This window comes from Schistocerca serialis, chromosome 3, assembly GCF_023864345.2.
Source record: "Schistocerca serialis cubense isolate TAMUIC-IGC-003099 chromosome 3, iqSchSeri2.2, whole genome shotgun sequence".
Taxonomy (NCBI): Eukaryota; Metazoa; Arthropoda; class Insecta; order Orthoptera; family Acrididae; genus Schistocerca; species Schistocerca serialis.
Genome location: NC_064640.1, coordinates 502,340,243 through 502,628,600, shown reverse-complemented (window position 1 = coordinate 502,628,600; position 288,358 = coordinate 502,340,243). Strand labels below are relative to the sequence as shown.

The following is a 288,358-nucleotide window of genomic DNA, read 5'->3' as shown; positions in this document are numbered from 1 at the left end:
AAAAGCTACACTTTGAATTATTCCAACAGTATTCTACTAAAATCGTAATTCGCCAAAATTCCCATTGCTTTGTATGTGTGCTTCATGTATGTATTTTAAGTTAAAACTATCTTCTTTGAAAGCAGTAATAAGGTCTGCATTGTCCCTTAGCAATCGTTTAGAAATATTAGATTATGTCTGTCCAGATAAAGACATCAACAGTATATGTCGCCCAAAGCAGGAATATTTCCATATTTGATCTTGATTTTCCAGTGCAATGTTCTCAGATATAAATGAAGTATTGAGTACCACACCTTCAGGCGGTAGGACATAACTGCTTTCAATGAAGTCTTGAAAGTAATACTGCCAATGTTTGAAAGTGTATCCTGTAATAGTTGGCATTTCAGTTGGAATAATGTTCAGAGCAAACTATGACTCGATGCACTAGCAAGGACATGAAATTTATCTTCCTACATTCCGATGGACCTACCATTACCGATCATATACTGTCAGTTGGTAGTGCACCATTCACCTTGTTCTGTTTGACTCAGGCCAGCCAGTTGCCACAGAGTCCTAAGGAGAATGTTTTGTCCACCCACTCACGGTGACAACTATAAAACTGCATTAGTGTACACAGTGTTTACAAGGAGTTAAACACACGTTTGTGTCACACACTTCATTTCTATTTGTGAACTCTTAGATACATGGGGGTGACAAAGATCGTGGAATACTTCCTAATACCGTGTAGGACCTCCTTTTGCCTGGCGTAGTGCACCAACTCTATGTGGCATGGACTCAACAAGTCGCTGGAAGTCCCCTGCAGAAATACTGAACCTTGCTGTATCTATAGCTGTCCATAACTGCTAAAGTGTTGCCGGTGTAGGATTTTGTGTACGAGCTAACCTCACCATTATGTGCCATAAATGTTTTATGGGATTCATGTTGGATGATCTGGGTGTTTAAAGCATTCTCTCGAATTGTCCAGAATGCTCTTCAAACCAGTCGCGAACAATTGTGGCCCAGCGACAATTCTATCGTTTTTTGGGAACATAAAGTACATGAATGGCTGAAAATGGTCTCCAAGTAGCCGAACATAACCATTTCTAGTCAACGATCGGTTCAGTTACACCAGAGGACCCTGTACAGTCCACGTAAACACAGCCCACACCTTTATGGACCCACCACCATCTTGAACAGTGGGGCCTTTGATACACTCGAAACCTGCCGTCGGTTCTTACCAACTGACATCATTACTCGTCTGACGAGCCCACGGTTTTCCAGTCATCTAGGGCCCAAACGATATGGTCAAGAGCCCAGGAGAGGTGCTGCAGACAACGTCATGCTGGTACCAAAGGCACTCGCGTCAGTCGTCTGCTGCCAGAGCGCACTGACGCCAGATTTCGCCTCCTGTCCTAGAGAACACGTTCGCCGTACGCCCCACATTGGTTGATGCGGTTATTTCAAGCAATGTTAGCTTTCTGTTAGCATTGACAATTCTAAGCAAACGCCATTGCCCTCGGTCCTTAGGTGAAGGCCGTTTTCCACTCCGTTGTCTATGGTGACAAATAATGCCTGGAATTTGGTATTCTCGGCACACTCTTGACACTGTGGATCTCGGAACAGAGAATTCCCTTACAGCTTCCGGAATGGAATGTCCCATGCGTCTAACTCCAGCTATCCTTCCGCGTTCAAAGTCTGTTAATTCCCGTCGTGCCGCAATAATCACTTTGGAAACATCACACGATTCACCTGAGTGCAAATGACAGGTCTGCCAACGCACTGACCTTTTATACCTTGTGTATGCGATACTACTGCCTTCTGTATATATGCATATTGTTATCCCATGACTTTTGTGACCTCAGTGTACATTCGGATATATGTATATGCTTAAACAAGAACATAATTCTTTGCCTACATCCAGTGTACTAGACTCATACATATTACCATGTATTAAAATAGAAAAGTTGTTGGAATACTGAGTTACATTTTCTTAGTGAGATTTGGTGTTTACTGTGACAATTCTACTAAAGGAACCCGTAAATTTTCATGAAAGCTACTCACATATGGCTGACAGCTTAATCTCTGGTAGAGTGTATACTGTATGGCATGAGTAGCAAACATTAGCTTCTTAATAGTGTTCTGCTGCATGTGAGCCGTCTCTGTTAACTGAAAAATTTATTGTTCATGGGAAGTCACCTGCACTGTTCTTGCAATCAACCAGTAATAATGCATCTTTGAGTATTCGGAGCAAACATTCCCAAAATAGCCACTTGATTATCAAATAATCAGTACCCCTATGAAGAAGATAATAGCACTTTATTGCTATTATATTGCAGGTACTCCAATGCAGTGACATGTTTAATTCGGCTAGAATTAAAATCAAGTTGCATGCTAAATTTTCACAAGTGCCTGAATTGTAACTTTTCCAGCTACTTCTCTACTACTCCCCACTCCCATTTAGACTTTTTTCGCAGCTTTGTACCAAGTTTCCAATACCCTCGCCATAGAAGGCAGCCACCTTATCTACTGCCAAATCTCTACACTGGTATATAGCTCGTTGTCTGTACCAAAATGTTGTCTTCATAGTCAGTGGCTGATGTTAGCAGACATGAAACTCAGGAGGGGCCATTTATGGGCTTTGTTCTGGCTGATCCAACTACCCATCTAAAACGCTGCAGCAATGTCTTCATCCATGCTGCAGAGTGCGGGCGAGAGCTATCATGAACGTGAAGTTACGTTGTGTGGCCTAAATGGCATCAGGCGAAATCTTTCATCAGACACTCATACCAGGGCGGGTGACACTATTTTCTAGGCATCTTTATGTGCTCACTGTGCGCTCAGAACTGAAAAGAGTGACGTGACGCGATCGACTGGCATACTAGAATCATTGGCCAACACATTTGTGCAAAGCTTCATCGTGTTTTCACTGTGGCTTATATTTCGCGACCGTCGTAACTTACTTTCCCAGTAGCCACCGTACATGCGCAAACACATTGGCAATATTTACATGATTTCGACTGTTTTCGTATAAAATACTTCATGTGGCGATGTTAGCTCTTCGATCGCTCATTGCTAACTGAAATCATTCATCACTGCCAGTATATGTATTATTTTCATGTTGCGGTGGTCGTAAAACAAAAACAAAAAGTGTGCATTTGATGTGCTGCAGCTTGTTGGTGGACCTACTGTTTGAATCTATAGTTGGAACTTACTTCCACTTCTATTACTACTACTACAGCTTAGACTAGCAGCTTGCTACGGTCGGCGGCATGGAATGTGGCTGCAAATGTTTCTTCTAAGTGGCTCTCGTCGTCTAACTCGTGGGTGATCTCCTACCCTTTCTTCCACCAGACACATACTCTTAACACGTGTTAAAGTGCATAAATAAAGTACTCTCGATGCCGCTGACAGACAGGTACAAATATTAACCGGGGTACAGTCTAGGAAGCTGAAGTCAAATGACGAATCGAATCCGTGTGTTAAATTCCTTAAAATTCACAAATTTTTATTCGTAACCATATACAGTTAACTGGTGGAATCTTCCAAACAGTTACATGCCGTTTTAATTATTGTTCGAGCCCCTAATAGCGATACTGAACACGCTATAAACTTTAATAAGATTTTTGAATGCTGAAGAACATCGATTAATAGTTAGCAAATCGATCATTTCGCTAAAACATGATCTAATCCCGATGATCTAAAGTTCACTCAACAGCAGCGAGAATTCCTAGGTGTCGGATGCCACAAAACTATTCAAAATCCCGACTGGTTTAAACACAGTTAAAGTCCATTGCCATTGTTTTAGAATCAATCACCTCAACGTGTGGAAAATAATTAGAGTTCAACCTGGCAGTTCCTAAGCCCCGTTGGTATCCTAAAACACAGTTGAGGATGCTCAAAGATAAACAGAGTACCACAGTAGAGCTTCAGCGGCTAAGTGTGTCGGCACTCGAATAGAAACAGAGCCTCACAGCTACAGTCCCCTTTGCTTACAAAAACAATCACCAAAATACACAACGCGTGAAAAACACAAGCACTACTGTGTTTCACATCGAAAATATCATAATTCCTGATTTTTCGTGAAAAATTCTATTTTCCGTTTGAGCGCTCACGCTAAATTTGGCTACGTTCAACACTTCTGGAACCGCAAAAACTATCAAGAAAGTGTCGAATCGAGCAACAGACGTCCGGTGTCGCCAAAGGTGCGAAGATCTCTATCCTGGTGTTTTGTATCAGTTCCGCTTAAACATCTTTGATCCGAAATTCTCCAAGCTACGTCACGAAACTGCTTTCCATTGATCACCACTTCTTTGAATAACTTTTTACCTAGAAGAGCAATCTTAATTCTGTTTGAGTGTTATATGCGGGCTCAAATTCTCATCAAAAATATATTACATAAATTTGTAGCTGCAATAATTTGCCCAGAATTAATGTTTTAATGTTTTGCAATTATGTTTGCAGACTGGGAAAGTGGTTTTTGTCCATTTGTGCCGCTAAATAAAACTACAGTTCTTTGTGAGACACCGCTTTCCATACGTATTTGAAGCGCTCTTTTGATGTGTTGATTAGAATTTATGTATGTACAATGGTTAAACCAACATGGTCAAAACTATGCAAAAGTTATTAATAAACGAAGACAACATATTATAATAGTTACAAATATCACAAACTAATCAGGTTGAATTGCGTATAACGACACCCGCTATCATGCTTGCTGTTCGTGAATCTGTCTTTATTACTTATTTTAATAAATTATTAGCAACAAATTATTAAAACTGGGGTTTCATCAGTGAAACATTAAGACGGCAAATTATACAAGTATGTCAGTCGTTGCGTTTCGACGAGACCTTTAAAATGAGTACTTGTTCTACTCTGTACCTGTATTGGTCCAAAAGTTATAAAATTGTTCAGTAAATAGCACGTATTAGAGATTTGTATATTTAGTGTCTTTTGATATAAAATTCGTGTAAATCGTATCAGCATCTCAAACTTCTCTTTCGCTGTAATTTGTTGTACAAATTTGCGATTGCGTGTACTCAACTCTAAAGTGGATAAAACATTGTCTTAAGGTCATCGCTGACACGAGGTAAACCCTCGTGACATCACGTAACCGCCACCCGTTTCAAACTGACAGGTCTACGTGGAACGATCTGCCGCTGACCACACGCTCGCCGCCGCCTTCGTTCCCTCTCTCGCCCCTTGCCTGGCTGAGATGGCATCACCGTGCGCTCGCCCTCTAAGTGCTACCGTCGATCAAACTTTTCTGTCCGAAGGACAACAAATGAATGTCGTGTCACAAGCTGCACCACTTCAGTCTGACATAATTACAAAGTTTCGGCTGAGTGATGGTGTATTAATTCCGTTGCTGGAGTTTGTTTATTTGTTCTTCGTGTTCCATCATTTTTGATTCAAAATATTCTTTCGTTATCACATAACAAGCTTTACAACCCATTTGCCGAACTGCCCTGCGTTGATTGTGCCAAAATTCATCAGTTATGTGTTCGTGTGCAGAGTATTTCAGGGAGTGTAGTGCTAACAGAATCTTGGAAAAAAGCACTACTAGGTACTTTCCTGTATCAGATTATCACATGTCTGGTGAGTGAATAAAGTGTGTGTGTGCTATAACTAGCGATCCTTATTGTGGAATGTGCTGCAGGTGCTGAAATCTGAACTCTCCTACAGGTTCATCTTGTGGAGGATAATACGTTTGCATTCCGAAGTGGGTTTCTTTGTTTTGCTAGAAGTTCAATAGGAAGAACCATAGCATCACAAGTAGCATACCGATTAAGATTTGTCAGAAATACTGACGTGATGCGTTGCTTAAGTGTGGCAGTTGTGGTTGTGTGGTAGTCTACTTACTCAGGCAGTGGGGGATGCAAGACCTCTGACGTCTTTCAGCGTTCTTGAGCTTGTTGGTGCCTAATGACGTGCAGATAGGGTGCTGGGTGTGGATAGGGTGCAATATGCTGAGTTGCTGGTACGTGTCACAAGAGCCTCGACGACCACTGTGCTTGAGCAAGAAGCACAAGAGGTGCCCCAGCTATATGGTTGATTCAGTGTTTGCGGCTTAAATGCCTCAGCAGTGCCAGGCGTGAAGCCCAACAAGCTGGCGGCACAGTGGCTGCGACCTGTTCAGTGTCCTGTATCAGGTATTTGCTAGCGACCCCATCCTAAACAGCAGATAGACTAGGATGAGAGCAATAGAGGCAGTGTGGGGGCAATGTGAGGGCAGATGTGCAGATTGGAAGCTCTTCCTGTCTCAGGGAGAGACCATACTGGTACGAAATGTGTTCAAACAACTAAATAAAACAAATCCCATCCCAGCGGTGTTGGCAACTGTTTAAATAGTAAAAAAGTGGGCTGGCGACTGGGGTAGGACAAATTGCTTGCAGCACAAGTGAATTTAAAGTTAGCACAAAGAATTTCTGCATTTTCTGCCATTTTAAATGGGATTTATAAAATATATACTCAGAACAAGTAACTTAACAATCATGAAGGCCTGTCTAGCAATCCCAGATACATCATTTTGGAGCCTGTACATAGTACAAGTGACCTGTCAACCATGGAGGCTGGACTAGTATCTCAGCTCCACCATCTTGGATTCTGACATCATGGATTTGGGGAAAACCCAGTAGAACAAGTTTTTTATGCTATCTTTCATTTTAAACTTACGGCAGTTTGGCTAGGTCCACCACGTTGGATTTGTGAACTTCCTGTCGAATTTTTTAATTTTCTGCCGATTTATACATTGAGAAATTGGCCTGTGATGTCATGGAGAAGCGGGAGGTAACTTGCAATAATGCATAATAACGTCATCGATAATCTCATTGGAATTCTGGCAACAAAGCGGACTCCCAAAACACCAACAGTTCGACAACTCTTGTTTAAGCCAATAACGGGCTTGAGTGTCTCAATGACACAAATGTCCCAACTTCATGTGCTACCAAGATGGTGAAGTATCTGTAGTGAGCCCAGACTGAAGTATTATTTCTGAAAAGGGGCAGCAGTCTTTTCAATAATTACAAGGGAAACAGACTTGAGAAATGACTGGTTTCGCATTGTAACGTTAAGTAACGTTGCTTTCCTATATTTGTACTTTGGACAGCTAAATTTCAGGCTTACCACACCCTTTACTTTCCTTGGTGGTATACGGCTCTAGCTCACACTTTGTTGATGATGTTCTCCACTTGGACATAATATTCGGGAGGCATAACTATTAACTTTACACATCACTGGATAGGGATTAATCACATTGATGTGGTCAGAAGATAAAATCAGGTGTGGCGTTAGTATGAGGGCTGGGAGAGTATCAGGACAGGCTGCATTGTTGCTATATATCTCCTGAGGTCTTGCTTTTCGTTACCGTCCTCCCCCGGCCTCTTCCCCTTCAGTTTGTCCTTCCCCTTCACCCATCCCTCTCGCACTGCAGGCGAAGAATGTGATGATTTATTACACACTCCTATTCCTCCTTTGGTGCTGCAATGTTCCCCTTTCCCCAAGGTCAAAAGGTCACCAGGCAATCCAAAACTGTGGATTAAAGATAGCGGATGTAGCCGAATTGTCCCAAATATAAAATTCACGATGGTGGATCTATCTGATCTGCCTTTAAGTTAAATGGAATTTCCCCACCCCCAATGCAAGATGGCTACCCACTATTGCAGAATGACCCAGTATTACAGAAAGAACTTATAATAAAATCTCAAGTTCACCCTCAGGCCTGCTATCTTTAAAATAGTGGGAAAATAAAAAATCAGATGTGGTTCACTTCTCTTAGGTAAAATATGGATGGAAATTTTAAAATTGAAGAGGGTGCACCTGTGCCAAGTTTAAAACTGCAGGAATCTCAAAATCGAAGACGTCATACTTTGGAAGTTCCAGTTTGCCCACCTCACCCCACTCACCACTCCTGCTCTTCCTGGACAAACTGGTTTGAAAAAGATCTCCTACATGTTTCAACTTCTTCACCGCCAGTTCGTTACTGTACGTAGCATATGCATTTATTCAACATTTATTTACAGTGAAACTGCCACAAGTAATGAAAAGAAACATTGGTTTAGTAGTTATGGTGATAGGGCTCGGGAGTCAAGCTATAATTTGTAAATGTAAACAAAGATACGTTGAAAAGAATTTCTGCGTCTATTAACTAGATTTTACATTCATAATACGTTTTCAATATTTTGTACAAGATTCCAACGAAAATTTTGTAAGTTGCTGCAAAGGAGTCTTAATAGGTAGAGTTGCACTTTTTTTAATAAACGTTGCAGGTTTTGTTGCACTTTTTCCAGTTATCACTGCACTTCTGCGCAATTTCCGTTTCAAATTTTTCACAGTATAGTTGTTACAATCTCACATTACGTTTGCAGAGGGTATGAGAAGATACATGGTTCAGCTGTATTCAGAAGAGACATAAAATGAAAACATATATCTGCAACACTATAAAAATAATATGACTTGAGTGGCTAACAACAGGAGGACAATGAAACTAATGAAATGAAGCTGTTGGTTGGTTGAGTTGTGGTTGGGGACCAAACAGCGAGATCATCAGTCCCAGCGTATTAGGGAAGGATGGAGAACGCAGAGGGCTGAACCATTTCAAAGGAACCATCTCCGCACTTGCCGGAAGGGAGTTAGGAAAATCACGAAGAACGTAAATCAGGATGCCGGATGCGGTTTGAAACCGTCGTCCTCCCGAATGCGAATCTAGTGTGCTGATCACTGCTCGATCTCGCTCGATAAATGAAGCTGTAGAAACACCCAAAATATGTGCATTTCGCACACACACACACACACACACACACACACACACACACACACACATATATATATATATATATATATATATATATATATATATATATATATATATGACCAAAACATTAGTAACTAAATTTCAGAGTCGGAACTATGAACCAAAACAACAAGCAACAAGAAAAAATCCATTAAAAATGGGCTCTAAAATGCATATCTGATCCTCAATTAATCTTTTGTACTCATAGTGCGACTGTTGATGTTGTGAGAGTATATAGGTCATAACAACGTATTATTCAGGAATGATCACATTTATTCTGATTTTGTGAAGTCACAGGATGACATCCAACTGCAATATTGCTTCACATTTATTATGGTAGTGACCTTCCGCCAATGTCGCACTGAACGTTTCCCCACGAATTTGAGAGAAGGATCAGAGATGGCAATTTCTACTCAGAACAACGATTTTTACTCTTAATCGATGAGGAGGACTAAATAGTACTACGCTAACGTAGGGGTAGAACTATCTTTAGAGTTTTCTGTTTGTCCAGCTAGGACAGTTTTTGATAGTTGGTAGCTGTGTATGGACGTTGAATGCTGCTACAATAATATACAAGGAGAAAGTTTCATCAGTGTAGGTGGAAAAGTTAATGATATAGGCGAAGGATAAATAATATTACAGAAAACAGTTAACGTTTCCTAGAACAGAACCAGCTGGTGGAAACTTTTTCTGTTGTCATAAACAATTTTAGATGTGTGGTGGCACTTCAGTTGCTTAGGTGTGGTATTTTTGTCGATGCGTGGGATATCAGCCTGACGCTTTCATACTACACTGTTGATGACAGTCTAAATACAGAATCAGTCTAAATACAGAATCAGGCTGGTTCTTAGATGGGACAAAGAGTTATTAATCTATTGCAAAACTAAATGTAGATTTGGCTCACCTTCCTGTGAAGCAAGCTCTTGTAATCCTGGCTAAGCAATAAGGAAAGGCTGCTCACATGAAATTTAAAGAATGAAAAGCGCTCAGCATTTCATCTGGTGCTGGGAGAGACCTCAAGTTTTACTTAATGAGTAACCACTTTATGGTAGCCGTTGCCGTCATATACTGCACCCATACAGTGCCAGTTGTGCTACAAAATTTCCCACACAATTAATAGTATCGGCACAGGAGATCAGATACTGGGTGAAAAGAAGTCTATGGTTCGGTAAATAATTCTACAGGGCTACGTTTCAATTGTCAGTGTAAAGCCACTATTACGTACGTAGAACATTGCTTCTCAGGTAGATGTACTGAAGTTGTATACATCATATCACTGTAAGACGATCAATTCACTAAACTGTCTAATCGGTTAGTTGTACCTGAGATGATAATTTCTTCCATTAACACTGTCGGGGCACGCGATACAAACTTACCATATGCTGAGATTCCAGACAGGCAGTTAAAAATTACATCTGATACCGCTGAGCCATAGATTCAAAGAACGCCTGCCTCTGTTAATATTATTAGTTTTCCTATGAAAGTAATAAATTCTATATAAAATTTTATGACAGCTTCTGTTCAGTATTGTTGACATTCGTAGTGGTACTAAACTGCTAAGCTAATTTGGCGTGAATCGCGGAATAGTTTATTAATCCGTTGGTTAGATAAATGGAATAAGCGCTTTCCTCTGAGGAAAACTGCTGTGGTATTTGTAGTGCGACAGCAATTCAGAGCGAGGAACAGGCTGGTCGATACCACTCAGTAGATTGCCTGGCCACCGCAGTCGGACAATACACGCTTACGTCTATCCCTGAGACGAATTCCACGTGCGCTTACCTGGAGGAGAAGTAGCGAGAGGAACGACAATACTGTATAAGCATATTTATATATGTCTGAGCAGAATTTCTGGTTTAAAAAATTCCTAGATAAACAGGAAACGAATTACGACTTTTTCATGAAGCATTAAAGTGCTGGTTTATTAATCTCATACCTCGCCACTCATCGTTCACGGAAAAAGAGAATTTCTTAGTTTAATTAACACATTTCATTTCTGTCTAATTGCTAAGATAATGTTTCAGATATTCCAGGAGCAGAGTTTTTTAATTAAGCAACCCAGTAGTCGTCAGTCCAGTGTTATGATTTTTGTTGACTGTCTGTTCATGCTGTTTTGCGGAAAATAAAAGCTAATATTCTTCCTCATTAAACTCTACAGAGAACTGTAGAATTCCCTTCTTTAAAAAGCTCTAACATCCAGGCGGGCTTTTGCTCCCTTGTGAAATCATTACAACACTTGAATTATTACGTGCATCTTTGTATAAAAATTGGCTTGTGCGAAATCAGCGTAGATCACATATGCCATAAGCTCCATATGTTTTTGGCTGGTCTATTACTTTTTAGTTATAAGCGTTAATAGTGGTCGCTAGAAACTAACAAACAACATAAACATATTCAGTGGCACTCATTTTCTGAATTTCCTGCAATAATTTCAGGGAATGTGAATATTGTGTCTACAGAGCATTGTTTCAACGCTGTGAAGAAAACGTCCAAAGTACTTGGCGTGTGTTTTAAGTAAGTACCGTTTTGAAACAAAAAAAAGACATTTCATAGCAGTTTTATGTTACATGAAATGCTGTGTTTAATCTGCTTTTTTACAAAATTCCCACCAATACTAAGGCACTCGAACGACCAGATTTGAATACTACCCTTGTAGAAATCTGTCGATTGAGCATAATTTTTGATAGTTTAAACGTTCTTTAACTGTTACATACAGTACATTTCTTGACACTTGAGGAAACTCATCACATAACGTCGAATTCGTAATCCGTCTGTTGTCTCTCACTTTTTCATCAACTTTCGGCACCAAATCGTCAGTAATGACTAAAGGTCACCGTCTCATTACGCACTTTCGTAAAAGCATATTTAAAAGCTGTTACCCATATCCGTAACATACCTTCGCCCGGAAGTCTCCACAAGTGTGCTTATGCAATTGTTACAAGACGTTTAAATTATCGAAAGGTATGCTCAGGCAGCATATTTCAACGAAGGTAGTGTACGATACGATAATTATCTTAATATTGATGGGAATTACGTAGGAAAGTAGATTAAAATACAGGATTTCATGTAAATATAAAATTTCTAGGTGAATTCTAGCTCTTCTATGTTTATTTCAAAACGGCACTTGCTTAAAAAGTACGCATCCTATATGAAACTTTCAGGAATTCAGTACGGAATACAAAGATGAAATGATAAAAATTATGGGGTCCTTTGTTAAGCGCACTTCGTAAATACTATCTGCGCGATGATTCAATTATTATACTGTTGAGCTCGTGGCAATAATTTACATAATTACATTTCTTAATTAAATATAGTGCACTTACTCGTGAGTGCAGATAATTACAATCACAGCTGGTAATTGGAATAATGCATCTGAGTGCACTATTTGCGGTCAAAAACTAACTATGGACTACAGTTACATTTATGTAATTGAAGTAAATAATAACTGTTATTATCAGTTTTGGGCCATATCTGAATTCAATGTGGTTATCCTTTAGAAATTTACTGATTAACTTCCTATGAAGCAATAAAAACGCATGAACTAACATAGTTCCATCACACTCTAAGATTTAAAGCTAGTAATATTCCTATTCTATTGATTATAACCGCAGGTTCTGTTTCCTATACGTTAGTAAGTTTGAGTTTAAGGTAATGAAACACTGACATGAGGACGTTTATTGTAATGCTTTACAGTGTGGCTGCGTGTTAGCATCGACTAACTTATCGCTTCTGGCGTACTTTTAAGCTGCAGCTGAGTAGGACTGGATCAAGAGATTTTTTTGTGCAATAACACTAACTGTTCATTATTGTTTCTGCTCTCGTCTATGGTCTTGAGCAATCCTGTCACAGAAGGCGCAGAGTTTCTCATTATATACAGCTGCAAAATGTACCTGTCGTTCAGCAAAGTATCACAGGGTGTGTCCCAACTGTTGATTTACCAGACTGTTTTCCTTGCCCTCCCAATCAAATTAATTGTTGATACCGTTGGCTTATGTCGAGTAATGACTTCTCTTTTCACAGAAAAAGATTTACTTACCAAAAACATTACTTGTAAAATAATTCTAGATTAAGAAATAGTTTGCCAATCGCTCTGTCACAATCTACAAACTGTTATTTTGTCGATATCTACGATGCTGGGCAGTTAAACTGCATCACCATTAGGTGGCATGCAACAAACGTGGTACTAGAAATCTGGTACAAGTGTCGGCAGTGGATGACGTCTGGACCATCATGGATATTTAGCACGGAGACCACTGTTGCGTCGGCCGTTGTGACCGTGCGGTTCTAGGCGCTTCAGTCTAGAGCCGCGTGATCGCTACGGTCGCAGGATCGAATCCTGCTCCCGGCATGGTTGTGTGTGATGTCCTCAGGTTAGTTGGGTTTAAGTAGTTCTAAGTTCTAGGGGACTGATAACCACACATGTTAAGTCCCATAGTGCTCAGAGCCATTAGAACCATTTGAACCACTGTTGCACCAAACGGCAACACTGAAATAACAAAGACACTACCTCGTATTTTCAGACGAATCGTGGTTCAGCGAACAGCATCACAATGGGTAATGCCGTTTATGGGGCTCTAAGGAAAACAAATGTTGCCGGGAGTGTATTCGTCATCTGTGCATGGTGATTCTTATAAGCGTTCAAAAACCCTACAGTGACGTAGATGTCGCTGAGAAAGTAATTTAATGTAAGGCACATGGGGCCGCAAACGTCAGGAAACACCCCGATAGTGAATGACAAATGTTGAACATGTGACGTCACCAGATGACATACTTCCTCGCACGTACAGTGGTGAAGCCTATCGGCCTGTTACACCTGATAATCCTAACCCAAGTGACGTACTTCAAGCCTAGGTGCTCGACTTTAGCGCGTGCGGCTTAGGGTTTCAGTCTTGCGTCTGGCAGGCAGTACTTTTTTGCACTGTGTTACACTATTATGAGCTTACGTTGACGTAAGATTTAGTATTTTATTTACCGGTTTCGCGGTCTCCACTGGTTAATTTCAGAGTACAGTACAACAAAAACCTACCACATTGCGTCACAAGCAAATAAGTATAAGCTTCCGAACTACATCGCTAGCAGCAAATGAGCTTAGTATCATAGTTCCGCTTCGAGCGCCGAGCGGGAAGGTTCCTGTTTATTTCACTTGCCGCAGCGTCACTTGTGTGAAGTTTTTCTCGTTAGTGTTGTTCTGTCTGCCTAGTGAGTCGTAGCACCCCCGCTCCGTCTTGCTGTCTGTATGCGTTCGTCTATTTGCAGCTGCGTCGGCCGCTCCGCTATGGCTACCATGGTTTCCACGCATATTCCACGAAAAGGTACTGTCAGCTTTACTTTCGATAAAACAACGCGACACGTGCAGCACTGGTCTCTAGAAATCCAAGATTGGCTTGTCGATACAATTCATGTGAACTCCGATCAGGTCCACACCGCTTATTTTTAAGCAGAAGAGTACGTGTTTAATGTGAAATTTTTGTGTCCCCCTCAAGTTGAAAGATTACTGTCGCGACATGGTTCTCAAGTCACGTTCAAGCATCGCGATAATTCCGTTAGGATGATATCACTCACAGAAGATGAAACTGACCATACCAGTGTTCGAGTGTTAAACCTCCCGCCGGATGCTGATGATAACTTTGGAAAGGACATATTGACTCCTTATGCTAACGTGAAAAATGTTTGTCTTGAACGCTGGTGTACTCAATACAGATTACAGTGTTATAGTGGAATTTACAAGTGTGTCGTTACCACGTTCGTGTCATGTATACTGGTCAAAAGGAATCGGCTTCTTATGTAATGAAAGTGGACACGTTCGGTGTAATGGCCCGCGGAGGGTTTTTGTATTAAAGCCATCATTAATGCAGCGTCACAAATTGTTGGCTGCTGATCTTGTTCCTTCCGCTCCCGACGTCGGACCTACCTCTGCTTCAGATGATAATGAACAAAAAGTCAGTTCTACTAATCGTGTAAATAAATTTCCGCCTTTATCTCTGCAACAGGTTCAGAATCCTATTGCCCCCAGGATAGAGTCTGTAACAGTAACAAACAAGCGACGTCGCACTCAACATGGTGAGGGTGAGGATTTGGCTGTGCCTTCTGCCCCAACCTCCCCCGCATCGATTGTGTCCCCTGGTCCTCTCGATGCTACGATGCCTTCCGTCCTTGGTACGGTAAGTGGGGAAGAAGTTATCTCCAGCATGCCTCCTGCTTGCGAAGTGGTTCCTTATGAGCTGCCTGCGTGTGGAGGGGGAGAGCAGTGCCCCCCTTCGTCTTTGTGTCCTCCGTTACAGTCTGATACAACGCAATCTCGTTATGGCTCTTTCGTCGTCAGCCGGCGACAGTTTCCCGAATTTGACATCTACAGCAACTACCAAGGTGAATAAAATTAGCGACCAAGTATCACCTGTTGCATTGTTAGTTCCACAGAATGCTTTCACCTTGGTGACTGGACCTGCATTACATGTCCCTTGTTCTGAGGGGCAGGAAGCTGTGCCTATGCCCCATCACACACCTCCGTCTGTAGAGGCCGCATAGCCGACAGAAACAGCATATACAATCCGACCGTACGGCGACACGTAAGAAAACTAAGAAAAAAGGTTATGATGATGAGGGTTCATTTATGATTCATGTGCGGACATAGTGTTCTTACAGCAGGTGTTAATTAGGAATTTCTACTTAGCTGGTTTTCGTATGATCTTTAGTGTGGCACCCGAATATTCAACGGAGACCGCCTTGTTCTTTCCCAAGGGCATTCCTACAGCTTAGGCGGAAATGTCGGATTCTGGCGGGGGCATAGGTTGTCAGCTTTTTAATCTTATCTTGGTTCTTTTATGTACCCATTCTGGCACTGGTCACACAGTAGGTAGTTGGCGTTTTTACAAAGAGGAAATTCTTTATCTGTTGCGTAGGAGCCCTCCGGGTAGTCTGTTGGGTGGTGACTTTAACTGCGTGTTGCGTCATGCAGATCGATCTCCAAATTTTAATTTCTCTCGTGAATTACATGAATTAGTCTCCTCCTTACTCGGAAAGACGTCTGGGTCTGTAAATATCCGACGTTAGTTAAATTTACCCACTTTACTGCGACTTCTAGAAGTAGGTTAGATAGGTTTTATTTATCAGACTGCCTGAACGATAGTATTCTTAAAGTTAAAGCCATCCCAGCTTCCTTTACGGATCACTGTACTGTGACAACAACTCTCAATCTTGAACGTCAGCCAGTCAAATTGTTTCGCCCTTCGTGTGTGTTAAACGTCGCTCACCTAGCTGACGCCTCACTCGATGACACGATGCGAGCCGTGTGGGAGGGTACTATCCGGTCCCTTAGAAAATACTCTTTCTCCCTTGACTGGTAGACACAGCTGGAAAGACCGAGGATCGCGCAAACTTTGATACTTTCCTGTGTTGCCAAAGCGCGAGACTTCCCGAGAACTTATGAATATCACTATTCCATCCTGCGTAACCTTTATGCTGCTTCGGATCATGACCCTCTGCTACTTGCGGATGTTGGGCGTGCAAAGGCAAAATTGTTGACTAATGGAAGCTTTGAGAATCCGATCCAAGCCGTGTTCATTGGTGACGGAAGAACTGACTTTCTTGCATCATTTGCTATGGCATCAGACCCGTCGGCGACGAGCTTGTATTCATTCTCTCACGACAAATAACGGACGTATCGTAATGGCGCAAACTGATATAGTGCGTATCTTACACAAGTACTACCTAGACATCTACGACATCGATGAGTCCAGTGAATCCTTTTACGACCCGCTACTCAACATCTTGGATACGAGAATTATACCTGAACATAATGTAACGCTTTTAGCTGCCTTTTATCCTGAGGATGTTTGCAAACTCATTGTGGGATCGTCTTCTCAAAAGTCCCCGGGTCTGGATGGACTTCCCAATGAATTTTACGTGCGCTTTGGCCGTTGTTTGGTGCTACCTTTACGTACCTTTTGAATGAAGTGTTATAGGATAGGGTAGTGCATACGTCGTTCAAAGTGAGAAAAATTGTTTTAATCCCGAAGAGGCCTAGAATGGCTGCCTCTGATAGCTTTCTCCCCATTTCTTTGTTCCTGCTAGTCTTGACCTCCCCATTGATGTTGGCCGTATAAATTATAAGTTGAAACACATTCGTGAATTCTATCTTGCGGTGAGCTATGTAGGGACTGACATTTTATGGAGACCCGTCCTCACCATGAAATTCCTAAGGACTCGTTGGGTAGCAGTCCCTTGCCCGAACCTCGTTGACAGAAAATCGCCGCAAACAACCTGGACGACAGTTTGGTTCAATATCAGTCTTCCGATTTTGCCGATAGGCGTAGCGTCCTCGTGGTATAAGGTAGTAAATAACTTGATTCCAACGAACGAGCAACCTTACAGTATTGGGCTTAGTGACACGGAATTATGTAATCGCTGTACGTCAAGAGATACGATACGACGTTGCTTTACTTGTGGAGATCATATGGCAAACTGGTCTTTGGTTAGGACACAATTGGCCTTCCTTTCTCGATCTTGTGAGATTGTGTACACTACGGACATATTGCGCCCAGACTCTTCTTTCTTTCCACTGTCGAAAACCCACACAGTTGTGTGGTTGCTGGGACACTTCATTCATTATATTGTAGAATGCGAGGGGGAAGATCGCATCAACTTCATGCAATAAATGATCACGGTCTCGTATTGGATATGCTTGCGAATACCTCGATATCGAGACCTCTTCCCCAACATTTTGAATCTTGTTTTACGTCGGAAAGGTGTTCTTAATTTCATTCTTCTGATGATAGGTGTTTTTCTTTGTTATTTATGTTCCCATCTGATTTGCTTCGGCGTGTTTTCTCCTGGTTTCCCTGTTCGTTTCGTTTTGTGTTTTGACTCAGCATCGCTCCAGTTCTGTTGTAAAATGTGTATAGACGAAGCGTACATACACATGGGCGTATACAATCCTTGTAGTCAATTTGGGATTTTTCTTAGTTTTCTATTTAGAATATCATCTGATTTCGTTGTCATTCTGCTTTTAGATTCTATATAAAATCTAAAAAAATAAAAAATTCAAAATAAAAAAAAATAAAAAATTCTAAAATAAAAAACTATAAAAAACAATTGTTGATACACATCGTGAGACTTTGGTGGTGATTTGTCTGCTATGCTCTCGGTTTTTTTCCTTCTCCTTTTATTTATTATTCTGTTATTATATTAATTTTTCCCCGTTTGTAGCTTATATTACATGATTATTTGACTGTGTTCTGCTGAAGTGTCATGATAGTACCAAGTCATTCTCATAATGATTAAAAAAAGGTCTAGGTGAGCGACGCTGACCTAAGTGTTCTTTAATAAATGGAGTCTGTAAATAAAAATAAAGTAGGGACAAAATGAAACAAAATGAGAACAGTTTTTTGTTTAGTTATAGTGAGGACAATAATTTTGTAACTTTAAGTTTACAATACATTACATGTACAAAAGGCGTTTGGAAACAGAACAGCCTAGTGGAGCGATTTGTAGTACTGCCCTCTACTAGCAAGTGTAGGATCGTGAAGCCCAATCGCTGCACGCGCGGTAAGGTACATTTGGTGACGTCACAATTTCAACGTTTGTCAATCATTTTTGGGACCGAGCATGGTGGCGCAGTGGTTAGCACACTGGACTTGCATTTTGGAGGACGACGGTTCAAACCCGCGTCCGTCGATCCTGATTTAGGCTTTCCATGATTTCCTTAGATCGCTTCAGGAGAATGCCGGGATGGTTCCATTGAAAGAGCATGGCCGATTTCCTTCCCCATCCTTCCTAATACGAGCTTCTGCTCCGTTTCTAATAACCTCGTTGTCGATGGGATGTTAAACACGAATCTCTTCCTTCAGGCGGCAGGTGTGGCCGAGCGGTTCTAGGCGCTTCAGTCTGGAACCGCGTGACCGCTACGGTCACAGGTTAGAATCCTGCCTCGGGCATGGATGTGTGTGATGTCCTTAGGTTGGTTAGGTTTAAGTAGTTCTAAGTTCTAGGGGCTGATGACCTCAGATGTTAAGTCCCATAGTGGTCAGAGCCATTTGAACCATGTTCCTCTACTTTTGGGATGTTTCGCGACATTGGTAATTGCATGTGTCTTATATGAAACTACTTGTCTCAACGTCATCTACGTCACTGCAGTGGTTTTAAACGTTAATAAGAATCACCCTGTATATGGGCGCATCATATGGGATGCTGTATGAGGTGTCACTGAGTACACAACATGCTCACTTCTGGTTCACATAGCTGCTTATTTACGTACTAGCAGTTACATTTCTGACTAGTGAATTTTGATTGCTCTAACATATCTTCGGGGTCTCTTTGACGGTTTCCTTTAGTAAAATAATTCAATACAGCATGTCGCTCTTGCGGTCCTGACCTAACTCGATGCAGCGTTTGTTAGGAACTATCCATGGCCAGCATATTCTCAAGCTCTTTTAACCAATGTAGAAAAAGTCGTCATGGTCTATCAGCAGGCTGTTACGTCACCACTTGCTAGGCAGTAGGCTGCTACTACTGAACCGTGGGGTAAACTGAGACACCTAGCTGCTAACCTAGGTTCTATTCGACTTGATGCCCAGGTGGGATAGAGCAGCTGTTGCTGACAGTGGCTGCAGCTTTGCATAACAGATTTTCCCTCTGTATACACGTCAATCACATTCAGTCATGTATTCTTGCTATTATGATGTATACGTGCAGTAAGTAAAATGTCATTTGCTATCTTTCCTGGTGATGTAATATCGGTGGCCATCAGAGTTCTTCGTTCGAGAAAGAAACCATGGTTACGGTTTGTGTCGTCAACGCTGAAATTATGAGGGATGACATCCTGGCTCAGGTTAGGACAGGTGGGTGACGGAAATCGGCTTTGACGCTATTGAAGGGTCCATCACAATATTCGCCTGAAGTGAAATTTTAAATTGGGGTCGTTGGATATGATTTTGGACCCTGATCCTACCAAGTAAGACAAACCATTAGAATGTTAAAGTAGAGGTGATGATGCACTCGTTTGTCACTAATAATATATGGAACTCATATAATTAGGGTATATGAGACATCAAACAAACTTGAAGTACTATATGAAGACTAACGACGTTTTTCGTCGCTCTTGAATTATGTGTCTAGTATTCCTGGAGTACACTTCTTGTTAGTATGTATGAAATCGAATATAGCCAAAGTATGCCGAACATGACCACACACTGTACCAATGACGGATATATGACAGTCATTCACCGCCAGGATGTGTCAGCATATGAAAGAATCATAAATAGTGCCCTGGCACTCGTCCGGTATGATGGTTTCCGTGTGCTGAAGCGGCGAACAGACGCGGCGTTCAACCTCGCTGTGCCCAAAAATGGATAAAGCCATGGAGCGTGACAGAGGTGATCTCGTGAGACGGGCTTAGGAAAAGTGTCAACGGCTAAGCAAGATAATGTTTTACTTGACACCTTCATGGAATGTCCATTGTCAAACGCTGTCCAGCTCAAGAGAGATACGAATTTCTCTGGATTCTAGCAAACTATTTGCAACGGCTTATTGGATGCTGGTCTTACAGTCCACAGGCCTGACAATAAAGAGACGTCTCCGATTCTCACAAATTTTACAGGCTTGCTTTAGCTGAACTGTATGTTGACTGTGACCGGCACCAAGTCATCGCTTCAAGTGAGTCAGTATTTAGCTCAGTGAATGAGGGTCCGCTGATGGTCTACATCCACGAGGATCACGTTATGACCCATATTACATCACACAACATTAACGTGTTGGCCACTTCTCAGTCTCGGGCTGGAGGTGGATGTCACGAGATGGGGCAGGGATACTTCATCGAATTTATGATCATCTCACCGCAGACCAGTATTTGCATATCATGAAACATACTGTGGTGCAATGTGTGACGATGCTCTGGCCCAATGGGGGGATCCTGTTCCATTGGGACCAATCACCGGTTAGAGCTAGTCGGATCGTTCAGCAATTGTTTTCGCTGCAGGCTGACGTCGACCTCATGGACTGGCCAGGTGGAACGAAATCCATTTGAATCTCACTGAAAATCTGCGGGGGAAAAGGAAGCGTCACATGAACTTACAATGCCTGACACCAGCCCTAAACACAACTGACCAACTGCGGTACCTATTTTTGGATACATTTGAGTCTCGCGGAGGGTGATACACATTTTCAGAGACTGACCATCTCCATTGCTTGCCAGATGGGGCAGGCAGTTGACGTCTGTCGAGGGTTGTTCTTAAATTAGCCTAATAATTAACTTTCTTCCTATCATATCACTCCACCTTATATTACAGCATTTGATGGAAGTTTATGTGTTTTAAGTGGAAATATACAAGAAATTATTGTTCTTCAAATTTTATTTATTTAATTCGTGCTACTTAACACTTTCTACAGGTGAATTTAAAAAGGCGGAAACAAGCCAAATTGTATCGAAATATAAATGGTGCTGTAATATGCGATAGTCAGAGGAAACACTAATTATCGACTAGTATAAGAGGACGAGTTAAAAAGTAATGTTCCCGAAATTTTTACTGTGTTCTCAATATCGGTTCAGGTTTGACATGTTACGCAAATTATTCGATTGACTTTTCCACTATGCTGACGCAAGTTGCAACCCTCTGCCGCTAGAGGGAATTGTGGCGTGTAACATAGCGGTGTGCAGCGTAACTATGGCAGTGTGTAAGAAACAGCATGCTGTAATCGAGTTTCTAACGGCAGAAGAGTTCATCCACTCAGGGAGCACTCTCCTCTTCAGCATGTCAACTGCAGATCACACACGAGCGCTGCAACATGTGCAACATTCCGGCGCCTTGGGTTCACTGTCATCGATCATCTTCCATGCTCTCCCGCCCTGGTCCCATCTGATTTCATCTATTTCCAGAATTCAAAGAACACCTTCGAGGATCTCACTTTGATACTGGTGGAGCGGTGCAAGCAGCCTAGAGGTTTTTGCTCCACCAAAAAAGTCAAACATTCTACAGTAAGAGTACCAACGAACTGGTCTCTCTTTGTGAGAAATGTGTTCCTTGCCAGAGTGACTGCGTTCAGAAATAAACATGTAGACGTGAAGAATAAAGATGAAAACAAGTGCAGCTGCTGCACACAAAAGCTCTTGTTCTAGTTAACATTTTTTAGGAACCCAAGGGTAGCTTTCCAAGTACTGTACCCATTTCCCTATGCCAGTCTTCAGAGAAAATACCACCGCAGAATATGCATACAGTGGCTTCAACGTCAGACAGGATATCTGAAACATAGCCTCAATAACATTTCAATCAGACTCCGAATGGCTGGGAGAGTATGTTTCCTGTGCTTGTCACTTTATTTTTTTAATTTAACTTTTTTAAAGAACAAAACTTGCGATCTGTGTTCTTTGATTCCGCTACAACTTTCTTTTCTTTGAATTGATTGAAGTGTTCCCTATAACCGCGCGGGGTAGACTCGCGGTCTAGGGCGCCTTGTCACGGTCCGTGCGGTTCCCTCCGTCGGAGGTTCGAGTCCTCCCTCAGTCATGGGTGTGTGTGTTGTCCATAGCGTAAGTTAGTTTAAGTTAGATTAGGTAGTGTGTAGGCATAGGCACTGATGACCTCAGCAGTTTGGTTCCATAAGACCTTACCACTAATTTCCAATTTGTTCCCTATGTGGAGACGGTGTTAACTAGTTAACCGATTAAGAGTGTGCTCATTTTACTAGATCTGGTGGCTTTTATTGTGGCTTGCTGATTATGGGAGGTGCTCGAAAACCATTCGGACTTACATTTATTCCGTTGTTTGCATTGTGTACGCCAAAGTCATGGTGTACTGCAAAGTCAGTGACACTTTGTATATGCCGAGTACATTTTCCCGATGTCATTCACAGCATCTTCCAATGAACTGCTCTTAAGTGTGCCGCACCAAACTATCTTGTAATAGGAAATGAGGATACTACTTGATCTAGGTTATTTGTGCACCAGATTTGAATTCCTTGAGAGTAATGCGTTTTAAATCGGTCCCGTGCGTTGCACACAAGGGACTGCATTTTGTGCATGGAATGGGATGATGTGCACACGGGTTTTTCTTGCTTTATCTGTCACATAATTGTGCTATGATATCCCATCAAGTATTAGCACTACAGGGTCATCATCAGATGGCTTCAAAAAGTTAACAAAATTGTCAACACAGTTAGTAAACATATGAGTCTGAATCCACTTACTAGAGTGGTAAGTTGGAGTTATCGTATTAGGAGACAGGGGGTCTAATGTGTATTACTGTCGTCATCTGGACACCCATGGTGTTGCGTATTGAGAATAAGCCACTTTGCGCTAGAATCCTGGCCTTTACTTACGCTGCTCGCCTCTGGTGCTGTGAAAGTTAAGTTCTGATGTTTCCCAACAGATCTGAGCACTTACTTTAGTCCGAATCTGGTTCACCTTAGTGAACACTGTTGCCCCAACGTCTTCATCTCAGAATAGCATTTGCAACCTATGTCACCAGAACAAAGGTAGCCATTTTTTCAAATTAAATTCTAATGTGAAGCATTGTACACTCCATAACGTCATGTGTCGACTACAGTTTGATACCTGCAGACTACCGAAGTCATCTTGCTCTATTTTCATAGAAAATTATGGAGAAACGAACCACAATTGCCGTTGGGGAAACCATATTCTTCGCTTATCCTGTCAACTGGAAGGTCGTGCAATTTCGTTTCTGCTTATTTCTTTCTGATTATTATACACGTAAAGATAGATTTTAATAAATTTTGTCTCAAAGGTTTTAAACGTATTCTGACACAATAAACTTTATAGTTGAATATATATTTCCCAGAATATTTGTTATTTTACTTCCAGATCACAAGTTTTTAACTCATCGTTAAACATGTATTCTGTCTTACTCAGTTTCATCTCAGACATTTTTCTGCTTCATCAGCTTTCCTGTTTTCTCTGATAGTTCTGTACATATAGGAACAGACATTACTTTACCTTTCGTAGCTTAATTTGGACCTGAATGTTTCCGAAATTAAGAATGATGGAATCGTAGTGTCTCGGAATAAAAGTGCAAGAGGAATGCTGTTGAACTTGGCACTTGGATTTGAAAGTGTAATTTAAACAAAATGTATATCATTAACATTTTCATTCGAGTCAAAGAAATAAATGATTATTCGATTTGTTACTCTCTACTGTATTTGAAATAGGAGATTCGTAAAAGAGAAAATTTTGCTAGGAGTGTGCTTGATTTAAATTCACTTAATCCTCAAAATTATAATATTATCTCATTTCCATAAAACGAATGCCCTTATAGTAACTTGGATGAACTTCATTTAAAATTATGCATGTTTTGTGATACAGTTTCGTTAGCTTGTACTACAAGAGTTCTCGTAAAAACTATAAATAATATGAACCAGTGTTGTATTCAGTTCAAGAGAAGCTACTACAGAAAGGCTATTGGAACCAACATGGTGAGGACATAAAGAATATTGGCCAGATGGCAGAACCGAACGCTGATTCAGTGAGGGACGAAAAAGCACTTTGACTGTGAGCTACACTATATGATCAAAAGTACCCGTACACCCCCAAAAATAAACCTTTTTTATATTAGGGGCATTGTGCTGCCACCTACCGCCAGGTACACCATATCAACGACCTCAGTAGTCATTAGACATCGTGAGAGAGCGGAACGCGGTGCTCTGCGGAACTCACGGACTTCGAACGTGGCCATGTGATTGAGTGTCTGTCACTTGTGTCGGCAAATTTCCACACTCCTATACAGCCTTAGGTCCACTGTTTCCGATGTCATAGTGAAGTGGGAACATGAAGGGACACGTACAGCACAAAAGCGTACAAGCCGACCTCGTCTGTTGACTGACAGAGACCGCCAACAGTTGGAGAGGGTCGTAATGTATAATAGGCAGACATTAATACAGACCATCACACAGGGATTCCAAACTGCATGAGGATCCACTGCAAGTACTATGACAGTTAGGCGGGAGGTGAGAAAACTTGGATTTCATGGCCGAGCGGCTGTTAATAAGCCGTACATCACTCCGGTAAACGCCAAACGACGCCTCGCTTGGTGTAAGGAGCGTAAACATTGGACGATTAAACAGTGGAAAATCGTTGTGTGGAGTGACGAATCATGGTACACAATGTGGCGATCCGATGGCAGGATGTGGGTATGGCGAATGTCTGGTTAACTCTATCTGCTAGCGTGTGTAGTGCCAACAGTAAAATTCGGATGCGGTGGAGTTACGGTGTGGTCGTGTTTTTCATGGAGGGGGCTTGCACAACTTGTTGTTTTGCGTGACACCATCACAGCACAACCTACATTGATGTTTTAATCACCTTCTTGCTTCCCGCTGTTGAAGAGCAACTCGGGGATGGCAATTTCATTCTTCAACAAGGTCGAGCACCTATTCATAATGCCTGTGACGGAGTGGTTACACTACAGTAACCTCCTAGTATTTGACTGGCCTGCACAGAGTCCTATACAAGACCTTTGGGATGTTTTGGAACCGACCCACATCGATACCTTTCCTCACTGCAGCACTATGTGAAGAATGGGCTGCCATTCCCTAAGAAACCTTCCAGCGCCTGATTGAACGTATGCCTGTGCAAGTGAAAGCTGACATCAGGGCTAAGAATGGCCAACGCTTATTGAATTCCAGCATTACCGATGGAGAGCGCCACGAACTTGTAAGTCATTTACAGCCAGATGTCCGGATATATTTGATCACATAGCAACACGTAACTCCCTCTTCGGTCCGCATCAATGCTGCCAGGCAAATAAATACATGTTTTGGGAACGATGTCGTCGTCTTATACTTTCGGATATATGTATAACCTAGGTGAGTACCCGGTGTTTCCTCAGTATGTATTTATTACAATCTTCTGTTAATCCTTCTCCTCCTTGCCCCTCTCTCTGTCCACCTCGACCTTCACCCTTTCTCTGTCCATCTCCTCCACCTTCCTCTCTCTCTCCATCTCCTCTTCCTCGCTCTCCCTTTTCATCTAATCTTCTTTCCTTTCTCAGTCCATTTCCTCCTCTCCCCTCTTTCCGTCCATCTCCTCATCCTACCTTTCCCTGTCCTGCTCCTCCTACCTGCACTGCTTTTTCACTCCCACCCCCGCGTCTCTGATAAGGTAGTTGGCTATTATCCCCATGGCGATGATTTACAGACAGTACGTGACAAGTGTATCAAGTCTGGTTGAAATGGCTCCATTGGCTTAGGAGTAGATGTGGAAGATACATGCACAGATATATCCAATAAGTATGGAATTTCAATGTTGCATATAGTACGTCTCGATGGTATGACATTATGTTGCTACTGCAAACCTAACCTGGCCATTAACAATGTGAAAGTGCTGCCACAGTTTGTGACGCGGCTCTAGATGCCGAGAATGCCCGATGTGGGAGTCAGCTGTCTGTATGCGAACGGTTTTAGTTTTTCAACTGTACCGCCAATAATGAACTACACATTATGTGTAAAACCGAATGAGACGCCATTTATTACTTTATGCGGTAGGTTTATGCAAAATTTACTTGGAATGCCCATGTTTATTACCAAACAAGAAAATGCGGTTTGATTAAACAGTCGCTTACTTATGATGCCTACACATTGATACTGAATGGCTGATAGTGATGTCGCGGTTGTGATCACTAATGAACTTTGGGGACACTGAAGATTTCTTACCGGATGAATCCACGTTCGGTACCACATAATATCCTGGTGATAAAACTAAGGTCGCCATTTGCTGTCATTATGCTCAAAATATGACCCACAGAATAAAACGTTGTTTCTAAGCACTGTTGTCCATTGAATTCGTTAAAAACAAATTTCTTAATACCGCTGTCGTCTGCGATGTGCTCTCTTGATTTGTACCTGAAACTTTAATAACTATGCTAAGTGTCATTGTAACATGTAGACGTAATGAAGTCTCTAACAAAAAGTAATAAATCATTAGTTTTTACCCTCTGATTCAACTATTTGCTGCACTTAATTTCGATGCGATATCTCATTTAAATGTTGCGGCTTAGTGATAAATATGTTCTTATTGGTGTCTGTATGTAAGACAACACACTTCAATCACTCCGCTCTTACTATTTCAGCAGGCGAAGTGCGTCAGAACAGAGCTACCCTTATACTATTTATACACTCGAAGTTAGAAAGTCTTTAAGCCCAGGCCATGTGTGAAGTAGACTTTATTTTCTTATGTGAAGTCGGTCAGAAAACTTGACGTCAACTTCCGTCGGCGAAAACGGAAGCAGGTGCTTTCGTGTCAGCGGACACTAGCAATGGGCTAACATGTTATTTTTCTGTTCCAATTATCGCGGTTATTGTTATTTTTCTGTAACAGATGGCTTTGGTTGTTATCTACAAGATAGAAAATAGTAATTTACAAATGTACCTCCTCGTGTTTGTTATAACTGTCTCATTATCAGCTTAAGTTGCGTGCCACATCTTAGTGGGTATTCGTACTTGCAAAAACTTTAGAACCAAAGCTGTTTATAGTAATTCTCTAAATAATTCAAAATATATATACGGCTAGCACAAGTTCGACACCCCAAATTATAACTTTTAACTGGTAAACTTGAAAACGTTTTTTAAGCACCAACATACAGGGGTGGGCAAAAATGTGGAAACATCGAATACACAATACATTTTCATGCCTAATAAGGCGTAGGAAACGGTTGGCATTCGAAACAGTTTTCAATCGTCTCGGAATTGAAAAATACAGGTTCAAAATGGTTCAAATGGCTCTGAGCACTATGGGACTTAACTGCTGAAGTCATCAGTCCCCTAGAACTTAGAACTACTTAAACCTAACTAACCTAAGGACATCACACACATCCATGCCCGAGGCAGGATTCGAACCTGCGAGCGTAGCGGTCGCGCGGTTCCAGGCAGTAGCGCCTAGAACCATTCGGTCACCCCAGCCGGCAAAATACAGGTCCTTTGTGGTTTCCAAGAGTATCTTATCACATTATCCCTGCAAAATAGTGGCAAGTTCAGGTAACGGCGATGGAGGTGGATAGCGATCACGCAGCCATCTCTCCAAAGTAGATAAAAATAGACTCAATAATATTTATATCTGGTGAGTATGGTGACCAGGGAAGCCGTGGAAATTCGTTCTCGGACTCATAAAACCAATTATGGAGGATGCGAACTGAGTGGAATATTGAACCATGGGATGGACCTGACCAGCCAAAATAGTCACATAATCCTTGGCAGTAACATGACGTAGCAGGAACCAATGGAATACCACGACATGGCTGCCAAAATGATCAATGAACTCCACCATATTTCACTATTAGCAGCAAGTAGTCGGCATCGTAGGTTTGGGACGGCGTACTGCATGATATCCGCTGGCTTTTACTACTGCATGTGAATGGTAAGATCGGCTACTCAAAACATCCCTTTACTGATTCCCTAACTCCCAAGAATGACTCTGTAAGTAGGGGCTACGTTTGCTTGCCTGCAACAAGTACCAAACACAAAAATTCTGATTAGTGGGCCAAATTTATTTAAATATTAACTAAACTGTTGAAAAGGCGCTACTTCACAGATCATTTGATAATTTAATAAAATACCACTCCATATGTTGGATATATAATAATCAGGGTAAATTTCATTGAAACATTGCTGAGAGGAGGTGCAAACTGACTGATTTTAAGGATTCTGACTAGGGATCAGAGTGGCGCTCTGAGATGAAATAACAAAGACACATGGCACATTAAACAGCACAGCATCTCGACCGATACATGTGGGACAAGACTGCTGAATTACTGGAACCATTTATATGCACACCACGTTCACAATGGTCACTCACAAAACGAAAGATAGGATTTAAGGAAAAAAGCATCCCTATTCCATATGTAAGCTCACTGGGTCATAGCGCGACAGACTTTAACAGTCATTTTCAGAGAACGAAGTCCACTTCTAAAATTCCGTACAACTCAGTAATTTTGTAAATAAGTTTTCCAAACAAGAACACATCTACTCCTTCCTGAAACTGAGGCTTCGGTTCGAACACGTGAGGTGTTTACGTCGAACTGGAGCCTCATGGTGTACACAGAAACACACGTGGTGCACCAGTGTAAGGGCTACTAAGTCCGTGGGAATGAAACACAAATTAAATAAGATTTGGCACAACCATTCCACAAAGCACACAACACATTCACAGGTATTAAGCTAACCTAACTAAAGCTGTACATGATGTGGTGGTATCGCTCGTCCACGCCATGTTACAGTTGCAAAAAAGATCTTATCGAATAAACTAAATATTACTGAAATTAATACCTATCTGATTGAATTAGTTGGTACGGCACGATTATCAATGCCACGCACCAGAGTGACTACCAGAAACTCAAACAAAGCCCTCACACATTTCAATTCACGAAACAGAGATGCTACTCGGAGCATCCGTACTCACTGGCGTCCTAGGGAAGAGTAACCTAATTGTCTCTCCCGCCCGGGGCTAGCTGCTGATAGGGTGCACGACTGCAACATTCAGTTCTGCAGTGACTTTTGCAGCTGTCACCCTATTATTTTTTCTCGCAATCTTCTTCAAAGACCGCGAGTCGCAATCACACAATACACATTTTCGCCTCCGTTGTGACTTAGCGAACGATGTTTTTCCTCGTTCCTCATATGCTGTATAAATCTTCGAAATAGTGCCCTCTTGAAACAGCAAACACTTCAGCTCCCTTGGTTAACGATGCATCTATCATACGAGCACCAACAATTTGGCAACATTCGAGTTCACATAGCTCCGACACAATGCATTCGCAACTATACGGAACACTGTTCTAAACCCGACTCGCACTTACAGCGTACTGGGGAAACTGCACAGGTGCCGTTAATGGCCAAATATAACAGCACACAAGGTTGGGTACAATCTGCGTTTATGTTTAAGGATGCATTTCTCGCAGCGTTTTCGTATTTCTGCCTAACCCACACAGAATCAGTGTAACAAGTTTCAAGGTGAGATTATTTCATGAAATTATATTTTTACGCCATAGCCAGTTAGAAAATACATGTTAGAAAAATTGTTTGGTATTTTACAGGTAAAAAACTAATCACACGAAGAACTTTGTACGAAAAATTATTAAGGAAGTAGGGGATGATATCAAAAGTTATCTTCAATTTTTATTTCAGTTTGTTTTCCATGCAAAGTTACATTTTGAATATTCTACAGTTAGTGACATTTTCCTCTACAAAGCATCATTCACTTATTTTATATAATTTTTCATCAATGTATTGTCACCCTACAGTGTGCTAGAGTAGGAATTTTACTGTAAGATTGCTCACAACGTGGTGACCCACTGGTAAATCACGTAGGATACACTGCAAAGGAAACATGTATCTTTGCTGGAGAAAAAAGTTTTATATTCAGGAAAGTATTTTTATTGCCAACAATGTAAGTCTAACATATACGTATCCTAAAACATCAATAGAGGGATAAGGTAAACCACAAATCACGTTAACGTGCAGTAAGGCTGTTCCTGACAGTTTAGCTTCTGTCATCATACAAGCTTTGCAGAAATACAGATTTTTACCGTAATTGTATGTACAGTAACTATAATTTAATGAAGCAAAGACTAAATACATTCATCTGTGATCTCAGGATCAACGTCATTATCATCCTCTGACAGCAACACATTTAAAATGCAGAAGATATTCAACAGTTTGTTCATTAACTGTAGTTGTCATCTTTTTTTAATCGTCACGTTTCCACAATCATATGACTTCAAAGCGACAAGTGTTTACATGAAAATTCTGTAGTTTCCACTATATTCAGTAGCATATGATCAACCTTAATGCGTCAAGCAAGTCACTATCAATAACTACAAGACACAAAGTTTATGGGCATGAGATGTCTTTCATATATAAGAAACAAATGGAATTTCTCTTTATTATACCGAATGAGTCACTGGCAGCATATTTCACAATTATCTATAATCCATTCAAGGTCACATAGTTGAAAAGTGTCAAGCCATTTCGGCAGGTCAATTTCCATTCGATTTGACGTGTACATGCCATTTAACGTAGTTAAAATTATGCAGATCGTGATACAAGATTTTTTGTGTTGAATAAAGTGATAACAGTGATCGTTAAGGGCTATTACATTTACTTTCTTTACTGTAATACTATCAACCTACCGCTTGCAGTTACAACGGTTTCTTTGGGAAACCTTTCAAGCTGTGGTGACCTGTGACAAGACATTCAGGGTGAACCGCAAGCGAAATGGGACCTTGTAGATAAGGGATAATATGTTACAAGAATTGTTGGGCGGCAAACTCATGTGAAAAGTGCTGTTCCTCATGCACTGTCCGTAGGAAACTAAAGGCCCAGAGAAAGGCAAAGCAGCAGCCACATGCCCGAGGCAGTGACTCTGGAACAATATGAACCAAGGCGGAAAACACATTACAAAGACAACGTCAAAATGTGGCCGATGCACTGTTACAGGAAGGTGTACTGAAAGTTTTAGATCTTCAGCGAGGGGTTCGGGAAAGCGGAAGGTGGCGGTAGGTACTGTGTCAAAAGTAAACTATGTGATAATCATTTCTTGGTCATCGTAAAATACACAAAAACAGAATTGTAATGAATGGCAGCTTGGACGTGGCTGACAGGCTGTTGCAATGGAATGAAGTTCTTTTTCTCTTATTTTCCCTTGGCCAGAGGGAACCACACAAACTGATAAAAAGACCATTGATTGGTGGCTGTAATGCGATGTCAATGTCACGTGGTGTCTGAGCTGATTTTTCGAGAACAGAAAACGAGCTTATTGGCTCTTACTTTTACTAGCGTTTTATGGATGATTCTTAGAAACAAAACATTTACGTCATTGGTGTAGAAAATATTTCTTTTTAGGGATATTGACAGATGAAACTTCCTCGGCGCGCAATGAACAGTGACTTCCTTCTAATTTCTAAAGTACTTCAAATTAGAGCTTAACTTCAGGGACTCTGGGCTTGCACTTTGGTCGTGGAGCAACTTAGATGGTGTCATCAGATGTAGAAGGAGAAGTGACGGTAGACTTGTATATCAGCTTCGCTTGGCAGTGGACACTGACAAAAGTCCATTGTTGGAGTTCACATCAGCACTGTTATATGTTCGAAACAGAAAGTCTTTGTTCCTATTTTTTATTAGCTAAAATAAGGTACACGCAGATAATTACAAATATACGTGCAATTTCATGTAGGTTATACTATTTTTCCACGTAGTTCCCACTCTGGTTCAGACAACTGTCCGATTGTGCCACTAAGTTTGAGATGCCCATGTGGTAGAATTCGTCCAGTTGACTGTGAAATCACTGTCGAATGGCTGGTCCACATTCTCCAGTGAAATGACCATAGCTTGTCAGTAGTTCTGGTTGCCACATATGGCCTCACATTGTAGTGGAGGATAACCACATTGTCCACATTGAGAATCAAACAGTGTTTTTCCCTGGTAGGAGCCTGCAAACATTAAAATGTGGAACAATAAGTGTCACCATTGATGGTGGCACCTAGTGAACTGAAGTTGAGAAAGAGCTATCCACTGTGATCCCAGAAGACCTTTCCAACAGATGACATTGAATGGAACTTTCATGTCATCCGCAGATACGGATGTTTCCACACCATGCTTTGCTGCTTCAATTGCAGCATGAAATGCGGTACCCACATTTCATTTCCAGTAAATTTCAGTCCAAGAATCAGCCACCCCCCTGAGCATACTGTTCCAGATGATTCAGTAAAGCCATCACTCGATTATTTTTCATCATGTCATTCAAATGCTTAGGCAGCCACCGACACTAAATCTTCCGGCGTCGTAAGGACCCATGAACAATGTCGTTAAAACTCTGATACGAAATGCCAAGCTCCCTGGAAATGCGCTTGAGATGCACACGCTAATCCGCTTTCACCATTTCATCCATGGACGGAGTCTTGTCAACTGTCAGCGACCAACAGTCACTGTCATGCAAATCTTCACGGGCTTTTTTCAAACTGACAACACCACAACATCACATTTCTCAAAGCAAGACAAATTTCTCAATATGTGGGCTGCATTTGTCTGTCGATTTCGATGGGCTTTCGTCCTCGCTGCATAGAAAACTTATCACATTTCGTTGTTCCTGTACTGTGGATCGCTGACACACAACGAACGTCTTCAACAGCTGGCAGCCGCGCCAGTCTGTGGAGCTACCAGCAGATTAGGGCGACCCGATCCAAGAAAGGTCCACCGCTGAGAATGGATATATTGACTTCGGATTTGTCTACAAAAGAACAGGGGCAAAAACTTCCTCATTCCCCGTCGCAGGTACTCATTTGATGGCCGCCGGTCACGCCATGTGAGGTATGCTGATATTGCGTCAACGAATATGGTGTGAGTAGCTTGCAGCACCGGCTAGTTAGCGCTCCCATGTTCGGCAGTACAGTCACAGGTGCATGGATAGCTTCAGTTTCTCTTTCTAGCCAATAAATCATTTTAATGATGTGTAAGCACGTTGTGGTAAATTCATTAGGAAATTGTGTAATTGTGCATCAGATAATTTCATATCATGCTTTTTTCATATTTTATACATAAAAACTGTTGTAATCAATTCAGGGTCACACAACCATGACTTTCGTTAAAATAGTTAGCGAATACTCTTTCATGATCAATGTTTGTAATAAAAGAATTTGGGACACACCAATTTAAATTCCACTGAAAGAGCAGATTACTTCTAAGGCGTTGATTCAATCTATTTTCCACATTTAATCCTGCTCTGATTCTTAATGGTAAATATGTCTCACACTTAATTCCGACACAGGTTGCTTTGCAGCTGGTGTTTCACATAAACTGGTATTTATCCTGCCAGGATCGAATTAATATTGAGAGTACCTATAACATAGCCAGGCAATAAATTTTTCCTGTGATTCATTTTTAAATTTATGAACATTTGAAAACACAGGTTTTTAGAACAATTGCCGACATGAATAACTAACACGTGTGCTTTTACGTCAGCTATCGTGTTTTTGTGGATTCTGTTTCACATCGTGTTCATTATCATCATCGTTATCAGCAGTGCAGAAAATTTTAGAGGAGGTTTCCTTTTTCATGTACACGATTTTATTGGATAGTTTTTGAGTCTCAGGTATTATCTGTAATTGGCAACGGCCTTGCCGCAGTGGATATACCGGTTCCCGTGAGATCACCGAAGTTAAGCGCTGTCGGGCGTGGCCGGCCCTTGGATGGGTGACCATCCAGCTGCCATGCGCTGTTGCCATTTTTCGGGGTGCACTCAGCCTCGTGATGCCAACTGAGGAGCTACTCGACCGAATAGTAGCGGCTCCGGTCAAAGAAAACCATCATAGCGACCGGGAGAGCGGTGTGCTGACCACACGCCCCTCCTATCCGCATCCTCTACAGAGGATGACACGGCGGTCGGATGGTCCGGATGGGCCACTTGTGGCCTGAAGACGGAGTGCTTTATTATCTGTAATTGGTTTTTGTTAAAGTTAGAGTTATTACTTAATCATCAGAATGAGAACAAAAGTGAGACCAGTTTGAATCAAGAACAGGCTAAGAATAAGCAGATAGATAACATGGAGTAAAGCTAAATTAGAGAAGGAGAGGAAATAGGAGAGGAGCATTAAGCTTCACCAAAGAACAGTCAAGTCCGAACATAATTGATACTGAAATGGTAACAACAGATAACATGCAGTTAGATGATGTAAGGGTAGGAAGCAAAGGAGAAGACTCAGTCACTTCACGAAACATCAAAGCAATCATGAAAATTGGAAATTACAAAGTAGAGGTGAATGGTAGGCCACACGTACCACCTAAAGAGATACTCAGTTGAGGACCTGTGGCTTATCATCAGACAGACAAATCAAAACTGGAGGCGAAAGTCTTTCCATCTTAAAATTTTTGAAGAAAATTGATAGAGAGCACAGGAAGCAATGAAGGAAGAGAGCAAGGAACTAAAGAAAGAGTCAAGGCAAATTAGGGGAGTAATGAAAGAATATAGGAAAGAAACGGGAGACGTATGTAAACAACCTCCAAGATGGTGTCTCCCGGACAATGGGCTGCGTCAGCAGCACGGCAGAAAGTTTACAAAAATGGCGACCGAACTGGACGGAGAGTCCCTCACGGACAACAACAGCAAGTGCATCCTCAGCGAAGAAACCGTCTGAGCGCTAAGACAATTAATATCGGACCACCAGTCCATATTATGCAGTTAAACATAGAAGGCATCAGTCGCAGTAAATGTGAGCACCTAGGTAGAATGGCTAAGGAACACCAAGTTGATGTAATTGCACTGCAAGAAACACATTTAGCTGAGGAAACAGATATCTTAACCAGGGCCAAAATTCAAGGATATACAGTGGTGGAAACAGTTCTCTCATAAACGTATGGGTCAATAATATACATACGTAATGGCATCAATAACTATGAAGTGCTAAAGAAGTCCAACACCTGCAATATTGAAACGATAACAGTAGAACTTCCCAAGCTAGACTTGGTGTCAGTACATAAACCACCAAACACAACGTGGCCAAATCCTCCACTGCAAGTTGAAGATAAACCAAGAATCATCCTTGGGGACTTCAATAGCCGCCACACCAACTAGGGATATAGTACTAATGACCAGAATGGTGAAGCTTCACAGCAGTGGATCGAGTAACAAAATTTATACCTCAGCTATGACGCTAAAGACCAAAAAACCTTCCACTCAGCACGCTGGCAGACAGATACTAATCCTGACCTATGTATTGTAACCACCAACACTGAGGGAACTCCTATAGTCCACACGAGAAAGGTACTGCCCGGTTTTCCCAATACCCAACATCGTCCAACCTTAGTAAATGTGGGCATAGAACTCCCACTGATGGAATCAGTCAAGAAGCCAAGGTGGAACTTTAGAAAAGCAAATTGGACAACATATGAAAGAGAAATTGATACCAACATACAGTTCAATCCAGCAAAGAGAGATAGTTATGCAAGATTTGCTGGCCTTACAACAGCGACGGCGAAGAGAAACATACCAAGGGAATATAGAAAGCAGTACATACCATGCTGGAACTCCGAAACTGAAGAACTGTACAGAGAATACCAGGAAACAAGTAACCCACAACTAGGAAGCCAATTGCTAGAGTCGCTCAATGAGCAAAGGAAGAAAAGAGGGGAAGAAACCACTGCAAATATGAGCTTCACGCATGCTAGCCGGAAAAGTTGGTCATTGTTAAGACGTCTGGGGGCAGCTACTCATACACCATCCCCGAAACCACCAATATCACCAAACCAGATTGCCTCACATATAAAAGAGAGAGCTGAAAATGTAATGTTGAGTCAAGAGAATAGAACATCCGTTAAGGAGTCACTCAAAGAAGTAAAGAGCACCCTACAAGAAAACAGACAGTTTTCAAAACCTTTTACTATCAGGGAGGTAAACAAAGGTATAAGAACCGTCAAACTACATAAAGCAGCTGGAGCTGATAATATATTTCCTGAATTTATAAAAAATCTGGGACCAATAGCAAGAACCTGGCTTAAAGACTACTTCAATGACATACTAAAAACTGGAGATATCCCGAAAGAATTTAGAATGTCTGTTATTCTGGCCATCCTTAAACCAGGGAAATCTGGTGAAAACCCTGCAAATTACCGCCCAACAGCATTATTGAGCATTTGCTATAAGTCGCTGGAGAGACTGATCTACAATAGGATATACCCAACGATAGACAAACACCTGCCTCACGAACAAGCCGGATTCAGAACTAATCGAAGTTGCTGCGATTAAGTATTAGCCCTCACGTCATATATAGAATCGGGATTCCCAAAAGGATTGAACACATCAGCAGTCTTTGTAGACCTCAGTGCAGCTTATGATACGGTGTGGACAGATTGTCTTATCCTGAATTTTGCCAACATGATTCCATGCTTGAAACTGACAAATCTGTTGGAAAAAATGCTGAAAGTCCGATATTTTAAAGTAAACCTAGGGTCACAAAGCAGCAAGTCAAAAAGAATAAAAAACGGACTTCCCCAAGGATCTGTATTGGCTCCACTGCTTTTTAATGTTTACATCAGTGGCATGACAGTCACTGAGTCAAGTAAGTTTTGCTACGCTGATGACATGGCTGTAGCTACTGAAAGCAAATAGCTAGAAGATGGTGAAAGAACTGTAACTGCTGACCTAGAAGTACTAAATCAGTACTACAAAAAATGGAGACTGTGCCCAAACCCAAATAAAACAGAGACCTGCGCCTTACATTTAAATAACAGACTAGCTGACAGAGAACTAAACATTGCTTTCTGCGGAAAACGAATTAAACATTACAAATTTCCCAAATATTTAGGCATAACTCTTGACAGGTCACTTATCTTCAAGAAATACCTGGAACTAACTAGCCACAAATTGAAAACCCGAAATAACATCAGCCAGAGATTTCCAGGTACCACATGGGGAGCGGATGCAAATACACTACGTGTTGCAGCAATATCACACGTCTATTCCGTGGCAGAGTACTGTGCCCCTGTGTGGGTTAGGAGTGCCCATGTAAAGGAGATTGACGCCCAGATCAATGAGGCCATGAGGACAATAACAGGGACACTAAAGTCAACACCTCTAGAATGGCTTCATGTCCTCTGAAACATCACTCCACCTGAAATCCGTAGACAGCAGGCAACAATTCAGGAATGGCAAAAAATTAATCATGCAGATAAGGTAAGAGTACTACCGAACACCAAGTACTAGATGACCGCTGCCGATATCGCCTTAAATCAAGAGCGCCAATATGGGAAGACAGAACACTTGCACAAGGAAATACCTATGACTGCCACAAATCCTGGAAAAACAGGTGGAACAATAGTGGCATTAACCGACACAATATAGAGGACCCCAGCCAACAGCTCTCAGAAATGCAGCTTCCTCGTAAAGTCTGGTGCCAGCTTAACCGTGTGAGAACTGGACACGCGAGAACTAAAGCCATGCTTCACAAATGGGGCGCCAATGATAACCCAATGTGTGACTGTGAAACTGATGAACAAACATTACAACATCTAGTGCAAGATTATGTGTTGACTGGAGAGACTTCATGGAGGTCAACCCTGCTGCCATTAAATGGCTGTCACATTTGGACACAACTTTTTGACGAATTGTAGGTGTGATTATATTTCAACTTCGCTCAGATTTAATAATGACTGGTGTTTGTTCTGTTTATATTATTAGGTATATGTGTATATGTATATTTGCATTTATATGTTATGTTATGCAAATTTACGATGTAAATATCGCACTTGCACTGGTAAGGCCATACGATAAATAATAATAATAAACAGGAAAGAAGTAACTGCTGCATAATATGTAGAGTAAAGACAAGTGAGAGACCCTCAACACAATGAGGAGAGAGACAGCAAGAGTCCTACGAACAGAGAAAACGAAGTATTTAACTGGGGTCTGCAGAAGTGGAAAGTAGGAATAGAGACTCAAAGAAGCTGTTTCAGTATACAAAGAACAGTAAGAGAACTTACAAAGAAATTGTAACCTTATCAACATGATCTGGAAAACTTAAACACTAACTGAAGACCGGAAAACTGCAGTAATTTGCCCCCTACAGAAGAAGGGAAACAAAATTCAACGTGGAAATTGCAGAGGAATTAGTTTTCCCAACATAACATACAAAGTTCTGTCAGTGATGATTCTTGACAAAATTAAGGATTAACAGAAAACATTATTCAAGAGTACCAGTGGGGATTTTTACCTAACCATTCCACAAACGACAAACTTCTTACTCTACTGCAGATCTTTGAGAAATACTAGGAATTTAACAATACATTCAAAGTGTGCTCACTGATTTCCAGAGAGCCTATGACAGCATCCACAGAAGTAGCCTCTACAACATGCTAAGAGAATTTAGGACACCCAGTAAATGATTAGGATGATGCAACTGTGCATGTGTGGCTCACAGGCAGTAGTGAAGTTCAGAGGATCCATACCCCCCAACTTCCTAATCCAAAGAGGTTTATGAAAATGAGATGGTCTTTTATGTATTCTCTTCAACCTTTCATTGCAGAAAGAAGTTGGAGAGAGTAATTTATAGCTACACAATGGTCTCCGGTTAGGATTCAGTGAAGTAAAACTCCTGGAATACGCAGATGTTGTCTTACGCAATGAAACAGAACAAGAGCTGAAGGACATGAACAAATCTCTCAGGCACAGTGCCAGCAAAATCGGACGTTTGGTAAACCAAAAGAAAACAGAATATATGGAAATAGGTCAAGTCATAAACCCAAATACACACTCTGAAATTGACCACCATTCTCTGTTCAGAAAATTTCATCAGTTTAAATACCTTGGATCGCGCTTCAGCAGTTAAAATATCTTAACACTGGATATAAATGAGTGAAAAGCCTCAGGGTAAAGACGTCTGTATGCTCTAAGCAACTCACTGAAACGTAAAGCTTTGTCAGTCATCGCAAAGATGAAGGTATATAACAGCATCATCTGCCCAGTAGTGCTGTATGGTTCGGAAAGCTGGACGCTTACTAAAAAAGAAAGAGAGAGACTGAATATTTTCGAAATAAAGGTGATTAGAAAAACCTGGGAACCAGGGTTGGAGAATGACATCTGGATAGTTCGAAAGAACACTGAAATTTATCAGTTAATGAAGCAACTCACAATCGTCCAGAAATTAAAAAGTAGGAGACTGCAATGGGCTGGGCATGTGGCTAGATTTGAAACCAACTTAAGTCCTAAGAATACATTTGAGGGAACTCTCCAAGTAACAACACAATGGGGCCGACCTCGCACACGGTAGAAAGATGACATAGAGAAGGACATGGTAGCATTAGGAATCCCTGCAGGGTGGTGAGAGACAGCAAGAGACAGTAGATGGAAGCAGAGACTGTGTTTCCTAAAGAAAAAGAGGGGGAAGAAAGAAAAAAATGTGCTTTAGCTCCACCATGCTACTGCATAAAAATACCTACGATTACCCATCATATTCGATCGAATCTTTAATTATTTATCATCTACATAACACGTTTCGGATTTTTGTGGGGTTGTTCTAAATAAGGCACTTGTTCATCAGCCTGGGACACTTACCACGTTGGATTAATAAATGTGGCTCATACTGACCACGAAAAAGCAAGACGGAAGCCTATTTAACTGTGCGGATGGTAAGCTAATCCGGTGTTTACACATACATGCCTCAGAACAACTATCAGACCGAAACAATAGTTAACTCTCCTCACATGTCGCAGATTCTTTGTGTGGATAATCATGCAGCGCCGACACAACAACGTGCTACAAACTACTGCAGTTCATTATGCTTCGGTGATATAATGCTAGAATGAGAAAGTTTGCTTAGCATGCCTCGCTTTGTGTGGTAACCAGAGACACGTTAAAATTGGAGGGCAAATCTATATGCATGTTTGCACACACTTGTAAAAGAACTCAAAGAAGAAACACATCGTTGCAGATTAATGTATCTGCTGAAGGAGGCGTAAGGAAAACACACCCATGTGGAATGTGCTGAACTGTCTGTTCAACTGAAACAGTCAGCTCGACACGAGGAAGCGTTAAACACACGGACTTCAAAAATGGTTCAAATGGCTCTGAGCACTACGGGACTTAACTTCTGAAGTCATCAGTCCCCTAGAACTTAGAACTACTTAAACCTAACTAACCTAAGGACATCACACACATCCATGCCCAAGGCAGGATTCGAACCTGCGACCGTAGCGGTCGCGCGGTTCCAGACTGTAGCGCCTAAAACCGCTCGGCCACCCCGGCCGGCACACGGACTTCATTAAGGTTAAATTATGAATGCGTATCGAACACAAAAAAGGATCTGAACTTTGTTATAGCTGAATATTTAATGAGTGCGCAGCCTTCACCAACTCAATTGTGTTACCTTGATAAAAGAACATTGGTCTTAAGGCCAGTAACTATATTTACAAAAGGTTGTCATGGAACACTTATCAAATCAGAAAAACTTGTCGCATATTAAAGAAGACAAACCAACGTTAGTGCGACTGAGACTGTATTTTGGGTCATTGGAATTTCTGCGTGCAAGGCCTAACACAGTCAGTAATAAAGTACACTTCGTTGATGACCCAAGTGAACGAGCCACACTCAGTATTCAAAAGGCAAGGGAAAATTCAAAGCCTGGCGTGACGTCTATAGTTAGCTAGAAAAATTATTTCAGAGCTTGTGGGTTGTCGAGACTGGCATGGACCGCGGCAACAGTGTAGCGCCGGCCGAATGAGCTACTGATACATGAAATGTGAGTGGCCTAGAAAGCTCACTGGGATGCTCTGCTGCGTCTGTTGCTACTGTCTTTATTCTTTTCCAAGCCTTCCCAACACTATTTTCCTCCCCAAATTCTTTCAATGCTGTAAACTGGTTATTAATTTCAGTCACGTAGGCTTCTTTAAGCGGCGGTTCCTTCAGTCTTTCTACATCGAACTTAGGTTTCGGCGTGGATTTTTGTTGTTGATTCCAAATCATCTTGATTTTCATCTTTTCTACAACTAGGAAGTGACCTGAGCCACAATCTACTCCTCTGTACGTTCTGACGTCTCTTATGAATGAAATGCATCTTTGGTCTGCCATAACATGGTCAATCTGGTTTGCAGTTTTGCCATCTGGAGAGCGCCATGTACCCTCCTGAATTTCTTTATGAGGGAAGAACGAGGAGAAAATTCTCGTAAACATTGACAATGCGAGGTTGATAATTTTTAACGCATTTTCGTTTGTGATGGAGTGCTTGCTGTGTTTTACTAATTTGAGGGTGAATGTATCCTCTTTACCCATTTTTCCATTAAAATCTCCAAGGATAACTGTCATATTTCTTGTTGAAACACTTTCAAAAATGGGTCTAATTACCATGGGACTTAACATCTGATGTCATCAGTCCCCTAAAGGCAGCACTATAAACAATATCAGTTGCTGTCGCTGCATAAAAATGTAAAAAATTATGAAATTCGTGCCAGCCGAGGCCCAGAAAGCAGCTAATAAGTATGCAGATGTTATGCATAACATCTGCAAAACAGGTATGGCCATCACTTTTATTAAACAATGTGAATTTTGCAACGTAATCCAGGAAATTGTTACAACGGGCTTAAAGTGAATTTCTACAGTTGGTTTAATAGAAGTGACAAAACCTTACGGTTATGCATCAAGTTTTATGAAGCTGACTTACGACATGGCCTGTTTTAGGCCAATATTTAAATAATAGTTTATGTTCTGAAGAAGACGTTATTACTAACGTTGAAACCTAGGTAAACGATAAAGTTAACCTGCAACTGTAGGCTGTATATTCTTATATAAACAATATCAGTTGCTGTCGCTGCATAAAAAATGTTAAGAACTACTTAAACCTAACTAACCTAAGGACATCACACATATCCAGGCACGAGGCTGAATTCGAACCTGCGACAGTAGCAGCCGCGTGGTTCCGGACTGAAGCGCCTAGAACCGCTCGGCCACCACGGCCGGCGGACTACTTTCGACTACCCTACCTAATTCTTCATAGTATTCATGTTTATCACTCTCAGTTGAATCTTCAGTCGGAACATGAACATTTATGAATTTTGTATCGTTCCACTGGTGTTTGATTGTGATACAAGACATTCTTTTGTTAATGGAATGGAATTCCTTAACATTATTAACAGTCTTGTTCTTGACAGCAAAGCCAGTACCAAATTCCTGCTGTTCGTCATGTCACCCATAAAAAATACACAATCATCCTCCCTTCTACAAGCCACATAGTTTCCTGTATAGCTACAATGTCTGTCCTGTATGTTTTTAATTCAGATATCAAAATCGTTGCCACAGCTGGTTTATTGGGACTACGAACGTTCCATGTCCCGAATACGAAATCCCCTTTCTTTTTTCCACCTCGTGGATTTCTATTCCATAGCCTAGGTCTACGTTTCTAGACTCAGAGAAAGCTTTTGACAATGTTGACTGGAATACTCTCTTTCAAATTCTAAAGGTGGCAGGGGTAAAATACAGGGAGCGAAAGGCTATTTACAATTTGTACAGAAACCAGATGGCAGTTATAAGAGTCGAGGGACATGAAAGGGAAGCAGTGGTTGGGAAGGGAGTAAGACAGGGTTGTAGCCTCTCCCCGATGTTGTTCAATCTGTATATTGAGCAAGCAGTAAAGGAAACAAAAGAAAAATTCTGAGTAGGTATTAAAATTCATGGAGAAGAAATAAAAACTTTGAGGTTCGCCGATGACATTGTAATTCTGTCGGAGACAGCAAAGGACTTGGAAGAGCAGTTGAATGGAATGGACAGTGTCTTGAAAGGAGGATATAAGATGAACATCAACAAAAGCGAAACAAGGATAATGGAATGTAGTCTAATTAAGTCAGGTGATGCTGAGGAAATTACATTAGGAAATGAGGCACTTAAAGTAGTAAAGGAGTTTTGCTATTTGGGGAGCAAAATAACTGATGATGGTCGAAGTAGAGAGGATATAAAATGTAGGCTGGCAATGGCAAGGAAAGCGTTTCTGAAGAAGAGAAATTTGTTAACATCCAGTATAGATTTAAGTGTCAGGAAGTCATTTCTGAAAGTATTCGTATGGAGTGTAGCCATGTATGGAAGTGAAACATGGACGATAAATAGTTTGGACAAGAAGAGAATAGAAGCTTTCGAAATGTGGTGCTACAGAAGAATGCTGAAGATTAGATGGGTAGATCCCATAACTAATGAGGAAGTATTGAATAGGATTGGGGAGAAGAGAAGTTTGTGGCACAACTTGACCAGAAGAAGGGATCGGTTGGTAGGACATGTTCTGAGGCATCAAGGGATCACCAATTTAGTATTGGAGGGCAGCGTGGAGGGTAAAAATCGTAGAGGGAGACCAAGAGATGAATACACTAAGCAGATTCAGAAGGATGTAGGTTGCAGTAGGTACTGGGAGATGAAAAAGCTTGCACAGGATAGAGTAGCATGGAGAGCTGCATCAAACCAGTCTCAGGACTGAAGACCACAACAACAACAACAACAGCCTAGGTCTGTGTCCTTCCACTATCCGAGGCATATCCTGATGTGAGCCAGTATGTATAAAATCCCCTGACCGCATGAGGAGCGCTGCGCAGATTAAGCTTGGTGATGGGGCTGTCATCTCACAGATCCCACCCAAGCTTGTTGAGTAAAATTTTGGATTTTAATTTTTCCCGGTACCCACAAGACATCTGTCTGGTCGAGCATCCCCCCATCCGCTACCTCCGGAGGTGCCCAACCCCTACGTGACAGCAAATTTACGGACATAATATTATATGTTGTAGCATTGGGAACTACGCTAACACATCGAAAATTGTCATAACATGTGGCCAGATTAGAAATTCTTAACAAATGATTCAAATGGCTCTGAGCACTACGGTACTTAACTGCTGAGGTCATCAGTCCCCTAGAACTTAGAACTACTTAAACCTAACTAACATAAGGACATCACACACATCCATGCCCGAGGCAGGATTCGAACCTGCGACCGTAGTGGTCACGCGGTTCCAGATTGTAGCACCTAGAACCGCTCGGCCACCCTGGCCGGCGAAATTCTTAACAGGTAACGTGTTAAGTCTGTTCAACACATTGACTCCTCTAGGTATCTAAATATTTGCCAGCAAGGCAGTCTGGTCTCCAGGGATGTACAGTTATTTCTCACATTCCCATAGTAACTGTCCAGGAGACAATGATGGTTATTAGATTTTGGCCTTATTCTCAACACCAGCGTAGAAAGCTGGCGGGAAGGTGGCAAGCAATAAACATGTTACCCAGACTTACCTCTGTAGCAGATGCAAATCGATTTCCACAGTGATGAACTTAAATTTCTGCACGGAAATTATGCACCGAATATCAAGTCGTCTACTCATTCTCGTAATTATCAAATGACTTGTTAAAAAACAGAAAGACTTATTAAAATATATATATCCATACTACATTTAATACGTAATTTACTTATGACGTATAGGCAGGCATCAAGCGGAACAACACAGAATTGCATCAAGAGAATGACTGCCATATAACTGTCTGTATCAAAGTTTTGGTACTTTTCGTAATTGGTAACTAAAACTGTAGGCATACAGTGCATAGATCTATAACCAGGTCCTGACTACCTCGAATGTATGTACTTCTACACAAGCCAACCCTCAACTCACTTGTATTTAATTCTCCGGATGGTGCTGCCCTACATCCCACATCAGTCTGATGCAGTATTTGTACATGTGCAAGACAAACACAGGAAAGTATCTTAGTATAGCAGTATAATAGGAATGACTAATGCTTTTTTGCTGATGACGATTGTTTGAAACGGTTAAAAAAAAGCCTAGGTTTAGACCGAGATGGTTGAACTACTGGTCACATGTTCTTCCGGTCATGTCTTCTAAGTGTGACTGTGCTTACAATCTAATTACATTTAATTACACCATTTTGTGTGTATGCACGTGCGCTGTGATTTGGAGTCCCCCACCCCCAGTCAAGGTATGCTTCTCGTTTTAAGGAATCATTGCACTCTAGATTGCATCCAAATAATTTTCGATTCCAGACATGCTTTACTTGTAGCTCGTATGAATTGGGAAAGAATAACACGGCATTTGGAATCCAAATAAAAAGTATCTTAAGAAATCCCACTACACTAGTAATAAAACAACCCGAGAAAAGAGAACATAGCGCATGTCATAAAGCATTTTTTTTCCGACGTATTTCTATGAACAGATATAGAAGTTTAGCAAAGACATGGGTGTCTACCAGTTTATGCTAAAATAGGACCTTGTAGCTGGGAGCAGAATGGATCGTGTATTTAATTCTGTTCATAAGCCAACAAACAGTATTTACAATGTGCTCCAATGAACTCTGTGCTAATCACTTCCATGTAGTATCAGTTAACGAATAACAAATGGAACACTTGTTGTGTGGTCCTTAACAGTCTTCTGCAGTGTCGGGGTAATAAGCCCCTATGCATCATTAATGTGTTACGTACATGAAAAACAAAATTGGAAAGAATCTTGAGTATACTGCTTTGAGAACAACCATAAAAGAAGAATATAAACTGCAACTGGAAAAGGCCAAGCCCGCCTGTACGCAATACTCCATGCACTGCGAGAACACACATGTGATCACTCAATATTGTAATGTGATTCGAGTTCCTAAGATTGACTGTATGCATGCCAGTGTCAGGCTGGCTGCCGTGTGCTATAGCCGCGCAGTCTCGGGCACCATGTCGTGGTTCGCGAGGCTGTCCCGGTCGAAGGTTCGAGTCCTCCCTCCAGCGTGGGTGTATGTGTTGTCCTTTGCGTAAGTTAGATTAAGTAGTGTATAAGCTTAGGGACCGATGACCTCAGCAGTTAGATCCCACAGGAACTTACCACAAATTTCCAGACTGGCTGCTTCATCATCGTGAAACACCAACGCACAGTTGTAATTCTTGCACGGCCCGGAATGGCAGTAAACAGAACATTCGTCCTGAAAGGCTGGCGTCTGTAAAAGTATTTATTCAGTATTTTTATCAATCACCGACTTGGTAGAAATGCATTTGTATAGGAACAGCAAGAATGCAAGATGCCTGCTGAACCTAGTGTATGCTGATATAATGATTTCTTTGGGAAAAGTTTCAGGATCTAGCGTGCTGGGTCAGGACATATAGGATGAAACTCAAGCGACGTTGAACTCCCACACTAGATAAGGGACAAGGCGTTCCCAGAAACAAGCGTGGAGACAACTCAGTTAAAAACTACTGGGGTCGCGTACATTGTCCGTAGGAAAGCAGAGGACCGAACACAGGGGCAGAGGCACACATGGAACCCACCCAGTGACTATGGAACAATATGAGCCAAAAAGAAAATACATTAAAATGCTGGGCCCAGCTGGGGAATGGTTGCTTTTGCGTCCAGAATCTTGTTAGGGAAACGAGCACTGAGAGCTTTAGATCTACAGCGAGAAATTAGGCAAAGCAGGGGGCAGCAGTCGGAACTGTGTCAGGAGAACATCCTGCAAGATAAACATCTCTTGGCCATCTAAAATGCACGAAAAATGGACTCTAAAGAATTGTAGCTTGCGTGTGACTGAGAGGCTGATGCCACTGAATGAACTTTTTCTCATATTTGTTTTCCCATGGCCAGAGGAAACCACTCAAACACTCAAAAAGACCTGTGATGGTGGCTGAAGTGTGAAGCTGACTTCAGGGATGAAGTTGACCGAAAAATTAGAGAAACATATTATGTTAAATAACTACACATAGGTGATGAAAATACTTTTACTTCAATAATTATATTTACTGCTCTAAGGTTCTTAACTTGTGGCACTGGCTAAAGGTATCGTATTCGGAATCTCTATCTGAATACTAATCGTTTTTGAAAGGACTGAGTTTCTTTAACTATTTTAATGAACTAAAACTTTTATTCATGTTGTGCATTAACCTTCACAGTGGCAGCTACAGCTACACAAAAAGTAATATCTTATACTTAACTATTACAAACACACGTATAAAATTTGAAAAATCTTGGTGGAATCGTGGTGAAGTTGAAAATCTGAGAAACATGGTGTGAGGTGGACCATCTTCACTCGAACGGTTCTCTTCTGAATAAACATTCGTGAATGTGGCAATACAATGACATAATGATCGCAGCTACAAAGTGACCGTGGATGAAGCAACAGTTATCTGCAACAACCTAGTGGTGAAGTGAGGAACTCATTGTTCCACGTGTCTCCTAGATTCATTCATGACATTGCTCCCCTCAGAGAAGAAGGGGAATAAATTGCAGGAACTTTAAGTGGAAAGAACAGTCTAATAAACACACGCTACGGATTTAGAGCAAGCTAAAGAAAGCCGAAAGTAAAGACTGGTACCGTAAAATAGTGAGGAGTTGACCGCTGGGATGAAGTTGACCTAAAAGTTAAAAAAGAATGTGTCAGATAATTACTCAATGGTGACGAAAATTCTTTTATTGGCAATGGCTAAATGTAAGTGAACCCTTTGTTGTGTGTCTTTCTTCGGATTTGATAAGGCAAATTTATGATTACATTTTTTGTCTTTGAACTATCTTTGTATGTTACTCCGAAATCAGTATTCAGTCATTGAGCCACAAACCAATCACTATTATCTCATGACTGATAATCGGTCAAATTCACTCCCAGGTGGGGTGAAGTTGAGGGACGGTACTTTCCTTTTTTCCCTATCTCTTACAGCAAAATGTAATAAAGACCAACTGTTTTATTTCTAAAGCTTAAAACTCATGCTCTGAAACAAAAACCAGTAAATTAGTATTACAAGTTCCGGAGATATTTCAGTTTAATGTGCTATATAGGTGAACAACAGAGTATTTGACGGTATCGTTTGAGTTGGTTTTTAGAGAATAGACGGGTGGAACACGAACTGATTCGATTTAACATTTTTCCAGAGTCTGGTATCAGATTTTTAACAACTAAACAACTACGTAATTGGTGCATACTTTTTAAGGACTAGTAGACGAAATTCTCTTGGCGTAAAACTCACAAAGGATTTCTTCTATCTTCTAAAAGACTTCAGTAGCGAACTTGACCTGAGGGACTACGGGCTTGCGTAGGACACGGAACGAGAAGAGACGGCAGACCCGGAAGACAGCTCTCCTCGGCAGTGAAGACAGACGGAGTCCAAGGTTCGAGCTGACAGCAGCACTTGTAGGTGCACATTTAATGACAGCCATCCACGCCATCAGCGGTCCGCCCACGTTATATCAACGAGTATGGTAAGAGGTCGAACGGAACTTAGTTCCACTTCACCTTTCCATTATCGATTGTACTGCCTGAGTTGCATGGTTGACTTTAGTCTCTCTTTCTAGCTATACTATCATTGTTACTAATGTGTAGGCAGGTTGTAGAAAACTCTTTAGGAAAGGAAGATGATGTTTAGCATATCACATCTCCCTACCTATCAACGTTGTTTTATCTCATTTCCATTTTTGTCAAGGTTTAACTTGGCATCAAATAACCCATGTCATGTCTCTTTCATTTTTTGTGAATATATACTTTTGTAATAAATTCATAATCATGCAAAGCACGATCTCGATTAAAGTAGTCAGCAAACACTATGTCGTAATCAATGTTTTTGAATAAAAGAATTATGTATACCCCAAGTTAAGTTCCACTGCTAGGATTGAAAACTTCTACATTGTTAATTCAATCCGTTGTGCACATTTAATGCAGCCCTCATTCTGAAGGATATATCTGTCTCACAGTTAATTCCGACACAGACTGCTTTACGCTCGGTGTTTCACATAGTGCCTAGGATGACACTGTTGAAATAGTTTGAACAGTTATGCTTTAAACCACAGCAATTTTAAGTCGCAATACCCTGAAGTGTTCCCTTTAGGATATTTTCTGCCAAATTATAATACAGATAGGTACTTGAGACAGCAAAGCGTCAGAGTTGCAACTCCATCTCGAAGATTACGAAGAGTATTAAACTTTCCTTCTTGTACTGATTAATTGCAGTGTTATTTATAGTGTAGAAGTGTGACGTCACAGCACATGTAAGTCAACAATATCACATAAATTCAGTCACAAATTAAGAAACTAAGAATTCTTCTCATGAGGACAATCTAGGGTAGCAGTTTAAAATTTTTCAGTTTTTCTCTCAGTGGGTCATCTAATTCTCTATATATAATTTGACAGAAAAGGTACCTCACGCATCTGTAAACACAAGAAAGTGATTCTAAAACAAGAACACGCACTAAACTCTTTGGAAATTTCGTTAATCTGTAAGGTGCAATATTTGTGGTTTACTTATTCTGGGATTAAAGACAGCTGTGTAAGTTGAAATGACATATTTAATGTCGCAATATTTGCACAAAAATACACGCTTTCACATAGTTTTCAATATGACAACAAAAAACAGTGGTCAGGATAATCCATCTCGTCAACATCAAAAAGTGAAGTAATCCTAAACACAACAATATTAACTATTAACTCTCAGAAGGTTAAACTTTCCTAAACAGGACAATATTAAAGTTTAACTAGAAGTTTCTTTTCCAAATAGTTCCTACACTTACGTTATGATGTGGGTCAGTACTAAAGAGAATTGTCTGATTCCAGTTCAAAGTTCGGTACTATTATTAGGATGACAATCAAGTCCACGGTGGATGGTTAGTTATATGACAAACAGAGCAAAAGATACCCAAGGTCGCTCGAGTTTACAGTGGACGCAAGCTGGTGAACCAACACGTTTACGCCTCTGCACACGGTATTTACCTTAAGCTGCGATGAGCTGTCGTCTGCTAGGCCGCTCTCTTCCGCTGAAATTCCTATAAAAATAATTACACCATTGCTGAATTTTCCAGCGAAAACCTGCCCGATGTTTCTCGTTATGCGAGAGAACATGTAACCATCACTAGTCTTAGAATGTGGTGATATACACGAGCATGGTTGCATATTATAATACCCTCTCAGTTCTCGTAAGAACAATTAACTCTTGGCTGGTTCGTTTCTCCACAATTGGAGCAAAGCGATGCGACAGCTAATTTCTAGCTGGATATCAGCCGCTGTGAATGCAGTGCTCCCACAAATTACTCCTCTGCGTCCTACAGAGCGTTATGCGCTCTGTTCTGCATTTGACGCCTATTCACAGAAGAGTCCCTTAAATTTCCATCTTGTCTTACTCATAGCTGAACTGTATCCCCCCCCCCCTCCCCCCTTGGGTACTTTTGTTCTTCACGTCATGGCTTTCTTTGACCAATAGGATTGTTCCTCTTATATTGTGAAAACTATCTCTACCAATCGCAAGGTCCCTACCACTAAATTGGGTCGAAAATTTGGCTCTTTCCTCCTTCCTAATGCGTTCCACCAATCGGACGTTTATGCCCGTTCCAGACGCACTCTCACGTGTGTACCACTCGCTGGACACAATGATCGAAAATGCGTCACTGGTCTTGTTTCATATCGATTTGGAATTCCGAAACGAAGTTTCTGAAAGCTTTCTTTCCTGTCCTTCCTCAGATGAGCTGCTATACTCGCTCTCCCTATCTGAGCCACCTGGTCGGTCGTTGACTTGCCGCCAGGGACACCCTTTTAAGTAGTTTCTTTGGTATCCCATGTATTGTGGCCTTGTCTCTGCCCTCATCCCCCTGAATTCCAAACTAAAACGCTTCTCGGTGTTTGTTTCACCTTCCGCTCAAACATGCATTGTAGGAACGGTGTGTTAATTACCGTCGATTGAGTGTCATTACATACTGATAGACAAATTTGCTCATTACCACCAAATTAAGTTAGGTGTCATATTGATCTTACCGTTGCAATGTATAAAGCTCTCATGTAAGGTGCGAATCTGACCTTCATTTATTCTGCCACCTTACATATCCTCCTCCTTCCGCATTCAGTTTTGTGCTGGATCAATCAGTGGTTGAGAAATTGATTGAAGTTAGTGCAATATTGGTTGCAACTGCAGACTATAGCAATTAACATATTTACTGAACATTTTCCTATTTTAATATTTTGTTTAACTTAAACAGTCGTTCGATTCAGTCTCATTATTTTACATTGTACGTCATTTCATGTCTGCGGATTAGACCTCTTAAGTGATTTTTCTTTTTTTTTCTTTCAGTATATAACATTGACTCTAATTTTCTGTTTTATTAATACAATTCTATTTAACTAATCTAAGGATTTTTTCTTTCAAAATAGTTGACTACATTTTTAATTTTAATTCTAATTCAAATGATTAGAATTTGTATCATCTCAAAAATTTTCTTTTTGGAGACTGAGGTTTTTCTGTTTACCTGATTTATGATGGGGGATGTGTATTGAAGCTGAGGAAACCTTCATTTAATATTATCCTCCCTTTTACAATAAATGTTACTGTTCTCTAGCTTTCATATTAATCCAAATCGAAGAAATGTTCATTTCTTACAATTACGCTTTATGATCTATAATTCAACCCTGTCCATGACTTTACAGGCATAATCTTATACATTATCATGGTTATATTCCCCAAAAGTATTAAATCTATGCAATATGACTTTACAAATATTTCCAGATTTTACTTTCACAAATATATTAAATTTCTAATCCTACTAATTACTTTACAAAATTTAAAGTGCTATCATGGAATAGGTAAACCCCTTCATATTTATCTATCCTATATTTTTAATGAACACATTACACTAGAGTCTTAACCCTCCAAAAATGTTAATATTAGGTTTTCTTAACTTATACATGTTGAAGAAAATAGGCAATATAACAAAATATCATTGACATGTCAAGGTAAAATAAAAACATCATCGTTAATAAAGGTCTATTGCTAACACCTAAAAATCTTCAGATTCACATAATTTTAAACACAATAAAAATTTTCACTTTTTTTCGGATAGTAGTCTGTCATAGACAGTTTTTCTCATACATATTTAATATGGTTTATTAAAAATTGTCATGTTTTTTTCTTCGAGTGTCTTGACGTGTGTCCGTCGATAATGGAATGACAGTCGGTCATGTGCCATACCGTGTCTCTGTTAAGCATGGAACGACGCTTGGTATGCGTCTCGCCGCGTTTCCGTTCAGTATGGAATGATGGTCGGCAGAGAGAAAGGTTGCTGAAGGTTGCATATGCCCATGGTGACGTTGTATTGGAGATCTCTTTTTGGCAGCATAAACGTTTCTTCATCTTTCGTCGAATCTTTAATGCGGTTCATCGTTGGTCACTTAGTCTCTAGGTTTCTGTACGAGTTGTTATCTCCCAATTTTTCGGTCTGACATTGCAATTTGTAGTAAAGAATATCGGATGTTTATGCGATTAGAACAGTCAGATTGGATTCTCGTTGGTAGTTAAATGCAATAATGGTTTTTTATGGGAAGAGATTGGAAAAGGTTCCTTGATCTCTTTGGTCCAGGCTCTTCCTTCTTCCAAATCTTCTGCATTGCTTCTTCTGTTCTTGGTGCATTTTGCTGTCTTCTCACTTATTGAGTTACAGAAATGCGTTTCTTCTTCTTTCTGTGGTGAATCTCCGCTCGTCCTCGCCGTAATATGTCAGCCTACGTTCCGGTTCGGTGGACATCCATTATCTTTTCATATGCTGCTTTGAATAGTTCGCGATAGAAGTGCCACGTATCGAACACTTACGCAAAAACATTGTTATAAAACTTGTATGTGGCTTTCATATGAATACAGCTCGCGTCATGATACATGTTGATCGTATCCAGGATGCGTTGTAGCTCTCCAAACTTTTCCAGAGAGGAGTTATCCTCTAGGAACGTTACTTCCACCAAGGCCTCTTCTTTACCTGATGTACCAGGCACTCACACTCAGTGTCCCTTCCTCTCACGGCTAACCACTCTCCTCAGTCTTGTCATATATCTGGCCGCAATGATGCCGCACCTTGGTGTTGACTTCATATTTAATACAATGTTTCTCTCTTAAGTTACGCTAAAACATTACAAACATTAAACTTTAATGTATTATTACTCTATCCAAAAACAGTTTTTCTTATCCTTATATTTTTTTCCATTCTTTCCCCATTTTCTTTTCTTAATGTAAAGGTCATGGTTTCCTCGTCTTCATCACGATGTTTAGTAAGAATGAAACTGATGATGATGACGGTTAGTAAGTTAGTGTCTTACAAATTTACCTTCTTTTTTAGTTTTCTAACTACAAGTGTTTTATGTTATTTTGAAAACTTCGTACCTTGACTCCGACTCCTTCGTCCTTTTCTCTACAACCTCTTCACTCTGTCCTTAGCTATAACAGAACTTCAAAATGCACTTTATCTCTGCATTATTGATATTTTCCCTTCCAAAAATTTTCTCTATTGTTCTATTGCGCTGTTTTTAAAGCTTAAAATTTCTTTTTCTCAATTGTACTTATCCCTTTTTCCTTTCTTCTCGATAGTAAACTTTTACATTCCTTTCTTCCGTTATCACACTCTTCATTATTGAAATGTTTTCTGGGTTAGTTTTTCTTCTCACTGTTTACCTCCTTCCACGAAATAACATGTTTCTTGCTTAACTGAATACTTCAGATCTCTTTCCTAGTTATTACCTCCTAACGACTTCTTATATTTATTTCCTTCATATCTGTCGTTCAATATCAGATTATGGTGCTTTCCACAAATCATACACGCTTCACATATTCCCCCAAAATATCTCCTCAATTAAAAATGCCTATGTCCTTCCCACCTAATTATCTATTAACTTCCTACTTCTTCACCTCCTTTCGTCTACAAAAATCAACTTCCTCTTCCTTCAGACTACGTGTTTAAGAGAGAATCTACGACTCTTTCGTCAAACTATCCACATGCTGATCTCTATTCTTCTCCTTACTTTCAACTCTTTCTCCAGAATACATTTCGTTTGTAGAATAGTTATTTTAGTTCTTATTTTCCTGTCATTTCTTCATCATTCTCATTTACCTTCCTAACAACAAGTTAAAAGTTTTATCTGTGTGCATTTTGCTATCTTCCATACTCTTTAATTTCTGGACCTTTAGTACAACTATATTCTCGTGTGGAGTTACTTTTTTTCTTTTGTCTAACCTTTTTATAATTTTAAATTACTAACGTGGTGCAAACCCAATGATTTTCCTGTTTTTGGATTCAACAATTCGATTACATTACTTACTTCCATGGGGCCTTTGTATGTACAAAAGAAATTGTTTTCAACGCTGTAACCTTCCTATTGCTTGGTGCTAATTTTACAAAATGATTTTACAAAATGTCGATGTTTTACTTTAGGTACTGGAGGGACTTCACTTCTATCTTGGGTATTACTATTGGTCTTCATATCGTCAATTCTGTCTATTACCTGGTTTTAGTGGCCTCAACTCGACTTCTTCTACCTGTCCATTTCGCATGTTTTGTCCCACTGAATCTTGGTTTTCCCAACCTTTCTGCCTTCTTGCCATTCCATTACCACCTGGATAACCTGGATTTTGCTGCTGGAAACCTCTAAACCTTCCGCCTTCGTTGGCACGGGGATTGTATCTGGGATAATAGTTACCAACTTAGTTTCTACGACCAAATCACCATTGTAATTCCGCGGCCCACCAAAACCATAATTGTTATTTGCCCTCTCTACGTTTCCAAAACCATAATCATTATTGTTATCCCATGGGCGATTACCACTCTTTCCAAAACCATTACCTTTCCCCACGTTATTATTGCCATTGGTATTATTATTATTAAAATCTGATTGGTTGCTGTAATGCCCCCTATTATTGTTCTCTCTGATTGTACGTTGTTTCTTTGCGTCATCTTCACTGAATATGAATTCAAGTTCTCTTAACATTCCTTTAAATGCTTGTATATTATCTCCCGCCCCACCAACCAATGACTGCTGATAACATAACGGTAACTTCATTGTGCACATCCGAATCAGTTCCCTATCACTGTATGGATTTTCTAAACACTGATTCTTTTTTGTCATTTCCTCGAAAAATCTAACGGATTTCTTTCCTCCTGAATTTTCGAACAACTCGTTCTGTAATATCTCATATTTTATTCTATTTTGTGTTTCTGTGAACCAGTATCGCTCCAAGAATGCGGATTTAAATTGCTCATACTGTTGACAGTTTACAGCTACTCAATGCATGGATTCCGCTATTGCGCCGTCCATATGCCCACAAATGAAGTCAAGTTTATGGCTAAGCGACCAATGCTCTGGTAAACCGATCTCAAACTGATTTATAAATGTGCGTGGATGTATGCCGTTCCCGCTTTCTTTGTAATGTTGGAATTTTCTGACTGTCAAAAAGTGATCATACTAACATTTTTCTCTTTCACCATACAGCGTTTGTGTTTACACAACATTACTCGTTCCCTTGGTCATGTTCTCTTGTACTCTTTCTATCACGTTTGGGTATTGATATGACGTATTTATGTCCCATCTAGCATCTTATCTAGGCAGTGGTGTGCAGTTATCTACACCGTACCGTTCCTCGTGTCTCGGGCTGAAAAATTCGTTTACATTTCCCGTTAATGGTTCATTGTTTTGCCTTTGTATTATATTCATATTGCCTTGGCGTCTGTAACCTGTTGTACTGTAACTTGGAAATTGCGCAATTGGTTCATGTGTCGCCGCAACTTGCTCTGTTCTCAACTCACTCGCGTACATTCGGTTGATCGCCTGCCGCTCTGTTGGAATGCGCGCGTTTACCATTTCTCGCTCCCTTGTCTGCTGTGACCGCACATCACCTGCTTCCCTCACTTGTGTTAACTGTTCTTTTCCTATTTGCTTTTGTTTCGCTTCCGTAATTATGGACGCCACCTCTTGTGGATATACGACTGGAATTTCATTACGTTTTTGTGTTTCTATTACTGCTACGGAAGGTTGCACAACTGACTTGTTTTTTTCTGGATTTCTGTCCATCACTACGTCGGATGATAATACCGATTCCGTCACCTCACTACTGTTTTCTATAAGATTTTCGATACACTATTTCAGTTCCGTACGAAGGTCTTCATACTGTCTCTGATTTATCGAGACTATGTTTTCAATTCGTGTGTCGAATGGTTTTAATGCAGCTCGCGAGACACGTGTTTTGACATTGAGCTCTTCCACGATTTGTGGCGCCTTACCAGACGTCTTACGTGCTAATTTAAACACTCTTTGATTAACGTTAGACATTGCAGCCTGCACCTGGTGAACGTCAGATCGCATCTATTTCTGGCCAGCCATTAACGATTGTATAAGCTCCCGCGAGTCTCTCGCCTCTCTCCGGATTTCAGTAAACTGTTCATTAACATCCGTTCGTAGTTTTTGCTGATCTTCGCAGGCTTTTTCGAACAACAGCATAAGTTTCGAATTGGAGACTACTTAAGGCAGCATTTGTCTCTGTTTTCAACTCCACCGTTTCGGTTTTTAAATCTTCTAACCTTGAATTTGTTTCCGTTTCTAAATTCGTTAAGCCCGCATATGTTGCAGCTTTCAAATTCGTTAACCCTGCATTTTTCTCAAATTTTAAATCTGCTGTTTCTGGTTTTAAGTCTGCTAACCCCGCATTTGTCTGCTTTACGACAACAGTGAGTTCCTTCCATACTGCGAACACACTGTCTGATACTTCGCCATCGTCACCTGTCACCATTTGATGAAAATTTTGCCGTTCGTGTCTTTCACGTGGCGTTTCACCGTCTTCTGTGCATAGTGCAGAAGCACTTACACCCATTCTTTTTTTTTGGAAACTGTCCCGTTTGGTACAAAATTACTATGTTCGGTTCAACGTACCGAAGTTGCTCGTCCTCTGATTCTATGTATGATCCACTAGATCCCTCATTAGATCGTTTTTGAGCATTCTCCGACTGCGATACCAATCGTGAAACTGCTACCATTTCCTCTGCACTATGACTAAGTTCCGTTCCGTGACTCGCACTCGATACTTTTTGTTCTACGTCTATCTCTATCTTGTCAAGATCTTCAGTTTGACCTGTCTGCGACACTCGTCATTCTTCCGCTTTCCCTGATCGTCTCCCTAACTTCTGTCTTTCACGAATTGCACGAGCTTTCGCTCCCGTCAGCATCAAGTTATATGATCTTACAGGTTTCCAGAATATCATAGAAAATTTCTTAGATTATGTGCACATCATTAGCAACACTGTTCACTGTTCGTGGATTTTCAAACTCAACCCAACAACGCCGTGACTAACTTCGCGCGCGCCAGCAAGGTCATGCTCAAGCTACCTCTACACAATGACAAATGTTCTTCTCCTTGCTAATACAACTTTTCTACAGTTTGGATCACACATTTACTGAATTCTGTCCACTGTTCATTTACATACATTGGGTAACCTCATCACAAAACGACACGAAAACATTTTCTTTCAAAATTCAAAATATTTTTATTTTTCTTACTAATTTGACTAATTGCCATCCAGGCAGACCAGTTGCCATCCTGTCAGGGTCCCCATTTGTAAGGTGCAATATTTATGGTTTACTTATTCTAGGACTGAAGACAACTGTGTAAGGTGAAATGACATGTTTAATGTCGCAATATTAGCACAAAAATACACGCTTTTACACAGTTTTCAATGTGGCAACAGAAAACAGTTTTCAGGAGGACCAATCTCGTCATCATCAAAAAGCGAAATAATCCTAAACACAACAAAATTAAATATTAACTCTCAGAAGGTTAAATTTTCCTAAACACGATAGTACTAAAGTTTAACTAGAAGTTTCTTCACAAAATTGTTCCTACACTTACGTTATGATGTTGGTCAGTAATACGAAAATTGTCCGATTCTGGTTCAAAGTTAGGTACTATTTTTAGGATGACAATCAAGTTTACGGTGGATGGTTAGTTATGTGACAAATTGAGCAAAAGATTACCCAAGGTCGCTGCAGTTTACAGTGGACGCAAGCTGGTGAAACAACAAGTTTACACCTCTGCACATAGTATCTACCTTAAGCTGTGATGAGCTGTCGTCTGCTGGGCCGCTCTCTACCGCAGAAATTCCTATAAAACTAATTACACCTTTGCTGAATTTTCCAGCAGAAACTTCCCCTATGTTTCTCGTTATGCAAGAGAAAATGTACCCATCCCTAGTCTTAGAATGTGGCAATATATACGCGCATGGTTGGAGCAGTGTTCATATTATAATGCCCTCTCAGTTCTCACAAGAACAATTAACTATTTGGCTGGTTCGTTCTTCCACAGCTAACCGATGTGACAGCTAATTTCTTGCTGGATATCAGCTGCTGTGCATGCAGTGCTCCCACATATTACTCCTCTGCGTCGTACAGAGCGTTATGCACTCTGTTCTGCACTTGACGCCACTTGAGAGAAGAGCGCCTTAAATTTATATCTTGTCTTACTTATAGCTGGACTGTCTCCTCACCTGTGTTCTTTTGTTCTTAATGTCACAGCTTTTTTCAACCATAGGAGCATTCCTTTTAATTTTTGGAAACCCTCTCTACCAATCGCAAGGTCCCTACCACTAAAGTGGGTCGAAACTTTGGCTCTTTTGACCTTCCTAGTGCGTTTGCACCAATCGGACGTTTTGTGGCCATTCCAGATGCCTAAATGCATGCATTGACTCTCTTACGTGTGTACCACTCACTGGAAATGTAATCGAAATGCGTCACCGGTCTTGTTTTGTATCCATTTGGAATTCCGAAACACAGTTTTCTAAAAACTTTTCTTCCTGTCCTCCCTCTGATGGGCCATTGTACACGCTCTCCACATCTGAGTCGCCTGGTCGGTCGTTTACTTTCCACCTGGTCCACCCCTTTACGTGGTTTCCGTGGTATTCCCTGTAGTGTGGTCTTGCCTGTGCCCTCGCCCCTCTGAATTCTACACTAAAACGCCTCTCGCTGTTTGTTTCACCTTCCGCTGAAACATGCATTATGAGAATGGCGTGTTAATTACCGTTGATTGCGTGTCATCCCTTTCTGCTCATTACTGCCAAATTCAGTTAGGTGTCATTTTCACCTTCCCATTGCGATGTATACAGCTCTCATGTAAGGTACGAATCTGACCTTCATTTATTCTGCCACCTTACAAATTATTCTCATTATAATACAATAAATATTATTCCACTACCAAACAATGGAAATTTCAGAATGGAATGTAACGATATTAAGAAAAGGATGATTATTACTCATCATATATTAGATGCTGAGTTGCAAATAGTTACAACAAAAAGACTGTCGGAAAGTGAGGTTTAGGCCAAGAAGGTCTTTGTCGAAAACAGAGAACATACAAACATACACAGTCACTCAAACGCAACTCACACACACATTACCACCGTTTTTGGTAGCTAAAGAGCTTGCGTGAGTGCGTTTGTGTGAATGTGGTCTAATTTCGACAAAGGCCGTGTTGTCTGACATTCCACTCTCCAACAGTCTTTTTGTTGTGCCTATCTGTAATTCTTACTAATTACTGGCAGTTTTTTCGGGTGGAAATTTTCTCTGTGCACTGAGCATGTCCAATTTTCATGTAACTTTTTATTGCGTCATAAACTAAACACGTTAACTTCTGGTTTGAAAAGTATTAGTGTTTGCAGACAAGAAGTCAGCACTGGCATGTCGGCACAGTTCAGCAGATACACCTTCCATTACCTCTCCCCAATAACACTTTACTAATATGTAACTGCATCCAGCCAGACACACGGCGTTGTACTTCTATTTTATTTTATTGCTATTTCATTTCTCCACAAAGGGATCAGCTGGCAGCGGATAAGGCCCTCTTATTCTATAGGTTACACAAAAGAAAAGATGGCTTAAAATATATAAAAACAGATGAAAACCAGTGACGTTTTCTCAAAAACATGTTGGTTAACGAAATTTATAATTTCTACAGGGAAACGAATAACAAAATGAAGATCTTGTAAAAAACACAGCAGTGGGCAGTATTGATGACTTTTAAAACCTTACAGAATATTTGGTATTACATTTAAAATAAAATCATTGATGATAATGTGAATGACGTTACATTGCAATGGTCATGCTGTTGATGTTAGAGGAAGATCATGGTTATGACTGTGGTGAAATACTGAATATTACTCTGAGGCTCTGTGGAACCACAGATAGCGACTAAAAGTCAGCAAGATAGTGGGAGGCAAGAAAATTGGTGTGAAGTGGATCGTGGAGACTAAGGTTGGAAAGACGGGTATGTCTCACTACAGGTTCCATCGTTCGGGAGTGGGAGCTGGTAGAAATTCCATCGGGAGAGGATGGATACGGCATGGCGGTGCATGGATGGTGGAATATAGATGCAGTGAAGCAGCACGATACCTACATTGATGAATAGTGGGTGGGATATTAGGTGCCGGGTCTGGGTTTTGTACTTAATGTATCGTATGCAAAGGGATCCTAGGGAGAGGAAAAGGCGTGAGAAGTGGATACGTTGGTACAGGACGAGAGCTAGGAAAATAGGCGGATGTGGAAGGCGAGACGAAATGCATGTTCTTTGAGGATTTTAAGGGATATGTGGAATTTATGAGAGGCGGAGATCCACCCAACGTTCGCATAGTTGAGGATGGGGTGGATGAGCGATTCATAGGTGAGCATAATAGCAGAAGGGTGTGGAACCCAAATGTGGGCTGTTAGTATCGTCAGTAGTTTTGGTAGGTTATGGGTATTGTGTTGGAGTGTAAGAAGATCAGCATGTAATGTTAGTTTTCTATAAAAGGTTGCTCTTGAGTTCTTTACTGTGTTAGTCAATGGGGTGACTGGTTAGCAGATGTAATGATGGAAATATGGACGACGGAAACGCTGAGTGTTGCAACACGGCTTAGGATGGTGTAATGTTACTGATAATTATTACTTGTTATACTGTTCTTGTGAACAGTATAGGGCAAACTGCGTAAGATGTCATAATCTTACTGTTAGTTCTTACTTGCCATACTATTGTTGAGAACAATAGTATAACTTTATAATTAGTTGTTGATATCGTGAGACAAGATTATTAGAGAGAAGAATTAGCTTTGACGAACAAATGGCACACTGCATTAACTGTTATTAGAGAGCCCACATATAGGCTCTATAAATTCTGTAAAGTAGCTTTAATTTGTTGCAGTGTTCTCCAGAACATTAAAAAAAGTAATATTTCCATGGAAGTCTGAATGCCACAAAAGAGACAGCGCACTGATTTGGTTGTTAGTTGTTACTCAAGCCGCAGCCAAATACTGAAAACTTACTGTTGCGATAACTTTTAACTCTAAAACATCTGATGATTGGGATCGATTACCTCTCTATCTACCAGCTAGATTGGCTAGGGGCTCCTTGGTGCTAGATCGTCAGTTCTTACACATCCATCTCCCCTGTATAGCGTAGACTTGTAGCAGCCACTCTCCTATTTCGTAAATAGTATCCATTGTGTATGACATATACGGTGGCTTCAAGAATTACCTTTATGTGTGCGTGTGTTTGTGTTTGTGTGTGTGTGTGTGTGTGTGTGTGTGTTTGCGTGCTTTAATCATCGTCATCGAAAGCTCCCCTTTGTGTTTCCTGTCGTCTGCTTGTGGATTGTAACTCTCATTGCCCTACCACTCGGAAGGTCACGCACCCAGACTGCCGCCATCTGTCCTGGCCAATGCACGCTGCAGTCGTCTCCCGATGCCCTTCTCTTCGCTGGGGCTGTGCCGCCTTTAGTCTGTTCAAAATTACTTTCGGATTGACAGTTCGGCGGAAGGACGTAGAGGCGTGGAGCAGAGTTGCCACGTCTCGCACTGAACACAGGCGTAACCTTACATTTCATTCAACTCGCTCAGATTCGCACAGAAACTCACTTTATAAATATGGAACTTATATCATTGTGTCCTGGCAGAGCTGCACCATATATCTTCGTTTTAGTTTATTTTTAAAACACGTTATTAACACGATACTCGGACAGTTAACGAAAATGCATTTTGTGATGACGTTACCGAATTTTCGACATGTGGGAAGCTTTTTTGATATTGACCTTAGGTGGACACATTACGTGAATGAAATCTTAAAAAGGCTGACATTTTCATCTACTGCAAACCGGAACTCTGTCATAGTTCTCTCACACGAAATTAAGTCTTAAATTCGACGCACAATCGTCCGCTTGCCTGGAAAGCATTAAATGGTCGCCGTATGGTTTCTTTACGAGAAACGCATAGCTAAGTTTATTATTAACCTGTTATTATGTTTTCTGATCCACCTTCTTATTTGTAACATAAGAAAATATAAGATTTATGCTTGTATATAGCTATGAGAGAACGTACCTTAAAGAGTTCAGACAGTATTGGGAAAAGAACAAAAGTGATTTAAAGACCTTATTTCAGTACTGCGCCAATTATAATGTAAACAGTAATATTTATTTTGTGCGATACAGATTGAATTCCTGAGATGAACTTCAGTTAGAGTTAGTTGCTATTAACGCCTTCTTATTAAAATGTCAAAACTTGAGAAAACGTAATTGTATTTTGTTACTTTTTATCACTGTAGATAGACACCACTCTTGTCGCTTTGACAGGTGCTTCAAGTATCACTATAACTGTCACTGTTCTTATTTAATGAAATGATAAGAACTGTATGCGATTAACGTGAGATAGACATGAGATCCCTAAGAGTGACTTATAACATGCTGAATGTCGAATTTTCCTTTCTGCGATAATAATCTTAAACTTGACGGCGCAATGGGAATGACCTTATATTGGTACCCCGCGTATCCATACGTTTTCTTCCCGAATAGTTTAAAACTTCGATGTTATTCAAGCTTCATTTTACACTACCGGCCATTAAAATTGATATACCAAGAAGAAATGCACATGATAAACGGGTATTCATTGGACAAATATATTATACCAAAACTGACATATGATTACATTTTCACGCAGTTCGGGTGCATAGATCCTGAGAAATCAGTACGCAGAACAACCACCTCTGGCCGTAATAACGGCCTTGATACGCCTGGGCATTGAGTCAAACAGAGCTTGGATGGGGTGTACAAGTACAGCTGCACATGCAGCTTCAACACGATACCACAGTTCATCAAGAGTAGTGACTGGCGTATTTTGATGAGTCAGTTGCTCGGCCACCATTGATCAGACGTTTTCAATTGGTGAGAGATCTGCAGAATGTGCTGGCCAGGGAACAGTCGAACATTTTCTGTATCCAGAACGGCCCCTACAGGACCTGCAACATGCGGTCGTGCATTATCCTGCTGAAATGTAGGGTTTCGCAGGGATCGAGTGAAGGGTAGAGCCACGGGTCGTAACACATCTGAAATGTAACGTCCACTGTTCAAAGTGCCGTCAATGCGAACAAGAAGTGACCGAGACGTGTAACCAATGGCACCCCTTACCATCACACCGGGTGATACGCCAGTATGACAATGACGAAAACACGCTTCCAATGTTCATCCACCGCGATGTCGCCAAACACGGATGCGACCATCATGATGCTGTAAACAGAACCTGGATTCATCCGGAAAAATGACGCTTTGCCATTCGTGCACCCAGGTTCGTCGTTCAGTACACCATCGCAGGCGCTCCTGTATGTGATGCTGCGTCAAGGGTAACCGCAGCCATGGTCTCCGAGCTGATAGTCCATGCTGCTGCAAATGTCGTCGAACGGGTTCGTGCAGATGGTTGTTGTCTTTCAAACGTCCCCGTCTGTTGACTCAGGGATCGAGACGTGGCTGCACGATCCGTTACAGCCATGCGGATAAATGCCTGTCATCTCGACTGCTAGTGATACGAGGCCGTTGGGATCCAGCACGGCGTTCCGTATTACCCTCCTGAACCCACCGATTCCATGTTCTGCTAACAGTCATGGGACCTCGACCAATGCGAGCAGTAATGTTGTGATACGATAAACCGCATTCGCGATAGGCTACAATCCGACCTTTATCAAAGTCGGAAACGTGATGGTACGCATTTCTCCTCCTTACACGAGGCATCACAACAACGTTTCACCAGGCAACGCCGGTCAACTGCTGTTTGTGTATGAAAAATCGGTTGGAAACTTTCCTCATGTCAGCACGTTGTAGGTGTCGCCACCGGCGCCAACCTTTTGTGAACGCTCTGAAAAGCTAATCATTTGCATATCACAGCATCTCCTTCCTTTCCGTTAAATTTCGCGTCTGTTGCACGGCATGTTCGTGGTGTAGCAATTATAATGGCCAGTAGTGTAGTATGCTGACTGACCCCTCTCTAGGAAGACACTGAGACAGCAGCGACATCTAGTTGAAGAGAACATAAGTGCCGCTCCACCTGGCTGTGGCCTACTTGAAGACTAGCTGTTCTGAAGCTCTACAGCAGCTACTTAGGAACTGTATAATTTCACGTGTATTAGGCATTGAGTGTACTGATGAGGCTTCTTATTTGTCTGTCGCCATTTGCTCTGACTCATAATTGTAAATGAAGGAAGTTAAGTACTGTCATTTGTTTTGTATAATAAAAATTAATTAATACGATTTTATTGACTTTTTATCTATTGATACGAGAAAACAGGTTTCCTAGACATCCCATCAGTGACGACTAGAAAGGATTCAACATTTGGCAACGAGTTGTAAGTAGAACCCAGTGCCTGATGGCCACGGATTTTGTTTCGTCTTTTGATGGCGCCTTATTTCTACCTCGTATTTTCGTTGCAGGTGTGTGTTTACTTGCTTTAAGTGTCTTTTGTAATATTTTTGATGATCAGTGTTTTCAGGTGGGCGTTGCTGAAATTTTCTTTGCTTGTGTGCTTATTTTTATTGCTTGCCTTGTCTGTTCATTGCATTTGCCTTTACCACAATGAGCAAGCCACCACTCCCGCACCTGCTCAGGCATCTGCAAGCGATAGATGCAACGCAATTAACGTAGATGTTTCAGTTTCAGACCCAGCAAATTTCCATGCTACTAAACACTGTACAGCAGCTACTGGCGGATGCTGCGTGTTAAACAGAACAGTAAGCAACGCCAGTAGCTCCGAGAGCCAAACCGCCTTTTCGCCAGTTTAATGAAAAACAAGAGGGCTGGCTCGAGTGGTTGCAACACTTTGAAGCCCACATAATTGGTCACAATGCACCAGGTACTGTGAAACTTTATTACTTTTTGTCGACAGTAGGAAGGGCAGTGTTTCGCCTCATTCAGAAATTGAACTCTGAGTGAACTTCCCTATGATCAGGTTGTAGATTCGTTAATTAATTATTATGACCAGCAAGTGAATGTGGTGGCATCTAGGTATCAATTCTTTAATTGCAAGAATAGGTCAGAACAAACATGTCATGGGTGGGTAACAGATTTGCACGGTATGATGAGGAAGTACAAATTCAAATATGCTTGTGGTGCTATATATTCAGACGTTATGTTACGTGATGCTATCGTGTACAACGTAACTCAGTTAAGACTCTGAAATAGTCCTATCCATCATTTCAGCATGTAGTGCAAATACTAGATCAGTACAATTCAAGTGCCATGTCGGCCAATGAAATTGATCATTTCCTAATTTGTCAGGTTGAGTTGTCCCTTGCTTACGACCGGCCCAGAAGGCAGCAGAAGCTTGCACGTGGCAGGCTGTGTAAACAGTTCCCCAAACTGTGTTATCATCTCTCTAAACATGTAAACAAATGGTTCAAATGGCTCTGAGCACTATGGGATTTAACATCTGTGGTCATCAGTCCCCTAGAACTTAGAACTACTTAAATCTAACTAGATGTAGATGTAGATGTAGAACCTATGGACATCACACACATCAATGCCCGAGGCAGGATTCGAACCTGCGACCATAGCGGGCACGCGGTTCTAGACTGAAGCGCCTATAACCGCACGGCCACACCGACCGGCATAGGTAAACATAATTAAGTCATGCCCTCAGTGCTATTCATAGCATAAACACCCCAGACTGCCTGTCCAGACAAGCACAGTGTTATGCGTGTGGCATTTAAGGTCACGTACAATCCTTATGTTTGCAACGGAAGAAATATAAGAATTCTGCCCACTCACAAAAATTTAGTCACAAGACCCATGTAATCAATGCAGTGTAAAAAATGGTTCAAATGGCTCTGAGCACTATGGGACTTAACTGCGGAGGTCATCAGTCCCCTAGAACTTAGAACTACTTAAACCTAACTAACCTAAGGACATCACACACATCCATGCCCGAGGCAGGATTCGAACCTGCGACCGTAGCAGTCGCGCGGTTCCGGACTGAGCGCCTAGAACCGCTCGGCTACCGCGGCCGGCAATGCAGTGTATTCATAGCCTTCTGCAAGCACTATGAAAACTAGCAAGCGAACAGTTTCTTCAGTGCTACGCCAGTGCAACAAACTCTTTGTTCATTTGCATACTAGTGGAAAACGTGTGAAATTTCAGTTAGATATGATTGCCTGTTACACTGCTGAATCGCAACACATATGAACTGTTAGGCTCACCACACCTGTCTTAAACTGGCATGCACCTGACGGCTTATAATGGACAAAACATTCCCATTCCCAGAAAATATGCTTTGCCTGTGATGTGTGGATCACATATGTGAACTGTGACTTTCACTGTGCTCCAATCATCCGATTGTGAGAATATATTTGGCCTTGATTCATTCGACTTGTTTGGCTTTAAACGTCAGGACAATGTGCTGTCAGTGACTGCCTTAAATGCCAAACACAGTGTAGCTAACTTGCTGAAACAATTCCCTGAACACTTTTCTGAAGGTTTAGGCAAGGCTAACAATTTTGTTGCACATATTACAATGAAAGACAATGCTCAGCGGAAAATTTGCCGGGTCAGAACTGTTTACATTGCATTACGGGACAAAGTCGCTGCTGAGCTTAAAGAACTGCAAGATAGCGGGGCTATTGCGCCCATACAAGCTAGTCAATGGGCAAATCCACTGGTTTTGCTCCCCAAACCTTCAAATCGCATTCGCCTCTGTGTTTCCTTTAAGTTTACATTCAGCCTACAAACCGTGATTAATACCTGTTTATGGCCACGCCCAGAGGATCTCATGCGCAGATTAGGCGCTAATCACTACTTTTCAAAAATTGATTTGCGCGAAGTATATCTTCAAATACCACTAAATGAAGAATCTCAAACAGTTTGTGTTGTGAAACTCACTTGGGCTTGTTTAAATATTTACGTTTCCCTTTTAGCAGTGTATCCGCACCCGCCATTTTCCAATGGTACTTGGAACAGCTAACTGCAGAAGTGCCAAATTGTTCAAACTACTTGGACGATATTGTCGCAGCATGTCGTACACGCGATGAACACATTACTAATTGGCGTGCTTCGTATCGTGTGTTATCTGATGCAGTAACTGATGCAGTATCTTTGTCATATCGTAAACAGTCAAGGTGTACATCCTTCTCAGTCACGTTCGTTAGCCATACGTGACCTGCCAGTTCCTCGCAGTGTCACAGAACTGCAGTCAGTCTTAGAGAAAATGAACTATTATATTCGGTCCATACCGAATGCTGCACAAATTGCAGCTCCATTATCGATTGGGTTGCAAGAATGTCCCGTTTGTTTGGACGGATGAATGCCAAGGAGCTTTTCAAATACTTAACCATGCATTGCTCAGTGATCGATGCTTGCTTCACTTTGACCTTGCCAAACCAGTTGTACTGCAAATTGACGCTTCCTCTTACGGGATAGGAACTGTGCTTTCGCACAGTGTTGGTGATATAGACAGACCTATTGCTTTTGCATCAAAAGTGTTGTCCAAAGCTCAGAGTAACTATTCACAGATAAAGAAAGTGTCATTGACTGTTGCGTATGGTGTCACCAAATTCCACCACTATTTGTATGGCATAAAATTCTTCTTAGTAACGGATCACAAGCCATTGCTGTCAGTGTTCATCCAATTAAGCCGGTTCCTGTACGAACTGCCCAAAAATTGGAAATATTCCCATTGGCCCCGATACAAACTTTGACACGTCTGCTGCATCCCGGTGTCACATCGATGCTCACGATTCTTAATTGCTTCAATCCTCTCCTTTGAAGTGTAGGAAAATTGCACAGGCAACGGGAACTGATTCAGATTTGAACAACTTGCTCAGCTACATTCGCACATCTTGGCCTCGCTCATTGCATAGCATAAAGAACTCGGTAGTGCCCCGATACTTCGCACGTCGCCATAGTGTCGCCTTACTGAAAGATGTATTCTTGTCCAAAATGACAGTGGACAGTCACGTGTGTTGATCCCCAAAACTTTGCAAAAAGAAGTGTTGAAGTTACTTCACCAAGCACACTAGTGAATTGTTCGTACGAAACAATTAGCGCGTCGTCACTGTACTGGGCAGCGTATGGGCACCTGAGTAGAATAGATTACGTCACAGTGTCCGTCTACTACACCACAAAAATTATCTATTTGGCCTAACTCACAGTCACCATGGCAACGTGTGCACGTAGACTTTGCGGGACCTTTTTGGAACATACGTAGGTTAATTGTGGTAGACTCTTACAGAAAGATTCCTTTTACTGTGCCAATGAACTCGACAACATCAGATGGCACAATTCATGCGTTTGCCTCGAAGGTTTGCCTTTAGTCATAGTATCGGACAACGTCCCTCAGTTCACGTCAAATGAATTTGAAACATTCTGTGAATGCAGTGGCATACAGCATCTAACTAGTGCATTTTACCATCCACAGTCAAACGGCGAAGCGGAACGTTTTGCCAGAATCTTCAAGCAGTAGATGGCCAAACTTCGCACCGCACACACCAGCGATCAAGTATTGCAACTGTTTCTCACCTAGTATCGTTCGCATCCACGAGATGGACCATAGCCGGCGGAATTGCTTCTCGGCCGCCGCCATCGGACACTGCTCCACCCTCCTCAGCATCCGGCGCAAAAGGAAGGCCGAAAGTAACGCTTCGCGCTGCATGATATTGTGTTTCATAGGATTTTTAGCTGCAGCAGGAGTTGGGAGCCAGGCGAGATTCTTTGTTAACTTAGCGCATGCATATATCTGGTTTCAGACGCTGACGGATTGCACCGCCGACATCACAATGAAACTCGTCACTGTCATGTGCACGGTGATCCTTCAGTATTTCTTCCCCCAGATTCACGGATCCCGTGGACAGCGAGGCCACAGCAGCCGCCAGAGGTTGTCATTACGACACCGCGAGACGACCTCGTGGAGACGGAGCCTTCACCTGCTCCGCCTCCTCTCGTCCTACCAATGGAGCTGGACCCGCTCACGCCGCAGCAGCCGACGCCTTCTACATCTTGTTAGGGCCTCAGGAGGTGGATGCGTACCTTTCTTATCGATTTCCGGCGCACGTTTCAGCCAGAGCATAGCCTCGATGGCAGGGTGTTACTGGAAGCCTGACGTCCACTGCAGCCACAACTTACAGTCCATCACAGTATTCACGCTCCTGCCTCTCCTCCCTTTGTCGTGCTCCTTATACGACAATGGTCCGTCGCAGTGGGGTGGAGAAATGTTACGGCGTAAAATCAGGCGTCGGCACGGCAATCGGGTACGAGACACCAGAGAGGGCTGTGAAGAAGATGTCAGCCAATTGCACGCTGACCGACTTCTCTCCAGGATGACAACGCGACAGCAGCGGCCTCTATGCGAAGAGGACATAAGCGCTGCGCCCGACTGGTCGCGCCCAGTTCAACAGTATCTTCAAGACTAGTCTTTACGCTTGTACTATGTAGCATTGTCTATACTGATGAAGGCGGCCGGAGTGGCCGAGCGGTTCTACGCCCTACAGTCTGGAACCGCGCGACCGCTACTTTCGCAAGTTCGAATCCTGCCTCGGGCATGGATGTGTGTGATCTCCTTAGGTTAGTTACGTTTAAGTAGTTCTAAGTTCTAGGGGACTGATGACCTCAGAAGTTAAGTCCCATAGTGCTCAGAGCCATTTGAGCCATATACTGATGAAGCTTGTTTATTTCGGATGTCGCCCTTTGCCTGCGACACATCTATGTAATTCTCAAAGTTGAATGTTGTTACTTACTTCTCGTAATAAAACTGATTAATACTATTTGCTTGGATTGTTGTCTAGCGATCCGAGGAAACAGGTTTCCTAAACACCTCATCTTGGACGACCAGGAAGGACTCAACAAAGAACAAGTCGCAACAGCGTTCTATATGCGATATCCTTTACAGATAACCACACTTTCCTAAAATTCTTCCAATAAACTGAAGTCGAATACTCGCTTTTCCTACAACAATCCTCACATGCTCGTTCCGTTTCATGTCGGTTTGCAACGTTACGCCCAGATATTTAAACGACGTGCCTGCGTCAAGCAGTAGACTACTAATGCTGTTTCTGAACATTACAGGTATGTTTCTCCTACTAATCCACATTTAGTTGCATTTTCCAACATTTAGAGCTAGCTGTCATTCATCACGCCTACTAGAAATTTTGTCTAAGCCATCTTGCATCTTCCTACCGTCACTGAACACCGACACCTTACCGTACACGACAGCATCATCAGCAAACAACCGCAGACTGCTGTCCTCCCCATCCGCCAAATAATTTATGTATACAGAGAACAACGGCCTTCCTATCATCTGTTGAACAAATGCCGTCGAGGACAACATACTGTGTTATATTACTCAAGAGGTCTTCGAGCCCCTCTCGTATCCGTGAACTTATTCCATAAGCTCGTACCTTGGTTAACAACCTGCATTTGGACACCGTGTCAAATGCTTTCCAGATATCCAGAAACATGGAATCTGTCTCGTGCCCTTCATGTTCAAATGTGTGTGAATTCCTAAGGGACCAAATTGATGAGGTCATCGGTCCATAGACTTACACACTACTTAAACTAACTTAACGCTAAAGACAACACTCCCACCCACGCCCGAAGGAGGACTCGAACCTCCTTTCTTATGTACGGGAGTCACGTGCACTTTTTCCCTGTTACTTGGGGCTTTGTTCTGGGCGAGACATTCACGATAAAAACATTCTAGGTAATCGGCCAATGCCGTAGAGTACTCGTTTTAAAACCGAATTTGAATTCCGTCCGGACCTCGTGACTTGTTTTATTTCAGATCTTTCAGCAGTTTCTCTGCTACAGGGATGCTTATTACTATGACGTCCATATGGGAGTCTCTCCGACTGACAAATAACGGTATGAAACTTCCTGGCAGATTAAAACTGTGTGCCCGACCGAGACTCGAGCTCGGGACCTTTGCCTTCCGCGGGCAAGTGCTCTACCATCTGAGCTACCGAAGCACGACTCCCGGCCGGTCCTCACAGCTCTACTTCTGCCAGTATCTCGTCTCCTACCTTCCAAACTTTACAGAAGCTCTCCTGCGAACCAGGAGCTTCTGTAAAGTTTGGAAGGTAGGAGACGAGATACTGGCAGAAGTAGAGCTGTGAGGACATTCACAAGTGCTCTACCATCTGAGCTACCGAAGCACGACTCACGGCCGTGCTTCGGTAGCTCAGATTGTAGAGCACTTGCCCGCGGAAGGCAAAGGTCCCGAGTTCGAGTCTCGGTCGGGCACACAGTTTTAATCTGCCAGGAAGTTTCATATCAGCGCACACTTCGCTGCAGAGTGAAAATCTCATTCTGGAAATAACGGTATGTTTGTGCTTTTCTGCTGCGTGAACGATTTCTTGAACGCCCCTTGTCCTACCAGTTCAATAAGGAAAAATTAACGAACTTCGTCTCCCTCGACTTGGAGGAAGCTTATGACCATGTTTGTCACTTCGGTTTCATTTTCAAGCTCCGGACTTACGCACTTGCCCTCCTTACCGCATCCCTCCAATCTGATCGTCTACCGTTTGCCACTAATAACAGTACCGGTTCTCAAATATTCCATTCTGCTGCTGTTGTGCCCCGTCCTCACTCCTCTCCTTCACCCCATCTACGTTGGTGATATGAAAAAAAGAACACCACCGCTGGTACACCCAATGGCCCCTGAAGATCAACTCCTCCAGAACTCACGCTGTAATTATAAGATGAATCAACTGTCGCTTCCGCCTTGATGACGTCCACAAAACCATTTAAACCAACCATTGTAGCTAGCTAATACACTAAAAATTCCTGGATTAATCCTCGACTGGCCAGTAACATGGAAACCTCACCTACTAACAACCTAACACAGAGCCCACAATAGACTAAAACCACTAAAATTACTAACTGGTCGCTTTTGAAGATTACAGGCCCTCACTATTCTCCTCACGTACAACACCTAGCTCCGGCGTATTCTCTCCTACCGAATGTTGCATGGATATCCCCTCCTACTAAGTTTTATCAGTTCCACCTTCCATGAACGTCACACATTTCGCCTCGCTTTCCACATCCTTTCTAAAAACTAAATTCCTCCCGCACAGGCCATGAAAGTCCAAAGGTACCGACTGACCGCCGTGTCATCCTCAGCCCACAGGCGTCACTGGATGCGGATATGGAGGGGCATGTGATCAGCACACCGCTCTCCCGGCCAGAGCCGCTACTTCTCAATCAAGTGGCTCCTCAGCTTGCCTCACAAGAGCCTAGTGTACCCCGCTTGCAAACAGCGCTGGGCAGACCGGATGGTCATCCATCCAAGTACTAGCCCAACCCGACAGCGCTTAACTTCGGTGATATGACGGGAACCAGTGTTACTACTGCGGCAAGGCCGTTGGCTTCACATCCTTTCACTTATACCCAAATCAGTCCTCTACCATATCATAAATTTCTAACCCCTCCTCACCGAAGTAAAAAATTTCCGCATATCTGTTTACAAACTAGATTGTTATAATCCATCGTCAGCCTTCTGATCACCAGTCTTGGTATGCTGCCGCGCCTTTACATACCCATTTCACTTCCTCACACCAACACAATTTCAACCAACTCCTCTCAGACAATGAAATCAGCCCCATACTTATCCGTCGTACCAACTATAGCTCTTCCCCAACTACCCCGTTCCACACAAGGCCAGATCTCTCTTTTCAATCTCCATCGCTCCCCATTCCCTCTTCCGCCTCTCCATCCACTCTTCTCTTGATACCGCCTCTCTACTTCCTTTCTTCCCACTGTCCACCCAACACGTTGCTTCATTTCCACAGTTGATGCACATAGACCACTATTTTTTTACTCACTCTCTTTAACCCTATTGATCATGTATTACCCTCACCACATTCCCTTTTCCCCACTGTAGAACCTACAGCTTTTAGAGAAAGTCAGGTTCTCCTTTACAGTGAATATCATCGTCTTCTTAAACATGTTTTAAATTTCTTTTTTTTTCCTTTCTAACGTTACCATTTAGTCTTTTCGTTTTAATCTAGGAAATGTGAAGGAAACAATGGTGTAATTTTGTAGTATAAAACATTCACCGAATTACAGATTCTAAAAAGTTACTGAATTTCCGTCTTTTATTATTGTTTTTAATGTCTTTATTTATACAGTTAAAACTTTGGGATTCGGAGTGGGGTGTTACAGTGCTGGCAGCCCACCCTGACCCCATCTGGGGCAAGGGAGATGAATAAACCGCAAAGAACAAAAAATAATCCTCAGTAACTTGATATTTTTAACAGTTACGTTCTTTCATGCGCAGCCGTAGCAGACACTCTTAAAGTAGTCGTCGCGAGCTAATCAGCTGTCTCGTTTACTTTACATGAGCTGCGTTGCGAACTTTGGATGTGGTAACGTGAACTTCCATTTTTGTTATGCATTTTGTATAAGGCCTGCAGCCTCTTTGTCGTGTAACAGGAGAGCGTAAATGTCACGTTTATTTGTGATATGAGCTTGCAGTAACTAAATACTTGTTCTAGTCGTTTCATGACAAGCAAATGGGGCTGAGAACCGAAACTAGTGTAAGTTTCGTGAGGCCAGTACCTTCCTAACCATTTTTAATCTTCGTGCTAATATCCGAGTGAGCCTGTAACTTCTATTCTGATGATGTATAGTTGTTGTTTTATATTTAATTAGTGATTGTGGAAACTAAAATTGAATCGTAAGTTGTACAATGGCTGACCGGTAATGCAACATGTGTTCTGTAGTATATGGACATCCCTACTTCTTGGCTCTTCCTTCTAGTTCTCTTGCCGCGTGAATTCTTGGTGCTGTTTCTACCAATAATAATTGTTAACAAATTTTTCCTGATTTTTAAGTCAGCAACACATGGTCACGTTTTGTACGCCTTGAGTTACTGGCAAAGTATATTCACATACACTGATCAGCTAGAACATTATGACCCTTGACTTATTATCGGGGTAAACCCGCCCAGGTGATAGCAGCGTCACCTGGCGAGGAATGACTGCTAGTCAGACTCACGTGCGATGCATGTAGTACCAATGGGAGTGCTAAACGTGTGTAGAATGGGGAAGACACGCGATCTACCTAAGTTTCACAGAGGGCAGATTGTGATGGTCTGGAGGCTCGGCACGAGCGTTTCGGAAACTGCACGAATTGTGCGGTGTTCGAGGAGAGCTATGGTGTGTCTTCAACACGTGGCGAAACCAAGGTGAAACCACGTCCAGACCCCGTGGGTTTGGGCGGCCACCCCTTATTACAGATGTCGGACGTCGTAATCTGGGAAGACTAATAAAATAGGACAGACGGCGAACTGTGACGAAACAAACATCAGACTTTAACGCTGGTCAGAGAACAATGTTTGTGAAGACACAGTGCGCTGAACACTGCTAATGATGGGCCTCCACAGCCGACGACCCTTGCATGTGTCAATGTCAACATCATGACACCGGAAATTACGATTGAAATTGGCACATGAACATTGGAACTGGACGTTGGCGCAATGGTGGGGCATTGCATGGTCTAATGGTTCCTGATACTTTCTCCGTCATGCCGATGGGCAGGAGAAAATCCGTCGTCTTCCAGGGAACAGCTCCTTGACGCCTGTACTGAGGGACGCAGGCAAACTGACGGCAGCTCCATTATGCTTTGGGGAACATCCGTGTGGCCATCCATGGATCCAGAGGAGCTCGTGCAAGGCACCACGACGGACAAGAAGTGTCGCCCACCGGTTGCAGACCACGTACACCCCTCCATGACGTTCATGTTTCCAGGCAGAAGTGGCATTTTTTAATAACGTCACGCGCAATGTCACAAGGTTATTAGTGTGATGGAGTAATCGACGAATGTAGTGGCGAGTTCCCTTTGATGTGCTGGGTCCCCAAAACACCAGATCTGAAATCATCGCCCCCCTCCCCGGAATTTACGAGGTGACTTGTGTGTGAAGATGTGTTGCCAGCTCTATGTCGGACCTAGCAAGCTGTTATCTGTATCAAAGGTAGATGGTCAAAATGTTATAGCTGATCACTGTAAATATATGTAATTGAAGATCCGTTGTATCTGCTATTAATTTCACTTTTATACCTATATTCACTCAATCTACTTAGTAATATTTCTTTCACATCCCGAACATAGTTTTCCATGACTACTGCTCTGTTGTTCCCTTGGTCCCCTCTCACCTTCTTGTAATTTACTGACCCGCGTATATTGCATGCAGTGGTACATAAATGTATTATCTTATCTGTATGAAGCAAGTTTTCAGTTTTAGTATCCATAAGATGTTGGACGGATGCAAAAAATGTTCGTTGTTCATAACTACAGGACAAGGTTTCAGGGGCCCGCACTTTCAGAATATCATTCACGGTAATTTACCATGTCAAAATTAGGTCTTTTTTACGGACTAAATTGAGTAAATTTGGTTTCTGGGTCAAATTAGCGTCTAACTTAGAAACGGTCTCCCAATTTCACGAATCAGGTACTGCTATGGGCTTTCAAATTTGGAAGGAATAGGTGATCTAGATCTCCTCGCATCCCACTGAACTGTAAACCTTGCATTCTTTTAAATGTTGTTGTTGTGGACTTCAGTCTCAAGACTGTTCTGATGCAGCTCTCCACGCTACTCTGTTCAGTGTAAGTCTCTGCATTTCGAAGTAACTACTACATCCTACATCCATTTGAACCTGCTTACTACATACATCTTTTGATGTCCTCGATCATTTTTACTGCACCCACTCATCTTCGGTACTAAGACAATGATTCCTTGATGTCTCACATTGTGTCTTATCAATCGATCCCCTCGTCCAGTGAAATTCAGTCACAAATTTCTTTTCTCCCTAATTATCTTCAGTATTTCCTCATTAGTTACGCGATCTGCACATCTAATCTTTAGTATTCTTTTGTAGATCTACATTTAAAAAGCGTCTGTTCTCTTCTTGTCAGAACTTCTTGTCGTCCACTATTTACTTTCATACAGTACTACTCTTCAAACAAATTTTTCCTATCACTTACATTTGTATTCGCTGCTGACGTATTTCCCTTCTTCCGAAATGCTTTCCTTACCATTTCTTGCGTACATTACACAACCTCCTTACTATGTTTATCATCTGTTATTCTACTGCCAAAATAGCAAAATTCATCTACCTCTTTTAGGTTGTACTGTAATACGGTCAGCATCACCTGACTTAGTTCGACTGCATTGTGTTGCCTCGTTTTCCTTTTATTGATGTTCATCTCATATCCTTCTGTCAGACCACCGTCCATTAGGCTCAACTGTTCTTCCTAGTCCTTTGCTGTTTCTTATAGGATTAGACTGTAATCGGCAGAGATCAAACTTTTAATTTGTTTCCAAGAACTTTAAATCTTACTTCAAACTTTTGTTTGGTACCCTTCAGTGCTTGCTGAATGTAAAGATTGAATAACATTGGGAATGGGTTACAACTTTGTCTCAATCCTTTTCCAACCTCTCCACCCTTTCATGCCGTTCAATTGTTATAACTGTCGTTTGGTTTCTGTACAAGATTTAAACAGCCTTTCGATCTCTGTATTTTAACCTGCTACTGTCCGAATTCAATGATTTCGAAGAGTATAATTCAGTCAACATTGTCAAAAGCTTTCTCTAAGCTTACAGATTCTGTAAAAGTAGGTTTTCCTGTTCTTAAACTGTATAGTAAGAGAAGTCTTAGAGTTACTAGTGCCTCGCATGCTCCTACATGTCTCTGGAACCAAAACTGATCTTCCCCAAGGCTTCTACCAGTTTTTCCATCCTTCTGTATATAATGGTCGATAATATTTTCAAACCATGATTTGTCTTACTGAAAGTTCGGTAATATTCACACCTGTCAGCTTCTGATTTCTTTGAAACTAGAATTAGTACATTCTTATTGCAGTCACATTGTATTTCGTCGGTATCATACATCTTGCACACCAGGTGGAATTGTGTTTTCAGGGCTGGCTATAGCAACTGTATAAGCAGTTCCAAGGGAACGTCGTCTACTCCAGGAGCCTTGTTTCGACTTGAGACTTTCAGTGCTCTGGCAAATTCCTCTTGCAGTATCATATCTCCCATCTCATCTTTTTCTATTTTCATTTTATTTTGTATAATATTGCCTTCAAATTCGTTTCCTTTGTATAGCACTTATTCGATTTCCCTTCTCTGCTTAGTACTGGTTTCCCATCTGAGCTCATGACATTCGTATATCTGATTCTCTGTCCTCCAAAGATGTCTTTAATTTTCCTATCTATCTTTCGGCTAGTTATACATGCTCCTATAGCCTTGTATTTGTCCTCTAACCAATCGTACTTAGCCAGTTTGCACTTTTGGTCAATCTCAGTTTTAGACGCCAATAGTTTATTTTGTCTGCTACATTTGCTACATTTTTATATTTTGTTCTTTCATCAATTAAATTCAGTATTTCTCTCATATCCAAGAATTGGTACTAGCGCTTGTCTTGTTACGTATTTTATCTTCTGCTGCCTTCACTATTTCTTCCCTCAGAGCTACGCATTCTTCTTATACTGTATTGCTTTCCCCTGTTTCAGTGAATCGTTTCCTAATGCTCTCTCTGATATTCTCGAAAAGCTATGGCTTTTCCGCTTATCCACGCTCAATCTCCTTATTTTCTAACTTTTGCAGTTTCTTCAGTCTCAATCTACAGCCCATAACCAATAAGTTACGATCAGTGTTCATTTCTGCCCTCAGAAATGTCTTACAGTTTAAAAGCTGGTTCCGAAACATTTGTCTGACCATTATGTAATCAATGAGAAAGTTTCTACTATCTCCACATCTCTTCCGGATGTATCACTTTCTTTCATCACTCTTGAACCAAGTACTATCAACGACTACATTATGCGCTGTGCAAAATTCCACGAGACGGCTTCCCCTGCCATTCGTTTCCTCCCGATTTCAGAGTCTCCAATTTTTTTCCTTCTCTTCCTTTTCCTACTATCGAGTTCCAGTTCCCTAACACAGTTAAATTTTCCTCTCCCTTAACTATTATTACAATAATTTCTTCCATCTCGTCATACATTCTTTCACTGTCTTCCTCATGTGAGTTGCTAGCCGGCGTACAAACTTGCACTATTGTCGTGGGTGTCCCCTTCGTGTCTATCTTGGCTATGTATCGGTTCACTATTCTCTTCATAGTAGCTTACCTGTATTTCTACTTTCTTATTCATTTATATTTCGTTAAGGGGAGATTGTATGTCCTATGCCACCAATGTTAAATTATCGAATTTTGTGACCCACTATCCTGAAAACTTTTTAAGACACCAACTTATAATTTTCCGTACTTATTGAATGCACCTTTCTAGATACGCTGAACTAGAATTATTACAAAAAATGTATTGTTGTGCATGTTATCTTTTTTTTTGAACACTCAATTTTTTGGCAGAATTTTGTAAATAAATACACATACAAACAAAACAACTCAGGATATTTTAATCATTCTGGTTCCATATGTGTTGAATCTCACACTTGACATGTAGTGAAAATTTCATGTTTGTACCGTCAGTACTTTAAAAAAAAAACGGGTCATTTATTGCAAAAAATGTAGTTCAGAGATATTGAAGTTTAAAACTTTTTGTTACAAATTCTTATACAGACTTACATTCCTGCGTCTTTTATGCGCTAGAGTAGCCCTGGACCATAGTCTGTGTCTTCTTCAACGTCACAATAGCCCAGTGCTTGCCTGCGCCTTTTCTTTCTTGCTTCTTTTGTCATTTGCTGAGCAGTAACTCTTCTTCATGTACACGAAGCTCATCCAGCTCCCGCAGTACTTTAGCTGTGTCCTGTCCAAATCCTATATGTAACTTCTCCGGAACCTTAATTCGTTCATAGTTCCCACCATTAAAAGTTATTACAACATCAGACACTGCTAACTTTAGAGTCATAAGGCCAACAAATACATTTTTAGGCCCACGGCACCACACAACAATATTGAAGGACTCATTCACATTCTGAATCTTCCCATGTAAACGCTTCTTTAGTAGCGCAGGATTTGCCACATCTCTGTAAATTGGTTTGATTGCCTCCATTACTGCCAAAGGAAGAGAATATTTATGTTTAAATTCATGCAGGGTGTCAGAAAATTAAGCTTGCCTATATTTACACCAACTGCTTGGTGGAGGTGGACACAAAGCATGACATGGCTTCTCATCGGTGTTTTCAAGTACTTCAGAAGAAAATGCAGGTCTCACACATCTGTTACCCGCAAATTTGCATTTCTTGACGTTACTTTTACGCTTAGTCATTTTATTTACGTATAAAAAGGAATATAATTTAGCTTGCAAGAAAAATAGCCGGTAATCACACTACTTTCAACGAAAACTAGATCTGTTTATTCGTAATGCCAACTTCAGAGACGTAGACGTAGGCACAAAACAAAGCAATTAACAGCCTTCTAAACTTTGTAGTTTCCCAGATATGACTGCTGAAATGTGGCACTATATGTTTAGCCGCGAAATTTGACTGTCGCATGTCAACATTCAACTGATTTTTGATGTATTATATACCAAAATGTTCAGGAAAGTACAAAGTACATTATGGAGTAGAAAACAGAAAATTTCAAATTTCAACGAATTTCACATACAATGTCCCCTTAAGTACGTTCAGTAAAATGCTAAGATAGATCCTGCTAGCAACGACAGGCTGTCCTATACTGTTCCCACTAAGAAGTACCATTATCTACTAAGCTCGATATCGTCAGATGGTTAACTTCTAATCAGTCCGCCGTCATTATTTTAGGTCGGCTTGTCAGTGCTAAACATTGGGAGTACACTTCCAATGCAGTGTGATACTATCAGCTGGATTCATGTAACTGACATGACTGAAGGAAATGCGGATGTGATCAATAGAGATACGACGGCAAAAAATTATTTCCTTGAAGTAATGACTCAGAAATGGTGAAATTCATAATAATTAATATGTCACTATTAATGGATCATACGCCATGTGACTTAATATACGATTAACTGTTTTCCGCAAACTGTCTCCTAGACTCTTACGTTATCCGATCTGGTATTTTAGCGCTGACTCAAACATTTCTTGGTACTAATTTTCCTCTTATTACGTCCGAACGAAACAGATGATTCTCTATTTCAAAGTAGAAAAACCAGAGGAACGGTTATCATGGAGTTCCGTGTCCTACTCTGCTTCAAGGGTTACAAATTTGTTGAATTACACTCATTTATGACGAACCACGATATCCTAATTTCAGACAGATGTCGCCTTAACCCTCAGGCTGTCTGAGTACACCTCTGAGCCTGACTTAAATTTTATGTGTCACTGTGCTTTTCCACCTATGTTTACCGAACGTTACTACTATTGTCGTTTATGTCAAATTTGGTAATTATTTGCTAATGTGAAAAATTCTCCTTGTCGCATTAGTCACGACATATTCACGGTTATATGACGTGGACCCATTTAGAGCCCAGGGGCAAATTTAATACTGTTGGTGTAGAATATCGGTCATCCTGCAGATGCGGTTAAAGTGTTTTGTCGAAGATTGGGCTCGTTGTCGGTCACTGTCATACATATTTCCTGCTACCTTAAATATCCTCATAAACAATAAACATTTCACTAACTAAGATGGAGCAGGAGTGAGAAACGGCTTGTTGTAATCGAGTATTGAATTCCAGGAGTTCGTTCACCAGTGGAGCACACACTCTATCAGCATGACAATGCCAGACCGTACACGAGTGTTGCACCATCTGCAATAGTCCGACACCTTGCGTTCACTGTCCTCGATTCTCCTCAGTACAGTCCCGACTTGGTCCCATCCGATTTTCATCTGTCTCCAAAACTCAGAGAATACCTTCGACGATTCCACTTTGATAGTGATGAAGCGGTGCAAGCAGAGGTGAGGTTGTGGCTCCGTCAATAAAGTCAAACATTCTGCAGTGTCGGTTTCAACTAACTGGTCTCTCGTTGGGAGGAATGTATTCATCACCAGAGTGATTATGTTGAGAAATAAATATATAGAGATGAAGGGTAAAAGTGCAGAATGTTAATTACGTTCGTTTTATTTCAAAAGCATTAAGTGTTTTCACATAAAAATTTCGAAAGTATTACTTTTCAGCACGACCTCATTCGTATGGTGACTACGAGTATAATTAACTTGACGGCTAAGTTTGTTTGGAATTTCAGAAGGTGTGAATGGCTTGCAGCTGCCCCACAGGCTTTGAGTTCGAACAGAATGTGGGCTTTCACGGCGTTGGCGTCGAATCGATTACACAGGTCTGCTCGGCCAGTCGGCACTGATGACCGAGACAGGAATAATACCGCGGGAACGCTAGCCTTGACACACAACGACAGATTTGTATACATTAGTAACGTAGTGGATGATTTGTTCGACATTAACTCTTCGTTTATCCCTTGAGTTGTGTATCCAGTAATTTCTAGTAAATCTGGAACGAGAGAGGACGAGAAAATTTTGTACATAGTGTGTTTGTTTGTATATCCTCACTACAGTAAATAGTCTTTAGGTCGAACAGATCGTCACTCATCTGATCACACTAGCAATTTATTTTTATTATTTTCTCTAAAACTATTTTTTCTCTGTTGCAGCTTTAATAAATATTGGAAACTTAAGTCGTACTAGTTACATGAAGGAGTTATCACATTCGCAGGAAAAGAGTACAAACACAAAAAGGTAAAGACAAGTAAATTCTGTAAAGGCTTCTGAGCTAATTTAGCAAAATGCAATACTTGTAACTGATATAGTATACAGGTCGACACTGGGTAAATGGAAAATTTTCGTGATAAGTCTTAATGGGTTATTGTCCCGTCTTTCAGGCAGGAAGAAGGGACTATTAATTTCCTGCGAGTCTAATGTAAAGTTATTGAAGTACTCTAACAGGAAAAGTGAACTGGAGGTGCTGTTAATAATTATCCCAGTTTCTCTACATAGTGCTACCCTTGTTGTTGTTGTGGCCTTCAATTACAAGCGCGGTTAGATGCAACTCTCCACTCTACCCTATCCAGTAAAAGCCTCTTCATCTCCGAATAACTGCTGCAACCTATTACCATTTGAACCTACCCACTGTAGACACCTCTTGGTCTCCCGCTACCAGTTGCACCTCACACACTTGCCTCCAATACTAAACTGATGATTCCTTAATGTCTCAGAATGTGTCTTATCAACCGAGCCCTTCTTTTAGTCAAGTTCTGCATTCATAACTTGATCTCTCTCAACAGTTTTTACCCCCACTCTTCCTTCCAATATCTAATTGACTATTCCTTGATGTCCCGGAATATTTCCTATCACCTCGGCCCTTTTTTAAATCAAGTTGAGCCATAAATTTCTCTTTTCCACAGTTCGACTCAGAAACTCCTTATTTGTTGCTCCATCTACCCATCTAACCTTAAGCTTTCTTGTGTAGCTCGACATTTCAAAAGCTTCCGTTCTCTTCTTGTTTGAACTGTTCATCGTCCACGTTTCATTTCCGCACAAAGCTATACTCCAGACAAAGAACTTCAGAAAGACCTCCCTAATAGTAAAATTTATATCGAATATTAACGACTTATTTTTGCTAAAGTTAAGGAAACGCATGGCTATCCTGCTATTAAGGGAGTGTCAGTTCACTATGCACGCTTACGTAACGTAGCTCCATGAATAGTTCAGAAACTCTTTAAGAAAAAAGCGTGGCTGACTATCGACAATGCTACTGAAGTTTTTAAGTAAAGTTTAAAAGTATTAAAAGGGTGTGGCGTTTACAATTAGCCTGATGATAACCCCAAATTCAACATATTTCTTAATGACTTAGTACCCATTTTCACTGTAAGGAAAACATTAAAGGAAAATTGGATCACTACAAGTATGGGAATATTTTCAGGGGGAAAACGGGACATTTACAAATCAGCCCGAAGATCTAATAATCCAGAAATACTTTAAAATTATGAACAGTACTGTAATACTTTACTGAAGATTGTAAGAAATTTCAGGTTTATGAACGTGCTGTGGGAAAGAAAATCAAGACGATGTGCAATATTGTAGAAAGACACAAAGAAGCCATATAATATGACATTATTTCTGTTAAAGGAACTGAGGTATTGGAAACGGCAGTTCATATAGCAGATTTTTCAATAATCACTTTCTAAAAATACGTGTGTAAATTGGTGGAAATTCTTCAAGTAAAATAGTAAGCTCAATAAAAGATACAAAGAACATGTAGTGAGATAAAAATTAATCTCACATCCCCATTTCAAATAAGGAAGATTGTCATGACTAAAAAGTACAAATGGGTATGCGGTCAATAACGCTCACAATAAGATACTGAAACGTTATGGCCCTAATATCTGTAATTGTCTTTGTCACTTATGCAATGGTTTTTTCACGTCATATTATTGTGAAACTACCTTTCCACCCATGTATTCACCTGCTTACGTCTATTTCACATATACTGCACAATCCCATGTTCACAACTCTTCATGTCCATTTCCTCGGCCACGCCTGTCTTTCTGGACCGCTCTAGCACTGGGGGTCAACATCATACTGATAAGTGGGCTCACACTCCCAAATTCTATGTAAATTTGAGTTGATGTTATAATCAAAGAAATGAAATCATAGATCTTTTCAATCCGTGAAGATTCATTTCGTTTCCTACTAGTCTTTTGAGTGCTTCTTTATCCTCAACCCCCTCTCTCTGCGTCAGCTCTACTCCCTATCTTTGTCCATCTTCTGCTTCCCCCACTTTCTCTCCGTCTCCTCCTCCTTCCTGTCTCTTACTGTCTCCTCTTCTCCCCTCTCTTTGTCGATTTCCTCCTACACCTCCACCCCCCCTTTCTTTCTGAGAGTCGTTTCTTCCCAAATCTCTGTCTATCTCCTACATCCACCACTATCTCTCAATCTGCTCCTCCTCCCTTTCTCTATCTATCTCCTCCTTTCCCTTGTCAATGTTACTTCCCCACCCCACCCTCTCTCTCTTCATCTCCTCTTCACCTCTCTCTCTGACCTTGAAACTTCTTTATTGTTAATAAGAACAAAACCTTGCTTGGGGAATGAAGTTGCATAATGTACGATTCAGATTCCGTAATAGTATTATAATCATAAGAAGGTAAGTCGTAGGTACAACTGTCTTGTTTTCTGTCAGCGATGGCAAAAAACAAATAGAAACAGCACATTGTCATGTATAAAATGTTTGCTTAAATTGGCATTTAAGGAGAGAGAATATTTATGGGAGAAACAATTTGTGTAATGGCTTACACATCCTGCTATTTCAAAACGACTGTGAGAAAGAAAATGTAACAGCAAAGTTTCGCAACACAGAACAACACAGCGTTTTCTTTCTGCAGTCGGTTTTGACAGCAGACCTGTATATTGTCGTTTAAAAAAATATGCAGCCATGTCTGCATGATTGATTATCCGAGTATCGTGTAAAAATAAGAAAATCGGTCAAAAACTTTTCAAGATTTCCGCTGAAGTAAACCTATCAAAAACTTGTAGACATTACTGGAAAAACGTTCCCAATTTTATATAAACACACACTATATATATATAGTGTGTGTGTTTTAAAAGCTATACAGCCTACATCTGTCTGAATGTTCATTAAAGCAACGGGCGAAAATTTGAAGTACATCGGTGAGAAACTGTTTGACATTTTTGGTAACTACGTTAAACAATGTTACATCTTTGTATATTAGTGTAGGTACATATTTATTTATATTTTATGTGTATTAAAAGGATACGTGGCCTGTGTGTGTGTCTGAATGTTTGCTGAGCTGTGTCTATCTGAAAGTTTGTTGCTAACGTGAAAAATTCGGGGTAGATCAGTCAATAACTTTTCGAGATTTCTGGTAACTACGTTTCCTCTTTATATATCGCACATATATTTATATGTTGAATAATATATAGCCTATGTCCTGTAGAATGTTTACTAGAGCATCGTTTAAAAATTTCAAGAAAATGGGCAAGTACTTTTAGAGATTTTTGGCATAGCTTTAAACTGTGACTTTATATACACTCCTGGAAATGGAAAAAAGAACACATTGACACCGGTGTGTCAGACCCACCATACTTGCTCCGGACACTGCGAGAGGGCTGTACAAGCAATGATCACACGCACGGCACAGCGGACACACCAGGAACCGCGGTGTTGGCCGTCGAATGGCGCTAGCTGCGCATCATTTGTGCACCGCCGCTGTCAGTGTCAGCCAGTTTGCCGTGGCATACGGAGCTCCATTGCAGTCTTTAACACTGGTAGCATGCCGCGACAGCGTGGACGTGAACCGTATGTGCAGTTGACGGACTTTGAGCGAGGGCATATAGTGGGCATGCGGGAGGCCGGGTGGACGTACCGCCGAATTGCTCAACACGTGGGGCGTGAGGTCTCCACAGTACATCGATGTTGTCGCCAGTGGTTGGCGGAAGGTGCACGTGCCCGTCGACCTTGGACCGGACCGCGGCGACGCACGGATGCACGCCAAGACCGTAGGATCCTACGCAGTGCCGTAGGGGACCGCACCGCCACTTCCCAGCAAATTAGGGACACTGTTGCTCCTGGGGTATCGGCGAGGACCATTCGCAACCGTCTCCATGAAGCTGGGCTACGGTCCCGCACACCGTTAGGCCGTCTTCCGCTCACGCCCCAACATCGTGCAGCCCGCCTCCAGTGGTGTCGCGACAGGCGTGAATGGAGGGACGAATGGAGACGTGTCGTCTTCAGCGATGAGAGTCGCTTCTGCCTTGGTGCCAATGATGGTCGTATGCGTGTTTGGCGCCGTGCAGGTGAGCGCCACAATCAGGACTGCATACGACCGAGGCACACAGGGCCAACACCCGGCATCATGGTGTGGGGAGCGATCTCCTACACTGGCCGTACACCACTGGTGACCGTCGAGGGGACACTGAATAGTGCACGGTACATCCAAACCGTCATCGAACCCATCGTTCTACCATTCCTAGACCGGCAAGGGAACTTGCTGTTCCAACAGGACAATGCACGTCCGCATGTATCCCGTGCCACCCAACATGCTCTAGAAGGTGTAAGTCAACTACCCTGGCCAGCAAGATCTCCGGATCTGTCCCCCATTGAGCATGTTTGGGACTGGATGAAGGGTCGTCTCACGCGGTCTGCACATCCAGCACGAACGCTGGTCCAACTGAGGCGCCAGGTGGAAATGGCATGGCAAGCCGTTCCACAGGACTACATCCAGTATCTCTACCATCGTCTCCATGGGAGAATAGCAGCCTGCATTGCTGCGAAAGGTGGATATACACTGTACTAGTGCCGACATTGTGCATGCTCTGTTGCCTGTGTCTATGTGCCTGTGGTTCTGTCAGTGTGATCATGTGATGTATCTGACCCCAGGAATGTGTCAATAAAGTTTCCCCTTCCTGGGACAATGAATTCACGGTGTTCTTATTTCAATTTCCAGGAGTGTAGTAGTATAGATAAACACCACAATAAAAAGAGGGAAACTACTGTAGCTAGCAGACCTGTACCAAAGTTACTCACTGTGATTTTTAGAACTATAACATGGGGTAAGGCTTTATATAATGCTAGTGGGCTAGGTATTAGTGATTGGGCGTATGACCTTCATAAGATTTTTATGGTGCCTATAAGTAGGACACTAGATTTTTGTTAGCTTAAATAACGTTTGAAACAAAGCATCACAGATATATTTCAGCGTCGCTTAATTTCTCTTTCGAAGTTGTTACTTCTGAAGGCTAGTTTTATGTCTTATTAGCAGTTTTATGTGTATTAGCCTGTTCATCTTTAACTTCTATTCAGTATTGTAACAAGAGATTCTGTAGATTTCCTTAACGCAGCCACTCATCCGGCTGCATGTCGGGCAGGTGGCTGCCGCAGACATACTTGAAAAAGTCATCGCAGTCCTGGAGTGGTCCCTCATGACACAGTCGTAGATGGAACTGAAACTGTCTCAGAAGCAGGATTTTCTTCCGCCACCCAGCCAGAACCTCCAGCCGGCGGCTGCTGTGATTGGCGCAGAAACTCTTGGCCCGTGTGTGCTGTGCAGTCGCACAGGACGATGGTGATCTGCCAGTGACAGGGGACCGGGGGGCCGTGACAGCTCATTATTATGCACCCCAACAGCGAACACCTGGCACCCCACTCAGCACGATCCGACGCAACTAGACAGCACAGGATCACTCAACACACACCCGCAAAATATGTTGAGCCAATGAAGAATCTAGCCCAACCGAGAAAAACTCATACTAAACTCTTCAGACATAGAAATATGAACCGTATAGAACAAGAAACCAACAACAACTCAATCTCAAACTATGTGATACCAGACTCAGCTTATCAGGCATATCTGAGCTGGAATACTGGCGTAAAAGTGACTCTAGAAAAAATACCTGAGAGTCAGGAATTAACCAAACTTGTCAACGGTCGCCTCCACGGGCATAGCGTGACCACAGCAGTTAACAGTCACATGTTTTCTATTAGATTAGAAATGACATGAACCGCAATAGAATATTATTACGTAACGAAAAGACAACTACTGTGCTTTTGACTGTGACTACAGTGAACCGCAGACAGGACAGAAGTGTACTTTGCAGCAAACATTATCACTTTGCTAACCAGACTGTCAGAACTTCGTGTCAGATATAGTCCACATAACAGATCAGACATGAAACTAATACTCACACAAAGACACAATTTTACAATTAAACCTAAACACAAATTCATTTATGCACCCCTAGTCATAGCCAACAAAATAGCAGACACATGGGAAGGTACTAATGATAAGATACACGCACTAACAAAGGACACTTCTCTCCCTCCATTCCTAGCGCCTCTAATCACAGAAGAAAACAACCAAAACGACTGATGATCGAAACAGACAAATTCCAGACCATTATCAGCGAGCCATCTGCCGTGACCCGATCTGAACACCTGAGATGTTAACAAATATGGGTTTTGTTGTAGACTTACGTGCAGACTTAGTCATAGATGTAGAACTATGTACAAAACATAGGTTGACTCTTACAGAGAAGATAACAGCAGCCAGCCACTTCTTAAAACGCTACTTATTTATTTAAATCTCGCCGTTACCAGTTTTGAACCAAAAGGTTCATCTTCATACATCCAGTTCACGTTAAGATACATTTTATATCTTAATGAGTACTAGCCGTCTGAAGATGAACCTTTCGGTTAGAAACCGGTAACGGTAGTTCACAAATGTTGAAATGTGTGTAAAATCTTGTGGGACTTAACTGCTAAGGTCATCACTCACTAAGCTTACACGCTACTTAACCTAAAGTATCCTAAGGACAAACACACCCACCCATGCCAGAGGGAGAACTGGAACCTCCGCCGGGACCAGCCGCACAGTCCATGACTGCAGCGAATAGACCGCTCGCCTAATCCCGCGCGGCGATAACGATGGTATTTAAATAAATAAATATCATTGTAAACAGTGGCTGGTTGCTGTTGTCTTTTCTGTAAGAGTCAACCTGTATTTTGTACACAGCCACGGGCTCAGAATGTCAGTTTTAGAAAAAAATAGCATTATCTACAAGACAATGGTTACATTTAAATGTAGAATTACTTTCCAATTCTTCAATGTAGAAACCACTGTAAACATGAGGTATAATTGGTAGTAGAAAGATTTTATCAACATGTACTTAGAAGCAAAGGTAGTATAGGAAAGTAACATAAGTGCAAACATGTAACTAAAAATTAGAAAAAACGGAAAAAACTGATTAAGAAAATAGATTATAAGACACTCCCGACCACAAGCAAACTGCTTTTTTTTCTTCATCTTTTGTATTAAACTTTTAACTTCTAAAAATCTTCGTGAACGAAAAAAACTAAATAACCACTTGTAAAACTAAATGTACTGTAAAATTAAAAATAAAATGAAAATATTACATGAGCTGTAAAGAGACAGTGAGATCTCACCTGGCGCGCACTCCACTCCCTGCAGGGATGGTACAAGAAAAGCTATGCTCCATGACATAATACGAGAGAGGCAATGCTTTACGTCACTACTACAGATGTTCCATTTGTGAAAATCAAATTATAGAGCTTGTGAGAATAAAGTGTGTCTCTTGTGAGCTAGTGAGAGAGCGACAGATCGCAGTAGCAGCGGAAGTAGCGCTGGCCCTATTGATCCAGGTACACTCTCCTTATTTCCACTTTCCCTGCCGCCTGTCACTTCGTGTCACGTTTCTAGCTTCACTGCACCCGGTAGCCACCCACGCCCACATTCGACCTACCGAAGTTACTGGGTGGCGGCAACACTGTATACGTGTGTAAGGTGGTTCTCCACACTGTAATACGCTTAATGAAACACATATATATGTACAACTTCAGCTGCTGCATAAAACTTTTCAAAATGTGGTACGAACAGAAACTGGCAAAACATTTTGTTAACGTTTATACAGCAGCTGATGCTGTATATGAGTTTCATTGAGTTGTTAGGATCTGAAAACTAATTTTTGAGTCACCAGTTCAAATTATTCAAGTTTAGCAAATTTAATAGTCATTTAGCACCAAAATCTGTCTGTGAAGTAGTGTCACTTGGAACAATGACAAATAAACTAATATGATGTGCCAAAACATTACGACCACCACGCAGTGAGTGAATAACGCCTGATTGTGTCGCGGGGGCGTGATGTGGTAAGGAGTCTATACAGGGCGATGCAGCCTGCCATGTTATATCTGACCCTCAAAAACCACGAGCGAGATTTCATATTTTCTCACTCGCTACGCACAGACTACCAGTCCTACAAAAATATGAAAAGGATCTTTTTGTACGAAATTTAACGTAGTTTGTTAAAGTTTGTGTTGCGATACGTTTTCACTAGGGGCTTTAGTTTTAGAGTTATTCAAGGGAAACATATAAAAGCGACCTTCAAACGCACCCCTACTCCCACATTCAGCCCACATCAGTTCGGATTATTTTGTTCATCGCACTCCCTCCTGCTACACTACAAAAAATTCCGATTGCACGAATTATTTCCGTCATTCGACCTTTTCTGGTCTGCATTGACTGGCTCCATTAAGCCATTGGTTTAATCGAGCACTTACAAATTCTAGAATTGACATTTGTGCAAATTTTACAAAACAGTTTTGTGTATTATAACAGCCCAAAATAAACAATTACATTTTTCTATTCGTCAAACCTTCTGACAACGAAACTACTGTGTTTGTAAGGGTTAAGTTTGGATTGAATAGTCAACGTAATTAGTTTTAGTGTAACTTTTACGAAAGTCGTTTTTCTTTCATTACCCTCACGGGTGCATTTAAATTAATCATGTTTACAAAATAGCTGACTATGCTTGTGGCGCAATAGCCCAATCAATAGAGATAAAAAAAAGGTCGAATATCGGCACTAGTTCGTGTAGTCGGGAATGCTTGTACAGTGACAGGAGGGAGTGTCAAAAACAACGTACTAAAACTGTGGGAGTGGAGGTGCGTTTGAAAGTTACTTTTGTACGTTTTTCTTGAGTAACTCGACAACCGTGGCCTCCAGCGGAAACATATCCAAGTATAAAATTTAAAATCATTAAATTTCCTACAAAAAGCTCATGTTCATTTTTTCTCTAGGGCAATACAGAGTGGGGCAAATAAAAGTGGCCCGGACGAATGGATACGATTCGTCGTTAATCTATGTATATAACCGCACCCCCTGACGTGCACACCACGTGAACGCCCGCCACGTGGTCGACACCGGTTCAGAGCTTATTGCGGGCTGTGTCATTGTGAGAGAAGCAGTGCAAAGGGGACGATGGTGCTAACATCGGAGCTGCGGGTGTTCGTTGTGGAAAGTTACATGTCAACAAAGTCGTGGCAACGGTGTGCTCAGTTGTTCGTTGAGAAGTTTAATGATGTCAAAGTGCCAGCAAAGAGTTCCATGCAAGCTTAACTCGAAAATGGCGCCAGACAGGATCACTTCTGAAGAGATCAAAAAACATTTCGAAACGTGCCCTAACGCTTGGGCCCCAAAGTGCCAAGAGATGAATGGTGGTCACTTTCAACATCTGCTATACTTAGGTAAGTACTGTATTGCCTTTCCTCTCTTCTGTTTCATTGTAGCCTGTAACTCTATTTTCCGGACCACTTTCATTTGCACCACCCTGCAGTTTGCGCTTTGTGAGCGAGAGAATATGAAAATCTTGCGCATGGGTTTTCTGAACACCAGATAGAACGCTGCGCGTTCCATAAAACGAAGCTGGTTGGGACACCTGTATCATTCTGTATAATTGGACCAAACGAATGGGGAATTATTCTACCGCCGATACGGGACGGCTCTGAGCACTATGGGACTCAACTGCTGTGGTCATCAGTCCCCTAGAACTTAGAACTACTTAAACCTAACTAACCTAAGGACAACACACACACCCATGCCCGAGGCAGGATTCGAACCTGCGACCGCACCAGCAGCGCGGCTCCGGACTGGAGCGACTAGAACCGCACGGCCACCGCGGCCGGCGATACGGGACGCAGATGTGGAACTTCACTAACATAAGCGACTCTGACCAAGGCCCGATTGTTATGTCATGGGAACGAGCACCTCGTAAAGAGCGAAGCTGGTCGACTTTTCGTGTGCTACGGTCGTCACCTGTGGAAAGTGGGTGGAAGACGGCGACAGCATGAGTAGGCGACTAGGTGCTAGACATCCACGCCTTTTCACTGAAAGTGGAGTTCCTTCCTGCTCTACAAAGCGGTACAGGCAGTTAAATGTGGCAGATATGATGACAGAGTACAGTGCTGGAGCAGGCACAAGTATTTCGAGCACACTGTTATCGTACATGATGAACATGGGCGGCAGCAGACGAATCCAAAGTGCTCCCATGTTGACACAACCACATTGTCAGTTACGATTGCAGTGGGTACATCACATGAATCGTCTGTAGATCAACGGAAACACCTAGCCTTATTGCATAAATACCGGATCGTCTTACAACAAGTAGGTCGTGTCGTATGACTTGGGCCTCCCGACGGGTAGACCGTTCGCCGTGTCTAAGTCTTTCGATTTGACGCCACTTCGGCGAATTGCGCGAATCCATGGGATGAAATGATGATGATTAGGACAACAGAACACCCAGCCCCTGAGCGGAGAAAATCTCCGACCGAAGCCGGGAATCGAACCCGGGCACTTAGGATTGACATTCTGTTGAGATGACCACTCAGCTACCGGGGGCGGACAACAGGTAGGTAATCATCATCCGATTTGAGTAAGAGGTTTTTTTCTTACGTAAAATCAGTAAACGGTTCAAAATCCCCTATTCATTCACTCAGTGACCTAGTGACCTTACTGGCACCAAATCGGTAGACAACAGAGAGAAGGCCGCAATACTGAATTTGGTCTTCCGAAATAGTTTCACCGCGGAAGATCGTAACACGGTCCTTCCTGTCAATCATCATACGAACGTCGTAATGTCAGATTTTGAGATAATGATGGCGGAATAGAAAAACAACTACAGTCGCTTAGTAGTGGAAAAGTGTCAGGTCCTCATGAGATGCTTATAAGGTTCTACAAAGATTATGCGAAATAACTTTTTCCCCTTCTAGCAGGGGGAAATCACTGGAGCAACGAAAGGTGCATAGCGACTGGAAGAAAGCACTGGTCATCCCCGTTTTCAAGAAGGGCCATAGGACAGACGCACATAACTATAGGCTTACATCGTTGAAGTCAATCTGTTGTAGAATTATGGAACATGTTTCGAGAATTATGAAGGCTTAGGAGAACGAAAATGTCCTGTATATAAATCAACATGGATCCGCAAGAGCGATATTGTGAAACTCAGCTCAATATCGGCGCTCAGTTAAATACCGTGTTCCTTGACTCCAGGGAGGCATTCTACATTGTCCCGCATTGCCGTTTAGTGAAAAAAATTCTAGCTTATCGATTATCGGACCATATTTGTGAATGGATTCAAGACTTCCTTACAGACAGAACTCTACACGTCGTTCTGAACGGAACAAAATCGACAAAAGTAGAGGTAATTTCCGGACTACCACAAGGGAGTTTGATAGGACCGTTACTGATTAAAATGTATATAAATGATTCAGCAGAAAAAGTCAGAAGCTCTTTCAGAATGTTCGCGGATGATAGGGCTATCTATAAGAAAGTAGCAACGCCAAAAGATTGTATAGATTTGCAGAATGACCTGTAGAGGATTAGTGAATGGTGCAGGCTCTGGCAGTTCACCCTGAACGTATATAAATGTAATATATTGCACATATATAGGAAAAGAAACCCATTACTGTACAACTACACTATTGATGTCAAACTGGTGGAAACGGCATCTAACGTAATATATCTAGCAGTAACTATCCAGAGGTACCATAAGTAGAATGATCATTTAAAACAAAGAGTAGGAAAAGCAGATGTCAGATTTAGGTTCATAGGAAAAATCTTAAGGAAATGTAACTCATCCATGATGAAAGTGGCTTACAAGGTGCTTGCTCGACCAATTTCTGAATTCTGTTCATTAGTCTATGACCCTTACCAGGTAGAATTGATGAGGAGAGAGAGAATATCCAACGAAGAGCGGCTCTTTTCGTCACGGGTTCGTTTAGTCAGCGTGAATGCGTCACATAGATGTTCAATACATTCTAGTGGCAGACTTATCATGAGAGGCGTTGTGCATCGCAGAGAGGTTTAAAACTGAAATTTCAAGTGAGCACTTTGCGGGAGGAGTCGGACAACGTATTACTTATACATATACATCTCACGAAATAACAACGACCGGAAAATCGGAGAAATTGGAGTTAATAAAGAGACTTACTGATAATCATTCTTCCAGCGCACCATTCGCGAGTGGAACAGGAATTAAGAGGATCAGTCAGTGTTACCGAAAACAGCTTGCACTACACACTGTTCGGTGGCTTGGGGAATATGATGTAGACGTAGATGTAGATTTGTTAGATTTATTCCTCACCGGCGAAGGCATCTTCCTGTAGCATAAGTGTCCATGTCAGATGATCAAAAGCATGCTACAGTTATTTGAGAAACATGATACTAAGTTGGCGTTTTAGCTAACAAATTCACATGATTTAAACGCAATGGCACACATCTCGGGCCCTATCGCGGGCGATTTCCGCGCCCACATGTCATCCACCACAATTTAGGGGTATTACTTGACCTGTGCACAAACGTTTCGTGCCAAAACAACTTTGAGACCAACCAGGGACTTTTCGAATCCATGCCTCCCAGAAACGATCCAGTGGTAGGTCAGGACGATATTAAGCAGTTAGTCGTAATGTTTTAGCTGATGAGTATTTTTTTTTCGCGTCCAATGTTAGATCTTCATGGAGTGAAAAGTGAGACAAAAGAGGGACAGGGATAGGCTCGCAACGCTCTTCGCTAGTACCAGATCTTTCTGAATAATAGTAATAAAGTAGACACGTACAAGCAAAAGTACACTTACAAAAATGGACCACGAAGCTGTTGCAGATGAACGGAATTCGGGTAAAGAAAAGAAATTGCTTACGCCCTAACCAAAGAATACTTCCTCCTTTATATACAGCCTGCTACAATTTCGCGCAGTGCCATGAATTTTGTTGCTCGTATTTCACACAAATGTAATTGGTATATGAAATTCGAAGTACATTTTGTAGCAAAGTAGCTGAAGAACTGTTGGGCAACGTAGGCTACTGATCAAAAGTATCCTGAAATGGAGTGTATCCTACATTACTGTTTAACCTTTATGACGACCTGAACTCTACTGGGAGCACTTTCAGTTAGTTGCTTCAGTATCTGTAGTGATGAACCGTTCTTCTCCTGGGACCGAGCCGCGCGGGATTAGCCGAGTGGTCTAGGGCTCTGCAGTCATAGAGTGTACGGCTGATCCCGGCGGAGATTCGAGTCTTCCCTCGGGCATGTGTATGTGTGTTTATCCTTAGGGTAATTTAGGTTAAGTAGTGTGTAAGCTTAGGGACTGATGACCTTAGCATTTAAGTCCCATAAGATTTCACACACATTTGAACTTTTTTTTCTCCTGGGGACGAAACCGGATAAGGTAGTTATGTTGAAGGCTAGGTTGTAGCGCACAGTCGAGATTATTGCTCATCCCAAATGTGTACCGCGGGATTCAGATCTGGACCTGGGCAGGCCAGTCCATTTCAGGAACGTTATTGCCCACAAACTATTGCCTCACAGGTGCTACTTTATGACGGGGTGCGCTGTTATGCCATCGTCTCCCAACTCTTGCTGTACAACATGGAGTACACAATGCTGTAAAATATGTTAATATCCTTCTGTATTTGGCGTTTTCTTAAGTACAACAAGGAGACCACACCCTAGGCGCGAAATGCAACTACTTACCCGTACAATATCTTCTCTCTAGGTACTATATATGTTGGAAGGACACATTCTCCATGCTTTAACGAAATTCAAAAGCTTCCATTGCATTGCCACATGGTATACCGTGCTTTACCAATCCAAATCATCCTTCTCTAGTCATCAGTGTCCAGTGCTGTTGCTCAGTACACGATCTCAAATGTCGCCTGCCACTGACTGTAGAAATATGTGGCTTATGATCAGCTGCTCGTACATTATGCTGGTTTTTTTGTTAACTCCCTACTCATAGGCTTTGTGTTAGCTGGAGATCTGGAAGCATTTTGGAACGAACTTTCACTGGTTTCATGCGACGGTCCCTGTCCGTTTGTACACTACTGGCTATTAAAATTGCTACACCAAGAAGAAATGCTGACGATACACGGGTATTGGACAAATATATTATACTAGATGATGGTGTGATTACATTTTCATGCAATTTGCGTTAATAGATCCTGAGAATCAGTAGCCACAACAACCACCTCTGACCGTAATAACGGCCATGATACGCCTGGGCATTGATTCAAACAGAGCTTGGATGGCCCATGCAGCTTCAACACGATATACAGTTCATCAAGAGTAGTGGCTGGCGTAATGTGACGGTAATGTGACGAGCCAGTTGCTCGGCCACCAATGATCAGACGATTTCAATTGGTGAGAGATCTGGAGAATGTGCTGGCCATGGCAGCAGTCGAACATTTTCTCTATCCAGAAAGGCCCGTACAGGACCTGCAACGTGCGGTCGTGCACTATCCTGCTGAAATGTAGGGTTTCACAGGGATCGAATGAAGGGCCATTCGTGCACCCAGGTTCAACGATGAATACACCATCGCAGGCGCTCTTGTATGTGATGCAGCGTCGAGGGTAACCGCAGCCATGGTCTCCGAGCTGATAGACCATGCTGCTGCAAACGTCGTCGAACTGTTCGTGCAGATGGTTCTTGGCTTGCACGCGTCCCCATCTGTTGACTCAGAGATCGAGACGTGGCTGCACGATCCGTTACAACCATGCGGATAAGATGCCTGTCGTCTCGACTGCTAGTGATACGAGGCCGTTGGGATCCAGCACGGCGTTCCGTATTAACCTCCTGAACCCACCGATTCCATATTCTGCTAACAGTCATTGGATCTCGACCAACGCGAGCAGCAATGTCGCGATACGATAAACCGCAATCGCGATAGGCTACAATACGACCTTTATGAAAGTCGGAAACGTGATGGTACGCATTTCTCCTCCTTACACGAGGCATCACAACAACGTTTTACCAGGCAACGCCGGTCAACCGCTGTTTGTGTATGAGAAATCGGTTGGAAACTTTCCTCATGTTAGACCGTTGTAGGTGTCACCACCGGCGCCAACCTTGTGTGAATGCTCTGGAAAGCTAATCATTTGCATATCACAGCATCTTCTTCCTGTCGGTTAAATTTCGCATCTGTAGAACGTCATCTTCATGGTGTATCAATTTTAATGGCCAGTAGTGTATATGAGGTCTGTCCGGTGTTGGTTTAGCTGAGATTGTACCTTCCATTTCGCACTTACAATCACGACGCAGACAGTCGACTTGCGCAGCTTTAGAAGGGTTGTAATTTCCCTGATGGATCTGTTACTCTGGCGACATCCAAAGACTAGTCCACGTTCGGATGTACTGAGCTCTCCTGACAGAGCTAATGTGCTGTTACTGCTTCCCTATCGACAACGCAATACTTCCCGTAGCCTTTTATACGGGCTAGTCCGCTTTTCGTGGTACTAATTACCAGTTCCGAATTACGTAGGGATGTCCGGAAACTTTAATATGGTAGTATAGACATTCAATATAAAAACTGATAGGAGGACTGTGTTCACCTACGGTTCATTAATCTGCTGTATAAATTGCACACGTAGCCGTATCGATCCATTGGGATACTGAAAGGACTGTTTTATTAATTTATCATGTATGCATTTCACAGTATTCGATCGCACTTTAAATGAAAATTGTTGATATCAAACGCGTCTTAATGTTCGTAGCTATATGGCTTGTAAATTTTACGTAGAATATGTGGAATCCGAAAATTAAAATTATTGTACATAATGGTTTTTGACTCGTTGTTAGACGTTTACTTTCCATGGTAGAAGGAAGTACACTGCTTGTCACTCCACATTAGATGCACTTGTCTCCAAATATTTTCATAAATTTGAGTCGTGCGTCTCTGCTCCCTTCGAACCTCCGAAATCCAGAGTTCTGCTTCTTCTATGTTTCTTAGCTTCTGAAATGCTCTTGTTCTGGTAGAGGCGCGCGCCTCGGAGCGACAGTTCGATTTTAGCGACGGTGGCTACGGAAGGGCGTGATCGGCAGTGTGACGGACGGAGCGATCGATGCAGAGTAGCCGGGTGGAGCAGATCTGGCCGGACGGAGGCGGCAAGAGAAGTTGGGAAGCGACCGCCAGGACAGACAGGAGACGGACGTCGGTTTTCAGAACGAAAGCAACAGGTATTACCGTCCGTTGCAAGGGGATGATCGACCGCCCTGGTCGTGTTTCCACTACTTAGTGACCTTTAATCTTCATTGATCGGTAGAGTGGGCGTAGTACTGTGTTCTAGGACACGAATTTTGATCCTAGTCACCAACTTCATTTATGGCTTAGCTGTTTGCTTACGTGTATTGCCGGAAGAATACGCCTGGATAGTGTCGCCTTGCTGAGGGGTTGTTGTTAACACTGAAGCGCCAAAGAAACTGGCATACGCGTGCGTATTCTAATACAGAGATATGTAAACCAGCAGAATACGACATTGCGGTCGGCAACGCCTATATAAGACAACTAGTGTCTGGCGCTAGATCGGTTACTGCCCCTACAATGGCAGGGTATCAAGATTTTAGTGAGTTAGAAAGTGGTGTTACAGTAGGCGCACGAGCGATGGGACAGAGCATCTCCGAGGTAGCTGTGAAGCCGGATTTTCCAGTACGAACATTTGACGAGTGTACAATGAATATAAGGAATCCAGCAAAACATCAAATCTCCGACATCGCTGCAGCCGGCAAAAGATCCTGCAAGAACGGGACCAATGATGACTGAAGAGAATCGTTCAACGAGACAGAAGTGCATCCCTTCCACAAATTACTGCAAATTTCAATGCTGGGTCAGCGTGCGGATCATTAAAAGAAACATAATCGATACGGGCTTTCGGAGTCGAAGACCCAATCTTGTACGCTCGACGACTGCACGACACAAAGCTTTACGCCTCGCCTTTGCCCATCAACACCGACATTGGACTGTTGATGACTGGAATCGCGTTGCCTGGTCGGACGTGTCTCGTTCCAAATTGTATTGGGCGGATGGACGTAAACGGGTATGGAAGTAACCTCATGAATCCGTGGACCCTGCATGTTAGCAGGGGACTGTTGAAGATGGTGGAGGCTCTGTAATGCAGCTGGAGTGATATGCGACCCCTGATACGTCTAGATACGACTCTCACAGGTGACGCGTACGTAAGCATCCTGTCTGATCACCTGCGTACATTCGCGTCCACTGTGCATTCCGACGGATTTGAGCATTAAAGCAGCACAATGCGATACCCCACACGTCCAGAATTGCTACAGAGTGGCTCCAGGAACACTCTTCTGTGTTTAAACACTTCCGCTGGCCGCCAAACTCCCCTGACATGAACATTATTGAGGATTTTTGGGATGCCTTGCAACGTGCTGTTCAGAAGAGATCTCCACCCCCTCGTACTCTTACAGATTTATGGACAGCCCTGCAGGATTGATGGTGTCTGTTCCCTCCAGGGTTACTTCAGACATTAGTCGAGTCGATGCCACGTCGTGTTGCGGAACTTCTGTGTACTAAAGGGGGCCCCTGCACGATATTAGGCAGGTGTACCAGTTTTTTGGGTCTTCAGTGTATTTATCTAATTAATTTGGAGGCCCACTTGGTGTTCTACTACGGATAGTTCCCGGCATCTTTTTGGTAATGGGGATTATCATCTGACTGTATAAGTTGCTGCCTCCAAATTGACGTAAACTGCGGGACTGTTTGTTTCAAACCTTGCATATGCCACCCACCCCCTCAAACGTTCTTGGTTTTGGTCACATCTCTGGGGTGCTCTGGTTTGATTAGGCCACGTCATGTTGTTGACCTTAGTTTCTACCCGTTCCCTTTGAGCGCCTGGTAACCTGGCATTTCCATATTGACTGCGTTTTTACAGACGCATGTTGCTGTTTCGCATCGGACTTTTATTTCTCTCCTTTGTGTGTTGAAACTACTTCTGAATCAGTGGTGTGTAACAGGCAGCTAACACAAGCCTTAGTATGTTCTAGATTTGCCGGCGTGACTGCCACGCCTTGTAGATGACAACGCCGGTCTGACGGGGCGGAAGGACGCCCGCACCTGCGAGAACGGAGGGACAGGGGTTCGGCAGAAGGCTCACCGAATCAAGAATTACATAAAACACTATACACAGTCAAAGGGTTGCCTTGGTGTACCTTGGTCGGGGCTCACAAATTTTTTCTTGCTTTTCTCAATTCTTTAAGATTTTAACCATTTTCTTGTGGTTTAACTGGAAGAAGTTCTAAGTTTTAATTAGGTATGGCGGCAATCATACATAATTGGAGCTTGCTTTGAATGGATATATGGCCGCTCACTAAAATGTTTGTTTTCCTTTAAATGCTTGGAACCCTTTTTTAAAAAGCTTTGTTACTTTACATTGCAGAAAAGATGCAAATTTTTTGGTTAGTGTTTCTCTTAAGAATTAGGTAATTATGAACTCAAGATCTTGAGTTAGATTATCGATTAAATTACTTGTTTTTCTGTAAATTATATTTCTTAAAACCCTGGGAAATTTTTAATTGAAAAATCTTAGCTTCTTAAAATAAAGTGTGTTATGAAAACGTGAACGATATTTTCCGTGAATTTTACCTAGCCGTTCCACGTTGGCTTTGCTTGATTTTTTTTAGTAATAACTTTCTTGTTTTGTTTGATCATGCCAACCCTTAATCAAAACGGCCCATGAGTATCTGCTATAGAAATGCATAGTTTAATTACAGTAAACTGTAGTTTTTTTAATATGAAATCTGCCACAATTAATCATACGGTAAAATAATCTCTCCTTGTCAGAGTATGATTTTCCGCGAACAATACTTCGAGTACTTAAAGAGATTACGAAATATTAGAGGCGTTCCGCACACCGTATGTGTGTTAGACTGTAGCTTGGCCGTTACGTGATGTTAATACTGTTGTCTCACAACACGGAGTTACCGTGGTTTGGTAACTGTACAATGACATCGTAGAAAAGTACGCATAAAAAGTCTTTGAGTGAAGCTCATATTTGACGAAAGTAAACGACTGGCTAGGCTTTTCTCTTCCTAGAAGCCTCGGTGTCATTCTATTTAACATATCGTACAACTTTAGTTTATTTCGTTGCCTCTGATCAGCGCACCAGTGTTTGCAGCGAAATTATTGCTCTTGATATTTTCCCAAGTGTTTTAGCGCCTCAAGAAAGCTTTGAAATTTACAGCTTTCGTACCCTGTCGCTTTACTACCACGTAACGTGTAAGCTCATGTTGAGTGTTTCTAATAGTTTGCGGCGTGTTAAACACAATCTGATAATAACGTACAGACTGGTTGACCTTTCACTGTTCTTTGCAATGCTACAAACATCACTACGTGGTGCAATATGAGTCACAAACATAATTTGTTCACTGTGAGCGCCACACAGCGATATTGCTGTTATTCTCAATAATTTCACCAAAGTACTATTTTGTGCCAGCCCTTTAGCTCCGCGCATGACTTAACGGATGAATCTTTTACCGGTATACGCGAAATGCTTTCCGAGTATTTACTTCACCTTTGCTTGTGACCAGGATCAGGAGCAAGTTTCTTGGCCTCTTGATGAGAGGCCGTTTTTTACACAATAATACGGCCTATACTACATTATATCCTCTTTTAGGTAACTCTAGCCACAACTACATCTATTATTCTGCGTAGTCCTCTAGTAGATCAAACCATCTGATCCATCCCAGTTTACGTAATGTGTGTTACATCTCTGAAACCAGATCCTAGACCGTTTGCGAAAGTCAAATCTGTGATTCTTTTTTGGGATTCAAACGTTTAATATTCACAATTTTCTGCAGGAATAGATGAAAGTGAATAGTGCACAGTCTAGTAAATAGGGTAAATGTCTCTGGAGCTTCCTCTGTTTTCCCTGTAACGATAAAATTTTGTTGACAAATACACAGACCTAATGAAAAATTTTTGCCTTTTGAAATAGCAGTGGAACTTAATCTCCTATGGTAGGTACCGCTGTTTATAGAAGGGGTCCTAAAGGAAATGCGGCCCTGGTAATTGATTATACAGAGACGAGGATCAGTTTCAATAATTAACCCTCCCACTGACGCGACTCTAATAGCTATACCCAACGAGAACTAAAGCTATTTATTGGGTGGTCCTAACAAATGAGTCGTGGTGTGACCCTTGCACGTTATTATTAAACAAAAGTGAACTTGGGTCATCGAACTAATTTTAAATGGAAGACGGAATTATGAACCAAAATTTATTACAAAAAGACAAATAAATAGATAACACAATAGGTAAGTTGACTGCCACTCTCCTCTCTCGGAGATCATATTCCATACACGTAAGGAACACTAAATTATGCCAGCAATAATAAGACTGAACAAACAAAACATCTGTGATGATAAGATGGAAGTGTGGACTGGTGAAAACTACACGAAAAATGTCACACACATTAAATCCACGCTCCGTTCGTAAGACAGCTTTCTCACAAACAAGCTATACGCGCTTAATCAATGAAGCAAGCGCTTCAAGCGTTGTGGACGAGACAGCGTGCTTTATGCCATGACACAAGGTAATACGAAAATAAAAATCGAAGTCCAAACACTTAGAACCGAAGGCTAGAACCCAAAAGCTCGCATGCGGAGCATCATCCTAGAAGAATGCCTGTCGGCATCAGAATAGGCGACAGAATTCCAGCACACTACACTTCAGCTCACCTCGGAGGCTCTCAACGCTCTGTCTAGCTAAAATTTAAGTTGCACTTCTTCCAATCATGGAATTTGTTTGAGTGAAAAAATATGAACAAAATCCTGTTAAACTCCCAGTCCTCCACAAAATAACAATACCGACCAATAAGTGGAAAACCGCTGGCTTGCTCTCACATTTTAATATTGCCGGCCAATTGCTGCATTCCAACGAGCTGGCTAATGTGTTCACCGGTAGTTTACGGAGCTTAACTGTGTCTGCCCTGTGCTACTTCCGATTGATTTTCGCTCTGGGGCCAGGGTAGTCGGTGAAACTGCAGACTGCGTTCCTGTAACACTCAGACCTTATGCTGTGCTGTGCCATTCCCGGGACACTTTAACATAACAAACGAGAGACAGAAACTGTGGAGGTACGTCCTCTGACCAGCTAAGCTGGCTCTTAACATTACCGCGCTGCCGAACGTGGCACCAGTCGGTCTCTCCCTGTTGAAATTCCAGAGGCTTTAGCCTGGGCTAGACCAATATACTCGGATTAAATGTGCAATAAGAATCCAATACCAAATTAAAATGAACAGCAGGTCAATCAGCATGTAAGTACTGAGGCAAGCCTCTCTCTCAAGTGTAATAATAAAATCTAAAACGCAGGATATAAGGGGCGTTACTCAAGGAGGACTTGATTACACGCTGACTCAAGTTAAATCACCTGATAAAGATGAAACGGCAGTCAGGGACCATCTTTCAAACAGTTGGTTTAGATGACTCCGGTTACTGATTTACCCATTGAAAGGTAACCAATGAGAAAAATAAATTTGGCGACTCATAAAACACTACTATAATGAATCTGCCAAACTAAATGTGGACTGATATATTTTGAGATGTGCCACCGTCCTCCACCCATTGATTTTACTGATGGACCCATGTCTAATGAGTCGTTAAAATAGGTGAAAATAAAAGTTGGATTATTTTTTAAGTGGCTGAAATTCATTTTCGCGTATGATTTTAGGTAGTATTTATCAAACGGAGCCCTCATCCTGCATGAAGCAAATGTTTAACCTTTTATTTCCATGGAGCCAACTGTTTCGTATATCTCTAGTCGTCGAGTGTTCAGTACCACATTTGGCACTAATTCCAAATTGTGAATTGTTGTTGCACGCCGGCCGAAGTGGCCGTGCGGTTAAAGGCGCTGCAGTCTGGAACCGCAAGACCGCTACGGTCGCAGGTTCGAATCCTGCCTCGGGCATGGATGTTTGTGATGTCCTTAGGTTAGTTAGGTTTAACTAGTTCTAAGTTCTAGGGGACTAATGACCTCAGCAGTTGAGTCCCATAGTGCTCAGAGCCATTTGAACCATTTTTGTTGTTGCACTTTCTTCCTGTGTTTCTAGTCGATTATCTCCAAGGAAAGTGTGACTCCTTTTGAATTGGCCCGTTCCTTAACAATTCAAAATGGTGGAGCATACGTCTAACATAATTTAACCAAATTCTGATGACTTTGCGCAACGATAATTTGCCTAAAACCAATCAAAACTGACAAGGGTACGCTAAGTCATCTCTGTGAACTGGAGTGTCATAATATGGCTACATTAAAATGCAGTGTAAATAAAAGTATTACCTAGAAGAAGGTAGTACTTCTAAGCCAGGTCTAGAATAATTTTCTTTACTCCCGTACAAGCACTCGAACATCGATCCTTGTTTCACTTGTAAGCCTAGAAAGCAGTTACAACTCCCGTAGTCGTAGTTCATCTCGCACTTCCTGCTCTTAAACCCGACGCAAACCACTATAGCTACCGCAACAAAACTGTCTACGTATAGGACAGCTTTACACTGTCTGTCGACGACTAGGCTATCCTGCGGTTATTAGTGCTTCATGGGTAATTTATTTTGTGACGAAGGCAGACACAACTACAGCACAGGCGATGAGTGAATCCACCTGACTTCACCTTGAAACAGACTGGACTTCATGCGCTAATCTTCCTGCACCATGGATGAAGTACTATTGGAACTGCTACAAAACCAACAGGACGGGATGAAATTTCTCCAACAAAAAGTGTATGCTCACAGCAGTGTTGTGTTCATCATCGGTAACCCCAGTTTTATCCTGTTTGAATGAGAATGTGGGAAGTTTATAATTAGAATGAGGGTAGTTCATAAGAAAAGCTTTGAGCTGCATTTGCTGCATACAAGGTAACAGGCCAGTTTCGATTTAGCTGTACATTTTGCCCTCTAGTGACCCATACACTTCGTAAGTGTCCCCTATTTGTGAGTACATGTATGTTCATTATATCAAATAGAGGTCTGTAATAGGAGCACATACGCAGTTACATCAGTTAAGTAAGTCACCCATCACAATGTCACTCAATTTAGGTGGCAGAAATCGAAGGATTAAGTTTATATTGTATATTTGTCAGCAGATATCAGCATTGTGGGCAATATTATGATAAATTCGTGTTTGCGTTCTACGAGCAGCCCTCGATTAAGAGATTTGGGTGCAGCCGTTGTGCTAGTCAAACTCATCATTATTTGAAGTTTAGGCAGTGTACCAAAGCTATAAATTTATTCAGGCAGTAATGTCCTGTAGTAAACGAGCGTGAGTCATATTTACTCTCTAACATGGCGTAAGTAGAAAAAGTTCATAATCAGTCGGCACATAGTGACGCGACAAATCGTTGGAACAAATGGTAATTCGGAGTGGACGGTAATGACTAATTTCATGTAGTGGATGGCCAGTCAGAAACACATAAGGACGGATGAACACGTAAGATAGTCGAGAACTGTATCGACGAGCGCGGTCCGAGAGACTGAAGAAATAACAAGTAAGTGGCTGCAGCTGGCCGTGCGTACTGCAACGCAGCACTCCGACAGGCGGAGCACCCATTGTATCCTCTACCTGCGCAGTCTGCAGAACCGGTGGAAGCTGTTATTACCTTCTGACCGCAGTATCTCAGACTCCATTTCGATACGGCTGCTGGACGGGGAATCTCTGTCGGATACCACAGCCCTCCCATTTTCAATCGGCACGTAGAACCCTAAGTGGCCAGACTTAAATCCTGTCTCGTCCTGGACGGTGAAAGAGAAGTACTGGAATTCCCGATGAACGTTCTGGCGACACTTCTGGGTCGTGACCGGCAGGCTCTGGGAGAGGTGGCGAAGATATTTACAGCCATATCATACGCTCCTTCTGCCGTGCTTGTCCTGCCCTTGAAGAAGAGGGTGCTACAACGGGTGTGAGATGTGGAAGTGGCTCCACCTATAGGGGCATCTCACTGGTGCACGGATATACCTCCGCCGCTATGTTCGATTCATGAGGGGATCCAGATGTTATGCCACCGAAATTCGCTTAGGGAGTAGCAATGGTCCCGCGTTCATCGGCACCAATCCCTGGCCATAGTCAAGATCCCTAGGTCGCCATAAACAGGGACGGTTGCGGAGACGAACAAATAGTGGGAGGCAGGCAGAGCGGCGGCAATGTTAGAGCTATAGTTGCTTACGCTTACGGCTGTGAGAAGGTGTAGGGAGAGGGGAGGCGATGCGGACTGCTACGACTAGAGCTGGTTTCAACATCAGAAAATCTGTTTACGACCGACCGCGATTTCTGTCTCCACTTACTGCCGACAACAACGCCTAATGTCCACCCTGTGTGGGCTATAAAGGACCGCCAGTGCTATAGAATGGCCGGGTGCTCGGGCAATAGGCCCTCTGGGTCTAGCGCAGCAATTCTGATGGAATATACGCCTTAGCCATGTAGTTCACTGAAGTGCAGTATTAAAATACAGAGATATGTAAACAGGCAGAATAGGCCGCTGCGGTCGGCAACAATTATATAACACAGCTAGTGTTTGGCGCAGTTGTTAAATGGGTTACTACTGCTACAATGGCAGGGTATCAAGATTTAAGCGAGTTTTAACGTGGTGTTATAGTAGGAGCATGAGCGATGGGACACAGCATCTCCGACGTAGCGATGAAGTGGGGATTTTCCCATACGCCTACTTGACGAGTGTACCGTGAGTATCAGGAATCCGGTAAAACATCAAATCTCCGACAAAAAGTGTCAGCGTGCCAACTACTCAGCGAAACATCACCGATATGGGCTCTCGGAGCCGAAGACACACTCGTGTGCTCTTGATAACTGCACGACACAAAGCTTTACGCCTCGCCTGGGCCCGTTAACAACGACATAGAACTGTTGAAGACTGGAAACATGTTGCCTGGTCGGACGAGTCTCGTTTCAAATTGTATCGAATTAATGGAGGAGTAGGGATATGGAGACAACCTCATGAATCCATGGAGCATGCATGTCGTCATGGGACTTTTCAAGGTGGTGGAGGCCCTGTAATGGTGTGAGGTGTGTGCAGGTAGAATGTTTTGGCAACCTCGATACGTCTAGATTCGACTCTCACAGGTGACACGTACGTAAGCATTCAGTCTGATCACCTGAATCCATTCGTGTCCATAGTGCATTCCGAAGGAGTTGGGCAATTCCAGCAGGACAATGCGACACCCCACACATCCAGAATTGCTACAGAGCAGCTCCACGAACATTCTTCTGAGTTTAAACACTTCTGCTAGCCACCAAACTCCCCAGATATGAACATTATTGAGCATATCATGTATGCCTTGCAACGTGCTGTTCAGAAGAGATCTTCACACCCTCGCACTCTTACGAATTTATGGACAACCCTTCCGGATTCATGGTGTTCGTTGTCTCCAGCACTACTTCAGACATCAGTCGAGTCCACGCCACGTCGTGTTGCGGCACTTCTGTGTGCTCCCAGGGGTGTTACACGATATTAGGCAGGTATACCAGTTTCTTTAGCTCTTCAGTGTATTTCGTTAGGAGTGCGTACGTCCGTTATCCGGGGTTGTTCCGATTCGCTGGGAGGAAACTGATGAGTGCTTCCTCAGAAGTTACTGAAACCATCATTTTACGCATTTGTGTTTTGAGTGTTCTGACTAACCGCTGCACCCCTGACTTTGACGCAGGGAAGAACGAAGCTGTGGGCATTTGGTAGGTACCACATCATTGGTAATGCGACTGAAATGCAAATGTCGCAAACTGAGGACCGTTAGAAAGGCATCGGCTACAGGTGTGTTGACAACATTCTTAATTCGATTCAGTTTCAGCTAATAGATGAGTGAGGTAAAAGCACACAAATTGAGAAATAACTTGTGTTTTTGGAACTACATGTTTCCCCATTGTTCTTCCTTTATCAACGTGCAAATCGTACGTGGAATACCCTTCCAGCGATTTTCAACTCTCTCCGGTGGTTTCAAACGTACGAATAGTGTGTTTTTTGATCTATGGCTAATACAAACAAGTCGTTGTGCAACGAAATTTGCGATACATCATTCGCGTGAGGCTGCCGATAGCCATAACAGTCATCCTCTGTGAGCAATAACGTGGGTATTACTTGGTGCCAAACGGCGCATGCATGGTCATGTTAGTGTGCAAGTTAACTTCGTCTGTTCCACTATTTGTAACTCAGAATGTTCTCTAAATGCCTTAACCCCTTGACCGTGCTGTTTCTTGTTACGAATATTGGCTATTGTAGCGGTATTATCTGCCGCTACCGAGACGATTTACGCGCTACCCTCTCTCTTCCCGTCCGTGTAATTATTTAAGTGTATCGCAACGCTTTCCTGCAGCGTGGCAGTATCTCACACGTTTAAAAATGATTCAAATGGCTCTGAGCACTATGGGACTTAACATCTGAGGTCATCAGTCCCATAGAACTTAGAACTACTTAAACCTAACTAACCTAAGGACATCACACACATCCATGCCCGAGGCAGGATTCGAACCTGCGACCGTAGCGGTCGCGCGGATCAAGACTGAAGTGCCTAGAACCGCTCGGCCACAGCGGCCGGCTCACACGTTTAGATCTTGACGGTAGCAATATGTATTATAAAAGTAAACCAGCTATTTTTGTCTCCTTTAAGGAGCCTCATGAAGGATTTTATTGTAGGATCTAATTCAGAATCAGTTTTCTTCTACATTAACTTAGAAATTATTTTTTGTATGTGGTTCAATACAAAACAAGGGATTACACATACACATTAACAACGTGATAAAAAGGATTCGGACACCGCTAAAAACATACGTTTTTCATATTAGGTGCATTGTGTTGCCACCTACTGCCAGGTACTCCATATCAGCGACCTCAGTAGTCATTAGACATCGTGAGAGAGCAGAATGAGGCACTCCGTGGAACTCTCGTATTTCGAACGTGGTCAGATGATCGGATGTCACTTGTGTCATACATCTGTACGCGAGATTTCCACACTCCTAAACATCCATAAGTCCACTGTTTCCGATGTGATAGTGAATTGGAAACGTGAAGGGACACGTACAGCACAAAAGCGTACAGGCCGATGTCGTCTGTTGACTAACAGAGACTGCCGACAATCGAAGAGGGTCGTAATGTGTTATAGGCATACATCTATCCAGACCATCACACAGGAATTCCAAACTGCATCAGGATCCACTGCAAGTATTATGACAGTTAGGCGGGAGATGAGAAAACTTGGATTTCACGGTCGAACGGCTGCTCAAAAGGCGTACATCACGCCGGTAAATGCCAGACGTCGCCTCACTTGGTGTGAGGAGCGTAAACATTGGACGAATGTACAGTGGAGAGACGCTGTGTGGAGTGACGAATGACGGTGCACAATGCGGCGATTCGATGGCAGGGTATGGGTCCGGTGAATACCTATGAACGTCATCTGCCAGAGTGTGTAGTGTCAACAGTAAAATTCAGAGACGGTGGTGTTATGGTGTGGTCGTGTTTTCCGTGGAGGAGATTTGCACCCATTGTTGTTTTGCGTGGCCCCATCACAGCTCAAGCCGACATTGATGTTTTAAGCACCTACTTGCTTCCCAATGTTAAAGAATAATTCGGGGATGGCGATTGCATCTTTCAATGCGATCGAGCATCTCTTCATAATGCACGGCCTGTGGCGCAGTGGTTACACGACAATAACATGTCTGTAATGGACTGGCCTGCACAGAGTCGTGACCTGAATCCTACAGAACACCTTTGGGATGTTTTGGAACGCCTACTTCGTGCCAGGTCTCACCGACCTCTCCTCAGTGAAGCACTTTGAGAAGAATGGGCTGCCGTTCCCCAAGAAACCAGCCACCACCTGACTGAACGTATGCCTGCGAGAGTGGAAGCTGTCATCAAGGCTACGGGTGGGCCAACACCGTATTGAAAACCAGCATTACCAGTGGAGGATGACAAGAACTTGTAACTCATTTTCAGACAGGTGTCCGGATACTTTTGATCACATAGTGTAGTTCAACATCGCACTCTTCGCAATATACGCGTGCTTATCTTCTTGTGTCCATTGATGTCGTTTTTGCTGCAGCACAGTCAGCAGTATTTTGTCGGTGGCTGCTTTTCCTCAGTAGAAAGAATATGTTTGGGAAAGTGTCGTCCTAACATTCGTGGTGGATCTGACGCTTGGCAATGGCCACTAGCTTTTCTTTTCTGAGACGAAGAATTCACAAAGTAAACTTTCGATAAGCTAAACGTAGAAGTATACTCCCTTGAATTTTCCACAGACTTTCTTGAAAAACAAGTATGAATCTATAAGTGCAGCATCCACCAGATGGCGAAATTCCTGTACGGACGTTTCCTTTTTGCTGTATATTGATTATGGATGGGTCAGCTAAGTCGATGCCACCTGTTCTATCCTTCCATTTGAAGATACCATCTGGCTTCGTTGTCATTGTTTTCTTCCTCTGTTACAGTTCGTCACTGCAGGTACGTCATTCTTGCTCGCCATTGCATCACTATCAGTTTCCCGAGCTCTATTCCTAGTGCTTCTATGAAGCCCGAAATAAGTTCAGATTGCACGAGCTGCGAAAGCAATGGGCTTGTCACACTTCAGTTTCTACAACACGGCGGTATCACCGCAATGGATCCAGTGCCCACCTCGCAAAGCAGTCTTAGCTAAAGTCATGCCTCTGAGCTACCATATCGTTTGTAAATCATACTGTGAGCTTCCAAAAGAAACTATCACAGAAATAAGAACATCGTAAAACCATACGTTGCTGTATTGCCTATAAACATTTCTAGTAAATATTGATTAGTGAGTTTTAAGTTGTGAAGCAATGACAGAACTCCTAACAGAACGTCAACCCTTATCAGTACTGTATTTGCTGAAAACTGCACAGATTTAATAGCAGACATTATGTGTTTTATTTTTGAGACTATCAAATAATGAATCTGAGGCTTCTTATACTGCAGTTTTGATCTATTCACCGCCTTTGTACGGTTTGTAATTCTGTGAAATTTTTAACACAGAATGACGCCTCAGCTGCTGCTTTGTTATTATAGAATGGTTTTAAAACACACTGACTGGAAAAAATCGCAATACCAAAAATGAATTAATGTAGAGTAATGAAGTTTCAGGAATATATTTGTCTAAGAGACTTATTTAAGTGATTAACATTGCAAGATCACAGGTTTATATAAGTCCGAGATAAGCCATCGCAAATGTGAGTTGCTGGTGCATTAATGCATGCATCGTGTTGTTCACGTGCCACAGGTAACTTAGTGGGTGGAGTTCTACACCTGTTGCTTTTTTTCGGTCAATACAGGTACGGGTAATGATGGTTGTGGATTATGTTGAAGTTGTCCTATATGTGCTCTATTGGAGACAGATCTGGTGGTCGAGCAGGCCAAGACAACATGTCTGCACTCTGTAGAGCATGTTGGCTTGTAACAGCGGTATGTGGGCGAGCGTTATTCTGTTGTAAAATTCCATCAGGAACGCTGTTCATGAATGGCAGTACAACAGGTCGAATAATCAGACTGAATTACAAAGTTACAGCCGGGATGCTTGGGATAACCAAGAGTGTGCTCGTGCTGTCATACGAAATCCCACCCCAGACCGTAAATCCAAGTGTAGGTCCAGTGTGTCTAGCATGCAGACAGGTATGTGGCCTCCTCCTTACCAACGCACGGCGATCACTGGCAATGAGCCGCAACCAGCTTTCGTTACAAAATACAACAGATCTCGCCCTCAAATGGGTTCTCGCTGACACCACAGATGTCGCAAATGGCGGTGGTTTGGGGTGAGTGGAGTACAGGGCGTTTGGTCCGGTGCCGCGCTCAAAGTAAGCGATTTGTAATAGTTCCTGGTGTCACTGTGACGGAAACTGCTGCTCAGACTGCTGCTGCAGATGCAGTACGATGTGCCAGAGCTATACATCAAACACAATGCTCTTCCCTCCTGGTACTGCCACGTGCGAATCCGGAGTTCAGTTTTCTTGCTTCCGTACATTCTAGTGACCACCGCTACCGGCAATCAGTGGTTAGAATCCTGCCAGGCCTTTCTGAAGCGTCGCAAAAGAAACATTCAGCTTTTCGTAGCCTGTTACACGACCTCGCTGAAATTCAGTGACATACTGATAATGACGTCTTTGTCGTCTTGAAGGCATCCTTGACTTAACATCAACTCACAAAGTCCAATCTCGAAGGTAACCAACGTTCGCGACAGCCATAGCGTGTATTTAAAGTAAATTTGATTTGCATCTTCATAGTTGGAGCTACTAATGCCACTCTTATGCGACTGGCTCTGAATTTGAATAGACGTCCTGTTCCAGATTTAGAAACACCTCTACCAATTTTCGTTTATGTTGCACAACTGCTTGATGCTGCGATTTTTTACGTTAGTGTAGTTGGGTATTGAGCATTAATTCTAGTTGCTATACCCTTTCTTTCCTTCGAGCAGAATCTAGTGGAAATTCCTTTTCAATGTCCCAGTGAACGGTTTTAAACGGAGATTCGACGTTCTCTTTCTTCCCACCTGATACTTACGTAGCGCAGTGAACATACACATCTGTCCTTTACATGGATGAAGAAGTAATCCGGTTACCCATTGCGAATGAAAGCAGTTTTTTGGCTTTTCTCTTGATCACGCCCTAATTAGAACAAACCTAGATCAGAAACAATTAGTAAATCAATCTTCGTTGGGAAATGTACCTTATATGAAAGTAAAAACATTATGTGCACATCCTCACGCGTATAAAATCAACTACGAGGCTGTAGATATAGTATTCTTGATTGACAAGGGCAGAGTCGCTGGAGGAGCAGCCATTTGTTCTCGTGAGCGCGATCTGAGCTCATTGGACAAATACACGTTAGCCAAGGAGAGAGTTACCGCGCGGTACCGAAAATGTCTCCTTGATCTACTAGTAGCCCGCGATCGAAGTTTTTGCGGTCACTGCCGTAGAACAGTGTGTAGTCCAATCCATATCATCAAAATCTTCCTCTGAATCCAAAAATGCTATAAGCGTTGGTTTATCGTTCTTCGACCTATCTTCTATGATAAGTCATACCAACAATGTTGCCGTGTGTGTATCTACATGTCTCCGGAAAAACCTGATCGGTCTCTACCAGGTTTTCCGATCTTCAGAAAATAATTCGTATCAGTATTTTACACCCATGACTTACGAAATTGATGGTTAGGTAGTATTCACACCTGTGAACACCTGTTTCGGTGAAATTGGAATTGCATTCTTCCGGAGGTCTGAGGATATTTCTCATATCTCATACAACTTGCACACCCGTTTGAACTATTCTGAAGGAATGTCGTTTACTTCAGGTGACTTGTTTCAACTAAAATGTATATTTCTTCTCGTAGTATCATATCTCCCTTCTCATCTTCTACTACTTCATTTTTTCTATAATACTTTTTTCAAGTTTTTTCCTTTCATATGGGGCCTCTAAATATTCCTTCCACGTTTCCTCTCTTTGCTTGGTACTAGCTATCCACGTAAATCTTGATATTAATGTATGTGCTTCTCTTTTTTTCCAAGTTCATTTTAATTGCCCTTTAGGCTGTAACTCTCTCTCTCCCGTAGTGCAAGCTTCTACAGCCTTCCATTTGTCCTCTAACCATTCCTGCTTAGCCATTTTGCATAATCTCTCTTTTTTATAGCCTGTATTCCTTTTCGCCAGATTCATTTACTACTTTTTAAAATTTTCTCCTTTTTCCAATGCAATTCAGTATATGTAATCCTGAATAACCCAATGATTTCTGCTAAATCTTGTCTTTTTATTTACGTGATGCTCTGCTGCCTTCATTTTTTAAACTCTCACAGCTACCCATTCGCTCTCTGCTATATTCTCCCGGCTCAGGCATAGTTGCCTAATGCTGTCTCTGAACCCGTCGTGTTCCTTCAATTTATGCAGGACTTATTCTCTTCATTCTGATAATCCTTGCGTATTACAAAAATGTATTTATGTTCATTCAAGTGTACGTATGCTCCACATACTCTTCTAAACTACATGATCGATTTGAACCAAATTTGGTAGATATATCACGGAGGAGGGGGTGAAAAATAAGTGTAGCTCATGGTGTGCAAATACCCAGAATTTAGTCATCCATAGTCATAAAATTCTTACTCGCTGACAACCCTCACACAAAGGGATGAAAGGAAAACAGCTTCTCGTTTACTACATTTCTCGCTGCTTATGCAGTAAAATTGTCACATCAGACATGACATTTTAAATTACTTCTCTCCTACTAATTATTCACAACACATTTTGCAGACAGACAGTTTTCATAAAATACTACAGAATATACCTGTGAAAATAAAACATTGTACTGCACAAGGATCAGGAAAAAAGACGTCCTCAGCATTGAGCAACGTGAAAACAAAATATAAGGATGAATTTCGATAGAGAAGCGGGTGAACTATATGTGCAAATATGTTAAATATACATGAAATATATGTGGGGCATGCGCACACAGATGAAGGCCCGGGTGAAAAGCTCCTCTTAAGTCTCTGGATCGATTCCAGCCATACGTAATATACATGTTTCTTAATATTTCGAAAAAAAAATTAAAGTCATAAGAACAACTAACCTCCTATTGGGGTGGGTGTGACGGACACAGAAAGGACAAGAAGAAGATTTACAGAGAGAATGGGGAGGAGGAAATCGACAGATGAGAGTAAGAGATGAACCTAGAGAGGAAGAGGACGAGACCCACAGAGAGGGGGGAAGGAGATGAGCAGAGACGTGGGAGCAAGAGACTGGCAGAGAGACGGGTGATGGGGAGATCTGCAGGTGAGAGGAGGACAGAGCGAGACCAGATGGGGTGGACAGGGGGAAGAAAAGTTGGATGGAGAGGGGGGGATAAGACAGTGTATAGGGAGAGGGGAGGAGGAGATCAACAGAGAGGTTGAGATCAGGAAATGAATGGAGAGGGACAGGAAGACATGGAGAAAGAGAGAGAGAGAGAGAGAGAGAGAGAGAGAGAGAGAGAGGAGGAAAAGATGGAGAGAGAGAAGGGCGAGGTCTACCAGGTCTAGATGGGCAGAAAGAGGGAATGATGGAATGGGCAGCAATGAAGGGAGGAGGAAATAGACAGAGAATGGGTGAAGGAGACAGGCAGAGAGAGGGAGAGGAGGACGAGAGAGAAGGATGGGTAGAGAAAGGGGGAAAGAGAAATGAACTGATAGAACGTTGGAAAAAGTACATACCCGTGAAGCACCGGGTAAACATGTAGCATCGTGCTGTTATAACTTAAGTGCAACTACTTGTGGAGGTTCAGTGTGGGCTGTAATTACCGTATAACAGCGAAAATTGGTAGATACGTTAATGCGGAACCGATTTACATTCGAAGAAAACTTAATTTGATTTACGTCACTACGTGAAAATATGGCGCTGTACAGCATGTCGACGACGTCTCTGGCGCTCATATTGAACAAACTGTGAAAGTGGCAGACAGACGCGGTGGCCGAGAGGTTCTAGGCGCTTCAGTCCGGAACCGAGCGACCGCTACAGTCGCAGGTTCGAATCCTGCCTCGGCCATTGATGTGTCTGATGTCCTTAGGTTAGTTAGGTTTAAGTAGTTCTAAGTTCTAGGGGGCTGATGACCTCAGATGTTAAATCTCATAGTGCTCAGAGCCATTTGAACCATTTGTGAAAGCGGCAGTTAATAACAGAATCAGTATTATGCTTTTCTCACTTTTTCGACCTTTTATGCCCACGTTCCATTCCTAATCCATTACATACGGAAACCTTTATATACGTTTTTCTTGCATCCACAGCGCCAGATATGCACCTCGTGCCAAAAATTGTAAATAATATTTTTCCAGCGTATGTATGTTCCACATTATTGCATTAGAATATCTACTAAGCTTCGCTGAAGTATTATAATTACAGGTCACTGGATTGCGAGAGTTTCTGCACTATAATTATAACTACCCAGTATTAACTAATTCCTAGTGACTTTCTGTGTGTTACAACAATGTAGATACACACATAAAAAAAGTTTTGCATGACCCGGTTCCCAGAACTCCTGAAGATAGACATTGACTGTGAATATTGTATCACAGACACAGTCCCTGCCGGCCGCTGTAGCCGAGCGGTTATAGGCTCTCCAGTCTGGAACCGCGCGACAGCTACAGTCGCAGGTTCGAATCCTGCCTCGGGCATGAATGTGTGTGATGCCCTTAGGTTAGTTACGTTTACGTAGTTCTAAGTTCTAGGGGACTGATGACCTCAGGGTTAAGTACTATAGTGCTCAGAGCCGTTTTAACCATTTTTAACACAGTCCCATGGACTGTTCAGAGATGTCAATAAACCAGCTCAAAGATGTAAACAACCATGCATGAGCAGCGCCTATTAGACGGAGGGGATCCGACAGCCGATCAGTTCCACTCACTCCACCAGGAAGGATGTACACAGCTCGTGTTGTCTGCAGTTAAACCATACCTAGACGATCAAAGCGCGGTTCGATCGTATCTGCATTGTTACGTACTTAGTGCCAGGAAGGGCTCTCAAGAAGGGAAGTGTCCAGGCGTCTCGGAGTGAACCAAAGCGATGTTGTTCGGACATGGAAGAGATACAGAGAGACAGGAACTATCATTGACGTGCCTCGCTCAGGCCGTCGAAGGATCACTACTGCAGTGGATGACCGCTACCTATGGATTATGGCTCGGAGGAACCATGACAGCAACGCCACCATGTTGAATAATGCTTTTCGTGGAGCCACAGGACGTCGTCTTACGACTCAAACTGTGCGCAATAGGCTGCATGATGCGCAACTTTACTCTCGACGTCCATAGCGAGGTCCATCTTTGCAAACGCGACACCATGCAGTGCGGTACAGATGGGCCCAACAACATGCCTAATGGACCGGTCAGGATTGGCTTCGTGTTTTCTTTACCGATGATTGTCGCATATGCCTTCAAGCACACAATCGTCGGAGACGTGTTTGGAGGCAACTCGGTCAGGATGAACGCCTTAGAGACAATGTCCAGCGAGTGCCGAAAGGTGGAAGTTTCCTGCTGTTTTGGGGTGGCATTGTGTGGGGCCGACGTGCGCTGCTGGTGGTCATGGAAGGTGTCGTAACAGCTGTGCGATACGTGAATGCCATCCTCCGACTCCGACCGATAGTACAACCATATCAACAGCATTTTGGAGAGGCGTTCGTGTTCTTGGACGACAATTCGCGCCCCATCGTGCACATCTTGTGAATGACTTCCTTCAGGATAACGACATCGCTCGACTAGAGTGGCCAACATGTTGTACACACATGAACGCTATCGAACATGTATGGGATAGATCGAAAAGATCTGTTTGTGGGAGACGTGGCCCACCAACCACTCTGAGGTATCTACTCCGAATCGTCTTTGAGGAGTGAGACAATCTGGACCAACAGTGTCTTGATAAACTTGTGGATAATATGCCACGAAGAATACAGGCGTGCATCAATGAGTAAAACGTGCTACTGGGTATTAGAGGTACCAGTAAAAACTAACTGTAGAGTAAACTTGCAGCTGATGAGCCCAAACGCCCTTCTACATCATTTATAGTTTTTTAAGTTAGAAACCCACTGTTTATTGGGATTCCAAATACGTAGTTAGATTTATAAAAGAAGATTATGCTACCATCTCGGGGCAGCCCAGACGTTTGTCACATTAACCCTGAACAAATCTAGTCACTAAGTTCAAATAAATGCAGGCAGGAAACTGCGGTGAATAATAATGTTCATTATTTACAGAATTTTTAACAAAATTGACTTTATTTAATTTAGTCTAACACTCATCACATGATAATAAAACGTTATCATTGAATGAATTAATGTCTGTGCAAGGGGTTAAACGAACTGGAACAGCATCTCACGTCTATGTAAATTTACGGAAAAGTCTCAGAAAATTGTCTATGTTCTATAGAGCAAGTTTAACATTTAAGCGCCATAGCTGCGATCCACGTAAATCCCAACTGCATATCACCCGCAGAATAACCAAAGCAAAGTTTTAGGTTTCAGACTAGATCGCCAAATTCAAAATATTCAGAGTCCACGCTTTGAAATTGTATCAGAGTATTCATTATCGATGCACAGGAAAGTCACAAGTCCACGACCCAACGCTTCGAAAAACATCTCAACACACTAGAAACACAACCTACTGCCACACATACATACAGTCTGCTCCTAATCTCAAACCCATGTGACTGTCTCTGCTTCCGAACCAGAAGTAAAAGCGACCAGCGCAAGATAGCTTTTGACATGAGCTAAGTACGCACAAATCACACTTGCGCAGTGTACTTAAAAACATATTTACTTTTATGTACAGAAATCATACAACAATTTGTTAAAAATTGTTAAACTGAGCAAGAGATAGGCAGTCGAGCGACGCCAGCAGAGACGGGAGGGCCATGCCAGACGACCAGGTACCATGGGACACTTCGAAGGTGCTACATGTATTCCATGATTAACATTCATGATTACGGAGGAAATGATAAAGCACTCTTGATCCAGTAATATACAGGGTATCCGAAAAGACTTTCCCTGATTATATAAATTGATAACTTAGGCTAAAAGTAAGATACCAATATGAAACTTATGTCGAATTGTTTACAACCATCAAAGTTTTGTTTTCTGTTTTATGTTCGCAGTACGTAAGTAGTGGATGAGGTTCTGTGCCCAAGAAGCCATGTTAACCAATCAGGAGAAGGCACAGTGTGTCCTGTGGTATCATGAGACACGATCACCAACCACAGTGCAGAGACACCTCCAGACAACATTTGGAAGGAATCAACGTGATGTCAAGAGAATTAAAACCTTGTATGAGAAGTTCAAGAACACAGGATCGGTTGCTGACCTTCCGAGGTCTGGTCGACCAAGAATCTCAGCAGACAGGGTGGAAGCTGTAAGGCAGTCTTTTCTGCGAAGTCCGAAGAAATCGGTGGGCAGGGCCTCACGTGAATTACAGATGCCAAAAAGCTCTCTCCATGACATTTTACACAAATGTTTATTGTTTCGTGCATACGAAGTGCAAATCGTTCAGGTCTTGTTGCCCAATGACAGTACACGTCGATATGACTTTGCGGTCGAAATTCTATCACGTATTGAGGACGATGATGGTTATCTTAGACTTAGACGAATTACCTTTTCCGACGAAGCGACCTTTTTTGTCAGTGGAGTAGTGAATCACCATAATGCGTGCATTTGGGGTTCACAACCCCCTGGCGAGGTCATGGAGTGCACCAGAGGCAGTCCAAAGGTGAATGTTTGGTGCGCGCTATTGCATGATCGAATTATCGGGCCATTCTTCTTCGCTGAGGCTACCATCACATCTGCAGTGTATCTGGTCATGTTGCAATTGTATGCTGTTCCTCAGCTGCTTCAATATCACCCCGATGTCTTGTTTCAGCAAGACGGTGCACCGCCTCATTGGGGTTTGGACGTCCGTGTCTATCTCGATATGACCTTTCCTGGGCGATGGATTGATTGTGATGGACCAACGGTTTGGCCTCCACGCTCTCCTGACACAACCCCATTAGACTTCTTTTTATGGGGTTATGTCAAGGACGAGGTCTACCGAACACGTGTACCAGATCTTGAAACCCTGCGGCAACGGATAACCGCAGTCGTTGAATCGATCCCTCCAGTGATGTTGGCTAATGTGTGGACGGAAGTTGAATATCGCCTAGATGTGCTACGTGCTACCAAGGATGCTCATGTGGAAGTTTACTGATGTGTGAAAAAAAAACTTTGATAGTTTGTAAACAATTAGACACCAGTTTCATGTTTGTGTCTTACTTCTAGCCTGAGTTATCAATTTATGTAATCAGGGAAAGACTTTTCGGACACCATGTACAATAAACGCTCTCCATGCACTCTCAAACAAGGCAAGCCAAGAAAGGTGCGCCAGGCATAATATTGCTTTATTTCATGGCAGCGTGCAATAGGGACAACTTGAAACTGCCACACATAGGCTCAGAACTAACGTTCATTAAGTAATAAGTTAGGAATGCAGCATTATCCAGAAAAAAAACACGTAACGTTTACAGAGCGAATTAGCGAATTTTGCACCTTCAAACATTCTTGGATAATGGCACTTTCCAAGGATACACCAAGTTTTGCTGATTATCACGCAATGAATTCACTCTGTTTTGATTTGTGAATCACAAATGGATTCACAAACTTTTGCCCCTGTAGGGTATTTTGCAGGTACGTTTTAGTGCAGGTGTTTGAAGTGTGTAATCGATAGACGGCAACCTAGAAACAAAGTGATGGCAACATCTCATGTTTGACAAAGAGTTGATTTACTGCGTTTTTCTTCTGGATGCCTATTCTATACTACTATACAAAGACAAGTAGTTGTTTAAAGCTGTTGCCGAAAATCTCGAAAAGTAACACGAGACTCTAATAAACGTACGGACGGCCTAGGTTACATATTATTTTTAATATATATGGAATAGGAGTATCATATTCAGCACTCCGTCTTTCATAGCTGAAAATTGGTAATACATCACATATTCCTGTTAACAGTCTGTCCCATTTTTCCCGGACTTCTGCATCTCGGACTAGGTGGCCCCATGTTGGTGTGTCTTCTCCTTTATCTGGTCCATCTGTTATCTCGGTGGTCTCCCTTCAATCTTTTCCCTTCGACTTTGCTATGGATGATTGTCTTTTCCAAGTTATGCTCCTGTCGTCAAACGATGTGACCAAAGAACTAAAGGGTTCACTGGAAGCAAATACTAGACAACCTTTTATCAACGCTGAAGTCTGGAAGGACTGATTTGTTGGTCCGTTTGTCCATCCATGATATATCCAGCAACCTGCTATATGTCCACATCTCAAAATAATCAAGTCTTTTTCGGTCCCCTTCAGTTATTGTCCATGTTTCGGCGCCATAAAGGAGAAGTAGAAGGTCCAGAGATTTCAGCACTAGGAGTAGAAATTATATCCTGTTTGAAGGGGAAATATTGATGGCAAAATTCTCGATAAGCTCTGGACCGATTAACTTCAAAAATTTTACACGGCACAGTAATAAACGTTTGTGTGGCTATAAGCTACACATTTCTTAAACGTATCTGTTATATAAATATACATATACTACAGAAATGGGGAGGCTGTTAACAGCAATCTCGAGAAGTTCTTGATCGATTTACTTCAATTAGTTTAATAAATGTTAGGACGCGTACAGGCTACATATTATATGAAGGGGAAGTGTTGTTCGCAAAATTATCAAAAAGTTCAAGTTCAGTTAGCTAAATACTTACCGTAGTCTAACAAATATAAAGACAAACATAGGCTAACTATTTTTTAAAACTGCAATGTGCAGATAGTCTGTGAGAACTGACTGTGATAAACAAAATGCCATGCTGTGCTGTGAAAATGTGCGGATTCGTTTTCTTTCTTGCAGTCAGTTTTGACTACGAGTACAATGGCAGGGCATTTAAACCACTAGTTCATACTGTTTCTCCTATATATATTCTTTCTCCTTATTTTACTTTTAAGCAAAAAACTGTATACACAACCATTTGCAGATGTTTTTTCTTTACAGTGGGTTGAACAACGAAAGAAATGTAAAATGATTCATAATAAAATTCATGGAGTATTTTGCTTGACGTTTTTCCATTTACCTCTCCTTCTCCATGTAAAAAAATTCTTCATTGTTGATACCTCATTAAAATGAGATCTTCCTCTCCGTATTGACTACATTGTTATCGGTATTAACTGAGAAACTGCTTCACTCATCCCCCCAAAGTTTATCTGAAGGGAGTTGTTATTACGAAAGGAATTGATAACCTCCATCAAACCGATTTGACTGACTTGGTTGGAAGTGCCAAATATAGTTTACATTATTAATTATTTATTAGCACTAACTGACGTGTGCTCCAAAAACGCACGGGTTCCTGCTCTAATGACTAAAACTACTGCTGATTTTACAGATGCATTCAGAAAAATATACATAAGTAGTAATAGGATACCAGATCATTTACAAACAGACTTGAAGAGGCTACTGAAGAAAAACATAAGATTGATATCTTCTTATCATTTTCAGTCATGAAATCTTGAATTGTGTAGCAGTTCAACTGATGTCTTGCAAAGAAGGTGTTTAAACATTTCACTGTTCATTACTCTTTTAAATGGCTTGATATGGTGCAAGCTTCCGTAAGCCAATGTAATCATACAAAGTGTAGAACAAATAATATGATGATGCAGAAGATAACAGATACACGAAGAGCTAAATTTAGAGCTATTGATTTTGTTAGAGTTAATAAACACAGGGTAGTTTTTGAAATGGCTGCATCCCTAACTGGTATATCAAAATGCTCAAAGTTTCAGCAGTTCATAGATCAACCCAAAAATGTATCTGCCGGAAGATTACATGTCGCAACACATAGCTAGATGTTTCTACAGCAGCGAACTAAAAGAATGAGATATCTAACCACATATCTAGTTGAAAAATCATACGAAAAAAGCAGGAAAAGTTTTTGTGAAATGGCTGAGTTTTGATAACACTCACACTGCCCTGATTGCTTTGTAAGAGAGGAAGAGACATGTAGAAAAAGAGATAGACAGAGGGAGAGCATGTGTGATATGATTTCTATCTCCATCAGCAGAAAGGCGACATCAATGGTGGATGACAGGTGAATCGAGGTGTGTGTGTGTGTGTGTGTGTGTGTGTGTGTGTAAGCGCGCGCGTGCGTGTGAGTGTGTGAAAGAGAGAGGGCGACAAACAGAGGAGTAGGGAGAGAGAGACAGAAAGAGGCAGAGATATCGCCAATTTAAGCAATTCAGAGGCAAATGTCTTTTAACAAAACGGCATATTACCCCACTGAGCCTCAGATAACAAGTATCTTTTAACATGAAGCATTTTCAAGTGAAGCTTGAATATTTTTGTGGGAAATACTGCACACAACGTGACAGAGAAGAATATCCCTATTTCGCTTTTATCAGTAATGTGGTGTTCGGGTACTTTTAAAACAGCACCGGTAATGACAGTTTCATGAACGTAGTTTAATGTGTAATCCATTCTACTTAATTCATCTAAAAAGTTAAAATTTCAATAATTAAATTACTTGCCACGGCCTTTCTTGACACAAGGGATTCCTCTAGGCATTTAATAAACCAGCCTTCCACATAAAGCACGCTCGATTTCGTGGTACCAGGCCAAAGCTCTCGGCTGATCCACGTCTACAGACCGGCAACATAAGTACTTATCTTTTACTGTGTTTTCCTCATAGCATATTTATTAAATTTCTTTCGTGTTTTTCTGTTTAAGAGATTTTATCTCGCGTTTTTGTAAGTGTACATTCATTCAGACAGTAATGCAGTTTTCACTTCTTGTGAAAAGCCAGCTACGTAGCTCACTGATGCATTAGAGTCCATTGGTGAAACATCATGAGTGTAGCAAGTTGCATTTCTAGGATTCTGTCTGTTTTTACAGTTTACTTCTTCAGCTAGACTTGCTAGGATGAGTAGGATATACGCATGTTGTGTGCGGGCGCAGGAGGAGCTGGTCGCAGTTCTCGAGCAGGTGAATGGGCTTTTGGTTACGGTCAGTGGCCTTCTGGCTGCTGCCTCGGGGTGCAGCGGGGACGGAGAACCTGGAGCGTCGCAAGGGGCACGTCACGTGTTGTTTGTTTCGCCCACGATCTCTAGTGTCGAAGCACCTCCTGGTGTAGCCGACGCGGTGGATACGTCCTTATAGCAGGGTGAGCGGCGGGTGGTAACGCGTTCGCGTCATTCAAGGCGGATGGCTATTGTGGAGAATGGCCTTCTGGCCTTGCCCATTCACCCTGTGAGTGGACAAGTGACCGCTGCTTCGGCAAGGTCCGAGCAGACCCACTGGGGCAGGGATCTACTAGTTATCCGGAGCTCCAGCGTTAGGCGGGTTATGGAACCCATTAGATAGATAGCGTTCAGGGCTAGAAAGCGAATGTGCACTTGGTTTGTCTGTAGGGAGCCTCATTCGAGATGTGGGGGAGACCCTGCATGTGGCTGTCGAGCAAAAATGTAGTGAAGAATGTTGGCCTCGTGCGTGGAATGCAATCAGAGCTCGTAATCTACAACATTCTTCCGATACTTGATAGGGATCCTATGATTTGGAGGCGAGTAGAGAGTCTCAACCAAGGGCTTTGTCGACTCTGCGACGGCCTTGGCAGCAGATGTCTAGAGCTGCTTTATCGGGTGGGGATTTCTAAGATTTTCTTTGATGGGTCAGGGGTGCAATGCATAGAAGAGGCAGCAACTCGGGTAGCAAGGTACTTGTGGAGTGCACATGAGAGCGTTTTAGGCTACGTGGTAGTATGAGGTTTCTCATGGGCAATTGCCAGTCGACACGCACCAAAGGGAGTGAGGCCGCGTTCAGAGTATAGACACTTGGTCTGTCAAAATTTTATCAGTAAGTTGTCGAAGTAATCGCAACAAAAGCACCGTAATTTACTGCCCTCTGGGAAGATTCTCGCTCTCAAATTTCTCGTGGGACTAATGCAGATTGGATTTCTGCCTAGTATTAACTGAGTGAAAGCTGCTAAATCTTGGGAATAAGCTGATGTTGTTAACAAGAACCGACAGTAAAGAATATATATACTGTGAGGCCAACGTCAGAATGCCCAGACTAGTGAACAGGGGTCAACAAGAGGTTCGCGAACTTATACCACTTTTTGCCCGAACTGTTCGTTTCTGAGCCTCAAGCAACACATTTTTACTACGAACTGACTACATCGTCGGCCTTGTGCTGCTTACCAGACATTCCTTGAAACCGACCATATGTTTTCAATTTTATCCTGTGAATTACAGTAGCTATTCTGTTTGCATGCCATATACCCTTTCCCTTCCTAATAACATTTTAAGCACCTTGCATTACTGTGCAATGGGCTATTACAGCTTGATTGTGACTACTTCTAACATTTTCATATAGTTCCCACTTTTTTCTACTACATGATATCCTTATCCCACTAGTCAACCCACCGAGCGAGGTGGCGTAGTGGTTAGCACACTGGACTCGCATTCGGGAGGATGACGGTTCAATCCCGTCTCCAACCATCCTGATTTAGGTTTTCCGTGATTTCCCTACATCGTTTCAGGCAAATGCCGGGATGGTTCCTTTGAAAGGGCACGGCCGATTTCCTTCCCGATCCTTCCCTAACCCGAGCTTGCGCTCCGTCTCTAATGACCTCGTTGTCGACGGGACGTTAAACACTAACCACCACCACCACTAGTCAACCACCCAGGCTGCCTTTTACAAATGGTACGCTGTTTAGAACGTTCTAATGGAAAGCAACTTTCAAAGAGCTTGAGAAATGTGTTAAGGAAAGCATTATATTTGTCATCAATTTTATCGGCACCATAAATATCCTGACACTCTCGTTCCTTAACGAGGTTTAAAAAACTCTCTATTGCCGTTGGATTAGCTTTTCTATATAGTTTGTGTTTATATATAACATTTCTTTGAGTACAGAAACTTGTTAATGTTAAAATTTGTGCATCATGGTCTTAACGGGCATTCACCCTTTTACTAACAGAATACCCATCTGGTAATGAAGAATGAATAAATATATGTCGCGTGGAGTGGCCGCGCAGCGAGAGGCGCAATGTCACGGATTGCGCGGCCCCTCCCGCCGGAGCTTCGAGATCTCCCTCGGGCATAGGTGTGTCTGTTGTAAGCTAGTTTAAGTTAGTTTAAGTAGTGTGTAAGGGTAGGGTCCGATGACCTTAGCAATTTGGTACCTTAGGAATTCACACACATTTTAACATTTTTGAATAAAAAATTGTCTACGGCTGTGCTACTGTTCCTCAGCACCCTGGTTGGAAAAGTACACAGTCTGCTCCAGATCATACGAGTATAAGAGTTATTCCAACATCCTTTTTCTTGCACAATCACATACAAAATTAATATACATATACCTAATTTCTGGTACTTCCTATAAAGCGCACCAAGAACCCTTTCTAGCTTCAGTAGAAATTGCCCTGAAGTCAGAGTTAGGGGACCTATAAATAACAACAATTAGAAGTTTAGTTCCACTTAATTCAGCTGCCCTTGCCCAAAATTCAGATACCTGTTCATTGCGCCGTGATACGTCTACGGACTCAAATGGAATACCGTTTTCTATATGTATGGTCACTCACCCGCTCCGCAAATAAGGCCTTGAAATACAGCCAGCTAATCTGTATCCTGGGGAAGAAAGCCTCTGAATTATTGCAAGAAATTATGTATTTGGTGCTCGTATATACCAATAATGTCAGAGTCAACATACATAAGCAGTTCACTAACTTAATCTCTAATACCTCTTATATTTTGATGAAATATGCTAATCCTTTCTCTACGTGGATACCTGATCTCCTCTGTAGGAGATTTCTTTCTTACGGGGACTTCCTTTAAGCATGGATATCTATCAGCTGACTTCAATCTAAAACGGGTGCAGTTCTAACAACAGCAACTGCAGGAACTTTTTCATGAGTGATCCCACCACCACCCTCTACACTGTCACCTATAAACATTGCCAGCCTCTCCTTCCCATACCTACTGATTCGCAGGCCATGCCCTGTGAAACCCGATCTGCTGATAGACTCAACTGGGACAGCTGTAATGTGACCCATGCTTCCACCATCCCTGTCTTCTCCAGCCGCATGTTAAAACCCCTAACAGCAGCATTAATATCAGGCCAATCATGATGCTGAAACCCTTGCACGAAGTGCGCATTAGTGCCACCAGTTTGAGTATCTATCTTTGCCAGATCACCACCTACATTATATTCCCCGTCCCTATCAAGACTATTGCCTGCTCCATCCACAGTCAGTATTGGTCCTCTTTCGTAAAATTCCTACCTAGTTCCCCTATGTTAGCAGTTAACCTGAGCCAACCCTGCACTAGGCTTCACGATACTGGTCACCTGCTATTCACGTCCCAACACATCCTGCAACTGCTGGCCCACACCTCTGCCATGCGAACCACCTAGCAGCAGAACCTTTTTCTTTCTGTTACACTTTGCAGCTGACTTAGGCTCCCTATCTGCTGAGAACTGCTGAATGTTTCCTACACCTACAGCTACAAGAGGCTCCTCTCCACTCTTCTCTGACAGTTAGTCAAATCTATTGGTTACACGCAAAGTACAATCTCATGTTGCTAGCTGCCAGTCTGTAGAGATTTGTGCCTAGTAAGTGGATTAAGAAAGGAACAGAGCCACCATGGTTTAATATCGATATTCAGAAAATTCTGCGGCAACAGAGATTTTTGCAGTCTCGGTTCATGAGAGAACGCACAAATAACGTCGAGTAAATCTTACTAGAAATTCTTGCATCTGTGAAAAAATCTATGCGCGAAGCATACAACAACTACCACCGTCATACCTTAGGAAAAAATCTGAGCAGGTCTAAAGTTTCCATTTAGTCGCCTGCTGCCCAATCTGGCGCGCCAGGTGAAGATAGCAGACTGAAAGTTTTAAATTTCCCGTTCAAGGAATCGTTCACGCACGAGAATCTTACAAACGTACCGTTATTTGACCACCTGACAGACCTCCCTATGCACGACATAGTTATAAGCATTGCTTGTGTAGACAAGCAACTGAAAGATTTGAATGCAAGTAAGTCACCATGTCCGGATCCAATCCATATTCCGTTTTACAAAGAGTTCTCTATGGCATTGCATTTATCAGAGGATTTATCACATTGCGCAAACTCCAAAGCGACTGGAAGTAAGCTCAGGTGACGCCAATATATAGAAAGGGTACAAGAAAAGACCCACAAAATTACAGACCAATATCCCAAACTTCGGTTTGCTGTAGAAACCTTGAGCATATTTTCAGTTCGAATATACACTCATCTAAAAAAGTTTTGCACCACCTCAGTTCCAGAGTTCCGAAAACTATACAGAAAATTGGTATAGAGATCAACATAAACATCTTTTCCGCCCTTTTTATTGCTCATGGAAACCACACAATGCATGTTGTACCGCCATACAGCGAGACCTTCAGTGGTGATGGTCGAGATTACTGTAGACACCGGTACCTCTAATACAAAGTAGCACGTCCATTTGCATTGATGCATGCCTGTATTAGTCGTGGCATACTATCCACAAGTTCATCAAGGCATCGTTGGCCCAGATTGTCTCACCCCTCAAAGGCGATTAGGAGTAGATCCCTCAGACTAATTGATGGGCCATGTCTTCCACAAACATATCTATTCGATCTATCCCATACATGTTCGATAGCGTTCATGTGTGAAGAACATGCTGGCTACTCTAGTCGAGCAATGTCGTTATCCTGAAGGAAGTCACGCACAAGACGTGCAAGATTGGGTCGCGAATTGTCGTCCATGAAAACGGGTGCCTCGCCAATAAGCTTCCGATATGGTTGCACTATCGGTCGGAGGATGGCATTCACGCGTCGTACAGCCTTTACGTCACCCTCGATGACCACCAGTGGCGTTCGTCGGCTCCACATAATGCCAAACTGAAACAGCAGGGAACCTCCGCCTTGCTGAATCCGGTAGACAGTCCGTCTAAGGCGTTCTACCTGACCGGGTTGCCTCCAAACACGTCTCCGACGATTGTCTGGTTGAAGCCATGTGCGACACTCATAGATGAAGAGAAAGTGATGCCAATCCTGAGGGACCCATTCGGCATGTTGTTGGGTCCATCTGTACCTCACTCCATGGTGTCGTGTTTGCAAAGATGGATCTCACCATGGACGTCGAGAGTGGAGTTGAGTATCATGCAGCGTATTGCGCACAGTTTGAGTCGTAACACTACGTTCTGTGGCTCCACGAAAAGCATTACTCCACATGATGGCGTGGCTGTCAGGGTTCCTCCGAACCATAATCCGTAAGTAGCGGTCATCCACTTGGGCGACATGAGTGACGCATGCCTTCAACATTTCCTGTCCCTCTGTATCTCCTCCATGTCTGAACAACATCGCTTTGGTTCACTCCCAGACGCCTGGACACTTCAATTGCTGAGACCCCTTCCTGGCATAAAGTAACAATGCAGACGCGATCTAACCACGGTATTGACCGTCTAGGCATGGTTGAACTACAGACAACACGAGCCGTGTACCTCCTTCCTGGTGGAATGATTGTAACTGATCGGCTGTCGGACCCCTACATGTAATAGACGCTGCTCATGCATGGTTGTTTACATCTTTGGGCGGGTTTAGTGACATCTCTCAACAGTCAAAGGGACTATGTCTCTGATACAATATCTATCTACAGTCAATATCTATTTTCAGGAGTTCTGGGAACCAGGACGACGCAAAACATTTTTGAAGTGTGTAATAAATTTTCTTGAGACCTAGAAGCTTATGTCCGCGTTACAGTATGGTCTTATAAAGTATCTGCCATGCGGAACTCAACTTTCCCTTTGTTTAAATGACAATCTGCGAACTATGGATGAAGCACAACAGGCAGATTCCATATTTCTAGATTTTCAGGAAGCTTTTGACACGCTGCCCCATTGGTGGCTGTTAAAGAAGGTAAGATCATACGGAATAGGATCACGAGTATATGAGAGGCTCGAAGACTTTTTAACGTATTTAACCCAGTATGCTTTTCTCATCAGAGACATAGGTATCGTTAAGAGTGTCCCAGGGAAGCGTGATGGGACGCTGTCGTTCCCTATACACATAAATGACTGGTGGATAGGGTAGGCAGCAATATGCGGTTGTTTGCTGATGATGCTTTGGTCTACGGTAATGTGTCGAAGTTGAATGACTGTAAGAAGGTACAAGATGACTTACACAATGTATTTAGTTGGTGTGATGAACGGAAGCTAGCTCCAATTCTAGAAAAATGTAAGTTAATGCGGATGAGTACGGAAAAAAACCCGTAATGTTCAGATACAGCATTGGTAGTGTCCTGCTTCACACAGTCCAGTCGTTTCAGTGCCTGGGAGTAATGCGGCAAAGTGATATGACATGGAGCGAGCCTGTTCGGACCGTGGTAGGGAAGGGGAATGGTCGACTTTGGTTTAGTGAGAGAATCTTAGTAAAGAGTAGTTCATGTGAAAAGGGGATCGCTAGTGCTACCTACACTCCTGGAAATGGAAAAAAGAACACATTGACACCGGTGTGTCAGACCCACCATACTTGCTCCGGACACTGCGAGAGGGCTGTACAAGCAATGATCACACGCACGGCACAGCGGATACACCAGGAACCGCGGTGTTGGCCGTCGAATGGCGCTAGCTGCGCAGCATTTGTGCACCGTCGCCGTCAGTGTCAGCAAGTTTGCCGTGGCATACGGAGCTCCATCGAAGTCTTTAACACTGGTAGCATGCCGCCACAGCGTGGACGTGAACCGTATGTGCAGTTGACGGACTTTGAGCGAGGGCGTATAGTGGGCATGCGGGAGGCCGGGTGGACGTACCGCCGAATTGCTCAACACGTGGGGCGTGAGGTCTCCACAGTACATCGATGTTGTCGCCAGTGGTTGGCGGAAGGTGCACGTGCCCGTCGACCTTGGACCGGACCGCGGCGACGCACGGATGCACGCCAAGACCGTAGGATCCTACGCAGTGCCGTAGGGGACCGCACCGCCACTTCCCAGCAAATTAGGGACACTGTTGCTCCTGGGGTATCGGCGAGGACCATTCGCAACCGTCTCCATGAAGCTGGGCTACGGTCCCGCACACCGTTAGGCCGTCTTCCGCTCACGCCCCAACATCGTGCAGCCCGCCTCCAGTGGTGTCGCGACAGGCGTGAATGGAGGGACGAATGGAGACGTGTCGTCTTCAGCGATGAGAGTCGCTTCTGCCTTGGTGCCAATGATGGTCGTATGCGTGTTTGGCGCCGTGCAGGTGAGCGCCACAATCAGGACTGCATACGACCGAGGCACACAGGGCCAACACCCGGCATCATGGTGTGGGGAGCGATCTCCTACACTGGCCGTACACCACTGGTGACCGTCGAGGGGACACTGAATAGTGCACGGTACATCCAAACCGTCATCGAACCCATCGTTCTACCATTCCTAGACCGGCAAGGGAACTTGCTGTTCCAACAGGACAATGCACGTCCGCATGTATCCCGTGCCACCCAACATGCTCTAGAAGGTGTAAGTCAACTACCCTGGCCAGCAAGATCTCCGGATCTGTCCCCCATTGAGCATGTTTGGGACTGGATGAAGGGTCGTCTCACGCGGTCTGCACATCCAGCACGAACGCTGGTCCAACTGAGGCGCCAGGTGGAAATGGCATGGCAAGCCGTTCCACAGGACTACATCCAGTATCTCTACCATCGTCTCCATGGGAGAATAGCAGCCTGCATTGCTGCGAAAGGTGGATATACACTGTACTAGTGCCGACATTGTGCATGCTCTGTTGCCTGTGTCTATGTGCCTGTGGTTCTGTCAGTGTGATCATGTGATGTATCTGACCCCAGGAATGTGTCAATAAAGTTTCCCCTTCCTGGGACAATGAATTCACGGTGTTCTTATTTCAATTTTCAGGAGTGTATATTTGTGTACTGATACTGTTTTTTGGATCGGCACCATGTCGGGTACAAGATAAATTTCAGTATCCACGCACGTAAAAAAAAAGTTGGAATAGTGGTGAACATGAAGTTCATTTCCGCCCTTTTTAATGCTCGTAAAAACCACACATTGCATGTTGTACCACCACACAGCGAGACCTTCAGAGGAGATGGTCCGGATTTTTGTACACACCGGTACCTCTAATAGCCAGTAGCATGTCCTCTTGCATTGATGCATGCCTGTATTCGTCGTGGCACACTATCCAAAAGTTCATCAAGGCACTGTTGGTCTAGCTTGTCCCACTCCTCAACTCAACGTTGATCCGGTGTAGGTACCTCAGAGTGGTTGATGGGTCACGTCGTCCATAAACAGCCCTTTTCAATCCATCCCAGGAATGTTCGATAGGGTTCATGTCAGTAGAACATGCTGGCTACTCTAGTCGAGCAATGTCGTTATCCTGAAGGAAGTCACGCACAAGACGTGCAAGATTGGGTCGCGAATTTTCGTCCATGAAAACGGGCGCCTCGCCAATAAGCTTCCGATACGGTTGCACTATCGGTCGGAGGATGGCATTCACGCGTCGTACAGCCTTTACGTCACCTTCGATGACCACCAGGGGGGTATGTCGGCTCCACATAATGCCAAACTGAAACAGCAGGGAACCTCCGCCTTGCTGAATTCGGTAGACAGTCCGTCTAAGGCGTTCTACCTGACCGGATTGCCTCCAAACACGTCTCCGACGATTGTCTGGTTGAAGCTATAAGCGACACTCATAGATGAAGAGAAAGTGAAGCCGATCCTGAGCGGTCCATTTGGCATGTTGTTGGGTCCATCTGTACCGCACTCCATGGTGTCGTGTTTGCAAAGATGGACCTCGTCATGGACGTCGAGAGTGAAGTTGAGCATCATGCAACGTATTGCGCACAGTTTGAGTCGTAACACGACGTCCTGTGGCTCCACGGAAAGCATTATTCAACACGGTGGCGTTGCTGTCATGGTTCCACCGAGCCATAATCCGTAGATATCGGTCATCCACTCCAGTAGTAGCCCTTGGGGCGTCTGAGCGAGGCGTGTCATCGACAGTCCCTGTCTCTCTGTATCTCCTCCATGTCCGAGCAACATCGCTTTGGTTGACTCCGAGACGCCTGGACACATCCTTCGCTGACAGCCCTTCCTGGTACAAAGTAACAATGCGGACGAGATCAAACTGCGGTATTGACCGTCTACACATGGTTGAACTACAGACAACACGAGCCGTGTACCTACTTCCTAGTGGAATGACTGGAACTGATCGGCTCTCGGACCGCCTCCGTCTAATAGGCGCTGCTCATGCATGGTTGTTTACAACTTTGGGCGGGTTTAGTAACAACTCTGAACGGTCAGAGGGGCTGTGTCTGTGGTACAATATCCACTGTCAACGTATATCTTCAGGAGTTTTGGGAACTGGGGTGATGCTAAACTTTTTTTTGATGTGTGTAGATCTGTGGGAGTAAAAGTAGTCTGCTACTGCGACAGAATAGCCAATCCTATGAAGCAAGTACCAGGTGGCCAAGAGGTTTCTGTTCGCCTTGGACGTAGCTCTTGTACAGGCTGGCGCCACACAATAAGACGCTCTCTAGGCACTTGCGGAGGGTTCCAAAGTGTTCGTTCGGCAGTGTTCCGGGAGACGCGAAAGACAGGCGGCACGGAGTACGTGTGAGAGTTCCTACTCATAGTTAATTCATTATCACGTTTTTGTAGATTTCACATCCTGTCTAAATTTTCGTCTTGCTCTCATCGCTCATGGCTCATTGAGCGGCATACGGAATTTTTCTGGTTAATTTCGGTACATTATAACCAGTTACAATTGGCCACGCGTGCAAGCCATTGTTCCGCTCTACCTCTGTTCAAACATATGGACTCGTGATGTCTCTTCTCAGTTCAGTCTGATTTAGTTCGTTGGTGATCTCACCAGTATAGCGTAATTGAATAGAATTCGCTTTCTGTTCGGAATGTAGTTTCCACATGTCTTTGTTGTCTCAGCACGTGTTAAGCACGGATCTGGGATCCTTATGCTCGCAGATCGTTACTCACAGTAATGTATCCTGTCCAATTTGGTCAGCTGCTCTGCATTTTACCACTCATTTTATGCACAATCTTTGTTTTTGACCACCACGTGGTCGCTGATTGTGAGATTCGTCATATGTCACAGTTACTGATTCTCGACGTAAAACTTCCAAATTTGTCTCAGAATTTCTTCTATGGTGCAACTGTCACTAGATTAATCTTATCGATGAATTCTTGTTCATTTTCTTCGTACACTCAAGCCAAGGGAACGACCGTTTACCAACCATGTGCATACTGGTGAAGTTTTTTTTATTCTGATATTTGTCCTGACTATTATATGTGTATATGTGCGTGAATGTCGCCATTGAAAGGTTCATCTGACCCTCCCATAATTAATAATTAATGATAAATTCTCCAAGACGCAGTTGTAAATGTAATTTTGTTACTCAGCCGAGAGTTCTTTGAAGAACAGCAACCATCTTATTAGTTGTTTAGCTTTTTAATATGGTCAGCTATTTTTGAATAAACGTGATATTTTTCCCAGAGCACATGTTTACGTATTCCCTAACAAACTTCCATTTTACGCCCTACTGCTATCCGTTGTGCAGCAGATAAATATGGCCAAGTAATTTATTTAAAATTTATTCAACTATCCTAAATGTGCAGATCTGGAAACTCAGTTCATCTAATCATCAAAGGCTTTTCTTTCATGCATATCCAGATAGTGTCTTCCTATCTTCCATGTCCATTTTTATGGACAACTCCATCACGAGCACCGATCCCCAAGCAGATCCTTCAAGCACAGAAACATTTCAATTCGTTTTCACCTCGATCTGTTTTCGAGTAGAAAAGGAATGGAATTGACTAGTTGTAGTACAGTGTACCCTCCGCCACGCCCCTTACAGTGACTTGCGGAGTATCTATGTAGATGTAGATGTAGCGGGCGCAAACTGTTTTGTCCATGAGAAAATGGTTCAAATGGGTCTGAGCACTATGGGACTTAACATCTGTGGTCATCAGTCCCCTAGAACTTAGAACTACTTAAACCTAACTAACCTAAGGACATCACACACATCCATGCCCGAGGCAGGATTCGAACCTGCGACCGTAGCAGTCCCGCGGTTCCGGACTGAGCGCCGGAACCGCTAGACCACCGCGGCCGGCTTTGTCCATGAGTTCTTTTATAGATGCACAGCACTACTCGTACGGATTTTTTTGACATTACCGACCATACGTACTCAGTACGGTTCATTTTGGGGAAGGTTACTGGCTACTTCACTCTCGAAACCCAAATCATTCAGATACTGCTGTGCTACCTTTCGTCGGTGGTACGTGACAATGTCATGTTGAAAAGCGAATGGCCCATGCTTTACACCACTGAAATGATCTCTTGCTGTGATGATTACTTTCTCTTCAATGATTTTACAGTTCACCATACGATTGACTAGACTTGTACGTGTTTCCATCCTTACAATCTCTTTGCAACAAAAAGCACCCTACACCATAACACATCCAGGGCACCTTTTGATTTCGGTAATATACTCATTGTTCAGTTTCTCTCCTGTCTCAATCAAGTGTCTGAAGCCAGCATCACTAACATACACATTAAACCTTTTGTCGTCGCAGAAAATTACCTATACCAATCTTCCACGGTCCATACATTTTTTAAAAAACTGAATCCTGTCGGCGATCTGGTTCTTAGTAGACATAGGTTTCTTATCGAAATTTTCTTGTTGAGATTGATCTCTTAAAGTCGTTTAATCACTGCTTGACGCGAAATTCTCTTTTTGTAATGCAGTTCTGATACGAAAGCAGTATGACACCTACGCATTTTCCTTCTCACTTTGCTAGAACTTTTATTACGCAACACCGATGGGGAATTGCGTCCCTCTTACGACCACATCTGTGCCGGAAGTTTGATATTACGGTTTTTCTCTGCTTTTTAAAAATAGGTGCCACTGCGTTTTGGTTAATGAACTCTTCCTTTGAATTTTCTTAATTGAATCTCCTGAAGTTTTAGGGCTGACGTCATTCCTTGCTTCCTTGGGGAAATATCCGTCATTCTTCCCGTAACCCAGAACTAAAATTTCATGTTACATGTCTGCAGTGAACTTTCGCAAATATATAAGACAATAGGAAAACCATAACAATGGTAGTGAAAAACAGTGAAGGTACAAATTATTAAGCTGAATTTACTGTGACATGTTTTTACTTCAGATCAAAGGATACAGAATATTTCACTCTTCAGCATCTGTTATCAGGCACAAAGTGTCAGAAGCGAGTACTGTTGTCTCATCTAGTGGAATAACAGTAAGTTATTGGCACAGTTGCTGTTTTCAGATTATGTAGTAATTAATCTGAACAGATTTCCAGCAAGGTTTTCCATTCATATATATGTTTAAATTGGGAAAATAAATTTCTGTTCATAAAAATATTGTTTTAAATCAGTTGATAAATGTTTCTGACTGTGTATGGTTCTAAAAATATCAACATTCAAGCGAAACGTCGAGTAAAGTGAAGTGAAACAATAAAATATTGCCATGCAAGAAAGCGAGGATATTGCTTTGGGCTGCTGTGTATCTTTGAACTTGGTGCCATTTCTACATAAGTCAAGTTGCCTCATTTTCTTACCTGTTAAAATACTACCCTGTCATTGGCTGCTTCATTTTAATTCTACATTGAAACTAGATACAGAGGCGAGGGGGAAGGTGAGAAGAGATTGTGTACAAAGCTGTTGATATACTTTCCGGGATGTGAGGTCGTGGTCCAAGAACGTTTCTGCTCCTTACGTTTCTTCCAGGACTGCGCTGGACTTCCTCAGAGGCGCTGCTCCGCTGAGTCTTGCCGGAAACGTAAGGAGCAGAAAAGTTCTTGGACCACGGAAAGTATATCAACAGCCATGTCACCCGGTCGTGAAAGCCTTTATTCTACAGTTGTGTACAAAACTTAACTGGTCTAGTTCCGCCATCTAGAATGTTTTCTAAATTTCCCTTATAATTACCTTTTATTCAACATCTTGTATTTGTGATGCCATTGGTAGTATAGGTATGGAGTTTTTGTTCCCATTGTGTTTTTACAAGTCATTCATTGCAAAGTGCTCCAGGTGCGCCATAGATACAGGGTGTAACGGGAGGACTGGTCAGTATTCAGGGATATCAGAGGAACGCTCATTCGAAACAAAAAATGTCTAGTATACATGGGCTCTGAAATGCATACCTTAAGAACTATGAGCACTTCCTCATCTTCGTTATTGTGAAACAGATCTGTCCTACTACAAGCTCTTTGCATTCCATATTTTGGTAGGAGTTGGTATGGACCCACACAAGAAAGAATTAGGCTCTAAAATGCATATAATAACAGGTATGAGCAGTTGTTCAGTAAAAAAGATGTCCTTCCCACTATAGAAAATTAAAGAGTACTCGTTGATCTCAAGGTACTCTTTTTAGAGCCAATGTTTACTGGACTTTTTTGCTTCAGATGATCGTTCTTGTGCTGTCAATGAAAACTGACCATTCCTCATGGAACACCCTGTATGCTATCGTTCGCCACGCGTGGTTGTTATTTCATTCAACTGACGCGTTTAAGCTGTTCAGTTGATCTATTTAAATCACAATCACTCATTTACGTCCATTACAATAATGTCATCATATCCGCACACACTAGCGACACCTATTACCATAAAATACTGTCTTATATCGTTATAGATAATAGACATAAATGTTAGCTAGTTCTTTCGATCACAAGTTCGCCTTACATTTGGGTCTTTGCACTAGTTTCTTCCAAACTGTTCTTTCTCCATTGCGATTATGGTAGTTAAAACGGCAGGTTATATTTAAAGTGCAGCTACTCACAGAGGTAAATTAAAGTCTGGGGTGTAACTAACGTATGGCAACGAAAATTACTAGATATTTTAATGCTTTAGCGTGGAAGCAATTTACGCTGGAAAAAATTTGTTACAATTTTGGCCACCATATGCAAATCTGGCGCTTTGATTGCAAGAAAGACGTATAGAAATGTTTCCATTTGTAATGGATTAGGATCGGAACGTGAGCGGAAGAGGTCAAACAAGTGAGACTGGCATAACATAGGTTTATTATTAACCGCCGCTTACACAGTTTGTTCCATAAGAGCACCCGGGATATCGGCGTGGTGCTGTATAGCGTCATATTTGCATCATGTGGCCGAAATTGGAACTCACTGTTTTCTAGCATTAACGCATTAGCATATCTACTAAGTTTCGTTGCCGTTCCATAGTTAAAATCCACACTGCAGCTCCGTGAGTGGCTGCACTTTAACTGTAACCACTCGGTATTATAAATTTTGGACTAATGAACAAATATACAGCCGGCCGAAGTGGCCGTGCGGTTAAAGGCGCTGCAGTCTGGAACCGCAAGACCGCTACGGTCGCAGGTTCGAATCCTGCCTCGGGCATGGATGTTTGTGATGTCCTTAGGTTAGTTAGGTTTAACTAGTTCTAAGTTCTAGGGGACTAATGACCTCAGCAGTTGAGTCCCATAGTGCTCAGAGCCATTTGAACCATTTTTTGAAAAAATATACATAAGAACATACCAGTTCAAAAACATCAATCAAAATCATTGAATAAAGCTGACATAGTAGGTCTGTATTATCCAGTAAGCAGCATAAGACGCGCGCAGTTTCGAGAATACAAATTTTTATTAGTTCATTCGACAAATAAAAACTTATGAAGTGAGAGGTACGCTTGTAGTTACCTTACAATACTACACTTACAATACTACACAGTGCAGCTGCTGTAAGGGAAGACAGACACTCGAAAGAAGTTCCAGCGCTTTGGAAGGAACACAGCTGCCGTTTGCTGACACCTGACCCACCAAGTCGACGCCCACTGTGCGAGTGGGTTCTGACGTTCTGCCGAGTATCGTCTTTCGGGGGAAAACACAACAGCACTCAGGCAGCTCTAGGAGCAGTGCTACACAGTATCCCCGAGTTTCTGGAAAAGTCTGTATTGGGAGAATAGTGAAATGAAACACTTTCCGAACAGCTGAGATAATTAAATGCTCCAAGACTATATAGATTCTTATTATATTCAATAATCCTCTCTATAAACTATATGAAACTGAAATCTCTACACCCAATTTCAGTAAATCATTGTTCATTAAATAATCATCACCTTATTTAGCATCGACTAAACAGGTGCAGCATGACGTAATTTCTCCTTCAGCTCCTTCATAGAAGAGACGCGACTGACGGTTACTCAGATGTATTCTCAGTACTTCTGTTATTGATAAATGCATTACTCATTGTACAGGTATACGTAAATGTTACCTAGTTTGTGCTACCAAGCGAGGTGGCGCAGTGGTTGGCACACTGGACTCGCATTCAGGAGGACGACGGTTCTAATCCGCGTCCGGCCAACCTGATTTAGGTTTTCCATGGTATCCCTGAATTACTTCAGGCAAATGCCGGTGTGGTTCCTTTGAAAAGGCACGGCCGATTTCGTTGCTCATCCTTCCCCAATGCGATGGGACTAATGACCTCGCTGTTTGGTCCCCTCCCCCGTACCAACCAACCAACGTAGTTAGTGCTCTTGTTAGATGTTAGAAGAAACATGGGTCTCTCACTTCTAAAATGTCAATAATACTGGGATTAGCATAAATTGGAAAATTTCATGGGAGACATTTTGTTTATCAATATTTTTCAAGAAGTCGAGAAGAAACAATGGCCCGCAGATACTCTTCAACACTGTGTTCGGCAATATCCTGCATAAATCTCAAGCCTCTATAGATTGTCTCAAGATTTCAGGTAACGTAACACTATTGATGGTGGTGCGTTTGACGAAAGAGGGCATTAACATTGTTTTACGAGTATCCTGAGAACTTAAAAAGTAGGTTGCGATTTTTAGCTAAAATGTGCCCGATTATAGACGATTCAATTTTAAAAATCCGCGAAACAAGCGAAAAGACTAAACTTTTATGTCTGTGTCACAGCATTGTAGTCCTCGTACATACTGATTTTTACTATCAAAAGTTTTATGAGAAATCTTAATACGATTGTATAAGACCTGTGATGAATCTTACCTAGTGGTCTCTGGTAGTAACAGACTCAGTCGCGGTAAACAAATTTCCACATAAGAGAAAGCAACATACCAGCTGACACAGGGAGCCTCTTCCGTTTGTAGTTAAGCTGAATATCGTCACCTATGTATCCGCAATTCATGTGCAATTTAAGGATACAATTAGTCTTCCATTGTGACAACTTCGATTTTCAGCTGCGGTAGTTGATGTGTGAAAGACCCAAAGACCCCTTGAGCTGCAGATTACTACTTAGTAGCCTAGTTTGGTAATCAATACCGCAAAACCTTATCTGTGATATTAATTGTCTGGTACATAATCAAGTTTAGTGCTTCTTCGTTCTACGAAACAGGTAGTTACACGATTTCGTAAGCACAGATTGATACGAATGATAATTTGAAACTGGTTGTTACAATAAATAATTAACTTCTGTTTCTTTAATAACTAGCATGTCTGAAAGGATGCATTGTTTTTTAAAATGGCTTTACAATCACATCAGACTCTTCCAAATATTTTACTGTTTTTCCACAGTTACTTAATATGCAAAGATTTTCTAAAGCTTAATTTATAGTTATAGGAGGGACAGCAAATGTAAATGGATGAGGCAACAGACTGTATTGGAAGAAATAATTTTGACTGTAATGAAAGCCAAATGGATATGGACGGGACAAACAACCTGATGAGTGGATGTTAGACGGATCAAGACTGTTAAAGAACAGTCCTGATCCGTCTAACATCCATTCACCAGGTATCCAAGAGATAAGAAAACACAGGGAAACTGATGTAATGTAAAGCAGATGTAAGAGAATAGAAAACACGTAGGAACAAGAAACATCTACACTTGACCTTTTTAAGGCATGGTGTATTCAAAATGATAGTTCCATTCGGCAGACAAACATTTTTCGAGCTAATACTATGCTCTCCACAAACTGGCTGAATTCATAGTTATCTCATTGTTGTTATTTAACACGGAGCAAACATTTAGTTCTCTAACACCGCAAAAATTGCAGGAAAGGACAAATTATATCCTACAATTACTACCTGATCTTACGGCCATAAAATTGTGAATGACTGTAAAAGAAATATGATTGGTGAAGCCTAGAATTTACTGGTAACATCTAATATTTACCGTCACGGTGTGTCAATATTCTAAATTTCCTATTGCATGCATAGCTTCCGAACAATTATCAGGAGATTTTCTTAAATATTAGGAATAACGCATGCGAACTAGCAAAACTATATTCATTAAAAAATCATCTTAGCTATTATTGAAATAGTATGTACTGATTTTAAAATTACATTATGTAAATGTTCTTGAATTTCATTGTGACTGTAAAGAACAGTATCCCATTTCTAAAATTAGTGAAAAATGGTATACTTACTCAAAAAGTTATAAAAGTTGTAAATATTATATATTGAATTAAAGGAGAGATAGGCTACAGACTGGTGAAGCAGCTGATTTCGTAGTGAAGCTGGACAGGAGCAGAAATGTTTAGAAAACACGTAAATACAGTAAACAGAAATTTTACTAAACTTACAACTTTCTCCAAGCGTTGCGAAGAAATTTTGCAAAAGAACAAAATGCAATAAAGTCCAGCTATTACAAGGAAGCAACTTGAGGAGCATCATGCAGTGCGAGGTTCCTGCTAATAACGGACGAGCGAACTGTCGAAGGCGAAGTAAGACTGAACACTGTCGAAGAGTATGATTGAGATGGGGCAACGTAGCTGCCGCCGGCCGTCCCATATAGCGGTGACAGAGGGCGCTCGTAGTCGGAGCCGCTGAAGGTGTGGGTCAGCACGCATACATCACTGAACCCCCCAGATCCCTCCGCGACAGCTACGGGCGTTTCCGTTGCCAGCAGTGAGACGCCGGTGAGGATGGTATCTAGCTATCATACCACAAAAACAAGTTCCCTTGTGTTACTGTTGATGTTCAGGATCCTTTAAAAATGTTTAATTGATAGAGAAAACAATTGTAAGATATTATCTTAGGCATCAACTGTAGTTGTCTAAGTGATCTGCAGTTATTTAGTGGTTAATCAAATTAATATTCAAATGTTCATGACGTCTGACAAGTAATTCTATGTCCGTGTGACTGTAACGGTGGCTCTTCCGTGTGTGTGGCTAACTTGCTATATGATTTATCAAATGTTATCGTTCCGTCATTCATGCTTTGTTACGAATCCATTGCTTCTTCCTCAACCCACAATCTTCTACTCAAAACCTTCTCTTAATCTTAACCCATTACTGGCCAAAACTCTATCGGATCAATTTTTTGCAAACTTTTATGCATAAATACGTTACATTGAGTGATTAATTGAATAAAAAGTTGTTTTGAAAATTTTCAGTTTATTAGAACAAAAACTACAGATCGCCCCATTTTTGGGACATTGGCCAAATGCGCTATCCAAATGCACAACCTTATTCTCCATGCATAAAATTGTAGAAACAACACAAGCAATAACTAAGGAATGTTTTAATATTATTGAATGTCTATTCAGTATGAAATAAAGCAAAACACTTGTCGTGTACACCAACAAACATACCACTTTCTGCTCCATCTCGTAACGCTTTCCTTCTTTTGGCTTCTGGAGGTACAACTGTAGCATTAGCTTAATCTCGGATGGTTATGAGCTCTAAAGTACCGGCTACATCATGTACAACAGACTCATTGTTCAGTACATTTTCGTCAATGTTTTCTTCATCTGTTACTACATCTGCATCGGGTGGAATAATCGCCAGTTCTACGTCGTCATCTTCATCGTCACTCTCTTGATGGTTCTCTAGTTCTCCTAGAATTTATTCACGTGTAAGTCCACGCTGCATGTTTTTATCCTGTTAGAATCGTAAAATTCGAATAGAATATGGAAAAAAGCAGATACAAAGAATTTAAAATGCAATTCTTCTCTGTATAATACGTGTATACAAGAATAGGGCACATCAACAATAAACGATAGTGTAACATGCCATTGTCCCATTATTGGGACGCCTAAAGTATATCAATATTGCATTTACTTGAAAAAATCTGAAATATACTTAATCTTACACAGACATCCGTATGTCCGTAGCAAACGCGCCCAGACAACTAGATCACAGCTCACTGTCGTCTAGGAACTACCAGCAGACATACAGTGTTGCCAAGTGCGAGAACAAAAAATCGGCAAATTTATAATTTTCCTGACGTGCAGTAGTTAGAAACAAGTTATTTATTTTACATTTACAGGCATTATATCAGTTAGTTGAACCTACAGGTGCAACAATAAAGGCTAAAAGCTCCATTGCTTACGTAGAAATACGTCCCAAAAAAGGGACAATGACCACTAATGGGTTAAAGAATTCGCTTCCACTACTAATGATACTAATACTATAGAAGAAGTACACCAAAAATGGAATACTACTGAGGTGGCTGTAGACTGATGTAAGTATTTTAATCAACTCAAAATTACCATTTTGCATGAGAAGTACACGAATCTCAAGTACAAGAATAAACTCATTTCATTTGTAACAACGACAATATAACAATACCAGGGTAGCACTCTCCACAAGATTTGTGTGCAAATTAGCAAGACATATATATAGCAGTTGGTTGAGAACTGTCACGAGTAGCTGCTAAACAAATGCATCCCGGACATGTACAATGGGTGACATTCTAGACAATCTCCCATGTCAGGGAAGCTGTTTATACTAATTCGAAGTCCATAGCATAAAGCATTAACGTTGTTCACCACGTGGGACTGGGCATTGTTCTGCGAAAATATGTAATATGAATTTACCTAAATGAGTTTCCCTATAATTGGCCTAATGTAATGATTTGTGCTACAAGTGCTCTCGATATGCAGTAGCTGACCTTGCATAGGAATCAATGACCTTAACCATCACACAATGCATTTGTCTGTTTTTAGGTCAACGTGACAAGCAGTGAGACTACGGTCAGCTCGAAAGAATCTATAGCATATGAGACGGTTAGTGCGGGACAGGTTGAAGTGGGACTGTTAGTGCAGAATAGGTTGAAGTGAGACTAGTCTGAAGTCACCAACGGTATCGAAGCAACTCCATGAACTACTCTGTACGATCTGCTATAATGATGCGGTTAACACAACATTCACCTCGTTCTGTGGCCACAATACGAGCGACCTTTTTCTAGCCACTGGTTCGATCCACAGATACTATCATAGCACACGCACAAGCTGAGAAAACAGAGACGTCTCCCTATGGCAAACCTATATCCTAGAGAATAATAGCTCTGCTTCGTTAGAATTCAGTCACACACTGATATTATGCCGTTCCATAAATCAAATTTGTACTTTCACCAATCTTTCCACGCTTTTGGCAGTAATTCATTGACTGAGCTTTGTATGAAATCCATCTTACTAATCACACGAGACGCGTCTGTCGTTATCCCCTCGTTAGAAGTTTTTTGTGATGCTAATTTCTGGACACTTTTGAATCCTTACTTTATACAGACCAAAAAGTATAGGTTATTTCATTAATTATAAATAAGACTTCTGCTGAATATAGGCATTCTGTTATAAGAGGTGAGAACGATGTGGATAGTCAGAGGTTGCTACTACACACATTTTTTTCTCGCAGTGAATGATACTCACACCGAGATCGTTACTTGTAATAGCAATTGAGGAATCTAGCAGTGATCGCCTCTGCAAAGCCCTGATCGTGCTTTTTGCTGTTATGCTTCCTCCAACGCGTTACTAAGCGTCAGGTGTATTTAGACTGTAAATATTATACCCGGAGACACATAAATCTTGAGCTGATGAACATTCTGTCCTATGAGAGCCGTTTGTCTTTTGACATTACCAGAGGTGTTGAATGGGGTTACCAATCATTCTTCACATCCCTCAACGCTCCTCTTCCATGAATAACAAATTTGCCATCGGAACGGTCACGTGCATTATACACGCGCTCCCCTAACGCGTGCAAGACATTGAAGGGTGTGGAATACACCAGTGTGCCAACCGGTGTGACCGAGCGGTTCTAGCCGCTTTAGTCTGGAACCGCGCTACCGCTACGGTCGCAGGTTCGAATCCTGCCTCGGGCATGGATGTGTGTGATGTCCTTAGGTTAATTAGGTTTAAGTAGTTCTAAGTTCTAGGGGACTGATGACCTCATATGTTAAGTCCCATAGTGCTCAGAGCCATTTGAACCATTTACACCAGCGTCTTTTAAATATGCCCATAACCAAAGTTCAAATGGCTCTGAGCACTATGGGACTTAACATCTGTGGTCATCAGTCCCCTAGAACTTAGAACTACTTAAACCTAACTAACCGAAGGACATGACACACATCCATGCCCGAGGCAGGATTCGAACCTGCGACCGTAGCAGTAGCTCGGTTCCGGACTGAGCGCCTAGAACCGCGAGACCATCGCGGCCGGCCATAACCAAATATCACGTTGCTTAACATCAGGTGAAAGTGGAGGCTATGCTTCTGGACCTCCTATATCAATCCATCGCTCATGCAGTGTGCGTAGAAATTGGATAGTTCCCCGTCGTGCATAGCCAACATCCGTTGTCTTTCCCTAATGGCAACGGACACCAAAAACGTGGATGATACGTCGCGCGGAAATTGGTGATGAACAACACCGGTTACTTTGTTTCGTAAAGTGTATAATTGTAGGAGTCTACCAACCGCAAATGTTGCCCACATATTCCCACTACAGTGAACCCGATGCCTTGCTTCCATGATAGCTCACGAATTTGCATTTGCCCACACGGTGTTATCCGATTTAGTGCGAATGTCGTCACATCCCTGAATAAAATGCTAAGCGTGAATAGCAGATCATCATCTCCCTTTCTTAGAATCAACTGACAGGACAGTAATCTGGCATGGCAAAAGTGACGTGGATAAAGCAACAGCTCGTGGACAACTGACCACGCAAGAGAGTGCTTTATACCATCAGCAGCTCCAACTTTTTTGCAACCTTGTTTCAGGATCATCTTCCGCTCATCGGTCTTTCATATCCGGTGTGCAAATTGTTGGAAGTCAGTCGAGATCTCTTTGTACTTGTCAAGAATGATTCCGGGTTCGCAAGTCGCTGTAACAATCTGTTCAACATTTCTTTTTTCACACAGAATGCGTGTCTCTAAACTAACGCCGCAGCCTAAAGTAATGCAGAATTCCGTGTCTGTCAGTTATAATTTGGGATAACAGGACTCCAGTTGACTGTTTACCTTTTTCACACTATAGAATAATTAATTTTGTTCTGATGGAAGCACAACCTCACAACGGTAACAAGAATGGCTGATGTTGTAAACAGTAGTAAGTGCTTAGCTCACTGGACAGATGAAACGTTTAGCCGTTACAGATGGCGCAGCGATCGACTCACGTGCTCAACGGCGCTCGTACTGGCTGTACGTGAGCACCAGGCAGTAACGACTAGTAGGATATTTATCTTTGATGCGGACACACTCTACGTAAATATGAGTAAGTGTAACAACGTGACAGAGTGGCAAAAAGTGGTACTTGTATTTGGCCGTGTCCATGGCCATATAGTGTGCAAAGTGGCCACATTTGTTGGCGTATCGCGGCTAAATGTTCAACGTCTGTACAAGCAGTGCTGTGACACACCTTGCCACGAAACACGTCAGGATTGTGGTCGGGAAAAGGGACTTGATTTAGAAGGCCCGGAGACGCGTTGCACTGCTTGTGGATCAAAATCGCTTCCAAGGCCGACAAGAATTCCTGCAGGCAGAGAATGTAGGTTCATCCAAACCTGTTAGCGAGAAAACATTGCGACGGGAACTGCATATTATGAAAATTTGGGGTCGGTCAGATCGCAAGAGGCCATTGCTCACATAAACACTTAAAGACTACAACAGTAAGTGTCATCGGGTTGGATGAATATATTACTGTTGTTCTGAACACTCCGCCACCCTATTACATCACTACTGTTCTGCAAGATCGGTGGAATATCTTGGAGCAGCTGCTAAAACACCGACGTCAGCATTTTAGCAGTATGGTGGAAATGGGCGATCGAAACCGCAGCGAGTGGCTTAATCAGGATGCGACGTACCTGAAAACCTTGTGGACTCGCTTTCTAACCAATACCAGGCAGTTATCAAGTCCAGGAGAGGAAATAAACAGTGTTAAATGATGCTCGTAATGGTTTCTCTAGAGGCCACTAATTTTTGGTCCTGTGAGCTTAAGGGCCCTTGTCCACGACAAGAATAGCCGCCGGCCGCCAGTCCGGCAGATTCACCGGGTTTGTAGTGACACACTGTTTCTTATGAGGGTTTGTCCACGAGACGACGCAGCAAAACGACCGGCTTGGCTGCCGGATGCTCCTCCGGTTGCCCACTGCAAAGCCGGCAGCCGCACGCTGCACCGGGTTCTTAGTTGGACATGTTGGAACATGTCCACGAGTCGGAAGCTCGCCGGGTGCCGGAAGAGTTTAGTCGCGCCTCGAGCCGTCATACGTGCTACCTGTTGAGTTTCAAGATTAATGCTGAACTGAATATTGGTCGTGAAGTTTTGATTGCGATGGTCGAGGAACGACCCGTCATGTGGGATAAGAGAACCGAAGAATATAAGGATAGACGACTGACTTTGGAAGCGTGGAAGGGTGTGTGTACACAACTTAAAGAAGATTTTAAAACGCTTGGAGATAAGGAAAGAAATGATATAAGTATGTAGTTTAACTTCACCTCAAATTTATTTTGTTTCATTTTCATTACACACCACATTCCTTCTCTCTATACTATTGTTTGTTTCACATAAAATATGAACACATTAGGCGAACTTATTTAGCCACGGAATTTTCCCATTTTCAGAAACAAAGTAATTAGTGAACTGATTTCTGATAATGTTCGCTGACACGCCACCTCGTACTGCTTGTGTACGTGGCAGTTCTCGCAGGTCAGAGCCCAGATCTATAGTCGTATCCGCACACAGAGTATTAATACCCTCTTCTTTATGGATGAAATTTTGTTGAACAGTACAAGCCTTCACTATGTCAGACGAAAAGTCAGTGGAGACATTTAAAGGTAGGTCAAAAATCCTCCATTTATTGGGCATTATGCCAAAAGCACACTCTACAAATTGTCTTGCTTTGCTTAAGCGATAGTTGAAAATACGTTTAATGATATCAAGATCTCGCCCACCATAGGAACTAAGTAAATTATTATCCAATGCAAACGCTTCATCTGCTACGAAAACATAAGGCAATTCCCCTGGAATATTTTGGAATACCCTAGGAGGAGGTAGGTTCAGTGTGTTTGTCTGCAACATTTCCATAAAGACGTTTCTTTGAAAACACTTGAGTCACAATCTTTACCACAAGCACCGACATCCACATAAATAAAATTATAATTTGTATCTACAACCGCCATCAGGAGTAATGAATATAATTGAAAAACATTGATCTATTTTTTTGTAGTTTGATAACTCTGATATGTTTGCCATCAATGACCCATACGCTGTTTGGAAAGTTTGCAGTATTTTCAAACTGACGCGCTATATTCAGCCAGTGATTTTCCTCCAGAATGGGCGTATATGTGTTATGCAATAACAACCACATCTTCATACAAACTTCACGTACAATTCTAGTAATTGTTTTTATTCCCAGTCTGAAACTGTAATGGAGATCGGTGAAAGTATTTCCTGTTAGAAGGTACCTGAAATGACAAAAACATATGGGTTTGATTCTACTCCAGCCGGCCGGGGTGGTCGAGCGGTTCTAGGCGCTTCAGTGTGGAACGCGAGACCGCTACGGTCGCAGGTTCGAAACCTGCCTCGGGCATGGATGTGTGTGATGTCCTTAGGTTAGTTACATTTAAGTTGTTCTAAGTTCTAGGGGACTGATAACCTCAGATGCTAAGTCCCATAGTGCTCAGAGCCATTTGAACCATTTGATTCTACTCCGGCTTTCTTTTCTTTTCAGAAAAGATGGTAGAAAAAATGGGCCACAGGAAATTAAACGAAGGAAATAAGAGCGGTCCAGGAGCAAGCAAGAAGCGGAAATACGTATTTTATGAGCAGCTATATTCTCTAAAAAATAGCAGACAGACGAGAAACTTCATCAGAAATGCCGGATAACAGTGATGACGTGAACTCCACTGACAATCAGTCTGAAAAACATTGTCACCAAGTTAAAGAAAGGCCGCAGAAAACCAAAACAGCTACAAATTAGTTGCATAGAAAAATGATGACTATCATTGACGCCTCTATTGAGAAAGGCCACAGTAGAAGAATGTCTGTTTTTAGGGGGATTGCCCGTACTGTTAATAAATTTAACGATGATGATATCGTAGATTTCCAGTTTGAAGTCATGAAACGTATAAAAAGAATTAGGTCGAAACCACAATACAGAAACATGCATCAGCAAATCTGCCCAAGATTCCTGGAACTATGCCTCACAGGAATACCAAACTTTTGGTGGTACATCATCGTACCATACACCAAAGTCAGATCAAGATAGCAACTATTTGACATACATCTCTGCAGAATACTATCAAGTATCAACTTGTACAAGGCCACCTAATAAAGACATGTCTTTGGAAACGTATGCATGTCCTGCATCCACCGTATCCAATATTTCCGAGACATTTAATTTTTGAAACTAATTCTAATCGAACATTGTTTCTTTCATCTTAATGGAAATAAGAAAACCCTATTCACTGTCATTCTACTTTGTTTATCAAGAGCGTTTTTAAATTGTGGTGTTAATTTTTGATACAGCAAATTAATAGTTTGTAATAAGTAAATTTCAATTGTGTACTTACCTCAGTGTCACTGCAAGCATTTCAGTAGGAGATATGCAGTTTCGCATATTGGTGTCTTCGTGTTGCAAGTGAGTTTGTCAAACGTTGTTTTTGACATCCTGTAAAAAGTAAAGTGCTTTGTGTCGTTCTGTCGTAGTTTTTCATGTAGCGTACTGAAGGCACCAAATTGAAATCGATCTTGCAGCACAGGATGCACCCAATACTTCCTACGACGAGGCTGTTTCTTTTTGTAAAAATTGTGCACAGGTTGCTGTTATCCATCCTACTGCTCCGTATCACACAACTCGACTGCAGTATTTCCGGCGCCGTCTTCGTGGACAAGGGCGTCAGGTTTTCTACCTGCCGGCAGAAACGCCGCTCCGGCGAATATTCTTGTCTTGGACAAGGAACCTATGTCTGAAAACAGTGCCACAGTCATAGAACGAAGTACAGTGACTTACACAATCAACAAGAAATGACGGACAAACGGTAAAGGGAAGGCAGCCTACTCAATTGAGTGCCAACTTTTCTCGGCACAAGTTAAATTCCTCTTATCTCAATGAGTATTGGTTTCCGGAATATCTTTACAGACTTTTTTCTAGATTTGACCAATACTATCTCCTTTAAGAAAGTGGAACACTTCGTTTATTGTGTGTACCTGTTGGCTGATCAAAATGACCTGTCTATGTATGTCCTGCATATGTATAAATGTTTAAAGAAAGGCTCAAAGTGGAGATGAAACTTGTTTGTTGCATGTAGGCTACTGCTCTCGGATAGATAACAACCTAATCTCACAGTCGGATCATCATCTGTAGCGGCACACGGCCGTACCCTGTTACGAATTGTGCTAGGTTTTAACATTCATGTCACGGCGTCGTTGCACAATCTGGTAATACTTGATTTTACTGATAGCTGTGATGTTGATGATGTTTGGTTTGTGGAGTCATCAGCGCCCGTACAGAGTCCCAATTTTTACGCAGTCCAATTTTTACACAGTCCAATCTAGCCCTTGTCACGAATGATAATGATGAAATGATGAGGACAACACAAACACCCTGTCCCCGGGCAGATAAAATCCCCAACCCAGTCAGAAATCGATCCCGGGACCTCGGGATCCAGAGGCAGCAACGCTATCCACTAGACCACGAGCTGCGGACACTGACAGCTGTAAGATGCGTATAGTTTGGACAGCCAGTCTTAAGACGTAGTTGAATATGCTATTAGTGGTTCCTACGCCAGGCATCTCCCAGTATCTGCAAAATACACAGAATAATATTCTTCTTACATAAAACCTTACGCAAATACAAAGAAAGTTATATATTCTGAAATTTCATCACATTTTAATCGGTAGAAATTTCTTTATCTCGCCTCCGCTGATGCCACGTCGGGAGAATACTGCAGTCTATAGGTTAGCAAGAATTCTCGCATAAAGGTTGACAGTCTCATTGTGTATATTGCACTCTTTGTAAGAAAATATAGGTAAAAGAGTTACAGGCGGGTATAGCTACCAAATGATACAGTGCAACACAATTTGTTGGAGCAAATTAATCGCTCACACCGCACTACTGCTTGTTTTAAACTTTTGGAGACTGGAATTTCGGCAAAATGCTCACATTCGTGCTGCCATTAAGTAATAACACATGTTCAAGCCGTATTAACTGTTGTAGTAACACTTTCCGCTATATGATGTTAAAAAGTTTTTTAACACGTCGGCTAACTCGCTGCTGATCTGGCATGTGCCCTCTCTCAGCCACGGCTTGTCGTACAATGCCCAAATCATTGCGTTTAAGTACCTGAGCAACCTTTTGTTCTCTCCCAGGAAAATTGTCCATTCCAACCGCCACACGCTGGTTGCTTTGGTGTTTTGTAGGTGATGCAAACTGCTACGGACCGATCAAATGACCCTCCACCGTTAACGCAATTCATTGTTGTCATGTATGCATGCTGTAGTCGTTTGTATGGAAAAGCGTTGTAAGATGGGTGAAGACGTGCCAGAGTGGCAAAGAGGAGCGATCGTGTTTGCACGTGCTCACGGCCACACTGTGAATGAAGATGCTCGATTTCTGGTGATTGTCCAATGTGTTTCCAAGGAATGGTGCAACACTTGGAGCCATGTAACTTTTAAAAAGATCCCAACCGATAGTGTCTATATCACGCTTCGTTTGCTTATTTATCACCCTAAGTAGGGCCGTACGGACAAAAGTTACTTAGTCACAGAACGCGCCAGTAAACAGTTTACTGAATGGTAATAGAAAAAGAATTATAAATAAAGAATCAAAGAATTCATAATACGTGAAAAGACAGAGTATGGGAATAAAGGAAGGAAATTTCTCAAAACCGCGAGGAACTTCTCCACAGAGTTGAAAGAGTACGCTACGGGGAATCCTTTCTACTTGTATTAAAATACTTAAGGTTTATCACTGAATAGTTTCAGTTATTCTGGAAGGCTACTGAAATGGAAACCTGCTGAACAGCACACACCTTTGCGTACAAGGCTTAAGGAAGTATCAACCAAGTTCATACCGCTTTTCCTTCTAGTTGTCGCTGAGTGAATGTTGTAGTTTCTTCTGAATGAGTCAATACTTGCAACGGCGAACCCCATCATGGACTAAATGTAGAGGGACGGTAGAATTAGAATTCCGAGATGCCTGAACAACGGTATAGACGAAGTACGCTAAGTGACCCGCTGATAAGTATCCACAACCGTTTCCTGGGCATGTGTAAAAGTTGTGCTTTACGTATATCTGTTGAGTATACGTGACTGTAAAGCGTGTGCGTAGTATAGTATCATGTTTATATCGTATAATGGTGAGAGAAGAGAAAGAGGGAGAGGATGAAACTCCTTGCTGGTAGGTAACTAATTCCCTCGAACGACAACAAGATGGCAGCCTGGCTTAAAGTCCTCATGCCACGGACAGATCACCATCAAGAGTGTCGCATGCCCTAATTACGTGAAGCACTGCGGAGAGGTATGGAATTTAAATCACGATATTGGTGTAAAGTCTGTTGAGCAGGAACTTTACGCCATCATCTCTCCTCCCCCTACCGGTCAAATAATAGCAGTTAAAATTTATTCCACGATTAAGATTCAAAGCGATTCGAGAGTCACCACTCCAGCAGGCGGTAGCGATCTAGAACACAGTGGAGGTTTGCGAAAGGAAATCCATGCAATGGACACCGAAGGCTATTGATAATAGCGACACAAAAGCCATACGTCTTTAATGTGCCAAAAGGAACAGAAACATGACACTAGGTGGCTAGAGAACTGTAAAACTCTTTTTCAAATTAAGCAAGGTTTCGAATACATCGACGACCCAATGAGACGTTTAGCTCTCAATGTATAGCGGGTGTAGCAAAGGCCAGAGGTGGTGCTGTGACGTTTTACAGTTCTTTTTTCGTACTGATAATGGATCCACGCATTCACTTCACCACGCACATTAAGTATGATGTCAGTTACAACATTCTCGGTGGCAGAGTACAGCGCATTCTTGTGTATCATCAGTCTGAGTACATCGTAGACACATTCATCTTCCAAGACGACAACAGTCATGTTCACAGGAGTGGATGCATAAGTTCCTGCTTTGACGAACATTCAGCTACCATAATCGACCATCCTGACAAATAAAACGATTTTAACCTTACAGAAAATTTTTGGGACTATTTTGAACAGCGGGTGAAGTGTAGCAATCCGTATCAATTGGTAGCTTCACGGGATCTAGTCATCAATGAGTCGCTTCAGCTGAATATGATATACCTGATGGATTCTCTTCCTTACCGAACTGAGGCCACTGTCAACGTTAGTCTGTGTTACGCAGTCTTATAGAATTGTCTGCTGGGGATAAGTAACTCTTTGTCCGGTGTAGTTAGATGTATCTATATCTACCTCTACATCTCTATTTCGCATGCCACTTTGCGGTGTGTGGCTGAGAGTAATTTTTTGTACCACTGCCACTTCCCCCCTTTCCTCTCCCAGTTGTGAACAGTTCGCGGCAAGAACGATTGCCGATAAGCTTCCGTGTGGGCTCGAATATCTGTAATTTTATCTTAATGGTCTTTTCGCGAGATATATGTCGGAGGGAGCAACGTATTTGCTGACTCTTCTAGGAAAGTACACTCTCGGAACTTTAATAATAAATCACACGGTGATGCAGAATGCCTGTCTTAAAGCGTCTGTCACTGGAGTTGGTTGGTCATAGCTGTGACGCTTTCGTGCTGATTAAATGAACGTGTAACAAAATGTGCCGCTCTTTATTCGATCTTCTCTATTTTGTCTATAAGTCTTACCTGGTACGTATCCGATACCAACGCAATATTCAAGTATTGGTCGAACGATTGTTTTGTAAGTTACTTCCTTTGTTTTCCGAGGATTCTCCCAATGAATCTCAGTCTGGGATCTGACTTAATCGCTGTTTACGTACTCGTTCCTTTATAATCGCTCCGTATGCCTACTCCGAGGTATTTTATGGACGTCACTGATTCTAGTGAGACTGATGACCTCCGATGTTAAGTCCCATAGTGCTCAGAGCCATTTGATTCTAGTGATTAATTTGCAGTTGTGTTATCATAGAGCAAAGGGTCTATCCGTATATGCATTCGCAATACGTTACTTGTGTTTATGTTGAGTATCAACAGCCACTTACCGAGCGAGGTGGCGCAGTGGTTAGACACTGGACTCGCATTCGGGAGGACGACGGTTCAATCCCGCGTCCGGCCATCCTGATTTAGGTTTTCCGTGATTTCCCTAAATCGCTCCAGGCAAATGCGAGGATGGTTCCTTTCAAAGGGCACGGCCGACTTCCTTCCCCGTCCTTCCCTAATCCGATGAGACCGATGACCTCGCTGTCTGGTCTCCTTCCCCAAAACAACCAACCAACCAACAGCCACTTCCTGCGCCATGCGTCGATCCTCAGAGGTGCCTTCTTCTATTTCGCTACAATTTTGTACCGTAGTGACTTCTCTTTATACAACAACATCATCCGCGAAATGCCTCGTCGAACTTCCGACGTTATCTACTAGGTAATTTACATATTCTGCAAAAAGTAATGGCCATCTGAGGATGACATGTTGTGTTCTTCAAAAATGGTTCAAATGGCTCTGAGCACTATGGGACTTAACTTCTGAGGTCATCAGTCCTCTAGAACTTAGAACTACTTAAACGTGACTAACCTAAGGACACTACACACATCCATGCCCGAGGCAGGATTCGAACCTGCGACCGTAGCGGTCGCGCGTTTCCAGACTGTAGCGCCTAGAACCACACGGGCCACACCGACCGGCTGTTGTGTTCTGTTTGTTAGAAACACTTCGGTTTAATAACACAATTGGTCTGGTATTTCGCACGCTGGTATTTTGTTCATTAGGCGGCAAGTGTTATTATGTCGTTGAAGCGATAACATAATCATTTCGTCACCTACTGTGCGCGTAGCGCATGTCAGCTAAGGTTTATTCAGGCAGTCTGTCACGTGCGCTGCAACGTCATTACGGGATTAGGGATTCCGAAGAAACAGCGGGACCGGTGCTGGCTGCACGAGGTGCCAGCTGGCGCGCGCGAAGAGCGTCCGGCAGCCCGCCAGAAACAACGGTTGTCTCCGGGAAGCAGGAAAGCCGCCAGCCTCCCTGCCAGTCAAAGCCATGACCTACACTTCCGGCAGACCGGCCATTGCGCCTGTTCCGTTCCTGAAGGGTTCAAATTCCTTGCCATACTTTGAATTTTGTGCCACTGAACGCAAAATATGGCGGCGTCTATCTCATATATATGAGTCTGGATAATGAGAATTATTTTTTTAAAAAAGAAAATAAAACATTACATTTCTCCATTACCGAGGTACGAACTGCTTTTAACCCACGCGGATCACATTTTCATTAGTCGCGTGAAGAGATGTAAAGCAAGAAAGAGGGCTCCATTGCAGTATGATAGAGTTGAGACTGTATCTGAGTATATTGTAAAACACATTCATAGAAGATCTGTATTAACTGTACTACATACATTTGTATTACAGTATGTGGCAAACCATCGGAGAACGCACGACTGTACACATACTGATGTGGCTACGTATTCGAGGGTGCTTAAATACGCGCACGACATTTCAAAACTATACACGTGGTCTCAATCAGAATATGCCAAAGCGGAAAACAGACTGAACTCTATTTGGGCATGGTGTTAGATGCCCATAAGTTCGACCTCTTTTCGCACTGGATCGGCCCGAGTGAGGCGTCGCGTTAATCAGCACAGAAAATTCGCACTCATGAGGACGACAATTGAATTCCGTGTGCAGCCATCCTAATGAACGTTTTCCTGGACACCCCTAAATTGCTCCAGGAGAATGCTGGGATGTTTCCTTTGAAAGGAAACGTCGATTTCCTTTCTAATTCTTGGAAGAATGCGACCTTGTGTTCCATATCTAATGACATCTACGTTGACGAGATGTTAAATCCTAACTTTCCTTCCTTCCATTAGATCGGTATTTATTTATTAATTTACGTGGTATTCCCTCCTCCAGCCCTTGTACCTCTATTAGCCAATGTGACGTCTTTATTTGAGATAATTTCTAGTCCAGTTTTCACATTAAGTTTCCTTCTTATGTCATCACTTGTAATGACATCTAAGATCTTTTGGCAGTCCTCGTAAATTTCAGTCTTTGCTGCCTAGTTTTCTTTTTTTCTTGTCAGTTTTTCGATTCCTCCACTGTTTTTTAGTATATTGTTTTAAGCTTTTTATTATTTTTTCCTAGACCGTTTGGACCCCATGTAATTCCTCAATGTTGTCTTATTCTTTCGTTACCTAGGAACTATATATTTGCCTCTCTTCCTTTCGGTACCTCCACACATACAAGATGTAAAAAGAGAGAGAGAGAGAGAGAGAGAGAGAAACACTACATATACAAAAGAGTGTTTAAACGAGATAATAGGAAATACTTTTTATGAGACAAAGGTGGCACAGGTGCACCGTTTCACCGCTGTGGTCCATGCAGGCTTTGACGCTACTGATGTTCGGAGATGACGTTCAAATTTTCGTGCAATGAATTTTGTTTTACGGATCTTGCTGAAATTTCGGTCGTATACGTGAATGTACAACAGGCATTTTCATGCCAATGATTGCCTAACACCACAAAACAACCAGGTATTTCACGAATAATGGCTTCAGTTTCACCCAAACAGGCAACCAGATCTCCTGGAGTATCTATCGGTGTCTAGCACACCAAACGTTTCATTTCAGCGCACAAAAAGTAATCCATAGCAGGTAACCAACGTCTCTAAAACAATATGCATCAAACGACAGTTAGATGTCTCTGAACATCACTAGCGTCGTAAAGTTTATGAATCTCTTGCGGGGAAACGGTGCAGTTGTGACATTTGTTTCGCATAAAAAGCAATCTTTGTATCTCCTTTACTGACTTCAAAATTTTGTCTGTGTACTTTGTCTTACACCCTATTCAATCTTTCTCGATCCATTAGAACGCGGCAGCTTTTGAATACAATCTCACAGTTTCAAGCGAAACATGATGAATCATACAACGGCATTCTGAAATGTCTTCGAAAGGATTTGAGAAGGTACGAGGCGTGTTGAAGAGTCATTCCTCCGAATTTTTTATGTGAAAGAGTCTAAATGTCTTAAAATAAAACTAACGTAATTAACATTGTATATCTTTATTATTCATGTCTACACATTTATTTCTCAACTTAGTTACCCTGACAACTTACACATTTCTCCTAACAACAGACCAGTATGTTGATAGCATCACTAAAGAATGTTTTACTTTTTTGACGGAGCCACAGTCTCACCTCTGCTTGCACCGATTCATCACTTGCAAAGAGAAATCCTCGAAGGTGCTCTTTACGTTCTGGAAACAGGAGAAAATCAGATGGAACCAAACCCAGACTGTCTGGAAAATGATTGTTGCACATGTCGCAGCGCTTGTGTCGTGCTGAAGGGGAGTGTGCTCCACGTGTGGACAAACTCGTCGAATTCGCAGCACGCTGTTTCGCACGCAACGACACAGTTACTTCACACACGCCACAATTGGGATCCCTCTAGCGCACGAGAGCTGCAAATAAGTAGTCAAGACGAGTAAAGATGTAGAATGCCAATAAAATGGGTTCTGTTTAAAAGGTTTCTAGAGTTTTCATATAAAAAATTCATAGGCATTATTTTTCAGCACGCTCTCAGAGAACGAAAATGCGGTAGGAGAAACAACTGTTAAAATAACTAAAATGAAGGGAGAAAAAGTAACAAGTTGGCTGGACGCAAAATTTCTTCAGTAAAAGTGATAGGTGGCACAGTAACCAACAAGAAAGAAGAAATTTCCAAGATTTCTTTCAATGTTTTTATAGTTTGAGAGACAAATCACAAACGCAGTTAGATCAAAATGGAAGTAATGACTTTCCGAAAATACGGCTAGACACTTCTATTCACAATTGGAGTTGTACTGCAAGGAAAACACCGGGATATGGTTTTTCACTAGAAATTATTAAAGCTGGAAAAGAATGTCACAACAAATACTTCCAAAATTATTTTCTGAACGTTTTCGAAAGACGACAATTCCACAAAATGGCAAGAACGCTTTAATTACTCTCCATTATAATAAACAGAACAAACAACACAAAAAAGCTAAATAACTGTGAGCCTTCTTTCTCAAACGTACACGACAGTCTCTAAAATTATTCTTGAGCACAAAAAAAACTACATGATTTTAATAAGGCAAAGGAAGAAGCTGGCTTTAGAATAGAACAATGGACCATTTGCCGGCAGTTAATGACGTTATAGAACGGGGAAATAAGTGTGAATTATTACTTTGTCCAGACTTTATAGATTTTGCAAACGCTTTTGTCTTACAGAGAGGTTATAATTAAACTTTCGCTACTTCAGAGTGCCCCCTAAAACAAGCGTGATCTTACGTCAGTGAAACTTCGCGAAAAAATCTGTAAGGAAACACGGAAGATAAACAATAAGTAAACCATTGCAAGAAACACATTTCCATTGCCACAAGAGAGGGTGACATTTCTTAATCGCTTACCATGTGTCGTGCATTGTGTCGAGTATTCTCAGCCATGACATCAGTTGCGGTTTCAACAATTCGTGGCGCAATTAGCCGTCTACCTCTCCCAGGAGCAATCCCAAATCGCTTGTTAATTCGAAGTTCCGAATCATGTTCTTCAACCTCGGTGCGGAAAGAGCACTTTTCTGTATTCCTTTAATGAGTCGATACTCGCGAAGAGCAGCGTCACTGTTCCTGTTGGTTTGATGAAATAGCTTGTCAAGTAAAGCCCTTCTCACCTTGTCCAGTTCGATGCTGACTACCGGTAACTGTAATACACACAGATACTCGTTTCATCCCTACGTCGCCGTACCAGCACCGGCGCCTATCGGCAGGTCACGACACTAACACTACTAACAACGCAAATCCTGCAGCGCGCAGTCTGCACATCAGTCCCATAAAGTTGGATACGTGTATGGTAAATAATTTTCGATCTACACTGGCTCATGTCCTGAAACCACCCTGTAACTCCTATAAATCTTTACGAACAGCGCATGCGATGTAAAGCATTGATTCAATGAATGGAACTAAAATGAAGAATGTACAGGGTGAATTCGAACTCCACTGATTAGATTTCGAAGGTTACTCAGGGATAATTTACTGAGGATTTTGGTATCAGTGACTTATCGTTTCCAGTGACACATTTCAGAGTAAATAGATTTCCCTTGGACTTTTTAAACTTACTTGTTTCTGTATCTCTATTGCAGTCAAAATATCTCCACAATAATACGAGGATCGATAATATGATTTGTGTGTCTCGTATTGAAACAAACTTGCCCCTTGACTCATGGTAACCCCTTAACATTATAGTTACCATTTTAATTCATAATGGCTTCATTCGGCGAATGAGGACCTTGTCAGTTAAGTGATGTATAATTTCCTTCGGTCGGTTTTCGCAGTCCGTTAGGCGCCTTCAGCCACTAAGTCTGTATTTTGCTAGCATTGACGGTGCGTAAGCCAGCTGTGCTGGAAGCAAGACAATATAACGCTAATACGCAGTACAATGGGAAGTAAGCTCTGCCATGAACTTCACAGAGGTTTGCAGAGAATACGTGTAGATGTAACTGAAGATATACAGGGGTTGAACAACGATATGGAAACAATGCGAGAACTGAATGCTTGAACATAAATGCAGTTTCTAGCGTAGCCAGCAGACTGCGCTGTTGTACTTGACAACGAACGGCACCTGTGTAAAGCCTAGTTTACACGACGACATTGGGTTGCGTGGAATGAGTTACCCGCAAGTGGTTTCATATTTGACTGTAGACACGGCGAAATCAGTACACACTTCAGTTTCCTCGTTTTGTGGGTTCCTGAGTCGTGTCTCAAAAGTTTTGGCAGCAGACGTCGCACGAGTTGTGATGGAGTTGAAGCTTGTTGCGTGGAATGCTGCATAAGAAAAAAAAATAAGAAACGTGATTCTATTCGTGACTGGATGAAGAAAAGACGTCAGCACGGTTGCTCAGCATCGTCGCTGAAATAACTTGTAATGGAAGACTCAAGGTGTTCTTTTAATTATCTTGGAATGTCACCAGAACTATTCACGTTCTCCTAAATAGAGTTAATTATGCGATGAGGAATAAAGATATGTAACCCATGAAGCACTGTCAGCAGAACTGAAATTACATATCACATTGCGTGCTTACAATAGAGAACACCTGGCATGCTATAAGATGAGGTTTTAGTGGTGATGATGCTTTTTCATTAACACCAATAATTATTAACATTAAAAGTAATAATTATTAACACTAACAGCAGTGATTATTCGAAGAAGGCCGCATTAAGAAGAGACTGGTTTGCAAACTACTCTCCTGAAGATAAACCTGTACAGTGGCAGTATTTCAAAATTGAAACGTATGTGAATGGGGAGCACTGCTGCGACGTTTTAAATAGACGAGTACTGAATAAAGACTGCAGCTTCTTGATATGTGTAGCCTTCTCTCCTTTCAACAATATTCCTTAAAATAAATCTGCCAACTCGAACGATGGAATTTTAGTCTTGTAGACGAGAGCACTTCCACAGCTAGAATTACATTTGCTTGTACTTTTCTTAATTCAGTTGTATATGTGCTCCCAGTTCAACAAACTTTGCCCTGCAGCTCAGATACTGTCAAACTATCTATGTTCTGAAAGCACGTGACGGTCTCAATGATGTAATCAGCATCACTGAAATCTCACAAACACCTATGCAAAGCATAGATATCCAACAAGCGAACATTATTCTCCGATCTCCGCGTCCTATTTCAGTTTTTGTATACTTTAAGGACACACATAACCTTAAAACTCATGCAACTAATGTCGCCAAAGTTGGAAGGGGCGGAAAGTGTTTAGTTTCACCGACGAGTTGCGCAAACGCGCAGTGGCCGGTAGCGCAGTTGCCTGCAACCCAGTGTCATCGTGTAAACTAGACTTCATGCACTCGACTTGTTGCAGGTGTCGTCGTGGTCCCAATAGTGTTGTATGATGTTGTGAGTGCGTCATGTCGGAGCTAAGTGAATTCAAACATGGGCAAATTGTTAATGCTCTAATGCTGGGTGCTTCTGTAACCAAGGGGGCGAAACGTTTGGTGTTCAAGAGGCACTGTATTGAAGATCTACAGTGCATACAGGGAAAACGTTAAAACGTGATCCACTAAGCCACATCAAAGACGATAGTGCCTGTTGAATGATCATGACAGACGATCACTGAAGAGGACTGTGACGAAAAATAAGAAGACAATACGTGCAAAAGTCATTGCAGAACTTAATGTCGCCCTCGCGAACCCCTGTCAGCCTCATAACAGCACGAAGGGTGCTCTATAATCAGGGAATTACAATTGCAGGGAAAGCTGGAGTTCCAAAGCCGCACATCAGTGACACAGATACCTGCAACTGGAAAACAAAATCTTGGACTATGGAGCAACTTCCAACTTCTGGCCTTGTTTACGTCTCAAAAATGAAAAGTGACGGGGGTTCATTGATGATGTAGGTAGTCATGTCGTGGTATTCAATTGCTACGGTCTCATTACTGCTAAGGATTATGTGGCCATTTTTGTTGATCAGGAGCATCCCATGGCACAATGTTTGTTCCCCAATTGTGATGCTGTTTTCCGAGACGACACGGCCTCTGTTTACACAGCCCGCATCTTCCAGGACATTCTCAGAGCACGAAGATGAATTGTGGCATCTCCCCTGGCCACCACACATAACCGTTCTCAGTGTTATATGAGTCTTTGGGGTCTGCTTTGGAGTGAAATGTATGTGATCGCTATCCACCTCCATCATGGTTATCTGAACTTGCCACTATTCTGCACGGAGCGAGGTGGCGCAGTGGCTAGCACACTGGACTCGCATTCGGGAGGACGACGGTTCAATCCCGCGTCCGGCCATCCTGATTTAGGTTTTCAGTGATTTCCCTAAATCGCTCCAGGCGAATGACGGGATGGTTCCTTTGAAAGGGCACGGCCAACTTCCTTCCCCATCTTTCCATAATCCGATGAGACCGATGACCGATGACCTCGCTGTCTGGTCTCCTCCCCCAAAACAACCCAACCCCAACTATTCTGCAGGAATAACGATGTAGGATTCCTTTGAAAATCATACAACAGCTGTATTTATCCATTTCGAGACTAATGGAATTTGTACTGATACGAACGGGTTTCCTACACTGTATCAGGCATCACAATGTGTTGCCTTTTTGGTGTTTCCATATTTCTGTCCGCGAGTTACCGAAAGACCTTATTCTCTTGCACGGATACCGGGATTCTAATAGCGCACCAAAATTCCTTAACTGACTTCGCATTTAAGATCAAATATGGAGAAGGACATCTGTGCCCGGTCAAGGAGTGCTTTGCTTCCGTACCTGATTTGGTCGTTAGGTGTGTAATGCTACGTGTAAGGTTTCAGTTTCAGTTTGTTCACAGCTCTGTGAGAAGGTGCTAGTGACACACCGGACTGAAGTGTTAAATGGTGCCACGATTCTCTCTAACTTTTGTCATGGCCGTTATATACAATCCTGGAAATGGAAAAAAGAACACATTGACACCGGTGTGTCAGACCCACCATACTTGCTCCGGACACTGCGAGAGGGCTGTTCAAGCAATGATCACACGCACGGCACAGCGGACACACCAGGAACCGCGGTGTTGGCCGTCGAATGGCGCTAGCTGCGCAGCATTTGTGCACCGCCGCCGTCAGTGTCAGCCAGTTTGCCGTGGCATACGGAGCTCCATCGCAGTCTTTAACACTGGTAGCATGCCGCGACAGCGTGGACGTGAACCGTATGTGCAGTTGACGGACTTTGAGCGAGGGCGTATAGTGGGCATGCGGGAGGCCGGGTGGACGTACCGCCGAATTGCTCAACACGTGGGGCGTGAGGTCTCCACAGTACATCGATGTTGTCGCCAGTGGTCGGCGGAAGGTGCACGTGCCCGTCGACCTGGGACCGGACCGCAGCGACGCACGGATGCACGCCAAGACCGTAGGATCCTACGCAGTGCCGTAGGGGACCGCACCGCCACTTCCCAGCAAATTAGGGACACTGTTGCTCCTGGGGTATCGGCGAGGACCATTCGCAACCGTCTCCATGAAGCTGGGCTGCGGTCCCACACACCGTTAGGCCGTCTTCCGCTCACGCCCCAACATCGTGCAACCCGCCTCCAGTGGTGTCGCGACAGGTGTGAATGGAGGGACGAATGGAGACGTGTCGTCTTCAGCGATGAGAGTCGCTTCTGCCTTGGTGCCAATGATGGTCGTATGCGTGTTTGGCGCCGTGCAGGTGAGCGCCACAATCAGGAGTGCATACGACCGAGGCACACAGGGCCAACACCCGGCATCATGGTGTGGGGAGCGATCTCCTACACTGGCCGTACACCACTGGTGATCGTCGAGGGGACACTGAATAGTGCACGGTACATCCAAACCGTCATCGAACCCATCGTTCTACCATTCCTAGACCGGCAAGGGAACTTGCTGTTCCAACAGGACAATGCACGTCCGCATGTATCCCATGCCACTCAACGTGCTCTAGAAGATGTAAGTCAACTACCCTAGCCAGCAAGATCTCCGGATCTGTCCCCCATTGAGCATGTTTGGGACTGGATGAAGCGTCGTCTCACGCGGTCTGCACGTCCAGCACGAACGCTGGTCCAACTGAGGCGCCAGGTGGAAATGGCATGGCAAGCCGTTCCACAGGACTACATCCAGCATCTCTACGATCGTCTCCATGGGAGAATAGCAGCCTGCATTGCTGCGAAAGGTGGATATACACTGTACTAGTGCCGACATTGTGCATGCTCTGTTGCCTGTGTCTATGTGCCTGTGGTTCTGTCAGTGTGATCATGTGATGTATCTGACCCCAGGAATGTGTCAATAAAGTTTCCCCTTCCTGGGACAATGAATTCACGGTGTTCTTATTTCAATTTCCAGGAGTGTAGTTCTGATAAAATCGATAGGACACCTATCAAGATCCGAGGAACGGGCCGCAGCGTATGCACCGAGTTTTACCTATCACCCCGGTACTGATTCCCGCCCAGGACTGGGCACTGAGTTTGCGTCGTATGTGAAATACTATGTTTTTTATGAAAATTCGGAAGATCACTCAGTACATTACGTATTAATGAGTATATAAATGTGTGTTATGTCAATGGCTGCCAAACAAACTTAATTATCAGTTCACTGTGACACCGAACTATTGGCTACTCACTTACCATGCTTGGTTATACCGACCTGCGTTGCAGATAGTGAGTATTACAGTCAAACTGTTGTATGACCACCCTTTATTTCGATTTTGCTGCTGTAATTCGACATTCCAGCATTAGCAGAAATATGAACGAAGGAAGATTAGAGCTTAACGTTCCGTCGACATCGAGGTTGTTAGAGATAGAGCACCAGCACGGACTGTTTGAAGGATGTAGAAGGAAATCGACCATGCCGTTTCAAATGAAACATCGACATCTGCATGGAGTGTTTTAGGGAAATCACTGAAAACTCAAATCTGAATGGTCGACGCGGATCTGAACCTCTGTCCCTCCGAATGCGACTCGAGTATGCTAACCAGAGCACCACCTCGCTTGGTAGGCTTAAACGAAGTGATAAATAAGTAAGGCAGTGGGACCAATAGAAAATGCATCAACAGCCCAGTCCGGAACTAGGTTTCCCGATGTGGGCCCCCACAAGCGAGTAACCATTGTGAGGACCTCAGTGATAGACAGTGACTTTCTTGTGACGTGTGACACAGTTTTCCGCCTTCCTACTGTTTACGTGAGAAAAGGCGAAAAGTCCAATCAGCAACTGTTGCAGTATAAATTAAATGTGTAGTCAAAAATATCTCCTCTGTCAAATGATGTTATTCGACGACCAATTGTCTATTCACAGTTCTATCTAAGTAAGATGCTATAATTCTGATAGTTTTTAAGAACATGACCGAATATGTTGACCAAAGTAGTTACTCATAAGTAGCAAAATGTGTTTACCAGAGTCGAGTACAGAGGGAGTTCATCGTTTGGCAGACGACGTGTTACGGCTGAAGTTAGAGCGACGTCTTAAGCTGTCGCATATGCATTGAAGTTTTAGTGGATTTTATATTCCATTATAATGTAGGGCTCTTAGATATAGTAAATCATAATCGGTTTTTAGTATGAGTTTTTATTGGCGTTGTGTTATTGTGTTTAATTTGACCTGCTGCAGTCAACCGGTTTTACGTATCCACCCATTCTTATTTTAGCACTAGCATCTTCCGTCACAAGAAGTAAAGGAGCACTGTGTAGTAATTCACCAACCTCTCGCTGGGAATAGAGATAATAATCTCATTGTCTGACTATCCTTCGCCCAGGGCACAAAATCCGTGCAATCTCTTCAGTGCAGCAACACTCCATTAAGTAGCCGGTGGTAGGAGCACCAACTTGAGTGTGTTAACCATGTACTGCTGGTGTTGTCTTAGGTAATTTGAAATCACAACGGAAAATATTAACTTACTTTTCGTAATGTCCTGAATGGGTTTAGAAAGACCATCTAACACTGATTATATATCAGCTGCCGTCTATTACCAACAATAGTGTCTGTGGAACATAGCCCGCATCTCGTGGTCGTGCGGTAGCGTTCTCGCTTCCCACGCCCGGGTTCCCGGGTTCGATTCCCGGCGGGGTCAGGGATTTTCTCTGCCTCGTGATGGCTGGGTGTTGTGTGCTGTCCTTAGGTTAGTTAGGTTTAAGTAGTTCTAAGTTCTAGGGGACTGATGACCATAGATGTTAAGTCCCATAGTGCTCAGAGCCATTTGAACCATTCTGTGGAACATTACTGTAGAGGATTCTGTCATAAACAGGACATTCTAGAATTTTCGGAGGTGAATTTCGGCTCAGTCGCTCTGTCAAAACTGGTTCCTTACTGTTGCAAAGAGGTTCAGTATCATTAGTGTCAATCAGACGTATAGAAAAATGAAAATAAAGCTATATCTCTTGTATTGATCGTAATAGAGTCTACACAGTAAATGAATGAACAGTATCTACTGATAGCGTATGGGAGGAGTGCCAAGCATAATAACTGAGAACGAACTCGTGATAGCAGATACATGAGGAGACGTCTGAACACTAAATTAACAATGGCGTGACCTAGAAAAATAGGACAGAATGTTTCAGTAATAAACGCTGAGTATGTGTGTACGAATTCCACACTAACATACAGATATGAAAAGGAATCATGGACCATATGCATGAACTGACAACTAACAAATAGAAGACACGGTTACGCATAATAGACGACACAAGTTGATGTTGCACCGTCGGATTTGTCATTATTGCCGCAGCTATAGCAAAACGTATCTATACAGTGGAGAAGGTTTCACGTTATTTTCTAATTCGAAACCGTTATTAGGGTACGAAGATTGTGCGGTTAACCGAACCTGCAACATCATCTATCTGGCAGTTGTGTGGGTGTAATAAAGGAAAAAGTATATAAAGAGAGAAACGGGTTCACTGTCTGTACAGCCATGCCCTCTCGCTTGGCACGAGAGGTGTGAACGCAACTACTGGCAACCGCCAGCGCAGAGTCAGTGTAACGGATCTAGGTGGCTCGCCGGTGCCCGTTTACAGCCGTTTGTGGGAACCACGAGCGCAGCGCTGTACGCTCTGCTTACACGTAGAACCGAAATCAGTAGAGGGTCTCAGTGGCACAGTTGCGGGTGTTAGTTCGCAGTGTTACAAAGGATAATTTACACGGAGTCCTCCACCGTGCCTCTGAACGTTACTGTTTTTGAGCAAAATAAGACTCGATTTTATGCTGGTACTTTTGAATAAATCGAATTCAGAAACAAAGATTCATAGTTCGCACCGGCCTTGATGTTACTTCGGTGTAACAAACTAGGCAGGTCATTGTCGTGACCACGAAACGAATCTGATATTGTAATGGTTCATTTGAATAAAACTAATTATGAAATGAAGATTTCTACACTCATGCTCATAAATTAAGGATAATGCTGATACGTGGTGAATCAATGCTCTGGTGGGCTGTTTGTGGGTTTAAATCACCTCGGGGTACGACCATGCGGTGCATTTGACCTGCGGTCGTCGCACGGCGGCGCTGGCAACAGTCCACATACGCTGAGGTGTGTTGGTGCATGTCAGAGTACGGTGAAGCGAGTAAGTGTGCAGACGTTTTCAGACGTGCTAATGGTGACTGTGTGTTGAAAATGACTCAAAGAACACATATTGATGACGTTATGAGGGGTAGAATATTAGGTCGACTGGAGGCTGGTCAAACACAGCAGGTCGTAGCACGGCCCTCCGTGTGCCACAAAGTGTGATCTCAAGATTATGGCAACGATTCCAGCAGAAAGGAAACGTGTCCAGGCGCTACAATACGGGACGTTCACAGTGTACAACACCACAAGAAGACCGATATCTCACCATCAGTGCCCGCAGACGGCCACATAGTTCGGCAGGTAGCCTCGCTCGGGACCTTACCGCAGCCACTGGAACTGTTGTCTCCAGACACACAGTCTATAGACGACTCAACCGACCGTGTTTATTCGCCCAGAGACCTGCAAGGTGCATCCCACTGACACCTGGTCACAGGAGAGCCCGTAAAGCCTGGTGTCAAGAACACAGTACATGGTCATTGGAACAGTGGTCCCAGGTTATGTTCACGGACGAGTCCAGGTATAGTCTGAACACTGAAACTCGCCGGGTTTTCATCTGGCTTGAACCGGGAACCAGAAACCAACCTCTTAATGTCCTTGAAAGGGACGTGTGTGGAGGTCGTGGTTTGATGGTGTGGGGTGGGATTATGAATGGTGCGCGTACACTCCTGCATGTCTTTGACAGAGGAACTGTAACAGGTCAGGTGTATCGGGACGTCATTCTGCACCAGAATGTCCGCCTTTTCAGGGGTGCAGTGGGTCCCACCTTCCTCCTAATGGATGATGACGCACGGCTCCACCGAGCTGCCATCGATGAGCAGTACCTTGAAACAGAAGATATCATGCGAATGGAGTGGCCTGCCTGTTCTCCAGACCTCAACCCCATAGAGCAGGTCTGGGATGGTCTCGGTAGACGTATCGCTGCACGTCTGGGATGGTCTCGGTCGACGTATCGCTGCACGTCTTCAAACCCCTACGACCAACCCGTTTTGCGGCCTGTGTACGTGTACATGGTGATCAAATCCCTTATTGATGTCGGTGTACTTGCGCAGGAAACAGTGGCGTTTTGTAGCAGCTGTGTTTCTGGACGGTTTTCTCAGCTTATCACCAATGCCGTGGACTTACAGATCTGTGTTGTGTGTGTTTCCTATGTGCCTAAGCTATTAGCGCCAGTTTTATGTAGTGCCACATTGTGTGGCACCACAGTCTGCAATTATCCTTAATTAATCAGTACGAGTATAGTTCGCACAGGCCTTGGAGTAATTGTGATGACACAGGGTGTCACGAACTACACAGGTCACTGCCGTCAACCACATAGTATTTCCAACGAAGTTTGAAGCTAAATCAAAATCCGAAAACACAATAAAAAACGAATGTTATAAGGAAAGCGAGGTAACAGATGTGTTCAATAATCAGCTTAGAGGGGAGTAGTCACGGTCGATATTTACCACACTCTCTGAGTGTGTTCCCATATTGTTGGGGTGGCAGGATATTAAGGTGACTTCATATGTTTTGAACTGCTTCTATCTACTTTTAGTACCTTAGCGAAGCTAACTTTCCTAGCCACAGTCTATGGATTTGTGCCATAAAGTACAAGATAAGTGCCTTCCAGAACTTGATTACGGTATTACATGTATTTGTGACATGTATTTGTGACACGTTATTTTATATTAGCACTCAAGTGGATTCTTAGGTTCGGTTGCACAGAGAGGAGATAAAACAGTAACCTTTTGTAAGTTCCGGAGCTTGCTACCGGCTGAGCCCTCAATACAGTTTCCACTGCACGCCACAACAACGTACAAGTAATAGTAGTGTCTCGACCATTAAAATTTTCGGTTTGCGCCTACTGTTCACAGTGAGAAACAGGAATTTCAGTGTGCGAGCCTGCCTCTTTGTCACTGCACATTTTCTGGTTTGAACCTACCTGGACGCGAAACAAATGAATTTTGCAAACACAAGAGTTCTTATTATCAGTTCCCTTGGCAACGTTCGCCTGCGTTATACACTGATGATAAAAAATTGCACACCAAAAAATAATTAATATACAGTAATAAAATTTCGGTATTATGTTCGTCGAAGTAACATATATAAATTATTAACGTTACAAGATCACAGGTTAGTGTAAGCACGAGATCAGCCATAGCAATGTGAAATGTTGACACGTTAACATTGTTGAATGTAACCAAGCAAATGTGCATGCATTGTGTTGTACAGTTACCCGATGTCAGTCATTGAAATTGAGTTCCATGCCTGTTGCACTTGGTCAGTCAATACACGATCGGTTAATGCTGTTTGTGGATGAAATTGGTGTTGTCGTCGATGATGTCCAGTATGTAATCGATTGGAGACAGATATGGTGATCGAGTAGGCCAAGACAGCATGTCTTTACTCTGAAGAGCATGTTGAGTTACAACTGTGGTATGTGAGCGAGCGTTATCCTGTTGGATAACATCCTCTACAACGCCGTTCATCAATGGTAGCACAACAGGTCGAATCACCAGAATGACGTATTGATTTGCAGTCAGGATGTGTGGGATAACCATGAGAGTGCTACTGCTGTGTAAGATAGCAAGAACTATGCCCCTTACATGAAGTCATTAAAGATCACCTAACGCATGTTGAGAAAACAGTAGGGCTGAACAAAAATGACTGACAAGGCACAATGCATCTTGTAGAGGGTATAGTATGGACGTATTGGAATAATTAATGTCGCGTGATGGTTTTAAAGTAATTCACACGACATGAAAACATTTTGGAAACGCGTCAATTTACTGGAGGCTAGTTTATCCCAGGGAAGTATTCGAGTTGACCGTGGCCGGCTGGGGAGCGGTGAAGGGAAGCGACTATAGGCAGATTAGGGCGGCTCAAGCTCTGAGAAAGCGGTAATGGGGTGCGGCCTCCAGCTGTCTTAAGATGAGTGACAGTGAGTGGGTGGTTGACCACATGCTGGTGTACTGGGAAGCAGACGGAGAAGTCGTACGCCTGCTGATAAATGTCCGTCGTCCCGTTTTGAGTGACACATGCGAGAAAGCCGCGCAAAGCTATGGTGGAACGGTCAACAGAGGCCAAAATATGCGTGTTCGTGACTATAGCAACTTCACACTGAATTCACGGTCCGCAGAGTCGGGAAGTAAATCAGGTGAAGAGTGACAGAATGAAATATGCCAGCCTCTGATGGGAACATAGGAGCGAGGAATGTGAAGTACTCTCCTGGAAGTCAGAATTCCGGAAAAATTGGTGTTTTGTGCAGACGCTAACCTTGATGCGAGGAGGGGATATTTTATGGGAATTTGTTCACTTCCCAGGGCAGGCATTGGTCGGCGCTGGGAAGCGACACATAATTAACGCGACTTGCGCTGCAATTGGCGTAAGTTATTTTTCTGGAGGGGAAACCGAGGCGAAGAGCGGACTGGGAGAAGTCTACGTAGTTGTCTTCCGTTCCCAGCTTGCCTAGAGTGCGGACGTGGCGTTCTTTACTCAGCTTTCCTGAGAGAGAGTGGGCATCTCTGCAGTTTAGGACTTAGCAAACGGAACGATTGAGCTTGGAGATAGAAAGTTTTCGTTGAGCTATGTACTGAGCAATATAGCTAGAAGTGAATAGACGAGCGCAGCCTTGCAGCACCACGAGGTCGTCCGACGTCCACATAACGACGACGCCCCACCACGCTGAATTCGGTGATATTGCGCTCGCTCTAGCCACTGATTAATTTGTTGGATCACGTCGGCAAAGTTTCCACGAGGGTTTCATGGGCCGTGTATTGTAGAATTCTTCTCGCACTTCGCATTACGCCTGGGTCAGTCGATAGAAATTACTTTTGAGTTATCGCGCTTTACTCCACGCAAACGCAATTTATCACCACTGCCTGTTAGGAGAGTCATGTAATGTGATGATTGAAGGTCGTGAGTTAAAATAAATCTGTGCTAATCGACTGCATCTGTTTTCAATCAAGTAGTTGAAATCCCAAGACACTTTCTTAATTAATTTTATGTTCAACATTTGCATCTGGCGTTCAATAGCTGAATATAACATCAATGTGCACCCCTTTTTAATTAAAAGGGATCAATTCTGAATCAATTAATGTCAACACTGCCACCGCAGTTCAATCAGGAGTCACAGGGCCTTATTACTTTCTTTGCGTTACCCGACATTGCGGCAGTTTTGCACTCTCTGTTGATATGTTAGTCAATTACCTGGGGTGAACACACACCAAAACCAGATAAGTGACGGGTGGGGTGTTACAGCTGCCACACGTAACCGTATCCCAGACCATAACTACGTGTGTCGGTCCAGTGTGTCTAGCATGCAGACAAGTTTGTGGCAGGCCCTCAATTGACCTCCTTCTAACCAACACTCGTCCACCACTAGCACTGAGGCAAAACGAGCTTTCATTAGAAAACACAACAGACCTCCAACCTTCCCTTCAATGAGCTCTTGCTGGACACCACTGAAGTCGCAATTGGCGGTGGTTTGGGGTCAGTGGAATGCACGCTACAGGGAGTCTGACTCGGAGCTGTCCCTAAAGTAACCGATTTGTAACAGTTCATTGCGTCACTATGGTTCCAAAAACTACTGAAATTGCCAGAGCCATACGATGGTATTCCCTATCGGTAGTGCCATGTGGCTGCCCGGAACCCGGTCTTCTTGCGACGGTACATCCTCGTGAAAACCGCTGCCAGAAATCACGCACGGTGGCTATATTCCTGCCAAGTCTTTCTATAATAATGGAGTAGGAACGTCCAGCTTCCCGTAGCCCTATTACACGACATCTTTCAAACTCAGTGAGGTGGTGATAATAGTGTCTTTGTCGCCTTAAAGCCGTTCTTGACTAACATTAACTCACTACGTCCAACCTTAAAAGTAACTAACGCTCGCGACCGTTACAGCGTGTATTCAAAGGAAACCTGATTTGCATCCCTATAGTGGCGCTACTAGTACCGCTCTTATGCGAGTGGAGCTAAATTTTGATAGGTGTCATCATTCCTATGTAGAAACACGCCAACCAACTTTGGTTTATGTCGCATAACTGCTCTTTGGTATTCTGATTTTTTCAATAGTGTATGTGTGAAATTTTAACTGCAGTCTGACATTGTCGGTCGTCTGTATGTTACGTGTCCGTTGAGAAAGAAATTTGTCTTTTTTTCGCTGGAAATGAGGATAAAATTACAAACACTCTTTTAGTTTTATTTACGGTTCATAAGCATTGAGATGGTGTGAGTATCAACCGTCATCTGCCATGATTAACAGCAGATTATTGTAAATCATAATATAATAACTTTACTGGAAAAAGCATCTGCCGCCACCGATCGGGCTTTGGTTTTAGAAATTTACTTTATTAAGGTCATCGGACATGTTATTTTTTCTCATGAACCTTCAGAAGGTGCACATTTCGCATACCATTACACAAAGGTACCTTTGTTCCAACAAAACGAGAGGAAAAACCTGCAGAACTCTTAACGTTCAGCTCTAAAACTAGAATGTACAAAATGCGAAACTGATCATGGATAGACAAGTAAATCTCAGAACCTAAGTAGCTGCCTAGTTGCTATAAATCGTTCAACAGTACTCTGCCAACATTTACCTTACCAAAATATGTCAAACTGTTTCAGTTTATTGAGTACTTGAGTAACTGCGTGGTAATTATCTTTAAAATCATCGGGACATTGATACTGTTGTAAGAACATATTAGTATTCCTCTCGCTGGTAACAAACTGCAGCCGGCCGAGGTGGCCGAGCGGTTCTAGGCGCTACAGTCTGGAACCGCGCGACCGCTGCGGTCGCAGTTTCGAATCCTGCCTCGGTCATGGATGTGTGTGATGTCCTTAGATTAGTTAGGTTTAAGTAGTTCTAAGTTCTAGGGGACTGACGACCTCAGAAGTTAAGTCCCATAGTGCTTAGAGCCATTTGAACCATTTGAGCCAACAAACTGCAGGAAGCCCCCGGGAACAGGAAATGAAGGGCGATACATCTCCTTGGACCGTGAATAATACTTCTCATCATAAATTTTAATAAGACTAGAGCGGTATTTATTGAAAACAGAACCGATTAATTCTTATTTTCTTACCGTCAGGGGAAGGTAAATTTTAACTCAGTAATTCACTGTCTGTAATTATTTAACTGAGTGGAATGGCTGGATTTATTCTTCACTAACGATTTACTGAATGTTAAATCGGTTTTCCTCCACTTTATAGTGAAGTAATTGATATTACACAGTTTCAGATTTCGGCTGATGACAACGTTCAGTGTGTTCTGTTCGACATTAAATACTGTTGAAAAGGTTTTGCACCACTCTCATGACTTGCATAGTTCGGTATTTTTTTACTTTATTCTCAGCTGCTTCCAGACGAAATCGCTACGTAAAGCCAAAAGGTAAAGATAAAAATTAATTTCCGTTGCCAGTGCAATTTAATAAAGAGCGTTTTGTTTCAGCTGTTACGCGAGCAGTGCTTGTAAAGTAGACTATTCAATGTGTAAACATTCCTCGAAGGGAGCTTGGAGCTTAGGAAAAGGTTGTCAGCACTTCAAGTTTTCCACGAAAGGTGTACACTTCTCCGACGTCATCCAGCTGCAGTCTGAGACACAGTATGGAAATCTGTCTCGTAGCGACCGTCCGTGATCGGGATCACCAACCGGTACAATGTATGGATGAGAGGCGACTGTAATCGCTATCGACGGCAATTTGCTGGCAGTGCAGTATCTGGACAGGCTCCTCCAACCTGTTGTCCAACCCTGCAGTATATATTGTCACGTAGAAGAAGGTGTAATTAGATGAATGACGAACACTAACTCCAATTAACGAAGGTTTATTCAGCTCTTCCACATACCAGAGGGCGGAGTGAACTGCCTCCGGTCAGAACACATACAGTATATATACGGCTACAAACATTCCAGTACAATGATTCTTGTCATTTGTGGATACTTCTAGAATGTACTCACACCGAATATAGAAACTGAAATTGTACAGTCCAGGTGAATTTTGAACTCACGACCCTGAATGCACAGTTTAGTTTCACAACACTACACCACGGTGCTACTCAGCTTCTTCTGCGACATTGCTCCCTCCTTAAGAGAACACCGTCTCGTTGTTTCGTCCTCCTAGTCCCGGAACGATTCATCGGTGCTGCATACTCCGACTCCTGATGACTGATTCTCGCCCTGGCGGTGATCTTCTTAGAACTTCTTTTGCCGCTACGCTCTTCGTCACATTTCCGCTTGTTGCCTGTCGTTGGAGCTTCGAATTTACCCTGAGTTGTAAGACCCTTATAGGGCTTCATTCGAAGGACGTGGACCGTATCTCCGATCTTTCGTCGTCTTGTGGTCGAAATCTTCAACTTCATAAGTAACATCAGACAATTGTCTTACAAACTTATAAGGGTCAAAGTAGCGCCTGAGGAGCTTCTCAGAGAGCCCAACCTTCCGAACAGGAGTGAAGATCCAAACGAGGTCACCAGGCTAATAGACAACAGGGCGGTGGCTCGCGTCACATCTTCGGCGATCGTTTTCTTGAGCCTGCAGCGTGCGGTGTCGAGCTAACTACCGAGCTTCCTCAGCTCTGGGTAACACCTGGCCGATGTAGTCGTCGTCCACGTCATCAGGATGTAACGGAAACACAGTGTCCATCGTCGTAGTCACCTCACACCCATGCACCAGGAAAAACTGCGTAAATCCTCTGGTGTCTTGTTTGGCGATGTTGTAGGCAAATGTCACGAAAGGTAGCACCTCATCCCATTTGCTCTGCTCAACATTGACGAACATTGATAGCATGTCGGCCAAGGTCGTATTAAGGCGTTCAGTAAGTCGGGTAGTTTGCGGATGGTAGGCAGTCGTCATCTGATGAGTAATGTTGTACCGACGGTTTATCTCTGTCAGAAGATTCGATTGAAAAACTTTCCCTCGAACCATAATTAACGACCTTAGGGCACCGTGTTTTAGTACAATGTCTTCCACGATGAATTTGGCTACCTCGTATGCTTCGGCGGTTTTCACGGATCTTGTAATGGCATAGCTTGTCAGATAATCAGTGCAATCAATAATCCAAATAGTGCCACTCACAGACGTTGGAAATCGTCCGAGGTCAATCCCAACACGCTGGATAGGCGTTTCGGCTGGTGGAATTGGTATGAGTCGGCCAGGTGGTTTCTGAGGAACTGCCTTTCTCTTCTGGCACTCTCGACAGTGAGACACATAATGACGGACACTCCTAAATGAACCTGGCCAGAAAAATCTCTTGCGGATTCTATCCTATGTCTTAATACATAAATCCTAAATGTCCGGCCTCAGGTGTGTCATGGAATTTCTATAGAACATCTAAGCGCATGTGTTTAGGAATCACTGGTAGCCACCTACTTCCAAACGGATCTAAGTTTCTCTTACAATGCAATCCATTAACTACCTTAAATTGTCCTTTCACATCCGATTTAAGGCAAGTGTAATAAGAGATCTTGGCTCCATTTTTCTCCTCAGCAGAGAGATCCCGCAGTGCAGCGACACAGTCACTATCTTCATCAAAGCCTTGATGGTCTTGCACAGGGTTTCTTGAAAGACAGTCGGCATCTCGGTGTTTTTTCCACTTTTGTACACTATGGTAATGCCATACTCATGAAGAGGTAGTGCCCACCTGGCGAGTAGTCCTGTTGGATCCTTAAGACCTGTCAACCAAAAAAGTGAGTGATGGTCTGTAAGAACTGTGAATTACCTTCCATAGGGATACTGTCGAAATTTGCACATGGTCCAGATCACAGCAAGACATTCTCTTTCTGTAGTTGAATAATTTCACTCGCTTTTGTAAGTGTCCTAGAAGCATAAGCTATAACCGTCTGTTTTCCATCCGAAATCTGCACCAGAACAGCACCAATCCCATACCCACTTTCATCTGTGTGTAGTTATGTAGGTGCTCTCTCATCATACAGACGAAGTACAGGGACAGTAGTCAGAATCTTGTTGAGCACCACCCCAGATAAATTTAGCATCAGCTTTTAACAACTCTTGAAGTGGCCTGTTTTTGATACAAAAGTCTTTGATAAAACGACGGTAATAAAAACATAATCCGAGGAAGCTTCTCACATCTCTAATACTTTCAGGAATAGGAAATTCCGTTATAGATCCCACCTCGTCTGGGTCTGGCCGCACACCTTCGTTTGACACAAGGTTCCCAGTATTTTGATTTACTTTGCTCCAAAGAGACACTTTCTTGGATTAAGTTTCAGTCCGCCTTGTTGGAGACACTTAAGAACGACCCTCATTCTATTTATATGTTCATCAAATGTCTCTGAGAACACTAAGATGTCATCTGAATAACAAAGACACTTCGTTATACTTTCTGGCTTATTGGTTGACGGTCTCCAGTTCTAATACGGTGCTTCACCGTCGATTTGTCTAATTTGCTCTTCACCTGTGGATTGAAGAATTCAGAGAACTCTGGAGGAATGGCAGTTAGCTTCTTCTGTTGTTCCTTAGTGAGATCTGGTGATAGTCGAGCTAGAAGATCTTTACTCGTAGTGGGAGCGCTAATTTCGCCCACAGACTCGGCATGGAAAGTTTCTATGACACTCAGCTGTTTCTCAATTAACGGCTCAGTGTTTGCTACGCACATGCATCTTGGAAGGATCTGCGGTTCTCAGCAACAGTTAACTGTCCACAATTCACCGAATCCGTTCTTAAATGAGACGACAGAGGCTGGGATGACCAAGTTATTCTTCAGTGGTATGCTTCTCTTACATTCCACAAAAAGGTCCATGGGTCGAGGCACGGGTTGACATGTGACAGTTACCTTTCTAGCGCTCACTCCAGGAATGATCACTTCATTCAGCACACATAGTCGCCACACAATCGGATGCGCATCTTCCTTTCCACAGTATCTCATCTCGTGTAGCATAATCTTCTAGCGACTACAATCTATGATTGGCTGAGAAGGTTTCAAAAAGGCCCATCCGAGAATGATGTCATGACTACACTCTTGTAAGACGACGAATTCTATGGGCTGTGTATGGCCACTTATACCCACACGATTGGTACATCTTCCTGTAGGTTTTACATATTTCCCATTAGCGATCTTCAACAGAGATGTTTTGCTGTCAACGAATACGGTTTTCTCCAAGTGGCGATGGTACTTCTCCGAAATGAGTGAATATGATGCTCCAGAGTCCATAAGAGCTTGGGCTGTTCGGCCATCCATGAGGATATTGACGTAGTTCCCTATCATTTTTGTAGTGATCGACGGCGGAGGATTTCTCTCTTCGGCGGCCTCACCTCCAAGGAAGGTCGCACCCTTTAGTTTTCCAGGTTGCGGTGGATAGGTGATCGGCTTGATCTTCTAAATGGCGATGGAGACGTTGATCGGCGTGTTGGCGAGCGTCCTCTCCAGCGATTGTGACCTACGTCGTCCTGCACCTACATCTTCTTTTTCATCTTAGTTGTCCGGGAGTTTGCATCGGCGGTCTGCTGTCTTCTGGTGGAGGCGTCATCAAATATCCGCCACCTTTCTCCACAATAGCGCACCACATGTCCCGGTCGTCCACAGTGGAAACATACTGGTTGGTTGTTCTGGATTCTCCAGACGTCGTTCTTCCTTGGTGACCAAACAGGTACCTCATGCGGCATTGTAGGAACGTAACTCGGCCTGGGCCTCGACTTTTTCACCGTTGGGTTCCATCTCTGTTCCATTCTTCCCTTACGACCTCTTGAAGCGTCTCGGTTTTTTGCTGGCCGTGCAATCCATGTGCCTTCTGAACTTTCTCTCTCACTATCTGACGAAGAACGCTTGCGAAATCAGTTCTTTCCTCCATCACAGACAGCGATACGACGTTTGGAAGCCGTTCAAACTTCTTGTGTGTAATTCTTTTTTGTTGCATTGTTTCGATATATTGGCACCACTTTATGAAGTCGTCTGCTGTCGATACCTCCTTCAGGAGTAGGGCTAGATACATGTCCTCAGCAACCTCCTTAGTAAGATGTGCAATCTTATCTTCTTCCTTCATTCTAGGATCCACTATTTTACACAGCTCCAAGACGTCTTGAACGTAGGATGCTGTCGTTTCTCCTGGACGCTGTGCCCTGCACTTTAATTTATCTTCAGCCTTGCACTTCTATCGATGTGCGTCGCTGAAATACTCGCGCAGTTCCGCCTGGAATACTTCCCAGCTTGTGAACTTCTCCTCGTTGTTCTCTTACCATTGCTTGGCAGTGCCCTCCAAATAGAAAAATACTTTAGCCAAACACATGGCGACATCCCATTTTTTTTTAAATTTGGCTATACGCTCATATACCTTCAGCCACTTGTTTGGGTCTTGGCCATTGTCAACAGAGAACCCGGAACGATGTATCATATGGTGGCACACAGTTGTTGTCATCGTAACTTCCTCTTCTTCTTCTGTCTCTGATAGATTGCGATCTGTTGAACACGGTTCGACTCGGGTTTCTCGCCACATAAACGGCGGCTCTGTCGTGGCCTGTTGGGAGCCACTGTGTCGTCGATAATGTGTGCTATCACAAATTCCAATAACCGGCGCGTCCACCAGAATAATGTCACGTAGAAGAAGCTGTAATTAGATGAATGACGAACACTAACTTCACTTAACGAAGGTTTATTCAACACTTGCTCATACAAGAGCGCGGAGCGAACTGCCTCCAGCTAGAACAAATACAGTATATATACGACTACAGAACATTCCAGTACTGTCCAGATGGGTTTTGAACTCACGACCCTCAGTGCAACAGTTTAGTATCATAACCACTACACTACGGTGCTACTCTGCTTCCTATGCTAGAATATTTGAAAGATTGGTTCGTCGTTCGCGACGGTAACAACTGAGAACACTGTCAGCAACTTTACCCAGGAGTAGGAATGAACAGAATGGAATTGCTGCGGTATGTATGACATGAACTATATTAAGCAATCCAGGGAACAGGTGAGAGCTGGAGTGCGTCGTCGCAGGATCCCTCTTCACGCACTGGATGACATGCCCTAGTGTCGAAGAGTATGGCGAGCTTGAGCAGCAGCGTCTCCAGCACTTGGTAGACAGCATACCCAGGAGACTGCAGGCTTATTGTAATGCATGGGATGGAACAACAAGGAACTCAGTGTCACCTAGCAGCAGCTGTTTATTTCAGTTGTGTGCAATAGTGTGAACTTTCTAAAGTACTACTATAGTGTGGTTATTGTTTTGTTTCTATTTTACAGGAAACCTACTTTTTTCAGTTTCATAATGACTGTTCTTTCATTTCCCGCTCCCCTTTAATAGAAGCTCTCACGCATTCGAAGATATTAAATTGTTCCAAAAATCTAGCTATTTATATTGCTATTGTCGCAAAAGTACATTGAATCTACCCAAAATGAATCGCCATAAAGGAATTTGGCTTTTCAACTTACCAGGAAGTTCTACACCAACGATTAAAGTAATTGTAACACTAACACTGATATGTGTTAAAAAAATGAACTCCACACCACATATTAGATACCTAATGGTACTCAGCCGATTATGACTGCAGAACTGTAATTTGAGGTTGCTGTTCGATATGAAGATGTAGATGTAGAAGCCCTAGCATGCTGCCATCAGAGTCATTACGCAGTGACTTGAAACTAAAAAACAGTCATATTTCGGAATTACACGTTTCATCAACGACGAGGAAAGAAAACCTTGATACACTGATCTACGCAAAGAACAATTAGTTAATCAGTGAAGTGCAGAATCAACGCAAGTTTCTGAATTACTGAGGCACAAACTTTTAAGTCCGTAACCACACTCCTGACAACCTGGCAGGCTACATGTCAAATTTTACTATGGAGACTGCCCTGGACTCGGGAAATTGGTAAGTCGCGTACGGACTATCGTGGAATGAGATATAATGATGTGAGGTTTTGTTGGAAACAATTACAGGTTGACAGGTATTTGGTGGTACTAAATAACAGATGCAGTAAGCTGAAATTCCCCCTAAGCGTTTGTTATCTTTGTATGGTATGTCTATACGAAGCTGTACGATAAATAGGATGGTACTAAGGGTTATGGTAGCGGCATTGACTTTACATACATTTTTAAACGTGAAAATATTTGCATTTCATTCACAGCAAATAAATTCTTTTCTTTACCATGACTATTTGACAGTCGCGCTCTTTAACTATGACTGTCAGACAAAATATTGATCAACATCTTAAAAGAGAACGCCTTTCGCTTTGGAGCGCTGCAGATGGTGTAAGTGGTCCTCTGACGCCCCACCTCTGACGTAATTCAAGGCAGTGAAGTAGTGTTTGTAAGGTGGCGTGGTCTCCTGACCTTCATTTCTTACATATTCCGTCCTCACAATCGTATTCTGCACATCAAGACGCTTCATTCGAACCCAAACTCGATAAGGTAGAGTCCATTTTGTATGAATTCATGTAAGCGATATGCAAATCTAATAAATAAATCGCAGGTGCACACCGGGGTTGGAAAAGTCGTGGCTGGCGTACACAACATGACGGCCACAGGAATTTTCGTTCTAAAGAGGAAACCAGCCCGCTGGTAAGACCGTCCCTTCAGAGGGCTGGGTCAACAACTTACCTACTTGGGCCGAAGCGACCGCCCAGAGAGAAGACAGCTTTTTTCGGAGCGAAGGAATAATGACCCCCATGTTCGACTTAAAAGTAAATTCCGCTACATTGTGTGGGAGCGCCCAGAAGACGCATTTTTTCACAGACCGACTGCGTAGTTATGGAGTTCTCACAGGAGGACAGTATATGCATAACGGAGATGCTACAGATTTCTGCATTGGTCGACTCAAACGAAACATCATTCTCCCGTTTAAAAAGCAACCCCGATTGACGGAATATTTCTGATGCAAATAGTCAGAGGAGTGAGGAAAGGCAGCGAATGATATACCTTTGTAACTTTTCCAGAAAAAGGGGCTGTTCCGTTTTTGCTCTTGGAGTGGAAACTCGTAACGAGAGCGAGTGCATTCGTACGTGTATGCAAAGAGCGAGGAACAAAGTCTCTCCTCAGTACTTCACTGGGAGAGCACCTCTGTCGTTAGCGAATCGGAGTGACACTCTATACTGAGTCGCTCGCGATTAAGCGTTGTTCACTGTGTTGCCGCCACACTTATTATGTGGTGTGAACACGGGCAGAGTACTAGTTAAATGCTGCAAGCGAGTATTGAGTGGCATCGCGATGAACTGGTTATCTGACCAGTGTACCACGCCAATAGTTAGACTAGGGGCGGATAGGAGTCCTTGACTTCATCAAAGCATAGGGAGAGTTTGATTGGCGAAGGTCAGTCCAGATAGAAAGAGATAGTTGTGTTATTTGTCAGCAGCTTGCGACACAGGCAGCAGTCATCGCAGCTCGTGGTATTGTGCGCTGCAGCGTATGCGAGCCCCATCGGTCCTCCATAACAGTACACTCCATTACATTTCTCACGTGACAGCCTTGACTGTACCTAGAAAAGTTATTCAAGTTGTGTAGGTACGGCTCTCAACTGTTCTGCCGAGTAAATAACATTCTTAAAGAAAAGGGAGAAAAGAAAATTTCGATACATTGTAAAATAATAGCATTCCTAACCATAACAGGCAATCTACTGTTCCGAAAAGAACCTGGAAGTTTATTATTATTTTATAAGAAAATGTTTCACTGGATTTCTCAGAATTTATTGTAAGAAATAATATTTTTCGTTCGTTTAATGTTTTTCTTACAGTAACTAGCAACACTTCCGTAACCAAGTATTCCCGTAGTTATGTAATAATATAGAATATTTTTGTGTCTTTTCCTTACAACGGACGACTCCAGAAGATATTTGTTGCTGAATGTTTTTCAGGCAGTTCTTGTTGGTACATTAGGAGCGTCTGATTGACTTCTGTAGTAGCGTGAGGTGGAAATTGTTTCTTGCAGGAGCCAAAGGGTACTTGTTGGATCAATCCATTGCGCAGCTTGACAGAATAAAACCCACACACTCACATGTTTAAGTACCAATCGGTGGCATAGTATCACCACAGTTAAATGGATCGCCATGAAGACATGACAGAACGAGTGAAATTAACTATCGCCTTTGGATCTGCCCCAGATCACTGTTAATGATGTTCCCCGATTTGTCGGAATACGGTTGTGGCCCATCCAATGTGGTTACAAAGAACCGTATAGCACTCGCAGCCATGTAACTCGACGTAAGAACCGTGGCTGTAAAAGAATTCTAACGGAAAGAAGTAGGAGACGAGTGTCACGCCTTGTCAATGACAATCTGTTGGAAACCCATTGCTGACAACGAAAGCAGGTCCATCTCAACCAGTTTCCGAGTGGACACTATGATGGAAACCACATGAAATGGACGTTTCGAGTCGAGTAACTCACAAAAGGTCATTACTCACAGCGGCAGATAACGCTTGTAATGCCCCAACACAGTGGCAAATCGCACATATTTTATGTCACAAGTCAAACTTACTCATATTTATCGATTCCTAAATATTTTGGAAGTAGCACACGTTAATCAAAAATGCGATGCTTATTATGTCAAAGTGCACCTATTGTAATCACTGTGGTACGATAGGACAAAGGTAAATGTAAGGTTAAGGACTGATATGTCTTCCTAACAATGGCTTTGAAACTTGGAGTGCGTGGGTGCGCTCGCTGGTAGCAGAGGAAGAATTTGCCGCTTCACGCGTCGTTAGCAGCAGCTTTGAGCCACGAGGCGAGAATCTGTAGGACGAACTACCCTCGCGTGCATTTTGCATGTTAACAGCATGTGACTTTCTCGAAAACCTACACTCACAGGTTACAACTGGTGGACACTAAAACTGAGACAACAGTTTCTGCCACAATACAGTATTAATGAGGTGACGAAAACTTCGGAAATGGAGCATGTCTGGACACTGCTGGTGCCAACCCAGCTCTCCAGAAGATTACGACGTTCGTAATGATACTGTAAGGTATATGCTTTGAGTGATCAGTCTATTAAATTTTAAATTCTAGTGAGTCTTTTGAAAACAATAACATTGTTATTGTATATTGTATTGTATATTGTTATTGTGTATTGTATATTGTTCTGTGTGAGTGTAGATTGTGTGTGATTGAGTTCACTATTGGACTGTGTCTTAATAGGCTATTATCCTGTGTTAAAAATATGGTTCGGATTGTAGTTATTCTGGTTTATTATAACATTTAAATAGCATTTACGATAAATATTCTCACCACATACCTGTTATTTTTGTGTAATTAAAGCTTAAAAATCATTAAAATCAAATCTGGTCACGTGATCGAAAACCCTCTGTCACTGGCATGTGCTCTGGTGACGTCACAGACTAGGAGTAAGACGAAGCTATACTTATGTTGTGGTGGCGTTAGCCGAAGTAACGAGGTTTTTACGCACTTTCACTACAAACAGTTTAGCTGTTTAGTGATGTAAAACGCAATTACAGCTTTTAAATAACAATAGAAATGAATTTTCTGAACGCTGATAGTGGAAGCCTTGCGAAAGTTGACGCGTTTATGTACCGCCATTTTAGAGCGGCGGTATGTGCAACGACGGACATTCTTTTCCCTGCTCCCTCCAACATCATTAAACTCTCTCAATACAGAGGATCTTTAGAACTTTTGCAAATGGGTCCGTATATTATAACTTGAGTGTCGACTATCAGTCATGAGATACGACCCAAAGTATAAATTATTCTTGGCAAAACTTAGTGCTGGTGTCCTGTCTACAAGACATTCAGCAGAAATTTCGCTTACATCACGCGTGCTGTGGCGCAACGTATCGCCAGTTCGAGTGCAGTGCCAGATGCCACATGTTCGAATCTAGGAAGGATAATATATTTATAAAAGATTTCCACGAAATACGAAAATAGCGTTAGCAACAGCTGATTGTAGCAGTTGTTTCGATTGTGGGACGTATTATTCGCAGCTTCACATTAGTCTTAGTCTGAGAAACGGGCAACAGAAAATAAATTTATTTACTTTGCGAGAAAACAACTAACTTTTCTTTGGAAAGCATTGTTAGTAGGGAAGATATAACCATACGTCCACAGTACAATGAGGTGTAGGACAATGAGGGTATACGAAGCGATGTAAAGGGTGTAAAACATTCGGGTGACACAAACGTAAGGACTGTGATGTTTGTGATTGTAAACTAACGTTAGCGTCTGAAGCACACTTACTTCATCTTCCTGTAAGGCAATGAAACTGCAAAAGCTTAAACCATAAGGATCCTTGCTAGACAGGACGAAGATAAAAACATACTTTCTGAAATAGTAAAGAGTGTGTGGTCACATTAACTAGAAAATATATTACTGAACGTGACGTGTGTGAGCAGCAATTGAAAATGTAAGCGCATGTAAACAGCAAGGAAAACACAAGAACATTTTGTTTCTGATCAGCGTGGCGAAGTTTTCTAATTGTGATTTGGTTTTCATATGATAGGACTGTCGAGTCATTTTACAAATAAGTTATATAGTTTTATTTGATGAGATTCGAGCCAGCGCTCTATGGACATCGTCTTATAAAATTCGAAGGTTTACCGCTCAAACGACTAAGCTGCCGGACAATTGAGGAGTGGGTAGGAAAACGAGAATTTCCAGTAAGAGTTTAATTTCGTTGAATGACGCTATCCTTCGTTGCAACAGTGGGAAAGCATATCTCGGAGATGAGTTAATGTTAACTTCACAGTGCAACACATTTTTAATTAAGTTAGTGATCTTGTGTCTCGACGTGGTGGCAATTTTCCGGTACAGACCAACCACATTTTACGCATCTTCTCATTCTCTGGAACACTCAGAAAAAACTCTTCAGGAATTTCTGTATATGTATTTGTACAGTGTGGCACTACACACCGTTTGTGACACATTTTCCGAAAACCTACATTCCAAAAGAAGACATCACTGCGAACTAGGATTATGACAATAGGAGCAGCGAGGTAGCCAGTGACGTCATAGGCTTCATATGACTCGAATGACATGTTTTAGAGTTCGATCAGATTATTTGAATTTCATTACCAAATGGCTCTGAGCACTATGGGATTTAACAGCTATGGTCATCAGTCCCCTAGAACTTAGAACTACTTAAACCTAACTAATCTAAGGACATCACACAACACCCAGTCATCACGAGGCAGAGAAAATCCCTGACCCCGCCGGGAATGGAACCCGGGAACCCGGGCGTGGGAAGCGAGAACGCTACCGCACGACCACGAGCTGCGGACAATTTCATTACCGTTTCCATAAAACAATACTGAAAATTAAAAAAAGGCATGTTAGGAGTAAAAACTCACACAATTAATCATTTAAGACTATTTCCAGGAATCAGTCAAATATCCTATTATCTGTCCGCCTGCGTATCTCATTTTTAAATATGTCTTGCAGCCTTGCGGAGAACCCTGATTCGATTTCCGGTTCTGTGAAGAGCTTTTTCCTCTGTAGGGAAGTTAGAACGGGGCGCACTCAGCCTAGAGACGCAAACTGAGGAGCTACTTGAGAGAGAAGTAACGGCTCCAACGTCAAGAAAGTCGACAACTGCCTGGAGGGCGGTGTACTGACACCATGCTCCTCCATACATCATCCTGTGACGTAATTTTCAGAGGATGACATGGCTGTTGGTCGCTCCCGGAGCTTTGTTTGCTTTGCCCATAGTTATCTGGGATAGGTTCCTGATGGTAATCATCTGGCATAGGTTCCTGACCCCACTATTTCAATTCACATGACCGAGTAACCGATTGCAGTAGGGAGCCTCTCTCTTCAAATGTGTCGAGTGCATTGACGCATGAAGTTTTCGGAATGTGTAGCTAAGGCAGGAGATAGTTGGGCCCACTTATTCAGGTCGAAGTAAGAACAAGTATGTTTGGTTAAACATTCTTGACGACTTAGTGTTAGCCGCCTCTCTACATATTCACGATGAGTGGCCTGTGTGCACTCTCATCTTCAAAGATGACAACAACCATTGTGAAAGTGTTGCACACGTATCATCCTGATGTGACTAACAATAACCAATTTATAAGGAAAATAAACGTCACCTGAGGTGTGTTATTTCCGATCCAATGGTTCGATCAGTAGCCTCCTGAGAGCGATCAGACAGCAGTAGTAAACAAATCGGTGACGTAGGATTTTGATTAATTTATCTTATCTCGTGAGTCAATGTGAGGCTTGTGACTGTTATTAAAACCTATTCACATCTAAAGAAGTGTAGAATATGCGTCAGCAATCTCCAATAAAATTCGTTGGTTGACGACCGAGCGTAAATTATGTCGCCCCAAATTACATCGGTGATAACTTGGGCCACACGGATGTGGAGGACGTACTTGGCACACTACAGAAAAACCAAGATCATTATAACCATTTATCATATGCAGTATTTACCATCACGATCTTGCAACGGATGTATTTGAATTTTATAGGCAGACAAGGAACATATTGAATTTCTAGTTCAGTTTTTAAATAATAGCTGTTAAAGAATCGCACGTGAATAAGACAGCGAACCAATTGCAATAAATGGTGGTTTTCAATTAAACTTAACCATGGTTTCAAATGATTTATACCTGCCTCCGTCAGAAGAACAAGAAACCTACATACAGTGCGACAGCATAAATTATAATCAAAACTTCATGGAGCAATATTACGTGTCATAAAAAACTAATACCTACAACAAGTGTAGGCATGTCACAAACAACATGATATATACCAACATATAAAAAGCAGTAACTACAAATTTCACGTTGTCAGGCAGTTAGTTAGTAAAGCTATCTAACATCTCCATATGGAATATGTCAGCAACTATCTGTACATCCATTTCTAAAAGTTAAAGCCCCTAAAATCAAGGACTTGTCACATCAGTAGAATCAATCACATAAAATGCCAGACAATGTGAAGAGGTAGATGTCGACTGAGGAAGAGTGGAAAGCGTGGATATCAGAAAAACAAATCTTGAGGCTCCTTCGCCGATAATCATGTACGCTTGGCGGCGTAAGTGTAAGCACATTGAAATTACTAAGAGAATTACATAAATACACCATGCGAATGAATGAGTATAGAATAAAATTTTGAAAAACACAAATACAAACTGAAATATACTAGAATACATTAAGACTTTTAAAGGGCCATACATTATCTTACAGAAATGATGATGTCTAATCATAAGTACGCTATTACAAAGATAATGACAGTAAACAGATTAATATGACCTCCAGTACATAATCGTACTGAAGTAATAATGCCAGTGTATAAGGACGCTATTAAGCTTAATGACACTAAAGAGCAAAATTTCGTAGGTCCTTGTACAGCGACAAACGTAACAAGAGTGGGTGACGTCAATATCTTGGTACAACATAAACTGACAAACGAGAACGTATGCACAACTATTGTATAATAGAATTTTGAGGAAATGAACCACGCAGAAAGGCTACCACTAGTTGTATGAAGATTTTGTCATGGTGAATTGCATGAAAGTTCGACATATACAGAACACATACATTAAAACAAACCGGCTAGTACTGCACTCCACAAATATTTTGCCCTAATGGCTGACAACAATAGAATGAACGCTCCTCCTTCTTTCGCCCCCCCCCCCCCCCCCCTGCTTGATGTCACATATGCCAGCTACAGAGGTTGCATCCACTACATGAAAGTAACGTAAAACACACATCTCACCAGATTTGCAACTACTTATTACAAGTGGGGACTGTGACTCGTATTACTACAATTAACACAAAAATTTTGATAACAATAAAATGAGGAGAAAAATTTAAAAAGAAAACTTACTGCTGCTTTTCTCCATAACTCGGTTTACCAGCCCTTCTCTTTCCTTTGGTATCCAGGGCAAGCCTCCATGTTACGAGGATCTAGTACGGATTTTCAATAATAACTGTGAAATATTTTCAGATAATAGTATACTTGTCTTATTGGGTTAAGTAGAAGTTCTAATCGTGCAGAACATATCTCCGCCCACATTTGTAACTACATTTTATATTTCAGTGGAATCTGAGACCAATATTGTCGCAACACGCCAACTTTTCCACGTACATAGTTTCCTCACCATACTCACGAACTTCCATACGAATAAATATTACATCCACTGCGATAATTCCGAGTGAGACTAAAGGGTATACTGCAGTCTGACGCATCAACAAGTTCAGTGTTATTGCGGAAGTCATTAGGAATTTCACCAACGAAATCTTTAACAGCAACTTTCTTGAATTCAAACCAAATACTTCCGTAAGCACTGTGCTGTAACGGTACGGAAACAGTCACCACCATCTTTTAATTTCTATATGTCAGTTTACAGGGACCACAAGAGATAGATATCGTATCCACATTGTGAATCCTAGTATTCCACTACTTGCTAATATCTACCGACATCGCAGCTATTAGGTTGGTTGGTTGGTTGGTTGTTTGGGGAAGGAGACCAGACAGCGTGGTCATCGGTCTCATCGGATTAGGGAAGGATGGGGAAGGACGTCGGCCGTGCCCTTTCAGAGGAACCATCCCGGCATTTACCTGGAGTGATTTAGGGAAATCACGGAAAACCCAAATCAGGATGGCCGGACGCGAGCTATTAGGAACTAATTTCTATAACAACCTGAATTATTTTAACACGTAGTAAAACTGACATAGATTCTAACTGAATAATATGAGAGTTATGAGATGATTTTATTAACCAATACCGAGATGTTGTGACAAACGTTTCAGCAAAGAAAATTGAATCGCTAAATTTTTAATATAGATGGGACGTGATTAATGCGACCTTTAAGCAAGTAACTTCATATCAAGCCGGTACACAATTAGTCTGCACTAAATTAATTGTGGTTACGTAAAGTCGCTGAATAGTAGTGAGTATGTTACGTTGGGACCCTTTTATCCTGATAAGTATGACACAAGAACATTTTAAATTCATTTAGCAGTACTGAAAAGTTTGTTATTGTGACAGTGTCTTTCTACGGTGAATGATTTTTTACATTAAACCAACAAGTTTAACTACTTTGCCATGTTACACATAATAACTTCAACACCCATCTAATAGTGTTGAATTAGAGTTACGCATACACCTCATAGCTTTACAAGAAAATACGAACCTATAATAGAAAGAAAATGAGTCCACTTACTTCATGATGATTAACAGAACACACTTAGTACGTGTAGTCCGCGAGCCTGTGGCTAAACAGTACAAATACGGGTATACTATACCTGTTATGAAAATTTTTGCATTCTGGTCCATGCGACGCCGTGCACTTTGAAATGTGTCAGAAATGTAGTGTCTGGAATCTATCTTATACCAGCTAAATCTTTTTTTATGCGTTATCAATAATATAAATACCTGATAGAAAAATTCAGCTAGCTGTGTACTCTTCAAATAAAATTTTCTTTTCCAGCGTTGCTAGTTTTTTATATCATACTAGTAATATGAAGAGAAACAAAGCAAAAGACAAAGGTTTCAAAGGGTATCAAATAGTTGCACTATAATTATTTCTTGACGCCTTAGGAACATTGTAGACTTCTTCTGTCAACAATTTACACTGCGAATAATGCGTACATAAGTTTCGGCTAGTATAAGATAGTTTCAGAACTTAACATTTTACGACTTGTTTGAAAGAACAAGGACGTCGTATATCCCACAATCCGAACTTTTGAGTAGTAGGCTTTTGTTTGTTAATTCGTCAATAAGAACGTATTAAAACACTGATTACTATAAAATAGTGGCATGTTTTGTCACAGACTCCCAGAATAGCAGCACTTAGATACTGTTACCGATACATTCAAGCTTTGAGGACGAGCAGAAAGAAATGGGATACGTTATCTGAGCTTTTGTAGCTGCGCCAGTTCTTTGACCCGGTCGACCGGCAGTCGGCAGCAAGCTTAGTGTATCAGTGAGACTAGCCACTATTGTTCTGATAACACCGACAATTCAAGTTCAGCCTTAAGGGACGTTTTGTTAGCTTCTAGCGGAGGAACGTTCACGCCATTCAGGGAAAGAGCTATTGAGAAACACTGTAATCGCTCATTTTCTCACTGTTAAGTGCCTACTAAAATTAAAATACCATGTTTCAAGGAAGAATGTTTTATTGTTCTTCAGTCTCCTATATACTTTGTGTCCGGTGATTTTTCTGCCGAATTTGTATTTGAAATCTTTGCTTGTGTCACGCCAACTTACATCGTTGGCTTTGTGCGAATGTTCCACTACAAGAAACATTAATCAGCGTAAATCCTTACATAATGCTCTCTCACGGTACGAGGAAGTAAAATTAACGTAATTATTTCTCACACAGAAGCTTACAGCAGGATTATATAGCTAGGCCCGAAAAGCTCCTTCCGAATACTATTTGGAAAACAACAAAATATGGGAATGTAAAAAATATTTACTTCCTTGCAGCTTACCGCTTTTTACATTGCAGATGTAGACGTAGATGAGGCTAGTGGTATAAGCTGTCACTTCCCACGTTATACAATTTAAAAGATGAAACACAAATGATAAACACTGGCGCTATCCGTGTGAGTTACCATCTGCAGACGGGTAGCGTCTTGTTTCATAGTTACTGCGGAAATAGCCATTAAATTTCAGCAAATATTTAATCCAAAGCTGGATGTAACTCTGTGGCATTCATATTTTTCACATGAATTCATAAAGGCACCTCTAATGCTTATTTAGGTAAAACAGTGCTCGGTAAGGTCACGTACGAGCACTCCGTTTGACCTATACTACAGTAAGTGTAGATGCGCTAGCAACAGAAGCCTTTTGAAACAATGAGCCAATTCAGCTTTCACGGGCTTGTCGTTTTATTCCTTCAGGCCGAGTGTGACGTATAGCTGTTTAACACATGTGCTTTATTTCAAAAGAGCAAGTGAAAGAAACTGGGAATAGTTAAATGTACTGAAGTGGAAGGTACTATGTTTAAGACAGTCGAAAGTTGCCAGTTTCTATACTGATCTGATCGATACCTCAATAAGCAGTAGGTCCAATTTCAGGAGCCAGTTTCAGCACTCAGTATAACCACTCCCAATTTGCTATTGATGTTTTCCTGACTGGATTCCGTCGATCTCTGTGGCATTGAGTCCAGAAGCGTCCGCTGCTATCCAAACGGTACATAAAGGTTGTGAAAATTTCACCTACAACGCTTAGGCAGGAGGCAATTTACAGTTGCCGACACCCAGATGATAAACGAATTTCGAACGTTAAATTCCACAAAACTTTGCATGGTCCCACTGAGTGGAGGTTAGTGAAGTATTAGACAAAATGTTGTTTGGTGAAACGTTGTATTGTACGCGTATAGAAAAGGGAAAGAGGAAAAGTGGTACCATTGTAAGAGGATAATTTTGGCTCCGAAGATGTAAAGTTGTTGAAGAGAACGTTAGAAGCTATATTACAGATTCCGGATGAGGAAGATTACCACACAGGAGGTGTGATGTGTAAGGGGGCACAGTACGGTGCAAAGACTGCATTTGCTGAGAAGTTGAAGCATTTGGAAGGAGCAGAAAGAGCACAGCTGGAGCACCTGTTGCTAGAATTCCAGCATCTGTTTTTTAAGAGAGTGCTGTTGCCTGCCACGCCAGGAACACAACACAGGATTTCAACAGGAAATGAATCACCGGTATACCGAAGACTATAAAGAATAAAAGGCCATTGCGACCAGATTTGGGAAAGTTCATAGAAAACAGCTAGCTGTCGGAGTGATAGAAGAAAGTAATAGTGCATTGGGGGGCACATATTGTAGTCGTACCTAAGAAGGCTATGGATGGTTCGCAGAAGTATTGCTTTTGTTGCGATTATCGCTGTTTGAATAGCAAGTGTACAACAGATGTGTACCCTGTTATGAATATCGCTGAGACCATAGACAGCCTAGGACAAAGCAAGTATTTCTTGACGTTGGACTTAATGAATGGACACCATCAATTAGATGTGGCTCCTGAAGATAGACCAAAAACAGGTTTTCAGCAAATGGCGGACACTACCGATATTGGAAGACGTCTTTTGGGATGAAAAATGCTCCAGTGACATTCCAGCGGTTGATGGACGGAACACTGAGAGGACTGAAACCAAGCCAGTTCTTAGTATATCTGGATAACATAATCTTCCGTTCAAGGTATATCTAGGAACAGACAACGTCTAAAAGAAGTAATCTGCCGATTACCGGTAGCATGTCTCACACTCAACGCTGAAAAATGTCACTTTGTGCTGGAGGACGTTAACTATCTGGGTCATCTTATAGGTAAGGATGGTGTAGCGACTGATCCGAGGTTGGTTCAAACAGTGCAAGAATTCCCAGTACCACGAACTACTAGGGAGTTACAGGCTTCACCCAGCCTCGTCAATTACTATCAGAGATTCGTGAAGGGATCTGCGCATATTGGAAAATCGTTTATGCAAGTGTTGAAGATAGGGATTCAGTATGCGTGATCGGAGGAATGTTAGAGAGTATTTGACGAGTTAAAGAACGTGTCGACATCCAGTCTAGTTTTGGTGTTTCCTGGCTTTCATGAAGAATTTATATCGTCATGTGATGATGGACATGAGACATACGAGACCTGACTATGTAGCCACAAAAACAAATCTTAATGAAAAATCACCCGCATTGTACCCAAAGCACCGAAGATTCGTACGCTTATGAAAGACTACGATAGCAAAAGACATCGATCCTATCACAGTATCACACGAAAATATGGCTGAAAGAAGAACCAAATTACGAGGTCTTAAAAATCGGGAAATTTAGAATTTCAAAACCACATTAAGTTCTAATGTACTACTTTAATTTTTACAATGTTGAGGATGGAAAGCTTGCTGAAATTTCTAACTAAGCGGGATTCCTTTGTCTGGCCATCCCATGTAGTAAACAAATGATCCATGTCATGTAGAAATCTGAAACACGCTATATGAATAACATAAATTTTCTCCTAGCTTTCTAGGCCTAGAAACGCATTATAAATCAAGATTAAAGTATACCAAGACGATTTCAATATATGTATCGACATCTCGAAGTGTCTGCGAGAGACAGCACCTCACTTATCAAAAAATCGAATGAGAGGGTTCGGCGATTCGACTGACCAGCGCTTGCTCAGTTCGAAAGCCAGAGAAGGTAGAGTGCGCTAAACCAAAGACCGTCGCACCTTACACCCAACCCTTTCGTAACCTCTCATTCAAAATAACCTGTCTGCCTGTAGGTAAAATTCTTCTGCAGATTCAAAACGCAAGGTTAGAGAGCATGGCAAAACTGGCTTAGGCTGACTTAGATGCAGTGATTAAAAGAAAACATACACACGACTATAACATTGTTAAGGCTTTCGTGGCAACTTGGTGAGAAGCTAACTCTTGGCTTCTGTCTCTGTTTCTTCGGCCGGCGTTAGATTGATGATTTTTCTGACGTTTCGCCAGTACGAAAGGCTGGCATTGTCAAAGCTTCATCCTCCAATGCTGGTGGCAGACTGGAGTCGAGCTCGCGGTCGCAGATTATATGTACCTGGAGCGCCACCGTCCAAGGGCATTTCTGTGGTCATTTCAGGTGGGTTCTCATCTTGCTACATGCAACGATCGTTCGCTGCAGCAAGGGGAATCAAGGATCCGTTCACCTTGAGGCTTTCTTCTTCCTTGTTGAAGCTGTTCTCATTTTTGTGTATATCTATAGCTTCTCTAAACAATGGTGTGTGATAGTTCTTCTCTACAGCCAGAACTTTCGTGTCGTCGAATTTTTTTCTGTGGTCGGTCTTACACAGCGCATCCTCTGCCACGGCTGATATCTTCATCTGCGCCAACCTGCAATGCCACTGATGTTCTGTAATCCTGGTGTTGACTGATCGTCCAGTCATTCCAGAATGAACTTTCCCGCAAGTGCGTGTCATGCAGTATATTTTCGATATTGCAAGTGGGTTCCATTTCTGCTTTGCCGATCTGAGACACTCTTTTATCTTTTTTGTCAGTTTATATATAGTCTTGAAGCAGCGTCCGCGCAAAATGTGGTCGATTCTGTCCGTCACTCTGGGAATGTATGGCAGGAATGCCGTTTATGATGGAATTACTAGACGATCAGTCAACATCAGGATCACAAAACATAAGTATTATTGGAGGTTACGGGCAGAAGTTTTGGATGTAGAGAAGAACTATCACACCCGCTTGTCCAGAGAAGCTACAGAAATACACAAACTTGAGAATAGCTTCAACAAGAAAGAAGAAAGCCTCAAAGTGAACGGATCCTGTATTCCCGTGCAGCAGCGAACGACCGTTGCAGGAAGCAGTAGGAGAACCGCACAGTAAATAACAACGGAAAAAAGCCCTTGGACATTGGCCTGCCAGGTACATATAATCTGCGGTCGCGAGCTCGTCTCCCGTCTACCAGCAGCAATGGAGGATGAAGCTTTGACAATGCCAGCCTCTCGTGCTAGCGAAACGTCAGAAGAATCATCAGTCAGACGTCGTCCGAATAACCCGAGGCTGAAGACAACAGGCAGTTTGTCATAAACACGTATCTTTTCCTTCCTTCGGGTTCGCTTCCATCAAATAGAGATACAACACAACTACGTGATGTGAAATGGATCTGACGGATCCCTTCAACCACGAACACAGTTATCCTTTTTGAAATGGTGGACGTGCTCGTAAGGCTATCGATGAGTCACGTACATTTTTTCACGTTAGGGGGAAGCCTGATGAATAGTCTCATTGCTCATTCCAAACAAGTTATGGACTTCAATTGAGCGGATCCCTACCACCACATAATATATTCGTGGCTGTACTTATTTCAGTTCTCCGTTAAACCTGAAGGACAATACGCATGCAAACTTAATCATTATTTAATTTAAAGTGAATAACTTTCACCAAAAAGTCACCCATGACCACACAGCTTAGAAAAACTATGGATTGAGACAATCATGAATCAATGTCGAGAATATATATCTGTTTGTGGCCATACGGGATGCCTAAACGCAATTTATGTTCAAAATGTTCAACTGTGTGTGAAATCTTATGGGACTTAACTGCTAAGGTCATCAGTCCCTAAGCTTACACACTACTTAAACTAAATTATCCTGAGGACAGACACACACACCCATGCCCGAGGGAGGTCTCGAACCTCCGCCGGGACCAGCCGGCAATTTATGTTGGGCTGTGAATATATACTGTGCAATTACACTGTCCACCTGTCAGAAGCTTCACTAACCATCTTTTGCAGCTCGAACTGCTGCCAGACGAGCAGAAAAAGAATCAGTGAGGTTTTGGACGGTACCGATTGGGAAATGGAACCATGCCGCCTCCAATTCCGTGACCATCTGCTCTAAGCTCCTCGGTTGAGGATCCATGGCACGAACAGCTCAGTCCAGGTGGTCCCACAGATTCCCGATTAGCTTCAAATCAGGGGAGTTTAGTGGACAGGGCAGTGCGGTAAGCTTATCCAGGAGCTCTTCGAACTTCGCACGTACACAGCAAGCGGTGTGAAGTGATGAATTGTGCTGATGGGAGATGCCATCGTGCCGAGGAGAGTCAAACTATAAGTAAGGGTGGACATGGTGACCAAGGACAGAAACACACCTGTTTCCATTCGTTGTGCCTCCCATAAGTACGAGATCACGACTTTTCATACCGTACACGCAAATAGTCGTCAGTCCGATAGAATATAAAACGTGATTCATCTGAGAAGGCCACCTGTTGCCACTCACTGGACGTCCAGTTGCGGTATTCGCGTCCAAATTCCTACCTTCATAGTTGATGAACAGCATTTAGCATAGACGCAGGAACTAGGCGCCATGCTGTGGAGGCTCATACGCGGAAACATTCGCTGAACGGTCATTGAGGAGTCAGTCTTGGTAGCCTTTGGTTGATATGATCAGCGAGTTGCAAAGTAGTTGCATGTCTTTACGTCCACACACATCACCGCATCCGTCGTTCACCCCTGTCACCCATGGACCACGATGTACCACAGTTTCCTCGGCTCCTGTTCTGGATAGGGCACTTTTCCATGCACGGCGTGCTTTAACCACGCGGAGGCCCGCGAACAGCTTGCATACTTAGCCATTACCGAAATGCTTCCATGACCATGACCATGTCCTTTCGGACGTCAAGTAAACCGTTCCGTTTTCACAATTCGACAATGACAGCACTGCTATCCGCGTCCGCCCGACACGCTTTATATACCTGCAACTGCTAGGGCTGGGTATCACAGGTTGACATCGAACATAGGCGATTGTCACATTAATATGACTGTATCGTGTATCTATAATAAATGCACTCAAGTTCTATCTGCTTCGCGAAGCACCACGTTGATGCCTTCAGCAGTGTGGTTCAACAACACCGCGTTCATTCTGAACTAAGGGCGGAAGTGCAGTGCGACCACTGTCATTCAGTCACCTCTGGCCGTTAACGTTGGCTTTCGAAATATGAGTCGCTATTTCTAAACGTCGTTTACCGTCATTGTGTTGAGTGAATAATTCATCAGTTCTCCAAGCCAGAAAATACTTTGACGAAAGACGAAATCATTTCCCTTCATAGTTTACGTTGCCTAACACAATTTTTGTTAGCCGATGTTGTTACTCGTACTGACACATGCTGTGTTACAAAGGAGCATACACACGCTTCTATAAAGTGCGCACAGACAGTTAAACCATGAACAAGCATTACTTCTTATTTCCTCTTTCCTGTAAACTTCGCACTTTACTCGATCCTACAACTAAACCCAGCGGAAAAACGTTAGAAGTCCGCCACTAACGACTAAACGCATCGAACAGGTGCCACGAATGTATTGCACCACTTGTCACGAGGAATGTACAAGAACTTCATGTAAGCTAGAAATATTTTTTTAAAGTTCCAGTTTTTGTTACCAAATAAACATCTAAAACAATCTTTCGCAACACATTTTTATGTGTGACTGCTAGTAGCCCATACGGAAAACATCGCGGGCTTCCTAAAATCGTTGACAAAAGAAAATATGTTTACGTGACGGCTGCCCACGCTGTATGTCATCTGTTAACGTAGTCGTTTTCCCTTGAAACTTATTGCACACAGCGGGAATAATATATCATTATTCCCGCAAATGAAAGTAATAATAGATAACATGGACCTATATTTGCATTTTATTTCAATATAACTATGGTACTAGTGCCCGTCGAGTGTTCCAATAAAATGTTACATTGACGCAAATGTCGATATATAAATGTTATTAAAAGTTTCATTTGCAACTCTTCGACTGTAGGGATGGATTCTGTGCACATTTAATACCATCCGAATGGCTACGAAATCCCAAATTTACAAGCGCATTTAGTGTTAGTGTTTCGGAAGCGCCGAAGCATCTGCACTTGAAGCAAGCAATTCGACGAGAGGCGGCAGACTACTGAACTACAGGTTCACGATCTATTCTCTACTCTCATGCCCTCCACTGACGTTTGGACATTACTGAGTACCAGCAACTTATTGGCTATTAAGTAAACACGAATTACTATATTGCTCAGTCTGCTACGAAATGGTTGGAGGCGATTCCCTGCAAACAGACGCACCAGCCACTACTGATCTCACTAAAGACACGACAATGCAGCAAATAGTCTCGGATATGGACAGCACAACGCATATTCTTGGGCTCAGTTAAGCTAAGGAATTTCTACAGCAACTTTAAAAAAAATTATACGTCTAAAACGTATACTAAAGTTTCAAGCTGTTAAAATTGAATGTAGATGTACTTCCATGGACAGAAATATTAATAGACGTCACGTAGAATCTAAGACACTCTGCTGAAACAGATCTTTTTGATGTGAGCAGTGGAATGTATTGACTTCTGGGCATAAAGAACCCTAACTCCCTGTGCGCTGCACACTGACTATGTATCAGACAGCCCCTAAGTCCATCACTCCAGAAAATCCTGGCATGTAAATTTATTACATTAAGAAATACGTGATTAATGGAAATAATAATCGTCAATTAGGCTACTAAACGGCAAAACCTGCAGTATGAATTACTTCAGGATAATACTGTTCCGACATGGAGACCCGGAATCGCATTGTGAGCAGGAGGCCACACGCAGTGTGGGTCAGTGTTCCAGTTTATTCCCAGAGGCGTCAATGCTACAGAGGTGTCTGCAATAACATTTATTTATCATTTTGAGTTTGCAAAGTCGTGAAGTGTCTTCAGGGTAAGCCAAGTGCAAGCGCGTGCTGTGAAGTAGACGTGGTGTCACCCAGCGGGTCAGTGAGCCATGGCGGCGTGCTGCCCGCGCTGACGGCAGCGTGTGGACGACGTGTCACCTGTCCAGATGTACTGTTGTAAAATGTGACTCCCACCTCAGCACTCTCAAAGACAGCACGTTACACGCTCAGATCTAGGACTGCCGACTGTGGCCCAAGACTAGGCCCTCGTCACCCACCATGGATCGGCGAAGACTCCATATATGCTCATGGGTTGGGCAGGAGGTGGAACGAACAGATAACGCCTTGCCGGTGTGGATATGACACCTTCCAGGTTATTCGCTGACGCAGTAGGCAGCACAGACAGACAGACCATGACCATGGTATGCATCAGATTGGCTGCATCTCGGTGTCGAAGTCAGCAAGCAGGTGGCAGGCAGCTCATCATCGATCACCTTCTCGTGGTTTCACTGAAAAGCAATAGACTGTCATTCTCTCTAGTTCTAGCAACACTGACGAAATGGCGGCTCGGCTGAATGTGTATTTGAGTTCTGAAAGCCTCGTTATTTGAATGGCCGAGCCTGAGACCGTGACATGGTGGGTCTGGGTATATGGAGCATCTTTACCCTCGTTTGTCGGTCTCGTCCACGCTCCTTACCTCGCTGTGGTAATTCAGTAATTATTCTGGATCACAAAGCTTGGACCTCTATGCCAACATTTGACTATGCAGTGGAGCTCTGGCGTTGAAGTTACGAAGTGTTACTGCACAGTGCCTTGTTATGTAGTACTCTAAGATTTGCGTTGCTGCTTTCCTGACCCTGAGGTTGTGTGACAATGCTTGCCACATGACCTGACGCCTATTACATCGAAAGTACACCTTATTGTCATTGCAACTGGCACACACTGTGTTATGATCTCACGTGACAGAACTATTTCTTTTTTAAATTAAACATGTGCAGTAAAATTATTCTGATGCACAACACATCCCCCTGCTTCTAAAAATTCGTCCCGAATTTTGCCTTTGTTCATCCTCTGCAACAACCTAACAGACCCATGTATATAATTGTACATCGCGCCAATTTCACCAAGTTTTGCTTGTGAGAGTTGTCTTACAATGACTGTCCCTTAATTTCATAACTTAAAGCATTATTATTTTTAAAAGTGCGGTACACTAAGCCAGTTTTCTATTTTACAAGCTATACTAATTGTACAGTTTTCTTAGTATACTTTTCTCGGTTTATGTTAGTTAACCACTCGACAGGTTTCTGACGTGTTAGTAGGTCTGGAAACTTGATACTTCTATGTCTGAGTCAAAAGTAAAGTATGCAAATTGCTATATGAAACACGGCAAGACTAGTGGTCGTAATGCTTATGGTCACCACATTATGGGGTCAGCTCTTCTAATATTGCTGAATATGTTGCAACATTTGACCCATGGTAATTATGCCTATCAGAGAAGCTATTAGCGTGTCTGAATAGTGTATGAGACCAGGGTTAGCTAGGTCAGCTTTTGCGTTGGCAGTACTTCCAGCGGTTTCTCTAGCCAATACAATACAGAGTAGGTTAGCTGAAGTACAGTCATACATGTGAATATGATTGTGAAGTGAAAGATCGTCCCTACTCTCTCACAAGTTGTACCGTTCACCAAACTACTACTGTCAGGTAAATCGAAATTTACCGTAACCTGAGGTTTTCCATTCTTATAGCAATTCATGATATAGTGCAGAAACTGAGTATATCCAGTGTGCTCCTACCTCCTGAAAATGAAGCTGTGCTGCCAACATTTCTTTCTGACATTCCGTCGCCTCTGTTCTTCCCAGAAGCAGTTGCGCTTCGCATGTCTGTGCGTCAATCTTCACTTCTTTGGCTGGACAAATGGATATATTTTCATTAAATCACACTTAGGCCCATATGCGATATCAGAGGTTCATACTCTCCATGCTCAGAAATTATTTAACACCTCTTACGTCTTTACATGTACCCATTTACCCATGGTTACCCATTTTTCTGAATGAGGGTGAATTGTATAGTATCGATACTGCGTGTTCATCCCTACGACTGGTAACTGGACCAATGCCTACTATTTAACTCTGTCTGTATTTACGTATGTGGTTGTTGTGTGGTGAAACAATGATAAATTCTTTCCCGACCCGTCTGTCACGCGTCGTAGCTCCATAGGAAATTGTTTTTCTGCTAGGTACAAACCTTTCAAGAATAATTGTTATGGCTGTAACACTCAATCCAACCCTCTGTTTACCGTATGATAGAGTGCTTCCTGTAATGACACTACTCCAATTCATTATCGTTAAGTCTACCTGCTAATGCACATAATAGTCCGGCTACTGTTAGTTTGCTGTCCAGTAACCTCAGTGTTGTGTTTGCCCCAAATCAATGTTCACTGATTTCATTGTGCACGGAGGTGACAAAAGTCATAGGATTCATTCTAATATCATGTCTGACCTACTTTTGCCCGGCGTAGTGCAGCAGCTCTACGTGTCATGGACTCAACAAGTCGTTGGAACCACTTGCAGAAATACTGAGCCATGCTAACTCAATAGCCTCCAACAATAAGAAAAGTGTTGCTATTGCAGGAGTTTGTGCACGAACAGATCTCTAAATTTCGTCCGATAAGTTTTCGATGAGATTCAGGTCGGATAATTCTGGTGGCCAAACCATTCGCTCGAAATGTCCTGAGCGCTCGCTCTTCAAACCAATAGCAAACAATTGTCGCTCAATGACATGGCGCATGGTCATCTATAAAAATTCTATCCATGTTTGGGAACATGAAGTCCTTAAATGGCTGCAAATAACTATTTCCAGTCAATGATCGGTTTATTTGGACCAGAGGACCCAGTCAATTCCACGTATACACAGCCCATACCATTATGGAGCCAGCATCAACTTACACAGTGCCTTGTTGACAGTTTGGGTCTATGGTTTCGTGGAGTCTGCATCACAGTAAAATCAGACCTTCCCAACTGAAATATGGACTCATCTGACCAGGCCACGGTTTCTCAGTCGTCTAGGGTCCAACTGACATGTTGTCACAAGCGCAGGACAGGTTCAGCAGGCGACGTCGTACTGTTAACAAAGGCACTCGCGTCGGTCGTCTGCTGCTACAGCATATTAACACCAAATTTTGCCGCAGTGTCCGACCGGATGCATTCGTCATAGATCCCACATTGCTCCTGCTGCTATTTCAGGCTTGTCTGTTAACGCTGACAACTCTACGCGAACTCCGCTGCTCTAGGTCGTTAAGTAAAGGCCATCGGCCAGTGCGTTGTCAGTGGTGAGAGGAAATGCCTGAAATTCGGTTCTCTCGGCACACTCTTGACATTGTGGATCTCGGAATATTGGATTCCCTAACTTTTTCCGAATTGGAATGTCCCATGCGTCTAGTTACGGCTACAATTCCGCCTGCAAAGTCTGTTAACTTCCATCGTGCGGTTAATTCCCATCGTGCGGCCGTAATCATGTGGGAAACCTTTTCACATGAATCACCTGAGTGCAAATGACAGCTCTGCCAACGCTCTGTACATTTATACCTTGTGTACGTGATACTGTCGCCAACTGTATACGTGCATATCGCTATCCAATGACTTTGGTCAACTCAGTGTATTTGTGGTGTGCTGGGCTAAAGGCATGGTTAACTTACGTACTGTTTTGGAGTTATTCAGAACTCCCTACTCTACATTCGATATTTGTGTAGTATGCCACTCTGCTTTGGCTTTTGTAATGCCCGTCATCGTTTGCACTTCTCTCATATTGTGATGCAGTTCCTGGATATCTTCGTAATCCGCCGTTCCTAAAACGGTTTTTTATACTTTGCCCCTGCGTTCAACAACACTTTTTTCGTTCGAACTAGCGTTCACTGTACGTGTTCAGTGATTTTCTTCAGCTCAGCTCTTAATTTTCCATATCATAGCTCAGCTCCTGGTACTTGCCCTACACCTTTGTAAGAAGTTTTTTATTCTGTAAATGCTTCGTACAATCTTCGAACTTTTCTCCTTATCTCCCACATATGAACTGTCATGCTCAGAGTTCACTGATCAACGGTCAGTAATATATTCGGTTCTCAGGAAAGTATCACACCTGACTCTAACGGCTGAACGCGAATTGTATGCATGGCTCCACCGTTGATGACATGCAGCAACGCCAGGAAAACAGACAGTTTGCTACATCACTATATTCCTAAGCATTAAGTTATATATTAGTCCGTAACTTATATTAATATAATACAATGAATGAGCTTTCGTAGGTTTGTGAGTCAGGATTGCATTTCGGTTTGTCATGTTCAGTATTCTTTAGCTACATTCGTCCATGTGCATAATCTAATATGCGGGATATAATTATTTGTGATGGGTTTCCGTTGGTATCTTACGTAGTATTCATGGCCCTGCGCCTAATTTTTTGGTGCAGTAAATATGATGCGTAGCACTATAATGGTGCAATTTTCACACTGGTTGTGCTAGCTTCAGATATATCCTTGAATACCGCTGCAATTTGTTTTTAATAATTTACTAAAAAACTTTTAGCCTGCTGCCTAACATCTGTTTCTTATAATAATTTTTACAAAATATTTTTCTTTCGTAACAATCTTTGTCGCTTGCTTAGCGATACTGTCGAAACGGTAATTGCACTTTTGTAACGATATAACGCAAGGATCGTGAATATGACGTGTAGGGTCTCTTAGCACTATTCTGCCATGAAGAAATCATCAATAATAATTTGTAAACATTTCAGAATTCGCATTTATGTATATTTGGTATCATGGTTCTTTTTTAAATTACTTGCTTGACCTTTACTGATAGAATCTAAGTAATGCAGCGATCCCCGTCGTGGTTTTAATCACTTCATTTCATGTATTGGCTCTGACTATCTTGTGGCAACCTGGTAGGCATGACGTCTTATGTTACGGGAATGATGTTTTGGTGAATTGTGATTTACATTGTAATTTTTAATTTTTTTAATTTTTGACGTTCCAAGGCAACGCTCATTTGATTTTTATGTACCTGGAAATTTAATGGAAAGATTTTGTATGCAGCTGGCACAAGATGTTTGTAATAATCTTTATGAAGGTGTGGTATCATTTGGTTCCTCCATGGGTTAATATGGCAGTATTTGCATAACAGTTTGTAGCACTTCTTGTAATTTTATAATAGATATGGAGATGGTAACTTAGTTTCACTGAAACCGGTTACCTACAACAAAATTTTTATTGCGATATCTGTTAAGAAGTTCTTCTTTTCTTAAGTAACCGCTTTGTTGAGTTGCCTTTATGCATACACAATTCGATGTTCCTGTCCATCGATATTTCGGCTCAAAATACAGCTAAGCGCCACATTTCTGGCGTCACATGAGAGGATAAATTCCATCTCCAAATCAGGAACGGCTAGCACTGAATCACTAATGTTGCTTTCAATGCTGCAACCGTTGTTCGATATTCTGCTTGCCAATGGAATTTGATGCACTTCGTCAGCAGTGGATCAAAGATATTGCTATCAGTTCAACATTCTTTAAGAATGTCCGATAATAATTCCATAAACCCAGGAATGGCTACAAATATTTTGTAATTTGTGGTGCTGCGAAGTTCCCGATCACCTCCGCTAGTTAAGCATCGGTTTGAACACCTTTCCCCACTAATCATATGCCTCAGGTAGTTTACATGTTCTTGCACAAAATGACACTTACCTAAGTTAAACGTCAGATGAGCAGATCGTAGCTTATTGAGCACGTCTTTCAAGCATTTCACATGACCTGTCGTATCTTTTGAGAATATGATGATATCGTGCTAAGTTTTTGGCTTTAAATCACGTGCAAGCCTACTGAATAACCTCTGGAACACGTCTTGCGCGTTTTTCAGTCCAAACGGCATCCTTTCATACTGGTAATGTCCCCATGGGATCATGAAAGTAGTCTTTGGCCCATCTACCAGGACTACCTTTAACTGGTGACATCCACTTCTGAGATCCATCGTTGTGAAGCTCTGTCACTGCCCTACACTGTCTCACGTTTCTGTGATATTGGGGGTAGGATATGCATCTGTGACAGATTTAACATTAGCGGAGAGGAAATCACTACAGAATCTGTACATCTTAATACCATCTGATAGTTCTTTTGGTATGATAACAATATTTGCACCTCATGGACTATTACTGTCTTCTATTATACCTTCCACTTACTGCTGACCTATAAACTCCCCATTATGGGCTGAAGCTGCCTTGCAAACCGGTACGACATTCCGTAAACCGGCGCGTTATTACCTGTAACTACGCTGTGCTGATTAATCCATGTACCTCAGTAGTAAAGCATCCATTACCTACCGATCACTGCTTTGCAAGTGAAACATTTTTTTTACGTAAAGCTGCTGCGTGGACGGTTTGCTTGTGGCTCTGGTCATCATATGACCTATCAGTATCTTCTACATCAAATAACTCTATTGTCGCAATGATTAAGGCCTTCTACAAAAGAAGTATGTCCATGCCGAAGTTAATCAAGCTTACAGAAACCATAAATTAACCACTGATATTACTAAATGCCCTACACTTCAGCGCACGATACAATGCATTTTGTCTGTTTATTTAATTTCCCTCAGTGTGTCTACCATATGTAATGCTTGATGTGGTAAACTGGTATCAACGGAAACCCACCCCAAATTCCCCGTACCTGCTGTTATTTTATCATGGGAACCAATCTGCGTGCGTGTTTGCAGTTGAGTCGGCAACACCTTTGTGATGGGTGTGCCTGAGCGGCATTGCCTCACTGTCAGTCCCAATGATTTATACAGTTACCTTCCAAAAATCGAATTTAGCATGATGTTTGTCACGAAAATATAGCCCAAGAATTGCTGAATACCCTCCACACACATGTGGTAACACCTCCATATGCTCATGATATTCCAGCTTTCCGTTACTGAAACTTAGAAATATCGTGCCCACCCACTCCCCGCAGTTTGTAGCATGAGGACTGACTCTTGCGCACTTGAGTTCATCAGAAATATACATTTCTTTCCTCTCACAAAGCGTGACATCCAGCATTACGTCTGTGCATCTGTTACTGTTTCACATCCTATTGGGAATGCCTTTCGATGGTTGACGCATTCCCGTTAGTATTTAATGGCTGCTTCTGTTGAAATTGTTTTCCTGTCTTCGCTACCCACAGTCCTGTGCTCCGTTTTCAACTTGCTGCGCTAAAACCACTGGTGTTGCTGAGACTGCTTCCATACGTCATCTTTAGGTTCACATCTATAACATTATACAGGGAGTCCATAACTAAAGTTACACTTTCAAAATGCTGTAGAAAGAAAACCATTGCTCAGAATGACGTCAAATTTCAACAGAATAATATTGACCCAGGGGGTAACGTCATGGAATAAAATAACTGAAAATTTAACCACTTGATGGCGCTGTATGCGTCTTAAGGTAAATGGGGTCGGCTACAAATGGCACATGAATTGCAATACGTCGTCTGTGGTTTGAGCTGCACATTACACCATCCGTAAAGTTCAATGTGCATGACGGCTGAAGTTCTGCACTTTTCAATCGGGGCCACTGTTTTTTCCCACATCGGATGGGAGAAATGGGTGTTTAACTGTCCTGCGGCAAAAAAAAAAAAAAAAACAGCCAGAAGTCACACGGTTGAAGATCAAGTCATCTGGACGGCCATACTGTAGGAAAATGACGACTGATAATGCTAGTATATCCGAAATGCCTCTTCAGTAACCACGTCTGGGCTGTGAAATGAGCGGATGAGCGACATCTTGCATACAAATGATGCTACCGACACATCGGCGCTGTTGAAATGCCGTTGGTGAGCTAAAGGCTCTCATAGCGGTTACCAATTACGGTACAGGTAACATGACCCGCAGGACGTATCTCCTCCAAAAAATACGGCCCTACGATACACGATACCGTCACCCGCACCACATAGTCACTTTTGCAGAATGAAGTGGCACCGGTTGATGTGCGTGCGGATTTTCCATTCCCCATATTCTGCAGTTCTGCTTATTGACCTGTCCTGAGAGATGGAAATGGACTTCGTCTGTCCACAGAATGTTTCATGGCCATTCATTATTCACTTCCATGCGATCAAGAAATTCCAGAGCGAACGTTTGTCTTCCTGGAATGTCAGCAGGAAGTAACTGGTGGACATGGATGACTTTGTATGCATAGCAATGCAGGATGTTCAGTAGAATTTTATTCTTCTTGCTCATAGGCATGTACAGGCTATTCCCTGTGACCTGCAAGTATTCACATCACCGCTCGTCCTCCCCTGCAGTATTGTGGCAACATCGTCAACAAACGCCGGATCAATTGCTTTCCTCCCTCTGATTCGCTGTACTTCAAAAGAACCTGTCTTTTTGAACTTTGTAATCATTTTTTCCACACCCTTAGCAGACACCGGACAAATGCCTTTTTTCATACTCATGAGTGGCCGGAACTACTGCAGGGCTACTGGCGCACGGTCACCGTTCTTGTAAAAGTACTTTACCAGTAGCGCGCATCCTTCATGAAGAGAGTCACGTTGGGCGTCTTGGATGCAAACCGATGAACAGCCGTATGCCGCGCGTCTGTTGGTGTGGATATTCTGACACTCAGAAAGGGCATCTATTGGTAAAATTTTGGTTTTTTCCCATGACGTTAACCCTGCAACAGTAATATGCTGTTAAAATTTGATGTCATTCCTGGCCGAGGTCTTTTTTCTATAGCGTTTTGGGGCTGGAACTTTCATTATGGACACTCTGTACTTCTAAAGAAAACACACGGTAATCGGCACACATTCTTGGAGCTACATAGATCTCCCCTAATTGTGTCGAGACCCTAAGATCCGCGGCCTAATCCCCTGGATTTTCCAAGTTTACCGTAGCCGACGTCTCAGCTGAGATACCATGCGGTAAAACTTCCAAAGCTCTATTTTCAGCTTCCAACAACAAGTTTCTACCCATTTCTGCGTTTTTCGACAGCTGGTATGCATACGTACTGATCGTCCAAGTCCTATCTGAAAAGTTTTTCACTGATTCCATATTATTATGTGCTAAGGTACATTTTTTTCCAGAGAAAACGTCTGCTATTTGGCTTCTGATAACGTTGTCGTAACCAGCCAGCAAACTGCTAGAATGTTTCTACCTTACTGTGAGCTTCGTGCAACACGTATGTCTTCGCTTCGCCTTCCACATGGAGAGTAATCGCGTCTGACGCAGCACACATTGCTGTGGTATCCTCAACATTGTCAGTAAATACGGTTACATCATCTGCTGACTTACCAAAAAAAGGTGTTACTATCGTAGCTGCCGATGGATCAAGAAAAGTAGAAGAGGGTACACGCACTATTGTTCTGGCTTCCGCAGACCCTGGTGGACATCTGCAGAACCACAGCTTGTAAAGCTTTCACAGCTACACATCTCCTCTTTTTCCTTCTGTTGCTGCGTTTTTAACCCTGACGATACCTGTACGTGCTCTATAAATATAGCATCAATGTCATCCATAGTAGCAGTACGTGTGCTTGTCATTTTACATAATTTAACACTGCCGTTTACAACAACAACAAGACAAAATTGAAAAACTGAATCTCCAACATGTAAACTATAATGTCACACTAATTCTTGCGGTGCATCACTATCCGACGTGACTCAAAACAAAGCTGTACCAAATCGCCTACAAATTCTGCATTTGAATGACACAGCTTTGAGACATGGTGACTCACGATCTGGAAGGTTGCAAATCTTACAACGAACTGGCGTTATTCCCAGTGACAATAACAAATCCACATGCTCTTGTGGTTGAACAAATGACGCCTCAAGGGAGCTAGCGATGATTCTGTGATTTGACATGGCCCAAAGAGATACATACATCTACACAATGAAAAGGCAATCAACAAAGAAAATGTTCACTCATCACACCATCCTATGCTACCGGTAGACGACAGTCCATGCCGTAGACATAGCTTCGCTGTCAACGATGTCCTGATGTGACAGACAATTCAGACACGAAAGCTGCGAGCGTGGGTGTCAGTGACCCAGTGGTATCTGCACCAACATTTATTTGTCGTGATGAGTTGATAGAGTTATGAAATGCCTTTATGGCGATGGCCGGTGACCAGTTGTAAGCGCGTGTCACGAGTAAGTGCTGATGCCTCGATGGCGAGATGTGACATCGCCCCGAAGATCACTGTGCCACAGCCACGTGCTGTGCTGGCGGCAGCTTGAGGAAGAGAAGGCGTCGCTCATCCAGTCATCCTGTAGCACAGTGCGGCTTCCACATCAGCACTGTTGAAGACATTATGTTACGCACGTAGGAGAGGATTTCCCATTGTGTTCCAGGAAGTCGGATGTCGGGAAGACTATAGGCCATGGACATCCACTAAGTCTCGACCAAGGCTGCAGCAGATGTTCATGAGTCAGCCAGGAGGTTCGCAAATGTGCCACATCCGGTCGGTGTCGCAATGGCAGCCTGCAGATCATCCATGATGACCCGTAGTAGTAGAGCACAGCTGGCTACACACCAGTCTGCTCTTCACCCGCGCTGATCCAGCAGACAAAAAAGAAAGGCCACAGCCATGTTATGCACCAGGTTAGTGGTGCCTCGGTGTTGAAGTCAGCAGGCAGATCACCATCGATCAGCTTGTCGTGGTTTCACTGGAACTCAATAGACTGTGACAATAGACTCTGGTCTCAGCGAAATGGACAGAATGACAGTACGACTGAATGTGTGTTTGAGCTCCGAAAGCCATCTCATTTGAAGTTACTAAGCGTCACTTTACAGTGCCTTGTTTGGTGTCACTGCGTTTCTGCTTTCCTCCCTCTGAGGTTTTGTGGCACTGCTCGCCTCATGCCCTGACGTTTGTTACATCCGCGGCAAGTCTTGATGGCATTCTGACTGGCACATCGGTCTACAGGCAGCCTTCTCTGTTCTCAGGCCGGCTGGTACAATTTTTATGAAATTTAAACATATATATTAAAATTATTCTGCTGTCCAACGATATTTATGGCCTCTGAAATTACGAGTCATGTAACAATCAGAAAACGTCTGCTGCAGCTGTTACTCATACGCATTCAAAAATAATTTTAAATAATACACAAGGTGTTCAGAAACAGTTTGAAAATCTTGTAAGTGTGTTTCAGGTTAGATTGTGCTGAGAAATAATTGTTAAGAAAACAATTCGATACGTTGAGCCGTTTCGAAGTTAACTAGCACTGGAGTTAGCCAATCACGCCGTTGTGCGCGCAAATTTAGCAGCCCATCAGACAAAATTAATGTCAGTTTCTCTCATCTCGTAGAAAATAGCACGCGAAACTGTTAAGCCTTCGGCTCGGGTTCGATCCTTACAAACGTATCATGTCCAATATTTGTCTCACTCCTTTGTTCGGTTTTAGGAAACCAAAAGGAGAACACATTAGGTGACATTGTCTTTGACGGACCGCTTGAATTTGCTGGCAGAAAGGCCTGAGTGGCTAACTTCAATGCTAATTAACTCGGAAACGGTGCAACAGTTATTTCTCAGCCCAACCTACACTACAAAATCCTTACAAGCTTTTCAGACTGTTTCCCCACCACCCAGTTTATTTAATATAAACCATTGCAGGATGAGTAAATTAATTCAGTTTTTTCTATAAAATAAGATTTTCATATTGCGTCATAATATTATCAAACTAATATGTTACTAGCAGTAAACGAATATCGATCGAACTATTTCAAACCTAACTGTGTTTTAACATTATTCCCACTAGCGCTCCTTATTTTCTGTGTAGGTTAACTTTACCTTTCCTACGTATTTAGGATTTGATTTTTTTCGTAATATTTTTCTTCCTCTTTGTATAAGAAGCGAATATTTTTTCAAGTTAATTATAACACTTTCATGCTTTCTTATTCAGCAATGTACATTGTATAATTCATCGATGTTTCTACAAGCCAGAGACGAATGATGACGGAAGTGCTATTCAAGCCCTATATTTCCTTAGCCATTACTTTTGTTAACTGGCATGTCCCGATTTGAGCTGCAGGTCGGAATCAATCAGTAGCTAATGATCTGTGCACTAATCAACATCATTAAACCATTCCAAAGCTCTGAATGAAATTATGTCAAGCAGATTTTCTGTATTTCAGAACTCTACTGAAACGGTACAAACGTTTGATGGGAAACGTCGGTTACTTATCTACACAGCGCCAGCCACAAAATTCTGCACTAATACCAATTACTTCGTCTTTCTACACCTCAGACTATTCCGGACGTGCACTCAACGTCAACTGACAGACAGCCCACCACTTACCAGACTAACAGCACTTCCATTGGCCTGTAACACTGTTGTATAATTTACAGCGATTGAGGGGGCAATGCTAACCCTGTCAGCCCCAAATATTCCGTTAAGTGAAAGCTTACGCCAGCAGTTGATAATATGGATGCAACTTGTTTCGAAATTATATCACCAGGCCTTAACAAGAACCATGTTTCGAGAAAATTTGCATCGAGAGGATGAGAGCTGGTGCAACGGGTTGGGTACGGAATAGGATAACTGACGTGGGCAAATGTCACGGTCGCACTGTGTAACATGGTGACTGACAACAACAACGATTACAAAGGACTATATCTTTTACTTGAATGGCGTTAGTAATATAACGTGGATTTTTAATTAACCATCGAATATAAAACTTTACTTTAGTAACAGTTGTCAGTTGCGGCTCATGTTTTCGTCGGTAGGGGTCCCCTGGTGCAGCTAGTCACTCACTCGCTTGTTCATTGACGAACGCGCGACGAGTCGAGGAGGAGGTAACACAGTAACAAAAAAATGTGTTCTCCTTTGTCGACAAGTGGAATTCAGCTAGAATTGTGCGGCTTGACTTTCATCGAGAGTACGGCCTCAACAATGGACCAGAGGTAAGCATTTTAATGATGTCGCATTGCAGCACTGGCTTCCAAATTCGGTTGATCTTTCACATGTGACTCTTTATGAGTGTTTGCGGGAGGAGGAATCGAGGGGCGCTCTTAGTGTCATGTTAAAACCTTCGTCTATGAGTCTCCTTATCTGACAACTTTGAGTGAATTACTACTCCCAACTGCTGCAGCGCTGAATGCTGTTTCTCCAAATATGTGGAACGAATTTGTCTATCGTATGGATATTTGTTGTGACTCCGGTGGATAGAACATGAAACATTTGTGTAATTTAAATAAACAATTTTATGATGAATGTAAGTATAAAAATTAACCTGGGATGTTATGCGTATATAGCCTATACAACAGATTGAAACTTTCCCTTCGGCTGTGCCTCGAAGCGTCACGCGAGATCACACAGGCGGTCGGGGCCTCAGTCCACGCGTTCTTGGCGGTGTGTAGCGCGCGAGACAAATGTAATGGTGTGGACGGGTGTGAGCGAGTGTTTCACCGGAGGAAGAGGTTTACTGGAGGAAGTGGAGAAGACGAAGGCAGCCAGTGGAGGCAAATAATTTATCGACCGAGCACCGGATATTATCCCAGCGCCTGTTTCGTGGCTGCGGAGACACTGGCATGGCATTACGCCGAGCTAGCGTGTGGCGCCTGCATTTTGGCATCGGGCCCCGGCTTGAGCCAGGGTCGTTACACAAATTGCGTGATGTGCTACTACACAGGTTTAATCGGAAACGTTTGTTGGCGGGCCCAAGTTAATTCTCTGCGCTATCATTTACGTAAAACCAATTTAGATAAGGGTCACCACCCTCGCTTTGACCAAAGAGACAGAGTTCAACTTCACACAACTTCTACGTCAATATTAAAACCTCTGTAGCTATATAACTGGGTTCATGATAGATTCCGAGATCCGACAACTGGACTGGAATATGTTCACAGCTAACAATTCATTCAACGCCTTCAACTGTTTACTAGCAGCTCTCACCGATGGTCACCACAGCAACAAAAGTGGAATATAGTTCATAGTCGATAGCGAAAAAGTCACACAAAAATCACAGTCAAATCTGTACGGAAACAAAAGAAATTTATTGGTATCCATTACTGCTAGCCAAGTATGTCATATTTATCCATCTCCACCTCCTGTGAGGTAAATGCTTCATGCTCTGATTTTAAGGTCTCTTTGTAGCGAACAAGTCCACTTTTACGAACCTGCAACACTCATCGACAAAAGAAGGAACGTACCTAATCAGAATTCAAAGCCCACGCTTTTCAGAACACACTTCAGAACGCACTTCAGAATGATATTTAGATTTCTCCTGTACCATAAAAGAAACCTGGTTGAGGAAGAAGGATCACTAACTCCAAACGCCCGAAATGACAGCCACTTTAAAACAAAAATTCCGCTCCAGAATAATCACGCCTAGCCACTTCTGACTCACAATGACTGTTCCAAAAACACTCCATGAAATTGTTTTTGAAGTTCAAGCTTCCTAGATAACCAGCAACAGGAGTGGAAATTTAAGAATTTTCATTAATCATTTCCCACTCCTGCTAATAGCACTTCTCTAAGTTGCCTGCTTCTTGGTAGGACTTGTAGGAATTTTGCGCCATGGATGTTGGGAAACAGCGGCCGTCACAGGAAAATTACTCATCTTTCAAATCAGCTTATTCAACTTCTACCACAAGCCATTAAGATGATTAGGTCTGTCCAGATTCTTCAGGCCGAACAAACCTATCCGAGACGACTATTGTAACGATCAGAGCAAGCTAAAATGGCGCCATGAAAATGATAACTTATAATATATATTATTATAAAATCCACTGTACATCTATATCGCACTCCACGAGCCACCTAAAGGGGCTAGTCTACCTGATACTTCCTTCCCCGTTCCACTCGCGAACGACGCGTGGTCCGTGGGATGAACGATTGTCTGTAAGCCACTGTATTAGCTCTAATTTCTAGAATTCTATCGTCTTAGTCACTTCTCTGGATGTATGTGCGGGGATGTAATAGGTTTCCCTACTCTTAGCATGTTGTGTTCTCTAGAAATTTCAATAGTCAGCATCTCCGTGATGTACAACGCCTCTGATATAAAGCTGCCAATGGGGTTTGTTGGGTATCTGTGTAATGCTCTCGCACCGACTAAACGATCCTGTGACGAAACGCGCCGTTCTTTACTGGATATTCTCTATCTCGGCTACCAGCCCTACCTAGTAAAAATCTCAAATTGATTAACATTACTTAAGAATTCGTAAGAAAAGCGCCTTATAAAACACTTCCACCGTGGGTGAAGTAAATCTCCTTAAGATTCTTCTTATGAAACTGTCTAGCCTCTGCTTTTCCTACATTTGGTTTGTGTGGTCTTCACACTTAAAGTCGCCCTGGATAGTTACTCCCAGATATTTTACGGTAAATACTGTTTCCAACAGCTTGTCATCAATAGTGTAGTTGTACAGTAGTAGCTTTCTTTTCTTATGTATGCTCAATATGTTACAGTTACTCACGTTCAGGGTTAACTACCAGAGCCTGTACCATTCATCAATCCTCTGCAGGTCATTCTGCAAATCGGTACTGTCTTCTGCCATTGCTACTTTCCCATGACCACAGCCTCATCTATGAACAGCCTTAAAGATCTCCCAACGGTTTCTATTAGCTCATACTACATACATTATAAGCAGTAACGGTCCTGTCGCGCTTCCTTACCATTACATCTGTCGATTTTTTTCCTTTAAGGGTGATGGGTTGAGTTCTATCTGCAACGAATTTCGAATCTCGTCGCGAATCTGGTACGATACTTGATAAACTCATATTTTGTTCTATAACCTGTAGTGCGGGGGGGGGGGGGGGGGGGGGGGGGCTTCAAATGCAGTCCTGAACTCAAGGAAAACGTCATCAACTTGAGCCCCTTTGTCAACAGTTCTACGAATTTCATGGAGGAACAGAGCGAGCGGAGCTCCAGATATCTCTGTTTGCGGAATCCATGCTGAATTTTATAGATGAGGTTTTTGTTCTCCAAAAACATCATAATACTTGAGCATAAAACATGTTTCATAAGTCTAAATAGATTGATGTCAACGATATAGCCCTATAATTTTGTGCATCTTTCCTACGGTTCATCCTGAGAACGTGAATGACCTACGATTTTTTTTTCCAGTCACTACCCTTCATTGCTCCATCTGTCTTCGATAAACAGCTGATAGAAGGGGATCAAGTTCTTTCGCATAGTGTTTATAGAATCATACAGGTATCTCATCTGGTCGTCATACCTTTCTACTGCTAAGCAGCTCTAGTCGCTTTTCTATTCAGCGATTGGTTATCTTGATACCTGCCACTTCGGCCTTCCTACGACGACTGACAGGAGCGACCGTCTTAGGATCTGCCGCGGCGAAGCAATTTCGGAAGACCGGATTCAGCATTTAGCTTTTCTCTCTGTTAACGTCCGCTTCGGTGCCAATAAGGTCACTGAGTGAATTGATAGAGTATTTCGAACCATTTACCGATATTACATAAGACGAAAACCTCGTAGGTTTTTTACTCGAATCGGCTGACAAAATTTTTATTTCAGAGTCATTCAACGCTTCTCTCGTTACTCTTCTTTGGCTCATTTTCACTTTGTTCCGTTTTTTCTTCTGCAAGGTTCAGTTTGTAATAAAGCTCTTTCTGTACAAACAGCTGCTTTCTAACACGGTTATTAAACCACGGTGGGCCTTTCTCATCCTATAAGGCCTTGCCCGGAACATACCTCTAGCCGCCTGCTGTTGCCGAGCGGTTCTAGGCGCTACAGTCTGGAACCGTGCTGCTGCTACGTTCGCAGGTTCGAATCCTGCCTCGGGCATTCATGTGTGCGATGTCCTTAGGTTAGTTAGGTTTAAGTAGTTATAGGTTTAGGGGACTGATGACATCAGATGTTAAGTCCCATAGTGCTTAGAGCCATTTGAACCCTTTGAACATACCTCTCCAAGGAATATTGAACGATGCTTTTGGATTTTTTTCCGTTTGTGCCCCACAACTTCGTCCTCATCACTGAATATTTGATACTGACTACTCGGATACTCTGCAGTTTGTTTCCGGTCACTCTCGCTAAGTAAAAGTATCTTTCTACTTCTGTAAACGTTCCTAGTAAAACCTGCAGTCATAGTTTCTATCACAGCTTTATGATCACTGATACTTTTTCTACGTAACTAATTCGATAAGTTCAAGTCCGCTTATTGCTTCACGAGTTGTTTCTCTGACTACTTGTTCGAAGTAGTTATCGGCCAAGGCATTCAGAATGACGTCCAACGAATCCGTTTCGTGCACCAGTCTTGATAGCATGACTCTCCCAATCTATACCAGACAAGTAGAAGTCACCCTGCCGTATTACAAGAGCATGACCTTTGGTGCTTACCTTCGCACCTTCGGAAACCGCAATAACCTCACTATGTGTTATCGAGCTGTTTATTGCAATAAATTAAAAAATACGTCACCACCACTGGCGACTAATCTATCCTTACGATAGATATTTCAGTCTGGTCTTAGGATTTCTTTGCTATTCAGATCCTGTTTCAACAACCTTTCTGTTCCTAATACTGTCAGAGCATTATTGCCTCCAGTAAGCGGTACTATTTCTGGGACGTTTATTTGGATGCTCCTCCCGTTTACTAACATCGTATTTAACCTTTTGTATATCTAGTATGCAAGAACGATCTTTGTCTGACATCATCGTGGCTGTTATAGCTTCGATTTTGGCATGCATTTCGTCTCCGATCCCAAGGGGTTAGGGTGGTGGTGTCTAACCTAAAAAACATGTGTACGCAACACATACTCTGCTACCCCAGTAGCCGCTTCCTGCGTATAGTGCACGCCTAACCTATTAAGGAGAACCCTCCAATTACGCGCCCGATAGCGGAGGCCGAGGGATTCGCACTCGATACCGTCGCAGAGTCTTCCAAGACTCTGGTTCAAATCTTCTAGTTGGCTTCAAACCAGAGGACCGCGACTGGCCTGTGTACGGTGCTACAGCCCGACTGCGCTGCTCCTGGCCTTCACCAAATCAGTCATCCGTTGAAATGAGCCGAGGATGGCCTCAGAACCAAAGCGACAAGGGTCATTCATGCTGACATATACCACTGTTTGCAGGCGGTTGTACCACCACCACCTAGAGTCAAGGCCGCGGCGCGAAATTCGTAGCAGGTTGTGACGCCACTCCAAACGGGCTATCATGTTGTGTTTAGAAGAGATTGTGCATCTACACGTTTGTTGGATTCTAGCGCTACATTCGTTCTTAAAACTAGCGATTACACTGTTTACTTCTAGTGAATCTACTGTTCTTCGAATCTGCGTCGGAAATGGCTTTCAGCGATTCATCGGGACAGTTTCAACCCACTCAGCACGCTAAAGTATGTAAAAACTATCTACCTAGTACATTTATTTTTTTGCTAGTGGAATATCTTAAATTTTGGATGCATTTGACTAAAAATGTGAGCAAAAGTTCGCAGTAAATAGTATTTGCTTTCAAGTGGCTTCATTTGGATTTGGAAAACGAAATATCAATTTGTGTCTCGCGTTACATTTTATTCGTGTTTAAATTTGTGTGCAAGCTGTATTTTGTTACACATTACCGATACGTTTAGTCCTCTATTTGTGAGTGGGTATTGTTTTTCTCTCTCGCATTAGTTAGCGTGAATGCTAACGAATGTTGAAATTGCTGTTTTCATGTTTAAAAAGCGATCTCTCTGTGTGAAGCATATCTATGTTGTTTTTCTATGTGTTAATTTTTCACGTTATTAGGCATTCACAGTCATTGACTTCACCAACTCTCAACCTAATAACCGTCTTTCAACCTAACTTACACTTCAGCTTACGCTGCAGAACAGGTGTCATCACAACCAGATTTCAGTGGCGTCCTGTATCACTTGAGCCGGCTCATAACGATAGTCACGTTAATAACGCATCCAGTTACTTAATCTGCCCGGTATCTTAAATATTGGGTAGGGTTGTTTTGCGGGAGGAGACCAGACAGCGAGGTCATCTGTCTCATCGGATTAGGAAAGGAAGTCGGCCGTGCCCTTTCGAAGGAACCATCCCGGCATTTGCCTGGAGCGAGTTAGGGAAATCACTGAAAACCTAAATCAGGATGGCCCGACACGGGATTGAACCGTCGTCCCCCCGAATGCGAGTCCCTGTGCTAGCCATTGCGCCACCTCGCTCGGTATATCTTAAATATTCCAGTTGGTTAATTGACATGTCAAGTGTCGTTTAGTTAATACAGCACAGCTTCGTACGGAATGTTTAGTTGATACCTTCCTAACATACTTGCATTTGGATGGTCATGTTTGTCTTATTGAGATGTGCCATTTATGTTGGCATCTGTTTAACTTTATTTTGTGCTTGGTATGCGTTTGCTTTGCAGTTGTTCTTCTATCCAATCACGAAATTTGTGCTATATTAAGACTCTCCTTTAGCGTTACCTGCAATGCCACAGTTTTAATATGTGCTGGCATTATAACACCCAGATGTTGATACCTCATATACTATCTATATCTACATCTATATCCATACTCCACAAGCCACCTGACGGTGTGTGGCGTCCTCCCGAATGCGAGTCCAGTGTTCTAGCCACTGCGCTGAGACTGTAAAGTCAAAATTACAGAATAATTGCTATGTTAACATGCAGAATCCAACAGATCACTGAACATTGATGTCACTTAATCCATAACAGGAACTTCACTTTTATAGTTCCATAAATATCATAGTATTGCTGTAACACAAGCATTTCGCAGGTATCTTCAGCATATACTGATGCATGTTGTGGGATGCTCCTAGTGCTTATAGTACTAATTAATAAAAGAATATTACAATGCAGTATGCGTGTTGTTGCGGATCACGGTGTATTACTGTTAGACCTACATGATTTATGTACTTCCAGGTTTGACTTGTCAAGTTGATATTGATGGAAACTGAATGAGTGTCTACTTTCACATATAGACACACATGTCTAGATCATGCTGTATATTGTACTGACTCACACTACTTTGTTGTACGTTCGTGTACTTCACTTCACCGAATATTACGTCTTATGGCATATGGAATGTTGTGATGAAGTGAAAGACACAAAGCTTACTATCAAGCTTTCAAATGCAGAGGAAAGGTGAGCTACATTAAACAATGAACGTCTGCTAAAAGCAATTAATCTGTTTAGTAGTCAAAACAGAGTATAATTCGAGGAAGTTATTGTCTACTTTTGAAGCATTTCTGGAGTGCTTAGAAAAATAAACCATTCCCAGAGAGTGGACCATTGTTAGTAGGAGTGACTGTGTGCTATTTCTATTGCTTACTGTACAACCCGCTCCATCTCTGCCTGTATCCGTTGTAGTGACAAATGAGTTGCAGTTGTCCACCTATCTTAGTAACATGAGATAAGAAAGATAGGCAGTAGCAAAATATCAGACATACTTTCGACTATCAATGATTTGTTTACAATATCAGACAAAGTGAAAGAATTAGTCAGTGCAAAATAAAATTCATCAAAAAGACAGTGCCTTCTTATATAGGACATTTTAAATGATATGTGCGGTTCTGTAGATGAAGAAAAACAGAAACAAATTCAATTCTTAAGTGAGCAAGTTAAGTTGCTACGTAGCAGTGAGGAAAACTATAGGTTTAATTCTCACTTTAATGTACACTCCTGGAAATGGAAAAAAGAACACATTGACACCGGTGTGTCAGACCCACCATACTTGCTCCGGACACTGCGAGAGGGCTGTACAAGCAATGATCACACGCACGGCACAGCGGACACACCAGGAACCGCGGTGTTGGCCGTCGAATGGCGCTAGCTGCGCAGCATTTGTGCACCGCCGCCGTCAGTGTCAGCCAGTTTGCCGTGGCATACGGAGCTCCATCGCAGTCTTTAACACTGGTAGCATGCCGCGACAGCGTGGACGTGAACCGTATGTGCAGTTGACGGGCTTTGAGCGAGGGCGTATAGTGGGCATGCGGGAGGCCGGGTGGACGTACCGCCGAATTGCTCAACACGTGAGGCGTGAGGTCTCCACAGTACATCGATGTTGTCGCCAGTGGTCGGCGGAAGGTGCACGTGCCCGTCGACCTGGGACCGGACCGCAGCGACGCACGGGTGCACGCCAAGACCGTAGGATCCTACGCAGTGCCGTAGGGGACCGCACCGCCACTTCCCAGCAAATTAGGGACACTGTTGCTCCTGGGGTATCGGCGAGGACCATTCGCAACCGTCTCCATGAAGCTGGGCTACGGTCCCGCACACCGTTAGGCCGTCTTCCGCTCACGCCCCAACATCGTGCAGCCCGCCTCCAGTGGTGTCGCGACAGGTGTGAATGGAGGGACGAATGGAGACGTGTCGTCTTCAGCGATGAGAGTCGCTTCTGCCTTGGTGCCAATGATGGTCGTATGCGTGTTTGGCGCCGTGCAGGTGAGCGCCACAATCAGGACTGCATACGACCGAGGCACACAGGGCCAACACCCGGCATCATGGTGTGGGGAGCGATCTCCTACACTGGCCGTACACCACTGGTGATCGTCGAGGGGACACTGAATAGTGCACGGTACATCCAAACCGTCATCGAACCCATCGTTCTACCATTCCTAGACCGGCAAGGGAACTTGCTGTTCCAATAGGACAATGCACGTCCGCATGTATCCCATGCCACCCAACGTGCTCTAGAAGGTGTAAGTCAACTACCCTGGCCAGCAAGATCTCCGGATCTGTCCCCCATTGAGCATGTTTGGGACTGGATGAAGCGTCGTCTCACGCGGTCTGCACGTCCAGCACGAACGCTGGTCCAGCTGAGGCGCCAGGTGGAAATGGCATGGCAAGCCGTTCCACAGGACTACATCCAGCATCTCTGCGATCGTCTCCATGGGAGAATAGCAGCCTGCATTGCTGCGAAAGGTGGATATACACTGTACTAGTGCCGACATTGTGCATGCTCTGTTGCCTGTGTCTATGTGCCTGTGGTTCTGTCAGTGTAATCATGTGATGTATCTGACCCCAGGAATGTGTCAATAAAGTTTCCCCTTCCTGGGACAATGAATTCACGGTGTTCTTATTTCAATTTCCAGGAGTATAGTTACATCTTCCTTTCAATTTGTGGAGCCTGTGCTCCCAAACAAGAAGAAATCTGTTAAAGTAATTCTGTATTAATCCTCATGCAGTTCATTATAAATAGTGTTCATTCAGAACAATTACCGTCTCTAGCCATTGAATAAGATCTCAAAACATACAAGCGAAGCAGTCAGGGGTAACTGAGCAAGTACAAACAGACCTTTTCAGAAGAGAAAATTACAGGACTGTGGCGCTACTGAGATTAGAATGTAGGCAGAATATAACGAGAAGAATAAACAACACTAAAATCTGCTCTGAAGAGTTTTCCCTATAGCCTGAGACCACAGGATCTGCAAGCTCTTAAAACAGAAACAAATTTCGCTACTGAAAATGGATGTATCAAAAGTTACTTTTTGCTACGAACTCTGCATACATAAAAGCTACAACGAAGTTAAAAGTGCAAACTCAAATACACTGATATAAACAATACGCTGTGTAGTTACAGGGGATTTAGAAGTACTCGCGTAAAATGGAGCTTCTGGCAGCGATAAAATTACACGAGGAAGCCGCCACATGCAAGGCATTGCACTAAGATTTACGCAGAAGCAAATACACAGGTACAGTTCCCTTCCTCGCAAAAGTCCGGTATGTGAAAGAGACAGAAACTAGACTAGATTTATGTGTATCTGACAGCCGGTACTGCTGCTACCGCTACAGTATCGTACTCTCTTCTCGGCGTCATAGTTCTTTCGAAAAAAACAAATTAGTGAACTCGAATAAATCATTGGGAACACCGTGCTTCTCCAAGATGCCCCGATGTAGTAGTAATGTGGGAATTATTTATTATTGATTCCAGCACCAGAAAAACCTCACATACAGAACCACCCTTAAGGTACACTTTTAAAATCTGTGCCAGCGGTCTATCTCAACCAAACTAATATCAGCGGAGAAACGGCAGCATGCAACAACATGGAATCGCAATATTGACAGTCTAGCAGGCAGCAGGGGTGGCTCAACTTATAGTCTCTTTGACAATGTCACTTCAAGGGTGTAATTTTTGATGCAGATATCCTTGTGTGTAGTTTAGGTAGCAACGTTTTAGTTCATGTGTCATATGACAGTAGGATGCACGTAGCTCTAGTTTCGAGAATGATGGCGACGAAAAATGGAGCAGTACAGCGTGTAGTTACTATCCATGGGCTAACCGAAGATGATGAAGTGCTGATCGGTACCATATTTTAGGACGATGGCTCTGCTATTTTCACAAGGGAAAAATAGTTATTTTCGGTAGACTATTTCCAGCATGGAATTGCGTATGGCTACAGTCTGGCCGAATGGTGGGTAACGAGGACTTGAAGATCAAGATGGCATTGTTGCGGGTAGCATAATCTCACTACCGGAAGTGCCGCCGTAGTGAATTATTCGGTCTCTTGTCAGAATATAGTTAAATCTCATTTGTACTCCCTGGCCACTGTCGCAGCCTTGTGCTGCGTCTAGGTTCAGCATCCCGCCAGATATATATATATATATATATATATATATATATATATATATGTTGTTGTTGTGGTCTTCAGTCCTGAGACTGGTTTGATGCAGCTCTCCATGCTACTCTATCCTGTGCAAGCTTTTTCATCTCCCAGTACCTACTGCAACCTACATCCTTCTGAATCTGCTTAGTGTATTCATCTCTTGGTCTCCCTCTACGATTTTTACCCTCCACGCTGCCCTCCAATACTAAATTGGTGATCCCTTGATGCCTCAGAACATGTCCTACCAACCGATCCCTTCTTCTGGTCAAGTTGTGCCACAAACTTCTCTTCTCCCCAATCCTATTCAATACTTCCTCATTAGTTATGTGATCTACCCATCTAATCTTCAGCATTATTCTGTAGCACCACATTTCGAAAGCTTCTATTCTCTTCTTGTCCAAACTATTTATCGTCCATGTTTCACTTCCATACATGGCTACACTCCATACGAATATATATATATATATATATATATATATATATATATATATATATATATATATATATATATATATATATAAGGTGTTACAAAAAGGTACGGCCAAACTTTCAGGAAACATTCCTCGCACACAAAGAAAGAAAATATGTTTTGTGGACATGTGTCCGGAAACGCTTACTTCCCATGTTAGAGCTCATTTTATTACTTCTCTTCAAATCACATTAATCACGGAATGGAAACACACAGCAACAGAACGTACCAGCGTGACTTCAAACACTTTGTTACAGGAAATGTTCAAAATGTCCTCCGTTAGCGAGGATACATGCATCCACCCTCCGTCGCATGGAATCCCTGATGCCCTTATGCAGCCCTGTAGAATGGCGTATTGTATCACAGCCGTCCACAATACGAGCACAAAGAGTCTCTACATTTGGTACCGGGGTTGCGTAGACAAGAGCTTTCAAATGCCCTCATAAATGAAAGTCAAGAGAGCTGAGGTCTGGAGAGCGGGGAGGCCATGGAATTGGTCCGCCTCTACCAATCCATTGTTCACCGAATCTGTTGTTGAGAAACGTACGAACACTTCGACTGAAATGTGCAGGAGCTCCATCGTGCATGAACCACATGTTGTGTGGTACTTGTAAAGGCACATGTTCTAGCAGCACAGGTAGAGTACCCCGTATGAAATCATGAGAACGTGCTCCATTGAGCGTAGGTGGAAGAACATACTGACGAAACTAAAATGAGCTCTAACATGGAAATTAAACGTTTCCGGACACATGTCCACATAACATCTTTTCTTTATTTGTGTGTGAGGAATGTTTCCTGAAAGTTTGGCCCTACCCTATATATATATATATATATATATATATATATATATATATATATATATATATTTCTTTGCCATAAATGACATGTCAAAACTAGCATGGATTGATGGCTTGTATTTGTGTTGCTTTCGTATTATTCTGTTTACTGAACTTCACATTTAATACATATATATAAAATAATTGTGAATCGATCAGTGATTTGGCATGTGAGAGGCGTGCGCAGATCCGGGGCTGATGCGAGCCTGTACCTACTCGCTGCACATCCATTGTCCGGAGGAAGCATACGACTATGGAGAGATGCATGATACAGCCGCTGGACGGCCTCTCACCCACATTTCGTGCTGCTTAGGGCAATCTTTGGGACCCGAGGGAGTCTCGAGCGGCGGGGTTAATCCAGATCAACCTGGGCAGGGCCACTGAGGGGTTCCCAGAGGACGGGTAGCTCGATGTGACGGCTTGCTGTTTGTGAATATAAGACTCAAATGGCTCAAATGGCTCTGAGCACTATGGGACTTAACATCTGAGGTCATCAGTCCCCTAGAACTTAGAACTACTTAAACCTAACTAATCTAAGGACATCACACACATCCATGCCCGGGGCAGGATTCGAACCTGCGACCGTATCGGTCACGCGGTTCCAGACTGTAGCGCCTAAAACCGCTCGGCCACACCGGCCGGCTGTGAATATAAGAGGCAACAGACAACACACACATATGCGAATGGCCTTTCCACAGTGGTAACACCGGTTCCCGTCAGATCACCGAAGTGAGGTACTATCGGGTGGCTAGCACTTGGATGGCTTAGAGTCTTGATCTGCTGAGTGGTGTTGGCAAGTGAGGTGCACTCAGCCCTTGTGAAGCCAATTGAGGTACTACTTGATTGAGAAAAAGCGGCATCGGTCACGAAAACTGACCTCGGCCGGAAGAGCGGTCTGCTGAACACGTGATCCTCCATATCCACATCCGGTGACACTTTAGTGGATCTAATACTCGGTAAGAAAAGCCAGAATACTCCTTGGCCATGATGGTAAAGTGCGGTGTCTGTGTAAGTTCATAGTTTGTGCGCACGCAACTGGTCCTACCATGCCCACCTACCATCTCCGTGGCAGAATTAATATGTGCACCTCATTAACACTTTATACTAATTACTACCACTACCGAGAAAGAAATGTAGTTTAACAGTTTGCCGTCGACAACGATGGAAATATGTCTTAACGTAATATGCTAAACAAACATTCAAAGAAACTACAAGAAACATCTACCACCTAACACACAGCAGTATCACATATTTTCTGCGATTACCCATCCTCTTCTGCAGGTCGCATGTCGTATCTGACAACGGGCGCGTCCTATTGGACATACTGCGAACATAATTTCGACCACATAAATAATGACAACGAAAAAACAGGATTTCACACTGTACCATCGTAAGCTGAGTGTGCTACTTATTTTCTTCACATCACTGTACTGATGTGTTCTCAAGGCTTGTGGCTCTGTGGTTGCTTACCTTTTATGGATGAATACTGACAATTACCAACTTGATGTTTTTCTCCACCTCTTAATGCGTAGTGCAGTTGAAATTTTCACTGGTATAACATCGCGGTATCACAGGGAATGGGTTCATTTTACGTGTTTAATTCGTCCTCAGAGATTGTGATACCTGTACCTCATCTGTGTGCATCAATTATACTCTGCAGACTACCACAGAAATTATGACTGTTTGTGACTGACATGGTAACTGACGTCTAAAAGGCGTGTTCTACGTGATTCCTACTCTTGGTCCAATCTTTCCTCTAATGCAACAGGTGGAGTTGCTGCTCAAAATGCCTCGTACTGTCTGTGCAACATAACGTAAACCTGTGTATGTGTGTGTGTGTGTGTGTGTGTGTGTGTATGTGTGTGTGTGTGTGTGTGTGTGTGTGTGTGTGTGTGTGTGTGTGTCTGTGTGTGAGACAGAGAGAGAGAGAGAGAGAGAGAGAGAGAGAGAGAGAAAGGGAGAGAGAAGCCGATCGCCACGTACATGTACAGTGAAGTGGGGCTCTGGCTAGTAACTCTCGACATCTGCGAATATGGCGAATATGACCTGTAGCGTGGACCTTACTCAATCGCTCTTATCAGGTCAGTCATGCATCTGTGGCTGGGACACACTCGAGAGAGCAACTCAAGTGAAACGTATCTCGGCGTGGCCAAAAACAACAGTGAAGCTAAAACAGCAACAACTAGTGCAAAGAGGACCAAATCTTGGAATATAAAGAACCCTACGAGACACCCACAACCTGGAGTAGCCAGCCAACTTCTCCCATGTAACAATCGACGTGATCAAAAATAATAGGGGGCGTAATATTTTGTTTCCAATATCACTATGATGAGTCTTCAGCACATACATTACACCCTCGTATCAACATAATAAGACCAGCGGAAAAATTGTGACTATATTCTTGCGTACTTAAAAGAATCTGACTGAAATGTGTTCCAGCTGCCTCATTCTAACTTCCCCAATATTTCCCAAAAATTTTGGCATTCTAACATATTTGCGCTTGTTTTAGCAAGCAGCTCGCCTCAAACTCCCACACGTTCCATTAACTGTAACTCACCCACATCCACTAGCCCATCGCTGTAAGTCATTCATACCCATCCACTCCCAGTTACCCTTTCTCACTCACTTATTCACCCCTATTTATGGTAATTATCTTATAGTATCTCTCTGTCATTTTCTCGTGTGCCACAGCCACAGTCCCCTTTGTTCTGTCCTCCTATTACAATCTCCTCGCACTGTCACTGTATCCCTCTTGCTCCCTCTTGCTGCTAACATCCCATTCCTTCCTTCCTTGCTTCTGCTGCTGTCTCTTCTCGATGGCGCTATCCCTTTCTTCCTCAATGTAATTGTCGTATACTCTGTGTCTCATTATCACTGGCATCCAATTTCTCTTTCCCTTTATTCCTCCACTCTCCAGCTTTCACCCACGTCCTCTTTCTCTTTACTACCCCCTCCCCTCCCCACTGTCACTGTCTCATCCCACTTTTTTAACACTTTAGTATCACTGTCAACATGTTCCACTTTCACTAGCCCCTCTCCTTCTCTCACACTGCCATTGCCATCTTCATTTTTTGTGTAACGCATCCACTGCCTACTATCTTCCAGTATTTCCTGCTTTTCCGTCTCTTCGCCACTGTCACTGTTTTCCTCTCTGTCAACGTAAAAAAGCACAAATATGCCAAAGTTTTGGGGAAAATTTGTAAATGAGGCAACTGACTTTTCAGTCAGTCTTTTAAATAAACAAGAATATATTCGCATTTTTTTGTGCTTCGATAGAAGCATTGTTCCCGTTGGTCCAGTTCTTCTCCCTACTGTAGCAGGGCATGTAACTCACATGAAAAGAAATGTATTGGTCAGCAAAATTTACATAGTTTACTTTGTATGAAATCGAAACAACCCGAAACTAATTCTGAAACACAGACTTGATTTTAAGTGTAAAAGATTTGTATGTGCTTCAATACTACAACATGGAGTTTCCAGATGATAACGGAGACACTTTACATAATATTTCTGCTTGCTAAGTCATTTTTTATGCAACGTTTTCGCCCCACACATGCGTTCTTACGTGTACAAGTAGGGTGACTTTGAACATCTGTACCTTAAAAACTAAAAAAAAAAAAAATATGAATAAATTTGTGAAGGTCGTTCAAGATCAATATCTTAGGAATACATAGAAATATTACAGCAATTTTCTGTGCACAGACGTCTCATAATCCGCGCCTGGGTTTTAGTGCCCAAAAATAAGCTTTTGAGGTGTTCCTCGAACACAGATAAAGATTTTTGAAGACAGGGAGATGGTTCTTCTACATAAACGCCTAGAGAATATGCTGTTAAAATGTGAGCAATTTGTTTCTGTTATTTAGAATTCAGCAATTCGAAATTCCCGTCAATGGGTAGGTGGGGGAGGGGGAGTAGTGGGGAGTGGGACGGGACGGGGACCCATCTACCAGCTGACGAAAACAAGTGACATCATGTGGGGTTGGCAGTGTTGGGTGGTTGCGGGTCATTAACTGATGAATTTAATTATTTTGCCTATAATAATAACCTGACTGTGCCTGCATCAACACTTTACTTGACATATTGTTTAATGTGGCGTAGGTGTGTACTCCTATCGATCTTTTCGTTTTGATGGAGTCCAGTTTCACTGCATTTGCGTGCTGGATCCTTCAAATACACATGGGTCTATTGTACATTGAAATAAATTTGTGACACGCTAGTTTTTGCTTATTTGAGAGTGACAAAAGCACATACTTGACTAAAACTCTCTGACCAACAGGGTTCTTGTATATTCGCACCTTCTTCTCTGTCCGTTGCTACCATTTATCGTCCGCATCCTGAATCTTGTTGAGTGCTTGCTCCACCGTCTTTTTATGTTGTTCTCTTCTGTTTGTTCATATTCCCACCTTAGCAGCTCCCATTTTCTCCGTATAGTGTACACCTCATCACGCAAGTTGCTACAACTTTGTCCTGCGTTATTTTCATACACTGTGGATGTAGTAGTGAACCCTAAGTTGGCAAATTTTGATAAACTGATAAATAACATGACATATCTCACAAACTGAACCAGAATTATTACGGGAAGAAGGAATCTTCTCTATTGAAATGAGAAATATTATTTATTGAAAAAATAGATTTGTTGCAGTAGAACATCGTGTTCCAACATAATGATTCAAAAGAAACACAAATCCGAGAAAACAACAATAAATCACAATTACGTCAATAGTAAATTTTGGTTCTCAGTCCTGTTATGGTGAATTGCAATTACCTATATGATGCCTCCCTCAGAGAGAATGAACATAAACACTATCTGACCGACCCTATCTTACGTCAACGTGAACAACGAAACTGTAAGCCTGTGCTGCATGAACTAAGCAAACAAGTGCTTCCGCAGTTGAAGTACCACGCCGCTGAATGTGTAACGCAACAAGGAAACTTCCCTATGAGCTAAAGCTGCAAATGTGCTTACCTTTGTGTGTGAACTTCCTGCTCAGCGCTGCAAACACCTCCAAGTTCGTGACCAGGTCAAAAATGGCTCTGAGCACTATGGGACTTAACTACTGAGGTCATTAGTCCCCTAGAACTTAGGACTACTCAAACCTAACTAATCTAAGTACATCACACACATCCATGCCCGAGGAAGGATTCGAACCTGCGATCGTAGCGGTCGCGCGGTACCAGACTGTAGTGCCTAGAACCGCTCGGCCATGCCGGCCGGCCGTGACCAGGTCGCCCGCCCTCAGACTCGAATGTTTGACTGCACCTGTATCTTCGCTCCCAACTGAACTCTGAGATGCTTACACCACACTATACCAGAACCAACTCTCAGATCAGCATCCCCAAACGAACTCCCAAAAAATACTCCACACAGGCCATCTCGAAGAAACTCGAACTGTCAGGTGTATGTGGTAGGATTTCTCCATACCAGTCACTTAATCAAAAAATCAGCTTACTGTCTCCCTCCAGGCTGAGGACAGAAGTCTCTCCTAATTCTACTGAGCGACTTTCCACCAGACGCTACTGACGTTACTGACGCCCTCGGTACGTCTTGTGACATCCGCATCTGATTTCCAATCGTGCTGCTTATTTTCAGCAGGAGCAGGAAATTACTTGATATGAGAACCGAAACATCTCAAAAAATACGCTGGCTGTGTTGACAACAAACTGTCGGGCAGCCAGCAGCGTGGGACCATCTCTGACTCTGAGGGGAAGAGTTTTACTATGCTCGCATATATGATTCTCCAAAGAAAGTTGTCGGGCATCCGGCCCCGTAAATGCATTCCGATTCTGAAAAAGTTTTATCTCTCAACAGGGAACAATTTTGTGGGTGTTGGTCGATAGTGTGAGAGCACCTGAAAGTTGTAAAAAGCATTCTGGCTCGTGTTGGGAGCAACATGCCATTCTGCATTAACAGTGAGATACCGCTGATCTCTTGGCGACTTCCCGTCTTTTAGGCCCTTGCACAAGCCTTTCTCTGTGAGTAAAAGTGTCCGCCAGCCTCCATGTAGTTCAGCCATTCTACAAGCAGATGGTCACTTCTGCATTCCCACAATTCCAGCCCACTAACGCAGCCCTGCGGTAACACTCCAAGTAGCGCATCTCTTCAGATATAGCTACAGCACAAACAGCTCACAAAGTCTTAGTCAACAGGAGGAAAGACGCACCCCCTCTAATAACCCAGTGCAACTAGATGCCGACGCCCGCAGTATACAATCACTGTCAACCCATTTCATTAAACGTCATAACAGTAAAAGAAGTGAAAGGACCTGCCGATGTCCACTTCAAGCGATTTCTGAGTACTCTAATGAGTCAAAACATTATGAACACTGCCTACCACGACAATGAATCCCTCCTGGTGCCATTGTAAACACATGACACGGCAAGACAAGTCCAGAAGCGGAGCTAAGACCTAAGACGAAAGGGGACCGTTGTAGTGACAACAAGAGGCGCAAATAGAGAAATACATTTACGTTAGTGGCTTTGACAAATGGCAGATTGCTATCGTCCAGCACCTGGAACTAGCATCTAGACAGTGGTGAAGCTGGTAGGCTGTTGATGCACTAATGTCATGAGCATCTATGTTGCTAGACGGTGGAACCACAACTAGGTACAAGGTTTTGAACGTCCACGCTTAATCACAGAACTCGGAGGTCAGAGGTTTTCTCACTCCTTAAAGAAGATAGGTGGCATTCTGTGGAAGATCTGATAACTGGATGCAATGCTGAGCAAGTGCAAGTGCTTCAGAGCATACAGCAGAGCAAGTAATTGAAAGTGGATATCCGCAGGAGACAATCCTCTCGATTTCCCACGTTAACCGAACAATATCGTCAACCACGATTGAGTGGCCAAGGGATCATCGAGATTGGACAATGGATCAATGCAAACGTGTCGCATTTTCGAATGAATAACGTTGCTTGTTTGACCAGTTCAAAGGTCTTGTACAGAAATGCCATCGTCCAGGCTAACGGTAGCTAGAAACATGCACTCTGCATCGAACACATGCCTTTTCGAGCAGTATTAAGTCTGTGGGGGTATTCACCTGGACTTCTATGGGACCTGTGGTAGCAATCTAAGACACTATGAAAGCTGAGGACTCCATAAACATTATTGTGGACTACCTGCGTTTCTTCACGCTTAGCGTCTTCTTCACCCTCAATGGCGTCTTATAACGGGATAACTGTCCATTTGACAAGACCAGAATTGTGATACAGTGCTTCGAGTAGCACGACAGGGAACTGACATTGATATTTTAGTCACAAACATGGCCTGATCCGAACTCGAAGGAACATATCTGCTGCGTCATCGACTGCTGCTCTGCTCCCAGAAACCACCGGCTCGTAGTTTACGTGCATCTCTTGATCTGTGCGTAAACACCTGGTGTCACGCAATTTCGGAAACTTATCACGGACTTGTTGAATACATGCATGCAGAATCGCTGCTGCAAAGCGTTCCACAAGGGGACCAGCGCGCTAGTTTGTGATGTTTTGGATCATTAGTGTGTAAGTAGGCTATTTAGGTTTTGTTATTGGTTACTCCACGTAGCGCTCTGTATGAAAATCACTGGCTGTGCTGTGTGCAGTCTATGGCTGGTTTGCATTGTTGTCTGCCATTGTAGTGTTGGGCAGTTGGCTGTTAACAGCGCGTAGCGTTGCGCAGTTGGAGGTGAGCCGCCAGCAGTGGTGGATGTGGGGAAGTGAGATGGCGTATTATTGAGAATGGATAATCTGGAGGTGTGTCCATCAGAAACAGTACATTTGTAAGAATGGATGTCAAGAACTGCTATATATATTATGACTATTAAGGTAAATACATTGTTTATTCTCTATTAAATTCTTTCATTTGCTAACTATGCCTATCAGTAATTAGAGCCTTCCGTAGTATGAATCTTTTATTTAGCTGGCAGTAGTGGCGCTCGCTGTATTGCAGTAGTTCGAGTAACGAAGATTTTTGTGAGGTAAGTGATTTGTGAAAGGTATAGGTTAATGTTAGTCAGGGCCATTCTTTTGTAGGGATTATTGAAAGTCAGATTGCGTTGCGGTAAAAAAAATATTGTGTGTCAGTTTAAGCACAGTCATGTATAATAGTTCAAAGGGGACGTTCCATATGTCGTGTTTCTTTCTTGTCAGTCACGTGGTGGAGAATTTCTCCCGGAATCGCAACTGTGCGCTGGACCATTGCGTCTAAAGTTATTCGGTCTCCCTTGATAATAATTATTTTGGTTCCCATATTGTCTGTTTCTCTGATTGTCTCTGTGATAGTCACTACCACGGAGAGGTGATCTTTCCCTGTAATTATTACTACTCTGCCAACGGTTGTCATACGGATGGTGTCTGTTTTGGTCACGATTTGTGTTGTGAGAATAGCCTTGTCATGTCCAGTTATTATTTCTTTCATCGCGGAATTGTGACGGATGTGACCTGTAATTGTTGTGTTCCTGTTTCCGCGTTCCGCGATTGTCGGTGTCAATTTCCAATTCTTGTAACAGTCCCTGAAAAGCTTCAATGTCATCTTTGCAACGTCCTACCAAAATAATATGTCGTAAATGTTCAGGTAATTTGATTAAGCAAATGCGGATGAGTTCTGAGGGACTGTATGGGTTTGACAGGTACTAATTCTTGTGCAACATGTCTTCAAAATATTTCACAAGACTGGAAAATTCAGATTGTTCGAAATGTTTCATCATTATGATGCTGTGTTTTACTCGGTCTTGTGTAGCTTGAGACCAATATGCTGAGAGGAAGGAATGATAAAATTCTCCTTCACTGTGGCAATCGTGAATGACCGATCGCATTCTTACAGCTGGTTCATTCTCTAAATAGCCACACATAAATTCTAATCTGTGCTCTAATGACCAGTTGGGGGGAAAACAATGACAGAATTGTTGAAGCCACGCTCGTGGATTAATGTCGTTGCCGGAATTCTTAAATGTTTTGAATTTACGTGTAGTAATGAACAGCTTATAGTCAAAATCATCATGTCGGCGAGTCGCATGTCGGTCATTGTTACGTCGTGTCGGCGGTTCCATCTCAAAATTCGGTGCACATTGCCAATTTCTTTCATAACTTCCGAAATGCCCTGTGTTATTATTTTGCGGCTTTTCCGTATTTCTAAGTCCCTCTTCCCGTGTTGGAGCGCGAGTGTCCTCTGAAATTTGTAATTTTTGTATTACTTGTGCCAACTGATCTTGTACTTCCCGGATTTCTCTTTTGTGTTGCATATTAATTTGATTCTGATTTTGTTTGAATTTCTTAATTCGTTCATATCTTCTGTGTCAGTGATGGCTACAGGTCTTGTGTCATTCAGATCTTCATCTACCTTTGTAGATAAGTTAGTGAACTGATCCGAAAGTTCGGCTACTTTCTCCGATAGTGTACTTATTTCCTCAGTGTGTTTTTCTGAACCACGTTTCAGAGTGTCCATTTGTGTTGAAATCGTACTACTGTGTCCTTTAAGTTTTCCTGGGTTTTTGCAAGTAGCGTAACCGAATCGGTAGATGCAACTGAGTCAATTTTAACCCAGAAGGACTCATGATTTTCATGAACAATGGTTTGCAGTTCTTTTATGGCTGCTTCGTGATTCTGTAATGCATTTTCATGCCGCGAAAAAATAGGTTGAAAATACAAATTTGTGTTTTTACGTCATTACAGACTTTTTGACATTTCGATTCAATGTTATATAACTCAGTAGTTAAATCTTCACGTGTTTCTTCAAGTGTCGTGTCTAACTTTTGAAGCTTTTGCTGTGTTTGTCTCTGATTTTATTCCATTGTGTCTAACTTTTGAAGATTTTTTTTCCATTGTGTCTAACTGTTGCTGTGTTTGTCTCTGGTGTTGTTACATTGTGTCTAACTTTTGAAGATTTTTTTCCATTGTGTCTAACTGTTGTGGTGTTTGTCTCTGGTGTTGTTCCATTGTGTCTAACTTTTGAAGCTTTTGTCCCATTTGTTGCATTAATTGTAATAACAATGCACTGGTGTCTGAAACATGTTCCTCAGTGCTATTCGGCAATGCATTTGAACCGGCAATATTCGCATTTTGAAAAGCAGGAAACGTGTCTTGACTTATTTGAGAAAACGGCGAGGACGCAAAAACTGAATCTACAGTATTTGCAATATTGTGTTCTGTCATTTCGGATTCCTGAGGCGAGCTGTTGCCGGCCGATCGATCGATAATGTTTCCCTGTTCACTAATTGTTTCACTGCCTACACCATTATTTGCAGCCCGCTCCATTTCCCTATGCACAATTACCAAATTACTACTTTGAACATTAGTTAATTCATTACACGGTGGCGCTAACACACTGCTTTCGTCTTCACTGTCCTTTCTCAGTTTACTTTGGAACCTAGTATTACGTTTTTCACACGCCATTATTGTCACAATATTTCACACGACAACACAGAAAAGCTCAATTTGAAGAGCAAAATAAGAAAACACATTAACATAGCACTGAAAATAATATCTCGTTAATCGCTAGCGCAGCTGCGAAATACTTTGTGCAAATCTACATGCATGCCACAACTGTTTTACTGTACAACAATGAAAAACTACAACTACAAAGGAAATTCTCTCTACAATTACGCGCTAGCAATAAACAAAGGCTGCACTAATTGTACAAACTACAAGAAAAAAATCAGAAGATTCCAGTGAGGTATCCTCGACTAAGGGTCGACATATGAAACGTCCCCTTAGAAAAATTATACATGACTGTGCTTAAACTGACACACAATATTTTTTTACCGCAACACAATCTGACTTTCAATAATCCCTACAAAAGAATGGCCCTGACTAACATTAACCTATACCTTTCACAAATCACTTACCTCACAAAAATCTTCGTTACTCGAACTACTGCAATACAGCGAGCGCCACTACTGCCAGCTAAATAAAAGATTCATACTACGGAAGGCACTAACTACTGATAGGCATAGTTAGCAAATGAAAGAATTTAATAGAGAACAAACAATGTATTTACCTTAATAGTCATAATATATATAGCAGTTCATGACATCCATTCTTACAAATATACTGTTTCTGATGGACACACCTCCAGATTATCCATTCTCAAAAATCCGCTATCTCACTTCCCCACATCCACCACTGCTGTCGGCTCACCTCCAACTGCGCAACGCTACGCGCTGTTAACGACCAATTGCCCAACACTACAATGGCAGACAACAATGCAAACCAGCCATAGACTGCACACAGCACAGCCAGGGATTTTCATACAGAGCGCTACGTGGAGTTACCAATAAGAAAACCTAAATAGCCTGCTTACAAGTGTAAGTAGTCAGAGTTTCCAGTGGCTTCCGAAATATTTCCTGAAGTGTGTTGTGGCAGTTGTAGAATTTAGAGGCATAAGATTTATGCCTCTTTTTTTCTTTCTTTGTGACATATTCCAGCGAAAATTTTAGTCGCTGCGAACAAAAAAAGAAATAATAAATGCAATCCAAATGATATTCGATCATTTCCATCTTGTCCTGTGAGTATTATTTATTTCTATTTTTATGATTTCTTACGAAGAAATCGATAAGAGCACATCCTGAAGTGTTTACAGCTCTTCAATTCTTTCAACACCTTACTTGTTCTTCTTTCACGTATAAACATGAATTTAACAACAGTGATCTATCGTTATGAAAGTTGTTTGTTTTTTCTATCTCATTCAACCGTATTTGTCAGATTTATTTCTCAATAACTTATGAATCAGCCATTACGAATGCGACAGGCTAGGACGTAAGAAGAAGTGTTATCATGGAGGAAACACAGGTATCCTTTTTTTAATGTTTGCCATTGCTGTCCACCGATGTATGACTGATGTGTCAGACTTATGTAGTACTTCTGAAAGAATAGTTCCGTGTGTGTTGCTATTTACGGATACAAATTAAATACCGCCAAGGACAAGGAGGTAAGGGAAACTTCGCCAGTGTCCTATGCTGTCATTCAGTCCAGTGGGTTTAAATTTCAAAGGGGCAGCAGTTCACAAAATTTTGTTCACTCAAAAACCTCGTTTTTTATCTGGCTACAGCTTAGAGCTCAAATTATCATGAAGTACTACGAATCGTTTATCTGCTCGTCATTCCCATTTTCGAGAAGAGTCTTCGGACATATGCACTTTATTGTAAGCCTCTACCGCTGACGTGAAGCTGTTTTAGAAATGTAGAACCTGTTTATTGCTCACGCTTTACGACATTTTTTGGAGAATGCAACTTTTCTCTATTCAAATCACCATAGATTCCGCAAACAGAGGTCTTACGGAACATAGCTTGGTTCATCATGTAATCTAAACAACCGCTGAAAACGGAGGACAGGTTGATTAAGTGTTATTTGATTTAATTATGGGGTTCTATATTTGCGTAGGTTTCGGCGGCCAGAGCCCTCTAACATGTTTCTGTACTGTTTCGCGATGTAATTTAGTAAACAAAATACGAGCTTACCGAGTATCATACCAGATTTAAGATTCGATTCAGAACTTCATTACAGATATAATTTAACAAGCCGTTATTAACGGAACACAATCGACAGATGTAAATGTAATTTCGGGTGTTTAGTTGAGACCAGGGGTGATGTAGGGCCCCAGTCTGGCGGTATCGCTAATTGTAGATGTAATTGTTTGAGAACGGTGCTGCAAGAATAAAGTACTTACAATAAAAGGAAAATAAACAAATAAAATGAAAACAAAGTGTGGATGTGGGCCGAATATTTCTATAAAACAAAACTCGGAAGAACGCGAAAGAAATACTATATGCCGTTATAGTTTACAAAATATAATGAAGAGCTAACGAATAATGTAGGGAAGATAGACCATATTTTCTCTACAATGGTTGCTATGCCAGAAGGTTGCAGGGCAATGCAGGACGATCTGCAAAGGATAGACGATTTTAACAGGGGCTGACAGTGGGCGCTAAAAGTAAATAAATGTAACGTATTGTGCAAAAAATAGGTGACGAGATTTACTACTGTTCGGTTACACTACTTACAAAACAAAACTAGAGTATATTACCTAGAAGTAAACCTCTGTGTCAACCTATAGTTCATTGAATCCACAAAATTAATAGCAGGAAAAGCAGCAACAAGGCTTAAATGCCATGAAAAGGACCTCAAAGAAATTGAATCCACGCAGGAAACAAATTACTTACAAAACATTTGTTAGACTAGTTACTGAGTATTGTTCGTTAATCCGGGACTTTTACCAAGATGAATTAATAAATGACTTAGAAAATATACAATGAAGAACTCCGCTGCACCGGTCCTAAGCCCGGGGACTCAACATACGAGAGGTGAGAAAGGAGGAGGGGAAGGAGTAACAACCTCGTTAAAAAAACCGAGGTGCATCTGGCCCGGGGGATAGTATCTTGTAAGGGCTCCTTACCAGGATTACAGTGAAGATCTCAACGATAGTGAAGGCGGAGGGAATAGTTCTCGGTACGACGGAACTAGCGGAAGAGTCAACCAAAGAAAAAATTGGTGTCTGTCTTGAAACAGGCGGCTAAGTGGTCAGCGTCTGTCCACCAGTGGTGCGGCTGAAAGCCGCTCCTCGGAGCTAACTACCTAGAATCCATAGGGGACTTGTTCCCCTAGCCCAACAAACAGTCAACACTGCATGCCACCTTGTAATAAATTTTACACCAGGGAGTAACCAATCTCCAGTTTCTAAGGAATTTAAAAGTAGGCATTAGGATTCTGGTGGCCTACAGCAGTGTGCGAAGGATGAGTAGGAGCATCCTGAAACAAGCTTAAGCAAGCAACAAATAAAATTGAACATAAAACTATAAACTATTTGGCAACTTTCAACGTAAACTCACTTCTAAAATCAGGAATACTTAAAACATTAATAAATTTTATAAAACAGAAAAATATAACGAAAACACCATTCCCAGAAACAAGGTATATTTAAGAACATTCATTTGATTCAGAGGGATTCAGAATCTTCAAAGAGAAGCCGAGAAATGAGTTATGAAGAATGTACACCAATTAGGAACAGGATTTATTGTAAAGCAAAATATATTAAACTCAATTGTACAATTTAAATCTATGAATGAAAGAATTTCAGCATTAACCTTTGAATCAGTGAACAAACTGTATACCATTGTAAATACACATGCACCAACAAATGAGAAAAACAGGACACAAAAAGAACAAACAGAATTTTTTTGGCAGGAACTGTCAAACACCTTATACCCAATTTCATCCAAAAATACAGTAATACTGCTAGGAGACTTTAATAGTCAAATAGGCAAAGAACGTCATCACTGATCCATAGTAGGCAAATCCCCTGCACATAAAAGAGCCAATGTAAATGGAGAAAGATTATTAGTCCATGCAGAGAACATGACATCGTTCTAAAATATGAATTTTCAAAAAACTCCCTAGGAAACAAACTACATGGTTATCCCCGAATCCAGTCTGTGGGGAGAAACAACTTGACCACGTTGCTACAAGCAGACTGTCTACATCAGAAATACTCAATGTAAAAGTTGCTAAGAGTGCAGGTTTAGATTCAGATCATTATCTATCTATCGTTAAATTCAAAATTAGGCCAATATATAAAAGAATGAGCCAATATCAACCTAAAAAGTTTGACACCCAGAAATTAACTAAGGAAGATAACTTCAGGATACTTTTGGAAAAGAGAACACCTAAAACATGGGAACACACAGCAGAAGGAACCATTCTTCTTATCAAAAAATGGAAACATGCCTAGTGGAATGATGGTGTGACGAACTAATCCTAACAAGATAACGAGCTTGGAACATATGGAATGCAAATGAAAATGATAAAAATTGGAACTTCCTAAAAGTATCCCGGAAGCATGCATCAAAAGGCCTTAAAAAGATCACAGTACCGTACATGAAAGACCGACGAGCATCAATAGACTCCAACTTCAAACAGAACAATGCTAGGGACTTTTACAAGAGTTTCAAAAGTAGCGTAAAGAAATACACTATGTCTAGTCTATTTTTCAAGGAACCGAAAACACAGGAAACTGCATATAATAGCACAGAGAACTGTAGAATACTTGCCGAATACTTTGGAGAACTACATAACTGTGATCCACAGAAAGAAAAACTTGATTTCGATATTGTAAACCCAACACCACCGGACTCAAAGCCGCCAACCACTGAAGTAGTGAAAGAAATCATAAAAGACTTTAAAAATAATAAAGCACCTGGAGAGGATAATATAGTTTTTGAACTACGGAAGTACTCTAGTAACAACATGATACAATGTCTATCAGAAATACTCAAAGAAATCTGGACAACACACAGCTTGCCACCAGAATGGACATCTGCACTAATACATCCACTACATAAAAAATGGAAGAAAGCAGACCCTAGCAATTATAGGGGAATCTCCCTCTTACCAGTGACCTATAAGATCTTGTATAAGGCGCTTTTAAACAGAGATGAAGCAATACTTGACAAGCAACTAGGAGAGAATCAGGCTGGAATTAGGAAGGGAAGGTGATGTGAAGAACAAATATTAAACTTAAAGAACATAATAGAAATGAAGAAAATCAGGAACTTAAAATATGTAATTACTTCTGTGGATTTTAAAAAAGTCTGTGATTCAGTTGACAGAAATACACTGCTTGATATCTTAAAAGAACTGGGACTCGATAATAAAACAACTGAAATAATTAAAGCAACTTTGACAAACACAAAATTGAAAGTAAAATTTAGGGTAGAGCTCTCTAAATCGTTTGAAAGAAGGTCAGGTGTCCGACAGGGAGATGGTTTGTCACCTTTGCTTTCCTATTGTGTATTAAAGGATAGTTCGAAAATGGAGGAAGGCCATCAATACTAAAGGGATTCAACTAGGGAGAAATCCAAACAAGATCACTGTCGACTGTTTAGCCTTCGCGAATGACATGGCATTGATTACAGATTCGCTAGATAATGCCGAAGAACAAATAAGAGAACTGGAAAACAAGCAGCCAAAGTAGGACTACAAATATCTTTAAAAAAACAAAGTTCATGACAAACAATTGTGACGATCCTCAAAATATTGCTGTTGACGACAATATAATGCACAAAATAGATTTCTTCAAATACCTAGGAGAGTGGATTACATACAATGCAAAAGAAAAGACAGCTATAGAAACTAGAGAGCACAAAATGGAAAGAGTGTTTCATATCAACAAACACGTTTATAACAAAAAATCCTTGTCCTGGAACACGAAATTAAGACACTACGAAACAGTGGCCAGACCTGAAGTTCTGTATGCGGCAGAAATACTTAAACTAACAAGAAATGGAGATCTTGAGAAACTAGAGAAGGTGGAAAGAAGAATTTTAAGGAAAATACTGGGAGCTAAAAGAAACGATAATGCTGAATACAAGTTAAGACCAAACAGAGGGCTATACTTGAAAACAGACAAACTAACTGATGTAATGAGGAAGTGAAGACTACAGTTTTTTGGACATATATTCAGAATGGATAACAACAGACTAACCAATCGGATATTCACATTACTCAATAGCTACAAATTCAAGCCCGCATGGTTCACAGAGACTGAAAAGTATATGGAAAACGCTGGAATTACAATAGCCACAATAGAAAGCAGAACACATTTCAGAAAGGCAGTTCAAGTGGCAGAATTTCAAAAGAGAAAGAGAACAACTAGACAAAAGTGTACTCATGAAGAAAGGGAACAACACTCTGCCGGCCGCTGGTGGCCGAGCGGTTCTAGGCGCTTCAGTCTGGAACCGCGCGACTGCTACGGTCGCCGGTTCGAATCCTGCCACGGGCATGGATGTGTGTGATGTCCTTAGGTTAGTTACGTTTAAGTTGTTCTAAGTTCTAGGGGACTGATGACCTGAGATGTTATGTCCCATAGTGCTCAGAGCCATTTGAACCATTTTTGAACAACACTCTAAAAGGATGAAGGAAATTTGGAAACTAAGGAAATCCAATACGATGAAGAGTAGCCAATGTTCATTCATCGTACCCTCCAAATAGGTTATTCGCAAAAAGAAGAGGAACGGTGCATTTCGTCATACGATCGCATAGTAAGCACGATAGCGTTACGGAGATATTCACCAAACTTTAGTGCCATTTGCTTTACGGAGAGGTTTACCATTGAAGTTAAGAGAGCATACTTTCGAAGGTAACTTTGGGAACAGATTATTTCGTCCCACGTACATCTCGTGAAATGAGCAGAACGAGAAAATCCGAGGCATTACAGCTTGAAAAAATGCAGTTACGAATAAAGTTTTGTTCGTTTGCAGGTACATGTCTTTAGTTCTGTTAGACATAAATCCTCGAAGCACAATAGTGTGGCATGCCACTAGTGAAAAAATGGCTCTGAGCATTATGGGACTTAACTTCTGAGGTCATCAGTCCCCTAGAACTTAGAAGTAGTTAAACCTAACCTAACCTAAGGACATCCTGTTCGAGGCAGGATTCGAACCTGCGACCGTAGCGGTCGCGCGGTTCCAGACGGTAGAGCCTAGAACAACTCGGCCACTCCGGCTGGCCGCCACTAGTGAAGCCGAAACGAAATGCCGTAGTTCACTGATAAAGTGGAAATGGGCTTGGCATTTAGTTTGGCTCCTGCAGGGTGCTACGGTAGCGTGGCGTGTGGATTTCAGTGTTTAACACAACTGCAGATATCTTTCTGCCAGCAAACAAAAACTGAGATAACCTGTCGTGTATTAGCAAATCGAAAATTATTCTAGCCACATAGTATTTGGGAACTGGGACAGAGAAGGGGGGAAAGGAAATGATATTGGTTCCAGAAGTGTTAAAGTAGTATATATATACTTGACCCACTAAAAGCGAAAACGTTTCCTATCGGGACCTTAACATCTGAAGCAGGCAACTCTGAAAAGTCTGGGAATGACAAAACGAAGTAACGGGTCGTAGGCAGCAAATATTTCATCTTCTGTAGGATGTACAGGAAAACTGGTAATACTTTCGATGAACTTTCGATGAGTTGCTGTAACACGAAGGCACGTTAAAAAGTAATGCTTCTAGATTTTTTATTCTCTTCTCAATAGCAGTTGAGATATTATATCTCATGCGTATTACTTGATCGACTTTCCCGCTCTGCTGACATAAGTTACAACCCGCAGCCGCAAGAGGGCTCCGAATTAAAGTGTAATGTAATTACGTCGGCGGGAGGGAAACAGTAGAGTTTCTAATAGCGGAAAGCGTGTCTCCATTGAAATCCACACAACAATATAAGCTGTGTACCGTGATACTGTATCGCCATAACTAATCTGCGATGCTGGGTTGTTAGTGCCCGTAATGAGGGAAAGGGTGGTGCTAAACTCAACGACAGAGTTCGAAGATTATGAACGCGTACAGAAAGAGATGAGACTTAGCAGAATTTGGTTGATGAACTCATCGGAGAAAATTGTTTGCTAAAACATATACAGCACTCAGGTAAATGTGGCATACCACGAGGGAGTGTATAGCCTATCATTGGAGAACTGAGCTACAGAAAATTGAGGGCACGAATTTGAAAAGTTCGTCCACACATGGCGTACCCTCTCCTTAACACGACAGCGCCAGACCACACACGAACCTTGCTACATCTGCAACAACCCGACACTCTGATATCACTGTTATCGATCATCCTTCAAGGACTTCAGTTTGACAGTGATGAAGTGCTGAAAGCAGTGCTGAGGTTGTGGCTCCATCAGCGAAGTCAAACACTGTAAGTGAAGTTGTCAACAAACTAATACCTCGTTGGGAGAAATGTTCTCATCACTAGGGTGACTATGTTGTGAAATAAATATGTAGACGTGAGGGATAAAGATGCAGAAAGCTATAAAGCTAGTTTTATCCAGGAAGCTTTAAGAGTTTTCCCATTAAAGACTTTGGGGGCATTACTTTTCATAACACCCTTGTACTTACTCGGTGTAAAACACAACAAGCTGAGACACAAGCGAATAAGTTTCACAGAAAACTAGTTACATAATAATTCAGGAAGTAAACAGTTTGATTAAAGCACCAAGTAAATAGTTCTTTCTGTAGAACTATTAATAGATTCTGGTAAACACAGTCGATTAGTGATACTAAGTGGCTAACAAGTACAGTTATCCATTACGCACATAAGTGTTTTGTAACGTCACAATAGTTTCACCGCAGTTAACTCAGTTTCTAATAGCGTTTTCAAAAGTCTTAACTACGATAGTTGCCTTTCCAGGTCAACAAGGTATTCGCTTACTTGGCACTTCGTCGTAACATGGCTGTAGAACGAGAGAAATAGTAGAGAGGCGTCCCGTTAAGCTCGATGATAAGGGACTTGGCGTGCTGCGGGCCAGAAGGAACAGCACTGCCATCACGCAACATCGCCTGCCGGACGCTCTCGCTTCGTGTCGCCCTATTCCGCTGGGACCAGCTGACTGACGACTCTCATTCTCTCCGCAGCCCTGGGGCTGAACTTTGCCACGGTTCCAAGACACAGACGACATATCAAATCTCCCAAAGGCATACTCCGCACCAGAGAAATAGCCGAGGACAATGTATTACGTGAACAGAGGATATAAACGGCTCTATATATAGTAGGCTATTCCAGCAATGAGATCGTAAAATCCTACTTGTTAAAATCCTACACGCACCACAGGAAATTAATTTTGGAAAGTGTACTGAAGTCAAATCAAATACGGATCAATGTAATACGAGACATTTTTCCTGAAACAAATAAAACGCGGGAACAAAATTTTATCACGGAAACTGAAAATTAAAACAACCGGTTATCAAATGCTCTCCATGAGTCTAAACTTCGTGTTGACATCATCGACATATTTTAACAGCGTCAAAGGAACAAATGTATCTTAATAAAGATAATAATAAAGAAATACTTATATGATGAACCATCATTTTCCCCACGTTTGATATGAAATTCTATTTTCTAACAGTATCGGACTATCTACTCGGAATTTGGAAATTTGTGATAGGATCTTATTGGAAAAACTGCTGACGTCGTCGGTCCCTAAGCTTACACACTACTTAATGTAACTTAAACTAACTTACGCTAAGGAGAACACACACACCAATGCCCGCGGGAGGACTCGAACCTCCGACGGGAGGAGTCGCGCAGACCGTGACAAGGCGCCCTATACCGCGCGGCTACTCCATGCGGTTCTACTCGGATAATGAAGATGGTAGGAAACTAGCTAACATGACAACGGGTAGTGCGATTCGAATCCAACCTGCGTACCATATAAACGTCCATTGCTTGGCGTATATTTCAGCTAACATGGGTGCGTCTTACGGTTCTCTTGAGGTACCTAATCAGGAGTGCGCTCGGCTGGTTTTGAGGTGTAACCTACAAGATATAGTGGCTCAGTTGTAGGACCAAGCGAGGTAGTGCAGTGGTTAGCGTACTGGACACGCATTCAGGAGAACGACAGTTCACATCCAAATATGTAGATTTAAATTTTCCGAGCTTCCAAAATCGCTTCAAGGAGATGCCCGGATGGTTCCTCTCGAAGGGCACGGCCGATTTCCTTCCCAATCCTTCAAATATTCCAAGCCTGTGCTCCATCTCTAATGACATCATTGTCGACAGGACTCTGAACCATAACATGAATTTTATGAACCTCTGTTACCGTGTATATGGGTCATCTGCAGTTTAGAACCCAATTTTTCGATCTTGAGTACCCTGTACCAAATTGGTGGGAGTCGAAAACAGTGAAATTTTGGCAAATTTCTGATCTATAATTTATTTTTCCTTTTAGTATCCCACAAAAAACACACAGACATTTATTCCAGAACGTTAAATTTACTACACTTTTCACTGCTTAAATGTATTTGTACTCCACATGCTGACCCAGATAAAGAACATGGAAGGAACGCCACAAGTCTTAAATTATTTTAAAAAACTGCAAAAATAACAGGTTTACGCCCTACAATTCTAATCGCACGGTTTTTTGAAGGTTAAAGTTTCACATAATCAAGAACCTCTACTGTCCATGCACTCACTCAGATACTAGTTTTTATTTAGACAGCGTAAAATCAGCAGAAACATGAAGGTGTTTCTCGGTAGGTGCTGAAAGCCTCCGCTACTACAGGTTTTCACTACACAATGGCGCATGAATGTTGTGAATCCGGTGTTAATGCCCTGAAAATATTCCTCTGTTTATATGATTTACCCACTGATAAACAAACAACGCGACTGACTACTGTAAAGAAATATGTGGGTGTGATCGAAATTTTTATAGCGCAGCGGAATGTAAAGGGGCCTTTAACATGTGTCATAAGCAAGACAGAATTATTTCTAAATTTTTCAACCATCCTAATACAGCCTATAAGTGGTAATACATTTGGAACTCTCTTTATAAGAGCAATGCCTACTAACAACAGAGTGAGCTGCTGAAATGCAGTGTCTTAAAATCACCATGGCTGCTACACGTTTCTCGAATTCCTCTGCAACTTTTGTTCCAACTGATGCAACTATACTTAAAAACTAGGTTTTGTTTTACAGGTCACCAGATTTTAAATACAAATTCGTCCATGGAATACAAGCATTCGTGCATGAGAAATGATTTTAGATTAGATTTAAAACTTGCTCTGGTATCTGTCAGACATTTTATATTCTTGGCCAAGTGAGCAAAAACTTTTGCTGCTACACCACATTGAATTCCTTTCTTGCTCACTGATTGTATTAATAATTGCTAATAAAACTTATCTCTTTTCTCTATGGCTGTGCGTATCGACATCACGATTTTCCAGAAATTGTGATGGATCATTTATGAGGAATTTCAGTAGCGAAAATACGTATTGCGATAGTGCAGTTGAAACACCTAACTACTTTAAAAGCTACCTACATGACGATATCGGTTAAATGCCACATACTATTCTTACTGCTAGCATTTGTGCAATCAGTACTTCCTTTCTAAGCGCTGAGTTGCCTCACAAAATAATTCTATAGGATATTCTTGAGAGGAAGTACGCTAAATATGTCTGGAGGATGATTCAGGCGATAGGAAGGTTGTGACAGCCCCACTTACCCACAATTAACGTGCACCGCCGAGCAGTACTCAAGAAGATCGCGGACAGACTTAGTGTAAGCAGTCTCTTTCGAAAACCTGTTACAATTTCTAAGCGTTCTGCCAATAAATTACAGTCTTTGGTTTGTTTTCCCACAATATTATCTATATGACCGTTCCAGTTTGTTATTCGTAATTGGAGTCCATAAGTATTTAGTTGAGTTTACAGCCTTTAGATTAGTATGATTTATCATGCAACTGAAGTTTAGTAGACTCTTTTCAGTGCTCATGTGGACGACTTCACACTTTTCATTATTTAGAATCAATTGCCACTTGTTTCATCATACAGATATCTAGTCTAAATCATTTTTCAGTCCGTTTTGATCCTCTGATGAAATTACATGACGGTAAATGCCAGCATCATTTGCAAATAATCTAAGAGGTCTGCTCAGATTGTCTCATAAATTGTTTATGTAGATCAAGAACAACAGAGGGTCTGTAAAACTTCCTTGGGGAACGCCACGTATTACTTCTTTTTCACTCCATGACTTTCCGCTAGTTATTACGAACTATAACCTTTCCAATAGGAAATCATAAACCTAGTCACAAAACTGCGACCCTCCACCATAGGTGCGCAATTTAATTAGAAGTCGCTTTTGAGGAGCGGTGTCAAAAGTTTTCTGGAAATTAAAAATATGGAATCAATTTGACGTCCGCTGTCGATAGTACTCATTACTGCGAGAGAATAAAGACCTAGTTGTGTTTCAAATGAACGACATTTTCTGAATCCGTGTTTGCTATTTCTCTATAGATCGTTTACTTCAAGGTGATTCATAATGTTCGAGCACAGCATATGTTCAAAAATCCTACTGCTGATGGACGATAATGATATGGATTTCTAATTAAACTGTTTACTCCAATTTCCATTCTTGGGTACTGGTGTGACTTGTGCAACTTTCCAGTCTCTGGGTACGGATATTTCTGCGAGCAAGCGGTTGAATAAGATTACTAAGTATGGAGCCATTGTATCAGCATACTCTGAAAGAAACATGACTGGCATTCATTCTGAACCAGAAGTCCTGCCTTTCTTAAGTTTTTTAAACCGCTTCGCTACACCAAGGATAGCTACTCTTCCGTTACACATATCGGCCGCTGTTCTTGATTTGAATTCTGGAGTATTTAATTCGTCTTCTTTTGTGAAGGAACTTCGGAAAACGGTGTTTAGTAACTCTGCTTTAATGGCGCTGTCATTAATAACATCACCATTTTTATTGCACAATTGAAGTATTGATCGCGTCTTGGCACTGGTGTACTTTACATACGATCATAATCTCTTTAGGTTTTCTGACAGATTCCGAGAAGTCACTGAGTTTTCACAATACAATTGCCTTCAGATATGTATGCACTCTAGTGGCACCACCGTTTAGGACAGGGAAAGTTAGTTTCGTGCATATTCGGAGCACAAGTTACAGTCAGGTGTAGACTGGATTGCAGTGAGTTACGCATACCAACGTATGCGAAGTAGAATGGATGCCACAGGGCCGTCTGACCGCTGAAAAGAGTAAATGCGGTGGTTTGCACGGCGAAAGTCACAGGCAGAAGAGTGGCGTGTTAGCAAACCAGGGGCGCACAGCTGAGTATAAATAGGAGATGTTTTTTAATGAGAGTCATTCAAGTGTGGTAGCTCTCCTGAATGGCAGGGCATGTCACACCACAGCAGCAGCAGATGGGGCATCAGCATTCCAGTCCACGGTGGGTCGCTGGTTCGACCCTCTGAGGCCAACGCGGGGTCCGTAGCCAACCAGCCAGCAGTGGGCCACTCCACGGCTCACTACCGCATGCAGTCGTCCTGGCTTCCAACACACGCCGGAGGCATCCCGAAGCGAGGGCCGCAGATTCAGACGCCGGATTGTGGGCGCTTGTTCATCACAGCTATCTGAACCACGTCAGCGAGAAGAAAGACGCAGCTGGCTGCCTGCAGCTCACACAGAGTGGCGCAAAGTCGGCTGGGAGGCCAGACTGCTGAGCCAACTCCCAGCATCCTGTTGACAACGTAACTCCACTAGCATACAAGTCCAGCTAAACACAGCATTGCATTACACGGGCCGCTGCGGTGCTTCCTCAGCATTGTGGGGCCCTGTGAAGCAGACCAAGAGGAACAAGGGGAACAAGGGCACTGTAGCTAAAAAACAATAAATCACTTGGAAAGTTCTCGCCGAGTTTTTATACAGCACCTTCCAGCAACCACCCATTACACCATATCGAAAGGAACAAACACTGCCACTGACAATTACAGTTGTGATTAACATTAAGAAATAGAGTCACACTTACAACTCATGAAAAGTTGTGCCGGATGAGGACTCGAACATGTATATCACAGTTACTGCGAGCGGCAGCCTTAAACATTCTGGCTATCTGAGGACATTTTCAGGACCAATCCAAACTTCAACATGTAACGTCACAACCGTCATGCTCGCACAGTTAGTTTTTCCGCCCAGAGATGTAAATACTATATCGTAATTTTAACCGGTTGTGGCATGGAGACATCTTTAATGGTTCCAATGTCTGTGTTTACACAGTGTCTGTACATTCCCAACACAATGTTCTTCAGACATGGATGCATGCATGTCATTCATGTTTAATGAATGTTTTCATGAGTTTACACATGCAGAAGTGCGGAATCCGTAGCGTAGTAGTAGCCCACAATACTTTGTGACTCATGTCCCACCTTTAACAACAGTCCAGGCAGACATGGATGGTGCAGGCTAGCAATCGCTTTAGTTCTCCCAAAGACGGCTGCCCACCTGCCCACCTAGCTCTACATCTCAAGAAGAAATGAACATTCTACAGGTATGAAGGGCTTTCTGGGAGTTGATAAACGTTGACCATTAGAGGCCCGTACAATTATACCTTAAATATATTGTAAAGTTAAAGTTATAATACTAAACGCTCTACCTTCTGCAGATTCTTGTTCATTCAGAAAGTGATATTCCCATGTAAAGTGGTTAATATGTGGTTTGAAATACGTTCATACAGTGAAAACTGTAGGAGATCTGACGGTATACAGGAAAGAGAAAAGAGATTTTGGTATTAGAACGTATGGAGGAATAGTTCTAGACCAAAAACTGAAGAAAGTTCCAAAACTCTACACTTTTTCTATTTCCCAGAAGTTAGCACAGTCGTCTCTACGTCAAAAACTCAGATTCTACGTTACAGTCGACTTACATCTACATCTACTTTTATACTCCGCAAGCCACCCAGCGGTGTGTGGCGGAGGGCACTTTACGTGCCACTGTCATTACCTCCCTTTCCTGTTCCAGTCGCGTATGGTTCGTGGGAAGAACGACTGTTTGAAAGCCTCGGTGCGCTCTCGAATCTCTTTAATTTTACATTCGTGATCTCCTCGGGAGGTATAAGTAGGGGCAAGCAATATATTCGATACCTCATCCAGAAACGCACCCTCTCGAAACCTGTCGAGCAAGCTACACCGCGATGCAGAGCGCCTCTCTTGTAGACTCTGTCACTTGAGTTTGCTAAACATCTCCGTAACGCTATCACGGTTACCAAATAACCCTGTGACGAAACGCGCCGCTCTTCTTTGGATCTTCTCTGTCTCCTCCGTCAACCCGATCTGGTACGGATCCCACACTTATGAGCAATACTCGAGTATAGGTCGAACGAGTGTTCTGTTAGCCACCTCCTTTGTTGATGGACTACATTTTCTAAGGACTCTCCCAATGAATCTCAACCTGGTATGCGTCTTACGTACTAAGGACTCTCCCAATGAATCTCAACCTGGTACCCGCCTTACGTACAACATACTAGAAGTTCACAAGATTTGGGCCTTTTGAATGGGCTATAGGGCATGGAATAACGGCAGGTAGCCCACGATACGTCACGAAGCTGGTACCTCCCTGGTGCGACACCTACATAAAATTCTGTTGGTTACCCCAAATCCCAATCCCATAGACTACGATTGTGGGCTCTATACTTCCAGTAAGCTTCAACGTTTGTACGACGCCCCTCGGCTTGAACTTTATTATGGTAGAATTTGTTTGTGTGTATGGTTAGAAAAATTCGATTTGTTTTCGCTATACTGGTTGTTTCAAAAATACTTTTACAAACTCTGGGGAAAGGTTCCTTATACAAAAACAAAAAAATAGTTCACATGAACATATTCCCAAAATGCTTCGTTTTCGAGTTATTAATGTATTTTTAATTAGAGCTCATCATAACATAAACTCATAAAACATGCACTAAAGTAAGCCTCTTGCCTTTAAATACGCATGGGCCCATCGAATCATAGACTGACTTATCCTTCCTGACTTTTTGGAATTCTTTCGCAGGTTTCCATAATATATCGGTAAATAGTTTCTGCATCCAGGTGATCTGCTTCATAGACCAGTTGTTTATGGTGCCCCCAGAGATACTGACCCAAAGAACTGAGGTCGGGGGAATGTGCAGGCCATGCAACTGGAACTCCTCTACCTATCCATTTGCCACGGTAGGTAGCAGTCAGTGCATCCAGAACACAGAGACTGAAGTGGGTTGGAGCTCCAACATGCGTAAACCCGTGTCTCTGCTTATTGCAGGGACACATCTTCTGGTAAGTCTTGGAGAGTGTTCACAATAAAGTCCCTAAAGACAGAACCTGTAGGAAGTGCTGGGATTACGCATGGACTCGCCAGACAGTCGCATACAATTCCAGCCCACACATTAATCTTAATCTGACTCTGATATTTTGCTTGTACTGTAGTATGAGGATTGCGATAGGCGTACATGTGTTGGTTGTGGAAGTTTGCTATTCCATCTCTTCTAAACATAGCTTCGTTTGTAAACAAAACTCTAGAGATAAACAACGACTTTGTAGTTTGTGCAAGAAACCATCTGCAAAATGCGATGGGTAGCTACAAGGCCCTGCACACGTTGAAAATAATACGGATACATGCTGAACTTGGAGATGTACCACATGTGTGGGCCATTTGTCTCACGCAAATACCTGGATTTCCTTCGACAGCCCGTAGAACGTGCTCTCCCTGGTCACGTGTACGAGGAACACGTGGTCTTTCTCGATCAATAGTCTGTGGTGCTGTCTCGGCAACGTGACGAAACACGACAGCAAAGGTTGTATAACTCGGCTGTCTCCGGCCTGGAAACACCGTCAGGTGCAGCCGCGCAGCCTCGTGTCCATTGCCATCCGCACGGCGATATATAACATTCAGGTCTGCCTGCTCACGAAATGAATATCCTGCTATTTTGAACGGAGCACTTTCAGTGAACTCACTACCTGTAGTACATGTACACAATGGACATATTGACGATAGACGATTGATAAATGTAAACAGTTTCCCGTGAAAACTCAATGACACCTTGGATGCAATGAAAAGCTGGAAAGCTGTTGAGCGTCAACTTTCACGAGTAACTCAAAAACGGAGGATTTTCAGACATATGTTTATATGAACTTTTTTCTTCTTTTGGTGTAAGAGACCTGTCCGCAAAATGTGTAAAAGTATTTTTGAAATAACTTGTATAAGTAATCTTCGTTTAATCACTTGCATGCTGTTATTTCTTGCTTTCTAAAAGCGTTACTTGGTAAATGAATTGCGATGTACATGTTATGTGTCAGGCTGTACCGTAAATTACAGCACCAGCAACACTCATGCAAGTACCACAGAATTATCTGAAAATGACGTAAGTATGTTGTTCTAAACACACAGAATTATCTGAAAATGACGTAAGTATGTTGTTCTAAACACGATGTTACGTATCGCCTTTCCTATGGAAATTAATACAAGGTTGGCATAAACGCAGAGCACTTGTGGTCATTGGCGATGAGTTCACTGAAGGTCGGATGAACAGTGACTTAAAATGGTAGGTACTCAATTGTACTATGGTACCTTACAGCAACCATCTGATTTAATATTTAAAATTCTCATTGAAGGTTACCACTTGCTTTAAAACACTTGTATCTAATGACTGTGATGGTTCCTAAGCACTGAAAATCATACAGAGTTTTTTAACATATTCTCAAAAATACATTCGCCTATTCTTCTTTCGTACATGTACTTGTGAAGAATGTGTGGAAGAAATCATTTCGTATACGGGTTTCACTTTGAGAAATATTCTCACAAACAATTATACTAAAATAAAAAAATGCCTTGAAACTAATAGTACACGGAAGTTACTAACATTTTCAAAATAAATTTAGATTGCTGTGAAGTATGTGGTTTCCTTGGGACTTTTCTGTCCTGGGTGTTTGCTTTTCTGTAACGTGAGTTATCGTACCAGTATTTTTCACATTTTATCAAGGTCTCCAAATTTCACAAAATCTTCAAGACACAGTCAGTAATCGCCTTGAAAGTAATTTACTATTAAAGGGATATTACTGTAGAGTTGCTCATTCGTCTTTTTCGGTTCTTGTACAGTGTAACATAATAGTATGAAACGCGCCTTCGCATTTGTGCTTGTGTGCAACACATAGGCTGAGACGTCTCATAAGACAATGGTAGGCCTCCTTTCACGCAGGTCGTGGTTGTGGCGTAGGACAATGGATGGTATTTAGAAGAGGAAAATTCGGCCACTACATAAGAAAGACAATAAAGAAAGTATGTACGTGTTAGGTCGCGTCATCACGAGGGCCCAATGCAACATTACTGTCGTTCGTTTATCATTGAAGGAAATGGTATTTCCCATCGTCGGTACCAAATCAACTCCGTCTCAGACAACCTCCCACGCCATACAGCCTTCAGCGGGATCCGCTCTGATTCACTGCAACCTCAATAGCTCTCTCCGTCACTGTATCAGAGCTTATGCAGACACCACTCAGGAGCCGTAATGTAATTGTCTCTACTTCCAGCTGCAGTAGCACTATCTGCTACAGATTCTTCGTTCATAATTGCTTCCTTTGTAGCCACCCTCTGCTGAACCAGCGCCTCTTGGCCCTGCCCCTCCCCATTCCCCCTCCCCACCTCCACCCCAGCAGGATCTCCTACCGACACTGACATCAGGATGGAAGAGCCGCAACCCCTCGTCCTCCAAGATGTAGCCACCACAACTAGGGAAGCTTCCATACCTACACATATGTTCCGTCTCAAGTGGAGATGGATGCTGTAGACACCAGAGAGACGGATAGCAATGAGAAATAAACGACGTGTCTGCTAACACCGCGGTAGGCGCCCCAACCACAGGTTTCCCATGGCTGTGGGACTGCTAGACAAACATACTTCCGGCCACATTCCGTATCACATGGCGTGAGACTGTGGCTTCTCCAGGGTTATAAATGAAAGAGGTATTATAACGATGAGGATTCCACGTATCTTTGTAACTTTTCCATCTCTCAGTTCTGCTTATTCTTACGACGACAGACTTCTAACAGACTTAGTTAATCTGTGGTATGCTCTCAACCTTTTTATCTAATAGCTGTGGAACCTTGGTTTCGAACTAGACTTGAAAATTATTTCGGAACTGTAATAACATATCTGTAGAAAATAAAGTATTATATAACAATGCAACGTTATCAAATTGACTAAAAATCTAAAATACATAAGTCACAGTAACTCTCACTATAATCTTGTATGGCAACTCCTCCTACTAATCACTGAAAAGAAAGCATATAGTAGGCTACAACTACTAACTGGCCAGACATCGGGATTATTGCACTCCACCACTCTCCATACCCACTTTTCATTCAACCCAGCCATTCCCACACCTATATGCTTGGAAATCCACAATGTTCCATTCAATTGCTCCAAATCTTTGACTGCATCATCTTAAACTCACCTACCCGAATTTTTAATCATCAGACGAAATTCAGTTTCCTTTCAATCACACTGGTTCAAATGGCTCTAAGCACTATGGGACTTAACAGCTGAGGTCATCAGTCGCCTGAACTTAGAACTACTTAAACCTAACTAACGTAAGGACATCACACACATCCATGCCCGAGGCAGGATTCGAACTTGTGACCGTAGCAGCCGCGTGGTTCCGGACTGAAGCACCTAGAACCGCTCAGCTACCACGGCCGGCTCAATCACACTGAACTGCTTCATTTGTTGCCACTGATACTACTCCTACTTACCTTTCGCAATCTTTCTCAGTGCAATGTGAACATCCTTCACCTCCCAGACAGTGAAAAACACCCTAATATCTAATCTTCACAACAGATATAACCCTCTTCTCCCAATCCATTCCGATATCAGACTTCGTTCCTCCCTGTCTCATTCTTTCCGTTTCTTCCTCCTCCATGAAAAATTCCCAGGTATAGAACATAGCTACCCATATCCAAAATTATATGACATCTGCCATCTACGCTCCCACAGTACATGTCCTTAGATACCAATCCACTAACATTACTACCACATCACCTCTTACAGCTTCATAAAACACCTCTTTCTCTTTTTATTCTCCTCCAGAGCATGTCTTACCAGTGTCAGTGCAGTATACTTTTATGAATAATAATTCCACCAGCACATATTAACAAAAGACAAAAAGAAATTTTGATCATCATAACTTACAAAAGTGTAGTAGTAGTTCATTAACGTATTCTGAATCCATTCTTTTATTTTTAAAATGCTTTTTACTGAAAGAGCAATAAATCCACCGTTGTAAGCATTCTGCGTGAAGAACTGTTTCCCAGCGTCGTCAAGACTTATTTACAGATGTAACGGAATACTGGTTCCAGTGTTCTACTATAAAACGTTATGATGATCCGCCCTCGTTTGGTACATGGCTCGATGTCTTGGTAGTGTCTGTTTTGAAACCACCTTCACATTTAGACTGTATCACGTAGGGGAGTATTTCCCTAACTTCTTCGATGGTGCAGAATCGAACTTCTGTTTCTATTATCTTTATGATCTCAGAGAGGAACCTATGAAAAGCTCTTGGAAAAAATTACGATACATTCGTTTCGCAGTACTGAGAGCTTCAGTTCTTGTTACTAACACGAAAAACGTCCAGTGGTATATGTTTAAGAACTAATGAAGGCCTCACTGGAACAGACAACCCAAAATTAATAGAGCTAATTATGTCGACAATGGAGCCTCTACACATTCATGTACACTATTTTGCAAAACATAAGGACGAAAGTAGCCACTGTCAAGTAACGTAGCACGATGAATCTTAAACCATACGTAGAAAGAACTATTACAGTATTGTAGAGAAGGTAACTGAAAAATACGCTGTGAGATGGAAAGGAATGACACTTTCATTCAAAGACGATAATTACACAGAAGACACCGCGACTTATGATGGCCCCCAGAAAATTACAAAAGGCGGTACATATTTCTCAGTAGAGTGTGTGTTAACTGCACATGGCACTGTGCGTTCTGCAATGTGCTGCCATGCTGGGCACATGGCTGATGAGGAAATTTTGTGGCAGGGCATTCCATTCCTTCATCAGTGCGGTCGGGACCTGCTGGATGGTCATTGTTTTATGTGTACGTTGTGCAGTACGTCTCCTCAACGCATCCCACAAATGCTTGATGGCACTTAAGTCAGGGGAATGGGTAGGCCAATTCATTCGCCGAATATCTTCTCGTTCCATGTGCTCCACCGTCTGCGCCGTTCGATACGGTCGTGTATTTTCATCCACAAAAATGAAACCAGCGATGAATGTACCCCCGAAAAGGCCCTCATAGGAAAGGAGTACTGTGACACAATAACGTTGACAGGTGTGTGTACAGCGTTCAAAGATATGGAGGTCAATACGCCCATACAGCATTAAGCCTCACCACACCATAACACCTGGATTCCCAAAATAACGATGTTCAACTATGTTCCTAGGTGCACTACGTGTTCCCACTTTTTGTCATGTGATGGTATGTCCAATATCACTGCTCATACTGAATCTGTTGTCGTCCGAAAAGATACGAGACTGCGTTCCTCGTGATTCCCGTTGATTCTGACTCAGTGGAATCATCAAGATGTTGTCTCCAGGGCATTTTGTAATGAAGGACACCACCCCAGTGCACTGTAACTGCTGGATGATTCGCACACGGTGTTTTTTCCCTGTCCTTCAACTGCCTTGTGTTTCAGGGCCACGCCCGTTTGGTGCCTTGTGATGTTCCACTTTCTGTGCACAAGTGGGAGTCCTCTGCCTGCATGCTACCGCACTTTCATTCATATCCGCCGAGCATTTATTACGTAATGTTATTTTATCTAGCTCGTCGTTAAGTTTGGCATAGCAGTGTTATTATTTTCTTTCGGAAGATTATTAATGGTGACGTACATGTAAGTTTGACGCAACTGTTGCCTGTATTTTTCAGATAACGTGCGCATAAAACACCAGTACACTTTTCTGGGTACTTTGTACTTTGCCGTTACCACAAAGAGAGTATATCCACATTCTCATAGACAATAGTACTATTATGAAATTTGGAAAAGTATTCAGCTTATGGTGAGCAGGCTGCACTGAACTTACCCACAATGTGTGTTTGAATTATTAGTGGTTGTAAGTGTTCGTGATTGGGTATGTTTATCTGATGACGTTTTTATGGTGACTGAAAGTTGGCTTCTAGATGTTTTATTAGTTAAACAACATTCGAAACAAAGCACAACATGCATATGTAATTCATTTTCTAACTTTTGTGTGGTGTTATTACTCCGATAGACTAGTTTTGCTCTTTGTCACCACTTTTGTGTGAGTGAGGGGAATTTACTTTTATTTGTTATTCAGTTTTGTAACCAAAGATTACATCAGCTGGCCACACACAAGTGGATTTCCGTGACAAATCAGAACTGCAGTCCAGTTCCCCTAGAATCTCTGAAGGATCCAGCCCTTCGAACTGAGGCCCATCTTTTCACACAGACATGCAGGTCCCACTCTTTAGATCAAGCCTCTTCATCTGCCCTCAGGCCAGATCCTTTCGTGTGTGTCATATATCGGCGGATTTTCATGATTTATCTGCTGACCCAGGACTGCTGTGCACCCTCAAAAGGCTTTAGACCACGGAGACGGATTACAGGAATTTCGAGTTTGTCTCACTGCAAGTAGTTCGTAGTGTGCATCGTTTTATACGTATTTTATTTACTGTAGTACATTGTCACAACTAAGAAAGTAGTTTATGAAGTGTGGACAATGCTAGGAAGAAAACTGTGACACACGTTGGTGGTTCGTACGTTGTGTACTCACGTCTTTCTCGAAAGGAAAATGATGAAAAATGGCTTAAAATATGGAATGCCGAAAGGCAGCATTCGAGATATACAGATCTGATTCAGAATCGTGGCCATTCCTCTGAGAATCATGAAGATTCAGTACACTAGGAACGGACCGTTCATGAGCCTTCGTAAAGTATAGTAATTCGTAATACCTGTAAAATAATGGACATAACACAGTTACGGATAATAACCTACAATAATGAACGTAGTACAAGCAACATCTTATTGGCATCACTGTATTGTTGATTTACATAATCCATCCTCTCCATCCACCCGCCCCTCTCCCTTTTACACTTCTTTCAAGAGGCCTATGCCCTTCCGAGCTTATTTCTGAAATTATTGAAGGTATTTTAAATCTGTCTCTCTGCAGCTTCAAGAAAATGCGTACTTCTTGTTTTCATTTAAGTAAAACATAATGGGTGGTCTGTAACGAAATAAAACATAATCAGTGGTCTTTATTGAAACATATTCACAGTCTTCCTTGTTTTCTACATCTTAAAAGAGTTAGACACAGAAGGTGTTGATCTTACTCACAGTATATTATATATGATTTTCGCTCACATAAGTAAACGTCGTCTGCTTGGACTTTCTTGAGAGATTATTTCGTTTGGCACTGTTGCCTCTTGTACTGTAGTTCCAAAGGCGTACTTTAAATACCTTTAATTATTATAAAGCAACTGCGGATAGTTTGGTCACACAAATGAAGAATTTTTTCCTTAAATTTTATTCCAAATTTGTAGCTTAGTTTTTATAGCACTCTGTTCCACAGTTGGAATACTGTCTGGAAATGCTGCATCAATCTCTATGTGTGGCCTACCCTGTTTCTCTTCATTCTCGTGTATGTAATGTTCACGTGTCAGTTTTAACAAACAAGATATTTTACGGTACAACTGAATAAGTATTTCGATGTGGTCATTAGTCTGTTGCTAATTACGTTCATTAAGGACGCAGTTTAACTAGATATTCCAATTTATTTTATTTTATAATCGCGCACCCGAAGAAACTTTAATTACAATCACCATGGAATAACAAACTTCTTTTTCTTTTGTTTTATTCCAAATAATATTAACGTTATTATATTCAAAAGAATAATAACATTATCACGACAAACAATTTTCAAACACATTAAACATACAAACAGTAATTTGTCATATTCCCACATCATCCGCTTCTCAGTAGCATAGTCAGTTTACGACTTCAATTAGTCGTGCTGGAAATTGGATTTTGCGACTAGGTCTTGTTGTTCTTCTTGATTTTTCACCTTCTGTCGACTGGTTGGTGCTTCTGTGCTTATGGTTCAGCTGGAGTCACAGTGTTTATTATTCTCATTCATCAGATAGGCGAGTTTTCATCGAGCAGTGGAAAAATTCTTTATCTGGTCTTCCACTTTAAGTACAAAAAATTTAGGATTCCTTTCAGTCACTTCATATGGGCCTTCATATGGAGGCTCTAATGCCTTCTTTACTCAGTAAACCCTTACAAACACATGTGTTGAGTTGCTGAGGTCCTTATGTGTGAATGGTGTTTCCTTCGCTTTGTGGGGATATTGTACAGGTTCAGACAATTCATATACTGCTTCGGGTGTGACATAAATTGGGGTAAATCTTAATCCCATTTTGTGCCATATCCTTGAAAACAATAACTTGGTATCATGATGGGTGAGCCGTAAATCATTTCTACAGTTTTTGATTGAGGATGATATGCTGTTACAACCACATATTTTTCACAGTGCTTGGATTAGCTCTCAGTTAAATTATCTTTCACAGTTGTTCACTATTTGGTATGGTGTTCCAAATTTAATTGGCCAACAACTGAAAACTGCTATTGCTATTTCTTCTGTTTGTATGTCTTGAAGAGGTATTACTTCTGTCCAATTTGTAACTCTATACGTGCATGTTAAACAATAAGTATATTCATCCGATGCACCCATTGTTCCTACAAGATCAAGGTGAATTATTATAAAACATTCATTAGTGCAGGGAAATTCCCCTCATGGCGCTTGAACATGTCATGATACTTTATTTTTCTGACAAGCAGTACATGTTTTAGCCCAGTTTCCGACATCCTTTTTTATATTGGTCCAGGAAAACCCTGATGTGATCATCTTTATAGTTGCCTTAATTCCTGAATGAGCCAAATTGTGAGAGTGTTCGAAAATAGGATATCTAAATGATTCAGTAATATAGGGCGAATACTTTGTGTTGATACATCACACTACAATTGTTTTCCTCCATCTGTGAAATGGTATCTTAACTTTAGTGTTGTATGACAGCTGGATTGTAGTTAATGAAGCTCTTCATTATCTTCTTATGCCAAAGCTATACCTTAATAGTTAATTGGAACTAATTCTTCAAGTCTTGATAAGCTATCATTTTCTTTGCCAGACATATGTCGCAGGTCTGTAGTAAACTGTGAAATGTACTGGAGATTACGTAATTGGATTGGCGTTGCTCTCTCATTCTTTTGCTTGAATGCAAAATTTGCATAGTCGTTATAAATAATGAAGTTTTTTCCTTCTAAAAGACATTTAAAATATTTGACATGCATGTATATACTAAGCAGCTCCTTGAAATATGTGGAATACTTCTTTTGTGCCATTGTGAACGTTTTTGAAAAAACTTGAGTCGGTCTCCACTATCTATCTTGTCTTTGTTGCAGTGAAGCACCTGCTGCAAAATCTGATGTATCCAGAGACAATGGAAGTTGATTGCGTAGCAAAGGGAATGTCAAACGCGTAGCATTTGCAACATACTCTTTGCATTTTTGGAACTGAGCAACCGCTTTCTCTGCCCAGTCAATACGTCTTTGCTAATTTTTAGTTGTACCTTTCAAGTAATAATTCAACAAAGCTTGGATTTCAAAACGATGTTCCAAGTGTTGACAGTAGAAGCTGATGATCCGCAGGAATACTGTAAGTTCACGGGCTGTTTCAGGTCGTTTTACTTCATTATTGTTGCAACCTTTCTGGGTCTGCCTTTGTTTTTGCAGGTTCTAACATGTGTGACACTGGTTGTTATCTACGTTCCCACCACAGTTGCGCAAGGACGCTCTGTCAGTGTTTTGGGGAATTCGTGTTGGACCTGTAGCCGGCAAGGTAGGAAGATACCGTCTCACACATGCAAAGTTCATAAGAGTGCGGCTGTACGAGCAGTGTTCAAATGGCAATGATCTCAGCGTCGGTTCCTCCACACTCCCTGTAAAAAAAAATAAATAAAATAAAAATAAAAAAAAATAAAATTTACACTAACACAACTTAGTGTATCGATTCAAGGCATCACGACTTGTTGGTAAAGAGTAATTGAAAACGTTTATTTTTCATTGTTAAGGTTTATTTTTGTCTCAGTGTGATTTCATGGCATAGCAATCATGAGTATAATTCATAAGATATGGTAAAATATTTATATGCTAGATATTCCCAAACAAACAAAAAAATAGCTCTGAGCACTATGTGACTTAACTGCTGAGGTCATCAGTCGCCTAGAACTTAGAACTAATTAAACCTAACTAACCTAAGGACATTACGCAAATCCATGCCCGAGGCAGGATTCGAACCTGCGACCATAGCGGTCGCTCGGCTCCAGACTGTAGAGCCTAGAACCGCACGGCCACTCCCGCCGGCTTATTCCCAAACAGTTAATATCAATTTCTAACTACAGAATTCTTTAATAGGAAGCTGGTTATTAACCATATCTCGCAGTCGGTAGAATACAAAGAAATTAAATACAAGCGGAGCCAGAAACATCAACTGAAATAAATGCACATTTAAAATATCCAAATAATTGCTGTGGGTCGGTAAAGAGCAACCAAAAATAAGTACACAGTTAAAACGCTTCAATAACTTCAGAGTATAAAGCACTCTACAGTTACCAGTTCTTTTTGTTAAATCGGATATTTCGCATTTCTGCTTAAGTTAAGCCTGACAATCATGAATATGTTTAACTACAGGGCATGGCTGCATGTACGGGAAAAATAGGAGGGATGAGATGACTGCAGTTCTGAGTGGAAATTGAATATCACTTTCTAGGGTGGCAAACGTATTTAACTATGATCAGCAGCTGCAGTAGATGTCATCATGCTGTCAACCTGAGAATCTGGCGTGATTCTTTTTCGACTGTTAGATATCAGTCTGATACTGTTAATACGTCTTCGGTGAAACTGAGACTCGTAGTTGTCCCCTATTAAGTGAATTGAGATGGTCCATACTACCTGGCTGAGCTGGAGTAGCGCATACGTTGTTGCCATCAAATTGCAAGCAAGCGTTAACTGTCAGTGTTCAGTGCAATTCTCCATACTAGGAGACATCACAGTTTAACTTCTTAAGAGTTAAGACGAGTCTGTGAAAAGGTGTTCACATAATTACTCTCACAATCGTCTCAGCGCTGCGCGAGTTGCTTTCCTCTAACACTCGACGATTTGCTGCAGGAGAAGAGAGAATCTTTGTGTCTGTATTTTGCCTGTATCAAAGCTGGAGTCCACGCTTTTTGTTTCTGGCCAATCAGAGCGTTCGTACTTGTTATAATTCCCCCCACTAGAGTTCCTGTAACCTATCAATGGCATCGTTTCTTTCGTAGGGCAGAGTTTAACTTCTGCTGCGCAATACTGAGACAAACAGCTTTTTTCCACACGGTTTTATGGCAGGTGACCAGTCAGCAGTGTTTTGAGTTGGGTTTCTCAGTACGTTTATCTGCCATCTCCAGCCATGCTCCTACAGAAAGGCTTTCCGAAGGATCGTCATTAAAAGCTAAATTTATTGGGCGTCTTCCAGGTATGAGAGTGGTTTTTGCAAGTGACTTCAGCAGTGGCTACAGCGTCGCATTGTGTCCGCTGGATCTCTTGCTGTGAAGGTTTCGACCAAACATGGGATGGATGTTGCCGTCCTTCAATTCTCCTTTTCTCAGAACTGTGGCTCGTAGCTCGGGTTTGGGAAATTACTTGCATGCAATTCGTAGAGTGAGTATTAGTGGTTTATATTCACGAGATGTCGGCGTGCTTCTTCGATTTGCATATGAATAAAACTCGTACATTGTCATGTAACTGTGTCATGTGACATATCTATTTAACCGGAACTGTTTCAGGAATGCACTGGATGGTGTGTTATTTGTCTGACACCTTACAAAGTATAATTAAATGTCCTAAGAAAGTTAGCTGTTGTATACCAAATACTGATTTTCCCACATTTATTACAAGGCCATACTCAATCAGCTGTTTAAAGAGTGAGTTTAAATGCTCCTCATGTTGCTCTGGAGATTCTGATGCTATTAAAATATCATCTATATACGGGAAACAGAGCTCTAGTTTTCCAACAACTTATTGTATATGCCTCTGAAATGTGCTAGATGTATTTTGTAGTCCGAAGGGCATGTAATTAAATTCTTAAAGACCAAAAACGTATAATAATAGCTAACGGAAATTGATAACATGCTTTTAGTAGATCAATCTTTGACAATATGTTTTTGTTTTGAAGGATGAAATTTACATCACCAACTCGTGCAATCGGATACTGGTGTGGGAGGGTCCTGTCATTCAGACAGCGATAGTCTCCGCAAACTCACTATTAGTCATTTGGCTTCATAACAAAATGTGATGGACTAGCCCACTGTGATTGCGACAGATGTATTATATCATCATTTCGCAGAAACTGAAATTCTTTTTTTAGCAATTTGCAATTGATGTGCATCCAATCTTCGAGCCTTTTTGTATACTGGTGGACCTCTAGACGAAGTGATATAATGATGTATTTTGCGCCTCAACACCTTTGGTACTATGGATGATTTTGTTAGTGCAGTAAATTTCTACAAAAGTTTATAAAAGTGGAATGTTGCTGAGAGTGAGCCTACTGAATCTTTAGCATTCGCTGTGGTTACTTCCGCTAAAATGTTTAATTTGGTGATGTTGTCTATCAGTTTTTATTTTTGAGATCAACGAGTAAACCACAGCGACGAAAGAAATCCGTTCCCAATATGCCTTTTGACACGTCTCCTACAACGAAAGGCCACTCAGAATTGCGTGTAAACTCTAAATCAATGGTTAACAGCATGGAAACGTAAGTTATCTGTAAACCACTTGCAGAAGAAAGACGGAATTGAGAGGATTCAACTTTCTTGCCTTTTGAAACTGGTATAACAGACAAATCTGCACCGCTATCTGCCATAAAATACCTTCCACTATACCGATCATTAAGAAACAGGTGATATTGGCAGCTTGATGTGGGTACTGGGGTAGAACACTCATACGCTGTTGTGTCTACCTTTTATAGTTTTCCTTGTTTAGCCACTGACAAAGCTAAACACATTTATCAGGCTTACAGTGTATGCAAAATTTAAAATGATAACAGCAGTATTTTCCGTTTTTATTGAATTTTGGTCTGTTCTACTTCTACTGCGCGATCTTTGCTTACTTGGTTTTCGAAGCATTTTTATTTCATATTCCAATTCCTCAATTCTTAAGAGAAGATCGTGGACTGACATGGACAACGCGGTTGCCGGAATGGACTGAACCGATGCAATCTGAACCTCTTTAACAGAGTGAATTTCGATCACACGATCTACCATTTGAGCAATCTTAACCACTGTTTCGAGAGATATAACTAAAATACATCGGATGCTACTAGGAAGTTTGTAAGCCAAAGTGTTTTCAAGATCTTGTACGACACACTAGTACCAGCATAGCCCTACATTTTTCTTAATAATTGACTAGTATCACCCCGCTTTAAACCGTTCAAGAGTTATTTAATTTTGACGCTCTTCGCTTTCTTTAAATATGGTGAAAAGTTGTTCTTTCGCATGAGAATATTTATTGTTCTCGTCACTTGTGACTAGGTACCAGATATTTTCAACAGATTTTGGCTCCAACTGAGCGAGCAAATAGTTAAACGTAGTGGCCTCATTAGCTACACCAGCGAACGTAAATTGCACTCGGCTTGACAAAACCAGATGTCTAGCTTTTCCGTTCCAAAACGGCGATAGCTCAACGCTTACCTTACCAATTTCGAGCTTGCATTCAGGATTATTACCTTCAGGTCCATTTTCTGTTGACATTTTGCGTAGTTTTAAAACGCAGTATGAGATGAATTCAAATTAAAAAATTACGTGCAAATTTCGCCGCAGTTACTTTGTAAATGGCGTCGTCTCACCGATCACGTCGGTATCACCAATTTCTTGCTCCTTACGTTCATTTAACTATATTTTTCAATTTATTTTCTTTTCTTTTTTGACACACCAAGAAACTTTAATTACAATCGCCGTGAACTAACAAACTTCTCTTTTTTGTTTTATTCCAAAGAATTATAATATTATTATGCCAAAATTATCGCGGCAAACGCTTTTCAAACAGATTAAAAATAAAAATTGTAATTGTCATGTTCCCACATGTCCATTCCCTTCATTATACCAGGTGATCAAAAAGTCAGTATAAATTTGAAAACTTAATAAACCACGTAATAATGTAGATAGAGAGGTAAAAATTGACACACATGCTTGGAATGACATGCGGTTTTATTAGAACCAAAAAGAAAGTATTGCTAGACACGTGAAAGATCTCTTGCGCGCGTCGTTTGGTGATGAACGTGTGCTCAGCTGCCACTTTCGTCATGCTTGGCCTCCCAGGTCCCCAGACCTCAGTCCGTGCGATTATTGGCTTTGGGGGTACCTGAAGTCGCAAGTGTATCGTGATCGACCGACATCTCTAGGGATGCTGGAAGACAACATCCGACGCCAGTGCCTCACCGTAACTCCGGACATGCTTTACAGTGCTGTTCACAACATTATTCCTCGGCTACAGCTATTGTTGAGGAAGGTTGGTGGACATATTGAGCATTTCCTGTAAAGAACATCATCCTTGCTTTGTCTTACTCTGTTATGCTAATTATTGCTATTCTGATCAGATGAAGCGCCATCTGTCGGACATTTTTTGAACGTTTGTATTTTTTTGGTTCTAATGAAACCCCATGTCATTCCAAGCATGTGTGTCAATTTGTACCTCTCTATCTACATTATTCCGTGATTTATTAAATTTTCAAATTTATACTGACTTTTTGATCACCCGGTACCCCTAGCAACTGAAACTTGCTGTCACCTCAAAACCAGTCATTCATCAGTGGCGAATTTTGGGTAACACATTTCTCATGCTGCCAGGTTAAAATTTTCTTTGTTTGACACAATGAAGCGAAGTTTACCCAATGTCACCTTCTAACATCCTAGCGCAGTAGCAATTATGACCGAATCCTGAAACAGCCGTATATTGAACGAGTAAATGGGGACAAAAAGACTCGTAAGCTTATGAAAAAGCACATCCGCGGTGTGCAAATAAACGTGTAATTTACTCACTTATCTTTTACCAAAGCCACAGTTGTTCTCACAGCTCCAGCTACCGATGACTTTTAAACGTTTTTGCCGCGTGGGGTAGCCGCGCGGTCTAGGGCGCCTTGTCACCGTTCGCGCGGCTCTCCCCGTCGGAGGTTCGAGTCCTACCTCGGGCTTGGGTGTGTGTGTTGTCCTTAGCGTAGGTTAGTTTAAATTTGATTAAGTAGTGTGTAAGCTTAGGGACCGATGACCTCAGCTTTTTGGTGCCATAGCACTTACCACAAATTTCCAATTTTTTCTTAAAGGTTTACATCATTCCATTGCAAAAGTCTCCAGTTACTCATATATTGCGGTAAGTAAGAAATTTACACATTTTTACAATGTGGTATAATACTCTCCCCTTTGCGTGCTCTCATTTACCAGCATCTCGTTTCGATATCTCGAACTGTTTATGAGAGACGAGAGACGCTGTGAATATATTATTCTCGAGTGCGCAAGAGTGGTAGTGAACGGCGTGTATACAAGAAGCTTTCTCTAGTTTGTAACTGATATTAATCTCCTCCCAAACTTAAAGAAAAAAAACTCTTGTGTTAACTAAATTTCATATACAGTAATTTGTGATCTAATGTGCTCCAAACACAAATTCATAGCGTGCCCTATTTTTCATTGCAACTCATTCAAATTATTGTAGTGTGTTACTTACCTGCGAAATACCACAATAGCTATGGCCATTAAAGAAATGATGGGCACTTCATCATGAAACTGAGATACAAACCTACAACTAAAGTAAAAACTTTTTTACCGAATATTTCTTTAAAATCGTGTGAGAGAGATTACAGGGTAGCAGATGTGAGCGCGGTGTTCTGCCACAGCAGTGCGTTAACCACTGGCTCGTCGAAAGCTCATGGACCTCCTGAACAAGGCCCATTCCCGAAATCTGCACACGTGTGCATACCAGCTAAGAGGCCAGATCGCCGATTATGGGAACTGCGGGTAACGGTCTGAAAGTCGTATCTCCACTAACTCACAGGCGGTGATGATGATATTCACTAATATGTCGGCAATATCCATGGCCCATCGATAAAATCCTCTTGTGTGTCCAGTTAATCCGTCCAAAATAGTCTTAGCTCGTTGCTAAATTCTGCTCAAAGAAAAGGTCTCAGCCCTAGAGCAGTTCCTTGTGAAAACTCGTAGAGGGAACTGTAAGTGCCTTAGAAACGGCAAAGCTCTGGCCACAAGAGCTGCTCCTATCTCTACTTACGTGGCGACCCAGCCTGCTGCTGCCGTCAGCGACGCGGGCCCTCGGTCAATTTTAGGCTTCCGGTCCGTGCGGACGTCGTGCAGCCGCGACAAACGCTGCCTGCTTCACCGTTCACGACGCTGTATGCTCCAGCGTAGTTGTTTAAATAAATAATAGTAATATGGAACGCTGCTCCAAACTGCTTACGGTAGAGAATCGGTTGCACTCGTAAAGTTCAAAAAAAGTTGGGTATGCACTGACAGAAGAGGGGAATGGTGGGGGACAGATGAAACTGCGAAGGGTATCTGGGCAGAGAAGGGGGGGGGGGGGTGAACTTCTTGGGGTGACGTCCAGGAAGTGACTTTTATTGGGAGGAGGTACACTTGAAATCCTCATGACAACGCTGCAAATGGATGCAAAACCGTTCTTGATTCAGCTTAGATTCACAACTAACAGGTTCTGTGAGTATTAGGTTGGTGTGTAAGTTCGTAGCGTCTTTATTCTGCAAGTTGGTATTCCGGTTGCTATAGGTTTATTTATCGACCGTCATTTTTTGTTTATTTGTGGCTCACTGTTGGTATTTGAGTTTACATTTTGTCATTATGTCATATGGAGATAGTGAGTGAAGCTGTGGACTCTAGGAAATGGAGTGCCAAGTGGAGAAATCGGAACATGCAGGACATATTCTTCTATTTGAGTTCAGTAAAGGGTGACAGCAGCGGAGGCAGCCAGAACCGTTTGCGCCATGTATGGGTATTAATGCCATTGGATAGACCATGGCAGGAAAATAGTTGTCTGGTTCTAAGGAGGATCCCTTTGACATTAGTGAATGTCCAACTTCAGGAAGACCTTTGGTGTTTTATGAAGATAGTTTCAATGCATTAATCGACAATGATCCACGACACAGTACTAGAAAACTGTCCAATGTGATGAACTGTGATCATTCCATCATCGTGCGGCGTTTGCGTGCAATGCGGACAGTTAAAAAATCGGATTCGTTGGTTCCGTATGCTCTAAGCCAAAATCACAAAAAATTGTTGGTGTCCATCTACGCATCTGTGCTTGCTCGTCGTCAATTGGCTCGTGTTCAATACCGATCATTCCTATCTTACATCGTTATTCGTGACGAGAAATGTTGACTTTATGCTAACATAAGGAAAAGAATGGAATGGTCCAAATAAAGTAGCAACTACCAGTTCTATGACCTGAGTGCGTTCACAAAAGATAGTGGTATGGATCTAGTTGAACAGGGACGGTGTGGTGCACTACGAATTGCTTCCCGGAGGTTTAACCGTTACTGTCAACAGATGAGACGTTTTGCAAACGCAGTGCAAGAACATCGACCAGGTAGACTGCGTGAAGTGATGCTATCCACGATAACGTTCGCCCGCATTCTGCTAGACTGACAAAAATCGCTATACAGGAGTTGGGTCGGGAAGTCATTCCATAACACGTTACTCATCTTCTCCACTCTCTATCGAATGACCTTCAAGCAACTCCCTTTCCGGATGAAAATGTTCTCCAAATGTGGTTTCACTAGTTCTTCGCCTCAAAACCACGTGATTTCTACAGTCACGAAATTGAAAAGTTACCCCAGCCTTGACAGACTGTTGTAAATAGTGAAAGAAAATCTATTATTGATGACTTAAGCCTCTGTTATGTACATCTGCTATGGTTATCAAACTCATGGAAAAACTCTACGACCTTATGCACCACCAAAACAATTTGGATTCATCATTTTTACTGAATTTTCTTTCATGTGGACTGATGTTCATATACTTGTTATGTAATCTACGATTTCAGTGGTAGAATACTGAAAAGAAAGAGGAAGGTTGGGGCTAGATACATATTCTGTACTGTTTGCACATACCGTTTGCATATGGCCCTACACACATATAAGCTCCTTTCATCGTCAGCGTTTCGTAATACACTAGACAAAATTAACTCACCAGATAAATAGCACAAAGATAGTTTGGAAAGTGAAATCACGATAACGTCTGAATTTTATCTGTACGTGACCACAGTGGAAACGTGAGTGAAGCGACAGTACGCAGAGGCGCTATTTTGGATTCCGTAACGAAGAGCTAATATTCAGGTATTTGTGAATACAGCAGCTGAAATGAAAAAAAGGTCGCTGCAACTTCTGTGCAGGTACTTAGGGGAAGTGACCGGGGGGGGAGGGGGGGGGGGCGGATCTACTTGACAAGTCAATGTATTTATATTAAGTCTGCGACTATGTGAAATGATCTAAAATTAGGGAACACTTCTTCATAAGGTAGTAATCATTGAAAACATTTAGGTTAACTGAACTGTGGGATTAATCCGAAGGATAGTAGTAGTGCATTCCATAATATACACTGCTGAGTACAAGGTTTCGTATGAAGCACAAACAACACGGAACAGATCCTGCATGACTGAATTTAATTCTGGATTTCATCGTGTACAAATTCTTCGGTGCCGAGGTTATCCAAAAACTTTCTAAAATGTGCTCCTTTGTTTTCTAGTTAATTTTTTAAAACAAAGTTATTACTAACGGTGATTTGACCAGGCTTCCATAACACATTTAACTGAAACGGGTGATGTGATAATACTGAAGACTACAGAACATGTTTCGGACTGTTTTGTAATATAAAATTTAATAATTAGCCGTGTTGGGTGGAATTTAAATGAGATCCAGTCAAGACCTGCCTTAAGGAATCAGAAAAACGGCAAATCTTATGCAAAGACTTATTTATTTGCGTTGTTCATGGTTCCCCAATTTTGAAATACGATGTGGTTTAAGGACTTTACTTGCGCAAGTCAGAGCTTGTAAAAATTGTCGTACGGATTCAGAGAGAAACTGAAACATTCCTGGAGAAACTCTCTCCGCGCTGTTTGTTTGTGCATGTGTAATGTATAAACAGTGGTGTTCCGAGGAGTGTAACGAACAAATTACCGACCAACCACATCCGATACATTAACGACAGGCCCTATAGTACGGGAACGCTCAGGCTAGGGAAGTCTTAATACTCACCAGTCCTCCAAGAAGGCTTGCACATCCCATCAGCACATGAAGCTGTGCAGTGGCGTGCTTAAATATAGCAAGTGGAGTTGCTGAATGAAAGGCAGTTCCTCGAGGATGCTGTTCAGATTGTCACTTCTCACGCTGCTCAGCCATGTAGATTTCCGGGTTACTAATATCGTAACAATTCTAGGACGAGTTGAAAGGGGTTTCGTCCAAATACTAACGACGATGTTTATATTTATCCATTGCAGTTTCAAACGTTTGTGGCAACCAACGCCATTTACCTCACGCTATAGGCAGACAAGGGCTGCTTTGCCGCATGTTAATTACTTGTTGTTTGTACCCTGTTCAACATACTCTCAGAGTTTATACTTAATCGGCTCTTTCTTCAGGGTCCTTCAATTTTCAGATATTTTCGTGAAACGTTCTGCAAGTGACTACAACCTAACTTCTAGCGACGATTTTGATCATGCCGGAGGTGCCCAAATGCAGCAACCAGGTTACGACAGATAATTGTAATCTCGTAGCACAGTCAGTTTCCAACAAGCTTTTGAAGTCTTGAAGTTCCCTATTAGTAAGACTTTCTGCATATGACTTTCCCTGCTAAGTTCATCTTAAGATGACCCATTGGGGTCATCGGGGTTCGATACTCCATTGCGAACCTACCGATACAGTGACGCCTCCATTTATTCCAAGGAGAAAGATATTTACGCTGCAAGGTAAATTACTCTGTAATGCTTTGATTTTGACGCCGGTATTCATGGCAAACATAATTTACAGCAAAATACTTTAAATGATGCCCTTTAAATATACCAGGGGAAAATAATCAATTGCCTGCTATTAACAGATCTGCAATAGTACAAATATATTGTGTCCGCCTCGGTATCTGAATTGTCAGCGAGTTTGACTACTATGTAGAGGACCCGGGATCAATTAATGGTACTGCCAGAGATGTTTAATTGGTGGGAGAATTGGAAAGCGTTACCTTCAGCCTCGTGACAATAACTGAACAACTAATTGTATGAGAAGTTGCGTCTCGAAGGTCTGGGAAGTTGACAATGACCGAGAATGAGGTGTGCTGATTCTGTGCCTGTTCGCGCCGCATCCTAACGACTTCATTGGCACAGAATGACACGGCAACCGATGCTTAGTTAATGGACCGTCAGGGTCAGAATATGGATAATTCAGTTATCCACCTGGCATCTTCGTTAACTCCGTTACATTTTGCTCTGACAGAGAAAGTTATCAACTACACTTAGATTTTGATCTGCTACTCAAAATTTGCGAGAAAAACAGTATTATAAAACGAAGCTTCCGGAATACCTACCATTGACTGAATTATACTTTTAAATTGAGATAATTCACATGAAACCATCAAATTAACCGTTCTCATTCAACTTTGTATTTGAAAATGACATTAAGAACTAATAAATTAAACTAAAAGAAATTTCTTAGATCTGCTTCGATTTCTTTAATCTTAAGTATTTTTTTCCTATTCTGTTCCTCGTGTATGCTCCCCTGGCGACATTTTTCATCGACATTTTGCATGAACATGTATGCCCATGCTGATTAATATATTTATTACTGCTGAGAGAGATAATGATTTTATCCTGGAAGCTTCCTTTTCGTCCGTGTTTGCATACAACAACAGTAATATGAGAAATTGAGTCCACCTTGAATGCAAAACACCTTGTTATTCGTTTATTTCTTTATTATCCCAAACTAGTTTCGGCAACAAATATCACCATCATCGGTGGTTTGTTTTTAATTTTATTTATTGTATGTTACAGCATGTTTTAAGCAATTATTGGCGCTGTTTGCGGCATATTTTCTTTGCTCTTTTTTCTGTTGTCGTTTTTCACTTAGCGAACATCATGTCATGTTCGTTGCATGGTATGTGGCTGCTTTTATACACAGAAAAACAAAACTTTTGCACTTTGTTTCTGATCCATATTCTGGGAAAATAATTAGAAGACGTGAAATATGAAAATAATAGTAGCAATTCGAATCTCTTTTGTTATGTTCCTCATGCCAGTGCAGCACATAAACCGCCGAAAATATACAAACAAATTAAACATGAAACATAAACAGAAACCTGTGTCCTCTTAACTGGATGATAGTCGATCGCATGTCTCCGTTATAACCAATAAACTTCCACTCAAAGATCAAATTTTGAATACAGAAATTTATTGCTATTGAAAACTCTCCATATATTTAAATTTATTTCTTCTTAGTACACGATATACTTTTGAAGCAAAAACTGCATTGATTGAAGAGAAATTCTGCATTATACTTTCTTTTATCTCCGTTTGTGTCCCTCTCGTTACTAACAAATTGATTTTTATTAGATACATGGTCTTAATATGCAGTATATATGGTGTCGTAATTAAAATCTCTATCACTTTAGGTTGCATATATTAGGAAACACTACTTTTAAGGGTTAAATCACATAGTAATGCAAATTACAAAACCACTAAATTCATAAGTTAAAATTTACAGATGCATAATTAACTACTTCAGTCGAGATGTTGAGAATTCCGAAGTTCGCAGCACCTTTGGGCTTTCCCTGGTAGTAGCAGTAGTAGTAGTAGTAGTAGCTTTGTTCATCCGTAGATCTCTTTTTACAAGGGTATAGGACATGTCAAAGTATTTACAAATTTAGATCAATTTAAAATAAGCTAATTCGTATACACATATATTTACAGACTTCTACTTAGAGGCAATCATTAGATTTACTGCTGGTATGCGATGCTTTTTTTTACAAATATATAAATATTTTAATGCCACATTGTTCACTCGTATCTCACTATCAGTCACTGCACACACTATACAGATATTGTTTCATAACACTTCACTCACTACACACACACACACACACACACACACACACACACACACACACACACACTGGTGATCTCTGGGCCATATTCTGTACCACAACTTCCCATTTGCTATCCTGGAAAACTGGGTCTGCAGCCCTCCATAATGAGTGAGATGTTGAGCTCAGAAAGAGGTAAGCTTGTGGGTAAGTATTTCTAGAAAGGAAAAAAAAAGAAGGAAAAAACGTAAAGTGAAGGTGTTATGTGGAATGTTGCATATTTTATAATCATTATTATTATTATTTATTTCTATAACATTTTTATCGAACCCCTCATCTGTTTTAGCTAAGTAATCCTTCAATGTATAAAATGTATTACATAACAGGTACTTTTCAGCTGCCTTTTTAAGTAAATGTATTTTTGCAATTTCTTTAATCTCTTTTGGAAATTTGTTGTACAGTTTTATTCCTTGGTAGAAAATGCTGTATTGAGTTTTATGTTTATTTTTTCTTGGTAAATGTAAGTTGAGTCTATCACTTGTTGCATGGTCATGGACAGAGCTGTTTGTGCAGTAATTACCAATGTTATTTTTGATGTGTACAACAGACTGGTAAATGTAATCACGTTGAGCAGTTAAAATCCCCAGTGTTCTGAACAGATATTTACAATGAGGTCGACTAGTATTTTTGGTTATTATTCAAATGGCTCTTTTCTGGAGTTTGAAAATTGTGTTCATATTTTGCGCATTTGTTCCCCAAAAAAGAACGCCATAGGTAAGATTTGAGTGTACATATGAATAATAAGTGACTAAAAGACACTGCATGTTACACACTGATGATAGGATTCTATGCTCTACTACCGCAGACACACACCTTGGTACCACCTCCCTGGCTTTACAGAGTATCGCCTCTCTGGCTGTATGCTACGTTGCTGAATTCAGTCCTGGGCTTCTAACCTGACTACACCATCTTCCTTGATATGCTTTTAACACCGGCTTAAGTGCACATGCATCTATGAAATCACTGGGGCAGGCCCCACTAACTACACTATGTGGTCAAAAGTGTCCGGATACCGCCAAAACATACATTTTTCATATTAAGTCCATTGTGCTGCCACCTACTGCCAGGTACTCCATATCAGCGACCTCAGTAGTCATTAGACATCGTGAGACAGCAGAATACGGCGCTCCGCGGAACTCACGGGCTTCGAACGTGGTCAGATGGTTGGGAGTCACCTGCGCCATACGTCTGTACGCGAAATTTCCACACTCCTAAAGATCCCTGTGTCCACTGTGTCAGATGTGATAGTGAAGTGGAAACGTGAAGGGGCACACACAGCACAAGTGTGCAGTCAGACCTTGTCTGTTGACTGCCAGAGATCGCCGACCGTTGAAGAAGGTCGTGATGTGTAATAGGCACACATCTATCCATACCATCACACAGAAATTCCGAACTACATCAGGATCCACTGCAAGTACTATGACAGTTAGGCGGGAGGTGAGATAACTTGGGTTTCATTGTCGAGCGGCTGCTCATAAGTCACACATCACGCCAGTAAATGCTAAACGTCGCCTCGCTTGGAGTAAGGAGCGTAAACATTGGACGACTGAGTAGAGGAAAAGTGTTGTGTGGAGTGACGACACGGTACACAATGTGGCGATCCGATGGCAGGGTGTGGGTGTGGCGAATGCCCGGTGAACGTCATCTGCCAGCGTGTGTAATGCCAACAGTAAAAATTTGAGGCGGGGGTGTTATGGTTTGGTCGTGTTTTTCATGGAGGGGGCTTGCACCCCTTGTTGTTTTGTGTGGCACTATCAAAGCACAGCCCTATACTGATGTTTTAAACACCTTCTTGCTTCCCACAGTTGAAGAGCAATTCGGGGATGACGATTGCATTTTTCAACAAGATCGAACACCTGTTCATAATGCACGGCCTGTTACGGAGTGGTTACACGACAATAACATCCCTGTAATGGACTGGTCTGCACAGAATCTTGATCTGAATCGTATACAACACCTTTGGGATGTTTTGGAGCGCAGACTTCCTGCCAGGCCTCACCGACCATCATCGATACCTCTCCTCAGTGCGGCACTCCGTGAAGAATGGGCTGCCATTCTCCAAGAAACCTTCCAGCACCTGATTGAACGTATGCCTGCGAGAGTGGAAGCTGTCATCAAGGCTAAGGGTGGGCCAACACCACATTGAATTCCACCATTAACGATGGAGGACACCACGAACTTGTAAGTCATTTTCAGCCAGGTGTCCGGATACTTTGCATCAAATATTGTACTTGTGGGTCCTGTGGTAACCTTGCGCCTGCAAACTCCTGTCCCAGCCAACAAGACCGCTGGGTCCTAGCCTGCACAACAGCCCCAGCCACTGAAGTGCTGAGTCCAGTTCCGTTGTCGCACGTGAGTGTGCAAGTCACAGTACCTTCCACCATACTGTTGAAGACAGTCCGCACTGAAGGTAGCAATGCTAATAATTTGGCTTTGGAGGCAGTTAGTGCTGGTAGAATTGAAGTTATTATAATGGCAAACAGGGTGGTTGGCTCCTCTACTGTTGCATACATTGGGATTTCAAGGATGGTAATTTGTGGGCTAAGCTTCTCTGCCAAAGAAGGATGAGGTGTTCAGCCAAAGAAGGTCTAGTTAAATTTACAATAACATCTTGACTGAAGGTTGTTTACAATCATCTGGAACTGGAAGGAACAATGTTGGGTGAGATGAATATCATGGCGTTTCCCAGTACATTGGTCCCCCGCTGCTGACCAAGCGCATCGGCAGAGTTTTGGATTCCCTGGTTGAGGAAAGTATGGCCAGCAGTGGTTGCTGCAAGACTGTCTGACTGCATACTGCTCCATTGCCCAGAGTGTGGAGATCTCTTGATACCCCAGCAACAGCATGAATGGCTGAATACTCATATCCTACTCCTGGGAAGGTGGTCGAGTGCGGGGCTGCCCTGCCTCCCAGATGCTTAGGCAGCAGACAGCGGCTATTGTCCGAGCAGTGGCAGATTCGTCTTTGCCATCGGCACCACACAGTGCAGCGCATCCTTGACATCACATGACTGTGTGGTTGTCCAAATGCTGATGGGTTAGTATGGATAGGCTTAAATGCTGCTGCTAACCACCGAATTTGAGGCAGTGGCGGCGTTTGTGTGTCATGCCGAATTATCTCGAATACATCCAATAACCAGCTATTGTCACTGGCAGCAGGTTTGGCTGTAGTACTTCCTGATGACTGACCTGGTTTCGTCAAATGGTAGGCTCTGATGTATCAGACACTGACTGCCGCTTGGCTGACTTAAGTATTGCTTAATTAACGACCTGGTGTTACATCTCTGGCTCTGAGTCTTGTCATAATAATTTAACTTTACAGTTTACCACCTCCACAGAAAAAAATCTGCCCTCGAAGATTTCTGATGTATAGATGCTTGTATATTTATACACAGTCCAGTCACACTAATATGACCACTGCCTATGTTCGATGTGAATATGGAAGAACAATTCACAGACGACAGATGACAGCACTAGTAGAGGAGGATGTCTGGGCATGGGAAACAAAGCAGGAATTTTTGTTCCGTGGAAACGAGGAGATTTATGTGACATCCAAAAGAACATGGTCCTTGGCTTTCATGCCAAGGGTGGAAGGATATCCGAAATGGCCAAGTACATAAACTGTTAGCATTCCACTGTGATTAAAGTATACTCTGCATGTAAAAACGGCGCTCTCCTTAGCTGGTGTTGAGGCAACCGTGGTGCACCATGGGCTAGAGAGGAGAGAAGTGAACAGTGGCTCTGAGATGTGTACAGCCGAATCGAAGTGCAACTGTTGATCAACTGACAGACTGGATAAACCAAGGGGCTACCTACAGTGTCTCCTCAACTACCAGTTAACTAGAATTGCACGTATGGGCCGCCAGGGTAGGTGCTTGGTTGATGCACCAATACTGACTGCTGTTCATCAGCTATGAAGGCTTCAATTTTCACTCCAGTACCGCAACCGCACGCGCACTGAGTGGCGACAGGTGGCCTTTTCAGATGAATCACAAGTTATGCTCCATCAGACAGATGGCCGTTGACGCGAACGGCATACTACATCTGCAATCAAATGCGCTGTAGCAATCTTCGAAAGGTTCCAGGCTGGAGAATTACGGTCTGGGGACTCTTCTTATGGCTTTCTGTGGGTGATCTTGTCATTACGGAAGGCAAAATACATCAACAAATGTATGAATCTATCATTAGGGACCATTTCAACACCTACATGTAGTTTGTTTTCCTTGGCGCAATGATATCTGCCAGCAGGCAAATGCAACATGTCACACTGCTCACAGAGTACATGCATGATTTGACGAGCGCCAGAATGAGTTTACCGTTCTCTCTCGGCCACCAAACTCTACGAATTTCAGCCATATCGAGAATATATGGGACCACCTTCATCGGGCTGTATGCGTCATGCATCCTCAACCGAGAAACGTGGCTCAGCTGGCCATGGCACTGGAGTGGTCATGGCTCCATAGCCCTGCCGGTACCTTTATAGAAGCTCCCTGACTCTCTTCCTCCTGGAAAACGTTGTTATTCAGGCTTTTCACGGGTAGTCACATTATTGTGGCTGGACAGTGTTCAAGTGGTTCAAATGGCTGTAAAACCATGGAACTTAGCATCTCACTGTGTCCTCTGCACCACTTAAATGGGCCTTCTTGGCGGCATTTTGACTGGGTCGATCATGGAGTATGAAGGCTAGGGATGGGGTTTTTGATGCTTTTTACTTGAACTGGACGTGTACGACACCCATATTTGCTAAAGTCATACATGTTGTGGGAACTGAGGCTCCTATATTTACTAGTTGCTGATGATGTTCGGCACAGTACTTTTTAATTGACCGTTTTCTGCAGCTAACATTATTTCTAATGACACATGGAGAGTCAGGCCTAATGTTTGGTACAGGTATGTTAGGTTTTTATATGGGTGGGCTGGGGTTGAGGCTATGTAAGCTTTTTATGGAAACCGAACAGCTAAGGTCATCAGTCTCCAATTCACCTTCAGGAAAGAAGCAGTGCATAGAGTAATTTCTGGGTGTAAGTGTGAGAAAGTGTTTTAAATCTTTGTGTAGCATATATCTGAGGCTTCATATGGGAATCAGTCTGGTATATACCTAGCAGCATGTGGGAAATTGACTACAAACCACATGCAGGCTGGCTGGCACACCGACCACGCATCGTTAATGCGCCAAGCAGATTCGATCTGGGGCGGGCCTATCTGCCCGTCCCAGTATGAGGTGCGTTACCATGTGTGGCTACCCCTGTGTGTGTGTGTGTGTGTGTGTGTGTGTGTGTGTGTGTGTGTATGTGTGTGTGTCGGTAGAATTTCGAGTGGTAGGTCAGATACAACAGTCAATGTACGTATTATATTCAGGGCGATAGTTCCTGTTATGATGGTGCATAGTCAGAATGTCTGTCTGGATATACCACATTCATTACTAGTGACAAGCAAATGCTGAATTTTTAGTGCTATTTGTGGTGCGCTACCGTGTCTTTCTTGCCTGTAACAATTGCAAATAAAGACTGTTTTGCTGACTACGTAGTATAACCAGTGCTGACCTACTCTTGCAAAAAAATTCAGTTTTGTCTGCAAATATTTAATTCTCGCATTCTGTCTCTTATTTCCAGGGGTAAAAACTACATAAACTCACATGACCTGGAAATGATATACACCTGTTATGCAAGATCCAAATGCTTGCACCTAGCGAGCCTCTTTTTTGTCATGCTGTGGTAGCCACTGAGTAGTCTGACGCAACTATTTCTGTAGTCATGCAAATGCTGACTATGGCAGCTGGTACTATCCTTGCGTGTCCTTGAACCTTGTCTGGTTATTTATAATGCATTATAATTTCTCAAATATATCCTCTCACCACAGAATTTCGTTCTGCAGTGCCAGAATATTTCTATCTAATCTTAGGGTCCACTGAAAATCTGACAGTATCACGTCGAGTTGTTGTGTAAACAAGACATAACTTGTTAGAGGAGGTGTTTTGAGGTCTTCTACAATCCTGCAATAGCATAGTTGAATCATTAGGATAAAGTATGTCATATCCCTTTTGCTTTTCGTCCAGAGCACAATTCTTGCCACTGCGACTGCTTATTCTCGTCCTGGGGTAGACCCATATACTCAAAAGAAGAGGAAGTCCAGTTGTTACTTTATTATTCTTGCTTTGGCCTAACTGCACAGCGATGTGTTGGGATAACTGAAGGAGTGTCTTGCTTCTTTCTTACCCCTTTTCCTAGGTATTCCCATAACCTCTTCTGAAGATGCTGTCAACAGTGGAGGCAGCACCTCTGTGGTTCCTTTAGAAGCATAAATACAAGTGATGTGAACTATCATGGGCTGAATTGAAAGTCGCAATTTCATGTCAACAGGAGACGTTATGTCCGTAACCAGGAATGGACCCTGATAATGTGCGGATTCCCGGGTTCGATTCCCGGCGGGGTCAGGGATTTTCTCTGCCTCGTGATGACTGGGTGTTGTGTGATGTCCTTAGGTTGGTTAGGATTAAGTAGTTCTAAGTTCTAGGGGACTGATGACCATAGATGTTAAGTCCCATAGTGCTCAGAGCCGTTTGAACCATTTTGAACCTGACAATGTCACATAGCTTTTTGTCTTCCTTTTGATACATACAGGTTGGTCAGCATAACCCAGTTGCCTATGTGATACTAACGTAACACTGCTTTCTTATTATGGGTTCTGCCGTGTACGAAAACTTTTCTATTCCTCGCTTTCACTAGTTGCCAGGTTGTTTTTAAATGTGTAGAGAAATTTTTCACTGACAAAATATCACTTATTGGTAGAGGCTCACAAAATGCCAAAGGTACAGGGCTCTTGTGGCCAAAAACCATCTCATAAGGAACTAGCCCAGTGCTTTTGTGGATGTTCGAATTATACACTCCTGTGACATATAGATGTAGACCATCCCTGTGCTTATGATTCGAATAATAGCTTAGCATCCCTGCAGTTATATGAATACTGTCCCGTTCGACCATTTTACTGCGGATGTAAAGCACTAGGCTGAAGTTTCTTAATGTGCAACAACCTGCACAATTACTTCATTAAATCAGATTTAAAATTTGTCACTTGTTCAGTAATTACTGTTTCAGTCACTCTGAATTTTAGTATCCACTAGCTGAAGATCTGTTACTGTTTTTGACTGCTGCTTTCGTATGTTTGTCCTATAAACGAAACGTTAAAAATTGTCGATTATTGTCACTACATAATGGTTTCCTGCAGTTTCTTGCGCAAATAGGCTGAAGATATCCATTCCAGTCACTGGAAATGGCTTACCTGTGTTGGGTAACATTTGTAGTATAATGCATTGGTGACTGAGTTTGCCCTTTGTACTAAGGAATACAATTCTTGACGAAACTGTCGACATCCTGTGTACATGTTAGCCTGTGGTAGTGTTGCAATATTTTGTTTCCCATTGCCCCCGGCTAGTGTGTGTGCCTAAAATCGAGCAATGGGCCTACCACAGCACATCGCTTCCTAAATTTTCTGGTACTGTTGTGCATAATCCACATTTAGCCTTCAATACAGCACTCAGTTTTCCCTGCCGAATTGAGGTTGTTTGGTGAACTGCCAAAAACCTGGATCGTTGATCAGTGCTTCATTCCATTAATCCTTGATTATGCCAGTGCATTCAACACTGTGTATTTTGTGGCTAAGACCATCTGTATTTGTGTATGACTGCCCTGGACAATGTATTTCTTCGAAATCAAACTCAATGAGATCTAGAAGTTGGATCCTTAAATCTTAATAACCATTTCAGTGCTACATGATCTCTTTGTGCTTTAAAACGTCACCCATATAAATAACATTAAAAACAAGTCATTCCATACGTTATTGCAAGCATTTCCTTCGCAGCTGTCGATTAATTCTTTTCTGCTGTATTAAGCTATGTTGATGTGTAAGCTATGGAGTGGTCGTATCTATCTATCTCCTCATTTAAAAGGTAACATAAGGTAAAACTGCTGGAGTCGCATAACAGTATAAATTGGTAATCAGGTTAAGCGAGAAATGGAACAGTTACGATAAATATATTAGTTTCAGAAATGCTGCTTCACTATTGGATGACCAATGAAATTTTGTTCCTTTATTGACTAATTTGGTGATAGGTCTGTTTCAGCGAATTTTTGAGCAAATTTTCGATAAAAACGGTGAGGTCTAAAAATGATTGTCATTCCTTTACCGTGGCTGGTGCCAGAAACCTTTTTATGGCATCATCCAGGTGTGGCACGGTGCATACACTATTTTGTCTGAATATATGACCCAAGTAAGGGAAGTGGCATTTTTCCAGACTAAGCGTTAAGTGTGCTGCATGTAAACGCACCATATGCTGCTAGATATCATTGGAGAACATAGATCACCTAAATATCACCTAAATAGACCATCCACTGCTTTGATTTTAATCCTCGCAGTACACTAACTAATAATGCTATTTAAGTGGTAGTTACAACAGGACCTAAGTGCTTGCCTGCCATCTATTTTTTGTCTTTTTTTGTATTTTTTTTCTTTTGACGATGACAATAGATGATGACTGGGGCCCATTATATGTTTCCATGATTCCATTCCAAAGTTGCTGACTGACAAATTCTTCCATGACAAGCAGTAGTTTCTGTGGGAGCCTATATGGTTTTCTATAGGCAGGCAGTTCATTTTCAGTGGAAATATAATTTTGGGCTAGTAGTGTAGCAGGGAATTTTCCATGGGGATCAAACAACCCTATGTATTCTTCTGAGCATTTCTCAATCTCGTACTTGTCCAGTACCTGTAGATGTGCTACTTTGACCTTTACTGCACTGACAGACTATCTAGTGTTTCGTAATTTGACATGAAAAGGCTGTCAAAATCGTCTCCATCTAATGTTGCACAGTTAGTTTAATGGTACCATGTTATAGCTGTACTTCTGTGTGAAAATTATCAATGCTGAAAAACACTAATTTACTTACAACAGTCTGCCATAAGTACTATTAACCGATCCATACAAAACATTTCACTTTATCCATTTGTCCATTTTCAGACAGAGGTTCTGCGATTTGCAAAGAATTCACTGACAGATCAGCTACTACATCAACTCATACTAAGTTTCCATTACGTTCTGGCATGATATCCTGCAAATCTGTATTAAGGGAACTTGTATGCAGTTTAGGAGGCTCATCCACGATTTTGGGTGTTCCTAGCAACAGTGACGGTTTTCCAGCTATAGCACCAAGTCGAAATGGTGCTCCATCTACTTCCACTATACATTGTTCCAAGTCAATTTTGGCGTGATGTGCACAAGGAAACCTAACTTGAGAATGATTTCCTAACCGTTGCCAGCTGTAGGTAGTACTTCTATTGTCATAACCAGCAGTGGGAGTAGGCTGTAGTACTTTGTAGTATTTCTTGTCGACTTGCCTCGTTTTTTCGTATGATAGACTGTGATGAGGAATTGATGTTTGTCCACTCAGCATCTCAGACATTGCCAAACAGTTCACTGACTCCAGAGTGCCTGATTATTATCCTGGCATTCTATCTGTGGCTTCAAGTCCTGTTATAACTTTACCCCTTTACATTAAAATTACACGCAAGTAGAAATGTTATAATTACATCCATTTCAGGTAGTCAACTAGTAGCTTGTTCAGATCATGTTATGTTCCAGCTGCACAGACTGATTCTAAAGTACCGTTGAAGCATAGGTTTTGTAACACTATACAGTTCTGATCTAGTCACAGACCAGAAATTCATATAGAGTATCTTGGGACTAAGTTAAAATCATTGCTTCAGAAAACAAAATCCTACACAACAGTAGAGAGTGTTACCTATAAGTGGTTAACCTCATTCTAAAATTTCAAAGTATGTTGGTTACAATGCTCTGATTCCAAGTCCAACTGCCATATTCGAAAAAATTTAAGTTTCACTGTGCAATCACCCATTCAAAAACAAAGTTCCACTGCTTGTCTCACAGTGAAGTTTACAAATTCACAAGGCAAAATTCCTGCAACCACTGACACAATATGTGCTGCTCTAGCCGCGAATGCATTTAGATAATGATATATGGGACATCACCATAAATAAACTGCACAAAAGAATTAAATGGTACACTTTTTAGAAACACTGTAATTTCGCCCCATTGCGATAAAGAAGTTTGAAATTTGCCTCTAATAAGGGGGCCGCACCTAGTCATCGTCACTTTAATGCTGCACAGTAACAATCCTTCTTCATCCCGAAAAATCTCGTCCTTAATTGTGAATTTGTTTTTCCTTCCCACAAATTCAATTAATAGAAGACATTTATTCTTCTGCACTTAGAGTTCAATCATGTTAAACACAATACATTGGGAATTATCGTGGAATATTTACAGTGTAACTTACCAAACATTAAAAATATAAAAAATATTTCCACCTAGTGACTAGAAACCACGGTCCTTGGATTGACATTCTCTATTCTTTCCTCTGCGCCAGCTGCTGCATGGGAATTACATTGACATAAATGGCCCATGCCTCGTCCGACCCTCATCAAAAATGCATCTTTTTCGTATAAGCTCGGCCATCTGGGGCTCCCACTTCTGTCAAATCATTTCCTGACAAGCCGTTTATATAATATCGATTTGGACGACATTGGTGATGACGAGTAGCTCCGGTTTAATGGAAAGTTGTCTTCAATTTTGCCCAAAGTCAAAGAGTACTTTTCACGTAATGGAAAGGTCGTCGAGCCCAATCCGCTTAGCAACATCTCGCTCCTTCAATGCCTCTGTGAAGGAGGCCACAAACACGAAATATTTAAATCAATCGATTGTGACTGAGGAAAATATTTCAGACACATCATTACACAGAATCTAAAGAAAAGAACATCAGGAGGTGACATAAAGTGCGCCAATGAAACCACCCCTTCCCTTTGGCGCCTTCCGTTAGACAAATTTCTCGGTCGGAAACGACAGTTTGCAGAGTTAAGGGCAACACAATGACGTTCTTAAAAACCTTTGACACTGTCGATACCCCTCAGATGATTTACCGCTTTACTAAGACCGTCGTGGACCTGTAAATCCATACAATGTGAGTGTAGCACGGCTGCAATTTTCATTTGGTATACAGGGTGGAACCACTAGGGATTATTTGAAACCACTCAACGAAATTTGAGCTTGATCTGCAGTAGTCATGGATGATTACGCTGTTTCAGCACTCCTTTTTGCACCCTCCTGTTGTATGATCATGGCGGTCTTATGACTATAACATGTGCAAGAATAACAAAGGTGCGTGGGTGGCACCAAGCTTGTTGCCGATGAAGGGAAGTTTACCATTTATTTACACACGTGTCAATGTAACTCATCCCCCACCTCCCTCCTATTATGAAGTCAGAGGAAGGTGCGAAACAGGAGGGCTGTGAAAATACAAACTCCCTTTGCAGTTTTGGATCAAGCTAAGATTTCTTCGAATGGTTGTGAACGGTCCCTAGAGGTTTCATCTTGAATAGTAACGCAAAAATTGCGGTAAACAACACTCCAAAGTGGTCAAATCACTAGTGGAGTTACAGCACTATGATGTCCTTAGAGAAGGAGTGAATCGTTGGGGTGAGGGGGAGGGGGGGGGGGAGGAGTGGCAAAGCTTGTGAGGAAAGTCGGCCTGTCACTGTAAATGAATGCTCCAAACGGGAGGTTGGTTTCATTGACCAACTTTATGCCTCCCCTCCCCTCCACTGAGGCCTTTTCGTATCAATTCTGAGCTGCGGTGTGTCTGATATGTTTCTCTTAACCACCCAGAAGAAAACCGCTTGATTTCAACCTTGGGCATCGCGGTTGTGACCTCCATCGCAGGACCGTGAAGAGAGGACTTGAGACAGAGGTAGAGGGAATGTGATGACCTTCCCATCATGCGACATGTCCACGGCGGCGTTGGGCAGGATTGTGGTGACATTTGTTGCGAATGTGACATCAATAGCCCACCGTACACCTCACAACAACTTATAAGCTCTGACCAGTTTTTCCTACGTGTAGACATCTTGCAGTTTGAAGCGACACCCGGTCCGAGATTGTCGTCACAGCGGGACCACGCTTTTAAATCGTTGCAGAGGAAGATTTCAGACAACTTTGAGCCTAATTTCAAACTGTTGTATCGCAGTCGGGGAAAATGAGGATGTTTCAAAGAAGTGACCCTTTAATTCTTTTCCATAGTGCAGGCTTGCTTTCTCCCCACTGCTAGCTTGAACGGACGTCCTTCAATCGATAGTGTACGATTTATAAAATGATCTTCTCTTCATATACAGACAATAAACTACATAAAGATTACTGCAAAGAAGTCTTACGTCCTTCCACATCTGTAGCTTTGAGGCTTTGTTCAAATGGTTCAAGTGGCTCTGAGCACTATGGGACTTAACATCTATGGTCATCAGTCCCCTAGAACTTAGAACTACTTAAATCTAACTAACCTAAGGACACCACACAACACCCAGTCATCACGAGGCAGAGAAAATACCTGACCTCGCCGGGAATCGAACCCGGGAACCCGGGCGTGGGTAAGGCTTTGTAATGCTCTCTACATCTTCTGATTCCCTTTCATGCATAAAAATAGTAAATCTATCTGTCTGTCAGGAAGCCATTATACAAGGAGAATATATGTAAATATTATTCTACTAATTAGTTTAGCATTTTGTTTCGAGTCGATGTTTCACACGCTTTTGGATGGTGTTATCAAACCCTACGTATTTGACGCCACGTTTCAAGTGACATTTCAATTAAATACCGATTTTACCGAGAAATCAGTTCAACATCTCAGATGGTTTTACCTAGGAAGAGAGACAGTTCTAGAAACTTCGGTAAATAACACCGTCTTCTTCTCACAGAAAGGCCGATCTAGGCAAGCGAATGTACGGCTGTATCCTTTTATAATGTTGAGTCTGTTTAACCTGCAAAAACTACTTATTGCTAATAGCCCAAATAACCCGTTCTTAGGCGATGATTTCTCTGCCATCTCAGAATACAACATCTTCATCAAAATTCCTAACAAAACATCAGTTACAATCTCTCATCCCAAGCACGTACCCTTTTTAAAGAATAAAAGCTGCACAAAATCCTATTACTGCTACAAATATCATATCAGAATTTAAATCGAAATTTCAGCAACTTTTATATCGTGTTCTTAATTCTCAACTGGGCTACTTAGATTCTGAGTTATTTGCATATAACAGGATTAAACAATGAAAATTAACCTCACTCTTAATTACTTACTTTAAATTGAAGCAAATCGAATTTCTAAAGATTCATGTTCTACATAATTCCACATGCTGCTGTGACAACTACTATTTTTTTATTGTAGGCTGGCTTGAAGTGGGAAACTAGCTATCGGAATACTTTTTACAAATTTAGCTCTGATATGAACTAAAATTTTAAATATATGATTGGTTCGGGGATTTGACAGTGCTTTTAAGCGTTTTCAGGTTACGGATCGGTTGTCTCGTTGCAGAATGCCTGTGGCAGCCATTATTTTTTTAAGTAAGAGACAAGTCTACAGCTGTCGGCACTTCTAATAAACTACTTCATTCTCGAGTGGGTTTTTATACACGTTAGCCTCGTGGGATTAGCCGAGCGGTCTTGGGCGCTGCAGTCATGGACCGTGCGGCTGGCCCCGGCGGACGTTGGAGTCCTCCCTCGGCCGTGGATGTGTGTGTTTGTCCTTAGGATAATTTACGTTAAGTAGTGTGTAAGGTTAGGGAATGATGACCTTAGCAGTTAATTCCCGTAAGATTTCACATACATTTGAACATTTTTTATACACGTTAATCGCCTTGTTTTCGTCTCTCACGTGGTGGAATTACTATGTTTTGTACCTCTACTCCTTCGGCTTTTACAACTGCGATAGCTCTGTTGGGAAACAAGTAACTTCGTGTTGGCTACAGTACGTTTAGTGACTCCTATCGACCGTAAATTGTTCTGACAACGGAAAAATAAGTTTTACATCTCTTGTCAGCAGGTTTTTAAGCCACTTTCGTTTGCTACGTTTTTAATCAACACATATACTCATCGATACAACACATCTCGCCATAGATCTGTGGTACAAGTCTCAAGCAATATTCAGAGCCTATAAAACTTGTCAATGTTGGTTAGCGTGAATTGCTCGTAAGACACAAACCTGTGAAAGGAGTAATAAAACTTACCATCTCTTCGAACAGAATTCAGGCGCGATTCTCATGGAGTGTTTCACTCGAAGGCAGTCACGCAGACGCTCCGGCCACAATTCGCGCATAAAATTCAACAGGTTAACAAGCTAGGGAGATTTTATTATACTTGGCCGGCCGGAGTGGCCGAGCGGTTAAAGGCGCTACAGTCTGGAACCGCACGACCGCTACGGTCGCAGGTTCGAGTCCTGCCTCGGGCATGGATGTGTGTCATGTCCTTAGGTTAGTTAGGTTTAAGTAGTTCTAAGTTCTAGGGGACTTATGACCACAGCAGTTGAGTCCCATAGTGCTCAGAGCCATTTGAACCATTTTTTTTTTATTATACTTGCTTGTGCGAATCGATGGAGCATTGGCCGTAAAACATTTTGATTTATTTTATACTTGTAGCTTTTTCTTGTTTCCTCGTTTCTCATCTCACGAGCGTTACTTTTTATGTTTACGCAAATGACCACCGTTCTTTTTACTTTTTCATTAGTTATTATTACAACAAATGTAGCTCAGCACTAATTGGTTCACAGTGAACGTTTAAAGGAATTGTGATGTGAAGAAAACGAAACGTCACGTAAAGGTTTACATTGGATGTTCCTTACGATTTCTGTAAAGGTCCAACTCAAGACCAAGACCTAGAATCGCTTAGTTCCAACTTCTTGTGACGATCTGCGTTCAGAAGAGACATTTTACATCTGGTTTACAGAATTTAGTCGTAATCATGCTCCCTTCCGCAATGAATTTCATGAAGGTCGACCATAATCGGCAATTATTACAAAAAAAAAAAAAAGAATTCGATGCACTGCTCTGTATGAAACAATGCGACTTACAATAATACAAATGGATTCTTAAGCGTATTCACTGCCTGAGTAAAGTCGATTTTCCATGAATGTTTAGCTGTGGAAAAGATCTGCTCACTATGGATTTCGCTGTTATTGACCCAAGATCGAAGATAGGTTCGTGGTAATTTGTGTAAGGAAACGCTATCATTTGACCAAAGAAATTAAAAATTCGTATGCAACATTTAACAGGGGACAAATTTTAGTTATATTCGTACGAGCCGCTTTTATCACCTGTCTGGCAGTTCCGAGATGACGCGAAATCAACAAAAGTGGCTCGTTTGCGAAGCATTTCAAGAAAATGGTTTGTTTCTTCGGTTACGCAGCAATTTATTTGTTACAAGCAAGAGAAGAAATCAGGAGAAACAGCTTACGATGAATAATTCTCCAAAACGACACCATTATTCACACACAACGTCAAACATAAGATTATTCGACAAAATAAACATCCACCTATTATATCGTTGCCCATATTAATAGGATTTGTTTGCTTACTTCAAACAATATTGGGGGCACAGCAATTTTCATGAACTCTTAAGATACCAACACTAAATAAAATGTTTCCAAGATTACTTCCAAAGCATACAGAAACGTTCAAATATTAAATACGGATATATTAGGATATAATAAAGCTATTTGTACCATACTTGCTTTTATTTGTTTTCGCATAAATGTAAAAGGCGGCCTACCTGATAATTTAGAATATCGTGATGGTTTTAAGCACGAAGAATACTTCTAACTTTGCGGATCTAAAAAAATACCTTTGGTCCACTCTTAATGCACGTTAGTCTTTAATATTGCTGCCTGTATTATGTCGTAAGTAAGTTTGCAATTTGTGTTAATAAATATTATATCATTCTAGTCTCTCCACCATCTTCCATACTGCATTCCTTTTTCTTCTTTCAGTTCACCAAAACAAAGTCCGCTCCTTAAACGAGACTTTTATACCCTTTATGAAACGTCCCCTTAAAAAAATTAATGAATTACTGTGCTGATAAACTTCTTACATTATTTAATTTTCAAACAACTGAGCAGAACTGAACGTACTCAGACATTTCCCTCTTTATTTATTCTGATCAACACTAAACTGACACACAATATTTTTAGCGCAACGCAATCTGACTTTCAATAATACCTACAAAACAATGGCCCTGACTTGCAATAACCTATACCTTTCAGGAATCACTTACCTCACAAAAATCTTCGTTACTCGAACTACTGCAATACAGCGAGCGCCACTACTGCCAGCTAAATAAAAGATTCTAACTACTGAAGAGACTAATTACTGATAGGCATAGTTAGCAAATGAAAGATTTTGATAAAGAACAAACAATTTATTTACCTTAATAGTGTTCTAAAGTCATCAGTACATGACATCCAGTCTTACAAATTTACTGTCTCTGATGGACACACGTCCAGATCATCCGCTCTCAAAACTCCGCCATCTCTCTCCCCACACCCACCACTGCTGGCGGCTCACCTCCAACTGCGCAACGCTACGCGCTGTTAACAGCCAACTGCCCAACACTACAATAGCACATTCGAACAATGCAAGCCAGCCACAGACTGCACACAGCACAGTCAGTCATTTTCATATAGAGCGCTACGTGGCGTTACCAACATAAAAACCTAAAGTCTACTTACATAACCAGCCACAGACTGCACACAGCACAGCCAGTGATTTTCATATAGAGCGCTACGTGGCGTTACCAATATAAAAACCTAAACAGTCTACTTACACCTTTTTTGTTGTATGGTCTTTCCACAGATTCGTCCATTTTACAGTTAAACCTCTACAGTTTTCTAAATACACATTCAGCTTCCTGCATAAATATATAAGTTTTCGTTACTATTATGACGTTCTACAATTTCTCTTTATGAGGTCATCCAGAGAACAATACTCGTATTTCCAATCCTCATTGTAATGTTTGTCCTCTCTTTCTTTTATTTAAGTTGCAATATAATATATGCGGGGGGAGAACCACAAAGTTCTCGAACTTAGAAGACTTGACATACATGCTACACATGACAAGATACAATGCATATAAATGATTTATTGAGGAGCATAATAGGATAGCATCTTTACCTAAAAATGTTGATTCGTGGCTGCAATTAGACTTTACTACATCGAGACACTACATTAAAAACAATGATTTCTGTCTAAGATTTATTTACGATGACAAATGACGATATATTTAGTTCTTGAACTTAGTGAATTCATCCATACATTTTAAAGAGTGACAAGTTATGTCATGTGTGTGGTTAGGAATATGCCCGAAATGCTATGCTCTCTTGTAAGGACCTAGATCTCAGTCCACATGGTGCGTCAACATTCACAAAACCATTCAAGAACATCTTAATGGTAACCGAGTATATAACTGAAATAACACTGCCCGACTTTTAAGAGAGGTAGGAAAAATCGAAGACATAATCTTAGACAAGTTCTGG

General features: G+C 42.2%; 1 long non-coding RNA gene across 1 annotated transcript; it reads right to left on the bottom strand.

The window, feature by feature from the left end:
* Positions 1–141,025: 141,025 nt before the first annotated feature.
* LOC126469526 (uncharacterized) lies at positions 141,026–241,656 on the bottom strand. The gene is made up of 3 exons (XR_007586002.1): positions 241,600–241,656; positions 141,829–142,117; positions 141,026–141,171 (listed from the first exon to the last, which is right to left on the bottom strand). It is a non-coding gene; the product is annotated as an uncharacterized LOC126469526 (long non-coding RNA).
* Positions 241,657–288,358: the final 46,702 nt, after the last annotated feature.